Source organism: Vidua chalybeata, chromosome 3 (assembly GCF_026979565.1).
Source record: "Vidua chalybeata isolate OUT-0048 chromosome 3, bVidCha1 merged haplotype, whole genome shotgun sequence".
NCBI classification, from domain to species: Eukaryota; Metazoa; Chordata; class Aves; order Passeriformes; family Viduidae; genus Vidua; species Vidua chalybeata.
This window is the reverse complement of record NC_071532.1, coordinates 8748608-8996272: the sequence shown is the minus strand read 5'-3', so window position 1 is coordinate 8996272 and position 247665 is coordinate 8748608. Positions and strand designations below refer to the sequence as shown.

The 247665-nt window shown below is 39.8% G+C and overlaps 3 protein-coding genes across 23 annotated transcripts; 2 read left to right on the top strand and 1 right to left on the bottom strand.

Moving 5' to 3' along the window:
- Positions 1-9016: 9016 nt before the first annotated feature.
- AFDN (afadin, adherens junction formation factor) lies at positions 9017-125202 on the top strand. 15 transcript variants are annotated; one of them, XR_008429890.1, is made up of 35 exons: positions 9017-9407; positions 42661-42856; positions 44339-44454; positions 45972-46135; positions 46586-46746; positions 47757-47914; positions 51039-51150; positions 51565-51732; positions 53093-53137; positions 57948-58042; positions 58771-59033; positions 60555-60624; positions 62735-62850; positions 67599-67660; positions 68532-68737; positions 72396-72416; positions 73159-73304; positions 75548-75642; positions 77548-77813; positions 78303-78446; positions 79597-79795; positions 81730-81833; positions 83280-83366; positions 102289-102354; positions 102513-102586; positions 103090-103208; positions 104241-104435; positions 104699-104790; positions 105228-105416; positions 108057-109079; positions 110887-110922; positions 115376-115510; positions 117701-117797; positions 117908-117992; positions 122166-122244. XR_008429890.1 is itself a non-coding variant. In XM_053938102.1 (35 exons), the coding sequence occupies exons 1-35, from the start codon at positions 9294-9296 to the stop codon at positions 123152-123154; spliced, it is 5757 nt and encodes a 1918-aa protein (XP_053794077.1). In that variant the 5' UTR covers positions 9017-9293; the 3' UTR covers positions 123155-125202. The 15 variants fall into 15 exon arrangements, 14 of the variants coding, with proteins under 14 accessions (XP_053794077.1, XP_053794088.1, XP_053794078.1 ...); XM_053938102.1 differs by adding an exon at positions 123010-125202 and having other exon boundaries at positions 104262-104435; positions 117701-118217; XM_053938113.1 differs by lacking the exon at positions 117908-117992 and adding an exon at positions 123010-125202.
- Positions 125203-129871: 4669 nt separating this feature from the next.
- Positions 129872-170669, top strand: KIF25 (kinesin family member 25). Of its 6 annotated transcripts, none has more exons than XM_053939548.1 (15): positions 129872-130002; positions 130697-130762; positions 134714-134830; positions 136679-136817; positions 141742-141845; positions 143037-143119; positions 144656-144698; positions 147811-147878; positions 152853-152927; positions 157219-157368; positions 158439-158615; positions 163682-163833; positions 166345-166542; positions 168908-169063; positions 170271-170669. In XM_053939548.1, the coding sequence occupies exons 1-15, from the start codon at positions 129925-129927 to the stop codon at positions 170426-170428; spliced, it is 1764 nt and encodes a 587-aa protein (XP_053795523.1). In that variant the 5' UTR covers positions 129872-129924; the 3' UTR covers positions 170429-170669. The 6 variants fall into 6 exon arrangements, with proteins under 6 accessions (XP_053795523.1, XP_053795524.1, XP_053795528.1 ...); XM_053939553.1 differs by having other exon boundaries at positions 129887-129944; XM_053939549.1 differs by lacking the exon at positions 130697-130762.
- A 12072-nt stretch (positions 170670-182741) lies between these two features.
- Positions 182742-215286, bottom strand: FRMD1 (FERM domain containing 1). Of its 2 annotated transcripts, XM_053939449.1 has the most exons (13): positions 215191-215286; positions 210294-210384; positions 201428-201507; positions 199331-199407; positions 197514-197700; positions 195202-195357; positions 192828-192893; positions 192551-192619; positions 192187-192361; positions 190953-191288; positions 190684-190812; positions 189883-189962; positions 182742-188151 (listed from the first exon to the last, which is right to left on the bottom strand). In XM_053939449.1, the coding sequence occupies exons 1-13, from the start codon at positions 215284-215286 to the stop codon at positions 187864-187866; spliced, it is 1830 nt and encodes a 609-aa protein (XP_053795424.1). In that variant the 3' UTR covers positions 182742-187863. The 2 variants fall into 2 exon arrangements, with proteins under 2 accessions (XP_053795424.1, XP_053795425.1); XM_053939450.1 differs by lacking the exon at positions 190684-190812.
- Between the last annotated feature and the right edge of the window lie 32379 nt (positions 215287-247665).

The following is a 247665-nucleotide window of genomic DNA, read 5'->3' as shown; positions in this document are numbered from 1 at the left end:
CTCCTTTCTGAAAAGTCAAGATTTGCTTGCAAGGGCAGTGAACAACCTTAGTGCTTACTTCCAAGCTAGAAAAAGTGTGTTATGGTGAGAGAGAAGGTTGTCTGTTTAGCTTGTTAAAAAGAAGATAAACTGATGTCTCTTTAAACCAGCAGGTAAGATATGAGTGTCTTAAAAGAAAGAAAATAGAATGTACCAAAGGGCTATTCAACAAAACGGAGAAGCGTGACAAGTACTAGTGCCTGGAAGCTGGATTTGGGCACATTGGCTACAACACATCTCTCAGCAGCAAGGATGATTAATGGCTGGAACAAACCCCACGAGGTTCTTTATACTCTGTCTCTTACCATCTTGAGTTCAAACTGTTATGAAAGATGGGACTTCACCAAATGTAAGTCACTGAATTGCTCTAAAGACCAGCTGAAATAAATTCTACAGCTTGCATTAAACAAACCAGTACAAATCTGCTGCTCATTCTTCCTCATACAGATGAGTTTTTCCATTGCTCCCTCTTCACAGTGGCACTTGTCCATGCCTGCAGCGGAGCATTTTATATAATGCCTCCTTAGCAGATGAAGCTTACTTAGTTCATTGTAAATCAAAAGTTATAGTGAGAAGGAGCTGTAATCTTTTTATACTGCCTTCTCACAAGACAATGTCAGATTAAGGTAAATAACTGCATGGAAATCCAATATAGGCTTGGGACTTCAAAACACCCTTGCTCACACCGAACTGCCCATGTCTTGGGATGATGACACTGTCCTAGCTGTAAAATGCTGCTAGCAGCATACCCTTGCAGCACAGAGGTCTACAAGACCGGCCCCTTGGCTCAGCATCGTGCTCAGTGAGGTTTGCAGAGCTCCCTGCTGCCACAGCATCCTTGCTGGCAACAGGCAAAGTGGCCAATGCACCCCCTGGGAACACATGGCAGTGAGCACAGCATCACAGCATTGATGGGCCCAGAGCAGCTGGTCCCTGTGCCCCGGGGCAGGGCTGAGCAGGCAGAGCCCCTGGAAAGGAAAACCCACAGTCTGGAAGCATGCTCCAGCTTCAGAGCACTGCCTCCAGATACTGGTGATTTGTCACACTAAGCAGTTTACATCCATCTGCCATAACCATGCCAGGTGAAGCAATTTTGCAGAGCCTTTCTGTTGAATTCCCATATTCAGATAGGTGCTGTTTGGAGGCAAAGGACACATTTTTCAAGCCTCGTGGTCTAAATTTGTAAATGAAAACTCGAAGGTGCCTTTGATGACGGATTTTATGACATTTTGGAAAACAGGTCATTAATCTAGGTGCCTATTTCTGTACATGTGTTTCTAACTTTAGTCAGAAAGCAAGAAAGTACTATTTTCCCATTTTGAAATGTAGAAGTAATGTAATTCAGGAGATCCTTCACTTACAGAGCTGTACTCCTCCATAATTTTTGTCAACAGTCATTTTGAATTTTTGATTTCTCATTTGATTGGCCTGCAGGGTTGCATCTGAATTAACTTCCTTGGGATATATGCCTTGGCAACGGTACTTTCTTTGTGTCTGATCTGCTTCAAACTGCTTATGGTTTTTGGTTTTCTTTTTTGTCTGGTAACTTCTAAATGCACTTTTACAATGTGAAAACAATGTAGGGACAAATTTTGCACTTAGAAAAACTGCATGTGTGAAAGTTTGTCTGGGAGGTGTTGACCCTGAAGGTGCTTACAAGGTAGAGTATGCTGTATTTAGGATTTGCTTAAGCAAATAAATTGGACGGTGTCTTGCTGGATAACATTAAGTAAGGACATTACACATTTCTTAACTGACCTATGAGGGTCACTAACAGCAAGATGTAGCTGCTGTTGTGTCAGCCTCACTGTACTGGCCAGGAGATGGTCTGATTTTTCCATTCCCTGGTACTGTACAAAATTGCACTCATGGGAGAGAGAGCCAAAGATAAAAAATGCTGATGATTATTGTACCAGGTAAGTACCACTTGCTTTCCAGCAAGCTTTAATATTAATCACATGGTGATGCAACCTTCCCCTGCTGTTTTGAGCTCTGCTAACTGCTAACTGCTACATGTGCACAAAAATTGGTCCCTGCCTCAAATCAATATGCAAATCCCAGCACATACTGAAACACAGTAACATATAAAGGAATATAATGACCAATGAGAGAGGGGAAAGATGTGGAACAGAGGGTAAAAATGTGAGGATTGTGGCTACCATAGCAAACACAGGTCACACCACAGCAAGTGCATTATTCATATGCCAGTACTTGACAAGCTTCACAACTGTAGTGAATTTAGAAATGTCTGAAGGAAGTACCTTTGTGATTTTGGCTGGGTGTCTTCTCACAATAAAGGAATAGCATGGGATAAAGGTGAGGGTGTCTGACTGAGAAGAAAAAAGCAATAAAAGAAAGCACAACCTGGTATTAAAGGTTGATCTCACAGAGAAGAGTTAAGGCTCCATTATTTCAAAGTGTAATTATCAAGTATTCCTGTGCTGGCAGATGCAGTATTGGGCACAGATGTCACAGAGAGCTGTCCAGGAGGTGAAACAAAAAAGAATTTCACCTGGATAAGTTTAGCTACCTGAAAAGGACACGCTTTAAAATGTAGCCCAGGTAGCTCTATTTCTGCAATGTAAATCTATTTCCTAATATGCCCCCATGGCTATTTCCTTCTTTATCCAGTTGGGCAGGGCTGAGCAGTGACACCTGTAAATTGAAACCCAGGTCCTTCATTGAGTTTGAGACATTTAGTTTTACACAGATGGAGACAATGATCTGCAAGTAAATGAGATGACCAATACAGTTGTGCCATACCTGATAGAAAAACAGCATAATTGGCTAAAGCAATGCAGGGCTTGGAGGTGCAGCCTATGCCAAAATCAACAGACTAAAGCTCTGAGGAAGATGGGGGATAGCAGAATTACCCTTAGAGGAGGATTCATCTCACTTCTCTGTAGCCTTCTAAAATTATGGTTTATTCCTGTCACCAGATATGTGTCAGTTGCTGCCTGCATTACCTATAGAGGGGTCTATACTTACCCTCTTGTTGTAAGTTCCAGACAATTCAGTTTAGCTAATATAAATCCCACTCCAGGTTTCCCTGGTGCTTTTTGTTACTTTTCATTTGTACATACAAACTCCACTTCTATTCCATACTTGTTCAGAATGAAGGCCTCAAAAATGCAGAAGCGTTACTATGGAAAACTTGTAGAGGGGAAGATTAACCTCTTTCTTTTTTCATTTCACAGGTTTATATTAATGTTTTCACTTAGAAGCTTTCTGAAGTATTTGTTTTAAGGCTGAAGGTCTCCACATACAGAACTCACGCATATTGAGTTAAAAGAACTGCAATTGCTGGACCAAAGAAATGAATATCCATTACATTTTCAGCTCACTGGATATTTCTACATGAAAATCCTTTTGGTGCTTTTGGACTTGCTCTAAAAAAGTGAAATAAAAACAAAAAAGCCAAGAGCATGATGCTGACCCAGTTTGCTTCCAACCCAAACTTTCCTAACAAAAACTGCTCAGATGTGGCCAAATGACTTCTGCTAATAAGTGAAATGTACATAGGAGTTATAGTCATAGTGTGAGTGTGAAGGAAGATTAAAATTAATGCTCATTTAATTTTCTACACAATGTATGCTTTGAAAGGTGTTATTTTTTCAGTGAAGTAATTACAGGGTGGAGCGAATGTGAGGCCAATGGCAGGAGGTTAATTACATGACCAAACACCCACTACATCTTGCTCAAAGAACCCTGAAATGATTACACATTGTTGTAACAAATAGCCTAGTCTGGACTGCTGGTTGGAGGGCTACACTCAGCTTAAAAGAAATGCGTAACTTCTACCTAAGAATCTTTACTATTTTAAAAAATAATGCTGTATAACACAGAGAGACTAGCTAAATTTCTGGAGACAGGAGATGTCAGTTTATTTACACAGTCCACTTGGGAATTTTACATAGACTCTATTTCTTATGGCCAGCCAATTTCTCATCTTTTTTTCACAACACAGCAGTTGGCAAGAAAATACTTTAAACTAGAGATCTGTAATTAAAAATAAAAACTAGAGATCTGTAATTAAAAATAAAAACTATCAGAAAGCTTTTTTCATACCTGCAGCAGCTCTGAACTTTGCTTTAACTGATTTCATTTTAGATTATATTGGAAAAGGCCAGGAGATATAATCTGATAATCTAATGTGTATACCAGTCACTAAATTTCTCCTCTATACTTCTGCTTTGAAAAAAAACACTCCCTGGATGTAAAGAGTTTTCAAGAAAAACATTCAGTATTTATCTGAAAATGAATCTAGCAGGTATTGCAGTATTAGGATAACACTGAGTGGTAACCTCTTACTAGGACCCACCTCTCTTCCCGTGTGCTTCTGATTTCCAGGAGCTGTTCACCTCAGGACAAACACACATCTTGCTGATGCAGTAAACCTGAATGCCTATGTGCTACAGCATACTCAGACTCTCATCCACCTTGCTGAACATGAATCACAGCACAGTTCAGCAAAGACAGGACAACAGCTGTCTCTGCTCTGAACCTACAAACACAGGTATCCCTGAGCACCCCATCCAGCAGAGGACCCTGCCTTGAAGCCAGATGCACAAGAAGAGCTCCCAGGCTCTTTCTCTACTGCTAAATGGTCCCCTGAGCCATTTCAGCATCCAGATAAACTCCTTTATGCCCAACTATCTGTCAGTTAAATGGTTAGCTAAGTCTGGCTGTGAAATGGTTAACTCACAGCCAGACTCCTGGGCATGGACTAGGAAAGAGCATGTGCCATCGACCTCTCCAGCAGGCAATTTGCATGCAGCCACTCTATTTTAGAGCTAAAACAATTTTAAACTATGGAGATGGTCAAGCTAGGTCAGCTGGCTGTAGGGTAGAGAAAGGTCTTTACATTGCCTATTTCATTAGTACAAATATAACTCTAGATGTTTTGATCCAGGAAGTATTTACTAGTAAATTATTTTGAAAGATGTATACATTCTAAAAATGAAGCATCTTCCTTAAGGGAAGTTTCTTTACAGTTTTCATCCATACAGAAACCAAAAAGTAAGATATATTTATTAAGATAGCTGCCATTTTATACAGTTCTGTGTTTCCCCCTGCCCAAAACTAGAGCGAGGATAATTGAACTGAAAAACCTAAAGATTTCCAAAACCCAATTACATAACTTGCCACACTTCCTCTGTTTTCCCTTCTTACTTGTATTTCAAAGAGGTCAAGGTTATTAAATATAGGCTTCTGCCTTAATACACTAAGAAAAGCAGGAACTAAGCTCATAGTAAAGGTTTTTCGTGTAACATGAATTTGCTCACATAGCCTGTGTATACTACATTTACCAATTTGGGTATGAAATTGATACTTTGAGGTATACAGTGTCTGCAATTCTTCTAGGTAAGATAATGGAGCATTAAAAAACTTCTTTTCTCTCCCTGATTTATGTGTGCTTATATTGTCCAAAGCTGCAATCCTTATCCTGGAAAAGTTATTTTCCTCAGTGGGTGTGTCATCTATGTAGAGACTGCAGTTTGATGACCAAGGTTCTAACATAAGGTTTTGCACTGCATTATGCCAAATTACAGCTCTGGTACCTCTGCTTTCAAAACACATGCAGACTTGGGAAGGCATGACAAGGGTTACTTCAATAATTTTGGTCTTACATATGAATTTATAACTTTCAGTAGTGTGCTGACTTACACAGCGTAGCACTATACATCAGATGCATGCAACCTTGGAAAATTAATGCTGCATTCTGGCAACCATATGGGCAGCTGGCGAGCAGCCAGGAGACCAGCAGAGCATGACACTACCTTCATGCAAACCTTCCCTATGTAGGAGAACTGTTTGCATGGACTGCACTAGCCCAGAAGCAGAAGTAAAGGGATCCTGTACATGGTTGTTGCTCAAAACCATCAGATCCCACAGGGACCAGCATATGCCAATGTGATTAATGACAGGAGCTGCACAGACAGCAGACAGACCCTTGTGGCAGGTAATCACATGGGCACTTGTGACTTTGTGATGTCCAGGGAATTAAGAGGATTGCAAAGCCCTCCTTGTATATCTATGTTTCTTCTTTATGGTTCTCTCTTCTAGTTGGTGCTCTCACCTGTGACAAAATTTAGCTTGCAAGCTCTACAGGGAAGGGCATTTATCTTAGTTGTTCTGTAAAATGCATATTATATATTGAGTGCTGAACAAACAATCAGAATAATGGCTTACAGTAGCTTAGTTATCTTTAGCACCTTGAAAAGGAACACTGTTCAGCAAGAAAAGAAATTTTTAAAAAATACCATCACTTGCAAGGAAAGCAGTTTTTGTTTCCCATTCTTTTGCTTTACTTACTCTATTATTTCTTATCAAGTGTGTGATCTTCTAAGGACTTAAATTTAACTCTGCCACCAGCTTCAGTGGGAATACCTGCAGGAATGATAGCCTGAATTGGAAACTCCTCAAATAGGATTGTCTTCTCACTGTGTAAATGATAAAAATCTCACAAAGAATAGAGAGGAAAATTTAATTTAATGGTTTCAAGTAACTTTATGCATTATCTTAAATGGAAGATGCCTTGATGATAGTCAAACACACAATCCTGTTTATAATACATTTTATACATATAATGCTTTCCATTCATAAATATCTCTTTTTTTTTATTATTACAATTGTTCACAGGAATCATGTCACTCTTCAGGCTTTACAGCAGCTGTTTTACTTCTCATTGCAATTGCCCTATGAAAAAAAAATAGGGACTGCAAATAAAACAGCACATATTTTCTACAGAAAACTAGCTGGTACAGTGTAATTTAATGCTTTAGTTCCCTGCACACTTGCTTTTCCAAGGAAATCAGGGCTTATGTTTTATCTTCTGCAGTATAGTCTCTATATGCTGGTCCTGCTGGTTCACTCAGACATCTAAATTTTTGTCTACACTAGTATTTTCCTTAAATCAAACCAGCAACACTAAATCAATTATTTTCAGTAGCCAGTTTTCCCAGAGCAACCATGTCTTTTCCCCAGGAAAACCAATTTTATCTATGTAGCTTGTAACAGCAAAATGTCCATCTATGCACACTCTGTACTTAAGTCTCCTTTCTAATCCTGAAGCAATACAGCCAGTTTCTCACCCTGTGAATTGAACCAATCCACTTCACCAATATGCAGACAGAAACAAGCATACAAACCAGCACAACATTCTGCAAATGTCATCTGTGAGAGAGCACGGAGATATCTGCCTTGGGTGGTGTGCTATCACATCACAGATGCGATACTTGGTTTATGGGAGGCATTACAAAACATCAAATGCTATCTGGTAGCACACTCTGGATTTGGGAAAAAAAATTCAGGCTGTTTTCCCCCTTCCTTTTATGTAAGAAGGGTTATGTCTGATTTTTCCTTTTCTCTACACTTTATGTCTAAAAGGAATACGGTATAGCTTTAGTATGATGGCACTACAAGAACTTGAGGTTTTGTGTGTCTCCCTCAACTCCCGCTAAGTTCTCCAAGGGCTCAGACCAGCTTTCAACATCTTCCAAAGTCTGGGACCCAAGAAATAGAATCCCTTACACCCTCGGATATGGCACAGTTACATATGTAGGGCAGAAGTATAACTGACCTTCACCTGTAAAACCAGAACTTCTGGTAGTTATACAGGTGCTGAACTACTGGATAAAAACAATAATTTAATTGCTTAATGTAGACAAGGCCTCTGAGGAATCTGCCAAATCAAAACTTCATCAGCAAAACTCACTCCTCTGAACTCCCTCAGCAAAGAGGAACTTGAAATACTTTGCAAGGTATGCTAAAAGGAAACAGTATTTCCCCCTTTTTAACCACTCGAAGAAACCAAAAAAGATACACACTTGGACAACCGAGTTCAAACAGGATTGTTCAAGTACTAAGTTTCAGAGGATGCCCAAAGCACAACAAATATGACCGCTGAACTATCACGATGCATTACTTCTGCGGGTTAAGAAACAAAGCCAAACCCCCAGAGCTGGACTGAATTCCAACGTCTACACAATGGGCGATGCCTCTTCGGGCCAACTGACACGTTTTGTGAGAAACCACAGAAAAACGACGTGTCTAAAATCCATTAAAACGTATCTGATGCTTTAACTTCTTATCAGGTTTATCTCAAGCTGTGGAAATTTCTGTCAATACAGCCTTTTTAGACAATTCCTTTCACGCGGCGCTCCCAAGGCACTCCATAACCATTATCAAACGCAGCAGCGACCGGAGCAGCAGTGGGAGCGTCGCTCCCCTGGCCGTGCCGGGAGACGCCGAGGCACCGCGGCGACCCGAGGGCCCCGGGGCGAAGGGGCGGCCTTAACCTGGAGCCACCCCCCGGGCCGTGCGCCCTGACCTCCGCCGGCGGGCAGGGAGGGTTGGGCAGCGGCGACGTTCCGCCCGCCTTAGCGCGGGGAAGCGACGGCGGGGCCGCGCCGGGATCCGCCCGCAGGGTCTTTGTTCCCGCGGCCGCGGCGGCTCTTTGTTGGTGCCGCGGCCCGACCGCGGGCCCCGCCGCTAAGGCGGCGCCCGGGGCTCCCGCCGCTTCTCCCGCGGGGCCTCCTGCCGGCGTCGCGCTCCCCGCCGGGCCGCGCTCACCCCGCCGCTGCGTGTCCCCGGCCGCCGGGCGGGGACTGCCGCTGCACCTGGCCGCGCCTCGCCCCGCCCCGGCCACCGCCGGATCCCGACCGCCTCCCGACGCCGGCGGGAGCAGGGCAGCGAGAGGGGAAGGCGGCACGCGGAGGGCACTCTCCGGAGGCGCGCGCCGCCGGGAGGCGACGGCCGCCGGGAGCGCGCGCAGGCGCGCACACGCCCGGGAAGGGGAGGAGGAGGGCGGGCGGCCGGGCGGGGGCGCGCACGGCCGGTGTGTGAAGGAGAAAGCGAGGGGAGGGCGATCCCGGGGCGGAGAAAGGCGGCGGCGGTGGCTTCGCTCGGCTCAGGGCAGGCGAGCGGCCACAGGCGCTGCCGAGCCGGGAGATACGGCGGGCGCTGCCGACTCGGGGCATCCTTCCTCTTCCTCCCCGCCCCCTGCCCGCCCTTCCCCCTTCTCTTTTTCTCCTTCTCCACTGTCCGCCGAGGCCGATCGCTGTCGGCGGCACAATCCCGGGGCGTTTCCGCGGCGCCCGAGCCGGCAGTGGCCGCAGGGAGAGCCGGTCCCTCCCCTGCTCGGCCGGGACTGAGGGACCCCCCGCTCCGTCCGGGGCTCGGCTGAGAGGGCCTGGCCCCGGCCCCGGCTCCGGCTCGGCTCCTCGGCGGCAGCGGCGGCGGGCTCGGCGAGGATGTCGGGCGGCGGCGGCGGCAGCCGGGAGGAGGAGCGGCGCAAACTCGCCGACATCATCAACCACTGGAACGCGAACCGGCTGGACCTGTTCGAGATCAGCGACCCCACCGAGGTGAGCGACCCCGGCGAGGGCCTCCTGCCCGGCCGGCCCGGTGAGACGCCGCGCCCGGGCCAGGCCGCGCCCCGCGGCAGCCGGGCTTCCGCGCCGCCCCCCGCCCCGGCCGGAGGCTCGGACCCCGGCTCTCCTGCGCTGGCCGCGGCCGGGGCTCCGCTCCTCGGTGGGCAGAGAGGGCCCCTCGCCGTGCCCGGGTGAAGACAGGTTGCAGCGGCCGGGGAGAGGAAGGGAGCGCAGGGCCGGAGCCGTCCCCTCCTCCCTCTGTTCCCTCCCGCAGGCACATGCCGGCCTGACCCTGCGGGACAGGCGGCTCCAAGGCAGGGGAGAAACCCGCTGGGAGATGGAGGTGGCGAAAGGGAGCGGGCAAGGGCGAGAATGCAGGAGCTGCCCCCGTCCCGAGCCCGACACCGGGTATCTCCGTGGGCTTTTTTTTTTTTTTGTCTGTCTGTGACTTTCACAGTACATACAGGCGGCTGGTGGAGGAGGATTGAGAATCTCGGTGCTGAGCGCTTTTTTTGTTGCTAGCTTGTTTGTTTCTTTAAATATTCGTCTTTATCCAGAAGGCGCCTCTTAAAAAGCAACCTGCCGCTTATAGTCCGGCGGTTCTCCGGGTTGCTGGTGCAATCCCCGGACTGGCTTTCCCAGGGCGTGACGGACGGAGCGCCTTGGCTCTGCGAGCCTGCAGGCTGCCAGCCCGCCGCCTAAAGTAAATACCAGGAGCAGGTTCGTAGACCCGAGTTCACATGTTGTACTGGAAAAACACAGCGGGTAATATCTGCCTAATGAAGTGGGTGTTTCTGATGGCCTAGAGAGGCTGGGTTTTGTCCTTTTTTAAAAAAAAATAAAAATGTAATAGTCAAACCACACCCTCCCGCTGCCCCTTGTCATGTTCCCTTTGGCTGGTTCGTGCTGCGCGTCTGGTTTGAAAGCGGCGAGGGGGGGGTAGGGGGAGGGCTGGGGACGCAGGTTACAGCCCTGTTTGTGTGTGACAGCGGGCTCCCTGCTTAGAGGGTGGAGGCTGATCATGTGCGTGTTCCCGGGGAAAAGGAGGAAATTCACACTTGCTCTTGGCCTGGCCCTGGTTGTTTATTAACAGAAGCCTCTGAGAAATCACGTTGGCTTGGTCTTGGAGCTGGCTCCTGTTCTGCACCCAGGTACGGACTGCTAGCAGAGCCACGAAAAAGTGTTGAAAGAAATTCTAAGATTAGGAGCTACGACACCTTCGGGTATTTTCAGTTCTGCTCATCGCAGACAGTTTCTTGAACACAAAGATGACAGTTTTCTCTTATCATTCCCTACATCTTCCAAGATTTATCGTAATTAGAGTTCCTTGATTGCATTGCTTAGGTTTTAACAATGTCATTGTTGGTTGACAGTTACTGTTTCAAAAAAGTGGGCTGAAGCCAGTGTCAAGAAGCTTTCATGATTGTGTTTGAGAACATAGCACTGTCTTTTTCGGAATTGCAGGTTGATTGCTGACTGCCTGTGGCTGAACTTTCTTTTTTATTGATGTGTTTGTCCATTCCAAGTGCATCCTAGCTCCAGTCTCTCTCCTTTGTGTTTACGGCAGACTGTGTTTCTGTGGTTTTGTTAGTAAGTAGTTTAACAAATCATACTTTCTTTAGGTCAGCCATGCATATTTATTGTCATAGTTAACTAGAGTTTGCACAAAAGTCACCAGCTTCATTATAGTTATTATTGAAAGAAAAAATAATTTTACTTGCATTCACTCTACACTTCTGCAGTTAAGGCTCTGAACCTGTATAGGAGCATACTCACCACTGTCAGTGATGATATTTCAGTTGAACTACTGAATGTAAAAAATGAAGTGCATGCATAATATCCTTGAATGTATGAGCTCTTTAGCCTACTAGTTCTAAAAGCATTTGATAAGACTGCAGGTGCATTTACATCAAACTGGCAGCAGGTAACAGTTTTATAGATAAAGTATATTTTCCTTCCAGCTAATTACACTTACGAATGTTCGCATTTATTTTCACTCTTACCCTGACACAAATTTGGCGATATTTTCAACATAGAAGATGGTGTGATTCACATTTGTACTGTTTATCAGCTTAAATGAAAACCCTTTTACTAGATTCCTTGAGAACTGGAAATCCTCTGTTGTTGCCCTGTTTTTCCAGGCTCAGCTTGATCATAAGGCATATCTTGCTTTTTGTAGAGACTGCAGCAAATGTTGCATCTGTGTAGATGCAGTAACTTGGATATGACTTTTGGCTGTGTGTGTCTGAGCTGAGTCAAACTGAATCATTTTAAACTGTCCAGACATAGTTGTTAACCTGCTGGGTTAACTTTGTAGCCCGAACTGTAGACTGTCATCCAGGAGCTGCTGGTTGGATGTATCAGTAGAGTTGGTTGGTGCCTTGTAGTGATTCTTCAGGCATTCCCTCAGTGAAAGTAACCTGGTTTAAGTGACTTGTCTTGTAACTTTCCTATGTAAGAGAGTTTCCTATGTAAGGATTTTCCAGAGGGGGTAATCACAGCCTTAATAGTGGGGTTCAGAGAGATTTATATTTCTGGTAAAGCAAAGGAAAAGTGAAATCTAATGTAAATTGACTAGGGTTCTGAGAGTATAGATTATGCAGTGACAGTGGAAGGAATTCACATGTGACTGACTGATATACCTTGGTATTGGTTTGAATGGTCTAATTCTTTGGTGAGATAGTTGTTCCAACTCCATTAGATCCTCTTCGCTTTACTGAAGTGTGTAAAATGTGACTTTGTTTTGAAGGTTGGGCGGTATTTTGAAAGTAGTTCAAATGTGTGGGACTTTTTTCAGAGAAGTGGTTCATGAAATTAATCTGTTTGAATTCCTGTTAATATTTTATTGAGTAGACTAGTCCTAAAGGATTAGAGATCTTGTTTACTTGCCTCTTGTGAGACTTCAGGAGCAAATTGTTAAGGTATGTAAGACATTGAGGGGCAAAAGCCTTGGATAGGGCGTTTTGAGTTCTGTTACTAACTTTTTCTTAACTTCTCTTTGACTCTAATAGTTAACTAAGTCATTCAGAGCTGCTTTACCCCAGCAAAACAAAAATGAAAACTTTCTGTTGCGTGCTCGAAGTTGAGTATTCCTCTCTCTGTATCACGTGGAAAGCTGAAAGACTTCTTGGGAGTGGGGATTTCATATCTTCACTAGCTTTCACTGCAATATTTTGTGGACTCATGCTTGAGAGCAAAGTGTTAATTTTTAAATTTATTAGATATTTACCTATTTGAACCATTGTTGCTGTTCTGAGAAATCCATTAATTTGCATTATTTTACTCTGAAATTTTAAAGTTCTTTTTATTCAAAAAGTAGCTCAGAGAAGCTCTGTGGCTTGAGAAATTTATAATTGAACAAAACCAAAACTCTGCATCTACTAGCAGAAGTTTAAATGACAGTGTTTCAGGAGTGCTGCTAGGTGCAGACCTTTGCTAAAGATGTCTGTAATACTGGTCATTATTTAAACTTGATTAAGCTTTACTGTCTCTACTTTGTGGGGCAGCTACTCACTTTGGCAAGTCTGAGAAACATACTGGACTGTTTGGGGGAAGGTGGGATGAATCATGGTTGTTTTTTTTTTTTGTAGATAAATTAACAGATTCAAAATGAAGCAGAATGTTAACCCTTTTCTTCAGTTGTTTCCCCTTGCCCGTGTTCCAAGTATTACCAAGTATTGTGGATACTTTTTCCTTTTTTTTTTTTTTTTAATTCTTTTTGGTCAGGCATAGAAACACAGTAAAGACACTTTGAAAAGACTTTTTGCAGTAGAAGATAAAATGATGGTTTGATCTTGATTTAAGTCTTGGGCGCTTACAGCACCCAAAGTTTTCAAAAAGGAGTAAGTTCAGATGAATGATTTTGTAATAAGTACATAGAGTTTTTGTGGGAACTTGTAGATAGGAAATGATTTGCATTTATACAGTTCAGCTTTTTTAACCTTCTCCTTTAATAAAAGTGCTAACTGGTTGTTGTAGAGTTGATTGTTACATAAAATAACTGCACATGGATGTTCTGGGTGAGAGGAAGGAATGGAGGGGTACTGTAGACTATGCATTTATCACTGTTGGAATGCATCTAATAAGATGCCATATCTGAACTAGGTGTTACAATTATTGTTGATGACAAAATAAGGTTTCATCTTTAACGTATGCTTTCATAGCTGTTATATGAGAAGAAGAGAAGTGTTGTGTTTTTTCTAAGCATGGTTTGTGGTCTAGGAATGTGAATTGCGTTTAATTCTTTTGAGGCAGACACTTAGAACAAGTGGGATTTTTTTATAACAATTGCCCAAGGGCTGGGGGATTATTGTCAGAAACATTGATCTGTTGTAGTTTTGTTTTCTGATGGAGAATGTTTTTTTCAGACTAATACACCTCTGTGTTAGCAAAAGTAGAAAGGTCTAATCAAAAAGCTTAGACAAATAACATGTTTTGCATTAAAGAATAACTCCTGAGAGTTTGACTTTTAAATGGCCATCATAAAAAAAAAAGGAATTTCAGAAGTTTTCATGGCTATTTGATTATTTTTTGTATGAAAAAACTAACTTAGTTGTAGCAACAAGGTATTAGAAATAACCTTTCAGAATGTGGGTGGGGCTTTTTTTTTCCGGGTTGCTTAGTTTTGTTTTTTTTTTTTTTTTTGATATTGACTTTCCATGTGTTGAGTTATGTATGTTTGGTCTATTCAGTATGTTTATATTGTTTTCTTTGGCTTTAAATACAAGTAAGCAATCTATTAACAGAAAATATTGCACAGTGCACTGTATGGGAGGATATTTTAGGACTGATGGAATTTTTGTCTTCTGAACTTTTTGGGTTCAGATCTCTTTCTGGTTCATTAAGTGTCACAGGGAAGACTGGTATACGACATAAGCTTACAGCCTTTTAATGGTAGTTATGCCAGTTTGTTATTTAAATGTAGTTAAAGCAATAAGAAAGGGGAAGTTTTAGGTTTTAACCTCCCTGCTATTTATCTGCATGGTTGCTCACCCACAAAAAGATCTCACCCTTTTAAAAATCTGGCTCTGAGGCTTTTTAAAGATCTGTTTTTAAAATGGATACTCTGTTGTGTTATGGGTGATACTAGTAGTGGAAATGCAAGTCTGGAGCTAAGGAAACACCATCTAAAAGGTAGAAATACTTGTGCCATCTCCACTAGTTGGATTCTACCACTTTCAGTAGTTTAAGCAAGTGCAACTCTTCATACTGTATAGACCTCAAGAAGCTGGTAATATAGCTGAAAATACTGTCTTTTTAAGATTGCCAAACCTATGGTATGGAAAGTAAAGTCTCTTTGCAACAAATGTTTAAGCTAATATTTAGTCAGTCTGGAAGGGTGATTGGAATCCTGAGGATTGATGTCTGTGCTTTTTAGTGAACACAATGTTTTTGAAGTAATTGGTACCACTAAGCAGGCACAGTTCAAGAGGAGATAAAAACACTGAGGCATTAGTTAGAGGTTCTGGGTTTCTAATTGCACTTTACTGAGTCTGTTGAGCTCTAGTTCTGCATTAAAATGATTGGAGAAAAGAAGTCAGGGATGCAGGCCTGCTCATGTGCGTCAGAAGGAGTATTCAGAGACCAGTTTTCCTTTAACTGAGTCAAAGTGAATAGTCATTACAAATGAAGTCTTAGTGCTCTTTAGAGAGTCCCAATTATAAGTTTGAATTAAGGTATTGACCGCAGTCTACAGACATCATAAGTAATGAAAATAATTCTAGGAAGAAGTTTTTGGCTGTGCTTTTAATATTCCTTATGTAAGTTATTTCTATGGCTAGTGGCTAATTAGTTCCATACAATTCAGACATACTGGCTTTAAGAATTCCCTCCTGATGTGTGAATCTGTTCCCCGCCTAAAATGCCATTGACAAGCATTACTTTTCAGCTGAAAAACCTCCAGTCCTCTAGATGCATAAGGGATTTGCTTTGTTTGTGCAAGTTTGTTTTTTTCTGTCAAAACCATTTATCTTTCAGAGAGGTAAACCAAGATGAATGGAACATACTTTCATGATTTTTGAGGAAAACCTATCTTTGTAATTAATGAAATTCTGCTCTATGTCTAGATGCTTTTGTCATCTAAAGTGGGTAGGAAAAGCTAAAACTTAACTGCAAGGTGATAAAAGTTGAAATGAACTGGTGTTTGTGGGAAGGCTGTAGATGTAAGAAACTACTCTGAGTTTGTGTCAGTATCTGTTGGAGTAGTTGCTTTGTTATAAATGAAGGGAAATAAATGGTAGCTCTGCAAAATTCAGAACATACATAAAGAAAATAACTCCCTGTTTTGACCAGGGGTTCTGATGAAGGTAGAATTGAGAATCCCAGTGTGAATTAGTAAACTAAATGTTGTGATGAATTTAAGAGAAGTCTAATTTAGCAGATAATACAGATACATAATGGAGTGTCTGCTCTGTCTTTCAAAGTGAACCTCATGCTAATGGAAGCCTCTTCTGAAGTCTATTGAGTAAAGCACTATTTAGGTAATTGTTGATTTTTCAAGATTTTTGGCTAGGAAGAATATTTACATGTAAAATAGATATTGAACGGCGCTCATTTCATCTTGTGAAAAGGGTAAAGCCTGTTAATTTCTGCTGCTAAGACTGTTAGGTGGGTAAACCAGAGAGGTAATTGATAGTTGTTCTGTATGCATGAATGACTTGGCTCATAATTGTTAAATTTACACAGAGATTCCCCTTTCCCCTCAGGTCTTTAATTGCAAGTAAAAATTACTCCTTTTCTGTAATCGTCCCTGACTGGAAGATTGATAATATTAAGATGAAAACTTGAGTCAATAGATATAAAACTCTGTAGTAGTTCAGTAGCAGTCACGTGATCTTCCTCGACTGTATTGTGCCTCATGAGCTTTTGCATAATGAAGATGTATAATGTTGAAACATAACTTTTTTCAGCATAGGGATAAGTTTTCCATGTGGTTGGTTGCCTTCAGTCATTGAATTGCAATTCTGCCTTTTGCTGCTGTCAAGTTTGGTTCTCTAGTAAGACTAAAAAAATCTGCTTTGACATGAAGTCCACAGTTAATTGTTTTTTTCAGCCATCACCTGTTTTTCTCATACCTTCTTATTATGTATGACTTTAAAGTTTTCTTGTGTTAGGTACATGTAACTTGCTAAAACCATTTTGTGTAATGCTTTAGGATAATGGTCATCTTCTGTTACAGGCGTTGCCCTCAAGGTTATCAATTGATTGTTATAATTAATTACATTTTTTAGATCTGCCGCCTTCGTGTGCTCCCCTGTAAGTTAGACAACTCCTCTTCAGATCATCTTCTAGTGCAGATATTCTTACTAGGGACCCATTCCTCTGATTCCTGCTCATTGTTGTCTCCTATGAAGATACCCTCTGTCTAGATATTGCTTGCTTCACTTCTCTATGCATTGTGTGGAACAGGGCTCTTTATTGCCCTGGTCTGTCTTGCAGAATTTTGTTGTAGATTACTCATTACTCTTTAAAGTTTGAATCCTGTAAGAACTGGAAAACGTCCTAGGACTAGGGTTGTCATTTAGAAGATCAGTATAGGGAGTTAGTTTTAAGTGCAAATTTGCACTTAAATGTAAACTTTACTTGGTTACATGAATTTTAATTTGTGTTTGAATTTCATCATATTAATAGAAGAGTCTGTAAGAGTTTGATTGTACTGATGAAATTGTGTACAGTTCTGTAAGTTTGTTCATGTCACCTCTTCCAGTGAAGAGCAGAAACTACACATCATTAGTTTTGAAAGTTTTAAGCTTTTATTAAGTGGTGCTTGGTATATCTTAATAATAATAATAAATTGATTTCTAATTTTACTTATGTATTACAATAGTATAAAATAGATTTAACTTTAGAAAAATAAGAGTTACTATAGTGTTTCTATTCAAGGACATTAGAAAACCAGCTGGTTTGTTACGGAACTGGAAATTGAGTGTGTGTTTGGCTATGACTCCTAATGCCAGGTCAACTCTTGGGTAAATATTTTGGAATGGTTTTATGCACTACAGTACTAGTTGCTATAGAGTGATGGCAGAATGAAACAATAGCTGCAGGGTGGGGTTTTTTATTTGGTCAGTGTTTTTCTTACTACTTTGATAATTTGCACTCTCTTAACTAGAACTCAGAAATATGAAAGTTCTCACAAAAACTCACTACCTAGTGATAGGTGATAGTTTCCTGATGACATGGTTTAAGGCTTCCTCGTGGTGAATCGTGTCCCAGGGCATGGCTCAATATCTCTGTAGTAAGAGCACCTTTTATAGTGTGAAAAAGTGAAAAAGAATGATTTGTCTGGCAACAGTATTTATTTGGTCGACAAAGTATGTTGCTCAGAGCAGTATCTGTGAGCTAAGATTTCAGTGCATAGACTTTTCAAGCATTCCATGATGTGTTTAGTAGAGCTTTCTCTTTGTTAAATTACTTGATTTGTCAGTCCACACTCCTCTAATTTCTTAGATGCAAGATACACAATTTGATGTCAGTATCATGCTTTTACATATATTTACATTTTGCTTTTGCATATGTTGTACTGCTTACAAAACCCAGTGGAAGATCAGAATCTCACTTCTTAATGAAAATTAGGGGCTGTTGGATAGCCTATGGTTGGGCAAGAGTTCAAAGGACAAAGAAACCCTGCCCCAATTCCTAAAACAAGAAAAGGTCTCATTCTGTTTGTCCTCCAGAAGGTGCTCCACTTTGAGCAGCTTGAAATTGAAAAGGTCTCTTTAAACATTTTGTTATTGTTCTCAATTTTAGGAAAAACAATTATGCCATGTTCTTAATGTACAAAACATTGGCACAATGCTGTCTGTGTCCTCCTGGTTGGGAAAATGTCTATGTGGAAACAAAATTGAACCATGTTGTGTTTTAGAAAGCTTTGCATTGCTAAAATGGTTTTCATAATATCATTTCTTTTATGTTGAGAAATCTGGTTTGCATTCACCTTCTGTGTACAGTTTGATAATATTTTCTGCGTTCGGATTATATCCAAGCATTGCATACTTCTTGTAGAATGCTGCGTGTTTTATTGGGAAACATGTAAGTTGTTTCCACTTAAAGTGATAGCCTTACTGAACATGGCTGCTACTTACTTTCAGGGTAGCCAGAATGAAAGTTTTAAGACTTTTTCAATACTCACCGTACGTATTCTGGCTGTTGAAAGATTAGAATAGTGTCTTTTCATATCTGGAAAAGGAAAATAATCTGAAAATGGTGATGGAAAGACAGTGTTTACTAATGAAACCATTGCTCAATCCTGCTAATTGATTTTGATGGATTTGCCTGTTAGGTCTAGAGTTTGCTATATAGTGAAGAAGGTCAAAACTGGAATTACTTAAAATTACTGCGTTTTGTGATCTAGTTCTTTAGCTTTTTGAAGCCTTAAAAAAAAATAAAAGGCCAAACGACTGTTTCCTTCTTTAAAAATCAGTGAAATGCTCTAGCAAGGCCCTTCTTTGTTTTGTGTGAGATGTATTGTAATACTTTTGATAAAGTCTCCAGCAATACTGAAACTGTATCTAGTATTTCATGAGAGTTGTTCTTGTTGCCATAGCACAGCAAAGACTATTTCAATAAATTCACTTGTTATGCCTATAGCAAACTGTTTTCAGATAGATAAGGATTGATATGTAGACTGGGGTGGGGAGGGGGGGAATGGAGAACAATGAAGTAATTTTATGCACTGACTACTGGTACATTCACCAAAGCCATCTACCAGCATGCAAAGACCTAACCAGCCCAAAGTGATGACATTATTGTAGTTCTGGAAAGTTTTCAATATATGAGCAGAGTTTGTAGTCTGTCTCAGGTGTTCTATCCACTTAATAGGAAAAAAAGAAAAGTGAAAGAAGAGAGGATTTGGCTCTCTCCTGGAGCCTTTGTCAGGATTTACAGTAAAACATAGCTTTTGACTAAAGGTGACCTATAAAGTAGGATCTCTGATGAAATTGGAGTGTTCAAATTTTACAGTGTTCAAAATTCTGGTAGAATTTTCCAAAGCAATAATCAACAGTATCTCCTAACATTCTGATACTGGCTCAGTATCTTGAGTAGTAGATGTTCTGAAGGAGTTACTAATTCTTACTGTTGTAAGTAAATTGTTTGTGGTCTGCTACAAGCTCCAGAATACTTTTGTTTCACGATTTGCTTTCTCACCTGCATTAAGTTTAAGCTTGAACTCAAAAAATTGGTACATCAAATTTTTGATAGATAAGACAAATTTGAAAACTTTGCCTTCTCAAAGTAGTCTTCCTTCATTTTGAGTGATAAAGTGTCAAGTGGCAGCACAAAAATTGGTAGCATTGTACCAATGTGAGACAGTCACATACTGAAGCTCAAGTGTTGTATAATGTTCTGATACTGATGGTTTGTAAAAACTTTTGAAATTCAGCACTTACTTAAATGCCTGTCTTACCTTCAGTGTTCCACATTTGTCTCCAGGTCTTTGAACATTCTTGTGTGTATGGACGCTCATAAATATCCATGTATATAATTATAAATGTACTGATATAGCTCTCTCAGTAAACCTACCTGTGTTGAGACCTTTTCTCCCTCATTTCCTCCCACACGCACTCTGCACCAAAACTCTCACATCCACAACATTAAACCAGACACTCCAATCTTCTGCTTTCAGGGAAAAATGCTAATTACAGCAGTCTTCAAATGTGTTCATCCTGCTGCACTGGCTTCAGAGACCAGCCTTATGATTATCTGCCTCTGTCAGAAGTTTCCCGTGAGGTTACAGATCAGCCATTAAGTCCTGTACATCTGCCATGTGGACTTTGTAGTTTGGAGTGGCCTTGCAGTTGGACCTGTTTATAACCAGCTAGTCTGTGTGCTGCTGGTGGCTGTGACACATGGGTTTTCTTCTAAGGGAGTGCTTTTTAGCTTGCTATACTGTGATAACCATAGATAGTTTTCCCTTATTTTGGAGAGGATTCCTTTTAATAGGCTTTTGGCCTGTGTCATCTCTTCTGGGTATCTGCTAGGTAGAGACAAACTGAATTTCCTGGATTAACCTTATACTGAATTCCTTAGCTGCTGAGAAGGAAACCTTGCATCAAGGGGAAAAATTCCTTCCTAACCACCTCAGAGGTAATAAGGATGGTACTCAGGGCATGTAGAGCTTAATTTATCCAGATCCTGAGGATGAGTAGGGTGTTTCTTTATGTTGGAAAAGGGTCAGGACAATTTCTCTGATCCTTGATACACATGCCTTTTTCCTTGTGTCAGCTGTCTCCTTCTATAGCAATATCATTATGTTATCAGTAGTAGGAGAAACCTGCAAGTAACCAACATATTTCTGATACATCATGAAGTGAAATGTTGAATAGCAGTGTTCTTTGTCGTGGCTGATGGATGAGTGAGTAATCTGAAGCTATTTCCACCTCAGCAAGTGTAAAAGAGGATGAACACTTTCACAGGTACACACACACTGTGTTCTGCAGCCACTTCTTCACCCACCTCTCAGCTCTTCTGAGGCACAGAAAGGAAGTGGGCAGTCTTGACCCTCTTCCTGCCATCACTGCCATCATGTGATTGCTGTCATGGGGTTCTGTCTTCTGCCACGCAGAACTGTATATCTTTGATTCACTTCCAGCTCTGTGGTGTTGATGATACTGACTTCAGCAGCAACCACAAGTACGTGGTAGCAGTTAAATTTGTATGCTGCTTTTTACTATGGCTTTCAGAAGCTTCGGCCAGCCCATTCTCTGCCTTATTCTCCACCCCCAATGTCCATCTGACTTAAACATCATTAAATGTTGACAACATTTTAAAATTGGTGTTTAGTTTATTTCAAAATTATTTTTCTATATTTACATACATGAAATCTAGGTAAAATGAAAAAAAAAAACCTTAAACAAGTTTAGGTTTTGCTAAAGCTTACTGCATTTGTTTTTCAGAAAAGCTGCTTACTTGCTGTATGCAAGGGGACTTTTCTCTTTAGTTACTGAGCTTTCCTGTTTGTATATGCCATTACAAAATAATGTGGTAGTCTGACTTTACCTTGCATTGACTATCTGTATAAACCAGTTTTATAAGTAGAACATTTATGACACATTTTGTTCATGCAATGAGCAATTTTAAGTCTAATTCTTGAAAGTGGGCAATGGTTGTTCAGGTATGTTTGGAACTGAGCTATATTACTTGATTTGATTTTTTTTTTTCCCTTAAGAGTGTTTCTCCAAGTTGTTGCTATTAGCAAAATTGAGAGCTGGGACTAGATGATCTTTAAGGTCCCTTGCAACTCAAGCCATTCAGTGATTCTAAGATGATATTTATTTAGATCATGCTTCTCTTGTACTGTACTCTTGTACTTCTCTTGAGTAGCTGTATGATCTTCATAAACTGTCTTGGTGTGTATAAAAGACACCTAACCTTCTTACTTAAAATGTTTCCAGGACAGTAGGATGGGAAAAGTGATGCAGATACATGAAGTAATGGGTTGAAAACTGTTGTAAATGTAGTTACTACAGAGGCAGAAAGAGAAGCCAGATTTTTATAGATGTATGCAATTCTCTAGGTTATCCTAATTTGAGATTTCACCTTATAAAACATAGGGGGAAGGGAGTTAATCACGCTTAGAGTGTCATCTACCAGCACCATCTCTGGTTTAAATCTTACGTGAGTTCTATGGTATAGCAAAGATTGCCCCTTTTCTCTATTGGGGAGCTGCCTGCAGTAGGAAGAGTGTTATGTATCTTTGTAGAAAACTTGAATTATTTTCATATTTGGGATTTTGTTTGTTTCAGAAATACTTCTGTGTCAAATGTACATGAGACTGCCTCACTTCAGTAAATAAGTAACTTTAGTTCCAAATATGAGGAATCAAACTGCCAAGGAGGTGGAATGGACCTTAAGAATCACCTGGTTAGAGCCCTGCCTGCCAGGTGGGGACACCTCCAACTAGACCAGGTTGCTCAAGGGTTTATCCAGTCTGGCCTTGAACACTGCCAGGGTCAGGGCATCAACAACCTCCCTTGGAAACCTGTTCCAGTGTCTCACCACCCCTACAATAAAGAAGTTCTTCCTAATATCTAATCTTTCCCCTCGTTTCAGTTTTTGTACCCATTACTCCTTGTCCTGTCATTGGAGTTCCTGTCAGATTCCTTTTCTAGCTTGCCTGTAGGCCCGCTTCAGATATTGGAAGGCTGCTTGACATTTCCACACAGCCTTCTCTTAAGGCTGAAGAATCCAGGCTGAACAGCTGTAGCTTTTTCCCCAATAATTTCCTTTTTCCACATGTGGAACTTTCTGGTATTCTAACATCTTGGAAGCTGTTAATTAAAGCAAGCATATATATTTTAAGATTTTTGAAGTGCATACTGAATACAAAGAATTTCAAAATCCCCAAATGCTTTGCAATAATAATTTAAAAAATGAAATCTATTGGAATGAGTTACTCTAAGTACCTAATCATAAGGAAAGTTTGTGTCTCACTGTGGAGAGTAATAAAAAATGCCCAGAACAAATAATATGGTGTTAACTAGGACTATATAAAATGTGCTTGGGTTTGGGTTTTTGTTTCATTTTTTTATTTCTATACAAATAAAATATATTTGTAGGAATAAGTCTGGAAAAGTTTACTGTCCTCAGTAGTAGAGAAACATACCTACTGTACTCAGCAGACATACTACACTAGGAGACATTATTGGTTGTTAATTAAAAGGAAAAGAAGCTAGAGGCTCCTTAGATTTGTAAATTCTTTTCCACTTCTACATGCTGCTATCTTTGCTTCCTGACAATTTTTGGTTTGGGTCATCTTCTCATAGTCTTGTGTCATGCTCCCTTCACTAATGAGAGGATAAGACCTCATTGGTATAACTTTTCAGCTGTGTTAATTCTGATCATTTGCTGCAGAGACTTTGGCTAATATCAGGAGCTAGTTAAAGCCTAAATTGCTTCACTGTGAGTCAGAGTATACTTGAAATCTCGTACAGTAGTATCACTTATGTCTTCATTAACTATGTTTTAATATCTGAGTAAGCCAAACCAAGTTACTGAATGCTTTTGTAATCTGAGCCTGTTTAAACTCCAAATAGTCCTGTTCACGGTTAATCATCTGGGTTAATGTTTGCATTGTAACTTGTCCTTGCTCTGTGTGCCACTCAACTGACAGTCCCTTGATAAGGGTAAAATTAAGGGTATTTGATAGAATTGTGTTTTAGAGCAAGAAAATGTCTGAAAGTAAGCAACCATTTAATTAATTTTCTGATAGTTTCTTGCAATGTAGAGATGACAGATGAAAGGTGGGAATTTAAGTGAAGTTAACTAAACACACAAATCATGTCACTGGCTGCAAAACTAACTACTGGGCAGAAGTGCAGAACTTGGTTAAAAGTGAGAGTTCATGCACAGTACACTGGCAAACACATTCTTCTGGCAACTCCTGATTAACAGAGCTGTAGAGACCAGTTTTGTTAACCAGTGTTATATGATAAAACCAGTAATTTGTTCTCTTCTAGAAGAAATCTGTAGAATAGAGCTGGAAGCACTTTTTAAAACATACTTCTTTGGTAACCAAATGCACTATTTGAAGGTGAAATGAGCATTTTTATGAGTAGCCTCCCCTGAGCAGAGTTACTTTCCTGCTTGGGAAATACTTCTCACTTTCTTATTCTATATTTTAAAAGTGTATAATAATAGTATTCTGTGCAAGTAAAAAAGGTATATTTTTTGTATATTTGAGGCATATTACAAAAAACCTCAGCTGCAAGTATAAAATGGCAGTATAAAATTTACTTCAATATATTGAAAGAATTAGATTGTATTTTCAAAATAAAAAGCATTTCAAGCATTTTTTTTCATAAAGCTGAAGTATATTCCAGAGGATTGGAATTTAAATAGTGAACAAATCTTACTTAAGGAAAAAAAAAAAATTCATTGCTTTAATAAAAATGCATCTGATCTGGGCTTGATTATTGTCAAAATCTGCTCCTTGAGATGACTTTTTTCTTGAAACAAGCATGAAAATTTTCAGAGCTTATTTTTATAAACCTTACTGATGATGAAGAGGGGGTAACATGTCTAAGTTCACTAGTTCTTGATCATGGCTTAAAAATGAAGAGATACTGGAACTACCATTTCTGACTTTGATGTTGCAAATGAATCCATCTAAGTTTTAGTATGGATCGGTCCAAAGAGAGCAGCTTACAAAATGGACACCTATATCCTTACAGAGGATATATGTATGCTTTCTCTTAATTCTCTCTTCTTATTTCAGACGTTCAGAAGAACATATGAGGAATTTGGCTTTGGGGAAAAGATGTTGTATTTGCTTGCATTGAACTATTCCAAGGATAGGGAATCCACCACCTTGCTGGGCAACCTTGGAGTAAAGAATTTCTTCATAATAACTAATATATACTCTTTTTCAGTTTAAAACCATTCCCCTTAGTCCTGTCCAATACATGCCCTTGTAAAAAGTCCCTGTTCATGCTTCTTGTAGCCTCCTTTAGGTACTGTAAGGCTGCTATAAAAATGCTTCCCTAAAGTCTTCAGTTCTCCAGGCTGAACAGCCCCAATGTCTCAGCTGTCATAGGAGAGGTGCTCCAGCCCTCTGATAATTCCTCTCTTGATCTCTCTTTTATCTTGGTCTACCCCACTTTCCTTTTGTTCCCGCTTTCTGAGTTTGTTTTCTTCTGATGTTCTGTTGCTTTGTGGTGTTCTCAAAATCAAGCTGTTTGCTGTGGTTGGCTTGTGATTATTATTATTAGTAATATTTCCACCCACTTCTGCCTTCCTGTGCCCCATATATCCTATAGCAACTATAGGTTAGCAACAAATGTGTATTGATAGTAGCAAATTACTTCCCTCGTTCCACTCAGATGCTTGTCTAGAGCTTCAGGACTGAACTGCTTCCAAAAGTAGAACCCATGGAAATATCACTGGTTTGAGGATGTAAGGAGGGTGGGGAATATTGATTTTTTTTTTTTTTTTCCCAAAGCGACTTCTTCTGAGTTTTTGCCTTAAATTTCTGTGTTTCTCTTGAGTTTTTGATCTTTCATTGTTTTTTGGTTATGTAATCTTTCTTAAAGAATGAACTTTTATGTTAAAAGAATTATTATTTCAGGCATACAGTTGATTCTATCTGTATTAAAAGTGAAATCATTATGCAGTTCACTAGCTACAAAAGTGTTCTGCAAAAGAAAATGCCAGCGAATAGTCAAGTAGTGGAACGGGTTGCACAGGGAGGTTGTGCAGTTTCTGTCCATGGAGATTTTGAAGAGTAGGCTGGAGAAGGCTGCAAAAGAGCCTGGTAAGACCTCAGAGATGACCTTTCTTTCACTAGGAGCTTGGATTGGAAACTCTTGAAGTTCCTTTCTCCCTGAATTATCCTTTAATCTTAGATGGTTCTGTGGTGTATATACCCATTCCAGTTTATTTCCAATTGTGATGGATTGCACTGCATTGTTAATGACTCTTCTTATGTGTAATAGAACCACTATCTATAGGTTTTACTGTCTCTAATGTCTACCAGCTGGGCTTGTACCTGAAGAGAAATTTACAAATGTTATGCTGCCACTTAGAGTACTTTATTTAGCTTTTTTCATCCCTTCATTTGTCATGGCCCTTGTTGAGACATACACATCTCAGTATTGGGAGCTCTCCTGTTGGTTGGAGGTCATGTCTAAATCAAGGCTATCTGCCTGCCTGGCTGCTGTAACAGTTAGTGTTTTCTGTAGCTGAACAGTCATGGAAAATGAGCCTGTCCTCCACAGATGTTTAAATATGATCCTTTGATTTGGAATAGACCTCAGGAGATTTCTAGTCCAACCTTCTGCTTGAAGCAAGGTCAGTCCTGATGTCCCTGAGGGCCTTTCTCCTAAGGTGTTGAAAACCCCCTAAGGACCAATAACTGCAGTAACTCTGGGCACCCCCCTTCATTGGCGTGACTGTCCTAATGGTGAAAAAAGTTTCCTGTATAGTCAGTTTAAAGGCTGCTTTTGTTTCAACATAATGTCTAGTGTTTCTTGTGCTCCCACCGTGCCCTGTTGATCACTGCTGCACTGTCTTCTTGGCCTCTTTGCAGATCCTGTGAGTTGCTTTGTAGGTCTCCCTAAAGCCAGCTCTTCTCCAGGAGCAAGAAACCCAGTTCCTTCTGTCTCACCTCCTAAGATTTAGGTTCTTCAGCCTCCTAAAGACTCTGTAGCTCTCTGCTGAATTTCAGCTTATTTCTGTCCTTCCTGTACTGACAGCGCAAAACCAGAGCAGTACAATTGTCTTACTTGACCTAAAGCTTGTATTTCTCCTGTTAATGCAGCTAAGCATGATGTTGACTTTGCTGCCAGGGCATGCATCTGAATCATCTTCAGTTTGCTGTCCACCAAGATCCTCACGTTTTATTTAGCAGAGCTTCTTCCTAACCGGCCATTTCTTGAGCCTGTGTTGTTGCAAGACACTTTACCTTTCATTGTTGAGACTTTTCTTTTGCCCCTGTTGAATTCTGTTGAAGTGAAAAGCCACTCAAAAACTTGAGCAAAAACCAAAAACACCCCACCTAAACCCCTACCTTGAAGAATTTCCTTTGGCAAAACATTTAGGCATGTACTTGATAGCTTTGAATATTGAAATGCTTAGATTCTTCTTGAAGTTGAGCACAGCATTCTTCTACCCATCCTCCACAATCTTCAAGACTGAAAATACCGTAATGTTTCAGAATCACTTTATGTATGCTTTGACTCAAGCAAACTATGTACTGTCAATGTATCCTGTGTGATAGATTGCTCAGGGGAGATAGGGTGAGGTCCCAGTGCTGCAGGACGGGAAGTGTTTGTAAGTTGTGTAAATTGCACACAGTTTTGCTCCCATTTTCACTTCCTGTACTTCTTCCTTCTCCACATGACATGCCTGTATTAGTTACTGGAATGGGTAGTTCAAGTGAATGAGCCGTGCTGGATTATTTTTGTTGATATGTGTTTATATCAACAAAATTCAAGATTTTGGGAATAAAGATTTGCTTTCACTCCTGATTATTGTTAGTGTATAAAACTGTATTGGTACAGTATGGTGTGTTGACTAGTTCTGTTACTCATACTCAGCCTCATGTTCTTTGTTTTGAATTCTGAAAAATGGGCATGCTGGTAGTATACCCTTTTTGATGGAAGAAATGCTGAAGTACTAGTTTGAAAGTAGACTATAATCTTGTCTGGCCACAGATATTTGTAACAACTTTGTTATTTCAATGGAGCATTTTTACTGTTAAAATTGAAGTTGCTATTTTGAAACTTGGGTAGCATTAGTCTGTTAATCCTGCAAATGTTCTTAGGCCAGTATTAATATAATAGGAATTTTAAGCTGAAATAAACCAAATAAGAAACATCTCAGAAACTCAGCATTACATTTTATATGTTGATATTAAGTTTAAAGAAGCTTTAAGTGACCTTTTCTGCATGTTATGTTTGAATCTATTTTGATGCAATCTTGCTAGCCATTCTTAAGTAGCTGAATAATCCCTACATCCAGATGCTTGTCTAGGATTTCCTTCCGAAAAAAAACATAGTTTAAAAGGTTTATTGTGCACCCTGGGAAGTCATTAGATCAGGACTGGTTTGCCCCAGAAGTTCAGAGATCAGAATTGTGAGTTCCTCAAGAAAAATACCCTTCTGATGGTCTCCTTTCATAAGTGGAATCTGCTCAGCTGAAGACAGTCATCGGCAGTGAGTGGGGGAGACTGCCTAAGGTATGACAACATGAAGTCTTAATGCTGGGTGAACAAACTCTGGAAGGGAGCTATTGAGTTGTATTCTCTAATAGCTGTAATCATCTGCTCTCTCAGTTCTAGGAATGAAGCTGCTACCAAGACTAAGCAATGCAGAAATACAGAAATGCACTGTTTATTTTCAAGTTCCTTATTCCAGACTAGGGTGGATAGGAAGGGTGAGGAAGAAGGTAGTAATGTGAAGGATGCCTATGTGATGATTAAGTATTCATCTTTTCAGTTGTCTTTTTATTGTTCCTATCTCCTCCCAACTCCACACACCCAGTCTTGTAACTGATGATCTGACTGACCCGCCCTCTGAAAATTCCTCACTCTTCTGTAAGCAGGCGGTGAAACAAAGAGCAAGGTACTACGAAATGAGGGGGCAGTATTAGTTTGGTTGCTGACCTACCAGAGTACATTTGTTCTGATGCTAAAATGAGAAGCAAGCGATTCTTGACTACTTTAAATTTTGAGCACTTAATCAGCTGAATCAATCCTATACTTGCCTTTCAACCCTTATGTCTAAAAGTGAAGCCAGATTTCTGTGTTACCTTATATTGCAACAAAATGATAATTTAAGATGTCTTATATAATTTTAAAGAAGTAATGATATATTAGTGTTTACAGCTGGAAAAAGGGCTGCCTTGCTACTTTTTGAGAATCATAATTTTTCATAAAACATGAGTAGTCTTGCACAGAACACTTACTCTAATGAGCGACTCAACTCCAAAATATTTGAGAGGTTATGATCAACAATTATAATAAGTCAAGTTATTTGTTTGAACTGGGTATGTATATTTCAACTATTGTTTGAAAAACTAATGGTAGTTTCTGACTGAATTCCTTCTGACAAAAAATCGCTGGAGTTGGTCTTTATGCTACCTCCACAAGACACCTTTCTCTAGATTATTTCTGCTATTATGAAGAGAACTGCAAAGGAAATGAGGAGCTTCCTATGTAATCAACTGGTCAACTGCTGTTTCCTCTATCGGGAATAGTGTTGGCGATTACTCACAGTCGCTGCATTTGCATTGTTGTCCTGAGCATGAAATAAGAGACTGTGAAGCAGTAGAAAAAAAAGGAAATACAATGGCCATGAAGTTATAGAAAGAATGTAGCTTTTTATGCTCATAGTTAAGCTTTTGAGTGCTTCTCTGTTTTAATGACTGGTGGCACAATGAATTGTTACCTTTAGCAGATCTAATTGAGCTTTTTTGTAGCCCACCCTGTCTCTGAACTTACTTTGTTAATTGACTGCTTTTTAAAATCTCATTGTCTTTTAATAATTTTATTTACTCTCCTCCTCTGGCTTGTTTTATTGGAATGGTGCTACTGTGGTCTCTGCAGGACTTTGGAGACTCTGGGCTGTAAAAACTCTGTCAGTGTTTGTGTGTGGACAACATATGATGCAGCGGTGTTTTGCCGAAGATCTCTTGGCACAAAAATTTGGAGGATAGAGTTAGAAGCTGGTGATTGGAGCTCTGATGTACTCTGCACTCGGTGGCTCCTGATGTTTTGGAGGAAACACTATTTAGAGTAGAATATAACATCACCTTGGCATTTAAGACCTTTAGTTACTTTTAATTGAAGCAGTAGAAAACTGTGTATATTTGTGTGTAGTGCTACTCATAGGCATGGGTTGCTATGTCCTCTAGTCCTAAAACAAAGGCATGACTTAAATTCTCCTCAGTTAAATGATTTAGTAATTAAATTATAGTCTGATTTTATTTTAATAGCCTTGTTTAGGTCTATTGTAGTGAGTTTCAAATACTGTATTACTTTCATAATGTTTTGTTTGTTTGTCCTTCTGTACGTGAAATAGATGTTTAGACAGGGATGATGAAATTCCTGCATTCCCACAGATAACCAGTTTATTTCCACCATGGAAGCCAGCCTCTATCATACAGCTGATTGGCTGGATTTCTGGATCTGCAGAAGCATTCCTTATCTCTGTAAACTACTGCTATTGGTTTTATTTTGAGTGTCAATAGCTACCCAAGGGAAAAGTATGTGGATGAGGTTTCATACTTACTGCTGAAGCTGGTAAAACGGCTTTCTAGCTGCAAGAGAGTGCTCCCTTCACCCCTTCTTCAATTGAACAGGTTTGTTTGGGTTTTTTTAATCCCTCCTTTATGCTGGCATTGGGTTTTATGTGACTCCATGGTGACGTTCTTAGGGAAGCTGGGAGACTAGGATTAGTTCTTGTTGGGGTTTTCTCTCTGAACTGGTTTATTAGAGTTCACCTAAATGCTTGTGTTGAAACAATTATAATGACACACAGCTGGAGTGGGGATAGATAGGAATAGGGAAAGCCCCTTCCAATGTAACTGTTAGTTGCCATTGGATTAGCTTAATGTCATATTTTCCCTTGCTGCCACAAGCAGGATTTACAGAGTAATTTTCCTCTTGAGATAGCCATCCAGTAATCAACAATTAGGGACCTTTTGGGGAATTTATTTCTAGGTCTATGTGATTAGTACATTCCATGTACTATAATAATAATATGGAAGATACATAAAATAAAGTATTCAGGAATAGAGCTTTTCTTTTTAGATAAGCCTGTTTAGAGAGCAGAACCTTTCAGCCAATGAACTTGCTTCCAGTCTTGCAAAACAGACACTATTGTAGATTGGGAGCAAGTGTGGAACCCCATTGGGAAAAGGAAGTTGGTAGGTAATTGGAATGTAAAATACTACTTCAGTGAGAAGGGCACCGGCTCAAGTACAAAACATTAAAGTGTATTGTTGTGTTGATAGCTACATGGTATCTTCTCTTTCAAATCTAAAAGTAAACAGAGCATTGAGGGAGTAAAATTAGAAGCAAGGTTTTGGTTGTGCAGGTGCCTTAGGAAGAAACCTTTTTATATGCTTGGGAGTGCTTTGAGCTAGCTTTTGTGTTAGAATGGAGGATTTTGTAGTATGAGAACAGTCAAAAGATCACAAAACAGGGAGTACAAAACCACTGTCAGTATGAAGATACTGTATATGGTGTTACTGCAGAGAAAGCCCTTTTTTAGCTGTCAGCAGTTGTTTTTAAATGCAACTAACTGAGGCTGAATGTCATTCATGAAGCACAGTGCTTGATGAAATTGTTGCCAAAGATTATACAACAGGATTAAGTAGGATTTGTGGAGAGAAGGCTATCAACAGATGAATTTTACCAAACTATTAGAATTACTCTATAGATTTTCCACAAGCTATCTGTGGCCTTGGAAGTCCAGCATTAATGTAACCAACATTAAGATAACTAATGATGTTAATAATCTGCTTTGTAAGTTTTAAGAAATTACCCGATTCCTTAAAATATAAAAATTAGTTACTCAAAATGAGTCTTCCTGGAGGAGTTTGAGTGACTGAATTAAAAAAAAAAGAAAAAACAACAAACCCAAACAAACAAAAACATAACTCTTTTTAGGACATGCTCCCATTTGGAAGTTGTAATGTCAACCCTGTATTTGTTTTTTTAAGTATTCAAGTTAATGCTTTCTAATGTTGAAAACTGTGTGGCAATTTCATGTGTTAATTTGACTACATGTTTGTATCTTAATGAATTAAGACATTTTTTTCTGAATGTGTGGTAGAAATAACTAGAAGGATGTCTTAGCTTGTGTATGTGTATGTTTACTCTAGACAAAGCTGCATATAAAAGCAGCATGGTTGTGTGTCTTTGGCTATGACACAGATCATCTCAGTAATTTCATTCATCAGTGCAGATGTTCAGTTTGGGTTTTTTTTCAGAGCTATTTTTTGTAGATGTTGATTATTCCATAGCCTGAAGTATGGCTGATTTACCCTTAAAAAGGAAAGGGGAAAGTAAGTATTTCAGGTAGGGAACAAAAACAGTAGTAGTTAAAAAAGAGGTCCTTTGCCCCATTTCTACAGAATTCGTTACAATAAAATTGCATTTAGTGGTGCATTTTGACCTTATATTATTACTTCAAACCTGCTTGACTAATATAATTTATTTGAGAAATAACTCTTTGAAATCTAGTCAGAGGTTGTATTTAAATCAGAATGTTGAGTTTTGAGGCTTGGGGTATTTTTTTTTCCATGCAGATTCCAGGCTGCAGTTTGTCTTGTTCAGGAGAATCAGGTGCTTGTTTTTCTATTAGGCTTGTTAGCATTCCTACTTCAAACTCCTGACTAATTAGCCTGGTTGCCAAAGCTCCTCCATGCAGTGTATCAGATAGCACCAGCGTTTTTCTAGTTCAGTCAGTGTAGCTGGATGTCTTAACCCTGTATGGTGCTGATTCCAGCTCATCCCACAGGACTGAGAAACCAGGGTAACTCAATCAAGTTTATCATTTCAGAGTAGAACTTGGCTCAAACTTTACTGGCTGTGTCAGCATAAATACATGGCATGACCCTTGTTGCATGATGTAAAAATGATTCTGTTTTTATAGTTCCCTTTGATACCCTCATCATACTAAAGCCTTATACTAAAATAGTAAAAATGCAGTGCTAATTATGAGAAATGAATCCAGACAGTTGTTCGTGTAAAGGATTGTTGGTGTCGGGTTTTTTTTTTTTTGTCCTGTAGTGAGAGTTTATTTCTTTTATTTCCAATATAGAGGTTATACTGAAAACAAATAAATACGAATGTTTTGTCAAGTGAATGTGAGGTGGTTGAAGTGGGCATGGTGTCTGAGCTGCTCTATGTATTTGCTGGTGACAGCTTATCAATGGGCACCAGCTTGTCAAATTTGGGTTTTACTTGGTCTGTTGGTTCTTTGATTGAATCTTCAGCCTATGTCAGGAGTGTGAAGTTGCCTCTGTAAGAGGTCAGAAACAGACAAGAAATTTGATTTAGTTTTTACTAAGTAGTGTATGTACTTCTGGACACTAGAGAATCCATATGGGAGGGAAATGTTAAGAATAATTTTATTTATGCCATCTATATAAAAGTGTAATCAGCTTTCAGAAGACAGCCACAAGAAACCAGGCTTCGTGAGTTTGATTGCTGGTGGAAATGTTTTTTCCGTAATGCAGCTCTCTGCTGTAAGTAAATGGACATTTTTGTTAGAGATACTGAGTTTTCACTCAAAAAGAAGTATCTTTTCAGCTTTTAGTAGTTTCATAGATGAATTTGCAGACTACTTGTATTGTCATTTTTTATGGCTTTAAGACTGTTTCTAAGACATTCCTGTATCAGAGTTTTATTACAGAGGAAAAACTGTAATATTTTTAAGTTATAGAGAAATTATCATGTAACTCTGGAATCTAATAATCTGTATGCCAGTTATAGAAATAGCCTTAAAATTACAGTATTCTAAATTTTACTTTGTGACTGCAGAAAACTAATTTATCTAAATGCCATGTGATTGTGGACTAAGTCTTTAAAATATTTGAGAGATTTGCCATTCCTGTAACAAACTACAGTTTCCACTTAGCTCATGAGGGCTGCCAGTCTCTGCCAGGCCACTGCATTTCTGCTGCCTTCTTTGGTCTGGTGCTTATCTGACCTGTGTCAAGACTTCACAGTGGAGCCAGCATAGCCCGAGACAAAAAGCAGTAAGTGCCTGCTGGCTTTTTGTGCTGGAGTCAGGTACATGCTGATGCTGGTGCAGAAGTGGGAATGAAGTGTCCAGCCTGGCAGAGGTAGCTGTTTCATGGTTCCTTCAAGTTAACACAAGTTGCCAGCAGGACAGTTTCCCCCAGCTGCTGGCACTGACAATTTCCTCCACACTGAATGAAGGGAAGGGAAATATCTTCCGAGTTAACCTGATTCATGTTGCTGTACAGCTGCAGGATGCTGGTGCCTGCCATAAGAGAAGAGGTGGGAATGAGTGTGTCACTATGAGGAAGTGCTTTCTGCAGCACTGGAGTTTCTGTTGCTGACTCTGTGTCTGCACTTTTAATGTTAAAGTGAGTAAGGGCAGTCTTTTTTGTGGCCTGATTGATGCCTGAGGATGCTTTAAATACAGGGTTTGCAGCTCTGTAAGTAGCAATGACAGTAAAAAATCAGACTTCCAGTGCCTGATCTTACATTCTCACCCTTTGATTTTCCTGTTGTATTTTGCTTTGAGGTGGATGTAATAACCTGTTTCTTTTCCTCTAAATGGGACTGTTCAAAAGAAACAATCTTCAACACAGTAAATAGTATGGAGAACTCTGATTTATTTCAGTGGGTTTTTAAGATGCATCTGAAAAATGTTATATGGGATTGTCTGTGCTTTCAGATCTTTTCCTCTGAGTTTTCTGGCGTTGTTCCTTAGCAATTGTCTTAGCTGCACAACAGTGACAGGTTGTAAATAAATAGTAGGAAGGTAAGCAATATTTTATTGAGACCCATTGCTCTTTGTTATTTTTCATCTTTTAAATATGTCATGATTAATTCAAAGGAGGCTTTGTTTGGTTTTGACTTGCTTTTTACCTGGTTTCAGGTATGATTGAACTCTGCCTCTACCTCTCTGCTGTTGTTGGAGACCTTCAGGGTATTTTGATACACCAGATGTACACCAATCACTTTTCCGTTTCCTCCTAATCATAATAACAACAACAACTTTCTTAACAAGCTTTTGTTTGGTGTATTTTTTTTCAGAGTATGTGTTGACAGTTGCTGCAGAGCAGTATAAGGGTATTGGGAGAGTCTCTATATGATACCAGCATTAATACAGTTTGTAAAGGGTGGTGTGTTTTAACTTGGGGATAGGATTTAATATTTTGTAACTTAATTTTTATTTTGAATTTAATCATTTAATGAATGATTAAATAGTTATCAAACTGTTGGTGGTGCTCATTGTTGAAAACATTTTTTGTTTGATTTCTTTAGTTAACTGCAGGTTTCATTTTGTACAAAGAACAGATCTGCGTGTTCTCTGGTTGATTGTGTAAGTTCTGTCCAGCGCAGCTTAACAAAGCACACCCTGCAGGGGGCAGGCAGCAGCTGTGTTGCAAGTGCTGTGCTGTGCTGATTTTGCTGATCACGTACTGTAGGTTTGAAAATGAAGAATTGGAAGGTAATGTCTGTCATGCTTTTGAGGAGTGCCCTTGGCCAATTTTTTTTTTCATTTTTAATGGTAGTTGCTTTTTGACTCATAAGTCTTCTGTGAAGACAGTTCATGTTGCTTGTGTAATAATATCTTTTGTAAAAGCTTATGAAAACTTGGTGTATTTAGAATGAAGTGTGGTTGATGGCACCACAGAATGTGGCTCTGGTAAAATACTACTCTGAAAACAACTTGTTTCATTTTGAAGTTGGTAGGACCTGCTTCATCTATGTGGTGTAGATGGGCTTCTTTTGAAATATAATTTTTTCATCTGTGAGGTGTAAGTTAGCAGGAAAATACTGAAGATTACTGTAATATTTGTTTCATCCTAAGAGTTTTTGTGTTAATTAGTCTTGCTGTTGGGAGATAGGCAACAAGAAGCTGGGATAATGCATATGAAGTATACAGTACAATATTTACATCTATGATAATTCAGGGTTCACATGGGCAATCAAGCTGCATTTATGAAAATTAATCCTTTTTTTAGTGGATGTGATAGTTATAGACTTGAATTTTGGCCTTAGTTTAAAATTTTGTGTACCATTTGTCATATACTGCAGTGGGTTTTGCATTGGCTTCATTGCATTACATTTATATTGTGAAAATGTTTGTAGTACCTCTTGTCTTTTGGTCTTTAGGTTTTGTTTCATACTATAGTGGGGCTGGTTCCTAAGATGCAATTTTCCTCAGGAAAATAAAGAGGAGGTTTCAGTTAGTTAGGATCTTCATGTTGTGGGTTATTGGTAATTCTCTCTGACAGAAAGGTCAGCTGTTGGTCCTGCTTTTGTGAACATTACAGTGTCTAAAGTGTTGTGGCAGAATGAGTCATTCTGTAGTGGAAAGTCTTTGTTGATCCAGGTGTCAAAGGTTTGGAAGAGGAAGTAAAGCTGATGAAAATTATTTTTCTATAGGAGCTGTTTTTTCATCTGTATTGTTCTTCCTTTCTTCTGCTAGATTAAAGGTAGTCTTTTATCATGAAGCTGCACTTTTTCAAGTTAACTCAAAAACTGTAGGTTAACAAGAACACTGTGTTTCCTTGCTACATGGAAAACAGTTTATAAGAGTTACCAGGATTTAAAAAAAAAAAACAAACTATTTGAAATTCCTTTTTAATAGTATTGTCTGTCCTCAAGTTTCAAGTTGAGCAGTCATTCTGGGAATTGAGTGCTAGAACTGGAAATGAGTGCTAGAAACCCCACCCTCATGTAATTTTACTGATTTAAATGGGTTGTTTAATATTGTAGGAAATATTTTTTTTTAAATATTCTTGTACTCATTAGAATTCCACAAATTTGATGCGTGAGTATGGCTTTTGGAGAGGCAAAGGAAGCAATTCCGTTTTACTCTGTCGACTGACAACAGGTCAGCTACAAAGGCATTATATGAATGTTTCAGAATATCTTGCAGTGATAATACTATTGCTATGCTGACCTGTTATATCAATATTGTGACCCAAATTCATTTGAAAGCAACTTGTTTGTACTTTAATTCTAATTTTTGCACTGTGGATTGGTTTTATTGTTATTTATATTCTACTAGCAAAACTCCTGAGCAACAAGCACATGTACCTGAATAGTAATTGCAGCTTAGTTCTCTGTAGATTTTTGCTTGCAGAATTGGAATGGGGCAGATGAAAGATGTGATGTTCGTAGTGCTGGATTTTGGCATTTTCTAGATGCAGTCATGCAGAATATGCTTGCAAGGCAAACAGTGTTATCAATGGAGCTGGAAGAGATCAGAGCCTCTTGGAGTGGGTGCAGATGAGGATTTCTGAAGGGAAACTTGTATATTCTCTGCTGCTCCAAAGATTGAATAATTTACAGAATGGATAGTGTGTAATACTCTTAAATATTGAATATGTAATGCTTTGTGATGCATACAGGTGGGATAGGAGTTTTAACAGCCTATGGATATTCTTTGCTGGCTTGTGGGAGTAGTAGTTTGATCTCATTTTGTTGTGCCCTACATATTGTGGAAAATACTCTCATTATCTCTGACACTTCAAAGGAGGGGTTTCCTTTCTCATGTGAGCATGGCTGTAGACTATGGCTCCTGGATATTACTGTTTTGTTTGCTGAAGCTTCTCAGATTCTTCAGGAAGTCCAGGTTTCCCTGCTGCAAATCCCATTGTGTCACATTGCAGGCTTTTTCTAAGCTTCATATACAGTGCAGTCTTTTTATCTCTTTCTACTTGTTCTTATATTCCTTCTTGACTATTGTATTGTGTAAAAGGAGTGGGATGATTGGGAGAAAGAGGGGTTTGGAGACAGTGTTTTTTGGTGGGGATTTTCTTTGTTTTGGGTTGCCAAAGTATTAAACACATTTGCTTTCCATAATTATTAACACTTTTCAAATGTGTATATAACCACTCTTCATAATTAGAGAGGGGAACTAGAGATGCTCTTCCCTCCGTCTTTTACTTACTTGGATTTCTCTGTAGTATAACTTCAAATGAGTGATCTTGATTATTACTGCTTTCTGCTTTAAAGCAGAGATCCACCCTTGACAGTAAGTAACTGGGAACTAGATTTACAGATCGAACTGTTTTGAGAATCAGGAGTCACTTTTGTGAAGCCTCATGGAAAACATTGGTGAGAATTGATGTGATAACTGGTACCTCACATCTTCGGTTTTAAGTGTGACTTGGGTGTTCTGTGGGATTGACTTTGTTATATTTGTTTGTTTCCTGCTTTTGTAGTGCACTTTTTCATTTAATGATGGTCTGAGGTTCTTGAGGAGAATGTCAGAGGAGACTGATAGCACTGAGAAGGCAGATATTTTCTAAGAATGTTTAATTGAAGCTTTTCACAAGATTTTGTAGAATTTTGAAGTAGTTTCATTTTGTGAGTGTTTCAGGTGTTTCATTCTGATGCTTTTGTGTGCTTTTGTTGTCTGAAGACAGGCTTTTGGAACAATTGTTCCATTGTTTTTGCAGCAGTTACTGCCTGTCATTGACTTTATGCAAAAAGTCATAACTAGGTATTTGAAATGCTTCTATAAACTCTTTCCTTTGTGCCTAATGAAGAGGTGGTTCAGCTTATTTTTGTTTGTAAAACCAAGACACAATGGTTAACTGGCAATTGTTATGTAAGTTGAAACCTTTTGAGTTAGGATATGCTTTTGGAAACTACCATAACTTAATTTGATTCCGATGAAAAGGAATAATTATGCTTTGTATTTGAGGAAAGTGGTCTTTATTATTTGAAAGGCCTAAAAATCTTACTTTTGCTATATGCTCTTCAAAATATGTTTTGCAGTCTAGATGATCAGAATTAAAATTTTGTGAAAATTGACTGTACTTGTGTGGCTGAAGTCTGGTCTGCATCCTTGCATTCCTACATGAGCCATGAACTTGCGCAGCAGATATATAAATTATGAAACGTGATCAGATAATAGTGCTAAAATTGCTTATCATGCATATAAACTCCTGAAAGGAATGTAGGAGTGTTCATACACTGAAGTAATTAGTCACTCTTGAAATCCAGAAAACATTTTAATTTCTTTTTGTTAAATGATAAATGACAGTTATTATCTTTATTAGAAAGATGGTTTCAAGAGATATGTAAGTGTTTTGAGGAGATTCCTACACTTACAAGAGTAAATCAGGGAATAATAGATACAATAGATACTTCTACATCTACCTAGTTTAGGACGAGCAATTTTTGTTCTTTAGCCTCTTTTCTTGACACCAATTCATATTATAAACTGCAGTGAACGTGCCTAGCAGTCTTGACAAAGTAATTCAGTAGTGAATGAGTTTGAGGATGAAACACAAAACTCTGAAAAATAAACACTTTAATGCAGAGTTAGAGTGGAGAGTGGAAATTTAAGTGCAGTGCCTGCCTTGTTGTCTGAGTGTGAGTGGTGGCATCTGTTTCTGTGTAGTTGGGATTTATCTGCTAAGCACGTGGCCAGAAAGTTAAATATGGCTTGAACTGCAGCTATACACACAGACACACATGTGATATCAAAAAAATAATGAAGACTAGAAGGGTTTTTTGGTTTGTTTTTTTTTTTTTTTTTTTTTTTTTGTTTTGTTTTGTTTTTCTTTTTTTTTTTTTTGTTTTTTTTTTTTTAGTCTCCTATTTCCTGATTTTCTGAAATGTGAAACCAATTACTTCCATGTCGTCAAGTACTTTCATTTAAATCTGTAATAGTCTAAGCAATGCCCCAAGGTACAGTTTGGAACATAATGGAAATGAAACATTAAAAGGACTCTTATACGGGGAAGTGATAGAAGATTGTGATGCTGTTGTGCAGTCTTTTTTTTTTTAACAGAAAACTGTGGAGAAAGTAGAGGGGAAGGGGTCAAGGACATGGTTTGTGGGGACACAGCTTGAGAAGCTGCTGTAGAAGAGGTCACAGTAGTGAGTGGTCACTGCATTCAGTTGTTTTTATATCCAGATTGTCAAATGGCAATATTAGAAAAACACATTACTTATTTTGGAAAATGTAAACAAAACTTGCTTATACAGATATTATATCTTGAGAATTCAGAATGTACTTTTGTCTCATCTGTGTTGTTTGTACCTGGAAGTAAAAATAAGTTCTAACTGCTCTTCAGTGTCTACTGTGTTGTTAAAAAATCTGCAGATCAAAAGCTTGGCTAGTTGGCAATGGAATGTGTCCTCAGTAAAACAATCTCCTCTCCCAAAAAAAACAAAAACAAACAAAAAAACCCCCAACCAAACAAACAAAAAAAAAAAACAAAAAAAAAACCCAAAAAAAAAAAAAAAAAGGAAAAAGTTACTTGAATCTTATCTCTGTATCAGAACTCAGTACATAATGCATGGAAAAGATTAGCAAAGTTCTCATTTTTCTCTCTTAAAATTTTTGCTTCAGCATTACCTTGAGAAGGTGGTGGGGAAAACCTTGTATAAAGGGAAATAAATGTTCTAAATGGGACATGATTGTGCTTCATGATACTTCTGCAGAAGGCTTATGTGTTGTCTTCTGCAACGATCAAACAAGTGGATTGAAACTTAAACTTGACTGAAATTAAGTTAACTGAAACTTATAAAAATACTGTGGCTATTTTGTGAAGCATCACAGTTAAGGAGTTTTAGCAGAAGAGGCAACCATTTAAACCAAATCTGCACAAAAGCATGTGTGGAATGTGGCTCAGAGTATTACCTGTGAGAATGCTTTCTAGAGATCATGAGGCACTTAGATTCATTCTTCTTGCAAAAGTACAGAATTTTCCAACCCAGTTGGAAATGCAGCATAACAGCCCTTGGAAAGCTTGGTAAAGCTAAAAGGGGCAAGTAAGTAGCCAAGTACCTACACCTGCTGAGAATTAAAGATGCTGTGCTGGAGGTACAGACCAAAAGCAAGCCAGCTATCAAGGGAAGTGTGAAAGGAAGCTGGCATGACTGAACATCAGGCAAAGATAGTTACTAGAAAGCTGAAGTAGTATCCAAATGAGGAAAATTATGATGATATAAAATCTGACGAGTAGAATATAAAACATGAGATAAAAAAAAAAAACTGAGGAATGCTTTCAAATCAGCATTTGTTAAGAGAGAAAAAGGCAAGAAAGCAAGTTACTAGAACCAGAGAATCTTTATCCAATAACTGAAGGAAGTGAGAGATGAGGTAATTTTGTGAAGTGGTCTGCAATGGCTCTGTTAGGTGGACACCTTCAGGTCGTTGGATGCAAATACACTGTGAAACCAGTATTGCAAAGGATGTTCACTGGTGATGTTCTGTGTGAGAAAAAACTGCATTAACCTACAGAATTCATGAACATGTGGTGTCTGTTATAATAGACTTTGGAAATGTCAGCAGGACTTAGAAGTTGTGCTTCAGACCTTTTGGAACTCATTGAAGGAGTTAGCGAGAACACATGTAAGGAAGCTCTGATTCGCTATGGTAGGTAGGATTTCCAGAAGTCATTCGGTAGCCTTCTGCATGAGTAAGTCCTTGTATGGATAATTAGTATAATTCAGTATATATAATTAAAGACAAGAAACAAAGTAGTCAGGATACTTTTGAGAGGTGAGTAGTAGCTGTTACAGAAATGTTCGCAGCTGAAGAATTATACCCATGATTGTATGAATTGCAGTTAAGTTCAGAGTGTATGCAGAGGTGGGAGTTAGCTGGAGTGAGGAATGTGGAAACTGTAACTTCTTGCAGGAAGGAACACTGATTTGGAAGTACAGTAGATAGTTCTGTGGGAACAGCAGTGCAGGCTCCGAAAGATTAATTCTTTAAATTGTTCGGATAACAACAGAGTATAAAACACAATTGGCCATTGTTGAGGTCCATGGTGCATTTCATTGGACTGCTGTTTTGGTGTAGGCTTGGGACTATCCTCAGAAGAGCAGTGCTTATTTCTGCATGTATCTAGGTGACATAGATGCTTGTCTAAATGTAGGTTATTTGGCTTTTTAATTATTTTTAAAATATTCTTCTTTTTTCCTTTCTTTTTGCAAAGATCTTCTGAATGATAGAGTAGCTTCAGTAAATATCTCGATTCTTTGCTGTTCAAAGCATTGTGATGTGTGTCCTGTGATCAGATGTAGTACTGGAAAGGGCTGTGCCTAGCATAGAATCTGTCACTGTGCTCAACAACTAAGGATTTGCCTATTTCAAAGCCTCTGGAGAGTGAAGACAGGAGCAGTGATTATTAAACTGTAAACTTGGCAAAGTCAACTGGAGACTTGAACATCCTTGATTGCCATTGAGTGCAGGGCCCCATGATTGCTGGGATTTATGCAAGGAACAAAAGTTGGCCAGGTGTAAACCACTGGGGAATTAAACTTTGAATTTGGAGTTGTAGTTCAGACTGGTAGTGGAGTAGCATTAGCAGACAGTATACTCGTGAAGTTTGGTGTGCTGCAGTAAAGCACAGGCTCCAGTAGCTAAGGAAAACATTTGAGAATGTGAATTTACAATAGTTTGAACAAATTGCCTTTGCAATTGTAGTGTAGCCACCTGGCTGACAGTTGCAGTCCTTTTCTTCACCTCATGTTGGTGCTGAAGCTTTTTTCCCCCTCACAGAGTGTTTAGGGAGCTGTACCAAAGACTAACCTTTCTTAAAATAAAAAATATAAAGTCCTTAAAAGGCTGCTTCTGGGACAAACAGATGCCAGCAGGAGAGAGGAGTGCATGAAGGGGTGAAAAGAGGAGAGAAAAGATGATCCTGTGAGTTCTGTGACAGCAAGCTGTTCTTGTCAAGACACGCTGCTTTTCCTTGAGCATGCACTTTTACAGATTTGGGCTGCAGGGGCCAGTTCTCAGTTAGTCCTCAAGATGTGTCTCTAGGTTTTAGAAAAGAGGTTTTATTAATTCTCCTGAATGTAGTTGTAAATTTGAATACTTAAAGTTTCAAGTTCAATATTTTCAGTAAGAGGTAGTCCTTAATTTCTTTTTGCAGGATAGCCTTTTGTTTCCCAAGTTTATAATGTCCTGGTTTTTAATTCTACTGCTTTGAAAATTTTGAAAACCAGTATAATATTTGGAGGTCTGATATTTTCATAATGAATTTGTAACAAATAATAAGAGAACTCTGAACCTTATAACTGTTAGCCAGCACTCAGATTTGTATTTTTATTTCTTTACAGGATCTCGAGTTTCATGGAGTAATGAGATTCTACTTTCAAGACAAAGCGGCTGGAAATTTTGCAACAAAATGTATCCGTGTCTCTAGTACTGCCACAACACAAGATGTGATAGAAACTCTTGCAGAGAAGTTTCGACCAGACATGCGAATGTTATCATCCCCTAAATATTCACTTTATGAAGTGCATGTCAGTGGAGGTTTGTATTTATTCATTAAGTCCTTCCTGCATCTACACCATCATTCTATCTACTCCCAGTCAAAGTATCTTTAGGCTTGCCCCCAGTTTCTGAACCACATGAGACTTGGGATTTTTATTCTTAAATATATTGCTACTAATTGTTTTCTGGGGAGTGGTTTTCAAAACTTAATTATACATACCAGGCTTGGAGTTAATGTTAAGATTTGATTATGACCTCTAAAATGCTGAGAGTTGCTGTTTTCAGGATTAGTAGGTAAAGGCTAAATTTATAATGGGAGACTAGGATTGTTAAATTAGAGCAGTTGAGAGTACATCTTCCGTTCTTTGAAATTGTGGGCCTATGATGGTAGCCTTGTAACTCATGTTCTTTTACTGCTGAACTGGGGGACGTTCAGCTTAATATTCTTCGAAACCACTATGTTTCTTAAACAGATCCTCTAATGTTACCTGTGAAGAACTTGGATATCTAAATAGCCTTTCATACTGCTAAAATTTGTCTGTTTCAGATCAGAAGTTGATATAGTGTGTGTGGTGGTGGTGATGGAGACAGATAAAGGAGAAACTGCCTTTTGGTTGTGTTTTTTATTTTTGTACTTCAGAAGTATATACAAGTGCTTGAACGACCTTAAATTCTGCATTTGAAAGACTGAAAATAATTTATTTTTTTCTGCCTTAGATTTCTTTAAAAATCTCTTAATGCTGTACCTATAGTCAAAATGAAATTTTCTTTGCAGAGCAAGTTCTTGATTTTTAAAAGATGATTGAGGCATGCAAGGTCAATAGGAGTGTTTCTTACTAAACAAAAATAACCACAAAGACGACATTGTTTTCCTGGGCATATGTACTGTCTCCTTTTTTTCAAAGGGAAAATCAAATAGCAAGACTTGCTTCAGTTTTTTAACCACTCTGTCAGTTGTTTTTCCATATACTTAAAATCGATGTAATACTCTAAATAAAATTTTGTCTCAGATCTACATAATGTTGTGGGGGCTTTTGATTTCTTTTATTGTTTAAATTTTGTAATCTTGTTTATTTTTGTGCAGTCTTTTTAGAATAGTATTTTTTGGGCTGCAACTAGACTTGGTCTACTATAAAGCAAATTTAAAATAAGAAAAATGAGTATTTAAAAGACCCAGGATGTTACAAAGTTCTAAACATTTCAACTCTAGATCTAACTTCTCCAGAGTGTTAATGTTGTGGTCCAAGACTTAGTTCTGACAAAGGAGTTGTGCAATGCTACCTTATGGGGACCTTAGCTTATGTAGATAGATGGAATACACTTGGGCTTACTGCTGGAAAGGGGACATGTAATTAATTCTACATTCCCAACTTTCTTTCTGTCCCTGTACCTAACAGGAAAACAGCAGCTGATGTGTTCTGTTAGGCAAACCTTGTGGTTTTTTTGAAAGCTTAATTTATTTCTAAGTATCTTTGCTCTTGAGATACCAAGTAATTGTTACTGCTTTTCATTTTTTTGAAGAAGAAAGAAGATTAGATGTGGATGAGAAGCCTCTTGTTGTACAGTTAAACTGGAACAAAGATGATCGTGAGGGAAGGTTTGTCCTCAAGAATGAAAATGATGCACTTGCTCCAAAGGTGAGTGAGTCTTTATAGAGCATGCTAGTAGTGCTAGCAGCAGTTTTGAAATCTCTGGGGTTTGCTTATATAGGAAAACACTTTTCTGATTCCTGAAAACAACTGCTGCTCATGACCTTCAGTATCTGGAGCAAGTATTTTTAAATACTTAAAGTGCATCTTTGCCACACAGCATTTTTATCTTTTGATGGCTGGTGATGCTGTGATCCAGGTAGCTGTCTAGTACTGGAGTATGCCTAGAGAACTTAAAGCTTGCTTTGTTCTATTATGATGACTTGAAAAATACCTCAAATAGTATATGGTGCCACATACCAGGAGGTGATCCTGCCTCTTGCAAAGCTTTTAAAAGGGAATGCCAGGGGGAGTTCAAGAGCTAAAAAACATTATCTCCTAAGGTAACGTTCTATTTCTTGAAGAAAAATGATGGAACACTTTTTGTGCAGGGTTTTTTGATTTGGTTTGGTTTTGCTTTTTTGGTTTTTGATTATTTTTTTCTCTTACAAATGCAAAATGAATGACCTGCCAACATCAGCTGTATAAAAACTTGCTTTAATATTAGCAATTTAAACATTAAATTAGATTAGACTTTGGCTCCTGAAGTCATATATATATTATATGTAGCTTGGTTGCCTATAGCTATGGAAAACATGCTTTTCAGTGTGGGCTATCTTAAGGCAAGTTTATAATCTTGTGCTGTGCACTAAATTTCCTTTGCTTTTGGAACTAGAGCTTGTTAATTTTAGAAGTGCTTTGGGTATAGGGAGTGAGCTTGTACTGGGCATTTGACTACAGGATACATCCATGTTACAGGGTGGAAGGGAAAGTTAACGATGCCTTGCACTACATGTACCAACCCTGCTATACCTATTAATTGAAATAAGTGATTTGTAATCTTCCTTCTTTTATGTTCTTCACTTCCTTATAGAAGTGAGAAAATCTGCATCTTCTTTCTCTCATGCTCTGTAATCTTCTCTACAGAAGGCAAATGAGCCTAGGATTACAGGTATCTTGTATATGCAAGGAGCAGGAATTGAAGAAGACAACACTTCTGATGACTTGGAAAAATACACCACTGGGGAAAAGGCTTCTGTAATGTTTTTCCTTCTGCAGTTTATTCTTATCTGGTGCTCCAACACAGTTGCCTTGAAAGCAGAATAAGCACAGGATTGTTACAGAGTATTTTTACTCAGAAACAAAAATTTGTTTTGCAGCTTCAGTTCATCTTTTGAGGTCAAGTAGATAGCAGGCATTATTCAAGTAAAAATCTGCAGTTTCTTGACTTTGTTGAGTACAATTAGTTCATGCCTTCTTTGGAACATGACATTATATTTGCCTTCTCTGTGTTTTCCTTGAGAGCATTAGTCCCTTTGCTGTGTAACGGAATGTTGTTGTCTGGAGTGTTGGTTTTGGGTCAGTGATCCTGTGTCTTAAACAGGTTCATCTGCAAAGTTAAAACCAATACTAACTTTTCTTTGGATTGATATTGATGGAAGCTGTTTTAAACTCATTTATTTCAGAAAGCTCAGAGTAATGGGCCTGAAAAACAAGAAAAAGAGGGAGTAATTCAGAATTTCAAGCGAACTCTCTCAAAAAAAGAAAAAAAAGAAAAAAAGAGACGTGAAAAAGAGGCACTGCGACAAGCATCAGATAAAGATGACAGACTTCTTCATGGGGATGATATGTAAGTGATTTAAACTTATTTTTTAAAACTTAAATGGTAGTTGTTTTTAAGTGCATTTGCAAAAGAAGAAGCGTGACTTGCAAGCACACGCTGACTCAGCTTTCGTATGCTTTGCAGTATTGGAAATCATAATAAAGTTGGGGTATAATGTAAAGTTTCTTTAATGCCTTTTTCCCTGTCCCCATGTTTAAGAGGTAGAAGACTTCTTGTTTTCTTTGAAAACTAGCAGCTAGTAGTCCTTAAATTGTTTTTTTTTATATCAGGTGAGCATGGGTAAACGAACAGCTTAACCTTAGCAAAAGTGACATTCATGTAGAAGCCATCTTACAATGATTTAAATGAGGTCCTGCATCTATGAATCCTACTGCATTTTTGTCGTATGTGAAGTAATAAGGATATATGTATTTTAAGCTTTTAATGACATTCTTTTTATTTAAACTAACTTGGCAGTGAGAATTTTCGCCTTGCAGCTGAGGTTTACAAAGATATGCCTGAGACCAGCTTCACTCGCACAATATCCAATCCTGAGGTGGTTATGAAACGGCGACGGCAGCAAAAACTAGAGAAGAGAATGCAGGAGTTTCGCAGTTCTGATGGCAGACCAGACTCAGGTACTTGAACTTCTAGAACTTCTGGTTAAGTTATAAACAATAAACGTTTTACTGAAAAAATAGTCTTAAGGCCAGTAACTCCTGTAAATTTGACTTAACTTTTGCTTTCTCCAACATTTTTTGCACATAGCTTATCTAGTGTGTAACTGAAAAAAGGGTTTGTGAAGGTAGGATTCCACAGGGGTGAGTGCCCAGGGGTGATTCCACATGGTGAGTGCAAATCAAAGCTTTCAGTGATGGGCAGATTGATGAGAGAGAGTGTGCTCATTGAGCTCGCTAGCAGTGCTAAACTGGGAAAAAAGGAAGGATGGACTTAGACTGGCAAACTGAGGAGGTTGGCTGAGATAACTGACATTCCTTGTGCTAAGAATGAGCTGAATGACCTGATAGAAAATTCAGTCAGTAGCATAAATAAAGGATGTAAAGGACTGATTGTTCTGCATAAAGGATTCTGGTAGATCTTGTGAATAATAGTGATTAAGTATTTCTCATTCATGGGATGGGGATATAACAACAGTGATTGTATACACACCATTAGAAGAGAACAAGTGAAGCTATGTTAGAACTGCTAAAATCTGAAATGGTGTATTCTGTTCATGGAAGAGTAGTGAAGAAAGAGTTAGAGGTGTAGAAAACATTGTCCTGATGGAAATCTTCAATGGGCTTGTTAAAGAAAGGGAAGGTCAGCACAGACTTCCTGACAAGATGGTAAAGGTCTGTTCTTCAACAAGTCATTGACATTATTTAATTTTAACTTCATGTAATGCTAAGCATGGTGAAACAGTGGGAAAACACTTCATTAGATACATTACAGAAATATCACTGGAAATTTTTACCAGTGGAGAGATAAATCTATTTTGGGGGTGTTATGTAATTTTTCTTGTATTAGTAGAGTAATGAAATGATTTCTGAAAGGGTTTGTTCTTATATTCTGTTAGAAATAGAATAAATTACTTCATGTCTGTCTTTTTATTCTGTGATTGCATTGTTAATTCCATTTGATTTCCAAGGTGGGACGCTGAGAATTTATGCAGACAGTTTAAAACCAAATATACCATACAAGACAATCCTGCTGTCCACTACAGATACTGCAGACTTTGCAGTTATCGAAGCACTGGAAAAATATGGTCTGGAAAAAGAAAATCCCAAGGATTATTGTATTGCTCGTGTAAGTTACTAAAACACAATCTTCTCACATTTCATATTTGGTTGGATTTTTTTTCTTGCAGTAGCTTCCAAGCTAAATAGACTGACTCAATTAGTTCTGTGACTAACTTTTCCCCCCCTACCCCTAAATCTAACAGCCTCGGGAATTGTGAAGTGATACATCAGGTTTTTTGTTTTTAAAACCTTAATCTTCCAGTTGTACTAAATTACTGCTTTCTGTATAGGAAAACATTAATACTGAAAATGGCATATTTCTTCATTTATCACTGTGGTATACCACTAAATGTGGTATAATGTATACCACTGAAGTCTCACAGCTGTTCAAAAGCCTGGGCTGGCTTTAGCCCCTGCTCTTCTGGCACTTTACAGTACTCTGTGTAAGGCAGGTCCTGTACATGTTCTTATTCTTTACATTTTGTTAAGTTCAGCTATTACCAGTGGAACGCACAAGTTCAGTTTCTTACTGATTGGGATTTTTAAACATTTTGTTCTCTTTGAGTGCCTGGTGCAGTGTGGTCTTTGAAGATTAAAGCAGTTGACATTTACTTACCTATTAATATGAATTTTAGGTTACAGGACAAGACCATTATAAGGCTATATAAGCACCTGTAATAAAGATATGAACTCCTGAAGTTTCAGTTGAAAGATAAACTTGTAAGACTTTTTCATAACATTTTTGACAACTTTTATTGTAAATGGCATTTTCCTATCGGTTGTTTGCTTTCATACATTGGTTTGCAGTGTATCAGGCTGTACCTTTATTCCTGGTTCTAAAGTGCTTTTCTGTGTAAGCAAGTAGACACCAGTTTGTTCTAATTGTGTGTGTTTTGTTTGTTTCAGTTTGCTTGGTTTGAGTTTCCTTGAGTAATGTGGGGTTCAGTGCACTTTTCTGAAGATGTCAAATTAATTAGACAGTCTTCCAAGCTACCTGTGCATATTCACTCAGGGCATTAGACTGCAGGCATGCAGCAAACCAGTTAACTCTTGAAAGCAGAATCTTGATTAGACTTTTGTTTTTAGCATGCACTTATTTTTTACTTGAGGGTAAGGCATAAATAACTTCTTGCAATGTCAAGCAAAAATATGCATTTAATGGTGAGGAGTTTCATTGGGATTTTTTAAGTAGTCGTTACAGACATAAGACATTAAGTATTTTAGCAAGATCCATTGGGGAGTTTTGTGGGGTTTTTTTGTGATGTTGTTACTGTTTTCTTAGGTGTTTCTTTTGTGTTGTTTTCTTAGGTGTTTCTTTTTTGTTTGTTTTAGTAGGGGCATGTGCAGAGCCTGTGTTGCCAGCTTGTAAGGAAAATTGTAGATTAATTAATCACAATAAGTAGATATACTCAAATATACTGTAGATATGAGAGTTTTCACTTAAAAAAATTAAAATGACAGAAGAGCTTGTTGAAGACCTGTTGCACCATGGGGTGTTCTCATGTGAGACTTTCATTAAGGACGGGGTCTGATAATTTCATCTCTATTTATTACTTATCACAGGGGGCTTAATACTCAAATATGTACCTTCTCTTACTTGTTTATTCCAACAAATGTTTTGAAAGTGAAGTCTGAAGTTGCTGTGGTCTTCATTTAAATTTCTTAGCTTGTATTTTCTACATATTTCATTGCATTTGGTTTTTCTTTGGTTTCCTTCCCAATCCAGTATTGGTCAGGTCCTGGGTATTGTATGTATTTCATGCTTTGTAACTATCTACCTTCTGTCTCAAGGGCTTTGGAATTTTAAGATTGTTGCTTGTTGAACATAGCTTGAATCACAGTGTTACCCTAATTATCCTATATGTGTAATTGTTTTTAAAATCTGAGATGTGAAATAGAGCAGTTTGGCAAGATAAGGTTTGAGTATAGATGTGTTTCTGTTTCCCTCTGGTTTATACATTTTAATGTTTTCCTTCTTTTATAATATCTTCTCTATTTGAAAATCTAATTAAAGATAATTTAATTAGTCCTATGTTTAGCCATGTTTTGCATAGAAAATGGTTTAGGGATTGCATACTTTTAATCTTAAATGTAGTTGTTTCCTGCTTGGAAGAAGATGAAAGGATATTTGAGGTAGATCTGTGAGAACTTGGTTAACACAGAAATGGGTATGGGAAGGAGGGAACAAATGAGAGTGCAAAGTCTCTAGAGGGCTGCAGCATAGTAGGGTGCTGTAGCCAATGGGTACAACACTTCAGAAGGTCTTACCTTGGTCAGAGTTCAGAGATGGGAATAATTTGGAGTAGTTTGTTTAAAATAGAACCGTCTATGTATTTAAATAACATTGTTAGGATTATAAGTGTGGGAGTACAACATACTTTATTTTTTGATTCAGCTTTGAAAGTTTTATCTTTAATAACTGTAATACTGCCTGTCCTTGTTACTTGTTCTTGATCACTGTGGGGAGCAGTAATGCATGAAATTACAGGCTGTGTCTCCTCTAAGATCAGATTTCACGAATCAGTGTTTCCCTGTTCCTCTGCCTTGTAAGGATATAGCTTTAAAAGGTAGGAACAGTCTGTAGTTCTGTTCCAAAAGTATTCTTGATTTTATTTCTTCCTTAGAGCTAGGCAGCATGAAGCAGTTGTGTGAAATGCTCCAGTTGTGCCCTTAGTCCCTTGTGTAGACCAGGTACATTTTGGGTAGGACAAGGATGCAGCAGGTATAACATAATCTTTGCCAGCTTGTTATGGCTTTTCTAAAGATATATATATGTTATGTTAGCAGAATGGCATTAGCAAAATGAAATGTGGATTCCAGTGTGTGATATAATAATGGAAAGTTCAGGGTTTTTTTTTTTACTATCATCTCCACAGATTTATGTTTTTCTTTGTCTTAGCTGGTGAGAAATTGGAATAATTTTTTTTTTACTGAAAGATGATCTCGCCTACTTTAAGTGTAACTTGCTGTTCTTTGCTTTTTAGACTTACTTGGTGTTCTGGGAAGTGCAATTTAACTGTGGCAAGAGGCAAGAGAAGAAAATCTTGGAAACAAAATACATTCCAAGTTACTGAATTCTTTGGCCTTATCTCTTGTTATAAACAACACATGCAAAAAAAGTTATCAGAGAATGTACCCAGAATGTTCTAATTGTCCACTAACAGCTCTGAAAACTGATAATTCTTTTTTAGGTCATGCTGCCTCCTGGTGCTCAGCACTCTGATGATAAAGGTGCTAAAGAAACTATTCTTGATGATGATGAGTGTCCACTGCAGATATTCAGAGAGTGGCCTAGTGATAAAGGTATGTCCAAAAACCTTTAAGATATTTTTGTGCCTTGGGTTGTAAGCCATGTTGTGGAGCCCCTGTAAAGGAAGAAATTGTAACGTATATTTTAGTGTGTTTTGGTTTTGGGCACTTAAAATAATAGGGAGTATTAGAGTTATTTACTGTTTCATTATGCACTGTTTGTAGTATTACACCATTAGGTAGTAGAAAAGTTTTGCATTTTATGCCAAATTTTCTAAGTTATTCACTATATTGAAGAATGCTTTTAATCTGTGTGTAGTTATTTTTAAGTTAAAACTATTCTAAAGAAGTGACAGGAATGTAGTAAGCTGAAAGTAATCCTATCTGACACTTGCAGATTAATAGATGTTGGTTGTGTGCTTATGCAGTGGTAGTGTGACTCAAAGGATGTATAATACTGTGTTTTAGGAATACTGGTCTTTCAGTTGAAAAGGAGGCCTCCTGATTATGTCCCAAAGAAAACCAGGAAGATAACTGATGGAAAGCCATTAAAGGGGAAGGAAAGAGTGGACGGGTCTGGCTATGGCTCTTGCCTTCCTCCTGAGAAACTACCATATCTGGTAGAATTAAGCCCAGGTAAGAATTCTGGTTATCTAATAAGCTAAATTACATTATTGCATAGTCATTTGGATTTTTCAAAAATGAGACATTATTTGTAAGCACAAGGAACTCTATGTGGCAGGAAGTCTGTGCTACATGAGTTGTTCTTCTGATGTCAGATTCTGAATTGGAGGTAACAGTTCTAAAGGTAGAGGTACATATTGCTGAAATATCAAAATGTTAGCAGCAACTGTTTGGAGTGGAAAAAAGGGGAGAAATTATTTACTAAACTTAAATCTGATTTTGTTTACATTCACAAGTACACTGTAGCATACATAGTATTTGACAGTGCCAAGTGGACAAGAACATGAATTTTTAAATCAAACTTAGATGTGAAACATTTTTCAGCCTGTATGGAACTTTCTAATCACTAGCAAGCTGAGTTTTATTTTGGCATAATTGGAACTCGCTGGGCTTTGTGGTAATTTGTGATTAATTTTATGATCTAGGAACATCTGGGGGGATTGATTGTGTATAGCACAACTACTGATAAAACATACATGACTTATGCTCTTAATTTCTGTAATCCTCATGTTTATAGATTTGGATATGGACTTTTATTTTTGGTGATTGAATTATATACAGCTCTTTTTCCTATTAAGTGTAACTTGAGTACACTCAGATATTCAAGTAAATGTTACAGTTTGAAGTCTGGTTGTATACCTTTTGGGAAGCAAGGTTGGAAATTGGTGCTGAAACCTTTGCTGGATCAGAACTGCAAAAAAAAAAAAAAGGTCAAATTTATGGTCAAATAGTGTGTGGTTTTTTTTGGTTTGTTTTAAATCCAGATGAAATTATCAGTACACAGAATATATGAAACGTACTGCCATGTTCTACAGGTTGAGGTTTGCTTTGCATATTAATATTTTGGATTCTTTTAATAATACTCTTGATTTCTTTTCTTGTTCTCTTACTCTTTGTGGGATTTGGTGCTTTTTCATTAAAATGTTGTTCTCGGGCAGAGGCACGAGACACCCATTTAGTAAACCCAGTCTGAAGTGCCACGAGTGTCAGTGCTGTGTGCTGAGCTTCATACATAGCCTGTGGGACTGACCTCTTCGTGTTTTTCTTCTAACAGCTTGTTATTACTTCTCTAAACAATAAGGATTTTTTCATTCAGTAGCCTTGTAGTACTGATGTCTTTATATTCTACACAGTTTCTAAAGTTGAATGAGTTTAATGAACTTCATCCTTATAAATTGAATAGGTGTTGTCTGGCTACAGTTTCACCCTTTCCTGTCTTTTCTTTTCTTGCCCTCCTCCGCATGTTCTGCATGGTATCTGTCCTGCTGGTGCTGCCTTCACCTGGGTCCTCTGCATGTGTTTCTAACCCCAGGGAGAAGGAATCACTTTGCCTACTACAACTATCACACTTACGAAGGTAACGCTGTATTCGGTACTGTTCTCTCATTAGTCACTAAAAACTTCTCCGACTGTAAATCTTGTGTTTCTTGATGACAAATGAAGGGCTATCTTATTTATATTTAGGGTTTTTTCCAAGGGATTGCTTCTGTGAAGTAGTTATCTGTTTTATCAGCTTCCATTTAATTATTTGTTTGGTGAACAAACATCAAATAGAAAATGAATATGCTGTTATCCACAGAGTTCAACCTTCCAGCTAGAATTAACAGCTAAATTTCAGAGGGTGGTTTACAAGCAATGTTGTAGTAGAACTAAAAGTTCTTTAATCCATCTGCTTGCAGAATTCATAGTAAAAAGGGTTTTTGGGTAAATGACATGGAACTTAGCTGTCCTTTTCAGTATTTGACTGTGTTGATGCAGTGCATGAAGTCTGTGATGATTTTTATCGGAAATAGTGTTTGGACCCCTGGGAAAATTACCTTACTTTCTACTCCGTGGTGTTCCATAGCATCATTTCTGCAGCCTGGTTTGTCTAACATTAGTGGTATATGTCAAAGATTTAGCACTTCAGACAGTAAAGACTTGTTCATTTCTTGTAGTGTTCAAAATTGATAGCCTAATGTACAGATCATTATGGATCTTTAATTCTCCTTAGAGTTTAGAGTAATGTGCAGATGTGTTCTGGTTTGACCAAACAGACAAGAATACTAAGCCATTCTTTTCATTGTGAAATGTCTACCAAAATATTTCTTATTTTATTACGTTTTTTCCCTGTTTCCTCACTTTATTTTCTAGACTGCTTTAGAAGAACTACCTGTGGTTGTCAGTGCTGCTCACCCTTTCCTTTACGGTTGTGGAGTGCAATACTGGGGTTCCAAGAACTGTGTTCAAACTTGTGACCAGTGCTCAATTCTGTGAATTGAATTCAGACTTCCATTTTGTTAACACTGTTATTCCAGAGAGCAGAAAGGTTTCATAGGGTGTGCTGAACTAAAAATCATGGATGTGCCTCTACACCAACTCTTGACCATTAACTAGGAAGATGTAAATTTGGTTGCATGTCACTGGAAAAAAAAAAAAAAAAAGCTGGCTTTTTAAATCTTTATCTCAGTGTGTGAAAAAGAAGGTCTTCATACTCTAGAGCCAGACTGTGTCTTTGGAAAAAAAGCACTTTAGGATACTTGTATGTATTATAGAAATAACTCCAGTAGAAATGTCCTCCTGTCAAAACAGAGGCTGTTTATATTTTGGCAGAAGAACCTAGCAGACTCGCTTTCATGCCCTGTGGAATTGCACAAATTCATTAAGTTTGCTAGTGAAGTATGTCCAGTTTTTCCACTTCTCCACAGCTGCTGATGTTGCTCTTTGTATGACTGTTTCATTGACTGAAGATTAGATTCTGTATGGTGGAGGATGCACTTTAGTAGCTTGTGGCTGTACATGTGGCAGCCAGCAATTGTCTCTGTATCCAAGTCATGTGAATGAGCCAGTAAACTGAGATCAATCTGATATTAATAGAAATAGACTGGGTATACTGAAGTGATGTTCAGCAGCACTTTGAATAGCTGATTCTGTCTGCATTATCTGTGAATATGGCTTTTGATGAGTTCAGGAATGTTAATAACTTCAGTTGTACAATCATAATATTTAAAGGCTGAGAAAAATGGCAAACCCCCATATTTACAGATGTGAGCCTCAGATCCTACATGCCTGAAATTAAAATTACAAAGCATAAATATAAAATAAAAAAGGCACAACCCCATAAGGCTTTTTGCCTTGCTTCATCACAAAAAGGAGCAACCTTGAGCTGTAGAACAGATAGCAGTGGGAGATGGTGGAGGACATGGAGGTATAACAACTTGAACAGAAGAATTGCAGAAGGTTGGAGAAGTGGAAAGTCTTGGCCAGGGTGTTTTCCTGGCCAGCCTTCTTTCTGAGAACAGAACTGCAGTATGTGTAACACTTTTGCACATGAGTTTTGTTGTCTGTTACAATAAAAAAAAAGTTTACTATTGGCTCTTTCTGCTGGAAGTGCATATCTTGTCTGAAATTTAATAGAACTATCTCCTGAATTCGACATGGTATTTCAGATCTGCCCAACCATCTCCTAAGCTTATTAGTGTTTAAACCCTTAGTAGTTAGGAACTTGTACAGGAAATATGCATTCGAAGTGTAGACTTAACTAATTTCAACTCAATGTTTAAAGTCCATTGTGTGACCATTTTTGTTCAACTTTGGGCTTACTTGTTTTCTATGAGCTGATCTTCATCATTTGGTTTGGTCTATGCTAAGTCAGTGCTAAATTAGTACTATTTCCCAGCATTGTTTCAAGCATTGACTAGTGAAATCACTTGAAGTTATAATTTCCAAAGCAGTGTAGCATTCACCTTTTAGTGGAGAAGTAATGCATTTAAAATATATATCTATGCAGGGCGGCCTATCTTATTTTTTTTCTATTGTTTAAAAAATAAGTGTTTGTGTTACAAACGACTGACTTGATGTCCTTTCACTACAGGTTTTTTAATAACATTACTATTTAAGGTGTGGATGGTGACTCTTATGTGCATAAACCAAGTAATGAAATCTATTTGTATTGCATCCTTTTCTAAGATCAGCCTTTGTAGACTCTTGTGGCCTGGGGAGTAGGGCCTTCACCATAGATACAGCAGAATATGTATCCTACTGCAGTGAGTTATAAGGGATACATTCCAAATACCATTTAGGTGAGGTTCCAGCTGTTGAAAACCAGGAAATACACTTTACACTGTAGTATAACACAACCATCCTTCCCTCCTGTGTCCCTCCCCTAGAACAAAAAGGCCCTTCATCATTCTTAGGATTTGTTGTAATTATCTTCAAGATTAAGATACCTTTTACTGTAGAAATTGGCTTTTACTACTGATAAAGTATAACAAACAACCCAAATAATTTTGAATAACGCCTTAAAATTTTCTTCTTTTTGTGAAAGAAAAAATTGCATTTGTATCTAGTGCTGTGATTTTAGTACAAGATATTTTCCTTACTACAATTAACACTGCAGAGAAACAAAAGCCTTAATTTGCATCAGCAGAAACATTGTGATACTAAAATACATTTCTTGAGTAATCGTTGCTTGAAAGAACACATATGTGGGTGCCACTTTCACCAAACTAGGTTATGGGTAGGAGGAGGAAATACTTGACTTTTGGATTAATAAATAAATAAATGAAAGAGCTACTCTAGGTTTTGATGTGTAAGATGTGAGGAGACATAATAAAAATTAATGGAATTTGGTGTAAGCAGCCAGATGCATTCAGTAATCTATTACATGTCTGCATTTAGTGATACTGAAGATAGCAGCCATATAATTTCTGATTTAGCATTCTTAAGTACTTTAAATTGCACACAATTCAAATTGCTGAAGACATTGTACTAGCATTATGTTTTCTGGCTTATCGTGACAAAATGTATGCCTCTCTAGAATCAGAGATTTCATAGAAGGTTTAGCCCTCGACCTGCAAGATATTTAGAGGGATGAGTGATCTTATGATTAATGTTTCTTTTGTGATGGATGACATACTAATGTTATAATAGTGTTTCCTTGTTCAATAACTGCATATTACTATAGTATCAGCACTTAACTTTAGTATTTACAGTACCAGTCTATGGACTAACTGTGCCTATTGTCTTTATGTCCCAATAACATCCCAACAGCCCCAGGAGAAGTTTATTACTAACTACCATTTTATGGTTAAGTGGTTTGCATTCTGATTTTAATAAACAGATTCTGGGAGTTTGCAACTAGATTTATGGAGCTTCTGTTTATATTGACTTTCACTTTAAAATTTGAAGATAACTAGTAGTCTACTGCAGACAATATCAATTTATGTGCCATGGCTTTAATGATATTCTGTAATGCTTTTTTGGAGATGACTTAAAATCATTGTTCATTTCCACAGGTAAGACATTCCTTGTCTTGTAGCCTCTCTTTTTTACAGCTTTGCTTTGGAGAAGAGATTGGAGAGAAGTTAGAAATGACAGTATTACTTCAGTTTCCGCTCATATTTAAAGTAGTAGGATTTTCTGGGAAGTGGGGAGGATTTATACGTATGCCAAAACCCATTTGTGTTAGCCTGTGAAGGCACCAGCTAAATTGTGCACACTTTGTATGTCCAGCCTATTTCTGAGGGGGGTAGGAAGTTGGACTTTATTTTTTACCTCATTTTCTGTGACATGAAAGTATAGGTCAATGGAACTATAAGATAAGGGTTAGGTAAGAAGTACTAAAGTCTTGTATATTAAGACTAAATGTCCTAGGTAAACATTTTGTAGGATTGTCTTTTAATATTGCTCTAGTTCAGTATCTGATGAATTAGAAACAGTTTGGTATCTGGATCACTTGATAGCAGATATTGCTGATAATGTGTATTTTAGTAAGATCAGTAGATGCTATTCCTGTGGGGATCTGCAGGTATTTTATTTTCTTTCTCTTCTAAACCCATACTGGCATACCCATATAAAATCTTAGAGATTTACAAAAACTCTTGTATTGCTTAAAGTACTAAGGAAATAGAAAATGTTTTTCATGGTATGTTCAGAATAGTAATTCTTGATTACTTTATTCTTTGCATATGTAGTAAACAGCTGCTCCAAGTAGGCTTTCTCTACTTTCAGGGTTCTTACATTATGAGGAACAACCAAGTTGCCTACAATCTTGAAAGAATGTCACTCAGGTTTCCTTTTTTTGTGAACATCGCTGTTCTGAACTAAGTTGCAGTAAATGTAGAAATACTGTGTGAATATTTGAACTTTATTAACTTACAAATTAATATTTATCACTTGCTGTACAGATGGTTCTGACTCCAGAGATAAGCCAAAGCTCTATCGTCTACAATTAAGTGTCACTGAAGTTGGAAACGAAAAATTTGATGACAATTCCATTCAGGTATGGAAAAAAGCAGACTCATAGTACAGATCTGATCTCCGGTGTGTTATGTGTCATTATGGAATCTTAATAAAATATGCTGTAAATAATCTTCAAAGTTTGAAGAGAGAATATTGCTGAAATTTTGTATTAATGGCCATAATGATCTGTTTTAATTTACTTCCACTCTTGATTCAAGAGGAGGGTTTTATTATTTTAACTCAAGCTTTTATTATTTAAGGGGTTTATTATTTGAAATGGGGTGTTCTTTTTCCTAACTGGATCAAATAGAGAATATCAGTGTTACTGTAACTGCTTAATGGATTTCAAAGCCTAGTCTTAATCCTGTTTAGGTAGGATTTTTTAAGAGTATAAAACAAGCATATTTGCATGAAGTTCATGCCACAGAGTTTCTTAACAGTAGCCTGGGTCCATGTCAGTGCATTTAGTTGATTTATAATTATTTGCCCTGTGAGATTTCATATAAAACAGCAAGTGGAAGAAAACAGTGTATGACCAAGACAGTGAAAATTTTTTCTTTAAGGGATGTCTGCTGCACATATTAGTTAAATGTGTGCATTGAAAAAAAAAGTGAAATTCACAGATTTTAGTACCACTCATCTCTGTAAATTCTTAATCAAAGTTAAATAACCAGTCTGTAAATAGAAGCTATATCTTAGTCTTTGTTTTTTTTTATTTCTGCTACAGTATAACTTAATTTATTCTAAGTTAATTAACTTTTTTCCCAGTTATTTGGTCCAGGAATTCAGCCTCATCACTGTGACCTCACTAATATGGATGGAGTTGTTACTGTGACCCCGAGAAGCATTGATGCTGAAACCTATGTGGAAGGTCAGCGTATTTCAGAAACCACCATGCTGCAAAGTGGGATGAAGGTTCAGTTTGGGTCTTCTCATGTATTTAAGTTTGTGGATCCTACTCAGGACCATATTATTTCCAAAAGATCTACTGATGCAAGTCTTATGGTCAAAGGTCCAAGACACAAAACTGGGTGAGTAAAATTTATTTTCATCCTGCTGAGGTTAGAAGGGAGCCTTGGGAAAAAATACATCATGAAAGCATAATAAATGGCCAGGGACGAGTGTGTGAACTCATTTAAAGTGTTAAGTATATAATTTTAATACTTGAGCTCCACCTTGTGATTTTATGTAGGAAGTGTCTTTCTCATTATGAAGTGTTCAAACAAGTTTTCCTCATGCTCAGTTCTGTGTGAAAAGCATTATAATGCCTTATTTTCATGTATTTCATAGTTCATCCAAGCTCCAGGAAAAGTCAAGAAGTTGCTGAATGTTTTCAGAGAGTCTGGTTTTTGTTTTTTCTCAGATAATAACTTACAAAATTCCACTAAAAGGATTTGGAAATGAAGTAATCACGGAATGAGAGTGTTAAGATAGGGAACTATATGTCTCAATATAACAACCACTTTTTGTAGTGTGATTACTTACCCACTGGTTTCTGTGTTGCAAGGATTGACAGTCCAGAAGTCTTTTGTTTCTCATTCATATTTTTGATAGGTGCATAATAAAAATACTGATCTTAGATATTGTGACTCGTAGGGGTTCAAGTGTTCTGTTCAATGGCTACAGAAATACTCAGAAGAAACAATCTTAAAATTAGTTTTTATAGCAGGGGAAAAAAACAACATCCTATTTTCCATCTTCTGAGTCCAAATGAGGCTATTATTATTAATACACACATTATTGTATAATGTTATTCAGAAAAGTAACAAATTGGCTTGGAGATGAGTGAGAGAAAGATACCTAGGAAAAGCAGCTTATCTGCTGAATTAATATAGATGTATGCTTTAACCATTTTTATTTTTTCTACACTCTATTTTCTTATGGAAGGACACTGTGCTTTTTGTGGGCCCTGTCTGCAGGAAGACCTCCAGCCATGTGGCTGTCATGTATTATGCTTGCTTAAATCTTGAGTTCATGCTGCATTTAGCCTGCAGATCAATAAATAAGTGCTCTTGCAAATTTACAGTCAACTGGAAAGCACGGTATTACTGCAGAGCTTTATCTGGACAATAAAATCTATGGCAAAGGGCTGTTGCAGCTCGAACAAATATTTTTTTAATCTTTAGAATAAGGAGATAGTAATATGCATTATTATGATTTATGAGTTATTTACATTATGTTGTACATTTAATACTAAAGAGGTGAGTAAAAAATTGTAGCTAGTCTGTTGTAGTAAATGCAATGCCATGAACATGTTTTATGTGTATTATATTTGTGTATTGATATTTTCTCACTTGACTGGGAAGAAATTAACTATGAATCTGGTTTTGCAAATGAAATTGTCTGTATAAATATTTTTAGGTTTTATTGATATGAAGAACTAATAGCGTATTAAAAAAAGTTAATATTAACTGGACTCATAACCCTTGAATTTTAATTTACTAATTTTAGTTACTCTGTTCCTTGTTTATTAAGTAGTTGTATTAAGCAGTTTATTAAGTGTTGAACAGTAAAATTTCTAAAATATACTGGAAATGTTACCTTGCTTATAGAGCTGTCCAGGAAACCACATTTGATCTGGAGGGAGATATTCACAGTGGAACAGCATTACCAGCAAGCAAGGTATTGTATTATGACTAAGTTAGCAATAAATAACAGCATGTGTAAGTTAAATCAAAATTACAACAACAGTAGTATCTGGGGAAGTGTGGTCAATTTATCAGTCTCCTCTGCTGTTTTCCCTTGTGGATGGGCTCAGATATTATATGCATTGTTAATTTAGATTTGGTTTTTTTGCCCCCAAACCCTTTTGTTTATATTTGTATTGGCATTGGGGAGACAACTTATGTCAAGGATAGTAACAATTTTTTAGAAAGTGAAACTCTCCAAACCTGAAGTAGTTTCTCCCCAAATTGACTTATGGAAAGCAGATTACATGCAGGTAGAGATTCTTGTTAGAACCGGTACATTGTTACCTTGTGTCTGTAGCATATGGCTGTTGTCATTTGTGATGGGTTAAATAAATGTTTTATATAAAATGTGAAAGGGTGTTCAATTTTAATTTAACTTGGTTTTTAAAATTTAATGGATGTGACTTTAGACTTCAATAGAGCTCCTGTACACACATTGACTAAACAAACTGTCTCTGCAGTCATAATTATAAACATTTTATGAGGTGATAATCTTTTCATGCTTTCTTTCTGCACTTTCAGTTAATAGATTTTGTGTCAGAATTGCATTTTTCAAGAGCAAATAAAGAGTAAATTACCAATGGTTAATGCCTTACTTGCTATGATTACATGCCTCAGATGAAATGAGAGAATGAATTATTTCAGCAGTATGAAATGGAGTAATCTTCCCAGAACTGCATTCCCTTTTATGTTTTATTTCTGCTATTACACAACTGAAATATTTGTAACTATTTAGTGATATGAATGCAGCAGTGTAGGTATTAATAACTCTGATAGCTTTTGAATGTATTTTTAGTCTTGTTTGCTTACCATAGTCTTTTGATTCAGTTTCTCTACTTTCTTTGTACTGTCGGGTAGTGCTTTTATCTTATATGTGTTCTTCACCTACTTCTGATAGGAATTTTAGTGATATTTTAAAAGGAAGAACAGAAACTTTGTAAACTAATAAAATATCTTAAAATTTCTCAGAACAAGAGTTTCTGGCTTGATTATATAGCTTATTTCATATCCTATTCACAGTCATTAGAAAAATACTTCTAGTGGATTTAGGGATTAATGGAAAATTTAGGGGTTTTTTCAGTTGTGCTGTTTGAGACTGTGTACAACATCTTGTTAAAGCACTGAATCACTCATTTTCTGACATTTGCTCTCTTCTAAGTTTGCTTTTCTGTTTGGAAAAGGGGTAACAGTAAGTTTAATGAAAGTTCTCTGAGACGTGGTGGTGAAAAGTGATTTAGTTAAAACTCTTGCTTTGAGATGCACTTGCTGGCAGGTTTTCCTCTGTTGAAGCAAATTATTTAGTTCTAGAAATCTTATGAAATGTTGAAACACTTTCTATTTTATTGATGTCTTATTTTCTACTCTTTATGCTGAAAAAATTTGCTATTTATTTTGCCGCTTAAAGCAGCGTATTTGTCCCATTCCTGATAGGATTTGATTGAATTAGAAATAATAAATTAAAAGCTTCCTATTAAGGAGCATGAGACACCAAAAGAAAACAAATCAAATGTTACATAAAAGAATAACCATTTGAATTGCCCCTTTTTGTCTTGGAAATGTGGTACTGCCTGCCAGATCAGATTTTCCTTAAGATCAGGATAAATTATGTTTCAGATCAGTAGTGCAAACACTTGGAACTACTGCAGAAGCAGAGTAGGGGAGTATGACCAGTTTTAAATTTGTAAATGCATTTAACTTTGTCTCTTACCTAAAGTTTTAATTCCCAACTCATTCTTACTTTGTATTGTAGCTATGCAACTTTTGATTAAAGGTGTTTACAAGCTACATTATAAATTCTAGGAGTGCATTAACAAAGAGCTGCTCCTAGCTGGCCATTGTTGTCTGTTGAATTGGAAGCAGGCTCTTCAGTGCTTCACTGAAAACACCTGCTGAGCTGTAGCTCTCTGTGCCATTCTCCCTTCTTCTGTTTCCCCATCTTTTTTCAAGCCTCAGACCTCAGCTTCATTTTAGTGCTGCTAGGCACAAATACTGGCTCATGCAGTGCTTGCATGCTAAGCACCTGTCCTGCTGTTTTGAATTAGAGCACCAGCAGGCTGGACGGTGACAGGACATCATCCGCATCCAGCACAGCCGAGCGAGGAATGGTGAAGCCGATGATTAGAATAGACCAGCAGGATTACCGCAGACAGGACAGCAGGTAGGAAACGTGGGATCCATTACTTCTCAGAATTGAAAAAATGCATTTGTTTTTTCCAGTAGAACAAGTGCTGCGTTAAAGTATTTTAAATGATCTGGTTTTCCATATGGAGAATGAGATTTCCTTTGAGATCTCTCTCCAAACAAGCCCCAGGATTAACAACCAAAGCAAAAAACTTCACAATAATTAAAAAAACAAAAAACAAAAAACCTAGTCCTTTGCTTCAGTATTCTGTTATTTGTCGTTCTCTTCCTGTAAAGTCAGGCTGATAGTCATGTCACATCATTGTTGATTTGTGGTTAGGCATGTCATATGAAATGAAAAGTACAATTACATAAAATTTTTGTTTGTCAGTGGCAAGATGATGTGATTTACTCTGGAGAGTGAAGTAACCAAGTCATTGCTATGTCTGCTATGCTGTTATCAGCAGGTGTGGAGTTTGTCCTTGAAGATGCTTTAAGATACTTAAAACCTGACTAGGTAGGGTTGTGAGCAACTTGCTCTTGTTGACCCTGTTTTGAGCAGGGAAGTTGGATCAGATGATCTCTAGAGTCTCCTAGACCATCACACCATAGCAAATCAGTGAGAATGTGAATACAACTTTTTTCAAATCCTTCAAAAAATACAAGATTGTATTGCTGTCTACATAAATCAACTTTTAAATTTAGATGAACAGCTGTGATAAATGAATGAAAGGTAAGGTAAATGTGCTGCAGGGTTAAAACATGCAGTGATCCAAGTTGTAAAGCTTGCACTATGAAGCTCTTTATATCTTTAAATTGATATATTATTCACTAGACAGAAAGGAGAATTCAGAGATGTGACTGGCAGGAAAAAAATACTACCAAAAATGGGCAGAAAATTGTGCTTCCACTTGAACGTTCAAATGTTCTATAGCAGGGGCATCTTTTAAATACTTTCAGTGAAGTTAGATAGAATATAACTCAGTTCTACTCTACACTCCCTTGTTAGAGTGCCTGACCATCTTCAGATTATTTTTTAGAATTTTATTAAGGTTGTGAAGATTTAACTCCTTCTTGGGTTACTAGTATTTTAATTGTAATTTTCCTCATAAAAGATGAACAGAACTTCTTTGTGAACCTTTTATAGCCCGTCATAAGTTCTTGAGGCTTCTGTTGTTACTATTTTTTGATCTGTGCTTCTGTATGTGTATGAAGTTTATTAAATTTCTGTGAAGAGATTTATCTTGTGCTGTATATCTGTATTTTAAAAACACAGAGCCATCTGTGAGCTGTGTCTTGGCTTCATTTTGTTGGGGTTTTTTTAACTTCTTAAATTCCTTCTAAAGAGAGTACTCATTGCTAGTTTTTACAAAGGTTTTTTCACCATGATTCCTGTGTGCAGAAAGTATTTTTAGAGGCATCTAGATCACACTTAAATTTGTGATAACTACAACTCCAGAGATCTTCATCACTAGCCCTGACATTGGTATTTTATTTCTATATATATCTTAAATGTCAGTAGTATGTGTTGTATAATGAGTCTTATTCATCTAAATACAGCACTTCTGTCATGTGCTCTTTCTCAGATACATTCACTGTGTTCATGAGAATTAGAAATCAGCAAAGTCAGGATGTTAGATTAGAACTTAACAAATTGGCCAATGAGTTGCCTGAATATGTGGAATTCCCCTTTGTGGATGTATTTTGTGGATCTTTAGTTAGGTTTCCTCTGGGATACTTTGATCTCATTTTGTGAACTCTTAAGGACAGTAATTGTGAACTGCTTTATTAGTTTAAAAAACCAAAAATTCTTCACTGGCAAGTTTCATGTTCTTGGTACTGTACAACTTCCAGCCCACACTAAATGTTCTTGTGGGTACTCTGTGTATCCATCACTGCTCTATAAAGGTGAATAATAAGACAAATAAGACTCTCTTCCAGTAACTCACTGGATAGGTTGAAGATTAGATTAGAACTTGGCTGCCATGTTTTTTTCATTTCTAGAAAGAAAAAAAATTGACATCTGAGAGCATAACTCCAGTTTACTTGGTATGATTGTTCTGATTGTAATGTGATTCTTAGAAATCAAATATAATGACTATTCATTTAAGGATTGTATTCATGCATGCTCATTAGATAACTGACTACAATTAACATGGCCAAACATATAATAAAAATGAGCAAAGAATTTTTGCCTTGGATACCTTTGAAGAGTTCTTGAAGATGTGTTTGGTTGGAAAAGAGTGTGATGATATGTAAGTGGTGTTAACTGAATGCAGATGCGTACCTGATTCCTTGATTTAACATGCCTTAAAAATTTATATATAGTTAGAATGCTGACAAAAACAATCACGCTTTTTATGCAGTTTATCACAGACAATCTAGGAGAATACAGAAATATCAGGAGAATGCGTTATTGCTTTTAATGTGATTTTAAAGTGCAATATTACTCGACACTATACTAAGAAAGGAGGCAACCCCTAATCAATATTTATGGCCCTTCTAAACCTAACTAGACTTTCAGAATGGTTTACCTCAAAGAATTTCATCACCATAGAGAGGCTTTATCTGTAGGAGCAATAGCATAAAGAAATACACACTTAAAATACATCCATTAAAATGTGTTACCAGAAGCACAAAGAATTCAACTTAGATTTTGAATATGCAAAGCTTAATTAGAGAGTATTTCTTCTGTGTGTTTTTAGGGGAAGGAGGAAATCGATACAGGGGTTGGGACTAGATGATCTTCAAGGGCCCCTTCTGTCCTGTGACCAACCCAGACCATCCTATGGCTCCATGATTTGTTGAAGGGAATTCCTATTAGGGTACTTAAATAATTGATCACTGCATCAGTTCCTAGACAACTAATTTACAGACAGAATTAAATTAACAATTTTTAAAGAATACTTTGTATTAATTTGGCTCTTACGGCAAATTTCCAGAAGTCTGTGAGCAATCTTGTGTTAACATCAGGTCTCACCATTCTTGACACATTGTGTCTCATTGGCTGGAAATCCAGTTCCTCTGTTTGTGCTGAAACTGATCAATATCATTTTGTTCTAAGGAAAAGAAAATAAATCATCAGCTGAAATCTGTCACTGATTTACTAGTCAGTTTGTTAAAATATTTCTATCTCTTACTACCATCCCAATAATGAAAGATGAAAAATTTTTCTGAAGTTGTCACTATAGTTCCATTTTATAATACTGTGTATTAGTAATTTTTCTATGGAAGTCATAAAGTTCTCAGTGAAGAAGCACTTTTGACAGTGTTTCAGTTGCAGTGAACAATTAATTAATTTTAAATTTATAGCAATAAAGAGATAGAAAATATATAAATTTACACACCAGCTGGGTGCTCTTCATAAAGACAGCATGCTGTCATGTTTGAAATGTAACTGAAATGGCAGAAATTTGTGTACATGCTGCCATGCTGTGCCTGCTATTCCTTAACTTTCAACTCCCCCAGAAACTGGTTTTATAAGAAACTTATTATAAGGCATTATCTAGGTGGCATAACCTGAGTTCTCTGCTGGTTTAAGGTTTTGCAAGTTTGTAGAAAAGCAAGCAACCAAACAAACCCCCACCAAAACCCAAATTCTTGGATTCAATATGCTAAAATTTAGTTTAGATCTTTTGACATCAGCCAACAAAATTATATTGTGCATGTTTACTACAGGAGATATGACACTGAAAGTCTTTTTTCAGTTATCTCTGCCTTGTGGCATAACTAATAATCTTCAGGAGAACAATGTTAATATATTACATTCCTTTCTTTATCAAAGTTGTTGGGGAAAGTAGAAAGCTGCCTGTTGTGTTACATGTGGTTAAAATGATTATTGCAGGCAGAAGATGTTAAACTTTGACTCATTTCCTAAAAATAGGTGCCCAGCTGCAGAGAACAGCTCAGGTAATCTTTGCTTAAGGCAGTAATGATTTATTAAATTAGGAAAAGGTTTTTCACTCAGAGGGTGGTTGGGGACAGGAACAGCTCCCCAGGGCAGTGGTCACAGCACCAGCCTGACAAAGTTCAAGAAGTATTTGGACAATGCTCTCATGCACATGTTGTGACTCTTGGGGTGTAGTGTGCAGGGCCAGGGGTTGGACTAAATGATTCTAATGGGTCCTTTCCTACTTGGGATATTCTGTGATTCTGTGAAATACAGACTTAACCTTTTGCAGGCACCAGAAAAGTGAAATCTCTGTTCAGTTTTCTACTCAGTGATTTCTCTCTGGTAAGAAATAGCTCTGCAGTCGGTTTCAGTGAGGACAGTTCTGGGGCTGATTGCTGTTTCTTGATGTAATGTGGCAACGGCTAAGTAGGGACTGGGTTTGACCTCCTTTCTCTCTTTACCAGAAGAAAGGTCAAATAGGTTGACTAAGTCTTCATAAATTTTGAAGGCACGAAAGGCAGCAAAGTACATTTGTTGTAACCAAGTTGATGTTTCAGGCAAAGCTTCATTCAATTTCTTTCATGTGTCCATGAATAATTTGTTATTTGAATCCTGTAAATGGCAGATGGCAAACTGATCCTGTCAGTCTGCTGTGCAGCACACAAGAGGGTGCTCATTAATATCACAGACTTCACAGTTCAAGTCTGTATTTTTATCTGTTGTATTGCTGGCAAATACAGCTTGAATGATTCTGGAGGAAAGGTAAAAAAAGTGTCATTCTGTGGAAGATTGTTGTGTCAATATTTGGAACCAGTGTATTTGGAGAAATATGTAATTTTAACTAGTATCACCCATGTGGATTATTTGTTTCAATTTTTCTTATTTTTCTTTAGGTCTCAGGATACCCATGGACCAGAACTGATACTGCCTGCCAGTATTGAATTCAGGGAAAGCTGTGAGTAAATAGTGCAGTTAGAATACTAACCTGTTAATGCATTCTTCTATACTGTAATATTTCAGTTTGAAAACTTAAGGGCGATTTAAGTAAACATTGAACAAAACTATGATTATACAGATGCTAGAGAGTCTATTAGTATAATTTGTTTTGTTGGGAGAGGGTGAGCAGATACTCTAGATACTGAGGCATGTTCATGCGTATCTTAATTCTGATTGCATTTCAACTCCTTTAGATTTTTAGATTAAATGTGAAAAAATTATAATCCGATCTCCTCAACAGTAGCTTGGATTCATTGTCTTCTATGTAGCTTTCTTGTGTCTTGTGTAATAGATTGCATCTTGGTCAAAATCCACTTTCTATAAAATCTGAATAGGTTTACATTGTCATTTAGAGTTTAATTTTTTATTATCTTGGTGCGCAGGTTTTTAAGGCCTCAGATCTGGTAGCAAAATAACATACTAGAGATTGCCCATACTTCAAATATTTGAAACTAAATAGACTGGTGAGCAAGCAAAGATTGATTTTTATTAGTATGAGACCTTTGTTGGAGTAAAATATGCAAGAGAAATCTTCCATTTTCCTGTTCCTTTGAAGATGCAAATTTTCAGTAGATAGGAAATAGTACAGAAATGTTTCCCAGTGATCAGATTTTCTGGCTTTATATGGAAGTCTTTTGTTAGTGTGTCTAACACTATGTACTGTAGTACATAATAAACAACTTAGAGTTCAAATTCCTGTAAGTTGCTCCCCCTTCCTCTTCTTTTCCCAAAGTAAATCCTTTATGCCTCAAGTTATGAAATAGTTTTCTTTCATTTTCTTCCTGTCTTTGGATTTATGACATACTGTTTCTTTTCCTCTTTGTCTGCAGCTGAAGATGCCTTCTTATCTGCCATTATAAATTACACAAATAGCTCGACAGTTCATTTTAAACTGTCACCAACATATGTTTTGTATATGACATGTCGGTATGTATTGTCCAGCCAATACAGACCTGACATCACTCCTGCTGAGCGTACTCACAAAGTCATTGCAATAGTCAACAAGATGGTGAACATGATGGAAGGAGTGATACAGGTGAGTTACTCTGCCAAAATAATGTCAAGGGAATTACCTACATTTTGTGATGATCGAGCAAACTTTGTAGTCTGACCCTTAACCAGTAGTTGATTAAACAGTAATACCTGCACTGACTGCCCTTATGAGGGGCAGACATTGCTTTTATGTCAGTGGTAAGAAACTCTCACTGAGCAAAGTGGGAAGTTAGGGAGTGGCTGTTGCTCTGAAGATTATGTTCCCTGACAAGAGGTGACTCTTTTCTAGAAGGTAAGATCTTTGCAAACATTTCTGGCTGTGAACCCTTGTAAAACAAGTTGGATCAGCTTATTAAAGAATACTGTATAAGTAGCATTTGTTTGCACTGATTGATACTTGAAATGAATGTATTAAAAAATAATGACTTTTAAATTCTGACCCTATCACTTTTACAACTTTGGTAACCACGAAAATGGTTGGACATCTTGAACATAAAACTGGACATAAAACTTGGACATCTTGAACCAAGCTGACACAACTGCTTTGTAAAGAGAAATACAAGTTCTCAAATGTTCCAACGTTTTTATATGTAGTCTAACACTCTTGCTACTATATGTACAAGACTTCTACAGAATCACAGGGGGAATTTTGTTTAGTGAAAAAATGCAGGATAAGATCCACTGGGCTGTCTGTGATATTAGACAATACATTGTGTATCTTGCATTGATAAAACAGACTGGTTATTTTCTCAAACAGGTACTAGTTCATGTATCCTCAATAATTAATTAATTAAACTTCTTTGTCTGCAGGTTTTTCTTAGAAGAAAAATTGAAATCTGTTTCTGTATTTATTAAAACAGGTGTGTTCATTGCAATTAGTGCTGCCAGAGTAGCAGCAAGGACCCTGCTGCACTAAGTGCTGTACAGGCATAACAAATATGTCGGTCCTGCCTTAGAGAATTTACAATGCAAGTGTTACACAACAGCTTGATTAAGGGAGAGTAGGAAAGTAAACAACAGGAGTGGCATGAAACTCATAATAAATAAAGCAAACTAAAATTGTTCAGGTTTTGGAAATATTTTAGTGAAGTTTTCTGCAGGGGAATGTTAGCTCTAGACACCTGTGTAATCTTATAGAACAAGCTCCATTTCACAAGAAAGATTAGGAGGAAATGCTGTTGTTGAGGACACTTTGCAATAAGAAAGTAAGATTTGCCTTCTTACATTTGAAAGTTGATCAGAGACTGAACAGCAGTTTCCTTCTGAAGTGAAGAACTGGTATGTTGCTTTGAATCTTGATGTCACAGTCGTTTGAATCTTGATGTCACAGTCAATGGATATTTGATAAAATTGAAATGGTATCAAAAATTAATATCAGGCTCTTTTATTAAAAAAAAGAAATTTGTCTATTGAAGAGAGGAGACTGTGGCTACAGCGGAGAACATGAACTGGCAAGAGCCTGCACATAAGCAATTCAATGGCTAGAATGGAAAGTAAACAGAGAGAAGTAGTCTTCAAATATAAACTGGAAGTTACAGGTCTGAATCAAAGAAAGTCACTCAGTTTATAGAACTAATGTATACTAGTTATAATGAACCTAAAACGACTTGTAGTGACAGAGGTGGGTACAGTGGGAAAGCAGAGATAAAATTTTCTATTCTTAGTGTTGAATGGCTAATGAGGTGGCTGCTAGAAGATATTACAGGAGTGGACTCAAACATCAGTTTGATTTGAAAGAAATCAAAGCTAGAAAGTAGATTATCCTGTGAAAAATATTCATTTACTGCACTGAGAACAGCTTCCCAAGTCACATGCAGCCTTGTAGTTGTAAGCAAATGTATTTTCTATAATCCAGCTAATGCTATTACAAAGCTGTTAAACCCAGCTGTTTGTCTGGACTGTCCTTTGTGAAAGGCCATTTCTACAGCCTTGTAACTTCAGCTGCATTCTAATCTCCAACCTAAATATTACGGAACACATCAGCAAAGAAGTAGTATTTGTGGTTTGTGAAAGATGTTGCCTAGTTGGAAGAACTCCAGGAGGAGAGGAGTCAGAGGTTGCATAAAAATTGGGAGGTTCATTCAAACGTCATAGTGAAAGGAGCCAGAGGAAAGGGGGGGGAAATACACCTGGGACAAAAGAGAAAAACTTCAGTGAATTTCAAGGTTAATAGGCTGAAGGCAAAGAAATACACTGATTCTAGGGACCAGTAAAATGTCTTTACATGGACCTGTTTTAGTGGAGTAGAAACAGTACAAGTGTAGCTAAGTCAAATCACTTCATCTAAGGTGTAATAATAAGTGGTTATATTTATGGCTGCCACAGTCAAATTACCATGTAATAAGTTGTATCACAACAGCTTTTTTGTGTGTCTCAAGCATAAAGCATTCCTGCACTGAAGGGGATCTGATGGTGTGAGAGACAGAGAAAACAAATGAGTGGCAAGCGGAGAGAGGCGCCCAAAACTGGAGTGAGAAGGGGCACAAACTCCTGTGCTGGATTGTGGGAGTAAATTAATGGCTGAGATCTTAAATTTCCCTGCCTAGATCAGAAAGCTATCGAGTCTCTGTGAAGTTACTCAAGAAGTATTTGCTAACAAATTAAATTTGTGACTTCATATATAGTATTTGTATCCAAATATTATATATGACTTTGTATGAGGTAAATATAAAATAGGAGAGATCTATGAGAAGGCTCAGTGCTTTCAATAAAAAAGCAGGATTAGAAATTTAGTTCATGTTAAAAAGACTTTTTTTTTGTATCCTTTTTTTTTTCCCCCCAAATCATTCTGTGGCATTTTTTTCATCCTTTTTAAATTTTAACATTTGTTTGTTGAAGGAGCATTTCCTTTTGTTGTGTGCCAACACATCTTCAGTCAGTTAAGAGTGCTTTGGTTGCAAAGGGAGAGGAAACAAAAAAGCAGCAATTTGGTGTTTTGAGCTCTAACTAAAATTAAAATAGTAACACCTCAAATATTTACATCTAAGCTCACTGTGTTGCAGGTAGGGGAGAGTGATATGAACAGAAAGCAAAAAATAATTAAGAGCTCAGTTCTAAATAATCAAACATCTGTGTTCTTTTTTTTTATTTTAATTCAGTGTAGTGTTATATTTACCAACATTTAAGAAACTTAGTGTGGTATTTCATTTGACTCTTCTGTTGATTCAAACAATCCTTTTGTTCTTTAATTGAAAAGTCATGTTTTAAATCTGTCCTAGGTGTTCTGTGTATTTTGTTTGCTTTTGAATGTTGTTTGTTTTTTTTTCATTTTGGGTGGGGTTTTTTTTTCCCCTCTTTTTGTGTTTGTATATTGTCTCTATTGCAGCAGTGTGGGCAAATGGCTCCCAGGATCTGTTGTTTGGATTGCTAGTTACCCCATTGCCTGCAAAAATTTCTGCAAGGTTTCTCTGGCACACTGAGCATGGAGTAACCAGTCTGGGATAGCAACTAGTTTAAGGCATTAATTCCTTGAATTAATTATGACATGTAGGCACTTCAGTTCATAGCTGTTGTGCTACTGGTCCTGTTAAAATAATTAATTTTTTAGAAGGAGCTCAGTTGCTACTGATTAATGCATCTGTGTATAACTGTGAACATGTGTTGTACCTTCATATTTAGTGTTTGATTTCTAAAGCTTTCATGATTGTTCACAAGTTTCTTTCTTCTATTCTGTTTGATTTCCTTCGTCCGTTTTTCTCCAGGAGGTAGACCAGGTTGATCAGGTAGGATATATTTGCTGGGAACTGATCCTAGCTATGTTGGCTTAGCTCAGTTTCTCATGCTGCTTCCATATCAAAATACAATACTCAAACAGCTGGACTTGAACAGTTCATAACACTCATTCAGCAACTGGAACATGCAGTACTAAAATCCTTTTTTGACTTTGCAACTTTTACGGCATTCCATAATTTCTGCTTAACGCACTTCAATGTGGATATGAAATGACCAAAGTTCTTTTTCTTCCCTTTATTTTCTTTTTTTGTTGTTTGTGGTTCCTATTCTTTGGATTTCATCTGAGGTTGCCTGGCCTGGCATTTGTGGTCGGGAGATGGTGAGATAGATCAGTACTTGATACTGAATCACGTGGTATCAAAGCCAGTGAGCGCAGTATCAGTGTGGCAGTGGGCAGTAGTGAATATGCGCTTAAAAGTGCACAGATTACCAGATACTGCATCTGCTAAGCTCTTAGCACTGTGTAATTAGATGCTTACACTGTGGCTTTCATTGATATGGCTATTGGCAATTTATTAGCATTTCATGAGTTGGGTGAAAATGTTCAAATTGAGCGTAGTAGTTACAGCAATTGCGGTATTACGTACAAACATTTTGCAAATATCTGGTATCTGAGAGATGTTTGGTGAAATGGGAAGAGGTACTGGTCTATCTTTTGGAGCCTTTTTAAGCTGCCATGCTGTATCAGAAAATTATTTCTCTGTATTATTTCTTGCTTCTTTCCACTTACAGAAACAGAAGAATATTGCTGGGGCCCTTGCCTTTTGGATGGCAAATGCATCTGAACTACTCAATTTCATAAAGCAAGACAGAGATCTTAGCCGAATTACTGTGGATGCACAAGATGTTTTGGCACACTTGGTTCAAATGGCATTCAAGTAAGGCTATCAAAATTCAATTACTGTTTTCTTTGTTTCTGTGATTTATAGAACAACTTCACATTTCTGTCAAATTTTAGATATTGCAATAATATCCTTTGAGTGTTGTTAAATACCTGAGAGAAAAACTTAATAGAGCAGCCTAGACTTACTTCTTTAGACAGATGCCCTGTTTTCTGAATATGGATCACTGAGTTGTGCACGAGTTTCATCTGTTAGATGATCTTGTGATAGTTGAGGCTGCCAATGATAATTTGAAGAAAATTTAGTTTTTGTTGATTGCTTTCTTTTAATTTAATGTGAAATCGTGAAGAAAGGTTAGTTTTGCTGTTAGTATGTAAATACATAGGCTTAAATATTCCTGGATCTTTAAATAATGAATCTTGTGCTCTTTAAGGGCTTCTAAATATAATCTACTTTCATAATTCTCATAAATAGCAATTTTCAGAGTGACTTTTTGCACAGATTTTTCTTAAAAAAGGAAGGACAGGTTTTGGTTTGGAGTAAAAATCAAGCTTACTTGTCAGCTCAGGCAATTACAATACTGATTAAAGGAAAAATTGAACTAAATAACCAAACAGGAAAGGAAACACTCAGAGGAACATGTCCTTGAATAAAGATAACAATATTGGCTGAGCACAGCATTAATCAAAAAGAAAGGCTTAATTTTTGTTCATATACAGATTTTTCCTTCACCCAAGCCACTACTGAAAAAGTGTTTCACAGCAAATTTGCCAATCAGAAACTAATGTTTAGAGGCATCCCAGTGTACCTTGGGTGACTTAGACCCAGCCTACTCCCACTTGTAGGATGACTATTTTAAATACAGTATTTTAATTTTCCTGTAATATGAAATACTGTATTGTGTGCTCTTTTTATACTGTGATGAGACTGGGAGACCTAGCCATGGTTGAACAGTTTAGCTTTGAGGGGCTGTGTTTCTCAGAAGAGTAATATGTGTAGTTTGTGAAACCTTGTCATTGCTTTCAGAACTTTAAAAAGGTTTCAGGGGAGAACCAGACCCTTTTGTACGGATTCCCACAGTTTCCTTTTTTTTTTTCTTGTTGATAAATTTTGGGCAAGTAGGGCATAGCAAGTAGCTGTTTTGACAAAGTCTTTCAATTTTTTTATAACATCTCTAAATCACCAGTTGTTAATGAAGCTGTGTCTTTTGCCACAGCTCAGTGTCTTGAATTGGTGTCTTAAAATAATTTCCTGCTACTTTAATTGGCCGGGTAGTCATCAAAGACAGAATATTGCTGCAGCTAGGAAGGAGTGGTGCTGTATTTCTAATTTTGCATCTAGACTGCTCATAATGTACATAAATCTTGAATTTTAGCTGTGTGGATTTTCCCTAAGTATAGTGTAACATGGCAGATTCCAAATGTGTGTATTAAACTTCTGGAGACCCCTGAAAGATAGACTTAGAAGGCAAATAAAAAAGCACAACTGAAGCATGAACAGAAAGAAGTGCTGTGGAAATGTCACTTGGTGGTAACTGGTATATTTCAGGACTGGTTGAAATTGCCATGGATTTAATTTCTAGCAATTGTATTTCATTAAAAATGCTTCCAGTCAAACAAAGGGGGAGTTTTAGAAATCCGTGAAATATTTTCTTGTATACATATGTTTACAATCTGATTCCTTTTTAGTTTCAGTTCTTAATAGAAAGTATGAATTTGCAAAAATAGAGTTAAAGAGAATGTTTAATTATTTGAAGAGAAAGGATACTAAAACAGGTTTTCATTTTGGGGTAGTTAAAGGTAAGAGAAATAAAAGAATCAAAAATTTCTCACACAAAGCCCTAGGGTCATTTCAGGATTTTGTGTGTTGAGTCACAACATGAATTTACTCTTTTTTAAGTACTACTCTTGCTAGATTTCAAAACAAAGAAAAATCTATTTCTGTTTGGAAGAATTATTTTTTCAAACTTATGGAACCCAAGATTGGCCTGACAGCATCTCTTCGTGTAGTTTATGACTGTCTCTTACCAATGTGGTAGCAATATTGCATGTAAACATATTGTTCCCAGATAACCTAATTGTTTGTCCAGCATTTGTAGGAAACATACAGGAAAATTGGTCTCTCAGGCCTTTTAAAAAGTATTATTTGGTTTCCTATAATCACATTCATAACACAGAAATTTCAGGAATCTTGTAATTTGATAGAACTCTTTTCTTTAGAACCTTTGTAATGAACACATAGAGGATTTAAAATTCACTTTTTTCCCCATTCCCTTCCAGGTACCTGGTTCATTGTCTGCAGTCAGAGCTTAATAACTACATGCCAGCATTCCTTGATGATCCAGAGGAAAATAATCCTCAGAGGCCTAAAATAGGTTAGACTACTTGATCTTTGCTGAATTTGCCCTTAAATCTATATCCTCCTTGTGCCAGGGATTCTGAAATTGGATGCTGTGCTGCAGATGCAGTCTTGCAATGCTGAGTGCATAGGAAGGATTGCTTCCCTCTCTCCCTCCTGCTAGCTGCACTGCTGCTGACTCAACAGCTAAGTGTGCAGCTTGGATACCTTTCAAGCAACGACACACTGTTCAATCACATTCAACTTGATGTTTACTAGGATCTCTCCTTAATTTTCATCAGGGTTGCTTTCTGTTCAAGTGTCACCTGTCCTGTGCTGTTGCACAGACTTACTCTGTCCCACATGCATGACTTGAGAGTTGCCTTTGACCTTCACAAAGTCCCTGTCAGCCCATTTCTCCAGCCTACTGAGGCCCTTCTGAAAAATACTGTTGCTCTTTAGCGTATCAGTATTTTGCCCCTTCTTGATACCATCTGTGAACTTGGTGAGAATGTGCTCCATCCCATTGCTCAGATCATTAATTAAAGGCATTAATTAAACAGTATCAGTCTCCCCTCAAAAAGTGAGGGAAGCCACTAATCTGTGATTGCCTACTGGACATTGTATCAGCAAATCCACCAAGTTCTGTTGTCCAACCATGTGTTGCCATCAGTTTATCCAGTCCTCACCTTGGCAGTTTCACTGTAGAGCTGTTATGGGAGAACTTGATCAAGAATCTCCTAGCTACTAAGGTCAGGCTGACTGGCCATGTAGATTCCTGCCAGTGTTCCTGCTGTGATACTTGAAAGATGATGCTTGCCAGCAGAGCACCCTGCTCAATGTGGACTATCACCCTGTGTCTGTAATCCTGGCTCAGTGACTGTGCTCAGACTTCTAATGCCTCAATAATTGAAGGAAAAGTGATCTGCAGAGCAATTAAACAGAACATTCTGTTGAACTATGAAAATTTCATAGATACTTTCTGGTGCTTTAGGTATTAAGCTTTCTGTTCTTGCATTTTCTCCTGCTTTGAGCCTTCAAGGAAGACTGAAGATGCACTGCCATGTTTGTAGTGCCCTGTACTGTGAGAGTATTTCTGAGGGTACAAACCCAGAAGATGTAGGAAGCTGATACTGGAATAAAAGCAGATGCTGTTCTTATTTCAGTTATTTTTGAGCTGCATTACGGATTTCTTATAACCTACAGATACTTTTTTCAGACAATCCTGAGCTTCAATTCTAAAAAAAAACTAATGGTCTCTTCAAAAGAGATTTCTGATTAAAAGTATTGCTTTTAAGAAGACCTGGAGATAAATGTGTTGCTTCCACTGGGAAGCATATGAGGGTGTTTGCTCTTGGTGATGCTGATAGAAGTCCCTGTTGCTTGTTAGATAATATTCCAATGGAGTAATTGGAAGATGGGATTTTGAAGTGTTATAAAAATCTGGTGTGTAAACAGAAGGTGCATTCTGTAGTTTAAGTGCATCATGCAATGCAAATAACTTCACCTGAAATTTCTGAGTACAATTTGATACTTAGAAGAAGATATGGAATAATTGGAATATGCGTTTGAAACAGTAGAATATAAAGGTTGCATAGAAGAACAGAATATGAGCTTGTTATAAAAACAAATAGAAAGATTTTTTACTGAAGTGAGAATGTGATTTAAACAAGGGGTATAGCCAGTTATTTACTTGTATGATAAATATTTTCCCCAAGAATTTATTTACATTTCAGGGGTTACGTTCCACCTATCATTTTAATGTTGTTCTATGTTTAAAATCATGGAGCAGTAAATGTATTTCTGAAAGACTGTGTAATTAAATACATGTAGGTTCCACCTAGCGTTCACCAGCCTGACCTGAGTGTCATTGTGTTACTGCCTAAACCAGGTGTACTCTGCATTTTGTGAACATGAGTGACTTTTTGTTTTATTTCTGTAGATGATGTGCTGCATACCTTGACTGGAGCCATGTCCCTGTTGCGAAGATGTAGAGTAAATGCTGCTCTGACCATACAGCTCTTCTCCCAGCTGTTTCATTTTATCAACATGTGGCTTTTTAACAGACTAGTTACAGCCCCGGATTCAGGGTTATGTTCACATTACTGGGGAGCTATCATGCGCCAACAGCTTGGCCACATTGAAGCCTGGGCAGAAAAACAGGGTTTAGAATTGGCTGCTGATTGCCACCTGAGCAGAATAGTACAGGTGAGTTTATTTCTGATTGACACCTCTCACATATTCGTGTATTCAAAGACAATATTTGCCGATGCTGTGTTCCTAGAAAATAGCACGTGGACAAGTATAGCTTGTGTGAGTTAGTCCTGGAATGCTGAAGTAGCATTGAGTTAAAGACACAAAGCATGTTCTCAGTATTGTTAATGTTTAAGGTACAAGTGAAATTAATAGTGAACATGGGTGTTAAATTTCCATTTATAAGACTGAGCCGTAACTATACTGAACAGAGACAGGAAGAGTAGCTGAAAAATTGATATGCTTCATTTATGACAGATTTAGTAGCAATTCATCTTTATTTAGTGTTTGTTTGGGGGAGGGGGCTATTGATGTTGTTTCTGTTACAAATCTGTCTTCTTGCTTTCTCTTTTCCCATCTCTTATCTAAAGAATATTTAGACACAAAGATTAAAGTTTTATTCTGGTTTGAATTTGTTATCTGGGAATTTTTTCTCTCCTCTAGGCAACCACATTGCTTACCATGGACAAATACTCACATGCAGATGTTCCAAATATTAACAGTACTTGCTTTAAGCTGAATTCTCTGCAGCTACAAGCCTTGTTGCAGAATTATCACTGTGCTCCAGATGAACCACTCATCCCAACAGTAAGTCTCTTCTATCACTCATTGTCCAGTTTTAACATACCTGAGATAAAAAAACCACCAGCTTTGAATAGCTATCTTACCTTTGGTGGATGTACTTCACTGACTCAAGCAGGGTGTTAACAAGAATCCCTTACGCTGAGTTGGAAAGGAAGGTACCATTCCATGTTGCACATATTCAGAAAGGTGTCGCTGCACTACACCATCTGTAATGAAATATAGAAAGGTGATAGAAGAGAGAACAGAAGCACCCCTAATATCTGGTTCTGTGTAACCAGAAGGAACAAAGTCTGATAATTTGTAGAAATCAAGGGAAAGCATCAGAAACACTACACTTTTTGACATGTGGAATATAAATATTGAGGGATCCTGAATCCCTTCATACAGGCAGCAGACAGGTTGTCCTTTGATTAACATATTGATACCTGGAATTTGTGTGTGTGTGTGTATATATATATATATATGTATAATGATGGTTTTGGGACTGTGTTTTTTTCTTGATATTTAAGATGACTGACTATTCAAAGTTTTATCCAGGGCAAAATTCAAAAGACAGCTGTGTTATTGCACAGTTGTAAAAAACACTCTTTGGGTAAACTCTTGACAGTTCACTGATATCAAATCAAAAAAAAAAAAGGCAGAGGCAGTCTGATATTTATATAGCTGAATGCATTGTGTACAAAGTCCATCTTTTATTAACTTTGGATGCATTTGTTTATTAAGTCAGAAGCACTAATACAACAGCCCGAAAGGTGTTGAGGGAATGGGAAGAAGGACTTGTAGTTTGGAGATGTTTTTATGCATTGGCTACCAAACTAAAAAGTTTTTTCCTGAAGAACATAACCTATATTACTGGTTTACACAGACGTAGAATTCCATAGTTGCTTGTTTTTTTATTAATAATAATAATATATCAAAAACATGCACCACAGATTTGGAAAATACTGAAGTAAAAATAAGAGCTTCTGTCTCATTTGCTAATACACTTATCTATGGGATTTCATAAAATAAAACAATGCAGTGTACTGACTGTACATAGCAGAGCCAAAGAACTTGATTTTTCTTGCAATCTTAGCATCTTTTTAATGTAAGTTTTTTTATCTTAATAAAATGATCCCTTTGTAGTAACAATGTGTTTCTGCCTTCTGTCCAGGAATTGATAGAGAATGTAGTAACTGTTGCAGAAAATACAGCCGATGAACTTGCTCGCAGTGATGGCCGAGAAGTTCAGCTGGAAGAGGATCCTGACTTACAGCTACCTTTTCTCTTACCAGAAGATGGCTATTCCTGTGATGTTGTCAGAAATGTTCCAAGTGGTTTACAAGAATTTTTAGATCCACTATGTCAAAGAGGTTAGTTCATTTGTTGTTTTGCAATGATCTGTGTAGCAAACACAGAATGCAGAATATATTTTAGATAAGTGTAAGCCACTTTTTCTTTGTGTATGCTTCAGTCTTTTTATACTGTGTTCTTCAAGTGTTTGCTTTTGCAAGCCATTAAAATTACTAAGGCTTTTTTGATCCTTACCTTTTCTCACTGTCCCTTTCTTTCAGTTTCAAGATCCTAAGTAAGTAGTGCTGAGTTGTCGCCCTGATTTTTTTCAGGTTTTCTAAAGCCTTCTGAGTTCACATTCTTGTAGAAAACTTTCTCACACAACTCTGTAAACCTATTGTTCTGCATTCCTTCATGGAGGCGGAGAAATTTGATGTACTGGTAGTTTGTCCAGTGTCATTGGCGAGGTGGCACGTTCACCCTCCAATCCACTGGCACCTTTGGAAAACTATAAATGTTGGAGTAAGAGGAAATAAATTAGTCTCTTCATCGTGACCATAGCTGTGGTGCATCATTTTTCCTTGTGTCCTCTGGTGACGCTGAGTTACTAGAGCCTGCTGAAATATTGTTTTGCCTTTGCTCCAAAACTTCTTTGATATCTAAAATTAATGTGAAAATTAATTAACTATTCAATATAGTTAAAATCAAAAAATTTTTTTTACTCATCAGCTGCTTCCATGTAACATTAAAAAACCCCATGAGGTAAAAATAATGCTTTCACTGTTGATCAGTGAAACTTATGGTTTGGGCATTTGTACTCCAACAGAATTTCAGATGACAAGTAAATGACATCTTGTGGTTGCATGAAATTGACTTAAACTTGTGAAAGTAAAGCAGGGGGTCTGTCTGAGCATTTTCAGTAAATGAACAAGTTATAATCTTTATTTGGGGCTACTCAGTTTTATTAGAATTTCTTGATTTTCTGCTTAAAAGCAGTTGTTTAAAAAAAAAACAGGAATGTCAAGGTAAATAAGAGGCTATAGCAGAGGAGGCTATTGAAAAAGCAGACTTGCTGTATACTACAGTGAACCTTTGCAATTGTTGCTTCCAACTTAGTTTATAGAAAACCTATATTCTTGCATTTAAAAGAAAAGTAGGAAAGTGGCTGTTTTGAAAGTCCAGTTAGTAACAGAGGATGTAGTTTTGAGACTAAGGAGCTTAGTTGAATCAATTATTTAATTAGTAAGTATAATTCAGTTGCCATTCAAATGGCTGTATATTCATTATAAGTAAGGCTTTTTTAATGCATACGTTCAAAATTTTACTTTTTGGGTATACCTTAAGTTATGCTGAGAGACTTTTTGGAGTGAAACATTGTGAACTGAATTGCTGAAAAAGTGTCTTTATGAGGAGGAGAATAACATCATGGATGGAGTGATTAATAATTTCTGTGTGATGTGTGTTCTCAATGTTCCTGATTTAGGAGAAAATGTTGCATATTTCTGAACTGCTGTGGCTTCTTTTTCAAAACTGTAGGAATTTTTCAAATAACAAAAAGTAAATCAAGCTAAATACCTGTTAATTGCAGTGCTGCATTTAAAACTATATTGAGTGCACACAGAGCTTCTCCTCTGCTAAATCTGTGCTGAGATTGGTTAGCTAGACCCTCTGCAAAGTAGATTTCTGTAGCAGTGTTTTAATCAGAGTTCTGGTAGTTTGTATTCTAAAGGATGATTTGGTGTTTCATGTCTCTTCTGAATCTGGTTGGTAAAAGCAATATTTTGCAGCCCCGGAGTTTTCTATGAACTTGCAATGTCTTTAAGTAAGTGTTTCTGAGAAGCAACAGCTATAGATCTATAGGATTTTGTAGGTAATAGCATAAAATTGCAGCAAAGCCCATAATGGCATCTGAGATACAAGAATTAACATGTTAATGAATATAAAAATACTATTTTGTTTTAATTAATCCCTTGAGAAAGTACCATGACTGTATTGACATTACTTTTTCTTTTAGGTTTTTGTAGACTAACACCTCATCCACGGTCACCAGGCACGTGGACAATATACTTTGAAGGTGCAGATTATGAAAGTCACCTGTCCCATGAGAATGCTGAGCTGGTAAGTATTGATTCAGTGAATAATTACTGACTGCAGTCTTGGCAAGCAATTGAGTTTTATGTGATCAGTTTTAGTCCTTATTAGGAAGAATAGGCTTCATAATTAAATCTGTAGTTCATCAGTGAATTTGGTACAGTTAAGGAACTGTTTGGAGATTTTTTTTAAGTCACTGTTTTTCTAGGCTGTAGCATGATTATAATTTTCACAGAAGTAAACTTTGTCATATTCCCCCAGTCTGAGAATAAACAGTGAAGAAATTTCTTCTAAACACAGGCAAAAATATATATGGATGTGGATCCATAAATAACTTATGGAACTGCAGGCTGCTTTTATTTATAAATTAGCAGTTACCAACCAAATATTTAATATTAAGTTCTAGTCTGGTGCTTTTTCCTGAAAAAAAAAAAATCTTTAGTTTTCCTTTACATTATACTTACTAAAAAGGGTCTCACTTCAGTGCAAGGTAAGGGTTTTTTCTCTTCTGTTGTAAGGGTTTGTTTGTTTGTTCTGTGATGGGTTTTTTCTGCTTGTCTGTTTGAATGTCAAAGTTACTGAACAGCTTGATTTTGGAAAGATGGTGGCTTTATATGAAATAATTTTTAGAGCAACGAAACAGAAATAGCATCATATTTTAATTAATATTTTCAGCTTAAAAACTACGTGCATTTCTAATACTTGAACTCAGTCAAAAAGTACTAATATTTTTTTAATTACCCTCCTTGGCTCATATTTTTACTTGTCATGGGTCTTGTGGACCTTGTGGTTACATTTCAGTCTGAATACAAGCTAATGTGCTCCAACTGACATTCCTCAGCTAATGAAGATGGTGATGACAACTTTTTGAGTTGAGGAACTAGCAATGTTGAAAGATATAAAAAAAAATTACTGAACATGTCTGGGGACTCCAGCTGTATTCAGGGGTATTCAGAAGTGAAATTTTTTGGAACTTTATTTCAAACGTTTAATTCTGCCTTTGAAATGAATTGGCTTCTTAATAATTCTGCAAAGATAATATCTTATAAAAATTGAAAAATTGAAAATTGAGCTCTCTGGGTAGATCACCATCACCTTTGTAGTAGGGGCCTATGGAGTCTGAACTTCAGTTTTCGTTAGAAGTTACTACAGTTTTATAGACCAGTTACATTTCGATGTGTGATTCATTAATAATCTCATTATGAATTAAAGAAGGAGGAACAATGAGTAGACCTCAAAGTTTCAGCAGTGTAGTATAACACAGGTTTAGTACTTAATATGAACCCATATTAATTAAATGTTAGCTATTCTACCTCTAAAATAGATACCAGATATATTATTTAGGGGGTGAGACCTGCTGCTCTAACAAAGTAGTTTTGTTTGTAATGAACTATTTTGCTTAGTTACTTTCCTAGTCTGGCAGTGAATATGAACTTCTGAATTTTTTCTTCTTTCCCCTTCGCTATTTGATAGGCTCAGCCCTTGAGAAAAGAACCTGAAATTATCACTGTAACACTAAAAAAACAAAATGGAATGGGACTGAGCATCGTTGCTGCCAAGGTATGGAAGTCAGTTTGTTTAAGTCTCATTGAAAAAAGCCTGCTGTGGAAAATGTTAATGGAAAAAGTCTGTTTCCCTTACGTTATTTGTGCACATTGTGTTGACCATGCTTTTATTCTGATTGGGAAATGTTTCTGTAAAACATATGGATGGGGACAGTACAAGGGAAAACATAATATGGATACAGTTATTATGACACTTCAATTCAAACCTCTGCTCTAAGTGTATTCAGTTTTTTCAGAGCCAAAAGTTAGCAGTGTTATTAAACGGAATTAATAAACAGGTGTGTTTAGCACTTCTGCTGAAAGTAAAGAAGTAAACACAAAGAATGTGTGTGTGGGTTAATTGATGAATAAATATAACAATTCAAATGTATACATTAAAGTTGGAATACTTTCTGCCATGAAGACAACACCTTTTCTTTTGCACAGAGTAGAGGTGCAAGAATGGCTTTACTTTTGTTTCTTTACAGTGGAGACCTACAGCATAATAGCCAAAATTGAGGGTGTATGCTGTAGCTAGCAGCACTACATAGTAATGTATAGAATGCACATACAGCTCCAGCCACCAGATGGAAGACTCCACTAGTTGGTTGGTTTTGCTTTATTAACTGAATCAAATAGCAAACATAATCTTTAGAGTTTAAAACTTGTTATAAATTATGCAACAGTGATACTGAAAAGTCTGTGTTGTGATTAGGTGGTATGCAGTAGATGGAAGATGTCTTTCCTAATGTCTCTTCACTGTGTAGTATGTGAAACTTCAGAACACTGTGGTACTCCTTGGCACTCAGTGCATGAGCTGAAAACATGATTGTTTTACTTTTAAGTTACCTCACATAATTAATTGCTTCTAAACAGCACTGTTTGGTTTTTTGGTTTTTTTTTACAACCTTCACTCATTTCATAGTCTGTTCTTGAAATGGTAATCTTGCATGGTATCAGCTTTTAAGAATTATTTCTGACATCTGTAAAGGAATACATGGTGTCAGGTGTATAGTTCTTCTAAACAATCAGCAATTATTGAGGAAACAGTTCAGGATCTGGAAAATGTAACTCAATTTTCTGCTCTGATTTTAGAGGAGTGGGTTAATAATTTGAGAAGCAAATTCTTGTTCTTGACACTGGATTAAATATGTATCAAACTTCTGACTGCCATCTGTATTTCTATTGAATGTTTCAAAATGTGCCATGGAAGTATTTTTTTTTTCACTTTACTCTGTGAAATCTAATTTCTCATCGAGAGTGAAGCAGCATATTACAGGGGGAAAAGTTTCCTTTTTCGTTGGAGCTGGCTGGCTTCTAGATGTTGATTTAACAACTGACATTTAGCTTCCATTAGCAGTATGGAAGAGTGCTACTGGTCAGTGTGTAAGCTTGATCTGAAAGTTTTTTACAAGTTATTTAATACATTTCCTGAGTTCTGACATCTGTAAAGGAATACCTGATCAGTCATGAAAGGAACAGTTTTCACCTGCACACTTGCTGAAACACTGGTTCAGACTGTCATATTTTATCTTAGTGCTGTGTGCTGCCCTAATACTGGAATTCTGATATAAAAACAGTTATGTTTTAAATCTTGCTCTGAAATAAGCAAGAAACAGATTGTTTTAGTTTTGGTCTATGTACAGTAGAAACTTCTGCTTAATATGAAGTCATCAGAATGTTCATTGGATAGAAATGATTATATGCATTGTTTGAATCAAGTTGCTGTAGTAGTTAAGTAGGATTATTTTCAAGATGTTCAAAGTTGCTTGCTGTGAGTAATTATCAGCATGTTTTTCCTGTAATAGGCTTCATAAAAAAAAAAGAGTAAAGAAGAATACAAAGAATATACAAGCATTAATTTTCTCAATCTGGTCAGAGCAGAACTGCTTAGAGAATTGAGTGAGTGTGACTGAGAAGCTAGCAAGGGTTGGTGCATTTTTTCTTTATATTCCTTAGATTGTTGATATTTACTGGCATATTTTTCTACATCTCTCAAGTAGTATATCTTTTAGCAGTATAAAAGTTAAATTCTCATTTTTAACTTTGAAAATGCAGAAACAAGTCCAGTAGAGTATTTGTTAAAATTTTCTAAACATTAACTGGATGGAATGCCTGAAATGAGAGGGAGAAGCAAGTGTGGAATAGATTCAGATTTTTCTAAACTTTCTAATAGTAAAAGGTTGGCTATTAGGTGCTCATAAAGTTGAAGAGATGAAAGCTCATACTTTCAGAAATGCCTAGTTGCTGCTGCCCTGCACAGGAGCCCAGTCTGATGCTGACCCAGTTGTGTTTAATGAACTGTTGGTTTCTACAGTGCTGTGAAAGGGTTGTCGCAGTAGAAAATGCAGCTGGTCAACAGGCCCTGCTCCAACCAGTGAAGGACAACCCTGAATCTGTTTAGCTTTTGTCAGGAAAACAGTTCTTTTCCTGTGATGTGACAAAGTACTTGCTTTCAGTAACGTATTGTGAGAATACGTTTGCATGTCAGTGCTGACTTGCCTTTCTTGTTACGTGTTATGGGGCTTCTCATACTTGTCATGGGCTTTGGATTGAGCTTGTTAACATGCAGCTTGATGATATTTTAGAGGTGGACAAAATGGACAGATTGTCAGGAGATCATAAAGAAAAGTAATACCAATGGACTGCTTTTCTTCCTTCTACCCATTGCAAAAAAAATGTGTGCTTTCCTAGTAAATCTCTGTTAATCTCTGAGGAAACATCTAAAAGTTTGTAATCTAATGATTGAGTTATTATTAGTTTTGTGGTTTTATTAGTTTAAAGTCTGTGCCAATTAAGAGTTTCTAATGACAGAATTAGAAATCATACCTTATATAATACCTTTACACCAAATGTTCATAATTATCAAGTGATTGTTACGCCTTCTCTTCTGCAATCAAAAAACAAGGATTGAACTTGAAGCAAAGGTTGTACAAGCAGAGAAGGAATGCAGCTTGCATTGAAATGCTGTGCACCTGCTTATTCTTATGATAGAAGTATTACCTTGGGATACCAGGTGATTGTAAACATGTGTACATTATTGTAATTGAAACCAAAACAAAACCTGAAGAGGTGAGTCAAGAAGCATATGAAAGTGTCAGGTCCCTGGGGAACCCTGTGTTGGATCCTCTTCCCACCTAGAGACAGGTAAAATGTTTAAGTGCATTACTACTTTCACTTTCTAATCACAATTACTCATAATTTATTTAATTAGATGTTTTAAAGGCCTGCCAGGAGTGCCAGAGAGAGCAAAAATTCAGTGCATCACGTAATTCACCTAACTTTTGTGTTATCTGACGCAGGACAGGACCTCTGAGCAAACATGTAGTTAGTGCATATGCTATAGGCAAACATAGCAGAGAAAACAAGTTTACTTATGAAACAGCTGTTATCTTCCAGAGCACTGTAAACAGTGTTGTGCTTGTTTGGGTTTTGTTTTATTATTTCATAAATTGGAAAAATATCTAACAGCAATTCTTAAACGGAATGCTTTAAACCAATTTATATTTTTATTTAAAATTAAAGTGTATAGCTTCATATGTGATCCAGAAGAATAACTTCCTGTTCTGCCCTTTGGTAGATACTGCCTGTTTGCTTACAGTAATACTCTGTAGCTTTATTAGCAATAGCTTTTGTAATGGAATATGGAAATGTAGTTGGTAGGAGTGGTCGGGCATAGGGAATGGGGAGCAGTGTTGCTTTTTGAGGTTGTGTGCAGACTTTGGTTGCTCTAACCCTGAAAGATGTTTTGATGTTAAAAGCTGCCAGACTCCCAACCACATTGTGGTTAAGTTTTTATGAAATCCAGATGATTTGGAAGCTGCGTGTGCATGCAGTTTACTTTAAAAATATATCACTTTTTTGGGGGCTTTCGCATGTGACTTCTTAGCCATCTGTGGGCCAGCACATTACTTCCTGTTTAATTTGGAGGTTTTTTGTCTTTAGTACAAAAGGGCTCCCTTTTTTTTTTTCTAGCAGTTTTCAGAGTTTAATAAAGCCTCTAAAGTAAATGGAAGTCAGAACAGCATAACTGATTACGTAACAGTCTGAATATTGTATTGGTTATAGCTGGTGTTGATAAATGCTACACTGTGTCATAGCATCGAGCTCCGAGTTATCTTGATGGGTATCTTGGAAAATCCAGCAGACTAGAGCTGGTGGTTGCTGTTGAGGGCTGGAAGAGAAGTGGAGAATTGTTTTTTTTCTTTCAAGGATCTGTAGTGCCGGAGATCAAAATGTGGTTTTCTGTTGTTGGAAGAACAGAATCCATGGTAAGTCCGTTCAGGTTTCTGTTGGGACTGTTTTTCTCTGAAGTTTTACTATCCCTGTACTTCTTCCTGCTCTCTTGCCTGTTTAAACCTGCCAGTAGTTATTTGTTCATGTAGCAACTATGTAATACAGCATGCAGTTAAATATAGTCAGATGTTAGTAGCTAACTTTCTAAAATCTAGAAAGAAAAAACTAATTTTTTAGCTTGTTCTTCATATGTACTTCTGAAATTTGTGGAAGTGACTATTAATATTTAAAGTTTCAGGTGTGATAACTACTGTTTTACTGTGCCAGAGCATGAATAGCATGACCTGTGATCTGTTTACTTGTCATATTAGTTGGCTTTAATCCAGGTTCCTCTAAAAGTCTGTTTTCCTCTTAAAAAATCTTAGTAGAATAATTGAAAGCGATGTCCCAAGCAGTGTAATCTTTTTAATACTCTCTAGACCCTTCTGAAAAGATCAGAACATTCAAATTCATTGCAGTTAGGGTGTCTTATTCAATATGTTCGCAGAGGAGAGGCATTTAAATTCTGTTTAGATTCCTACTGCACGAAAGGAAGGGTTTCCATGTCCTGCAGGAACGATAGAGCAAGTTTTGTTGATTAATCTTTGCATGCTGGTTATATTCATTAGTGCATTGTGATTTAGTTCTTTAAAATATGGCACACTTCTACTTCTTGTCCAGTCATCTTTTAGTAGTATCAACTGAAAAAGTTACCTTAAAATATATACAAGGACCTTAAAATACATATGTATATGGCCCCACTGGCACATAAATCAGAGTGTGTTTTCTAGGATTTTTTAACAGGTAGTCAGACTAAGTAGTGCTTACTGAAATAGTGTGAGAGGTGATAAGGTGTTTCTTTTTTAATAGAAGCATTTTAAACATGAGTATGACAGTTCAGCAGTAAATACTTCAGGGAACGGACTTACTGTTCTAAAAACAAATTTGTAAAATATACATTATTTGGCTATCTTGTTTGTTCTTAAGGATAAGTTAAATGATTCTAAGTTGCTTTAATTTCTAAACCACTGTTTGTCATTTTATATTTAGCAGTCTGTTCAAGGTGTTAAATTTAAGGAGGATTTGAGACCACAGGAATATCAATTTTAAAGTAAAATTTTTATGAAGGTTTTTCCTACAAATATCTTGTAGGAGATCCATGTAGAAGAAACAGGTTTAAACATTCATTTAATTATTTTTTCCCAAAATTGAAAATTATGCTTATAGTTAATTATATTGGTAACAATATACAAATGTGGATCTAACCTGTGTTTGCAAATATAGACAGTTGATAGGATTTTTTTTTTTTACTTTGTTAGCTTTTTACATGTGTTCTAAGTCTTAAGATTTCAAATACCTCAGCATTTAAAGCCTTCCTGTGGCTGTGTTTTCTAAGTATTTAAGGAAATTTTCTGGCCTTTCCTCCCAGCATGAATTAATTGAAATGTTTCAGTAATAAGATTTAAAATTTTGTGTAGGTGGTTTTTTGTTGGTTTTATTTTTTTTTTTTTAGTGTTCAGTACTAAACGACTAAACTAAACTACTGGTGTTGCCTTAACAGGCTTCTTAGGAGAATCTTGGGGAAAATACAGTGTAATTCCCATTTCCAGAACAGATTTCTCAGTCTCACAGAAATAAAATAATAAAATAGTATTTTGCCAGTAAAATAGTAGATTGCCAGTTTAGTCTTCATCATGAACAAATAAGTAGCTGTTTTGTTAGCAATTTGCCTGGTTCTTGTTGATTCCTAACTTCCAGCAGAGTTTTTGCTTAAATTTTGGTGCCCTGTAAATGTTGTACAAAATTTTTTTAATGCTTTTATGTGCTGTGTAAAATCTGAAGGTTACACCATCACAGTGTGATTGTTGTTCTTAGTAGCTGTGAGACCTCAGCTCTGCTCATGTGGAGTGGGTTTGTCTTATTTATTCGCTCGTATTTAGATTGATATTGCAAATATGTGACCCAGACATGTATTTTAGGCCTTCTGAAAGATAGTCAGTTTTTAAATTCATGTGCCATTTCCTCATTGCACTAATACCCTGTGTATGCAGGCACTTCTTAGCATGCCTGCTAAAATTGTAGTGCACATACACCGTAGCTAGAATTCTTGTACCAGGCTTCATTAAATTTTGGCATTCTAATAACTTTGAAAATTGTGTTTAGATGGGTGTTAATACAGCTTGCTTTTTTTTCCCTATTAGTGGAAAAGACTTTTGGAACTTAGTAAGTTTCTGTGTTGACTTTTTACTGTATGAGTCATACTCTCAGTTGGAGTAGGAATTTAGGTGCTTAATAGTACGTGTTAGTGTACACACTAACAGGATTACATTGTATCCATCTGAAACTGCAGAGCCTGTATTTTGTGGAAGTTAATGCTCTGGGTTTTTTGGGCTGTAATTTATCCTTAAACTATAAAAGCAAGTTCCATTTCTTTGAAAAAGTGCAGAGATACAGGGTGGTTTTCTTTTTTTCCAAAATAAATTGCCCACTATGTCTTGCCTGTGAAGGCTAATGCAGACATAATTAAGTTGAACCATAAGATCAGAATTGAGTTACCGAGGGAGAGCATCACAGAACCTGCAGTACAACTTGTAGATTTGTACATAACACTGAGTAGTATTAGTGTGTCAGTGCTCATGGAGTATTTATAGCAAATGTACATTAAAAAGTTAACCCTTGTCTGGTGAAATAGAGCTCAAGCAATGTATTTTCCTTGAGCTCAGTGAAAGGTTTTTCTTTTGAAATAAAAGAGAAGTGGAATCAAACAGGCTCATGTATTTTTTTTTTTAATTAAGTGTGCCTTTAATGCATTTGTAGTATATCAGCAGCATTTATAATAATAAAGAAGACTCCTTTTTTCAGAAAGGTTAAGAAAGACTAATGAACAATATTGCTTAGTCTTTTACAAATAGTGTATATGAAACCTTTTGCATTTACTTACCACTTTTCCCATTTCATGAGAGTAAGAGTAAAGTAAAGTAAGTTAGGAACTGTTGCATACTTGATTCCAATCTTAGAATTAAATGTTAGGCCAGTTGCCTTCCTGGAGTGTGAGAGAAGTCATGCTGTTGTAAATGTATATATTTCTGTTTAGCACAGAAGATGCTAGAGCTCTTTATGTCAGTGTACGTGCTTTCCATGCTGAACACTTAAAACCCCCATACAATTACATATGAACAAGAGTACAGTACAGTATAATTATTAATGCCAATTCAGGATGTCCACTTCAGAACATCCTGTGAGAAGCACATTCAGAAGATGAGAGTATGTTCACTTGCTTGCTTTGTGTGAAAGTCAATCTTGATTGCAAACATTCTTTTATTAAAAATACTCCATTAAACATAACAACTCTTCAGTCTTTTCTCTTTACTCCTTAGAGGTTTCTTGTAAGTAGAGCATCTGGATACACCAGACATAAAGTTTTTAGGTAGTTTGATGTTTCAGATGTTGGATGTACTGCTGCCAATCTACCTTTTTTTAATCTGTGTAGTAAGACACTTCTCATCTGTTTTTCCCACTCAGTTCAGTTTAAAGCTGCTGTGGAATTGGTCTTAGCAGTTAAATGCTTTGTTTCTTTACTTGTTGAATAATGTTGATTATCACCAAAGTTTTGGTAATAATATTGTGCATTTTTTCTTTAATTGGAAATATTTTGTTTTGTTTAATTGGAAATATTTTGCCCACTTGTGACTGTACTTTTTGTAGCTCCAGAAACATTTGGATTTCAGCCCCCAACATGGAGGAGTACGTGAGAGGGGAAAGCAGAAGTGTGTTGTATCTAGAGTATGGGTCAGTTTTAAAAATCTTTTTAAGTCAGGGTACAACATGACTCAATGCAGCTGTAACCACAGCTAACAGATCAGTTTTAGATACAGTAGGCTCATTTATATTTGAAAGTATTTTCTCTAATGATGACAGATTTCCAAAGTGTCTGCATTGGTCTTGAGGCAACACAGGCCTTAGCTTTCTCTGACAAAGTGGGGTTTTTCTGATTTTCAAGTCCAGAAAAATTTGCCCTTGTTAGAGGTGGGACCAGTAGCTACAAAGTTGGCCTTTCTCCTGTCTCTGGGCCCACAGCAAGTAGTTCACTGAGTCTTAGACTTAATATGATTAGTACCTAAAGAAGATAAAATGTGTACTCATCCAAGCTAAAGAAGGCCTGCAGCTTTGTGGGATGTGAGTGTTTGGGTGGTCAAAAACCTTTGCGCTTGCCTCCTAGAGAGTGAATTTGTAAATTTGCTGCATAGTTTAGTAAATTGTTATTTTTTAAAATGCTTACAAGCTTGGGTTATTTAATTGCTTCTGGACTAATTACTTTCCAGGGCAGTCAGAGTGAGACTTGATTCTGTTCCATAAACTTGCTTTTAAGGATGTTTATTAAAACTTGCAGAGAGCTTCTATGGAAGCTTAAGAACCTGGAATCAGGAATTAGCCTTGATAAAAATCAGTGAAATCTACTCTGGGTGTAGGCAGATAAAAGGCTGGTATCAGACTTGATAAGCTACATTTCTATGCTATTTTCTTTAAACACATTTTATTTGCAGTTGATTCATTCTGTATTAAACTGTTTAATTTTTATAAAACATCACAGAAGCTTAAGTGACTTGGAAAAACTGTCAGCTCTAAGCATTATGAGACATCCCAGATACTTTTAGTAAGGTATATTTGTGTATGTGTGCACACATCTATGTGATAGTTATATTGTTAAAATAAAATCTTACTTTGTGTTTCCATAAATATGAAGAATTTAAGAAAATCTTGAAAATTACTTATTTTAAAAGATCTATGGTTATGTGAACTACTGAAATGTTTTGACATATAGTCTTGGTATCTGAAGCCACCTTAAATTGGAGTATTACTTAAAAAGGTTGGTGACTGTATGACACTTCTGTGGATTCAAAGTATGTTTGGAGAGTGAAGATACTTTCAGTTCAGGACTACTTTTTCATTTTATTATTTATGTGAAATTTGAAACCATTTACATACATATGTACTTAAGACAGAAATGTACATTTCTATATTGAAAGATCATTAGGAAGACACTCTGACATTTTATGGAAAAATGTCAGAGTTGGCTTTTATATTAAAACTTTCTTTATATTAAAACATCTAACTTTTTTAAATTGTAATTGAAGGTTATTTTTTTAATCAGGTGTGATTTTGCAAGTCTTCATTGGAAGCTGTTCATTGCTTTAGTTTTATCAGGGTGATAAACAAAGTATATGAAGCTCAACGGGTGTGGGCCAAAGAGGCTTCAGAACAAGTAATGACAGGACCTTCGTGTTAATTGTCTGGAGCAGCACCGGTTTGGTTAGGTGCTGTACTGCAGATCTGCTCTGCAGATGCATAGTTTTTCCTTAATTACTTAATACAATTCTCCTGTTATTTTTAACAACTGTAAAAGTGTTTTTATAATAGTTTTTCTCGTTATAGTTCTCATTATAGGTATTGAAATTACCAGGTCATTCTAGAAGTCTCCTAAAACTGCAAGAATATTGCTAACCTTACAGAAAGTAAGGCTGCTTTGTGATCCACCTACATTGGGTGGGGCATGGGAGTCGTTCAGCTGTTAAGAGGTTAGCACCTAGTCTACAGATGGACCTTCACTCCCTCTCATTCTTTAGACTGGGATCCTGGTGGGGCCATGTTGATGTCTCAGCACCTCCAAGCCATCATTCCGCAGGTGGCAGGTCCCCATGAGCATGTCACAGCATGGGTGGCTCACCTGGGAATGAAGCTGCATGTTGATTCTCACTAGAAGGAGCTGGCTGTTGTTTCACCATGCCTTTATGGCTGCTTGTCCTGGCAAATACCAAATGGGAAGGAGGAGCAAGCAGAATTTCCTCTGCCTGCTTTTAATGCTTCTGTGGTGACTCACCACTCATGGATAGCTGTGGTGCTGCCATTAAGAAGTCTGTTGGATATTCCTGTTATTCAAACTGTGACTTTTCTATACAGTTGCACTACATGGTGTGTTCTGGTTTTATGGCTGATGGAATGTATGTGAGACAAAGGTTCCTGCATCTGTTACTGACAAGGAAGTTTTATAAAACTCATCTTGTGACATAGCAACACTAGCAATAAAATCTTTTCTCCTTAACTACTCCGATTAAATCTGTCAAGTTTATTAATTTGTTACTGTGGTACTTTTGTACATCCTCCTGATGTAGGAGTAGCAATTTCTTTTTTTAGATCACTGTTGTTTATCTTGTTCTTTCCTTCATTGGTCTGAATACTTTATAGAAATAGTGACGTTTATTTTAGTTGGGTATTCCTTAATGCTGCCTCTTTTATTTCTACAGTTTTCATAGTGATATTTTTAAGCAAATGCAGTATTTTGGGCACAATCCTTTTAGACCAAGGAGGGGCTTGCAAAATAATCCTCACTGTGCAAACAATTACTGATATATGTGTGTACTGATATATTATAAATGGATGTGATGGAAAAGGACTTGTTTCTTGTTAGGCTATCCAAAAACTGAGGTTAGATTGCATTATCCAGCTTGGTCCTTTGGCTTCTTTAACATGACAGAGTTTTTGTAATTAAGCAGAAAATTGTACCAGGGTTAAAAGGGGCAAATACCCTTTTGGACAACAGGTATGAAATCTTCTTTGTGTAGCATTGTCTCAGTCTCAGCTGAGCTTTTTTTTTTTTTTTTTTTTTTTTTTTGCATTAAATCTGTTTGGCTCTGTTGTATCAAATTAGTTTTCCTTCCATCTTCTCCCAGTGAATTTGTTGGGTTTTTTTGGTTTTTTGAGATTGATGTCTGTTTGACTTGAAGAATGAAAATCTTATAAACAAATATAATACTGGGGGGAGGTTGTTTATTTTCTTCACCTTTCAGGTTCTGTTTTAGTGAGGTACTGTAGTGGTTAGTTGTTTGCTCCCCTGCCCTGTGTCAGTGCCATCTTAAATATAATGTTATCAGTATTCTAGAGGCTGAAGTTGTGCTGACCAGAGGTGCCAAAATTGGCTCTTTAACTGCTATGGATTGCCACAGTTGCATGAGTTGTCAGAACTCTTCCAATCTTTCAGGCCCTACAGGAAAGCAATTCAGTTAATTTATTTGTTTATTCAATAAATACTTTACTTAATTCCTTTATGATAGGTGATATGTCCTGGGATCTAGCTCAGGTTTTCCAGTTATCCTACTGCTATTTAGAAGACAGTTAGAAGTGAAAGTTTACAAAGTCTTGGTTACATCCTAATTTTCCAAATATGAGTACTTACCGAGTACTTTTCCTAAATTAGTTAAAAAGAACATATGTGTGTACATGTATAAGAGCACATCTGTCAGAATATACCAATGTTATTTATACATGTTTTAAAAAAAAAGTTATCTCTCAGGTGAGATTTTAATGTTGGCTTTAATTGTTGGATTTTAATGGGTTTTTTGTTTGCTCCAGTCTGACTGAATTCATTCATCTCCGAGATAAAGAGTAGTGTTTTCTTTAAAGCACCTAGAAGCACTTGCTGCAGTTCCAGCTGGTTAGCTGTTCTCTGCTCCATTCTTTGGTCATATTTTCAGGTGAAGTTAGATTTGCATGGACTCCGCAACTCATGGCCTGTGAACAGTACTGATAGGAAACTCAACAATCATCATCATCCAAATGCCTAATAAACCCTTTCTGTGTTTCATTTCCTTGCTTTTTCTTTTCCTTTGTTTTTATTTATAGCCTTAGGTTGTAATTTTAGATTCCATCTTGTAAGATTTTTCTAAACATGTTTTTGTTCAGTGATAAGAACTATTTCAAACTAGCCTGCCTTGTAAAAAATTAAGCTACTTCTCTTTTCTAAAAGCTTCCCTATCTTCCTTCAGTCCAACTTTAAATATTGTCATACCCTGTATGGGGCCACACAGATGAGATACAGGTAGGTCTAAGGAAAGTAGAACTCCTGGTAAGTTTTAATCTCTGGATTTATTGATAGTGTTTCATACCTCAGTTTTTCATGTATCCTCTTGAGTTGTAGCCCCTTTTAGTCTTATCAGTAAGGGAGGACTCCTTGTTTATTTCATTTTTGCATGGTAGTTTGGTCGCTTAAACATTTTCCATACATTTTCTTAATTTAGGTTTAGAATAATGACGCAAGTTACCATTCTAGCAGACATCTGTATGCAGAAGTGTCCTGTGTTTATCTTTACTTCCCAAGTAGGATTAGAAAATATTTTGAAATTCCAGTTATTAAAATTCCAGTCAAATGAAAAAGTTGTCCTTTGTCATAGATTTCCAACCTGTAAACCACAGCAAATTTAGGATTAATTATTCTCATATACTGACTAAACTCCAAGTGCAATGTGTTAACATTTTTCACTTGTGCTCTTTTAAAACGTTTAATTACTTCTTAAGATAAGTGTGAGATTATTAGAAACTCTTGATACAAGTATTGCATCTCATGCAAATGTGTGGCTTCATCTTGGATACTGGATTTAATAGCTTGCCTCAGTTTCCCCGGTGTGTTGGCTTTCTGCATCTTAAAGATGCGTAAGCCCAAGCATGGAGAAGATTATTTTCAAGAATCTTTTCATGCTTTGCCTCAGAGACCTAAAAAAGCTCTCTGGAAAAAAGGGGGGCAGGAACATAACACTTTTGTCCCATTATGAAATTACATGAGTGAAAACACACTGTTTAGCCAGATGCATTTTCATCAGTTCTACATGTGACATTATCTCCATCCTTTGCTAGAGTTAGGATTTTTTTTACATTTAGAAGGGGAATGGGTGGGACTTGGCAAAATTGGGAAGTGTCTTTTCAGTGTATTTGCTATGCAGGCATTCAAAAGCTTAATAATGAAGACATTTTCTAGTCTGTAGTTTACTTCTCTATGTGGGAACCTGCATGTATGTGGGTGTTTGTTTTGCAATTGTTTTAGGGCTCAGCTCCCACTAGAATACAATTGTTTTGCAGACACTACATTATTGCTTGAAAAGTCAATAGGTGAGCTATAGTAGGATTTAGGGATTTCAAATGGTTTAAGTTGTTGGGTTGAAAATAATGTTATTCACTAAATACAGGAATTAACCTCCCTTAATGATCCAGGCCCCTCCTAGCAACCTCCTTTCCTGCCCTGTTATGAACAGTCATGCTGTTCTGTAAACAATTTAGGGAAGCTGATTAAGTTGAAAACAAAGCTTGTATTTGGGAGGAGGGGAACTGGAGACAGGGATCAGTTGAGTCTCCAGCCAGGTCTGTCATGGGACCTGCCACAACACAGTAGTGTCTGCACAGCTCCAAGTGTGAGGCAGCATGGGAGCAGACAGGTGGGTTTCTTCCTGACATTCTGTATAAGTGCACTACTACTGTCACTGTAATTAATTTATTATTATAGGACTTAAAAAATCCTGAAATGTGTGGATAGCGCTTCACTGCTGGCCTCAAACTAATTCGCTCTGCTTTATGCACTTTATTTGTGTATAAAGGTTTTTGTGTACTGATTATTTAACTGGATTGTAAAAGCACAGAATGGAGGTGTTTCTCATATTAAAGCTTAGGTCTGATGTACATCAGGTATCAGCATTTTTAAATACCATATTCCCTTCTTCAGTCCCCAGTTCACTATTTGTTGAATTATGTTCAGCTAAGATCTTCCTTATAGAACTTTTTTTCCCCCTAGGGTTCTGTTTTGGCTATGCTTTGTAAAAGTAGATATTATTTAGACATCTTCAGAGTAGTGTTATAGTCAGTTCAGTTCAGAAATATTGTCACCCAGGTAAACTGAAGCAGCAGGAGTAGTTTAGTGAATTTTTTCCTTAAATTACTAGTTACAGGGAGTATTTCCCAGTTTTTTTCTCCGGGTATCTTTTAATTTCTGCAAAGATTGCAGGAAAAAGTTGCATCAAGTGTGAAAGAAAATGGGTAGATTGGTATCACTAGAAAGTGTGGTACAGTGGCTTTTTTGAATATAGAATATCTTATATTATTTTTGAAAAATACTTTGTTTTTGTGATTTTATATTTGGTTATATATATATTTGAGAAATTATGCTGTAGGTTTCAGTATGTTAATCTCAGGGAAAGGGAATAAGCCATCTCTTTATGCTTACTGCATTCTTGCTTTCCACAGTCATCTGACTCCTTTACAGTTGTGTTCTTCTGTTTGGATTAAAAGCCATATGGATACACATGGTTCTGGTATTAATGGTTGGAGAAAATAAAGAAGGTTTATCATATTTTTGTTACTGATACACACATGTTATTGCTCTATTTGTGGGGGAATAATTTTAATTATGTTGACTATCACATTCCTTTGAAAAAAAAGCAGTTTAATAAGTAGTTCACAAAGAAATCTGTTTTATTGTAAAGCCAGTAAATGAAAACAGGAAAACCCAAGTGGAGTGTATGAGAATTTTGTTCACTTTTAGTCACTTAGTATGGGTGACTACATATTAAGAACCTTTTTGTGTTTCTGAAAATTATATATTTCCTTCTAATGCAGCCTTCTGGAAGGTAGAACCAAAGCAGAATCAAGTCGATTTCAACAGAAATTAGGAATTTGGATTCAAGTTACCGTAAAGCTTAGGGTAAAAGTTGAAGGGAAGGTGATGAGTTGATTTTAAGCGTATTTAGTGAGAAGTCTTCCCAAGCTTGTGAAAGCACATGCGTATCGTTAGAAACATGTTAAATGACATGTAAATTAGAGGAGAAGCTCATTAGTCCTAATAAGACCTGAGTAGATGTGGTAACTGACAAAGATTTTTTCCTAATATAATCTGGAGAGAGATTTATTTTCAAATAATTGTCATGCTTTCAAAATGCATTAGTTTTGTGTTTAAGTGAGATGACTTGGACCTAATACATCTGCTCATAACTTCCTTTAAAAGAACAGGAAAGAGATTGACAAACCATATAGATATCATAAAAACATTGGAAAAGAAGCAAGGAGGAGTAAATGCTAGCTCCTTTGAATCATAATGAAGAATTACTGTCAGGGTTAGAGTATAGGCACAGTTAGAGCAAAAATCCAACTGATGCGGTATCTTCCAGCTGTGGTGCCTTTATCCAAAGAACATAACAAAAGTGTAAGATCTTTCTCTCCTGTGAGGAAAGGCTGGGAGAATTGGGATTGTTCAGCAAAAAGTAAAAGCCACAGAGTAGCCTAATTGTGGCCTTCCAATACCTAAATGGGGCCAGCCAGACAGCTGCAGATGGACTTGTTAGAAGGGCAAGACAAGGGGGAATGGCTTTAAACTGAAAAAGAGTTAGTTTAGATTAGATGGTCAAAAGAAATTCTTTACCGTGAAGGTGGTGATGGATTGGAACTGGTTACTCAGCTAAGTGGTGGATGCCCCATCCCTGGAAGTGTTAAAGGCCAAGCTAAATGGGCTCTGAGCAACCTGGTCTAGTGGAAGGTGTCACTGTCTGTGCAAAGAGGGTTGGAGCTAGATGGTCTTTAAGGTTCTTTTCAACCCAAACTGTTCTGTGGTTCATCCTGGTTTCTAGCTTTCTGTAATTTCAGAGTGCATAGTATCTGTTTGGGGAGGGTTATGTTGGTTGGTTGTTTTTTTTTCTAAAGCCTCAAAGAGCCCTACCGAGAATCTTGGATTCTGTTTACACTTTGGCATCTCTCAGCAGTCTTGTTCCTGGCTGTTTCCCAATTTAATTATGAAATCCTATGGAAAATGTTTTGCAGGGTGGAGGTTGGTTGCATTTTGTTTGTGTTTTACTATTTAAAGCATGCTAGATGTGATAGGAGAAGTAAGAAAGCATTTTCTACTGGCTGATTAGAGAGATGATAAATAATTCTATCAGTGCAGCTCCTAATCTCATTGGCCTTCAGTTCCTTGATTGTTGCTGAGCTGAGGAGCCCATATGTCTGCTTAGCTGGTTCTCTCAAGAAAGATACTCCATTTTCCTGATGATTCTTGTTATCACCTGAACCTTATGGTTCTGTTAGTGTCATTTTGTAAGGAAGTAATCAGAATTCTAAGCAGTTTTCTAAATGTGACCCTTCTAGCTTTTTAGTGACTGTAGTGATTTTTGCTTTGTTCTTTTCTGTTCTGCTGGCTTCCAGATTTCTGAGCTGATAAAAGATGGCTCTGAAAACAGTAACTAAGCCTTAGGAGTTAAAGTCAGTTTAGAAACCACTCTTATGGGTATTTGCACAATTGAAAATGTTTCTTTCATCACTATCTGCAAACCAATATAAGCTACATATCATGTGGCTTATACAGAAGGTTTCAACTTTGTTTAGTGTACCTAAGAGTCATAATCAAGCATGAGAAAGGTGATTATATGGATGAATATAGTGTCTGATGCAATAAATGAGTACCAAAGTTGTGTGATTAATGTGTGCACTGTTTTAAGTGGCAGTGCTCTTCCAAAGCTTTGCTTGTTTTTACCTAATCGTGTGAGACAGATCTTTGTCTGAATTCCTGGACCTAAGGGGAAGAGATTCCTGCTAGCATCCTTTGAAGTTAGGACTGAATAAAAATGCTGTCAATTCCAGGTGGAGGAATCTGGTTATCCTTGGTCAGTGTGGCCACCAAGAAAAGCTGCTGTTTGGTTCCTGCAATGACAGATGTGATGCATGAGGTTATAACTGCAAGGGTGGGTGGGTGTGTTGCTGTTGATTCTTTTGCCCTTTGGAATTCAAGGTGCTTGCCTTCAGGTATGCTTAGTGGCTGGAGGCAGAGGAAGGGACATATAAAGGCTGTCATTTAATTTTCAGTTCCCTGCAAGGAAAGGTGGTAGCTGGTTCTGTCATCAGTGCCCTGATGGGAGCCAGCACCTTAGGAAGTTGAAACATTACTTCACATTTCAACCAGTGAAGTACATTTTCACCCCATTAGTGCTCCAGTGTTCAGCATCATGTGATCCATCTGCAACTCTTGGTTTTGACTTATTTGATAAATCTTCTATTTGGTACATTTAGTTACATTATTATTTGCCTTTTTTTGGGAACACATAAGAGCATGGTAAACATCACGTATATTTAGGGCTCCTCTGCAAACTTCTGTTCCTTGTGCAAACTAACAACTTTTGATCCATTATTGAACCTGTTATTAATACACAAGGACAAGCTCTTTCTTATTGCGCATCACCTTGAAGTCTTGAAGAACTCCTGCTAAAAGATCTTGTGATGTCCATCTTGGATATCTAGGTGTTCAGCTAGATCGTCCTTCCTCATATACATCTTGGTTGCTTGGGGGAAAAACAGAGATGTGTGAAGCATGATTTTATTTTCCATTACATTTATCTAGCTGTCTTCTGACTTGTGTTTCTCATAACTTCAGCCCATTTTTCTGGTATAAAGTTAAAATTATTGTGCAGTTACGGTAATGTTTCTTTAGAGCTTTAAAAAAAAAAAAGGAACTAAATTCTCTTAATTTCTTTGTATTCTTTCTAGACAAAGAAAGTATCTGTATTTCAGTTACTTTTTGGCATTTTTCCTTTTTATCTAAAAGTATGACTTAAGCAATTATTATAAAAAATTTGGACATGTAGAATGCTAATCTGGAATCATAAGACTTAAAGGAATTATTTTTCTGCGTCTTTTGTGTAAACATTTGGGATTAACCCAAGACTTAATGAAAATAGGTCTTTCACTTGTGTAGAAAACCATGTCTGTGTAACACTAGCTTTTGAATAATCTTCACCTTGGTTCTTATTTTACTCTATTATAACAATGGGAGCAATGCATGCTTTTGCTGCTAAAACAAGAGTTGAAAAAGAGGAGGGAAAAAAGGAGGAAACTATATATTTAATATCAAAGCAACTTAAGGGGTTATACTAGAAAAATGCTGTTACAATTAAGTCTGTGCTGTGTTGAAAACATGCTTAGCACTCTCCTAAGTGACTAGCAGAGTAAAATGGCAAGTTTTACTTTGTAAAACTTGCTGTAGTAGATAAATGACAAGTAATAGTCTTACATTATAAGAGACAATTTAAAGGTTTGTGATACTAACATTTGGACTGATTTGTGTGGTGTCTTGTACATTGGAGCATGTGGATGACACAACAGCATGGCTTGAATAGATGCTTCCATTCTTGTATCTTGGTATCTGTTGGTATCTGTCTTGCAATAAGTTCACTGTTAACAGCCCTTTGAAAATGTAGCAGAACACTTTTGAGGAAGATGTTTTATGAACAAAATTGCATGGTTTTGCACTAGACTTAAATATTGGCTCTGTCAATTCTAAAATACTTACGTCTGCTTTACTTGTTTATGTAAAGCTAAAGATACTCTCTGCTCCTTTACAGTCCTAATGAATGTAAAAAACCACTTCTATTCCTTTCTCATGTAATCTGCAATTTACCTTGTTTTACTGGGGTACAGTGCTCTCTTTAAAAACATAATACAAAGAGGTATAAATAACAACGTGTAAAAGTGCAAATAACTATTTCTTATTAGAAGGAGACTAGAGCAAACTTTTAAAGTATAAGTTTTAGTTAATGTATTTTTTTTTATTCAAACTTGCATTAAGAGCAAATATTCTTTGCTTCTAACAAAGCTTGCAGTTTTAATAGGCCTACTATTAAACTTTTCATATGACTTTAATTGAATGTAACTCTTCTCTGCATAATTGGTTTTTCTCCAGTTTGAAAATATATAAAAGTAATGAGAAAGTAGAGGTTTGCTTAGCCATGTAAAATTTTGATTTAAGTTTTTGGAGTCCTTAAGAGATCAAATATTAATTAACTAAATGAATGCCTCTTTCTCTGTAGGGTGCTGGTCAAGACAAACTTGGAATATATGTCAAGTCTGTTGTGAAAGGAGGTGCTGCAGATGTGGTTAGTAATATCCTTAATGATCAGTTTCAAAAGTAGTAAGAGCCTTCAGAAATGCTTGAAAATCCTTTGTTTACTAGTTTGTGTGAATGAATAATTGTTTTAATGGAGATCATGTTAGCATTGGTGTATGAATTTTCTTCTGTTGAATACGTATTTAGGATGGTCGTCTGGCAGCAGGGGATCAGTTGCTTAGTGTGGATGGTCGAAGTTTGGTGGGCCTGTCCCAGGAGAGGTATGGAATGCTTTCCTTGGTTGCTTTTATACAAAGAAAATGTTAGCTTAATAATGTACCGAAATGGGCAGAAGCTCATTTTTTTACACTTTAGGCTTTGTCTTGGCGTTTGATAACTGCCTGTGGATAACCTTAGCAACAAGTTCAACTGTTTGTGTACTATTTTTCTCTTCTTTTCATATGATATGGGTTGTTTATATAGAAGTGTTTGTATTATACATTTGGATTTTGGTTTTGAACAGTCTTTATTTAGGTCTAATTTAAAGTACTTTGGCTTTGACCTTTGAAGCAGAAACTGGAACTAAATAGTACTTGCCAGTAGGTACTGACTGTGCACATAAGCCTATCTTCTTGTCATTATCTTGTAATTCTTTTCAAAGTGATTTTAAGTATTAATCTGAAAAAGAGTGCTTCGTCAAGCAACAGATTACTGATAAAAAGGGTGACTAAGTAATACAGTGCCTGATTTAATTTTGTTTTATTTACTCTGCCTTTTTTTACAGGGCAGCGGAACTTATGACTAGGACAGGTTCTGTAGTAACACTAGAAGTAGCAAAACAAGGAGCAATTTACCATGGTCTGGCAACCCTGCTTAATCAGCCATCCCCAATGATGCAAAGAGGTAAAGATACTAATATTGGTGTTCATAACAGCTTTGTAAGTCTGCCTTCTACATTCATAAGAATGCAGAAAATAGAATATTTTATAGTATCTTAGCAAGTATTACTATAATACTAAATCAGAAAAGAAATACAATTGGACAGAAAAAAGGAAATTTCCTTTCTTATCAGAAATTCATCTGTTTTTAAATACTGTTTGAAATTTTCCTAGTCTAGTAATTAATAAATCCTTTGCATATGTACTCTCAAAAGTTAATTATGCATTTAAACAAAATTCTCATTTAATTTTTTTTAACAAATGGAGTATAATTAATATAAGGGGCATTAAACTTAATGGCATTTTTGTCCCTTTCATAAGAGCTTCTCTCATCTCAGAATATGTCTTCCTTGTAACCACAGAATGTAATGTAACTAGTAGGAGAGAAATAAATGTGAACAGGAGCCTTGGAATGTATTTTGCCATTGAATTTCAATGGTTTCTTTAAACTAGAAATGTTGAAACATATCTCCTTAAGTTTAAGTGTCTGATCATAAGAAGTTCTTGGATGCTTCTCCAATGTTTTATTTTATCATCCTACTTCAGGGTACTAACAAAAGATATATTGAAGTCCAATATAAAATAGTATTGTAAAGGAAATAATTTGTCAATGAAGACATTTTCTACATACAGGGTAGTACCAGTATAGGAAAGAATGGGTTAAAAGAGCAAATCCTTATTATCACAGTTGACAGCACCATCCCAGATGCCATATGTCTCAGTCATCCAGAGACCATTCAATATAACATATTTAGTTTTTCCAATTGTTGTGGTACCTTGTCAGAAGTTCTTTTGAAGAATACAGATTGAAGGAATTCTGTATATTTGATACAAGATTGGGATTGTGTATTTGAAGAAATAAAGATTTTTAAATCCAGCATTTGCTTTACTGGGAACTTAATTTTTAAATATAAGCTTAAGGTAGCTCTGGTTTGAAAAAAAATTTGCTAGGCAGTAGTTAAGTGAGAAGGAGAAACTACATATCCAACTGTTACAGTTTCTGACCGCCGTGGCTCAGGTAAACCCCGACCAAAGAGTGAAGGCTTTGAGCTGTATAACAATTCCACGCAAAATGGATCACCTGAGAGTCCTCAGCTGCCGTGGACGGAGTACAGTGAACCAAAGAAGCTGCCAGGGGATGACAGGTTGATGAAGAACAGGGCCGATCATCGTTCCAGTCCCAATGTAGCAAGTAAGAAAAGTTACCCTTCTTTTGGGGATAGGTTCCTCCTCCAGTAGTTTTAGAGGCTGTTGTATTCAGAAGGGGGTGACTGTTTTTAAAAATGGATTAAGTTTAAAATACCAGTATAGTGGTAACATTTGGAGCAAGCTTCTTGCTACAACTATGACAAAATCATAGTTATTTTGTGAATACTCTTACTTTATTAAGTCTTTATTAAGGTCTGTAAATTATTATTAACAGTCATGTAAATGCTTCCTTTAACTTTCCAACAGATCAGCCTCCAAGCCCTGGGGGGAAGAATGCTTATGCATCTGGAACTACCACCAAAATAACCTCAGTCTCTACTGGAAATCTTTGTACAGAGGTCAGAAATGGCAAGCAAAATGCTGGCTATTAATCTTTCTTTATCTATTAGTATTGTCAGTGTGCTTGAGTCAAACCAGCGTCTTACTGAGTTATTTGACCACAGTGCTGGTGCTTGTAACTGGGTGGGGTTTTGCTTATTACAGCTAATGAAAGGTTGAGAAAGTTTTCAATGATTTCATTAAATTTTGTTCATGAAGTTGTCCTTGTGATTTCTTAGGTTTGTACAATGTTGCATACTCGCTTTGAGACTATAAAAACATGAGTCATAGCCACAGTTATATTTGATACTAGGCAATGTCTTCATCTCCTCTCCCAGATGAGTAATGTTCTTAGGAGCCAAAAGAAAATATTTGGAAAATGCATGTTTGGAACAATCTTCCATACAGATCCATGTGATTAGAGAATCCTACCTTACTTTTTTTCTCCCTTTTTCAGGAACAGATTCTGCCACCACGACCTGAAGCTTATCCCATCCCAACACAGACCTATACTAGAGAATATTTCACATTCCCAGCCTCAAAGTCGCAGGATCGAATGGGTCCAGCTCAGAGTCAGTGGCCAAATTATGAAGAAAAGCCACAGCTTCAGGCAGAAAGTAATCATTCTATCAATTCTACCATGCAGGTGAGAAGTAATTTTTTTCAGTATGAGGAAACAAATCAGAAGGAAACTGCTTGCTTTCCATTCCTGGACTGGTAGAGACTTTTTTCAGAATAGTCAGTTCTCTACAACTATATCATAAGATGGGAACAGCTATACTTCTGCCAAGATGGGCTCAGGTTCAGGAACCCTATGTTTTGGGTTTCTTTCCTTCTAATTTTGCCTCTTTTCCCCCGTTCCTTTCACAGAATTTCTTACCATGTTCTGCAGACCTGTTACCTGGGATATTTTAATCCCCCTGTTAGAGATAATGGGGTGTAAGTTGTAGTAGGGTTCATCTTGTAAAATGTTTTGTGGCTTTCTGAAAAGCAAACTAAATCTCCATTCTTCCAAGAAGGTTTATGTGGAAAAATGTTTGCCTGAAGTGTGTGTGACAAAGTACTAAATTTAAGTGATAAAGTACTAAAATTTAAATAAAACAGTTCTTTGAGATCTATCCAAGGTGTTCACTGAAACAATTTCAAATCATATCTGTTATCGAAGTGTAAATGCATCTTGACATGGAATGAATTTACACCCATTGTACTTTCAGAAATTCACAGTGTTGTTCTGCTCCTGTTAGTGAGAACTTCACTCAAATCCATACAGGAAATTAAACCTAGAGCTACTAAATCTAGTTACTGGATGATCTTCTTTCTCTAATCCACCAGACTTAAAAATATAGAGAGGTTTTGTTTTTGGTTTTTTTCTTTTTTTGTTGTTGTTTGTTTTGGTTTGCTTTTTTTGGGTTTTTTTTTTTGTTTCTTTCTTAATTAGTGATAAGAGAAGAGCCTTACACCAGGCTTATCTTTTACTTTTGGAAAAGTGTCGTGTAAATTATCTTGAGATTCTGTTTAAGTAAGCAAAGAGAATTGTTTATAGGTTGCTCACACATGTATGGGCAAGGGAATTCGGTAAAAGTCACTTTTATTTTAGTGTTTTTTTAGTATTATAGAGATTAAATTCTTGGGTTTTGGGCTGTTAAAAAAACAGATGTATTGCTCAAAGTAGGATGAGGGAATTTGAAAGGGAGTGCTGCAAGTTGAACGACTTTGGCAAATAGATACAGAAATATTTTACTGAATTTCCATGCTTAACTCTTCCACATTTCATGATTTCATCTCATTTAATCTTAGCTGCATAGTTAACATCTACATGCTCTCTGTCAGAGTTGGGAGAAGGGGAGGTGAGTGTCTCCAGAGAACGGTTCCTACCCATTTGTCTTAACTGAATTCTATGATAATTGCTGCCTGGACATGCATTTCTCCCCTCCTTAAAGCAAGCTTAAGTGAGTATCTTAGATGAGGTTGTTAAAACTGGTAAAGATGAAGCCCATCTATTAAAGTTGTTGACAGACACTGAATTTGAGCTATAGCCTTAAGGCTGAAGGCAGGGCAGAAAAGGATTTTGCTGAAGCAAAATAGAAGCTTTAACTCCTTACTAGCACTGAAAGTGTTAATAGTTTTTTCCTGCCAGACAATAGTTCTTTTTAAGTTGAAAATCAGAAGAAAACAGAAGTAAAATTTTTACAAAAATAAAAAAAATACACTTTAATCTTTGCAGAGATAACTTGGCTTGTAAAAAAAGCCTTTTTCTGTTTTGCCTTTTTTCTGTTCTGAAGGCATTAGCAAGCTTTGGCTAGGTGCATCTTCACAGCAGATCTACCACAAATAACTGTGTGTTCAGCTCTGTTGGACTAATAGAGCATAAAAAATACACTTGTTCCTCTCAAAGAAGGCATTCTTTAGAGGTCATGGTTAAGGTCATTGATGGAGGAAAATAAAAGGAGTTTGCTTTGTTAGTCTTCTCTGAATTGTTGATAATTGGTGCATTATGTTCAGTGCTTAGCAGTTCCTAACATTCGAAGTATGAATATTTGCTTCAAGAAAATCATTAACAGAATTAATAATCCTGGTTTATGGTCCAGTGTTCCTTTTCAAGTGGTTGTTCAGTGCAATGGGACCTGGAGGTTCTATAGAAAAAGACTTGGTGTTTGACGCGCTAAAGTGACAAAAAATCTCAGACCATTACACTCATGTTCCAGGAGCAGGTAGAATTAGACTGCCTGCCTGGATTCTGTACCCTGAATTGTGTTGGTAATGGGAGCTTCCTGCAGGACATCTCTCCTGTTAATGGAGCAGGATAGGCAGAGGCGCTCTTCTCTTTCTCTCTCTCTGCAGCCTTTGTGTTTGCTTTCCCAATAGGAAAGATGTTCAGTCAAGCCAGTTGAAGTCTGAATGGCAGAGCTGGTATGAGTGAGCCACTGCTCAGAGCTACCAGGACTCTCGTACTCACACGTGGGGGAGGGGGTGTCAGGGATAGTCCTGAGAAACTGTGCAAGCTGGGGAGGTTTTCAGCTTGAACTGCATTTTGCATTCATCATTCCTCCTAATCCAGTTACCAGGCAGTTCCAGGAGCTTGCTAAGTCTTCCATCGCTTGAATGAGTTAAGAAGACTGAGAAGAATATTTTATTGTTGGTTTTGGGAAACCTACTGGGTATGGAAATGCTGAAATTCGTTAAAAGTAATTACCTTCAGTAATAAAACTGTTTTGTAAGCCATTTTCAAATGTATGTTTTAATGTGGATGGACTATGATACACATGCCTTGTTTAATATTTTTCAGCGTGTAGCTCGTTCCCAGGAAGAGCTCAGAGACAAAGTTTTCCAGCCAGAGAGGAATCGTTTGGAAGTTGTTATACGGAAGGATGTGGAGTACATTGATCGGAAGTCAGATGGCGATCAGTGGATGAATTCATCTGTGGATTCTAGCACATCTAGCCAGGAACACCTGAACCATTCCTCCAAACCAGTGTCGCCTGGTTCTTGTTTAACTAAAAGTGGACCTGGCCGTTGGAAAACTCCAGCCTCTAGCCAGCCAACTCCAGTGGCCATTTCCCAGCCCATCAGAACAGATCTTCCCCCTCCACCACCACCTCCTCCAGTGCATTATGCTGCTGAATTTGATGAACTACAAATGGATTTGCCTCTGCCTCCCCCTCCTCCTCCAAATCAGATAGGAGCACAGGCATCCTCCCAGGTAGCTGCTGCTGAGCGTAAAAAAAGAGAAGAGCATCAGAGGTGGTATGAAAAGGAAAAGGCACGTTTGGAAGAAGAACGAGAAAGGAAACGTCGTGAGCAGGAGAGAAAACTGGGCCAAATGCGTTCTCAGCCACTAATTCCTGCTCAGCCTGTGGTTCCTCCTGTCTCCCTTCAACAAGTGAAATCAGAAAAGCCCTCAACTTTGCAGAGGTCTCAAGAAACAGTTATTCGAGAGCTGCAGCCCCAACAGCAGCCACGGACTATTGAGCGGAGAGATTTGCAGTACATTACTATCAGCAAGGAAGAGCTGTCCTCTGGTGATAGCCTCTCTCCAGATCCGTGGAAACGGGATGCGAAGGAGAAACTGGAGAAGCAGCAACAGATGCACATTGTGGACATGCTGAGTAAAGAGATTCAGGAGCTTCAGAACAAGCCTGATCGTACAGCGGAAGAAAACGACCGCCTCCGCAAACTCATGCTTGAGTGGCAGTTCCAAAAGCGACTGCAAGAATCAAAGCAAAAGGATGAAGATGATGATGAAGAGGAGGATGATGAGGTGGATACTATGCTCATCATGCAGCGACTGGAGGCAGAAAGAAGAGCAAGGGTAAAATCTTTTCTAGAAAAAATCCTGTAAATTTCTAGCTTGGTGGGTTTTCATGCTTTGAGTATTTTGATGTTCTTAGAGAGTAAAGGAGGATGATACTTTCTTAAATGGCTTGAATTTTAAAATCAATAACTTAGAGTGGTTTTATCAGTTAAGTAATGTATTGTGAAAGTATCAAAGTTACCTTTTATAGAATTCAATTTAGCAATTGAATTTACTTTTCTGGTTTTGGGGAGAGAAAAGTTCCCTTTGGATAAAGGTTTTTTGCCATGTACCTAGAGTATGGTTAGAAGGTAAAATATGGCAGAAATTTGCTTGCAGAAAGGTAAGCAAAAACACTTGAAATTACAAAAGTTTGTAGGAGAATCAGGAATAAAAATAGTGTGTTCCCCCCCTCCCTCCCTAGTGTATTTACCTCTAAAAGTTTTTATTTATGGTCTTGGGTCATGAACACAGACACTGAATGCATACTGTTTCCATGGGGTAGTGAACTGAACAGACGTTCCAACTTGGTGGTCTGATACAGCTGCTACCCCTACCTTTACTGCCCCTCAGAGCTGACTTAAGCAGTGGAAGGAGCATTGCTCGAGCTGTGTGGGTTTGGGTGGTGTGATAGCTAATACACCCTGTCTAGAGCTCCAGCTCCTACAGGCCTGGATTTTTCATGGTCTCCAGTCTAATCAGCATCTGAGGTTTGCTTACCTTAGCTTCACTTCTGTGAAAGCTCATAATATATGTAATAAGATAATACAACTGAATAGTACGGTGAAATCTTTAACCACTCTTGCGGGTGGCTGTTGTCTCCCAAGACTCTGATAAATCTACTGTTATTGAGAAGAAGTGTTTGTAGGAAAATCTGTTCTTTTCTGAATAACAGCATGGATTCCAAAATTACATACCAATAGCTATGCTTTTCCAGGCTTAAAAGCTAGCTATGTAATATGTTCAGTGTCTTCTGTTTGTTTGTCTTGAAAAGTTGACTTAATTCTGTGATAAGCAATGTTTAATTCCTGAGAAACGTTTGGACATGCTTGTTTTGACATTCAGAAATAGCTAATGGCTTGAGTAGGATTTGAGTTCACGATTGTTTTGGCAGCTTCATTTCCTAAACTTACTCTTCTCATATTCGCTGCAGTCTGCATTGCTTTCCTTTTTTTTCCTTGTACCTAACTTTGTTACTGTGTAAAACAATAGATGCCTCAAACTTGGAACCTGAAGAAGGAAAAAGCTAAATACGTATTCAGCAAACATGTTTCCCTAAAGTCCAGCATTGCTAACAGGCAATTTGTGGCACATAGACAGTTACCTATGGGCATAAAAAATGCACGTAGAACTGCCATTTTAACAAACAGTGTCTTAAAATTTTTACTGTGGCAAGGCTAAGAAAGCCATGTGTTAATACAAAAAAAGCCAGTTGTATTGCATAATGATATTAGTCTTCTCTGCAAGTGCTGGCTTTATAACACTATTTGTGCATGAAGTTCTTCCAGCTTTTTGGAATATTTTGAAATGAAAAAATAACAGTTGTCTTGAACTGAATTCATGTTTGTTGATTACATTTTACTTTTAGAGATGCAGTTAAGTAGCATCTTTGCGGAACTACTGAGGTGTTGCATGAGTCAATACTGATAAAAATTTTGGATTATTTGTTTTCATTTCTGTATTTCACATTTATGTCTATTCAGTTCCTCATTCTAAAGCAGCCAACTAAACAAATAAAAGATATGCTTTTGAAATAGCACATATCTAACCTATCTTTATTTACACTGTGCATCTTTCTTTTTTTCCCCTTTCTTACTACCTGCAGCAGACTGCTGTGCCAGCAATCTCTGTTCTAGATTTGGTATGTTTGTTTCTTTCTCTTCAATATATCTTTCCCATTTCAGTTCCTTATTATTATTAACAACAGCCCTATGTTCTTTGGATGATGATTTGGCATCTTTGGGTGTTCAGAGATCATTATGATACTGTAAGCAGTAAGTTAACTGCAAGCATGCATTTGAATGTTTTCAGATATCGTGATTCCTTTCCCTGTGTTTCCTTCCTCTTAGATGTTGTGTTCTGCTTGCAGACTTGATTTGTTTGTTGCAGCAGTGGTCTAACATAAAACTGTATCTGCTGTTTTGTGCAATTTTGTTTACAAAATCTTACTAATAACTTTGAATGAACAGGCTGTGAGGTAAGATTGCTTCCTTTCCCTTTTGCACCCATGCAGGTTTTAGAAGAGCTCTAAGAACATTTCCTTTACAGTTTGAAGGGAAATTGTGCTGAGAGCCTGATAATACAGTATACTTCTTCAGCACATGCTGACACCCTGTTGTTTGCAGGTGTTACAGGTGTTTAGTTTTGGCATTAACATAAAAATGGATTGTAAACTCAGAAATTATTTCCAAACTGATATTTCCAAGTTGGTTACATAAGCATGCAATCATTAAGTTACAATATAATTTCAGTTTCAATTGATTAGTACTATTCTCTTGCATCTAAAACATGACAGGCTTTCAAACTGAAGCAGTAATTGCTATGATTCCAACTAATTTCGTATTTTATTGCACTCATTGGACATGGAAAATGAGTTTTGTAGGCTTCCAGAGCAGAAATACATCCTCTTCAAAGTCAATTTCTGTATAATTAGTGTCCCAGTTTTAAAAGAAAGGTCGTGTTAGTAAAATTTAATTTGTGCTGCTTGAAAAAACTATCAATGTTTTGGTTCAAAATATGGATTTGGATATTCAGCACTGCCTTATGAAAAAGAAAATCACCTTTTAAAATGCATACTTCTGGTAACTCATAAAATCTAAGGTGCTCAGTTTTGTATCTGTGTATTATGTGAGTGTTAAGCAGTTTACAGCAGTGGAACCAGGTATAGCATTTCACCTTTCTGAAGTAATGGACAAGCCAGGAGTCATGGATTTTTCAGACTCAGTATCTTACCAATATTTTCTTATTACTCCCTACATTTTTTTGCTCAAACCTTGATTCCTGAGCTGCATCTAGATAGAGAATATGTTTTTTCAAGCAGACTGCAAACATCTGGATCTTTCAGGGACAGGAGGTTGGTGAAGGCAGACGGTATCATCAGCTTGAAAAATGGATTAGACAAATGCATAGACATGAAGCCTGCAAACAGCTACTCAGAGGATTACACAAGGCTGGACCAGCTGACATCTCTAGTAGTGTGCTAAATGCCAGGGGAATGCTAGGAAAAAAGGCCAGGCTCATGTGCAGCCCTTCTTGCCATGGTCAGAGACAGCAGAATACTGTGCTAGATGGATGCATGGCCTGAATCATTCGATGATTTATGATGTTCATAAATTTATCTTTAAGAAAAGGCAGCAAGCAAATTTTAAAATAGTTGAACACTACACCCAGCAAATAACCACTTTTTCATAATTGCATGATTTTTATCCCATTCACATGACTTTCAAGACATAAATGCATTTAAACAATGCCACTTCATATACCCAAGTAATTGCTACTTTGTTTCTAAAAAAAAACCAAAAACAACAACAAAACTTTCTCGTGTTTGATGCTTTTTTTATGCTAGGGTGAGCATTTTTGATAGCTGTTTGCTAATTGCAAGGCTGAAGGAAGGTGATGAACATACAAGAATTGTCAGCTTAGATAGTGTTTGTTCTTTACACTCCCCAGACTTTATGAGATCTGACACAGCTTTTTAGCTGTCATTAAATAAATAGGTGTAAATTTAAAGTTTTCCTGGAACATCTTTTAGTGTTATAAGCAATGCTTGGAGAAATGAGCATTGACTGAAATTTGAGACTTCCTGAATTTGAGAATGGCCTGGCAGTCCTGTGAATATCTTAACATTCCTGATAGGATCAGCCCACTGACCCCTTTATCAGGAGCAATATCTTGGAGGAAAGGTGGTCTTTTCTGCCCTTCTAGGTGTAGGCGTAGTGCTGTGAGTGTATGTTGGCGATAGGGGCACAAAGTTGTGTGGCTGAGCGAATGGTTGGCACTTTGCAGTAGAGCTGGGTCAAAGCAGGGGAAAGAATTGGTGCTTTGTGCTCAGCTGCTTTGCTCGGTTACAGCTGGGAGAATGCTCTTCTCCATCAGTCTTCTCTGTCACACTTAGCTGCTCTTCCTTTTTAAAATAGAAACACATGGCTTTGGAGGAGATGTGGAAGTACAGTAAATCAGGTGAAAACATGACTTTTAAACAAGAGAAAAACTGATTGGGATAGAGAAGCATCCAATCAAAATATTCAACTGGGAAATCTTATAGCACTCTCACTAGAAGTGGGATGCAAAGCTGATTTTCCTTTGCATCTTGAAAATTTGGGGTGAAGTTAGAAGTGGGTACTGTTTGTACATACAGAATTACAGACACAAATGCCTGCAAGTGCTCTGGCATACCTCATCATCCCACTGCTCTCTGCCTTTGTCTGGGAATGCTCCAAAATTGAAACTAGTGATCATCAAGAAATGAAATGTCATCTCTTAATAGTTCCTGTATTCTCACTTCTTCCTTCTATATAATTTTTAGCCATTTTCCTATAGGTATTGTGTTTAGAATAGCCTCTGACCTGGATACAGTTGTTGTCACAATTCTTATGATTCAGATGTTAACAACAGTTCCCAGGTGGGCAGCTTGGTCACTTTTGCCTTCTTTCTGTAGTTATGATCAGAAGTCAATTAAATAAACCAGTCCTACTTTCTCTTTAACTGGAAATTGTTTCTCATTTAAGTGCTTTTGAATAAGAATATTTGCTGCTAAGCAGTAAGGCATCCATGCCATAACCTGGGAGCAGTAACTGCCATATTTTCTCACCATGCAGTTTTAGTTTGCCTTTTTTTTTTTTTTTTTTTTTTTTTAGTATTAAGAGGAAATTACTTCTCTTGTAGAAAAGCTTCTGAGTTACTAGCTGTCTTTCCTTTTGACAGCAATATTATCTCCTTTGCTAAAATAATGTCTTTCTAATAACTAAGACAAGAGGTCTTAATCCAAGCAGGGAATTCGTTAACTGCTCTGTTCCCTGCTCTGCAGTGCAAACTGAGCTTGATCTTTGTCGTTTTCAGTTAGGAATGACAAAGTTTTAGCCCTAAATGGATTTACATGAAGGTAGCATCCTTTAAAATACATTCATTAAATTAATTTTGTTCTTTAGCTTTCACGCTCAAAAATGAACAATGGAGGAAATAGTTTTAAGAAAATTAGCCAAACTGTTTAGACTTTTTTTATTAATTAATTGGGGAGAAAGATACTTGCATGAAGGTTGTCCTCACAAAGTCTATTAAGATTTAATTTCTCTTTCTCTCTTGTACTGTTTGTGTCCCAAGGATCTTTTTCTGTAAGTGAATTTGGACTGTAAAATAAAATCCAGAAGTAGAAAAGTGTCCCTGTTACATGCAGTTTATAGGAAGATCAAATCATTTGTTGATTTATACTAATAAGGATTTAAAAACCAAAAATTGTGTGGAAGAAAAAAAATTACTTTAAAACATATGCAACAGTAAGAAATAACACAGCATGTAGTCCATTTAATTTCTACGTGTATTACTGTGCCACTGAATTGTCCTGCCCATCAAGGGCTTGTATACTGTTAGCTTTAAAGAATCATGCAAAGTTTGGATTGTGCTCAGTTTTCTCAGTTTCTCTCAGTTTTATGTAGCATCATAAGCATTTATAAATCAGTATTGTCTGTTGGACATGAGTTGTTTTTGTGAGCTGTTTCATCCCAGTAGTCAAAAGTTTTCTTTCCTTCACTCTCTGCTTTTTCCAAAACCCATCTGCTGCAGATACAGTGGGAGATTTTCTTTCCTGAGACTATTTGCAGATTTGCTGAATGAGCCTGTTACTTTAAATGGATTGACCCTTTGGCTAATGAGTCATGATTTTCCGGTGCTTAAATTCTAATCCAGAATGAAAAAAACAATTGACTGCTGGAGCTGTGGGCTGTTGGTTCCAAGTATTTAATTTCATTTTACTGTACCTATGAGACTATGGTTGTTGAAGCTCTTTGGGACATGAGTCACCTTAGTCTTCTACTGGGGATTCATACATGACTGCTAAAAATGTCTCCCTGAGTAATTTGTGGTTTTATGTATGTAGTTCTGTGTGCCTCTATTTTGCTTTTTTTTTTTTTTTTTTTCCCTTAGGGATTTTAGGCAAGCCAGTGTAACAAAGCATACATGAAATGGCTGGAAAGTATATTGATGGATCTGTAGCATAGCATTTTCTACTGAATGAGTTATTTTTAGATGCCAATATTTAGTTATATTTTTTTACCCATTTTGCCCATGTGAGTGACCAATTAAAATTGTGTCTCTGTTAGTTACAGGATGAAGAACGCAGACGGCAGCAACAATTGGAAGAAATGCGGAAACGAGAAGCAGAAGACAGGGCCAGGCAGGAAGAAGAGCGCAGACAGCAAGAGGAGGAGCGGACCAGGAGAGAGGCTGAAGAAAAGGTTGTGGTTTTCTAAATGCCACAGGGGTTCTTGCAGGCCTTTCCTCTTCAGCCTGGCCAGTACCAACTCAGTATTGGGTCAGCAGGGTTTAAACACAGTAGCCCTGGTGATAAAGGTCATGGCCCAAGGCTTCAGTTTGTCCTGTCCAAACAAAAAGGAATTAAACAGTGCATTCCTGCTGGCTGGAGTTGTCTGGTATTGCAGAAATAGTAGTATGGGCTTAGTGCCTGGAGGATTTTAGCAGTGGCAAGGCTCTTACCTTCAGAGCCTTTCTGAAAATTACGGAAGAAAGCAGCTACTTCCTGTTTCCCTTCAGCTCCCATAATAAATTGCATACATTCTTTATTATCATGGCTCAGTTAGTGCTGTTGTGTTTTCCTATGTCCCAGAGATGGCACTTAGGTATTTCTGTAGTATTTTTTTAATATAGATACAGAGACAAGTATGAAATACAGTTGAGTAATGATGAATATTCCATATTGGTTTTTATTTTTGGACTGTGGGAGGGAAGTGGTTTCTGGAAAGCAAATAAATAATTTTAGCAGAAAAGTGTGCAGTCAAATTTTAAAAATTCAGGGTTGTAGGTTCCTTTGAAACATTATACATATATCATATGAATATGAGAAACTTTACTGATAAAACTAGAAGACAGAATAATTTACTTCACTCAGCATGTTTCTTAAGACCTTTTTGTTCCTAGAGAAAGCAGTTACTTCTGTTTAGTTTGCCTGTTAGTAACACTGACTTCAGAAAGAAGACTATCTTTTAAAGTTGTTCATCTTGGAAGATGGAGCAAATGCATGTAAAAAGCCCCCAAAATTTAGATACATTAACTGTGTTCATTTATTTTTCAAGCTTTTTTAAATTGTTTCCCATGAACAGTGTAGTTTGCATGGAAGAGGTGGTAATAAGAGAGAAGTGAGAAGGTGTATCTGGAGTGAAGAAAGTGTTTAAAAGTATACTGTAGGGACCTTAAAAAATGAAACCAAGAGAAAACAACTATGGCTTTCTTAACTTCTGACAGTGATGCAGCCAAATGGCATTTGGATCACACTTTGAAAGAGTTTTCACTAACAGATGTTGACTGAGATACTTCTACCAACTCAGAATTCAGTACCATCAGTAAAATGGTTTTAGAGAGTAGTACAAGGAGATGAGTTTCACATCTTTGCTGCAAATGAACAAGATTAGATCTATTTATTATTTTTTCAGGAGAACTGACTCAGTGTTGGAAAGATAAGCATTCAAGGTGGATTTTTTTAAACATGTGTTTTAAAACCAGAAATGATGGTTATTCCAAATGTCATATATTCCCAGAAGAAATTAAAATATGCTTATACCCAAAGGGTTTTGTAATGCACATACAGTTCCCAAGTACACCTCATTTGTTATCAAACTACTGAATAAACCCTTGTATTAATTTACAATGTGTCTGAGACAAGAGCTGAACAGAATTAAATGCTATTTAGTTTAAAAACAGTCTTTTAAGGAGGAAGAATACATAGAAGATATTTTATGGCCTTTTAAATGGTCAGTAACCTCATATAAATATCATTAGCGTAGTTTCTGTTTTAAATGCCTTTTAACAGCATTTGTTTGATGCCTGTTTTGGAAAAGTTCTTTGTAATCATTTTTTTGTGTGAAAGTAGTTTTCCTGGTGTTTATACTAGAAACTTTGTTAGGAGTCATCTATTCCAAGGCTCTGTTGACTAATTTACATTGTATAAGCATGAAACTAAATTACAAAGTTCCTTTTGTAAGATGGTAGTTAGTTATTTTCCTCTCCCACAGATTCTCTACAGCTTTAGTAAATCTGAACCTTATTAACTGTAGTTACAGTTTGAGTAATAAATGTTGGAATGCCCTTAATTTACACAGACAGTTGCTTTAGTGACCACAGGCAGTGGTAAATCTGTAAATAACAGCTACACTGTGTTATTGGATGGCTGCTGTTTTTTTGCAAATGTGATGGCTTAACCACTGGCCAAATGCCAGTTCACCCACAAAAATCATTCACTCTTAGTAGCAAACATTCACAAAGAATATTTGTGCATATAGATGTCCTGTTTATTGCCAGAAAAGGAGACAACAAAGATTGACGGAAGATGTTTGTAGCTCAGTGATGGAAAGCTTAAATCTCATGGATTGAAATGTCTGACCACTGTGTCTCTGTTTCCTCTGGGCTTTCAGAGGCGCCAGGAAGAGGAGTATTACAGTCGCTTAGAGGCTGAAAGGCGCAGGCAGCACGATGAAGCTGAACGAAGATTGCTGGAACCTGACGAGCCTGGTCTGTACAGACCTCCGCTTCCACGGGAATATGAACTCCCATCCCCAACCCCTTCATCTAACGCTCCTCCTCCCCCACCTCAGCGAAACACCTCTTACCTCAAAACACAGGTCCTCTCCCCTGACACGATTTATACTGCCAAGTTTGTTGCATACAATGATGATGATGATGAGGAGGAGGATTCCAATCTAGCAGGTCAGGATAAGTACTCCAGCACAAGAAAATCTTATGGTGACTTTCCTCCTGCCACCCTTAAGCCACAGCAGCCCTCCCGCCAGCCTCGCCCAGTTTCAGATGGCATCTTTCTTTCCAACTCATTCCAGTCATCTCCTGTCAATGCCAACAGTACTACTGCCAAAAAAAGCCAGCCCCCGCCCCCATCAAACAAACCAAGTTTCATCCATGCCAGCAGCTCTAAAGGTAGAAACAATGAAATAAGTCATCTCTACAAAACTGTCCTTGTATTTTCAACTCCAGGGCTCTAGACTGAATCACTTATTTTATGATTTCCCCCTCCCTTAATCACTATTTTCACTCTGGTGATCTAACTTAAATCCTGATATTAATACGAATCCTTCAATTTTTAATTATTTTGATCTCTCAAATTTTCTTCTCTTTACCCAAACTTTTCAAAAGTAAAATTCCGTCTTTCATGTATGAATCAGAAATTATTTTAACTGCTACTCAATCAGTTTGAAGTACTGTTGGTTTTGGCTTTCACTCTGTATCTCTAAGTGATTTGTTTTATATGACTGACTGCTGTTTACTCAGGGCATCTGGAAGTGCACCTTTCTTGAACACAGGAAACCTCTCCTAATGGGTTCATGGACAGAACTTATCTTCTGCTTTTTGTTGGTACCAGGGTTCTCTCTCTTTTAATAGTGCGTGCAAATGGCTTTAAAAATTACATTTGTAGATGTAGATCTTAAATACACAAGCACCAGGAGAAATACAGGTCTTGCAGTTAGTTTCATGTATTAGGCACCATTCCTGAATTTCTGGTTTGTACAGTGCAGTTTCCTTGCAGAGAGACAAAAACCTAGATTTCTTCTTAGTACTGTTTGCTTTACTCCTTCCCTTTTACACCTCTGTGTTTCTTTGACTCCTCATCTTGTTGTTGTATAACTCCAGGCCAACCATAACGAAGTTTAATTTCAGTTAGAGTTCTAGCTGCCAGTAACTTCAGCACCATATTTTACCTGCAGAATACTAGAAACTATACTCTTGCCTTCAAAGCTAATTCAGTCCAAAGTTTGGGGATTTTTTTAAACTGCTGCTGTATAGGAGAAATCTTGTCTATTTGATTCTTTGAGTATGTCTCAATCTGATAAGATTGCACTTTATTGATATAATACTTTGTCTTTAAACAGCAGCATATGGTGGTACTTCTACATTTGTTTTATTCTATGTTCTTTTGAAGGTGGTTGCCATGACATTCTCCTAGTTTATTCTTTTACTTACACTGGAGGTTAACAAGTACCTCACAACCAACTCTCTGATCAATCATCCTTCTAAAATGAAAAAGATCACCTGAGATCCCAAGGGAAAGTGTTTATGCTGGCTTCTAGCTGAATGGTCAACTTGTTTGCTGGATTCAAGTCTCAGTGGCGCAGGTGGAATCCTATAGTATGTTATATCCCTCATCACTTTTTTGGCCACCTAACAAATTAGGAAAATTGTTCACTTGCTTTATTCAGCAGTGTGCCCTGGGCATAGGGAGGATATGAGCCTCCAAATAGGTTCTGTCTCTTAGAAGCACTTCTAATCCAGCTGCAATAGTATGCAAATCTGATTTAGGATATATACAAGGCCACTGAACTGTTTGTCCACATCCTGTTCAGCTGAGGCTCGAGTCATCATTTTCAAGTAAGGAAAATTAGCATCCTTTCCTTTGCAGTACAAATTAGCTTCTGCTACAGTTGAACTGTTTCCAGTGCTGAAGAGAAGCTCTGCACAGTATTGCATAGTTTTTAATATTGCTGAAAGGGGCAGTTTAGCTCACTTATAATTATTGTCCCACTGGTGCAGTTCATGATAAGTAATTCCACTGTCAGCACAACACCCAAGTTGCATAAAAAAAGTATCCACAGTGATTCTCCTGTAAAGGTGGGGGAAGCCTGGTAACTTACACTGGTGTTGTCTGTGAGATCTCAGGATATAGCAGTCTCTGTAGTACTAGCCTCTCTTCTGCAAGCCCATCTGTCACTCCTGTCCAGCTCTGTAATAGGTTCTGGATCTTAAAGGAAGGTGAGGGAAGGTTTTAGCTTTTCAATGTGTTTTCATTAGACTGGAGTATAATTCTGGATGCTACCTGCTATGTACTACCATAATGCCTACTACTGTGCACGTGAAATCACTGATAAACCCACAGCCAATGTTGTACCAGAAGGACTTCAGCTTTTGAACACTAGATATCATAAACAATTAAGAATATTCTAAAATGGCAGGCTTCTGACACGAAACATTGGTACTGTATGTCTGTACTTAATTTTTTTTCTTTCAAAGGACTTTCTAGGAATTCTTATTTGAAACTGACTGTAATAAAAAGTAAAATGTGCCTTCCATCACAGCATGTAGGCTTGCAAAAGCCCTTGCTTCCCTTCCCTATTTGGCATTTTGAAGGCTGTACATGTAGTGAATTAGGCAACCCTAGAGCCATAAGTCACTAGTTGTCACCACCCCTCTCCCTGCTTCCCATCATCCACAACCATGAATGCCGTTTAGTATATAATTGCATTTCTAATCCTGCTTTCTGTTAATATTAACTGAAAAATTAATCTCAGAAAGTGAAGTGTTCAATGGTATTGTGTGTGCACATTTGTTTTTCCTGGAAAACAATCGAAAGGACAATTTACAAAGATTCAGTTAGGGTTTTGGTAACAATTAAGGAATATTGTAGTATGATGCTTCGCCTTTAATAGCCTAATTCATAAACCATACAACTAATTCTGAATACTCTTATTTCATAATTTTTAAAATAGCCATGAGAACAGGTTAACTTCACTTGATTGCTCAAGCTTCTATGAAGACTGCCTGCGTAATGTACAAAGCCGTTTGCACAAAATGCAGAATTCACTGTGCAGTTTGACCATCTCCCATCTCGCTGACTCTGTTACATTCCTGTCCTTTGCAGCTCTTTCCTGTTCTGAGTGTTAACTCTAGTGAACCATGCTTCTGCAAATTTTGCTCTCGTGCTTTCTTCCACTGGGTCTTCAAAGACCATTGTGTCTGTCAGCTCACCGAGGGAAAAGTCAACACCCAAATGAAAACCACTATCCAAATGCAAATGAAACCATGAACCACAGCCTGTGGATCCAGCCACAAGCTTTTCAAAGTAGGGAAGGCAGTACTTACAGGAATGTAAGACTCACAACTGAAAGGAAAAAATCTTTATATGCCTGGCATACCTGGTATGATTTGGCTTGCTGCAAATTTTTGGTGGAAAAAATTTGGCCTACAACACATTAGCTAAATTGGTTTATGTGTTCTAGCCTCACTCAGAATTACGGAATATTTCTGAGAAGTTAGATGTACCAGTGGAAGAAGCAAACATCTCCTTTTGTACCAAAGAAGGTTCACAAGACATAACATGTATGATATTGAGACCAGAACTGTCTGAAGATGGAGTAGTGGGCTGACACTTTTTACTATTTTCCTGACAGTTACTAAGAGAACATGGTCTTAAATATAAATTAAATTATTAAACTTCTGATTGGAAATAAAAGGTTTTGTCTTGTGGCCTTTACAAGGAATTAATATAATGTGTAAAACCTGTGTGTTATATCAACTTAAAGGTGCAGTGCTTCAAGAGTTACTTAAAATTTAAGTAACTCTTAAAATTTAAATTCAGGGGTGGGAGGAAGGGGCCATCTTCCAAGTGATAGTTTGTGTATCAGACTTAACAGAGAGTAAAATTTTGATTCTGCTGAATTGCAGAGATGGTATATACTGATCTTTGCTTACTTTTAGTCTCAGAAGGAGAGGAGCTACAGCTAATTTACTTCCTGTGGAATTTGTCACAGGATAACAAAGAGTGTTGGTTTTTCTGTTGATCTCTTTGGACAGCTTCTAGTGTCTAGTGTCTGATTTACAATAAGCCATAATAAGATAAAGACCATGATTTGGCATATGCTGGATAATCTAAACAAAATGGGTTCAAAATTAGGAATAAAAAAAATAAGCCATTTTAAGAGGGTTGGAATTTAATAGTACTGGGATTAAATATTCTAGAGGTCAGATGATTTCTGATTATTTATGATTCTCATTTGAGATTGTTTCTTGAAAGAAGCACTGTGCCTTTTTGAAGGAATACAGTATAAAACTTTTGTGTTGTAGCTGCCGTCCTTAAACTTTTTTCTTTTGCATAAGGAATAAATTCATACACTGGATCTACAGGAGCAGCTGGTGGAGAAGTGTACCGGGATCCAAGAGACAAAAGATCTAAAAGGTGATATACAGGAGTCCATTAACTTTTATACAACTGATTTGGCTAACTTCTGCAGTATTTTCTGTTGTCATCATTGTATCTCTGGGGGCTACTCAAGAGTTCTGCTGTAGGCTCTGTTATGGGTTACTATAAAACAAAACTAAGTTCTCTCCACAAGTCCTTAGATGATCTGAAGCACTGCTGTACAGCAACGAGTTTTGGCACTACAACTAAGTAAACAAAATGACCACTGTAAATGAGCGACTTGAGCTGGTTTAGGTGTATTTATACATCTGAACAGTACCTCTCCAGTGGGATTCTTACCAAACTTGTAATAAGCATAAAAGATTTAAGCTGTATATAAATCTCATTCAGGCTTTACCATGTAGCATACTGATGATGGGACAAGAAAAGGTTTGTCTTCCTTTTTTTTAAGTGCTTTTTCTTAGAAATGTGCCACCACAGAAAAGATTGCTAGTTTAGCCAAAGCAGTAATGCTGTGCTAACACAGGCAGAGCCTTAGTTTATAACCTGCTGTTCATGTTGAAAATTGGCAAGCATTTCCATTTATTTTGACATGCAATAAATGGTCAAGTCATGAATTTTCTTAAGTGATAGCACAATGTCAGAGTTAAAGGTATGTATGAGGAACAAAACCTTTCAGAAGACAGAACAGAGACTACTTTGCTTTAGTCAAAGGAGCTGTCATTACATGTCATCAAGAATGATTATGTTTAAGGATCTTGTAGATGAGAATTATAAAAATACTTTTTGTTTTCTTTCCAGTCAAGATGCAGATTTACCTGGAGCACCAGAAAATCTGACATTCAGGGAACGCCAGCGACTTTTTTCACAGGGTCAGGATGTATCCAATAAAGTAAAAGCTTCTAGGAAACTAATGGAACTGGAAAATGAGTTGAACACAAAATAAGATTAAAGCACCTTATCAGATGTAACGGATGATCTCCAAATTGAGGGATTGAGATTGGGGGCACACTACTAAGTATGAACAGAAAATGAATGTTTTCTGAAAGGAGTGACTTTGATTCCTCTGTATCTAAGACTGTTAATTAAGACTTAGAGATGTTGCAATAGCAAGAAAACTGATTACTTTGCCAGGAGCTTGTGGTTTATACAATGAAAGCACTGTAAATTTTTAAAGATATGAATCACGTGAAGGTAACGTTTTTTCTGTTTTGGGGGTAAAGTTCTTTTGCACCAGACCAAGTAGCACTTGTCAAAGATAAGTTCTGTTTCCTGGTGTTTTACAGACACACTTTTGTTTTAGCTGCTGAGCAGAGAGAGTGAGAATAGCTTGAACTGCCTAAACTAAACTGTGCACTAGAAATTAGTATTTTAGGTTGTTTGACAAGAAGCCAATGTGTGGGCCACCTTAAATAAGGTTTCACATGCAAGTATGACATACTGTATGGTGTTCATAGAAGGATCAACATATCAGTACAAATTCTACCACTACTTAGTACTGGCATACGATATGTATGTGGCATAACACACATTCTCTAGATAAAATCTTGGAATAAAAATGTTTCTATTCCTGTGTATTTGTTGGGTCTAAAATGGATACCTAAGATTTTATCTGTAGTTATGGAAAAGTCTACATTGATGTATCCCCGCTGTATGTGTTTCAGACTTTCAAAAAATGTGAAGATAACAACCTTTGGATAACTGTTTCATTAAAAATTACATAAGCAATAGATAGTAGGCTACACTTAGTGGCCCTTCATCAGCTAGGACCAAAACATTAGTAGTGTGTTAAAGGCAAGGATTACAGTTAGAAGGTGAGCAGAACATTGGGGGTATGCTTTCTGAGAAATTCAGATTAGAAGTTACTGGGCAGTTAGGCCTGGAACAGTATTGATAAGTCTGTTATTATCAGTTCAGCAATAGATTTTTTTTTCTATGGCGATATCAATTGGCATATTAGAGAAGAAGACTGAAGTGTAAGGCGTCAAATACAGTACTGCAGTCTAGAAGTGGGAGCGTTCATAAGGTCATTAACAGAGCTGGTGTGCTAGCAAGGAACCATCCCTGCTCATGCTGAGGAGGCAGTGCTAATGAGCTCCTCTTCTGTCTAGCTGGCTTTACTGACATCCTATTACAGTTGTACTGAAAGCCTTTTTGGCAGTTCAAGCTATTTTTTCACACTGTTATAGCCTTATTTAATTTTTAATTGTTAATCTTTTTCCTCCCACTATTTCCTCAGCTATGCTTATGTGGCTGATGGTGTTGGGAATAAGGACCTCATCAGAGTCTTTCTCATTGTGTGATGTTAAGACAATATATATTGTGATTCCAAACAAATTTTCTATTTGACAAAGCCCTTTACTGGCTTTAGATGATTTTTTTTCCTGTATCATATTGTTCTCTTATAAATATATATTTAGGGATTTGTGCACACTTCCAAATACAAAGGGGTAGACTTTCACTGCCTTAGGAAAGAAATCACTTTTAATAAGCGTTGTATGATAAATGCAAGTTAATGAAAATTGGAGTGTAAATATTTTTTACATATTTCAGGTTTCTTATTTGAAAGTGTGCTTTTACCGTTTCACCTGTTAAATATGAAGTAGAAGATTAAACTGGTTCAAAGTGTTAATGAAGGATCTGCATGCTTGCTATGTCTGTTCATCAGCAAAAGCAAGCCTCTCCCAATTTATCTTGAGAACACTAGCAGCCTTACAGTGACAAATTTTTCTTGAGGAAAAAACTTATGCTGTGGCTGAATTACTGTTGCTGCTAGACTCTGAAAAAGGCTTAGCAAAAAAATACCTATAACCTTCAGTTGAGTGGATTTGGCCGCTATTGGGCATTCGGGTCAAGTGTGAATATGTGTAAAAGTGCTTTTCATATTTGTCTGTGCATTATTTGAAAAAAAAAAACATCAAAACTGCTGTAGTTTCCCATTTCTACTGTATTTCACTTGCAACCTATTTTTAATAAAGTTTGTATTGTATTTAACTTTGCATTCAATGTTTTTTGTATTCTTATTTAATTCTGCATTCCTAACAAAATTATCATAAACCAGAGGAGCTCTTAATATGTTTTGCTTTGCCTGTCCTCTTAAAATGTATTTATGAGCAAAGTCAGTGTATCTCATATGAAAACTTCAAATTAATTTTACATGGAGAATCAACAGAGGCTGGCCTTCACTAATCAGAGAGGAGAATTTCTTAGCCTGTTTAATACCTATAGTGCTGACTTGAAGGAAATTATTTTTACAGCTTAACCAGCAGTTTATAAAGTTGTAAATACCACTGGTGTCAATTATTCACACTAGTCACACTGTATTTGTATCTTCCTTAAGTGCAAAGTTGCTTTTGTAACAGCAAAGAACCTAGAATGTGGCATCTTTTGGAAAAGTAAATAGTGTATGCAGAGTCTCCACTGGGATTGCTGTGGTTAATGGGAGTCAGCAGTTCAAGATCTGCTTGGGGAGGGAGCCCAGCCCCAGTGAACTGCTGTAGGTGTACATCTGCTGAAGATGGGATTAAGAGCCTCCTAGAACCTCAAAAGAACTCAGCTTTTAATTTTGAATGTAGAATGTCTAGACTAGAAGGAAATGGAAACAATCCATTGCTCTTCTGTATGTGAGTCTCTCAGTCTAAACGAAAGAGCCAGTACAAACAAAAAGTGATGTATTTGAGTCTGTATTGTTGCAACTGCAAACTTTGTTATAGAAACTTTTATTTCTGTAAAAGTTATGAGGGGTTATGAGAGGAACTGTGTGTGATGTGCAGCAGAGGTAACACATTTTCAGTGGGGGAAAAGTTTTGGGCTATGCCTTCAGGTTGAGTTTGCTCAGTGAGCACTGGTGTGATGCTGTTGGGCAGCGCAGCACCTGCTTTGCTTTAGGGACATGAGCTGTCAGCCTTGGCAACACAATTCTTGGTGCTTAACGAGGGCCCTTATATTGATAAATGTGTGAAGTTATATTTGCATAGGCAGTCAGCTCTCTACAAAACAAATAATTTTAAATCTGTGTTAAATTCTCCCTTCTGCACCTATCATCCATATATACTGGTTTTTAACTCCTTTAGGTAGTCTGTACTACAGTCTTGCTGGGGTTTGAGGAAAAGGCAGGGAAATGAAGATGTTGACCAAGTCCATAGTATGCATCCTGTTCCCTGAAATAATTGCAATATACTTGATGATACAGATTGCTGTTTGTATGTCAAGCAATGAGTACACAAGTAGCAGAATAAACAAGACTGTTCTTTACCTCCTAATTCAATTAGACAACACAAAACATAGTGCTGGTAAAAAATGAGCTTCAGTAATAACAAAACACATGCAGTGACTCATGTATGTGATGATAAGAATTGGCTTTTCCTCCTGTTTTGTCAAATGATACTGCTGTCTCAGGGTCAGTTACTGATTGTGTGTTCCAGAAGGCAAAGCCTCAGAGGTTAAAAATTTGGAGTTGGCTGACTTATCAGCTGTAATGGCAGGTAAACTTAATGAGACCACAGTGCAATACACCTGCCCAGAGAATCTCAGTTTATTGTTGCTGACAGGTGCTCAGAACTCAACTACAGTTACCAAAAATGTGCAGTGAAATATTTACAGCCACACCAAATAATGTTTACGGGCTGTGTGCAGTACAACAGTCTCAAGTTACCATCTGCTGAGTGTGGAGAATGTCACCTCATAGGGGCAGTAGAAAACGTGGGGATGTACAGCAAAATCTCTCCCGTGTTTGGCAGAAGAGGGATAATGGCCTTCTCTCCTGGGCTTTTTCCCTAAATGCTTTTCTACCCGTTCTGCATTTAGGAATGTTGCAATGGACAACTCATCAGAAGTTTATGGAGCTCGGAGGTCTTAGGTCTTGTTGGTTCCACCACTGGGGTTAAAGTGAAATGCATCAGAAGTATTCAAGACACTGCTTACTTAATAGTATCCTAAGATTTGTAATCCACTCACAGATTTTATAATCCACATATGGTATTTCATTGATGTTAAAATTAATTGAGTTAAATGTGGATTTAGAGAGTTCCATGAAATTTTTGGCCCTGAAGTTCCACAGAAGGATCTGTAATATGGCAGGGCCTTGCATTTGCATGGGGAGTATGAAAATTGATGAAAGTTGGGGCGAAAAAAGATTCTTCAAAGCAGAGAATCAGTGTAGAAGGGTATGCTGCCAGTATACCATCTGGCAGCATTTCTAGGAGAGAGCTGGATTTTATAATTCATTCTTTCCCAGGTCTCACCAACAGGCTGTTTTGTTCATCAAGCAACCTCTCCTAAGCTTTGGAAATAGAAGGAAGATCCATAAGGAGATTTGCTGCTGTTATGAAGAGTCACACATCATACTGAGATTTTTTGTTTTTCTACTGATGGGACAATTTTCAGTACTATTTGACCTTCAGAGGTGCATACAGAAACGACAGGAGTAGTGGATGCTCAGTTTTAGGTTGTTACTTCAAAGGGTGCTACTAAATTAAGTCTTGTCTGTTAAAGCCTACAGAAACAAGATCCTTAATCTCATTAATAATGGGTACAATCCACAGTAAAGGGAGAGATTAACTATTACACTTCAGCGGTGATCCTTCTGAGATGAAGCTGAGTTTCGCTGGAAAATAACATTGTTCTGACTTGATTGCTGCTGCAGGATAAGCATTACATATAAAATCACAGCTCATTGTCAAGAATTGTGAGTCACACCCTGCAAGCAACTAAATCATCCTCCCCAAAATAGCTGATGTTGATTAAAATCCTGTCTGCCTTACTTAGTGCCAACATCTTGTAACATCCACACCATTGCAGCACTTCTGAACTGTTTTTTAGCCTGTATCCATTTGTCAGTTCTCATTTTTCCATCAAAGTAGAACTAGTTGCAAGGAGGAACTGCTGAGTTACACTTTTGTGTGCCAAACCTAACTGCAACCAGCCAGATGGGTAGGTTTTTTTTTTTTTTTTTCTTTTTTTTTAAACAGAGGCTATAGATTGTAGCAACTTGTTGAAGATGCAGGATCCCAGAAGACTGTGGATAGAGCTGCACAGAGTGTTTGGTTTGGTCTGTGAAAGATGGACAGTATCTGGGTTCCTTAGTAAAGGAACACTATCTCTTTTGTGCCAAACATGGAGGGATTCACTGCTCTGTGTCTTTGGATTTTCTACTCTCCATATAAGAGCACGTTTACCATGTTCAGTAGAGAGTAACTTGAGACTGCTATTTTGCAGAACTGGATTCCTCTGTAATTATCATGTTGGTTTTGGTTTTTAAAAAAAGAAACCCAAACAACTGTAGTGCAAAAATAGTGCTATTTCCCACTTCCAAGAAGCTGACATGTCTGTATCTGGTATACTTATATATTTTATAGCCAAATAGTATAATGACTGCTTTCAAGACCATGTAAATCTTTCAGTGCAATACAGTAGAGTACCAAGTAATATTGCTAATGCATGTCACATTTCCACCTTGGAAACCTCAGTGAGAGACCCCCAGCCATAGCCTGGGTGAATAGCTTCTGCTCTGGGCAGCTTCTCAGGAGTCCCACACAACCTGAACCCACAGGCTTTGTGCTTGTCCTAAGACCAGCCCTGATGGTGGCCGTGTTTGCAGTTACTGAACAGACTCTGTGGTGCATCATCCAGCTCAGTGTCAAAGCAAGGTCAGCTACAGCTGCTTGCCCAGGGCTGGGTCTAATTGGGGTTTGAGTAGCTCCAAGGATGGCGCTACTCCATCATCTCTCTGGGCAGCCTGTGCCAGTGTTTGACTATCCTCACACTTTCTTTAGATTCCTGCCTCTTGTCCTGGCCCCTGGGCACCACAGTCTGTGGTGTTCATACTCTCCCATCAGGTATTTGCACATCCTGCCTGCATCCCACTCAGCCTTCCTTTCCTCCAGGCTGCACTTCCCCCAGGACACTCCGTGTAACAGATGTTCCTATCCCTTAATCTTCTTTGTGGCCCTTACTGCCTTAGCCTAAAGCACACATCATCAACTGCTTAGGGGGGAAGTCGTGTAGCCAATGTCAGAGCTCTCAGTTCTGTCCTTCTCCTCCTCACCCTTTGTGCTGATGGGAGGTTTGTGCCCCTGAGCCCAGGAACGGGGTATCCTTACACCGGCCTTCCTTCTATTCCTGCACTCCCTGCCCTAATCCTTGGCCATGGTGTGACATCGGGACGCTGCAGGCGGAGGGGCCCCCAGCCCCCATGGATAATGGGTATAGACCTCTGAGGCCACTTGTCGCACGGGACGCTGCAGGCGGGGCGATCCCCACTCCCATGGATAATGGGTATAGACCTCTGAGGCCACTTGCCCCACGGGACGCTGCAGGCGGGGCGATCCCCACTCCCATGGATAATGGGTATGGACCTCTGAGGCCACTTGTCGCACGGGACGCTGCAGGCGGGGCGATCCCCACTCCCATGGGCAGCAGGCCCGTTCCCGGCTCAGCCTCCCTGCTGGGGGCCAGCCGTGGCCCCGCCCCGTTCCCGCTCCCTGCTTGCGGATTGGCTGACTGCCCTGCCACTCAGGGACGGGGCGCGGCTGGCAGGCTGTGGCGCTCGCTCAGCCAATCGCAGGGCGCCGGGCGGGGAAGGGGCGGGCCCGTCGCCATGGCAGCCGCGCTACCGCCCCAGACGCGTCCCGGGTGACATCCCCGCCGGAGCCGGAGCCGGAGCCGGAGCCGGGGCCGGGGGAGTTCTCGCTCCGCCTCGGCGCGGGACCGGGCAGGATGATGCGGCCGGGCCGCGGGTTCGACTCGAGCTCCGTGTGGGCGCAGCGCCTGCGGCAGCTGGAGCAGCGGTTGCGCGTGAGGGGGCGAGGGGCGGGGCCGGGCGGGGCCCGCGGGCGGGCGGTGCTGCGGGGCCGCGCCTCGGCCGCCGAGCGGGAGCGCCGGGAGGGCGCTGCCGAGCCCGGCTCCTTCCCGGGCGGGCGTCCCGCGTCCGGCAGTGTGGGGCGGCTCGTCAGGCCCCCGCGTGTCGGAGGGGCCTGCTCCAGCTGGGGCTGGGGTAGAAGTAGCGTGTCAGAGCAGCGAGCGGCTCTCCTTCCCTGCGGCCCCGCCGCTCTCGGGAGGCGGCCCTGTGCTGAGGGAGCGTCTGGCCACGACGCCGTTGAAGACCTCTGATAGTGCTGCTGCCTTGGAAATGGAAACTGACGTGCTTATGTATAAATAAATAAAATAGTGCTTTTCTAAGGACCACGGTTCTGGAAAATGCCAGGAGGAGGTGGTTTCGCGAAGCAAAAGCGCTTTAAATTGTGTACCTATGCGTTCCCATGCAAGCAAGCAACAGAACAGAAAAGATAGAAATAAAGGAATATTAAGAGTTTATCCTAATTCCTGCATGCTCATATACAAATACTGTTGTGATTCGGAGATGGGGATAGGTAGTCCATTGATCTCAGAAGTTTGAGAAACAGTGGAATATGGTAATGAATCTATATTAATCAGCCTAATATTTTTTTAACTTTCATTTTTGTATATTTGGATGGGTTTTCTTCCGTAGACCAAAGAAGAAAGAATAGTTGTCCTGGAAACTGAAAATGCTGTTCTTCATCTAAAACTTGCAGAGGTGACTGTTGTTTATTTTTTTCAGAAAGAATTCTTGTGGAAATACAAAAAAAGACACTGAAATCTGTCTTCCTCTTTTCAGGTTTTGCCTGCTTTACCAGCTGGGAAAATTTATGAAGGGTTAAGCCTCAGTGTCTCTTTCTTTTCAAAATCATGAATAGTAGCAGTAATGATAGGCTGATTGAGTAGCTAGAAGTTAGCTTGAATTTAAATGTTTGCTATTGTTTTAAATCTAGAAAGCTGAACTAAGGGAATGACTTTGGAAGCATTAAATGTGGAATATTTCTTTCTTCCTATAGGGAACATGTTGGTCTAAAAGACAATGGCAGATTTTTCAGGAATACTTTTTAGACACAGTTGGAATGATGCTTTGAAAATAACTGCTCACAGAGTGCAGGAGAGACATTTCATTAGGAGCAGACTTACCAGGGATGGCCTGCTGTGTGTGTTTTTAGTACTGGTATTGTTGCACATGTGCCTTGTCTCACAGCAGACAGCAATAACTGGATGCCCTCATTGCCTTATATCCTTCTACAGAAGCATAGGTTATTCCTAGATCCTCACTGAAATAAGCAGCAGCCTGTGATAATGTTTGGGGCCTTCAAAGGGGGGATTTTAGAGATTTAAAGAATTTTGAATATAGATCTAGGCTGCTAGAGCAGAGCCAGCTGTGAGTATTAGTGGTGAAACAAACTGTTGGCCAAGAGTTTCTAATCTGGGCTGAAACATTAACTGGTTGGGTGACCTCAGGGAATCTATTTGCCCTCCCTGTGGGTTTGCTAACACCCGTGGATAAAAGTGGGTTTAACATTTTTCAAAGTCTAACTGGAAACAGGTGGTATATCTGAAATGAGTTTTGCTAGATATACAGAAGAACACTAATTTATTCTGAGGAAATATTTTTATTGTCTTTGTTCTTCTTTACAATATTCATTGAAAGCCTTAAGTATTTCAGCTGTTTATTTTTTATCCTCACAAGCACAAGAAATAAATTGTTCAAGTCAGTAAGGTATATCAGATGTAGGAAGGAGTTGTCTGTGTATTAGAGAATGAAGCCTTGTTTTTGAAATAGAGGACTGCTTCCTTTTATTGAAAAATGTGCTGGAAGAAACGGGCATCTACAGACACACGAGGAGTGTGGGCAGTGTTGCCACCATCAGTCAGAAACAATGTCAAATGAAATCCTTTGCAATTAACCTTGCACTAATGGTTCTTGCACTGATTCAGGCAGTTACTTAAATACACTTTAAAATTTTGCCTCTTCTTGGTTAATTTGCCCCAGCAATCTGAAAATACGAGCTGAACTGACATCTATGAAATAGTTTTACCTTAATTGAAGACCCTCTATTCAAAACGATACTAATTGAAATGAGTATTATTAAAGGTTGTACAATATTCCCTATGCAATATGTCCTAATATTCTACCAGCTATGCTGGTAAGAAAAGTTACTGCCCTTGACTGTCTATCCCTGATCCTTCAGATCTGCCAGTGGAGCTGCCTGAGTGATTGAGCTGTAACAAGTTCAGTCACACAGACCAGGGTTAACAGAGGTCTCATCCTTAACTTGTAAAAGCTAATTGGATTCATTTTGTCTGGAGTGAGTTGGGAAGCTTTGGAGACAAACTTATGAGGATTGCCATAAATTAGACTGCATTTACATTTGCAGTGTAAATGTTTGTCTATAGGTTGCATCAGTCTTATTAAAATTTTATCTCCTGCTACAGACCTTCCCTTACAGCCTTGAGACAGTGATGAATTTCAGCACTTCTCCTGTATTCTGCAGCCTGGCATATTGTCATCCCAGCAGTATACTGGAGGGGTTGTTAATGCACACAGGCAGTCAGATTTCTAGGTAGACCTCCTTTTGTCCTGCTTTTTCCTGTTTGGAAGTCTCTTTATCTACCTGCATAGCCCTTGCTTTTATTGGCAGTCTTTGAGGTTCCCAGCCCTGCAGCCCTCTTTATGTAAAGCCAAGTCTGCCAGAATGGATCTGATTGCAAAACTGAGATTTCACTTCAGAGAACACTATTGAATAGTTCTGTTTCACTTCTGCTTATAATAAAGCTGACTGTAAAAAGGTTTTAGTCCATTTTTTGCTTCTATGCTCAAGCAAAGGATTGCAAGTGCTGGCCTATGAACAACTCTGGTGAATGTTAAAATTATTTTAGTGGAGAAAACCCCAAAATCAAGGCAACATTTGTAATAAAGATGAACTTGATAGACTAAGTGATGCAATGAGAGTAGCATTGAACTTTCTGCTTTTATCTTAGTGTTGAGAAATATGGAGGGTCAAGGGGAATCTGTGCAGATGGTGCAGATTAGGTGCTAAAAGGAGGTTTTAACTACCCTAAGCTTACTTAATAACAAGGCTTGAGTACTGCAATTGCTTATATACATATGCTTAACTTTTCACAAGATACTAATTTTGGTGCACTACTAATATGCATTTTTGGGAAGCTGTTTGTAAATATTGCATCTGAGTAATGTGAATCTTGAAAATCCTTATATTTTCAGAGCATCTAAACACTGTATAGACTCAATCTCAATATCTGGGACCTTAAAGCCTGTAACATTTTTTTAAAAAAAACAACCTCTTCCTGCTATTTCTTGTAAGAACTTTTTCTAATAATGCTAAGGTGGTGCATTGTTGTACAGAGCTTTCACTTGCTTGTGTAAATAGAAGATTCATGCTTAGTGAAGGTGAAAAAGCCACATGAAAATATTGGTTTTAATAAGTGAAGTACTTTTTTTTTTTTGAAAATACAATCTGTCTTTATCCTAACAGCTCCAGGATGTTGTACTGTTTTTGTCAATTTCACCTGTAGTTAAGCTGCAATTAAATGTTTGCTTTTTATCTGTTGTTATCAGGTGATTGGAATTGAATCAAATCCATTGTGTGAGTAGGTTTAGTTCTTTCATGTCTTTTGTCTCTTCTATGCTTTGCTAATTTAAATAACAGGGAATTACAGTCACAGAATATAAGGTGTGAAAAAAAGTAGGAAATGAGTCTGTGCAAGAGACAAGTGCATTTCAAAAATAGAGGCAATTGATACTGGTTAATGAATGATAGATGTGGACAGGTGGCAGGGGAAAATAGCTGAAGTTACAGCTCATTTTAAGAACCAGGACTGTCAGAAAATTACAAAAATGCATTTTTTAGTGTTACACAGATTCTTCCATATTGCAGAATTTCACAAGAAGTCTCTACTGAGATCACTCTTCTTGCTTTCATGCCTGTAAATATTTAAAGTTGCATTATTTCTATTTTCCTTTTGATTTCAACATCTCAAAAAATTATCAAGTTGGCCATAAAAATTACTTTTGTATAAGAGGTAATTTTGGACTGTGAGAAAGCATTCTTCTCCAGAAACTTTAAAAATTGCTTTGGTTGCTGTCATCTCTGAAGATACGGAGTAGGGCTTTGTTGGCCCAGCATGGCACAATTTCAACTCTACAGATTGTAGTGGATTTGTTGTTGTCAGGGGCACAAAATTGGGAGCTGTGTATTACCCACTGCTTCAGGACTTCAGCAGTTAACACGTTTGTCTTTGTTCTGTTTCATGTCCTTCCACAGTGCTTTCTGCATTGTCTCGTCTCCAAAGACACTTAATCCAGCTGTGTAGCCAGCCCTTTTCCCTAAGTCAAGGCACAGTTTTTACCTTTTAGATCTACCTCAAGCATAAGTAAGAGGGTTCAGGTACTGCAGAAGCATTTTAGTAATCTGGTGCTCAGGTGTATGACCCAAGAAAGTAGAATTTTGTGATGTTGGCCTGTTACTATGAGGTGATTCTTCACATAACTCAGAAAAAGGTAAAAGCAAAAAAATTAAGTATTGGCAATATCCTATGTTATCATATAGTTGAATTACCAATATTTAAAGAGAAAAGGGGGACAGAATGCCATAGGAAACTGAGTGTTTTAAGTGATTTTTTGTGATTTTTTTTTAAATAGTATCAAGGGTTGGCTGGAAGAAGCACTAATGAAGTATTGCAGCTCTATGCTGCTCATGGCCAACAGATGAAATTTCAGAGGAGTTCTGTTGTAACCCAGCTGCATGGAGCAATAAAGGTAAAAGCATTTAGTAATAATATAGACATAATCAATGCCCTAAACCTTTACATGCTTATCAGATATAGTAAACCCCAGAAAATTGTGTGATATGAATCTGATCCATGGCTTTATTGGATTCACAACAGAGCTTACAGTGAGGTGTAACAATGATTTCATAGTAGTTTTGCTGTAATAGGTTGCAAAGTCACCTGAGAGGCTGGTAAAAGTGGATGGTCCTGAGCTCCAGGATCTTACATATAGGGTGCTATTAATACCTGAGACAGGTATTTTTGTAGTCAAAACTTTAACCTTTAATCTGTCATACAGACATCCCTAGAAACAGTAATTGTGATATATTTTACCCAAGTAGGCAAATCCTTTGAAAAAAGCATTTTAGAGTCCCACTGATTACTATGAGTTCTCTGGCAGATCTCACAAGAAGAGTAGTTTGCTGTATGCTCACTCAGGTTTTAATTTTGCATCAGAGAGACTGAAACTGTTCTCCTAGTGCCAGTATCATAGTATTTGCCTTTGTTGAAGTACTTATTTATGAAGTTGCTCCATAGAGTAGTGAGTTCCTTTTAGGGACACTACCAAATATCAGCTTTTCTCAGGGCAGCACCGAATGCCTGCATAAAATGACCAAAAAGTATCTCAGGAAAAAAACTGATTCTTAACAGACATAAGGATGCAGCTTAACTGGAGCATTGTTGGACTAGATGATTGTTGTAGGTCCCTTCCAATGGAGCTATACTGTTTTATGCTAATGCTTTGTAAATTTTGTATTTTGATTAGCTTGAATGGCAGAACTGCTTGTGATGCAATACCAGTGGACTGAGGTAGTAAACTATCAGATGTCAATGAATACTAGGAGGGAGAAAAGCTCTCTAAATAAAAGTCTAGATGAACAGCCATCCTATACCCATAATAACAAAAAGATACTCCTTCCCATTTACATTGTATGGCTTTTGAAAATGAGAAATGCAATTATTTTGTCCCTGTAGTTTAGATTGCCTTTTTATCATTGAAACTAATTAATTTATTCCAGGTCAGTACCAGAGAAAAATAAAATGTCACAGAATATATAACACCTTGTAACACAGGCTGACAATGAAATATCACAGTGTTTCTGTGATATAAGGTATTGCTAAGTTCACCTCAGAGATGGCTTTACATGTCCATTTCAGGACTTGGATGTCAGGAACTTTACTAATCCTAAAATCAGGTAAATTTGTTTTTATTTAAGTGGACTTGTAAGTGAATATAGGCTGATCTTACAAACAATTTAAAGTCTCATCGTGTATATTACACTGAATTACATACATAGTACAAATACTTATCTGAACAACATCACTTTCTGTTTTTTTTCAAAATACATCTGTTCTCATAGGAAGACATAGAACTAGCCTATACAAGAAATGCCTCGAGTGAATCCTAGCAAATACCTTCTGATCAAAGTGTGGAAAATGAAAGTAAGGGATATATGGATCACAATTTTTCATTGCTAATTCTGGGTATGACTTAAAAGTGGACAGAGCCCACACATGCTCACACACACTTATTTTTGTCTGATGAAATAACAAAAAGACTTGGTTATACCTGAAGCTGTGTTACAGTCAAAATAGGTATGATAAAATTATAAGGATCCATAAAGTCTTGCTGAAATTTTTAGGAAATTACATTGCTAAATGTTTTGCAGGAGCCTTCTCTAAACATACTGAAAGATATTCTCTCAAAGGCTTCCTTCCATCAAGTAGAGGGCTCTTCCTGCCTGTGATGTCTCACCATAATAATTTGGGTTGTTATATTAGTTCTTCTTAACTGCTGGTTCTGTCTTTATAACATATTTTTCTTCTTGCTGAGAAGAGGCTTAAGCAGGACCTGAAGAGCCTTCATTCATTTGCTCTTGAGCTTTCAAAAGACTTTCAACGTCAAAGCAAGACTTGTCTTTACCAAGTTTTGGCAGCAGTCCAGGGGATACAGCTGCAGAATGAAGCAATGCAAAGTAAGGCTCATTGCACTTAGATTTCAAACATGTAACATCAACAATATAATTGTTCGATGTTACCAATGTTAAAAGGTTGAGCTTGATTTTTGAGAAATGTGTCACTGAAATTGTAGCATTTGTTTCTTGTTTGACATTAAAACGTCAAGGAGTTCTGCAGCATTAGAAGAAGTACAAATAAGTCTGCAGAGGTTATGACTGATAATTTGAATTTGTCTTTTGTGTGGATTGCAGCTGCTATTAGACTGCTGCTGAGTTGGCTCAGCTGTAACATTTTTAAACTGAAGCTCTCAGGCTTGTTATCTTGGCTATTTTAGAAGAGCCAAATAAAGAATGCATTACTTTATAAAGCTGAAATTTGTCTGCTTTTGACTGTACCAGAAAAGGACTTGGCTTATTTCAGAGGTTTCTGAAAATACTGCCTGAAATTAGGATAGACTCAATTTTTAATATTTCTGTGTATTTATAAAAAAAATTTACTTCAAAATCAAAAACCAGTTGCATCTGCTGGACTGTAGATACTAACAGCACATGGATTACTGTTCTGGAATTCAGGCACTTCCCTGTTCATGTATACATAGGAAAGAGAGCCAGTGCAGTGGTACACTCTGCCCTCATCCCTGAGGATTAAGTGCATTGGTCCTACACCTGGATCCCATGGCGTGGATCTCTGCACATGCTTTCAATATCCTTGATTCTGGCGAAGCTCCTACCAGGCCTGACAATCACATGACACATGCAATGCTTAAATTGTTTGATGCGTAGCAACCTGTTGAACTACAACAAATACACAAATTTACAATCAGAAGCCCTTTGTGATGCTCTGAAATCCACGTGTCACCATTTAAAAGGTATGTTTTCTTTCCTTGAATTATTTCATTTTGGGAATGATTTGGTTCCGATGGGACTCCTCATGTCAATAGCAACAAACAGCACTCTTGATGATGGGTGTTTACAGAACTTATTCCTGTATGTCAAGTACTAAGTTATAAATAAAATTTATTACTGTATTATTCTTATAGAGAAAATGCTCCTTCAAGGAAAAAGTCCCAAAGTTGAAAATTAACTTTATCTAAAAAGTGAACTTTTCTGTTATGGAAGCAGGGGGCTAAATGACAGATATGAGATTAAGTTTGGCACTTGAGCTATTGTGGTGTAAATTAATAATAAGTATTCCTTTGGAGGCCTGGCAAAATTGCATTGACTGTTCTCAATTTGCACTTCCTGGTGCATTGTTCTTTGAAATCATAAGCAGGAGAAGCTTCCCCAACTGTAACAAAATTAGCATCCACTTTGGTGGATTTGGCTGGTTTTCAGTTGTCTGTCAAGTGTTTTAGATGGAGATTCTATTGTTAAGGTTAAATATGACCATTGCAATTACCATCCTTAAATTACATGTAATCTTTTGTAGACAGAAAGCCCTAAGTATATATTCTGGAGACAGTATATATTACCAGTTTAATCTTAAAATAGAGATTGAAAACAAGGGAGAAAATTACAGAAGAAGCATTTGAGTAGGTAAATTTCAAGGTTGTAGTTAACATGCAACAAACTATAAAACTTTCTTATAATAACTGCGTAGTCCTTTGCTTAGAAATATTTATTCACAATCTGAAAACCAAGCTACTGCCACCTTTCCCACTGAATTTAAGCAGTAGCAATTCATAGGAGAGAATTGTTATAGATCTGTTTCCCTCAGGGATAAAGCTGATATAATTTTTGCTAAAAATATTGGCCACCAAACTGCAAATGATACTACTGAGACAGATGCAGTAATTCAGCAGATTTTTGGAAAGGTAGGAATTCATTAAAATTTAAGATTAGTTTTTAGATTGCTTCACCATGCAGATATTATCAGAAAGAGGAAATTGTGGTGACTTATAAGCCTAGTGACTTAGATATGATTTGCAATTCTGGGACACTTTCTCTCTGGGCTGGAGAAGATTAGAAAAGGAGCTTTCCCATTTTGTCCATGTGCTACCACCTATGTTCTTTGCTTTTGCTGGAGAAAGTTGAGCTCTGCACTGTGCTAATGGCTCGTATTGGTGGAATGTGAACTACCATCATCTTTTATCCTCAACTCCACAGGTGATTTTCACCAGCTCAGCTGCCTTTTGAGAGCTTTTCCCTTAGCATGCAGTAGGGAAGTAGGAGCAGGACCTTGGATTCAGTAACAGAAATATTGTAGCAGCCCAAAAAATAGTCCATAGAATGGTTTGGAAGAGATCTGGAAAGGTCATCTATTTTCATTCTCCTTGCAGTGAGTAGGGACATCTTCAACTAGATCAGGTTCTCAGAGGCCCATTCGACCTGACCTTGGATGTTTCCAGGGATGGGGAATCCACCACCTCTTTGCACAACCTGTTCACTGTTTCACCACCCATGCTGTAAAAGCTGCCTTTCTTATAGCTGATGTAAGTCGACCCTCTTTTAGTTTAAAACCATTACCCTTTGACCTATTGCAACAGGCCATGCAAAAAATAATGTTACAATGTGGAATATAAAATACATCTGAATTCAAAAGAAGTTTTGGTATTAAGTCTATTGCATCACAGCTGCTTGTCCTAGATGGCATTATTAGATTGATCTTCTTTTAAAAAATGGACTCTAGACTGGCAAGAAACATTAAAAACCCCAGGGAACTATGGGGACTGCTACACATCCATATCTCAGATGTGCTGTGGCTGTGCTAGGTTATGCTTCTCCTGTTTTTCACGTCTCTGTTATGGACCTTTCTGTTATGTTTGTGTAACTTTCTGAAACCACACACAGAACAGATCAGGGAGCTGAGCCAGGATAGAATTTGCTCAGAAGGAAGGATTGCTTTTAGACCTTTGTGTGACTGAGGAAGCAGTTGTGTGAGCACAGCAGAACGTCTGGTGCAGCACTGAAGGGAGGGAATAAAAAGCTTTGGGACTGTCAATTGAAGGAAGGGGACTTGTAAGGGTTACAGTCCTGTATATGCCTGCAAGACATCACAGCTGTTAGACTGATGCTACTGTGATCGGTAACATTTAAACAGAAAAATTGTTGGCATTCCTAGCTCTCAGAAAATTTCCATATCAATCAATGACATGGGCAAAGGATGGGGAGAAGGGATGTCTGTAATGGCTGCATTCATGTGGTGACTACTTCTTTTGCCTAATGAAGAGTGTGTTATTAAAAGAGATGTATCCAATGTATACCCCTAGTTTAAGGATAAAAATGTAAACTCCTGTATAGCTTGCATCTGATGCCAAGCAGAAAACTAGGAAAATGTTAAATGAGTGTTTATACTTCTAAATGTGCATAACTTCTAAACTATACTAACTAACTTCTAAACTATACTTCTAAACTGCATAACTTCTAACTATACTTCTAAACTGCATAACTCTACTTTCAGAAAAAAAAATAGAAGTTCAGAAATAATTTATGCATTAGGAAACTTTTTTTCTTTCAGGACTGGAATAATGGAAGGTAAAGCATCTATTGCTTTACCTTCCATTATTCCAGTCCTGAAAGAAAAAAAGTTTCCTAATAAGCAGTAAGGTAAAGCATCTATTGCTTTACCTTACTGCTTATTTCAGAGACTTAGGGAACTCAAAGTGTGTGTACACAAATGTGTAAATGAAGATACTTATTGTGGAAGTTACTTAAATAATAAATGGAATATTACTTATGTAATCAATGGAGTCTAACATTGTGTTTTAAAATTTACAGTATAATTAGGTGTCAGTGACTGTAAGCAGCCCTTCTGAAAATTTATGGTAACATATTTGCATGGGATTCTCCAAACCAAAGCATGCTCGTGTTACTCCACTGGATACTCTTTTGCTGGATGTAAAAGAAGGATTTTTCATAGTGAACCTCCTAGACATTGATTTCCCAGCTATTAACTCCATGCTTCTCCTGCATGTATGCACTTGTGGAGGAACACTGTGAGCTGGAGGTGAATGGAATGGGTATTAGAAAAAAGAGATTTGAGAAATCTCTAGAGTACACAAATGTCTCTTGAACTTATCTGATTTTTAGTCTAAACCAGAGAGATTAAATTTTATGTGTGACCATGCTGAGGTACTAAGTCTGTTCCTTGCTCTGCAAGGTAGCACATACTGAGGCTGGTGGCCATCCAGCTAATTCAGCTCTGAGACCCTGGTTTTGACTTCTTGATACTCTACATTTCCAAACTGCTCACTAATTGCTGGGGATATTGATTTCCCATTGGGGTTCCTAAAAGCTTGCTTTTTACACAAGCTTACAGTCGCATAATGTGTCTTCTGGGCTGCATGTTTGTTATAGGCCTGCTCAGTGTTAATGTAATTGGGCTGAAATAAAACCATTTGTAAAGTTAGAAGGCTTTTATAATGACCCATACAAGTCTTCTCAGATTGGTGAAAGAGACCACCTAGGGTTCAAATGATCCATCTTTCCTATGAATTCCTCATGGAGTGATGGACCTATCTTAAAGGGGAGCATTACAACTGTTGTAAAGGATAGTAGCACTGTAAGTGAGGCTGAGGGTAAATGACAGGTTAACTTCTTGTAAAGTTAGCCCATGTGAGCCTAATAAGTGCAGATGTGGTATGAGCCTTGCAAGTGACAGCCCCATCTAGCAGCAGGGTGCTTCAAATGTTGGTTTCAAGCTTTGCTGGCAGGTAACATCACTCTGACTAAACTGACACATTTGAGTTGCCTTTAAATATCTTACATTATTGATTGCTTTTCAAAACTTCACATGTATAGTTGTGGTAATAATTTGTAGCTTCACATAGCAAGAACTATGATGGGATTTTTCACAGCTGTCTAGTAAATCAGAAACTAAGCCTTCTAATGGAAATTTGGTAGAAGTTGAGAGGATTTGTGCTTATATTTCATGAGGTGCTACTGGACAATTCCTTTTGTAACATCATGGAGTTTTTATATCTCTGAAACTGCTTTCTTTTAGTGTTTCAGATAAAAGCTTTTGATCTTGAGCAGTCTCTACAAGAGGTGACAGAGAGATATGAGAAAGAAAAGCAGAAGAGGAAGGCTCTACATAACAGCTTAATTGTAAGTATGTTTAATAACAGAACATTGGCTTATTTTGTTGAAATTATTTCCATAATTTCCTCACCAATATAAGTAAAGAATATACTTCACATGGATATATCACTTGCCCCAGCTGTCTATATATGATGTATTTATTTGCTGAGGCACATTTTTCTTATAATAAACCCCACTCCTTTCTTTCTACACACAATCTTCCAAATGCTCTCATGTGACCTATTGCTCCAAGGAGTATCATCCATTTTGAGTAGTGGACAAAAGTTGAGTTACTTTATCCTTTTCTCTAAATTTGCAGCTTCTGAAATAGTTTTGAAATTCTTAAAATTATTAACTTGATATTGAAAAGTAGTCATCTTTTATTTTTCAAAATATCTCAAGCTGTATCCTGTTCAGCTATTAGTGATGGTTCATTTGGGATTAATTTTTTCCTATTTGTACTTTAAATTTACTCTTCCCCCCCTCCCCACAAATGACTAGTTTTGTGTTTCCTGAATCAGGATCTGATTTTTAGAAACACAAGCCTTCTTCAGACAAATTTTTAAAAAGTTTTTCTACCTGAGACAATTAATCTCTTTGTTAAAAAGTACTTACCTTCTAAATTTTGCCTTGTGTTGCAGTTTACTGAAAGGATATTCCCCAGAGCAATGGGGCGTTAATATCAGTGGTCAATAATCCTCACAGGGAAGCTGTGTTCAGTCATACAAAATGAGAAGAACTGATCACCAGCAAAATGGAAGAGATAAACAGGTCTAAAATGGTCTACAGTGAAAAATCAGCTACTGGCTTTTTAATCATGTAGGAACACAGCAGAGAGGAAAATATACAACATATTTTATATTCCACATCTTCCTCAGGACTGGTGGAAGAGAAATGGAGTGTGTAATGTTGTCTGTTGAATTAATACAGGTGTCTGAAAAAGCTCATATAAGGAAGAAGGGGAAAATGGTTTAGAGGGAGGTTTTTTTTGTCCGTATGACCTAGAGAGGACTATACAATTCCAGTGCTCTGAAGAGCTCATACTTCCTCAAATACTTTGTCCTACCTTACTGAGACAAATTATACTGATTCTATTTTTTCCCCACAGAGTCTAGGGCTATGATGTGTTAAACACTGGCTTCCTTAAACATGTTCATATCTGTTTGACAAACTTGTCCAGTAACTCGTGTTAAATACAGCTTAATATTCTTATCTCAGGAACTGAGAGGAAATATCAGAGTCCACTGCAGGATTCGACCGTTGCTACCTTTTGATGATGCTGCTGGACATTCACAAGACAGGTATTTTGTTTTGATTGTGTTAGAGCCTATCTGACTCATAATTCAAATACAGAGAAAACAATAGTTATGTTTATATGAGAACAACTGTGTCCTTCATTTTTCTGGTTTTATGTGTGTGGGGAGACAATGATGGTATCATAAAAACGAATTGCTATTTTCTTTCTCCTGCTAAATTGGCTCTAGCCAATCTCATCCCCCTGCCTAAAAGTATGTCCATCTCAATAGAAAGCCATAGTTGTTCTGCCAAGCCAGGATTATCCTTGGCTTGGCAGAAGTAACACAGCTGCAATCAGTTTAGCATGTATTCACTACCCTATACAAATTCTGGGATGCAGTAATGTGAGAGCTGCCAAAAGTCGTGGGTAGGGACACACACTCAGCATTACAATTGTTTTGTAATGCTATAGAACACAGTGGCTGTCACCACAAACACTGGTAATTCTATTTCAGTCTAATTTGGCTCTGCATCCCTAATTTATAAAATGTTTACTGTAACTGATGTGTCAAAACATTCCAAGATCCAAAAGGAAAAGAGGGATTAGATGCAAGTATCTGCTCAACAGGCTGAATTCTCCATAGATGACTAACATGAAAGAAAGTAGGGATTGAAGTGTATACAAAGAAGGAAAGAAAGAAGGGGAAAACTAGGTGGGTGGCTAGAAACCAGTAACATTATCGTTTGCTTTATCAGTAAATAGCTGATTTTGGGCTTTCTTATACTTTTACTGCTTGGTAATTCTAAAAGAGTACATTCAGTGTTTTAAAGTTTATTAATTTTTGGCAAATCTTAAAAAGAAAAAGATTGTTATTTTTGACATTGTTTTAATTAAAACAGACAAGATATTTCAATAAGCCTGAAGTTGAAACTTGCATTAACCTGTGCTTTGTACACCTGGGAACGAACCCACTCACTTTTTTTGTTGCAGTATGAAATAGTTCAATCAGGTGCTGACTTGCAGTGTAAAACAGGATGGACTGGGCCAAACAAACTGTCAAGGCAAACAAAGACAAACAAAATTGTCAAGGGTAACTTTTCTTAATGTATCAAAAAGTAATTTAAATAAAACTTATCTGTATTTGGACTGATTCTCCAAAAACTTGCACACATAAATAGATTTATACACCTCAATAATCCCAGTCAGTGTTTGGATTCAAGATCAGAGACAAATACCTGAAAAGAGGGTGTTTTTCACTTTAATTTTCTAAAGTGAAAGCCTCTTCTTACAAGCTCATGCAATAATCACAAAATAATAGAATGGCCTGCATGTGCATTCATCTTAATTTGGTTTGTTCTAAATGTCTTTTCTAAAGCAAATTATTTTGCTTGATTGCACTTTAATTTGTTCTTTACTCAAAATTAACTGTGGTGTTAGTATGTATATAGGGTATAATAATACTGGCAATTCTGAAAGGTACTCTTCAGACAGTGTGTAGTTCACAGACACTTTAAACATTGTTTTTTCTCAGCCAAGTGGAATATTTATGGTTTGAAAGGTACCTCTTCTTCCCCTATTGATGCTTTTTCTTCCCTTACAGGCAAAGAAACTTTTCAGAAAAAGTGGCATATGCAGCTGATGATGTGAGTATTTGATGGTGGAATTCAACAGCACATTCATAGATACTAGAAGAAGAAACAAAAGGGGCGTGAGAATCATGAGTTTAAAAAAAAAAAAAAAAACAACAAGACCAGGTGGTGCTCAGATTTGATTACCTGTGGCTGCAATAGCAGGTGGTTTGTGCTATTTTTGTCCTGACTCTGTAGTGGTAATAGCTTGGAGCTTCTGCTGGAGCAACCATCCTTTTACCGGAGGTTGAATGTTTGCAACAGTCAAACTGCTGCCGACTTCCTGCTGTCAGTCCCTTTGAGCCACCTGTATGTGCTGTAGCTATTTCTAAAATTATGTCAGGTTTTTTTCAGATTTTACTATTGCAACACAGCTAATGCATTAGGACAGAAATCTGATACCTCGTGAATCACAGCAGCCTATGTGGTGCTGCAGTCAAGCATGTTAAAGTATCCTGGCTTAGATCCATCGGAGGAGGAACGGTCATTGAGGTTGCAAATCCAAATGACATTCCAGCATTAACTGAGGCCATTACCAAGATATAAAATTTAAAAAGGCACAAGAGTGTGAGCTAAGGTCAAAGTATTAACTTGGGTTTTAATTTTCATAGCTGCTGTAGTTCTTAGTTGGCTGCTCACTGTTACTTACATGGTGATGAGCCAAATTCTCTTTTAGAGTGTAGTGCTTAAAATATTGCTGAAGTGACCTACAGTATGTTATGCATTTAAATCTCCCAAATTATAGTTTCATTAGGCAGATCTTACTTGCATAATATGGATAATTATATATATATATCTGTATCTATATGTGTGCAATTAGGTAACTAATGGAGCTCATAAAGAGATGAAGAAAGTAAATATATCAGGAGATAAAAAACAGGGATCTGTAATGGTAGACATAGTATTCTGGATATCCTGACACATTTATTGTACTATAAAATACTGCAGCCATTTCTGACCTGTTAAATTTTATTGCATAAGGATGAAATCAGGCATATTTGGGTTTTGGATTATTTCATATAGATATCTGATGTATTACAGTATTGACATGTTTGCAGGCAAGGCAGTGTTGGCTTACTTATGCCAATTGATGAGTTTTAGTTTGTATGAAAGAGTGACCTTCCATATGATAATCTTATTAAATATTTCAGGAATATAAATATAAGCACAGGACTGAGAAATGAAATTTGCAAAATACTAACTTCCTGGTTTTGGAAAACACAAAATAGACTTCAAATGTTTTATTGGTATGCCTGGACATTTATTTAGTTAAAATACTTTCCAGTTTTGATCAAACACCTGAAGTCTTTGTTAGTTTCTTAATATGAATTTATTTTTCTTTAAGGAAAACAAAAATTGTTGCAAGAATCCTCCTTACAAAAAACAGTCAATTTAGACTAATCTTATAAAAGTAAAGGAAAATAATGTTTATTGCCTGTTTACTTTGTTGTTAACAACTGAAGATGTTATGCTAGTGGCTAGGATAAATGTGCAATTTTCAGATTAAAATATGGGGCTTGACTTGTATTGAGATTTTAGTTGCAACACAGTCAAAGATTGTATTTCTGGAAACAAGTTAACCATTTCCCAGATAATGATTTAAAGGAAATTTTAGATCAAGGTGAAGCAAGACTGAGTTTATTAGTTTTGCTTTCTAAATCATGACTGTCTCTCCCGATTTTTTTTCCTGAAAATACTTTTTGTGTAGCATAACCAGGCAGTTATTTGCAATGATTGTGCTAGAAAGCAGATCCATGGAACTACATGACTTCCATTTAGTCTCTGAATGGTTTTTCTTTTGTTTGTTTGTTTGGAAATTCCTATCATTCTTAAGGCGTATGTTTTTTTCTAACATATTGTTCATCTTCTCTAGAGAAACTTGATTCTGATTTTAAGTCTAAAAAAGACTTAAGATTTTATTAGGTGTACCAGAATAGTATTGCATTTCAGGTTTTGAGTTACTTAAAGATTTTTTAAGTTTTCTTTTTGCTGTCCTGTGTATGCTCAGCTCCTCAACATAACATTAACAACTGTCTGAGCCTTTCTTCTGAAGCTTGGAAGTTGTGCAATAACTGTGGAGAGTGAGTGCACACCACATATCAGGTTGAACCACTCCACACAGATTAGGACACTGAACAGTGCTGGTGTTGTCAATACCTGAGGAAATGAGCAGATGAGGAGGTACTGAATGCACAGACTCTTTTTAGTGGTGACAGCCCAAGGGGGAATGAGTGCAATCTAAAATACAGGAAATTCAGCCAAAACATGAGAAGAAGCTGTGAAGGCAGTCAAACACTGGCACAGGTTGCCCAGAGAGGATATGGATCTCCATCTTTAGAGATATTCAAAGCATGACTGGATGTGGTTGTTACAAATGCTCATATGAAACTACTGCCTGTTAACAGTCAACTCTTTGTTTCTATGTTAGGCAAATAGAGGTTTTCTCTTATTTCTCACCTTAGAGAAGGCTTGTCTGCAAGTAAATTAGATACCTGAATCAGACATTTATTCCGTCATTCTATATATTTTTCAGTTTTTTTCCTTTTTCCTTCCTCCAGAGCCAGGTTACTGATCCTATTAGAATTTTTGTGTCAGGCCATTTAGTAGCAATGTTGTACTGACATCTGTACTCAGCTAAATTTACCAGTACTGGTGTGGGTAACAGCTCATTCTGTGGAGTAATTGCTTTGTCATCATTAGTTTGATAATTATACATTTCTCCTCTCCAAAGAGGTAGAAATACTCATAAATTCAAAGGAAGAAATTTGATGTTTATTAGCCTTTTGCACGCTGGACATACTGTTATGTGATTGTTATTTGCTCAGCTCTTTATAACTTCAGTCTGTGGCAATACTTATTTGAAGGCCACCAGTTCAGCACTGCAACCCACTTGTCTGAAGCACATTAGGAATTTCAGCACTCCCATCAAATGCAGTAATGTAACCACAGGTTAGTAAGCTAGAAAATCTCTTTGAATTGGATGAAGTATTTTGTGTGCTGGAGAGCTTCCACCCAATTTGTTCCTGGTCCTTAAAGCTGTGACCTCATACATTAAGACTGATGGATATTTGGTTCTGTGTGTGTGCCTGTGATATTAACTATAGATAAATTTACTTTTTTCTCTTAGGAAACTGTCCTTGTCAAGTGTAGCCGTCCTGGTCATGCCTCAGTAAACAAGACTTTTCAGTTTGAGAGGTGGGTAATCCTGTGTAGCAATCTGGAAATCTGAATTGCTGGAAGATTTGTGTAGTGAAGACTAATATTTTTAGTACACATTAGATAGAGGGTAATGCTCTTTTTGGTTGGGATTTTTGAGTAGGGCAGGCAGGATGAAAATTCTTGGGGTTTTTTGGTGTAATAATTATGTTTTTCCCAGGACAGAATAATGCATTTCAGGGAATAGATAACAGTCTTCTCTCTCATTAAAGACTACTGATACGGCTAAGTTTGAAACCTGTATGAGACTTACTTGACTCTTTTCACAACATGAGTAGCTGTCCTGACCCTTGCAACATGTTGCAATGTAGCAGAATGTTTCAAAGGTAAGGAAGCCTTATTTGCCTTCTAGTACTTAAAGGGAGCTTATTAGAAAATGGGGCCAAACTTTTTAGTAGGGCCTGTTACAATAGGAGCAACAGTAATGGTTTTAAACTAAAAGAGGGTCAATTGAGACTAGATATAAGGAAGAATATTTTCACAATGAATGCAGTGAAACACTGGAATAGGTTTCCCAGAGAGGGACTAGATATCATATTCCTGGAAACATCTGAGGTCAGGTGATATGGGACTCTGAGCAACCTGATCTAGTTGATTTCCCTGCTCATTGCAGGGGGTTGGATTAGGTGACCTTTAAAGGTTCCTTAAAACCCAGACAATTCAATGGTTCCATGAATTGAGGTGGATTGTAAGATTTCAGCATTAGACATAGAGCATGACTTTGGCAGAAACTGGACTGAGCACTTGTACGAGCTGATGTTCAAACAGCCTGACCAGAGGCAGCAAGGCGGAGCAGTGGCAAGGGAATCAGTGCTCCCCAAAGGAAAGGCTACAGTGGGACTGCTTGCCATATTAGATGCTCAAAAATCCACACAGTTGAATTGGATAAGGGGATTTGTGATAAGGGTTTTAATGGGACACCGGAGTCACTGCCAGTCTCTGTCAATGAGACAGAAAACTGCTGGGAGTCAGGCTGAAGGGTGCCTTCTGTTCTCTCAAAATACTGCTGACTTGGACCTCTGAAAACAGGAGTGAAGAGTTAAATAATACAATGAGAACTCTGTAAATGAAGAAATACAAAATTTTACCCCAATGCCTCTTTCTAATGCAAACTTTGAATCTGTATATTGCAATTACTCAGGAGGCTGTCCACCCTGAACCATGATGCAAAACCCTCTGGAAACAGAATACAGGAGGACAATTTCATGCTTCCTTGCTTGAAGGCAAAACTTGATTTAAAGTCAGACGTACCCAGCATGAATTATCTGTCCTGGTTTAAACTTAATGTCTGAGCCTGTTCAGCTGAAATTCCTGTAGGTTTGCTAAACATTCTTAGTCGCTGACCTTTTACCCAAGGTGTTCTTGTAAAGTGCTGCAGTTTTCTATGCACAGTAGAATGGGGATTGCTGTCATACAGGCCAACAAGCACCTGAAAAATCCTGAGATAATGCAGATCTTGGGGAAGTTTTACTGATCTCACAGGTTACAGGACATCTTTGATTCAAGGCATGTGGGATCTCTTAGGGTACATGACCTCTTCACATGTTGCTAAGCTACTCAAAGTAATTCCTTTCACTCTTCAGCTGTACCAAACCCAGCCATACCAGTTGAAGTAAACACAGAAAAATGCTGGAATTCAACTCTGTAAAGCAGCACAGTTAATGGTATTGACACACTACTCCAGAGGTGCTGTGATTCTGGAAATGTGGTGTAGATCCTGGTAATCAGGAAAAGGGTTAAAAAAAATGTAAATCCCCCAAAGAATGCAGTTCTCCAGTAATGTTTTTTTAGTGTCCCAGTACAGCTATTTTTTATAAACAGAAAAGCATATGTTTCTTATGAACTCTAAAATGTTTATTTTTTTAGCAATGTTTTATGGAACTAATAAATGTCAAAATATTTGATTTCAGCTCAGGATGAAAATTCCAGCTTTCAACATGTTATGCTTTTATAACTTTATTGGCAAATCAGTTAGCAAAATAAAAAGGCAGCTCAGAATTTTCAATGTGAAATTCACATTAATCAGTGCACAGGGACAAATCTATCATTTGGATAAAAATATGTGGGGTTTTAGAAAGAGATTCTTTGGATTTGCAGCATCTTTCATGGTTTCAGATAGCTAATGAAGTGGGTGTCCATGCTTCAGCCAAAGCTGTGGTTACAGTGTAGCATAAACTAGTTCAAGACTACTTTAAACCACTTTATTTCAGTATGGATAGCATTTGAACCACAGCAGCTAAGTAGTGGCAGAAAAACCCCTTTAGGAAGTTGAGTAAATATTTGATTAGTTACTGTAATGTGGAATCATGTGCCTTTCCTCGGATCAGCTACCGGAGCCTGACCCTGACATAGCTGTACTGACCCCAGCTGTGGCTGTACTTGGAAGAAATGGCCTCAAGCTGTACTAGGGCTTAGGTGTGTGTCCAGCCTGTGCTCAGGTAGGATGTCAAGAAGATTTTCTTCACAGAAAGGGTGCTTCAGCTCTGGAACTGGCTGCCCAGGGAGGTGGTGGAGTCACCATCCCTGGAAGTGTTCAAGAAACAGCTGGATGTGACACCTACTGATATGGGTTAGTTGGCAAGGTGATGTTCAGTCAAAGGTTGGACTTCATGGCCTTGGAGGTCTTTTCCATGCTAACTGATTCTGTGATTCTACTTTGCTGTGCAAATGACTGATTGATTCTAGCCTGGGTTGTGGTCAGTAGCAATGTGTTTGCTTTCTTAGGCAACAAAAGTCATCAACTGTGAATGTTTTAATCTTGTCTGTCTTAGTATTTTCTCTTTTTTTCTTTTTTTTTTTAAATTTACAACGTAGCTCTGAGATGTTTTGATGTGAAAAAAAAAAAAAATTCAATACATACTGAGTTAGAGACTAGTTGGTTAAGATGGAGAACTGCATGCTAATGAATATTTCATCAACTGCAGATGATAGATGAAGCAGAGAAAAGTGTTTGGAAGTGCTTTTGCTCTTTTATATTGACCTTGCAGATTGGATGTGCAAAGTTTACTGAAGCCTGTGCTCATGTGCATGCAAAGCAGGGACAGAGTATTCAGTCTCTGACTCCCAGTCCAAACTGTGCCACATATTTGTGCATATTTGTTGGTTTCTCAGTGCACTATGATGGCACATCAGTGGAATGGCAATACAAGCAGTATTTGTCTATCAAGCCAGACAAGTGCTCCTTTCCTGATTAAAGAGAGTACATTTTCATGCAGCTTACAATTAGTCTGTGGAACACATTGCCACAGGATGTTTCTCTGGGCCAAGAATTTTGCAAGATGCAGAAAGAAACTGAATGCTAATTCTAATATTTTTTTTTTTGAGACAGAGATTCAACTCATATTTCAGTTTTGAGGCCAGTATACAGCTTTTAAGGATTAGGATGAAGCACAGAGATGAATTATTGTGTTTCTGGCCACCATATTGTCTCTTGCTCCTTCCTCTGGCTGTTGTCAGGAAAAATGCTGAGTTCAGTGCATTGGCTCCAATCCTGTATCTGTTTATCAGTGATCCCTGTGTATAATCTTATTTATGGAGAGCATGAATACAAGAACTCTATTTGTGCAGTCTATAGACTGTACCAGACAGATCACGGTCAGATATACAAAGAGGCTTGAGTAAATGCTGAAGAGCACACTTTGTCTTTATTCAGTTAACCTTGTAGTATCCTGTACAGTCTGTGGGATACTGTTAAGTGAAGTGTACTGGTGTACTGTATACACAGAGAAGTGACTACACTTTGTAACCAAAATTCCTGTTTCTAATTAGCCATTTTGCTGTGAGCTATAAAGAGCATATATCACCTACTGGAAAACAGAGCTAGACAAAAAAAAATCACCACAGAAAGATACCAGAAAAGGAAACTTTTTCAAAAGATAAACATTCATACCTCAAATATTTAACTGTGGGTAATGACACTCATGTTTTAGATTCTGTTCATCTTGTGTAAACAATGGGTGCTGCAGACTGTAATCTTGGGGAGGATACATTTTTGGTGTGCTACAGAAGAAATTAATGAGTTAGGATATCCATGTTTTATGATCAGAATTTCCTCTCTCTGATGATTTCCTATTTTCAGGTCTTGATTTTATGTTGTGCAAACCTGAAAGGGTTGGAGGAAAGATTTCTTTGAAGATAAATGTTGTTTTTTTTTTTTCTCCTTGCATTAAAAAAACATATGGAGTTCTTTCAGACATCATTGTATTGGCCCAAGTATTGAAAAGTCATTGCTCTTTTCTAAGAGGTAGAATAACTCATGCAATTTAATTGTCTTCCATTCTATTTAAAAAGGTCTGCATTCCACATCATTATGTAAAAGAAAGTCTTCCCTTGAGTGAGAAGTGTTGATTTCAGAGTAGGTAATTCATCAGGGCTGGGGGATGGAAATACCTTAGGCTGATATTGCCCACAAAGATAGTGCATCCTTAAACATTACCTTCAGGAGCATTCTGATTTCTGCTGTGCCACTGAGTCTTCTGAGACAAGTCCTCAGCAAGTTTGCAGTCTCTGTAGCTCTTCCACCCCCTTCCCCCCCACCAAACTTTACCCACATCTAAAGGGCAATACAACCTGACCACTGTCTTCCATAAAGCAATACATAGGAATCCCAGGCAGCAGGGCCATTTCACATTCTAGTAGGTGTGAAAAAGTTACAGGGATCCAGTACAGCCTAAAAAAAAGATTTCTGTGTGCCAGAGGGGCAGGCAGAAGGTTTAGGATGAGCTCAATCCACAAGCGTACACCCATACATCCATGTGTTGTTCTCCCCAAAACACACAACAGCTGCTCCCAAAATGCGAGTGAGAACTTAGGAGTTCATATTTTCAGTTCTGTGACACAGAAATGTCAGCAGGTCCCAAATTGTATGTCACTGGCCTACAGTTTCTATGGTCTGTGTTCTCACTACAACATTTATATTTTTTCTTTGGTTAATCATTGCACTTTGTTCCTCAGAGTTTACAATGATTTGGAGTCTCAAGATGCAGTATTTGCAGATGTGGCCCCTTTGCTAACATCTCTCCTGGATGGGTAAGTTAAAAGGTTGTCATAAGAAAGCTAAAGCACAATAATCTACTGAAATCTATCAATTAAAAAAAATACTTAATAATGGTGATCTAGTCAAATTGTATGGCTTTGCAGTTCCATTTTCCTGTTTTCTTCCTAGTCAGCACCAAGTGAATGCTGTTTCTCTGTATAAACAGTGAAAATATGGTTTACAAAATTTAACAGAGCAGACAAATTTGTAAAAATAAAAAAATCCCATTTTTTTCTTCTGATCTGCTTCTGTCCAATTGATGCTTCTAATGGAAGATGTTGTCTTTTTTCTTTGTACTCTTTAGGTTATGTTTTATAACTTTTCCAGTTGCAGACATTGTATGATACATATTTTCCAACAGTGTGTTCACTGTGAATGTTGTGTTCAATGAAAATGGCCTGCCAGGACCATAGGAGGTGGTACAATCGATTCCTGGTTGAACCAGAACTGAGCATTCTCAGTCATTCTACTGCTCCTTCAGGCACTGGGGTAAAACAGAATTCTGGTTTGAATACAAAACTGATCAGTAACAAGCACTAACAAATACACGAAATTACTTCTAGCTACTGAAGCTCATAAAGTGTGATTTTTCAGAAGTACTGAGCCAACTTAAGCTACTCTTGCAAAGAGGCTTTGATGTGCATATTGTTATAATCCTTGAGGCTTGAACTGAGTTTTATACATAACTTTCTTTCTGCTCCTTTTTCATCCCTGTTCCAATACCACTTAATTATATGGTAGGGCTGTCATGGACCTTTCACTCCCTGTAGAGGAAAAGACAATCCCTTTCCATTTGCAGTGGCATAGTTGAACAGTGGCAGTCCTAGTTTCCAGCAGCCTGAACACTGAAGTTTCCAAGGTTCCTTTTGTGAAAGCATCCTAGAAGAGGTATCTAAAGATACTGTGAATATTGGGAATTCCATATGCCACAGAGAGGCCCCCAGGGGCTCCCTGGCTGGGGGAAGTCATAGATTTCATTATTCTTGTTTACCAGTGATGAGTAACCACAGTTTCTTTAGCTGACCAACCTAGGGACCACTACCTTGCAGGAGTTTAAAGAAGTCTTAACACTACAGCTTTCTCTCCCTACTTTTCCTTTTGCAATGATTGTAATTTTGCCTTGGTTCAACAGGTCCCTTAAGTATCTTCAGACGTATCTGATTTGTACCTTGATCTGCTGTACTTCCCACTTACTAATTTTTACATGGGGAGAATCCTTTCCTAAAAGCTAAGATTTTTGTATTCAGTTAGGAAATGTTCTGTTATTGAAAACAAAAGACCTGTCTTGTTCTTCCAGAAGTGCTGTTTAAACATAAGCAGATTCTCAGGAAAGTCGAGTCTGTGCATATGAGCACAGCAGCCTTCCCACTGTAAATGGGAAACAGACATACTTAGTCTGAACCTTGAACCTCTTTGCTGCTCCTGATTGTTTTAGTCTGGGTTCCAAAGTGGTCTGTAACAACTTCTAGCTCGAGTAGAAGGGAGTGTTCTCTCCTTTTCCTTATTTTTTCTATGTTTTTCTTTCTTAATGGATTGTTTCATTTTTCAGTACAAATATACAGGAAGAAAAGATTGTTCCATATGTAAACCAGACAAAGTATAGCAGGCTTCAAAGTTTACTGTGAGCCATACAGGGCCAACAGGGGAATAAGATAACTTTTCTTTTCTTAACAGCATTGAAGAATCCAACTTGTTAGTTTATTTTAAAGAATTAATTTCTCCTCCTTTCATTTCCTTTAACCGTGTTCTCTCCTAGGGGTAACTTTGCTACAGTGAATACCCACACTCTTTGCAGGAGAGAAGTGCTACAAAACTATTGGTATTTTAGCTTGACAATAAGAACTTTTCTAAATAATAATATAACTGTTATATATAATAATAAGGTAGAGAAGGAAAAATATCAGGGCACATAGCTGAATCATAGTCAAAAATCTTCACACTTCTCTATTTGAAAACTTTATGCTGGAGGTAGATCTCCAATGATGTAAATTATAATAAAAAACTATTACTATACAGATAAATATAAAGTAATCTGCTTCTTGTCCTATTGTTGAATCCCACAACAATTCACTGTTTCCTGTACCTGATTAGATATGATACTGCTTTTGCCAGTTTTACCTCATTAGGGCTGACTGAAACACTGTTTTGGCTTTGGCAGAGAAGTTACCACTGATTGATACCTGACTTGCACCTCTATCTTCAATGTTACAATCCTCTGCCCACTTAACTTCTAATCACATCATCTGTATCTTGTCAGAACTATTTTGTCCATGATGCTTACTGTCTTATAACTAGCTGCAATTAAAGAAAATTTAAATAGCTGGACTGTAGGAAAGTCCTTTAGGAGAGACTTCTAATAAGACTAATTCTGTTTTTCCTAAGGAAAAACATCTGGCTCCCTTTTTGGTTCCAAAGATCTGTTTAATTTTGAAATAGGGCTAGAAGTCTCAATAAGGTACAGGCTGGCCAGGCAGTGTGTATGAGGGGTGGAACTGTGAAAATTACTTCTGGTTAGTCTAGCTAAAAACTACCAAAATTAGTGTGAGCTTTTCTACTGAGTTATGTCAGCAGGGAATACTTCAGAAAATCTCTCATTTCAGATTTACAGCCCTAATTGCTATCACATTTAATTTTACTGTAGTGCTCTTTGTTTTCAATTACTGTTATATCATCTCCTTTACTTCATGAAATCTATGACTAGACTACCTATTTTATACTCTGCAGTGCATGCTAAAAACTGGAGGGACCTTACTATAGATTCATTGACTGCAACTTTGACTTCACATTCCCAGAAAGGGTACCCACGTATTTTCCATGTGACTTAGCAGCCCACATTTCTTTCTAACAAGTGAAAGCTTTCAAAATAATCCTTCTGAAATAATTGCTTCTAGGCATGTTTAATATGCATGTAAGTATTTCATTACTTGAAACCATACATTTAAAACAATTAGATGAGGGGTGTTCATTGAAATATGCTGGCATGTGCTTGAAACTACATTTTTGATATGAGGAAAAGCATCAGATAATCAGAAGCAGCTGTTTCAGGTCTGCTCACAGAGGAGGTAACTTAGGCAGTGAAATTTTATTCCCTGGCAGAAAAGGAGCAAGCCCATTCTTGCAACTCTAGTAGAGCAGAAGTTTCTGCAAAGTGTGAAGCACTTCCTGTGTATGAAGGTTCTGCTAATGTCGTATCTCTGAACAAACAAGATAGTCCAGGGAGAGAGCAGTCCTGTCACCATAAATGCATGTCTTCCAAGGCTTTGGCTGGCACAGTACTGTGGACAACAACGAGTTGCTGGCAGGGGCAGCAGAGCAGGCACAGCCAAGGAGGGGCAAAACTTCAGCTGCACAGCACAGTGTTGGTCCTCCATACAAAGCAGTACTGTGGCTGGATGCATCTGTGTCCACCCAGTTATTTTGCTTAGGATGTTGACTTTGATCCGATTATGTTAGTAACACACTTTCTAGATAGGATTCATATATTTCATCACAGTTCATCCCTGTGGCACAGACATCCACAACAGTGCTCACAGCTGTGAACAATTCTTTTTCTATAATTATTTTCAGTGCAGCCAAGAGGCATTTTCAGAGTTCTGTTCATTAGACATATTTACTTGTCTACTTCAAAAGATGATGTTTCATAGGTGCCTGTTCCTCTGCACTGATATTGTACATTTTCATTTTCTCCTTGTCCTTATCAGAGCAGTTCCTGCCACCTTGTTTCAGAGTAGTAGTCATTGTGTGGTGCTCTTGGTTTAAAATTTTTGCCTCCTATTCTTAGGGCTGTTTTCTCTGAGGCCTATGACTGATGAGCCTGCCTGAAAAAGGCTATGAGAGATGAAGAGTTCCCAGCTGCTAGGATACAAGTACAGTGGTTTGCAGCACAGCACTGTAACACAAATCAAGCCTAGAAATGGTTTACTTTACAATGCTGTATTGTAAACTGCAGTGGTTCAGGAGCTGATTAAAAAGCAGCTCAGTAGTGCAAAAGCTGAAAGTTGGGCAGGCAAGGAGGTCTAACAGGATCTATCATTCCAAGCTAAGGATCCTTTAAACTTCTACTTTAAAGCATCCCTTCAACTCTGCTTAAAAAAATAAGATCTGTTTAGGTGATGTTATGGGCAGTAATTACTGTCAGACTTTGAGATCTGTAGAAAGAAATAGAGGGCAGTGTTTTTATTTTCTTGTTTAAGTTTGTGTTCCCCAGTTGTTTGGAGTTTGACTTGCCACCTAACAGACACATTTGGTAATGATAAAATAAATTACAGCACTTCTATTTTTCAGGTACAATGTGTGTATCATGGCTTATGGACAAACTGGAAGTGGGAAGACATACACAATGTTGGGACCACAGTTAGAGGGGAACTTAGCATTTGCCATAGAAGAGGAATCAGAACTTGGAATTATTCCTCGAGCTACCCAAGAAGTGTTTAGGTAAAAACAAAGTAAAGGCTTGCTGTTAGTGGCAGTCAATTTAAACTGTATATAAAGGATGAAATAATGTTTGCAATGTATTTATCATTACAGATTTCAGTTTCAAAATGGTTAATATTTATAGCTTCTCTGACCACCATTTGATATTTGAGGCTTCATATAGATTTCTAGTCTCTCTCCTGCTTAATCTGATTTTCTGAGACAATAAGATTATGCAGTTTTACTGTGTGTTATCTGTCCATCTGGCATTCAGACTCTAATTAAACTTTTGAAAATGCTTCAACCATAGCTGTGGGAGTCCAAAAGATAAAATTAATTTCCAAAAAGTTCTGTGAAAATTGACAACTGGACTACATGAAGAAGATTCAGATTAGAACGCAGTCCCAAGGAAGAAGGATAGTAGAATTTTTAACTACAATCTGTTTTTGTTTTAAGGGTTCTTAGATTTTTTCAGTTGAACCTAATACAGGATTGAACTGAGATGCTGCTATGTTATAGTAGAAGAGCCATTAGAAGTTTTTCCAGCTAAGTGTGTTTCTTTTGGAAAAGAGTATAAGCTAAATCAAAGAACCAACCAATTTTGTATGAGAATAACTGTCTAACTGTAAATACTCTCATGAATAGAGAAGTCATTAATTTATGGATTTTCTGAGGCTGTGAACAGATAACTTCTTCCAGATATAATTTCCCATCTCTGTTCATTGCTTGTACTCTGCCAGATTTTATACTCTGAGCTCTGAGTGCAATAACTGCCAGCAGAGAAATGGTATAAAAAAAATCCTGAGGTGGAAGGCTAGTGGAAAAAATAAGCTGGCACAGCTGTTTGGAAAATGAAATTCTATTTACTTCCTCAAGTATAAATAAACTGTATATTCTGATTCTTCAAGTTAACATTAGCATATGGATGAAGCAATTTCATGGCTGCAGATACTTAGTAAATGCTTTTATCAGATTGTAATTATATTACAATTAAAGAATAGATCTCTATTTATAGATTGTTCATTTGGGGTTTGATTTCAACATTTTTGGACTTTTTTCTTCAAACTTTTTTCTCTTTTTTTATTTGCCAGGCTTATTTCAGAAAAGCCACCAGGAAGTTACTGGGTTGAGGTTTCTGTTGTAGAAGTATATAATAATGAAATTTTTGATCTTCTGGCCAAAGACAGTTGTGGAAAAGTGCTTAGTGTCAAGCGTGATGTTGTCACAACCAGAGAAGGGAAGAGTGATGTGCCATTGCTGACGCACGAGTGAGTACACGGCTTGTTCCTCCCATCCAAACACTATCTGCTGTTAACGCTGTGTAGAGCTGTCACAAAATTGCATTATAGGCACCAGATTGCTTCTAAACAATGAGTCTTTACCATATGCAAAAGAACAGTTCTGTTTCTGTTAGCTCAGTCTATTAGACTGCAGTTGGCTGCAAATGTCAAAATACTTCCAGAAAAAACTGTACAATTACTTTGAGTTATACTCCTGTGCTAAGTGCTTTCCACTCAGAATGCCTGAAGATTGCCGCACATGTTGTTGTTGCTGGATCTATGGCATCTTGTCAGCTGTAGAAAAAGAAGTGATAATCTAGTCACAAAGCACTTTCCATTCAGTCTTACTGAATTATAAAATTTACAGATTATAATAGAAATTTAAGTACAAGTTGCAAATAGTTAAGCAGCTGTAGGGTGTTAGCTTTCCCTTTATGCATTGGAGTTACAAAAAATTAGAATAAGATTTTAAGTGATCTTTTCATACAAATATCCATCTTAATATTACTTAATGTTCTGTTTTCTTAACTGGAGGTGTTAAAGCTGGAATTGTTATGTTGGCATTTGAACTGGTAGGTCTTGAAAATCAAGGTTCTTCAAACTAAAAGCTAAGCAGCAAAGCTTCTCACCATTCACTTTTAAGATGTTCCTCCCCAGCATTGGTGTATGCCAGGTTTGATCCTTATTTACACAACTTCACAGTGTAGGGAGTGCTAGGGTATTTAAGGCTACAGCTATACTTACTTTAATGCCTTCTTTTACTTACTAAGCATTACAAAGATTTGTTCTAGTACTCATGGGAATGATTCTTGGTATTATGTAAGCGTGGCATACAAAGCAAATGTACAGTGCTTTCTTTTTCATCCACTAACAAGAGGGAATCTGTTTCAGATGCTTCATTTTTGTAATGGCTGTGTCATTTATCATAGAATGTCTTGAGTGACATAGAATGACACTCATAGAGTGTCACAGAATGTTGTTTATCATAGAATGTCTTGTGGGAAGGGGCCCACAAGACCATTAAGTCCAACTCCTGGCCCTGTACAGGACAGCCCCAAGAATCCCATTCTAATACCTGGCCACTCTCTGGGTGAAGAACCTTTTCCTAATATCCAATGTAAACCTCCCCTGACACAATTTCTGGCTGTTCCATCAGGTCACCAGGGAAAAGAGGTTGGTTCCTGCCCCTCTGCTTCCCCTCACAAGGAAGTTGTAACTGCAATGAGGTCTCACCTCAGTCTCCTCTTCTCCAGGCTGAACAGACCAAGTCACCTCAGCTTCTGCTTATGTGGCTTCCTCTCTAGGCCTTTCATCATTTTTGTGGCCTTTCTTTGGGCCTTACGCTAGTAGTATCAACATTAGCTAGAAAAAAAAAAAAATAGGGTAAGTAGTACTAGTGGCACCAGAGAGGTGATGGTACCCAGTGGAATTAAACTGGACATCTCTCTGTGAGCACCCAGCATGAGAACAGATTCCAGAAGGGAGCATGTGCATTATCAAGATGTCACATAAAGAAGTGTCCTGCTCCTTGAGTAAATAATTGTAAAAAGAAACATCTTGCTCTATTGAAATGCTTAGAACAGCATTAGTGTTTTCTATGTTTCTGAGGAAAGGTGGTGTTTTTCTTTGCTTCTCTATAATAATTCTTGTCATGCTCTAATCTCTACTTTTCCAACGGGAATTAGCAGTCAGATATGAAAAGCATCCCATGCCAATTAAATAAAATGCACCATCAGTGGAGATAATTTTGTCCTGTGGGACTTAGTCACATAAGCAGACCAGTAGTTTGTTTATGTAGATTTAATGCTATTCCCAGCAAGGCTTAATAAAAATACAAGAATGTACTGGAGGATTGTGCAAACGTACTTTTATTCTACCTAGCAATACTCATTCATTGATTTGTACTTTCTAGCAATTTAATTGCTCATAGAAAAGTAGAAGCCCAGAGAAATTGTCAAGTAGTTTTCTTCACTGTAGGAACTATAGGATTCTCCTTTCTTTCTATGAAATAATAAGCAGTACAATATTCTCAGAAGGATTAACATTTGTATCTGGGGTTTGCCTGCTCTTTGGTCTTGAGGTTAAGTAAAATTTCCATAGAAATTCTGCAAGCTTGATTGCACTCTGCATGCTCCATAAGAGCATGGAATGAATGAAAAGTGACTGGAGCTTAAAGTGATGAATCCTTTTGCCCTTTCTGTCTGTATTATGCTGACTAGTAGTTTTCTCTATGTCTATTCTTGTATTTCCCCAACTGTGACTCTACTCCAACTTTTAGTATCTAGTAAAGGCTCTGCTGTCAAGGGAATGAAAAACTCCAGAAGAGGCTGGAGCAGAACTTAACCTGTGTGTGCTGAATCCTTCTTGGAGAAGCTAATCTTTTTCCTTTGACTAGACATGAAAGGAGCCGTATGACTGAGAAAGTGAAGACAGATACATGTAGTTTAGGCATGCTGGGAGTTGAACTTTGCCTGTTTCATCAAAGCCTCCAAGTAGTTTTTAATTATGGTATTTCAGTAACTAAGATGCTGGCCTGGCATAATTTTATTCCTGAAAAATGCCTGTTCCACTTCCCAAGGGAGCTTTGCATAGTTAGTGGGTGACCCATCTCTTTTCATAAGTTTTGGGAAAGAGAGAGGTGAGAAGCAGTGGGACTTGTGCCATAGAGACAAAAAAAAAAAGAAGCTGCAATAAGGTTTCATTTGTCCCTGTAGTTAATAAAATGACTGCTCTGTTTATTTCTGTAAATTTTAATTTATGGCAAAGGAACCTGGCGCCTTGAACTAAAACTCTTAAAAGCCATTTATCTCAATCAGTTAATACTAAATTCTAATGCAAAAATAAATAAAAATATGGACTTGTATCTCAATTACAATGCAAGCAGTGAAAAAAGTCCAATTCATAAACGGGTTATATTAATAATTACATAGAAAGGTTAATAAGAAAAAACAAAGTAAAGGAACCATTGAATGAGGCCACCCAGCTGCCCAAAATCTAAAGTAAACAGCTGGTGCTTTGAATAAAAACACATCCTCATTTATGATAATATTTCATCCAGAATATATTGGCCTGCTGGGTCTCATTGGCTTCTCCATATATCCACTAAAGTACAGTAGTCTCTTTCCTGCTAACATGTTCATCTTACTGAATCACGAAAGCCTCAGTCTCTTTCTTCTTTTATAGCTTGGTTGACTTTGGAGAACTTTCAGCATCAAATTTTTAACATAACCACAACAGGGCTTCTCTTTGTAGAATCTGGTCCTGGAACGTGCGGCACATAGAGCACGATGAAGTCGTAGGGATTATACTAAAATATTATTTCTGTCAGTCCTGTGGAGGAGCTACTGTGCCAAGCTCGCCACACTGGGCTGGGGATGTTGCTTGTCTTCAAAGCCAGCTGCAGCTTCCCAGCTGTAGGTGACCAGCACTGACAGCACACCCTGAGCCCTGTCTTCCTTGGCAAATGCAGGGACGGGGCAGCAGCTTGGAGCGCTGACCCTTTGCCAGCTCACAGCAGCAGCTTGCAGAAGCCAACAGCCTGGTGCTGCATCCTAGCCAAGGCTGCTTCCCCCTCAGGCCTTCCAGTCCTGGCCGACTAGCCATTGGAAGATGCAGTTCAAGGCTTGGGAAGGCAGGATGTGTGCCTCCTTGGACGTGAGGCAATAGTCAGGTCACCCCCGTGTAAGGCTCTGTCTGTAGGAACTGCAGCCACTGGTTCACTGCTTGTACCAGGTCAAACGAGCAGGAGACATCCCCGGTGAGTGCCTGGAGGCAGAGGTGTCACAGTGGAGGCCAGCACGTGTGGCTCAGGATTGATAGGGGAAGTCTATAGTGATTGTTTACCTCATGCAGCCCTGGATACAGAGGGAACTGCACTTACATGGCTGTTTCTCCCAAGTGCCTATAGATATGGTGTGGTCAAATGCTTTTCTGTGCTTCAGATGCCCTTGCTTTGTTTCTTGAGGAAATTGTTTCCGTTGAGTATTGTTTGTTTTCCTTTGTTCTTCTGTCTCTAAACTCTTCAAGTATGGCTCTTAGCATAAAATAAGTTTGTGCCTGGTGTGACTTTTACTGAAATCAGCCAAATCTAAGTCATAAACACCTTGCCTTTTATCACATGCTAGCTGCTGCTGACTGCAGCGTTGTGGAACCAAGCCTGTGGCCTGTCATAAGAGTTATTAATGGTTGTGCTGTTACAGAGCATTCCATGACCAGGCTATGATATGCAGTCATAATTTATACTCCCACCTAAAAACAACTGTTTAGGTGTTCTACCTTCAATGATTATTGAAGAAGGCAACACAGTGAAACAAAAGGGTAGGCAGTCTTATCTAATTTCTTTTAAACATTGCAAACATAGGGAAAATGATAATGGGTTTTTTCTTTACCTAGCCAGTTTATTTAATTTTCTTTGTGTATTTCACTGTGTGTCCTAGGTCTTTGCCCTTGGATTGATCATATTTGCAGTACTTCCTTTAACAGGAAAGGAAAACAGATAGTATGAGATAAATGGTCTACAGAAATTCACATCTATTTATTCTGATGTTGTGCTCATTGAGCAATGGAACTGGACTTTTTTCCAGGGATTCTGGATTTAATTCCAAATGTGAAATATGACTTCCAGAGGCCCAGAGAAATTTTGGAGGGTTTTGCCTAATTCTGTACCTAAGAAAATGAGCTACCTTAGCACAAACTGCACAAATCTACTTTTGTAAGACCAGAGATTCCAGCAATGTCTAAACCTGCGTCTTGTGTTCCAAAGCGTGGAGTACAGAAATGTCTGTTGCTTCAAGAGCTGAGCTATAGTACCTCTGGACCTGCAAGGCTGGCAGACCACTTCTGCAGCACTTTCAGGACTGCATCACAGCTTTTGGCTTGAATTTTCATCTTTATTCCACCTGAAAAAGTCTGTTTGTGCAGCTCAAAACTGAGAGTAGTATAAGGAAAATTGCAGAGAAATGGAAATGCTGAGGTTCTCATTCAAGTTGTCAGCTTTCTTGTGTGATTTTTCCTGCGAGTCAATTAAATATCCTTTCTGCTTCTTTACTTCTTAGGACTGTTGAAAATGCATCTGAATTTTTGCATCTTGTCAACAAAGGCCTACAGCTGAGAGTCACACACCCAACACTGGTGCATGCTCATTCCTCTCGTTCTCATCTGGTAGTGACATTGACCATAACCACAGTTGTCTTTGGAGATAACTTTGGTAAGTAGGATGTTACTAAAATACATCTGGAGCCAGTTGTGTTTAGAAAAAGAGTCTGTGGACTGGTAGGTTTTCATATTGCTTTTTCTTCCTTTTTCCAATGTTTGTTGCATTCCCTCAGTTCTTTTCCATTTTTCTAACTTCTACGTTCCTTCTTAAATAACAGACCATTTTCATGTTTGAATGCCACTCAAACTTTCAGTTTCATAAAATCTTAGTAGCACTTACCACTTTTCTTTATATGCCTTGACTTCCAGAGTTGTTGAAGTCTTATTGCATGAGGCAACTAATGAATAAGTGTTATCAGAAAGTCATAAGATAAGGTATAAGATAGGAAAGGTCTTGATAAGGTAGATACTCAAAGTAGTTACATCACTTAGAATGAATAATTACATGTCATACAAAGTTTGTGGTTAAGCTACCCATAAATTTTAGGGATCATCATATGCTTTTGGTTGAGAAAATTAAATTTACTCTCTGCCTTGCAAAAATGTCCAAAAATTCAGAATCTTTTGAACTGTTAATAATAGGCCACTGTATGAAAAGACAAAATACTTGTGCTATTTACTATGGCAACATTGATATTTCTACTTTCCCATACCACACCAAGAATTACCAGTTTAATGGTTGAGGAACAACTTTCTACTGGGGCTCTTGGGGGTAACTTTGTTTTCTTTTGCTCATGTTATAATTAGGCTCTCTGCTTTCAGTGCTGAGGTCCATCTCCTTCATACTCTGCAACAACAATATGATTTTAGAAAGTGGAAATATTTAATATTTTTTTCCCTTAGACTGCTATCAGAAATTAAACCAACAGTATCAGAAAAGCAGAACAAACTGTGCCCTCTTTTACCTATGGGCCTTGCCAAAAGACACAGTTACTTCATAAGTTGCAGCTCCAGCATTCCCGATGTTAACTCCAGTCAGCTCCAGGTTCTTGTCAGTTAGACTGATGGTACTTACCTAAACTCAGTGCTTGTACCATTAGCACAGCAGCCATCTTGTCTAGTCCACAATTCCCTTTGCCACTTCTAATTGCAGCCACCCCTCCGTGCCATGTTGCCTGGCAGCAAAGCTCCACAGAAATGTCTAATTGTTGTTGAATGCAGACTCTGGCTTTTGACTCACAGCACATGAGTGAAGATGTGCACATCTAAGGGAACAGAGAGAGCAGCACTGCAGCTGGGACCTCACTGCAGCAGTGTGTGACAGCACAGTCTGGCTTCTTTAGAAGTAAAGGATCCTGATTTAAAAGCCAGGTGCCATTGTCAAATATCTCAATGTCAGATACCTGAGTCACTAAATAAAAAGTTGTAAAGTCTGTGATGAGTTCTGCACCTAAAGCCAGGGTTGACAAGCCAGCACTTTTTCAGGTTTGATTAAGGCATTTTAGCATTTTGATCAATATTATCTGCTGTTTCAGGAGAGCTGTTTCTTAATTTCATTGTCTAAAACTGAAGAGGAGTGGGAACACTTAGTATGACACTGTATGGCCTGAAGCCATTTATTCTGTGTAAACCAACACAGCTGCTCTGCCTACACTGTGAAGAGCTGGCTCAGGGTTTAGCAGCAGCCTGCTTGGAAAAGTACAGAACTCTGTAATGCAAGTCAGTCTGCTCCTTAGTCAAGTTTTGCAGTTGGAAACTTTCTACTATTCCAACTAGAACTAAGCACCCAAGGAGGTCTGTTGTCTCTATAACCTGTAGCAGTATATGTGCCTTTTATTCTTTTGTTCTTTCAGAGAGAGAAAGAAAGAGATAGATGAAAACCAAAACACTAAGAAAATTCTTTGGGAAATCCATTTTGCATATATTCCTGCTAAGCTAATGTGAAAGCAGCTTTCCCAGAGAGTCTTTGTCATCCTTCCCAGCAAAGAGAGAAAGACAGATGCTTCTGCTGAGGAATGGTACTAGTAGGTAACCAACCTGAACAAGTGAGAATAACACTATTGAGGGTAATAGCTCATCATGTGGAGATCTTGCAGTGGGATATCAGGGCTGAAGGAAGTCTAGGGGGAACAGCAGCAAAGGACAAAATAGAAGAGGCAGAATAAGGATTTGGTTTTTTTTTTTGTTTGCCAGAGCACCAGCAGATGATGTTTCAAATACATAGAATCAGTTTGCAGAGCCTACTGCTCCCAAGCATCTGAAATTGCACTTTGATTGCAAACAGTCTAAAACTTTAAAAAAAAAAAAAGCCTCTTTAAAGTCCTTACTGGACTTCCATTTCCTGTTTTCCACACAGATGTGTTAATAATGGGGATATTGGATACAACACAATCTACACCAAAGCTTGTTACCAACTGTTATGATCAGTTTGATGAGTAAAACTTTAAATAAGATAGAAAAAGTCATTTAGCCTGCCTGTGCCATGGATTCTGGCTTGTACATTGCTTCTGTTAGAATAGCCTGAAGCAGCAGATGCTGTACATCCCTATTGATGCCCCATTTTTTCCCCATCTCAATTTTCAGTGTCAGTGAGAAGCTTTCTTTTGTTTTTTCCATTAACCAGGTACTTTATGGGAAGATGAACAAACCAGTCAGAGACTAAATAAAGAGGCTTCCTTCACCTTTACACAAAAAATGAGAGACAATAAATCCACCTCTTCTTCCAGAGCCTCTTCACCAGTGCAGCTTGAAGCAACTGAGAAAATGAAGCAAGTCAAAACGAAACTGCAGCTGGTGGACCTGGCTGGGAGCGAGTGTGTCGGTAAGTGAATGTGTCTGTTCCTGGGCATGGATCCTCATGGATCTAGATTACAATAAATGCCTTTGTTCTTTAGGGAGGGATACATGCTACCATGCTCTCACACAGGGGTGGTTTGAACCCACAGATCCTGGCATAAACAAAATTTTGAGGGCTGATTGATCCGGTTTTACACTGGTATAGTTTAACTCAAAGTATGGCTGTATAAGCCTGAAATAAGCCCAGAACAGTTACCCCTATCACAGATACACTATTTGTTCAGACTGCTTTTATTAGGCCTGTTTTTCTACTCTGAAAATTAGCATGTCTTTGGTACAGGAATGTTTAAAGGGCAAAAATTATTTAAATATTACAAATATCTGTAATAATTGATATCACCATGTGTGGATTTTTCTGCTTTATTGTGGAAAAAGTCTTGGAGGAAATTAGTGTTGAAAAGATAATATTGTTTTCATTGTTTCTTCAAAGCATTTTCCTCCTGCCTCCTCTATGCACACAATAATTTCAAAAACTTGATTATTTCCTAAAGGAGAAGCTTTCTTACCAAGAAAAACCATGAAGCCAAATGTATCATTCCAGAAATAATGTTTTGAAAAGTGAACCAGTATTATGAAAGAGTCTTTTACTTTACTGCCAAGAATTCTTGCTGTTGCTCACTGTTAAACTTTTGTTCTACAGAGAAACCTAATATAATACATTATTTTTTCATTTGCTCTAAATGCTGAAAACATGTAATTGAGCAACAGGGTGTGTGTTTGTTCTCTCAGTTAAACCAGGACAAACATTTCCTTGCTTTGGGGCTCGGCAGGCCAGCTCCTCCAGTGAAGCCAGAAGAGCTGTGCTCACATCAGTGTTAGATGAGTTAGTTAGTGGCAGACTGTCCTCTGCCATCAGATGTGCTAGTGGACATACTCTGCTGAAAATGAGGGCAGTGTTAACTCGTAATCGTTTTAAAATGTGGGCAAATCTAAGTGAGCAGCAGTACCTCAAGCTTCTCACACACATCAGCACCCAGCCCTGTTGGCTCTACAGCTGGCCTGGGTCATTTGCAGCATTTACAATCCAATTGATCTGTTTTTAGTAAGCTGTGTTTCACTTTGAAAACTCAGCTAAATGCTTTGTCAAAGTTCATCTAACTAAATGCAGATAATCAGCAGTTTAAACATGTACCCCCTCCTCTATTTGCAGTTTTCTCCTTTAGGGGGATAACTGTTATCCCAGGAGTCCACTTTTCCTTGATATACAAGCAGACTGAGGATGGCTGTATATGTAATTACCCCAGTAAAGCTACCCTGAGATTCATCCTATCTTGGATTGTTATCCACCCTTTGGCAGGGTCTTCCAAACTGTTTTACTCTGTCTCTGACACCTGGAGACTCTACCATTCCAACCTCATCTTCTCCCACAGTCACAGTTCTACAGCCCTCCCTGTCCAGTCTCCTGGGGTTTTTGTTATTACTGTACTTCTTCACATTCCCTCTTGAACTCCTCCTTTGCTAGAAAATGCTGGCCTAAGGGGAAAACAAGATTTCTAGCCACTCCCTGTACCTGTCTAGAGGTAGGAGAGTAGGCAGTAGAGGAAGCTGTTGGCCCCATCTGATCATCCCACTGTCATCAGCTCTGCCTGACATGGATCGTGTGCTCTGGGTAAAAGTGATCTGTACCTCATCCACTATCCTCAAGAAAGCTTGAATTTGAATAATATTATGCTAAATGCTAATAGCAAATTTCTCTTCCCCAAATGCAAAGCTAAGGACAGCAGGAATTAATTACTCTTAACTGCATCCTCATCCAGACTGATCAAAGAGTTGAGCTTGCAGCACTTCTTTGAATTGGTGCAATGTGTTTCATACACCAAACCTTTAGAGTGTTGCTCAGGGGCAGCATAGCCACATACAACCATGCTGGGTGGGTGGTAGAAGGGCACCATTCCCTTACAGCATATCATGCCATAAAACATCACTCCACAGGCTTTGGTGAACAAAAATACTTCACACTTGTGGCTGTTGTACAGTTTTCTCTTTGCAGCTTGTGCCGTCGGTGTCTCTTCTCTTTTTCCAAAGGGATACAAATGGGGCAGCTAACTAGTATAAAAAATGGTGGAACAAACCAGGCTTCTCTCTGGGGCCAATGTGGACTCGTGTTTTCAAAACCAGTGTTGTCTTGTCTGATCTAAAGGTGTTCCTGTTTTCTTGGTTCCTTGTTCTTAATACATATGGAGCCAAAAATGCATTGTACATCTGCAGAGATCAACTTTAACGTGAGATGCTTTGTACCATCTGTAGACACTGAATCTTCTTTAACCTTTCTTCCACATTGCGGTTTTGAAGGTAACTAGTGTTACCAGTACCTTTTTCTACACTACCAGGTATGTCTGGAGTGACAGGGGCAGCACTGAGAGAGACCTCCTTCATCAACCGCAGCCTGTCCGCCCTGGCTGATGTCCTGGGAGCAATAGCAGAGCAGCGAGCTCACGTCCCATATCGGAACAGCAAACTTACACATCTGCTTCAGGACTCCGTAGGTGAGGGATTATTCTGACTCTTGTTCAGCAATATAGATTTCTTCTCCTGATTTTTCCTCTCCTTTGCTGTATAAAACTAGAAGATGATCTTATCCTCCTTGCTTGAATGTGCCCTCTATTTCAAAGGCTCTGGCTCACTGTGTGAGTACAAAGTGACAATTCTGAATCAGGCTAAACCTTGTTATTTCCAAAGCTCAGTTGAAGAACAACATCTCAATGGGATCATGTAAAGGGTAAAAATTGCATTTCACCAGTGTTTCATGTCAGGTACAGTTTAAAAGTTAAACGTCAATCTTTATTACTACAGGAATGCTTACACATTCTTTAACATTGTGCTCTGTAGCAGCAAGACAAAGGAGGAAGACAGGACATGGCACTGTGCTACAGTTTTGTGTTGGGGTCAATTCCTCTTCTTTAGCTCCTCATTAATGTGGAAGCAGTTTTAAAGCAAGTGTTGTGCCTGCAGTAATGTCAGATTTGTGTCTATATGTGTAGTACATTAGTCCATTTTTCTTCAGCCAGAAAATATTAGCCCTTATGCTTTTAATTTCCAGTTCAAGGCATTGACAGTGAATGAGGTAACAGTTCTTCAGAGTTTCTGAAATACTATGAATTTTTTGCTTAAGCTTTGATTTTCACTTAGTACTGGAGTCCCTACTGTGAAAAGGGACAGACAAAAAGAGAAGTGAGAGCTATGTTTTATGGGCGCTGAGCCTGATTTAAACTAAGTCTGTTGTATGACTCGGGTGAAGTGTTGAAAATGGCTGTTTCCTCCTTTGTTTAATCATTGTTTGCAAACTTCAAGTTTGTTTTATTTTATTGTTACACAAGCTATTTTGCTATTACCCCAAATTTACAAATATTTGACAGAACTTAAATAAGTGTCCAGAGCCATAACATATATGTTGATTAATTGATGAAGCTAATAGGGGAAAAAAAACTACATTACAAATTGTGAAACGCTTGGGGGCAAATATCATATTGATAGATAGATAGATAGATAGATAGATAGATAGATAGATAGATATATATAGCTCATGAAGGAGCTGTCTGTTTCAACAGCCCTGTCCAGGAGCAAGCAGTCTTCTGCTTCATGAAAGCAATGGTAACCTGTGCTCACTCTTGCATAGATCAGTATGGTAACAATGTATAACTTACTGAAAATAATGAGGTAAATAAGTATGTTTTGTCTTTCCCCTGCTTTTAGGAGGTGATGCTAAACTGTTGGTGATGCTGTGCATCTCTCCTGGCCAAAAGTACTTAACAGAATCAATGCAGTCTCTGGGATTTGGAACTCGTGCTCGGCAAGTTCAGAGAGGACAAGTCAAGAAGAAAAATTTCCCAGTGCCGAGTAAAGGAAAATAAAACCTAAGACTCCTATGGATTAAAGTATTATTAATGAGTTCCTCAGACTGAAATGTATATTGTTGTCCTTAAGCCATTCTTTTAGATATCAACTGCCAGCTAAAATAAACAATCCTCAGCATGGCAATAGTAAGCAATAAACCTGCTAATGATGTTCTTGCTCCAGAGATAATAGCAAGTATTGACAACAGCTACCCACCATGGTGGAATGGTAGAGAAATAAACTGGCCTATAAGACGTGGCTTTGGTGATGTGTTTCTTTAATTCTGCTTGCCCTAAGTCAACAGGGCCCTGATTTAGGGTGGTTTGCTTCTGAAAGGCCAAGGATGCATTCTGTCTTCTCAGTAAAAGCCAGGAGTCTAAATATCATTCCAGTGCTTCATAGCAGCAAGTGAAATACTTCCTCCCAGCTTGGATTAAAATGAGACACATCATTTTTTAATTGCTTTTCTATCTGGCATGGATGGGGTCGTTCCTAATGCACTAGCAACAGGTAGGAGTGTAAAGGAATCCATCAGCTGTACTGAATGGAGTTTTGTTCTCCAGCTTTAGGTAGGAAATAACGGCATTACTGAGATGGAGAAAAATAAGTAAGGCTATATCTGTTAGCCCTCTGGAATGTAGCTTAGAAAGCAAATGAGGGATTATACAACTTTTTGAAAACACACTTAAGTTAAATAGTTGGAATGAGTCCCAGCTCTGCTGAGTTCATTAAACCCACAGCTTTGCCTGTTTGGGGGTATTTTTGCTCCATGAATGCTGAGAGGCCCTGAACTACAGATCCTAATGGGGCCCAACTTGTACAACTGTTGTAGTAATCTGGCCTATTGTTTCACTTGCATTTCTGAAGCAAATTAAACACATCACAACCTTCAGATTGTGATGTGCCTTCAGATTAAAAAAGACACTGTGTTTTCAGATTAAAAAAGGATAACCACATAAATAAAACACAAAACACCAGCTTGTGATATGCTGTTTGTCACCTGCAAGAGGCTTTTCACCCTTTTACACCAATGGTGAGACAACATCATGCAGGGTTTGTGAATGAAGTGACACTGGAAGAACTTTCAAGGAAGTTTAAGCAATAATGTTAGAGGTGAGAAGTAAGTCCAAGATGAACAGTTGGGTTCAAGCAACATCTGATGTGTTCGGTGCACTAAATTATTGCTCGGCAGAGGCCTCAAGAGCCTCTCTTAATTTTTTTTCCACCAGCAATTACTCTGCCCCTAGACTGGGAGAGAGGTCATTGTTAGGTCACTGCAAGAAGGCTTAAATTGCAGTGGCCTGCCCCAAAAGCTGGAGTTTATAGTACTCCAAGTCACTTAACCTTCACAAGCACAAATATTTACCCAGAGATTATGTAGCATACTATTATTGGAATTTCACCCTTGAATATATAACAGCTGCTGTGTTGCTTGCACTGCTCAGAACATAAGTATTGAACCAGAGAGCTGTAATAACACTTGCTATCCTAAATAATGTCATGAGGGTAAAAAAAACCTTAACTTTACCTGATTGCAGCAGTATCAGAGAGGTAGAAAACAAATCGGGCCACGGGAATTTAGGAAGCTGAGTGGTCAGTAAAGCAATCTCAGGTGAGAAAGTATCAGACCGAGGAAGATCAGCCTGGTAAACAAAATGCAGGAGCAGCTTCAAGCTCACCTTAGACTCTGGACAGCTGGGTTACTAAAGCAGCCTGGATTACAGCTCAAAGAGAGGTTAAATAACAAGGGCTGATTCTACCAGTAGTTAAAAGTAAATTCAAGTATTTTAAGGATTTGACATTTTTAAGTGTTACACAGAAGTGCAACTTGCCATGAGTTGTTCTTTCTTTTCTTTTTCTGAAAAACTGCCCTTTAAAACTTTGGATTTATTTATAATCTTTGTTGTAGGAGAAAAGCAGCAGTACTTATTATTGAAGCAGAGAAATAAACCCCTCAAATATGAGCAAAAAGGTTAAGTTTCTACATTAACATTAACTCTGCCAACTGAGAGTATGCAGCATTCCCTAATCCTGTTTTCCTTGTCAGCATAGCATATCGCTCACTGTTTGACTTGCACACAGAGTGTACAGGATATGCAGGGCAGCAGGGTTAACATTTTGTTCTAACAACTTTCAGGTTTGGAATTTCCTGGGTTATAGAGATGTGATTGCTCAATCACAGTGTCAGAAGGGAAGAAGGGTAAAAGTTGTACGGGTGAAATGGCTTTACTCATGTGTCTAAGCTGAATTGCCTTCTGTCCCAAGAGTCACTCAGGCCTGCCAAAGGAGGATATTCAGACATGTAACTTATGTCTTGGGGAGCAAGCAAAACAGCACGTGCAAGGCCCTGTACTTCTTTTTGTCATTTTTCAGTGTTTAGGTCTTTTGTGCTTTGAAATTACATCTATTTTAGAAAAGCAGATGTGATAGATATTCACAGAGCTGACCTCAAGGTTTCCCTTTTTGACTAAAGCCTATCCTGATAAACCAGTCCTCACTATCTTGGCACTGTAAAGCTGAAACACTAAAATACCAACACTAGGAGAAAGAAAGGTGATGTTTGAAAGAATTCTGAAATATTGAGATAGAAGGGCATAAGCACCAGGGAAAGGGTGGTTGTTCTTAAGAGTGCCCATGTAGTCTATATGCTAAAACAGCTTTGCTCTCTGCAAGGGCAGGGGCACAACCAAATGAGAGTAAAAACAACTTAAAACAAAATAAAGGAGAAGATCCGTTCAGTGAAGTCCATGAGTGCGTGTAGCATTCAGCAGGTGTCTTGGGGCACTGAAGCTGGAGCACTCTCAACCCTGCTTCAGACAAGTCACAAGGTCACTGTCTCAGAGCAGCTCAGTATAGAGGGGTGCTGTTTCCTATGCATGATCCACATGCCTTGGTGTCAGTCAGCATGTTAACCTTCCACTGCTGGGCTCTCATTCTCCTCCCCTGGGCCCCGACAAGTTCTCTTGTGACATTTCAGTTGGTGCTCACCTATGTCACACCTCGCACTGTCCCCTGGCTGGCCCCAGGAAATAGGCACACACCTACATGATGCTGCAAGGCACCACAAACCCCAGCTACCCAAGGGATTTGCCTTCAGGAGCTCCTCTTGAATTTATGCAGCTCCCTGTAGAGGAGCTGAGCAAATAATTTCAGCAACAGTATCCAGAAACCTCCAACTCTTCCTCCAAGAGCCTGCCCACTGCAGAAACCACAGCAAACACAAGAGAATTTGCTCTCATGAATACTTTTGGTACTCCGCATCCTGGTTTAGTGTCCAGGCAGCCAAGGAGCCAATGGTGTGAAGCCTGACCAGCACAGCACCTGCCTGGAAGGCCCAGGGTCCCACAGTCATGCAGATGTACCCCAGAGCACCTTATTTAAAAGTGGAAGCAGCTTCCAAACTCCTAACCCATAGGTCAAGCATCCTCCCAGGAAGGAGAAACTTTGGATCCAGTTCAAAGACAAATCTTTGAGCTCTTGTCTCTCCCAGTACATGCAAATGCTCTGGCTTGAAGGTCGTTTAGAGGATCTGGAGATGGGGCAAGGAAAATGGGACTCTGCCAGATCAATCCCCAAGGCCTAATAGCAGCAAGTGCTTGTCTAAGGTAAATTACACAGATATGTGTACACGTAAACATACTCAAAGTTAGAAGAAATCTAGACTTATCTTGAATCACACAATGACGTTTAAAGTACAAGTCCAAAATTAGGCCCAAAATTACAGTTTGGTGCCCACATTTCTCTGTGGATTTATCATTACAGACTGAATTTATCAGCTGAGGTTGGTGGTTGACTTGAAGCCAAAGAAAAGGGATTAACAGGATAGATCTAGTTACTGTAGAACTATAGTAATAGATCTATAAAAACTCTGCAAGAACTCTGCCTCCGTAGTCTATCAAGGGAGTCCATGCAAAGGGTTTAGAGCACCAGCTCTCAGTTTGCCACAGCCAGGGAAACTGATTGCTCAAGGACTTGATATTGAAGGACATACAACTTCTGTGGAGGATTTTCACTTATGTTTTTCAGCCTTGAACCGTGCCTGCCCAGCTCTGCAGTGCTGGTTCACGTGCCTTTCAGCCTTTGCAAATATGTCCCCAGTTCCCTTGCAGCTTTCAGAGCCGGGCAAGATCACATGAAATGAGGCAGAGCAGATCACATGGCAAAGGAGCAGGTCTCCAGAGTTCTCTCTGAAGATGTTTTATTTGGCACCTGCAAGATACATCTTTGTACAGGGCAATTCACAATTTTTTTAGCTTTGAGTGCTAAACCCACAGTGCAGTTCACAGCACTCTGCACCCTCTCCAGACAAGCCCTTAATCTTCCTCATCACCTAGGAACACTCTTATCAGCAGAGCCCAAGAAAGCACTGTGATCCACCATTGCTTAAGAGAGCTGCATATCATTGCAGGGTTAAAACAAACCAGTAATTAAACCAGACAGTGCCTTTTGCCCACTCTTAAACAAAACCTTGACCTATGCTGACGTATGAAAATTATATATTTAATTTCCACGTGTGGCTTCATGATTTGGCAGCAGCCACACCACAAAGAGAGCCTGCTTTTAGCCAGGCTAGAAAAACCATAATCAGCATTGGAAGGTTCACAAAAATTTGTTATTAAATTGCTGATTCCATTTTATGAAGCACTTTTCCAAACCCTTGCAAAATGTGAGGAACAGGCAGAATGAAGTGGTTACTGGAAAAGGCTTTTGGCTTTTGCTAAAAAGAAACAGTCGCAAGCTGATGGGCTTGCAAGTCCCTTCCAGCCAGAAGAAGCAGCAGCATCTGATCATGGAGGAGCAAACAGGCCCAGACTACAGGGATGCCAAAGATTCGGCAGCCTTTCACAAAACCAACTTGGCATTTAAACAAGGACATTAACCATAGCTCCAGCCAGATCAAAAGGCCACATATCATATAATGGAGGGCACAGGGGGATCTAATTGAAGGACACAAGAGAGAGGAAACATTGCCTACAACTATTTTTGCCCTCTTGTACACCCACTTTTATCAAACCAGGTTTTATCTTGCAATGCATCTTACTCTTTTTATTTTGTTTAGTTCTTTAAAATCTAAGATTAAATTTGAGCCTTCTTGAATTCGTGCATGTATTTTATGAGATTAGCATATCGTATCCACAGATTTTCAAGCCTAAAGTTGCACCTCTGCTCATTTCCCTGGGGAACCTCGGTTAAGTCAAATTATCACCCCCTTCTTCTCCCAGCTCCCCTGGGTTCATTTTTGCAAGTATCTCCTCCAACTTGTATCCCCTCTTACTCTGTTACATGAAATTGCTATCCTGCCTGGGATGAGTCAGTGCCCAGCTATTCACTTAAAAGCAGCACCAGGAGTGCTTTTCCTTTTCATTTTCCTCTGGACTTTACTAATTACTTGTGTCCCTCTTCTACATAAAACAAGACAAAACAAATAAATCAAAGGAACCATCAACAAAAATGCCCCACCCCACTACTATGAAAAGTTTTGGAAGCCACACCAGAAGCTTTGAAGATCCAAGAGACAGAAGATGATAGCTCCTCCCTCACTTCAGATGTCTGGATTTTTTGTAGCATGAGCCTCCTCCACCTCCTTCTGAGTATGCACACATACACAGAGACTTTGCCCACTACAGTCTCTTATCTGTTCTTTTAAATTATACAAGCTTCAGGAAAAACACACAACTCAATTCAGAAATGGGAGCATTTTGCAGGGCAACCAATACACTAGTGAGCACTGCTTCTTTAGGCTTTAGTCCTGGGCCTCAAATAATTCCAGCCTTTTGGCAAGCAGCACCAATGTTCCTGTCATAATGTGCATTACACATGCTCTAATAAGTTTTGTTTGCATTTGAGATCCAAGTGTCTGCAGTTCTTTCCTCCTGACCCATGTCCCACACCCTCCCCAAGGCAGGTGGCTCAGTGTGGGTGGGTGCATGCACTCATCCACATGCTACCTAGAAAGGAGGTAGATGAGGAACCCATGCTGCTCTGATGGGCTCTGCTGCCAAGGCTGAATCCATGGAAAATGGTTAGCAGGTATTTACCATGCCAATGTTCAGTGTCTCCTAATGCAACCAAACCTAAGTAGTCAGATCTGACAAGTTATTTCACAGTGTGTTTCTCGTGGGAAGCACTTCCAAACAGAGACAGAACAAAGTTTACAAGAGGCATTTCAATATTGCAGTATCTAAACAGAGACACCTCATGGAGATGGCACAGGGCTCAGCCCAGAGGGACAATAACCCAGCTGTTGGGAAGGTGCCAGGCAATGCAATAGCCTCTGCCTGGGCTGTCTCCAGTGAAGACAAGGGGCCATAAAGGGCATTGTACCTCTGGAGAACCCCCACTGATGCTGTGTTATGGAGAGACGTGCCCAGTCTCCATCCAGAAGAAAGGCTGACTTCTGCTTCCTTACCAGAATCTCTTTTACCTGCTAGATTTGGCATAACACTTGCAACAGCGAGGGGCAGGATGTGACTGTGATACCTGAACACAAGAAGCTGTACCTACACATTCAGCAGCATCAGCCCTTTTGTTTGCCCACGTGAACAAGGAGAGAGGACTTCTGATGGACACATTGATTTGGGCACCACCTGGCTGTAAGAAATTCACAACAGCCACTTTAAGGATGTGGGATGCAAGCAATAGGCCTACAGTTTTCCAGCACAAGTAGGCCTATGTTAAACCCTTCTTAGGAGCTTTGTCCCATAAACCCAGACACACCAAAATGTCACAACCTTTGCAGTCCCAGCTGCATGTCATGAACTCAGCTCCTGTGCCATACAGACATAGGGCAGAAGAACTGGTGAATAATAAAAATGTTAAAATGTGCAGTTGCTTGGGGACATGGAGCAGAGGACAATAAGCAAACTACCTGCACAGTCCCAGGAAGAGTCCTGGTAAAGAAATCTTCCCTGGTCAAGTTACACAGCAGGGAAATGGAACACCTGGGGGAGCGGAGCACACAGGTATTGCTCCTGATCCTCACATCACCAGGACTGCACCCAGTGTGGTTGTGGGCCTTGTATGAGCTTAGAAGTAGCTACAAGTATTACCTCAGGCCATATTCAGACCAACAGAACAGCTGCTCTCTCCACTCATATTTCTCCATCCACCTCGTCTTACTGGAGGTGAGTACTCATGCTGTGTCTCTCCTGAAGTGAGCCCTGCACTCCCATGGCATGGTGAAGTGGTCTCTCTGTACAACATCCCTGCCAAGCCAGGGAAGGGGTGGTGCCACTGAGGACACCTCTGCCTGTTTGCAGGCAAGTCTGGTGTGGCACAAAGCAGGAACAACTGCCTTTGCCCACGACATCGTTTTGGAGAGACCAGCCAAGCACAGAGGATCCCAACATCCCCAAATGCTCTGGGAGAGCCAGGGAAGGTTACACACTACAAGGCCAGGCACAGACAGCAGACAGGAGTCCTGCAGCCAGGTGTGCTCTGGGCCATCTCTGGGTCAGAGTTACGGGGGGTGGGGTGATGGGGAGCTTGAAGGCAAGACAACCTCACCACAGACACAAGAAAGCAAAAGTATCCAACTTCAAAAAAAGGCCAGGGACTTTTGGACACCATCTACTTCCCAAAAGGAGTGAAAGGGAAAAATGGAAAAGGCCACAGAGTCCTGAGGGAGCTCTGATAAAGTAATGCCAGGCACGAGATAGTGGAGATGCTGTGACACTGACTCATACAAATGTTGACTCACTGAAGTCCTGAAAACAACCCTGGCAGATCAGATTTCATTGGCACTTAGCACCACGCAGCTGAGGTCCCATCCTCATTGCTGAGATTTTGCCAGATCCTGGCCAGAGCCTCAGCTTAGGCACCTGCTTTTGACAGAGCAGATCTGAGAGGCCCCTAAAGAAGGGCCCCAGTGCTCCCATCAACACTCACAAAGTGGCACTGCCACCATATCAGTCCCTGCAGGTGTCCCACTGGTACATCCTGCTGTCCCCTTCACCCAGCTGCTCACGCTGCCAGGCATTTGTGGCCCAAATCCAGACAGGGCTGCACCCAGTTTGAACTCAGCAATCACAGCACATGTGCCCTGAGAGAGGACACTGTTGGAAAATTGACATGTTTGAGGCCAAAGTCCCCTGCAGCTCAAAAGACCAGGACTGCAGAGCTGTTTTCCCATGAGAATCCCAAGCTCCAGGCAACACAAGAGCCACAGACGTGATAAAATAAGGGCAATCAGGAGTAAAATAAGCCCTGGCCGAACGATGCAGAGAGCACAGAAGACCTGTCAAGGTCTGCCAGGTTACTGCTGCCCTCACCCATGTCATTGCTGCCTGTAGTCCTGTAGTCCTTACACCAGCACATCCCAGGGAAGAGTCAGCAGTTTCACCATTAGGAAACACCAGATAGGAGGAAGGTAGAAACAGTTTGCAGGACACATTCCAGAAATTAATATGGCTCTTAGAGCGAACAACATTTGGAAAAGACTAGGAAGCAAACAAGCCCTGCCCCATTACCCCAGCAAGGCTCTCCTTACTTCTCTCCTGGGCAGCTCATCCACAGGACCACAACACTGGAGCTTTCTGGTCACTTCTCACAGAGCTTCTGCTGAGCCCTTCTCTCTTACTTGGCTCTTTGCATCAGAAAGACAGCTGATTTCCTGTGCCTCGATTGCCTTCCTCTGGAGCTCCCTCCTCCTGGACCTGCTACCAGCTGCAGCAAGTTAAACACTTGAGCCACTAGGAGCACTTTGTGGTCTCTGCTGTCAGGTGTAGGAGAGTGGCTTAGACACCAGAAACCACTTCATGCTCCTCCATACCTGGGATGTCACCACCTCACTGTCCCTGCTGTCACCATGCCTTGTGGGGATCTCTGTTTTAACCATTCATCCTGAAATGGGAAGAAATTGTACTTGGAGCTTTGTGGGTACCTGCTTGGAGTTAGAGAGGCAGCTCTGAGCTAAGGACTACCTCCATGAAGCAAGGCCACAATGGTGGCAGTAGCAGTCTGAGGCAGCAGCTTTGAGGAGTCTTTAAAGTTTGTTAACCTTAAAGATACTGGGTTGTCCAAAAGCTCAGCTGTGTCCTTGGGAAAAAGAAGTCTGTAAGAGCTCCTATCTGCCTGTGTTTATCCTGAAAACAGGTTAAAGTTGACATTATGGCTGTGGAGCTCTCCCTAAGTTTGCCTAAGCTGCCCTATGTTTTTCAGTAGTAATGCTGAAAATTTTGGAGCTCAAATGGGTTTGTGCTGAAGCAGATTGGAAAGCAATGGTTTGTACCCTCTCTATTATTTGCAGAGCACATGTTAAGCAAAGTCATACCCAGCTGCTCCCACACCAAACCCTGCTGCAGGATATGGCTACAGCTGAATGCCAGTGCTGCCAGCCAGGCTGGGCTGGGACAGGCTGGGGGCACAGCCGCTCCAGGGGAGCTGTCCACACTCCCAGTCTCAAGGCATTGTGTAAGTGTGGGCTTGGATCTAGATGTTCCAAAACATACCTGTACTCAAGGCTCTCTATTGCCCTTCTGGCACGGGCCCTTAAGCTCTCCTATTGCCAAATTTTCCCTTCAGCCAGGTATGCTGAGAAGCATTCCTTGTTTTCCTTCTTACAAGCTGTAAGCCTTATGCAGAAGCATGATTCAGGGATCTGGGTTTCCAAAGAAAACCTAGAGCACTGCAACACCTGCACACATGTGGGGACAAAGTTGGCAATACTAACACTGTCCCCTGCCCCCGGGTGCCTCGCTGGCCTGAATGCACCCACTCTGGTGACTGGCACGTCCTTCCTGACCATCCCAAGAACAGGAGCTCCCAAAAATGAATCACATAATCCAACAGCACTTCAACATAGGAATTACGGGAGCCCTCTCTTCATGTCTGACTAGAAAGACCATAGGTGGAAAGTTTGCATTAGCCACAGAAAGACCACATGGGCAGAAAACCCTCCCTGACAGCAGTAGTGGTGCACTATGTGCACCTGAGGAGAGGAGTGGGACACTGCTCGTGTCACTGGTCCTACAAACACAGAGGGTTTAAGGATCCACTTCAGGGGACAATACAGGTAAAATCCAGGCTGGCTTCCCAAGCCTCTCCCATACACCCAGAGAGCCATTTAACCCTAGAGATAAGGAATGCCAAACAGGGAAGATTTCAATACCACTGTCAGGAACAACAATAAACTGCATCTCAGTCCTTATTTCCAGCACTTGGTATCTCAGAACAGGACAAAAACTTCCTCCCTCTCATCCCCAGAAGTTTCACATGGAGAAGAGAAAAGTACCTGGCTTCCTGCAGTATAAGATTTTGCTCAGGAATTTCCATTCCAACAGCCAGAGCTCTTTTGAATGCACCTGAGTTTGAGAGGGTGCAGAGGGGAGGGTTACCCCAAAGCCTGCACTGAGCAGAAAAGCAGGGAGGGGCTGCGTTGATGCAACTCTTCCAGTCTGAAAGTCCTTGATTTGACAGAGACCCATAGTCAAGGCTTTCTCTATTACAAGGGTGGAGAACATGGATGTGGGAATTGGTCTCCATTGCAATGATTGTCAAACAGCTCAGCTCAGCTGTTTGTCATCTGGTTGTAGCAAAGGGGCTGAACGCTTTCCATGGCTAACACAAAATGATTTTTCCTACACTGAATGCTCTGCTGTTACTAAAGTGGTATTTTCCACGTGGTGGCTTGAGACATAAGGCTGCAGATTGGAAAGCAGCATATACCATATCCAATTATCTCATTGCATATGAGAATGGCATTGATTGAAGAAAGAAAAACAAAGATTGGTATAAATGTATTTATGAGATTTAAAATAAAAATGTGATGTTTATATTTCCAGGAGTAAAAACAAAGCAGAATTTTAAAATACCACAGCTATGTTCTTCAATAACCCATACTCAGCTGCCCCTGCAGTCTGCCAGAAAAGATAAATATGATTTTTCATCATTACATCTCTGCAGTAGAACAACAGACTTCCCATGCAAGGCTTGCTATCTGTATCTTATTCTAGCAACTACAATCTCCCGCTTGCAGAGACAAACTCAGGGTTCAGAAGGACAGATACAGCCAGTACCTGGCTGACTGGCAGCATGAAAATACAGCATGACTATAGTCTCCAGTGTGCCTCCAGAAAATGAGCTTCAGTGCCAGCAAAGGAAAGACAGGAACTACTTTGAGCTGGGTTTACTTTATAAAATGTTTGGATGAGAGAAGTGAAACGAGACCCTTTCTGTACATTTCTCCATCATCTCCTTGCTTCCTCCAGCCCATCCCTGCTGACCAAAGGCATTCTTGCTGACACCAGACTCATCCTCTCCTGAGCTCCACTCCTGCTGAAGCCCTGCACCAGTCGGGGCTACCCAGTGTGCCATGCCAGGAGGGTGTTGTGTAAGAGGCACCTGTGCACTGTGTCACCGAGCTCTGGGCTCAGCCACTGTGCCAGCTGCCCCTGCTCCAAATGGGCTGAAGGCAAGGGCAGAAGGGCCCAGCTGTGAACAAACAGCAGCCCAAGGCGAATATTCAGCTACCCAAATGGTCCATGGAGCTAGAGTTGGATGGTGGGCAAGTGACTGCAATGGCACTCAGATGTCATTAAAAATTCAGTACATCTGATTTCCTGGGTGCACCTAAGGGAAATACCCAGTGGTGCTGCTCTGACACTGCAGAGGTTCTGCAGAAAGGAAGCTCGCTCCAAGTCGGAGAGAAAAGCCGCTTCCCCGCGTGGTATTTGGGGCTCCCTCACACCCGTCCTGTCCCAGCATGGCCCGTGCGTGACACAGAAGGCGCAGAGCTGGCTCAGCACGCACACACCTCCATGCTGTCCCAGCTACAGCATCTCAGGCTGCAGCTGCCCGGGCCCCTGGGACTTCTTATCCCATTAAACCCGTTTCCTTTCTTAAACCAACTTGTCAAAGGGAGGGAAGGGTCTGAACTTGTATCAGCGTTTCACGGTTAAATTATCCCGTGCCAAGGGTGACCAGAAGCTAAAGGGTATCAGCTTTCTCCGCAGTGCAGGAGCTGGGCCCCCGAGGCCGGGAACCACTCCATTACGCTTTTGTGCGGCATTCAGTGCGGACCCGACGGCCACCGCTGGCTTTGGGCTCTGCTCACTCAAGTACCGATCACCCCGGGCTGCCCCGAACCAGGGGAGACGGTCAGCCTGGACCCGGCAGAGCGCTGACAGAAGCTGCCCGAGGTGACTCGGGAGCTGCCGGCCCCGGCCCGCCCGGAGCCCCGGCCCTGCCCGGCCCTGAGGCCGCCGCGCTCCTCGGGCGCCCCCGCGCGGCCCGGCCCGGCCCTGCCGCACAGCCCGGCCCGGCGGCAGCCGCGCTGGCCCTGGTGCCCCGCGGCGGGCCGGGCAGAACCGCCGGGGGACACGATGGGTCCCTTCCTCCTCCCCGCGCCACAACTGGTGGGCGTCCAGGAGAGACATGAAGGCAGGAGCCAGGCCACGAGCCCGGGAGGACACTCCAAGAAGGGGGAGGCGTCATAGCAGGGGCTCCGAGGTAGAGGTAGAGGTAGAGCAGATGAGTGTAGGGATGAGGGAACAGAGCTGCCACGAGAAGCTGGGCAAAGTAACTTGGAGCTACCCGACCCAAACAGAAGAACCTTGCTGGGGGACAAGGAGCTACAGCTTTCCAGTGAGAGGCTTTAGGACCAGTTCTTGCTCAAAAATGTTCAGACTCTTAAAATACGGTAACAGCCTCCAGCGTCTCAGAATTTGCTGCCAAGAAATCCATTGAAGAACTGCTCTCACCTCACCCAAAACACCTGGGTTGTTTTACCCATCAGCTTTAGCACACACCTTCAGGCCTTACCTCCATGCAGCTCCCACATGCCTCAAAACAGATCTAGTGTAGCAACCACATTGTCCCCATCCCACACTGCAGCACTTGATGAACCCACACAGGATTTGCTGGCACCATGAGAAGCCCCATCTTCTGAGACAGACTCGTTCTATACGTGTTGGTCAGCGGCAGTCCACCCTAGAGGGCAAGAAAGTGCTATTACTTGCCAAGCAAAGAAACAATGAGAAGTGACCAAGTCCTTCAAATTTGGGTGACTTAATGTTGATCTGTTATTTAGTTTTATCTCCACACAAAGCTCCATGTGTAATCAAATCACCCTCTCCCAGCATCCCCAAGCCAAAGTTGGATGAGTTTCTAAGTCCTTGAAAATTTGTATACTGGAAACATAGCAGGTACTGGACAAAAATGTAGCTCCTGGAAAGGGCTGCTTAAGCTGTTTGTGAAACTGCAGCCTAAGAGTCTAGTGTTCTTAGAAGCCCAAGAGATCTCTGGATGATGTCTGGAAAATATTAAGAAGAGTCTTAATCTTTCTGGACAATTTTTTATGAGAGGCCATAGGGCCACTGTGGTAAGGTTTCATCAGGAAGATGCTTGGTGCTCATTCACTATCAGCTCTAGCAAAAGCAGACGTTTTACTGTAATAAACCTTAAAAAGCATCTTTCCAGGTGTTTGTGAGAGAAGCACAGAATCACCTATGCTTTTTTTCTTGATAGATAAAACTTTGTTCTGCTTTGCTACTCTGAGTTGGTAAGTTATGGCATCTATTCCATTTATCCCCTTGAGATGTGGTTGTATCTGGACCTAGAGACTGAAATGAGAATTAGGACCCAATTTGCTGTGTGATACAAACTGGTGTGTAAAATACAGTGGCATTTGTTACGAGAGCCCTCATGCTGTCTGGATGAGACCTTCTCCCCAAATTCAGTGGTGGCAGGACATCCTTGTGTCACTGGGTGAATGGTGGGGTGTGAGGTGTTTCAGTGAGCCATCCTGCCGATCCCTGAAGCAAATGGCTCCCTGCCAAAGGCAGCTTTAATCAAGGCAGTCCTGCAGCAAGACAGACAGACAACTGCCTGGAAACAAATCTGTCTTTGGACAAAAATATGAAGTACAACACTACATAAAATTTTTTCCAGAGAAAAGAAAAAAAAAAATTTAAGAGGCTCCCAGTGAGCAAGCTTCTTCAAGAAGATATCCAGATAGTCCTGCAGCACTCCTTCATAGATTTATGACCCAAGAAAAGAAAACTTTCCTTTATCCATGCCAGACTCCAGGCCAGCAGGTTAGGTGACTTTGGTGGAGTGCTCTTCAGCAGCACTTTGCATCCTGTGGGCTGGCAGCTGTCCTTGGATGCAGCCCCCGGAGGATGCTGACAGGATCTCTCTACCTCCTTGGGAGTTCACACGCTTGGTTTACTTGACTAACCACCAGGAGCAGCCTGACTTGTCTCTTCAGTCAGATGCAGCCCCCTCGAGTGTCCTGCTGACTCCAGCCTGCTCAGCTGTGTTCTTAATACCTGACATACCCTTTGGCATTGTGCTACTGAGAATAGCAAGGAGGAACAAGAGTTCCAGTGACTGCAGTGCCTCTGGGTTTGTCATCACAAGCTGAGCTCATAAGGATTAGTCTGGCAGCAAATTCATTTCTACAACCCATCTCAAATGGAAGATACAATCCTCCTTGGACACAAAAATGACTACACAATTACCTTTTTTCTATCCATACTTTATTGCAGGTGTATATATAATTATTTATATTTTATTTTAAACAAGAAAATCCTTTCATGGAAAGGAAAAACTTTTACCATTAAAATAGAGTGATTATAACAGGAGTATTTTACAAATATGTACAAATATTGGCAGCTAGTTTCTAATATCAGCTGATAAATTCTTACACACTAATGTCTACCAAACTATCAAACCCAAAAATAAGAGACCTTCTAAATCCAAACAAAAATAAATGTATTACTAGCAGAAACAGGTGGTTTTGTGTTTTTTTTTTTTTTTTTTTTTAATACGAATACAAAAGTTGCATAATAGATATTCACAGTGCTCGTAAGATATTGATTCATTCTCAGTCTATACACAAAGTGTCTGGTCTCCCCTTCATATGCATATGTCACTTACAGTACTGGAGGGAGCTGCACAGACCACAGAGAGAAGACGGTCAGACCTGTAGAGCTTGCCTTCCCTACCAGCCATGAATAAATACAAGAACTCCTCAGGAATGTACAAGGCAGTGGAAGTTCATGCAAGAGTCAGTTACACTGTTTTTGGGCATTGGTACATTTTGTAACCAGTGGCAGCAGGATTACAGCACTTCACCAAATCCTTTGGAGGCCTGCAACTGCAAAACCAGAACAGTGAGGTGCCTGCTGGCAATAAACACTTCTGTGATGTGGTTAGGCTGAAGCAGATATGGATGTGATTGTCTTTGAGAGAAGTGTGCACATGGTGCACATGCATTTTATGACCCTTTTCCAAACAACTATACCCACTGAATTTTGACCTTTTATTCCTGTTAACAACCATTCCCAGAACCACAAGTAACTGTACATCTGTGTGGGTGGGAGAGCAACAGGTTAGTGGGGTCCCCGCTCCAGACCTCCCCCTCATGTTTTTCACGGACAGGCGCTGCTGCAGTAAGAGCCATCCCTCCAGCTCCGTGGTGGCTGCAAGAGCAAGGCTCCTGCATTGCTGCAAGGCTGCTCCCTGTTGTACAGCCACTGGCCTCCTGCCCATCTCCCGTGGCTTATGGCCAAACAGGACCCAGGTAACAGGGAGTGACTGACAGTGGGAGGATTGGACTGTTCAAGAGCAGCCAACCAGATTTCCTTTACCCATTTAGCGCCATTTAGAAGAATTTATTTTGGATGCAGTAAACATACCTCAAGTACTCTTTGCAAAGGCATTTCTGCTTTGTTTGGAACAAAGGAAAAGAGGCTACAGTGAACACACAGCTCCTAATTGTTCATTACAACAAGAAAGAACAGTGTGATCAAAGAGGGCACAGTCAATTAAGTTGTGGCTACAGTGCATGCAGCTTGGGTTTGGTGCTGGATTCATCTTGGAGGATGTAGAGCAGTAGAGCCCACTTCAGTAAATGCAGATGCACCTGCCTGGCCTGTCTCTACATCCCACTCACACAGAAGTAGCAAGATGATGGACTTCAAGGATTTGCTACTTTAATGACTTATGGGAATGCAATTTACCAGACAACTACTGAGCTTGCAAGCCCACCATCAAAGCAGCAGCTCAAACTTTCCTTGTCATAGTCTGGCTTCCTTCCTTTCCTGAATTAGGCCATCTTCAGCTTTTGATGACCAACACTGCACAACACTTCCCCAGGCAGCAGAATATTATTCCTCTGCTTCTAGAGTTTGAACACACCTAGATGGCTGTCAAAAGCTGGGCACAAAGCTGGGCCTTCAAGTACAAGCTTCCCAATGCTGGGAATTGATGAGGGGAGGAAACCAAACACATTTATTTGCATGTAACAAGGTAGCAGAATGTTTTCCACACCAAATGCTTGAATCAAACAGCATAATTGTGATTATTTCCCTAGTGAGAGCCAGCACAGCCAGATCCACCACTCTCAAGATCACCAAAACAAGTACCCTTGGTCTGGCACACAAACTCCTTACACTTGCACTGTCATCAGCCCTGCAGCACCACACACACATACCTGTATGACCTATCCATGACTAAGTAGGACACAGTCACTCTGTCTGTCCTTGCAAAGTGACTTTTTCCAGTCCTTACCTGCCTCCTAAGGAGAGGGGAAAAAAATCTAAGGAACAGATTTATTAAAAACAAAGAAAAGAACAGCATTAAAATATGAATCAAAGTAAGGGGTGATCATGCCTGGACAAATTCTCCAGTCACACTCCTCTCTTCAAAAGCCTGTCAATTAATGCTATTGCCCTCTGTACTCTCAGAAGCAGCCAAGTCATTTGATTTATCTCCTCCCTATCTCCCCAATGATATAATGCAAATCTGCATCACAACAGTAGTAGACAGCTGACAGTCCGTTCCATTTGTTGCAATAAAGAAAAAAAAAAAATAAAGACCACACATTGTATTTGGCTGGATGTTTACAACAAAATAACAACAGCAAAAGAAGAAACAACTCCTGGCAGAGCAGGTCTTGTGCCCAGTGCAGCCAATAAGCAAATTGTGTTCATTACAACTGAAGCAGGCCAGACACTTCCATACACAGCCCTCCAAATGTGCTAAGAGTATATACTGGCCTGACAGCTGTTGGCAACGTTGCAGCAGCACAAACTGAAGACAAACTATCTGTACACTAAAATTAAGAGACATGGACCACAAGAGAAAGGCAGGAAAATGACATAGACTTTAAATTTCTGATTAATCCATTTAGACAAAGTTTGCTTTACTAGCTCAGTGTCAGTTTTGGTCCTCTCTTTTTTGGTTTTTATGTTGGTTGTGTCCCTGCTAAGAGTGCAGGCCACTTCCATTTTCTGCTCAGACAGACACTACCAATGCCAGTGTTAAGTGCTACACTCCAGTTGATTTGCCCTGTAGCCAGGTCTGCAGAAGTGATGCCACTTACTGATACGGAGCTGAATAACAAAGCCGCTCACCGTCTCCTGCAAGAACCAGAGTGACATCACATGTGTTAATGAGGTATATATTGCCATGATGAGCTATTTCCTGGTATGGAAGAGCTCCAATCTCATTACACCACAAACTCCTCTGGGAGCTGGTCCTCTCCCAGAAGATCCAAGGAGAGGCAGTTCATGGATCGCTTCCCGTAAAGGGCAGACTTGGTTTTGCAGTCCGCTGTGGAATACACACAGCCGTAGACAGACAGCTTATCCTCGAGGCTGCAGCCGAAGGTGTAGCTGTGGGACGTGTCTGAAGACAATGTGGCACTTAGCGACGGCTGCCGGCGCTTGTACAAGCGGATGTCATCCAAACTCTGGCTGTGCTGGTCCATGCAGCTCCGGCTTTTGGGCGATCTGACCTGCCAGTTCAGCAAGACACACACGAATAAAAACAATGAGCTCAGACATAGCCTAAGGATGCTGGCTGTGCATGCTAAAAGTTTCTCAAAATTGTTCTTCCCCTCTTTCAAAAGAGCCTCACCAGCCTTCTGAAAGATGTTGGCTTAAAGAAGGAGCTGTGAACAATTCAGAAATTACAAGCGCATTAAGCTGCCATGCCACGTTGAGCTGGATCCTGATCTGTCTGCCCTGTGTCCTCAAGTGTCCAGTACAATGGATGAAACACTTGACATATACTGACACCTGAATGACCTCACACTTCTTGGCAGATCCAAGCAGTTGTCCTCAAATGGACAAAGTGCACTTAACAAAAAACTACGCCAAGTGCCTGAACACATTAAGTCTAATGAGCTGAAAGGAAGGTTCAGAAGGCAACCATGCAAACTAATGCATTACAGTGTCCAGTAATTGCCACAGTTTCATCTACATTACACTCTTCCATAAAGAGCAGCAACAAATCAGCAGTAAGTCCCAGAGGCATCATCTTGCTACACAAGCCTCTATGAAGGAATTATTGACCAATTGAGAGTATTTCCAGCTTTAACAATTGTATTTTTTACTTGCTCTGCCTCTTTAATAATCACCTGTTAAATGCTAATATTAAGGCTAATTTCAAGAATTTTGAAACCAAGACACTTTCATTAGCATTACAGGAGACTTTCTCCCAGTATCACTTCTCTCACTGCCAAGGGAAGGGAATTTAAAAACTACCCTGAGGAAATGTGATGCTGATTCAGCTGTACTCCCAGGAACAGGAATACATTGCACTGTCTAATCAACTCTAAGGCAGCATTTAGTTACATGGCCTTGTAAGGAAGATTTTGACAGTTTTTTAAGGAGGCACCAAGTATGTGATGCACTAAAGTGGTAGCCAGGTCTTTGCAATCATATAGACAGTCCTGTGTTGAGCAGAACCATTTTCATGATCATTTAACAGCATAAGCATGATAACAGCAGTAACTTTAAAAACATCACAGCTTTAAGCAAGATGCCTACTTCCAGCCATGAGCTGTTAAGTCTTCCACTCAAATAGAGGAATAAATTCATTATGATTTGTACTGTATGGTCTTTAGCTTTGGAAAAAATAACCAAGATTTTGTTCAAATCTCCTACAGCACTTAATGGACTATTTTGCAGATAAATGAAAATTTCTTTAATTTTTGACTGGGTCCAGAAAGAAACATGCAAAATTAAAAACAAAGTCCTAAGAAGTGATTGAAATCCTTGTTATGAGTTTTAGAATTCTCTCAGCACGTAAGGCAAATTTCGATTAAGAGAGGGAAGAAAGAGTAGAGGTGCTTTTTTTGTGGTTTTTGTTTTGTTCGACTGGGTTTTTTTCAAAAAACCACAACATTTCTACTGCAGTGGGTACAGCTATACTTTGAAAAGAAGTCTTAAAAAGACATTTTAATAAGCTTCTTCCAAATATAATTCCTTCTGTGACGTACTTTGCCAAATATAGTTTGCCTTTCTCAAATGTTTGATGAAAAGAAAACCTTGACAAAGACTTCAGTACACACAGACTATAATCACACAAATGATATAACAACTAGAGCTTGAGCATCTGGTTTTACTCTGATGTAAGCTTCTTCTGGCTTCAAGATGATCAAGTTTGCAACTAGACCTCATTACACTAGACCTCAGTTCAATGCTCACACACAGACCCTCCTGCTGAGCAACCTCTTCCTTACCTGGTGAAGGGATTCCACACTTTGGCCTCTCATTTTGATTAGTGTGACTTGCACCACAGACAGAGATTCCTGATTTATAGCTGCAAAGGAGAAGCAAGAAGTGAAAAGCATTGCAAGTTTGAGGTTTGGTGGGCTGTAGAAAAGGGAAGTTGTTCTCACAGGCCACATTCAAACAGTGGTATCCTCTTAAGACAAATATACATCACTAAGCACCCTCAGTGCTCCAGGAGTTTTGCTCACAAATACTCATTTTTGGCCGTAAAGATCAATGTTTGAAAACTTTCAAGAAAACAGTTTCTTGCCAATTTATCCCATTTTCACCCTTCTTGCTTTGCTATAAAGGCTGTATATATTAAGGCCAGACAACTCCTCCATAAACCCTGTTGCCTAGCATTCCCTGTATCACAAGCCACAAAACTTTACCTAAGAATTCCTGTGACCATCCCATTATTCTGCAGTTGAGCCCCTTGGCTGTTTTGTGGCATACAAGATACTAAAGCATATTACTTCCCTAGAAAAAGTTTACCTCAATTACCTTTTTGTCATTAACTGAAAATAAGCTTGGCACATTTAGAGAAGGGAGACTTTGAGGAGCACAGAGGAGAGCAGCACTGTACATACAATACAGAATGCTGGCCTGTAAACTCTAGATGAGCTGCCTGCAAATCCTGTTGCAATAGGGCAGTAAATAGCACTGGCAGCTGTTTAGAAGGAGATAAGAGTTTTTGTAGATCCCTCAGATTATGCTTATTGCCAGAGCCTTAAAGAACGGCATTGAGCAGCAGCAGAAAGCCATCTCACCTTGGCAGCTAGCAGCATCTAGAGGCAGGGATTCAACAGATTCTCCCACAGTGGCCTCCTCTAACTGGTCTCCCTCTAAAGGCTCATCTACAGGCATCTCCTCTGGCTCATCTACTGCCAGCTCAAGCTCTAGGAGGAAGAGAGCAGCAGGAGAATGGTTAGCATTACACTTGTGCTCCAAGCTGCTGTACAGTCTCTTACTCCCTGCCCTCCTGCAGGAGGAGACAAAAGTTGGCTTAGAAGTTGCTCCACATATCCAAATTCTTTACCATCATCCTGAGCGTCATCTTCAGCCCGCCCTTTGCTGCCACTGTCAATGCCAGAGCTACCGTAGCTGATGGTTGAGCTGCAGGATTTCTCTTTCCTGTGCACCCGGTCAATGCTGAAGGGCTCATCCACCGACATTTCCACAGACACGCGGTGCCTGGAGTCAGCCTCGATGCCCGAGGTGTGGGAGCTGCCGTGACTCCCGGTGGACTGGCGCGAGAGGCGGTTATCCCTGCGGCTGCCCCCGCTGCTCCCGCTGCCACGGGAGTTCTTGTCACACGGGTCCAGGTCCATGTCTAGAGTGTCACTGATGTAGGACTCCCTGTAGCGCTTCTTCTCTGAGGAAGAAAGGAGGGAAAAACCAGTAAGAACTTTAAGGAAGGGTAACGAAATATATTTGGGAAGTTCTGTTGGCATCAGCCAACAACTAAGCAACAACCGCTGCAGCTACTGAACAAATACAGGGACAGCTTTGTATGTTGTTTGCTCAACAGATGGATGCTCAGGTGGTTGTAAAAGAATTAGTCATACTCGCAGTAACCCAGCATCTCCTAAATTAGAACAGGCAGGTAGAGGCTGTTATGATACAGAAAACAGTAGGTTTCAGAGTGAAGGTCAATAACAACAAAGCAAAACAAAAGCAAACGAAAAAAGTGAAACAGTGAAATTCGATGCTTAGTCTTTAAAATCAGATGCACTGATTGGTTCTTGAAATACCCACCACTACATGAAGTCAGCTCAGAACAAGATTCCTGTGGCTGGTATTTAGTAATGATTTATTATTTCTCCCATGGCATGTATCTGCTGAGGGTCGCTTGGATTAAGACATCCAAGCGACACTAACAGACACAAAACAACCGAGGGCTTTTTGCCCAAGGCACTTGATCAGTGAGCCTTTCTACAGGTGACTGGCACGTGCCACTGGTTGCACCCACACAGCTCAAGGCCACTGCTGTAACCCCACTGACGGGAAAGACAGGAGCCACTCGAAAGGAGATATCCCTCTACTGCTCTCACACAAACACAATTTCTGATCACAGTCTACAATGTGGGAGCCATAAATACTTCTTAGGAATGGCCTTGAAACGTACCTAACACCTCTGCTTCTATTACTGGCTCCCTGATAAAGCAGAAACACCATTAATTAGATGAGAGTAGGCACCATGAAACAACAGGAGAGATTAACACACTGTACTCTTCCTCTTACTAAACTCACTTGGGTGTTCCCTAACATACCTTCAGCCTCCTCCAGTTTTTGGATCTGCTTCAAAACTGGCTGAATATTCAGAAAGAGCCGGTGGCTGTTGCTGAGTAGCTGCAGCAAATGGCGTGACCTGAAGGGGCAACCCGTGTAGTAAACCAGTTTCCGTGCAGAGGGCAAACCATCTGGCTGGATTTCAAATTTTTTCCCCTGCACAAAGAGGAAAGATGCCAAAGAAATGAGCAAGAGCACATTTTCGGCCACACAGCTACCAGAGATAGCTGTGGTCTCATGCATGCAAGTGACAGGCCCTAACGCAGCAGCACAGGCAGGCCGACATCTCTGCCACGTCCCAGGCTGGCAGCCACTGGCAGATGGCCTCCATTCCATCACACTCACCAGAAAGGCCAGCTTCCCGATGTGTGACCAGGGAAAGTCGTAGAGGAGCTGGCGAACGTGATTCACCTCCTGCAACACATCAAACTCAGAGTGACACAGGGACTGGCAGGTACAGGGTGGAATCAGCGATGTGCAAAGAATTTGCAAACAACCAAGAATTTGAGATATGTGGAGCCTGGGGTTTGCAGGGGAGGCAGAGGAGCCACGGTGAGGGGGGAGGACAGGGAACTGGGCAGAGTTAATGCTACACCAGAAGGCTTTCACAGCAGTCTGTTACCTGATAGATGTGCATTCCTCTCAGGGTCAGGCCCAGGATAACTGTCGGTCGATCCTCCTTCTTATCCTAAAAGAACAGAAGAGTCAAAGGTTAATCTACAAAGACCACGCTCTTGTTCTGGCACCTACTGCAGGAGAGGTAGCAGGACTCCTCATCACACAGATGCCATCAGCTCATTTGGTTTTTATTATGTTTGTTAAGTGCACCTTGCCTTGTTGACCCCTGAAATACCTACACCTAAAATCCCCTCATGCTGGGAGGCTCAGGCATTTCACAGCATATGTCCTAGTTGCCCTGGAACAGGGAATCCTGTAGCTTTAGTGATTTGAGAATGTGGACAATTATTGTTCTCAGAGGTACCTTGTAAACTCTCTCGTAACCACGTGCTGTCTCTGCTGTCCCCATGAACATGCACCACTCTTGCTCTCCAGCTGACAGAGAGCCCAAAACAGAAGAGGAGCCCATTCCCCTCTCCTTGCCACAGCACGGCTGCTCCCATCCAGGGATTTGCTAGATCTTAGATGTCCCTTGGCTGGGGGAGAGCTAATCAATGCCCAGTTACTGGGACTTTCATTCTAACATTCGACCTTGGTGTTGGGAGTAGGTGGTTTTACATGAGTTTTATTACCTGGGTTGAAATACTATCTGACTTTTAACTCCTGCTGCATCTTGGTACTACATACTTGGCCTCTATTCAGATTCTTTTGCTTGAAAACCAAAAAATATCATAAACTAATTCTTTCAGCTTCTCCTAACACAGCAGAGTTAGGGAGGAGAACACATGCATTTTTTTTGTTAGGAGGAAAAGTAGAGAGAAAATGTGGGGGTAAAGATGTATGGGCTCACAGAGCTCAAACTTAATGTCACAACATTCTCTCCTTATCTGGCTTGCAAGGCACAAGTCTTATGCCATCACATTACCTCCCCCTTTGTCCCTGGTACCATCCATGTCTTCAGCTCAAAGTAAGAAAAATTAAAAAATAATAAGAAATATTTTCTGCCTCCTAAGGACAAAGAGCTTTGTAAATCAGTATTGGTCTGAATGACAGATACGGGGTGTGTTGTGTTTTCTTTTGCAGCTCCGAACCTCAGTAGAAGCCATGAAGAGGGTGTTAAGACAAAAGTGACTGCTTCTGAAATCTCAGAGCAATCAGAACACTAACACCTTCACCTGGCACTCCTCTGCACTTGCTCAGGCAATCTGTGATGCAAGCATCACCTAGGAGGAGCATCTCTCACCACAAAATGAGGTAACTGTGTCACACAGCAGGAATAAGACTATTAAGGATCAAACAACACATGGAAGAGTACATGATGCCTAAATCCTAAATTCAAGTCAGACAGGAATTTAAATATTAAGAGCAACCAATTTCACAGCCTTGGTGTTTTCAGATATAAAATGTATCATGTCCTGCCAGCTGGATTTCTTATGGCATTCAAGTGTAACTAACTCTCTCATGACTGCATCACTAACAGCATTAAGAATCAAAACAGAGAACAGAAGAAAGGTAGGTGAGCATCTTTGGTTTGCAAGCAAATAAGCCTGGACTACTGATCAACATTTATTTTCTCTAGAAAATGCATGTTTCTTCAGTAACTAGAGCTGTTAGAGATGTTGAAAGTACAGGTATACTTCCCAGACATAATTGCCACTGAGCACAAAAACCCAAGAAGCTTAATTATGAGTCTGACAGAGGAGAGTATCTCCATTTGGAAAAAAAGCCTAAGCCATTCCTAATTGCATAGGCAGGTTTCACTCACATAAGTGGAACAGAAAACTTCTCATTAGTCCCATTTCTAGATCTAAACACTCAGCACGTGAAAATGAAGCACCTTCTGTATAAGCAGGTTTGGGTAAGGAGTCTAACAAGGAACAATGTAGGAATTCAAAACTGCCAAGAAAAGCACACAGCTGAAAAAATGCCAGCCACTCTGGCAGGGTTGGAGAAGGAATGGGATACAAAAGTTGGAATGACTCAGTGTCACCTTCAGTTATTACACGACATTTGTGTGAAAGCTGGCCGACCTCTTGTCATTATTTCAATGAACTACAACAAGGAAAAAATAAAGGCTTAATTGATTCTCTGGTGCAATTCGACTGACAGGCAGGGACAAATATGAAGTTTTGCCATTCCTGTGGCCAGTTCCTTGGCTGAGGAACAAAACTAGATTCCAGCTACATCTGTATATTGGTGAGGTCTGTATATTGGATTTGTTTGTGGGGACAGCCCTCATTTGGTTGAGCATTTTAGATTTGTTTTGCCTCTCTAAATCAGAGGCAACTGTCTCTCAAACAAACAGAAAGAGAAAAATGCCATGGTGCATTCAATTAATGATGGGAGAGAAGTTCAAAATAAGAAGCTCTTTGTTTAACCTTCTGCAGCCTGTAGAAGTGGACGGGCACATCTTCCAGCAGGCAGGACTCTTTAATGAACTTCAGCACTGCTTCCTTAGCGCTCAGGCCTTGCTGTTCTCGGTGCATCTCTGGGGCATGTTTCAAGATGTAGTCGCTCCCCCTCTTTGCAATTATCTAAACCGCAAAGAAAACAAACAGGTCAGCAACTCTTCAGCAATCCCCATGAGAGGCAGCTGTGATCAACAACACAGCAGTGGCTGGAGGTGGAGGACGTTCATATATTCCCTCAAGATGTTGGTCTGTGTTTGCCTCTACCTCCCTGGAGGATAAGCATTTAAAACAGCCCAGATGACACTGATGTCTCCAAACAGATCCTAGTGGCAAAACTGTAACAGACCTAGACTACAGAGATCGTGTCAGCCTTTTTCACTTTTAAGTATTGGAATTAGTTTTCCTAACTCTTGGTATCCATAAATGTCTACGGGCAGATAACAAATACTTCTCTGCATGCCAACACAATCAGCAGCAACATCTCTGTTGAGGCAGAAATACTAGGTTTTCCTTTTAAGACCAGAAACTACATGTTAGGCTTATTTAGCATTTCCATTCTCAAAAGGGGTGGATAACACTATCTCAAGGTATTTTTTTATCTATTAGGAGTGGTTGGCAGGCACGTGGCTTCACTAAGCAGTAGGAAAAACCTGCCCTGGGCCTTTTGCTCCTGACCTGCAAGTGCCCAGTTCCCATGTTTGCCCACATGCCCTCTGTACAAAGGTACTGGACAGCTCAGCCCTCTCCCATACTCAACTGCTTCTTTTCAGGCTGTGAGTGGCAGTGACAGCTAAGAGGGATGACTGGCTGAATTCACTTCCCAACATTCCCCACCACCAGGGGCATTTGAAACTGGATTGCACCAAGTACCTGAGAACATCCTGCCAGCAATAACCTGTCCTGGCACAAACCAGGACTCCATCACCACCCAGTTCCCACTTACATTTAATATTAAAGCCCTTGCTTACTCTGTTTGCTAACACCTCTGCATGCCCTGCCAGATTGGTTGCCCTCCTACGAGGAAGGCTGGCCTTGGTGGAGGACACTATTGATGCCATCAGCTGTGCAGTGTCAGCAGAAAGAGATGTGCCAGATCCACGGTTCAAAGCTGGGTGGGTCAGCCCAGGGCAGCAGTGCCTCTCCTCACTGGCACGAGACTTGCGGCAGCCCTTGGCCAAATGATATGAAGCACGTGTTGAGGGAAGTGATTGTGTTGGAGGAGGAGATTGCTCACTATCTCCCCATGGGAGCCCAGGGGCAGGGAGAGAAGCGTCCCCATGCCTGCCAGATTTTGCTGTTTGTAATAATGTAATAAATCATCCACATACTTGCTTGGGGTTTGGCTCAGCACAGGTGAGCAACAGTCTGTGATAAGCCCTTTAACTGCCTCAGAAACAGCACACAAGACCCACCATTTCCAGCCCTTTGTTGGCTACCTCTTGACAGGCACTCTGTAACAAGGAATGGCATGGGATGATGGTGTGTTGTCTGGGAGAAAGGCACACTGCTGCACAGCAAGGCAGGCAGGCTAGGATTTTGTGCATAAAAGAGACTACTGGTCTTCAAGACAAGTCTGGTCACTGATCTGAACCTCTTCCCCAAAGCAGAAGACAGCGCCATCTTACAGGGGAGATGCAACTTGCCTGGGACAAGCAGCTAATTAACAGAGTCTTAAGTAATTTGCTTTCATTTGACCACTAAATCAGTTCTTGGTTGTAAGTCCTGAAGGGCACAAGTCACATGCACATGCTTATAAACAAACATGCAAATGCTTTCTCTTTCCTCTTGCTGCACTTGAGGCAGAGATTAATGACAAAGCAAGCACCAGAGGCACTGCACGGCAGTATTACCCCATAGGGTTTGGATCTATCCATCCCTGAGGCAAGCATTACAGAGAGGGGAACAAAGGGAAATAGACTTGGCTTTGCAGCCCTGAGGTTTTCTGGAGAGCTTGGGTTGTGCAGATCTTGCTGGAAACACACAATCCTTTAAGCCATAGAAGAATTAAACAAAGACATCTTCACTGTCAGAATTATTCATGTGACACCAATACATTTCATCACCAAGGAAGGATGTACCACCCACCTCATTGAGCCCAGGAATGTGCACTTACATCCAGTGGAAAGACAAGAGATCTCCTGAGGGACCTTCAGGGTGATACTCTGCCTGATCACTGCAGTGGGAGATGGGGAAGTTGCATGGCTGCAGTTTGGTACCACCTTGGCATAGCTCCTGCTGTATGCATGATCTGTTGACAGAAAGGTTCCCCCCAAACTTACCCATTGTGGGAAATAAGCCTGAGGTTCAAAATATTTGCCAGCATGGACCTTCTCTCTGTAGTTGCCCAAGTCTGCCTGTAAGCTGTAGGCAGCCAGCAAGAAGTAGATTTCTTCTTTGTGGTTGCAATGAGACATAAGTACTTGCTCTTTGAGATGGCAGTAGTAGAGCTGCCGTGCCACCTTATCACTGCAAGACAAAGGCAAATCTACTTCAAGAACAAAGTTCAGATAAGGCCCCTCAAAAATACCATCCTGCTGAGAAGAGGGATTAAACTTTGACACGTCTCATGTGTGCCAATGCCACCCTGATACAGTTGTGTGTATAAGGAGCACCAAACCAAGATCAAGGTCTTCTCCCACTAAGTGTTGTACAAACATGAGAAATAGTAGCTTCTACCTTGAGAAGCATGAGATCTAAGAAGTTAGGGCAGAAGGCAGATGAAAGAAAAATCACATCACACCTGTTTTGGAGACTGACTACAATCAAGCACTTCTATTTCCCTGGAAAGCCTTTAGCAGCCAGGAGAGTCAACTCCCTTGGACTCTCAGTCCTATTTCTTGCACACCTGTCCTCCTTTTCCCTCTAAACTTGGCACTGCTTTTTGTTTCACCTTGCCTTAGGCTCATGATAGTTCTTAACAGCTAACTCCCTGCAAGGTAGATCAAAAGACACAGGAGCCCTGGGCTTGTTTTTGTCTTCTTCCTCAAGTTGCTAAACAGGGATTGTCTGATAAGCACTAACTATGGCATAGCCTTGATAACCCACACACCCCCTGTCCTCAGAGATCACGGGAAGCCGGCTGCTGACACGTGCATGTAGATGAGGTGCTGGACACTACAGTCTGCTTGTAAAACTGTGTAAGTGTAGTTTGAAGGGGGCAGATAACTATCTCTGCGTGGCTCTACAAACCTCTCCAATTAAATTACTAGTGCAAGAGAAATATGCCTGTGATAGTGGAGGATACATAACTCGGGAGTGGCAGAATGATACGTCATCTCTCTTTGTACAAAAAAAGCAAAATGAAATGAAAAACACTTATCAGCCAGACAGACTCCATAAGAAAGAGTCCCCTGTATCCAAAAGTGAAAGACTATGGGAAGAGAAAACATAGAAAACCACAAGCTTTGCTCAAGACAAGAATGAATGCCAAAAATTTGGTAAAGATTTTAATCCACCTAAATGATCTCAGCTCTTGGCTTCCCCCAGGGACAGAGCCACACCAGAAGTGCTGATGTAAATTAACTCTGTCAGTTGTTCATTTTTAACTACCTCATCCTTTGTTCTGTACCATGGGTGAGAGTGGTGCTGTTTTGAGTGCAGCCCATATTCCATGTGAATGGACTACAAATGAAAAACTCTAAGTTATGAAGTAATTTCTTTGTCCATGTATGAAAGTCCATTTCCAGGAGTAGACCGCACAGAGCACTGCTCAAATACAAAAACCAGATCCAAAACATATGCCTTGGAGTATAATAACTATTTTTGGTATATTCATCTGGTGCCTTTCATACAACCAAAAGACACAAGCAAAAGAGTGCTAATCATGTTTTGATAATGTCATCATTCAACCTGCACTTTCAACACAGATGGAAAAGCAGTCACAATTTTCCTAGGGATATGGAGTATGATTCAGGCAGAAAACATTCAGAGCTGAGTAAGGACATCTGTGAAGGTCTTAAAAAAAAATTCAAGCAGATTTTTAAAGCTTATTTCAATGAGTTCACAGAGATGAGTTTAACAAAGAAACATTTTTCTTTCATTTTAAGAACACACTGAATAATTCAAAACACAGTAATTACCACAGAAGAGATCTTACCCTATTACTCTTCCATTTTCTACGTAGTATTGTACTCTAAAGAACGCAACAAATGGAGGGCTGAATTTCTCTGTCCCCTAGAGCAAAGACAGAAGACGAATTAAATTATGATCAGCATCCAAAATTCCTGTTACCCTCTCTGGTAATGTTCTCTCCTCTGAAATTCACTCCTCATACTGCTTTTCATTTTCTACTCTTAGCAAATTTTAGGAGAGAGTGGCTGTCTTGGAGGCTCATGACAATAAGGCATCACAAAACATTCCAACAGGTTGAACGAAAAAATCTCCTAGGAAGAGCAGAAAATTTTTGGATAGGAGGGATGAGCTGGTGTAAGAGTCCCAGTGTAGCCTGGGGACACCCAAGCTGGCCCAGAATTACCTAGCTCAGCACCTGGCAGCACATTTGTGCTGAATGCAGCAAGTCTAACCCAGCCTCCCTCAAAGCACCAGGCAAGGCAGCAGTGCAGCGTGCCACGCTGGCACAGCCGTGGCGTTTCCAGGGCACTCCTAGGAGCACCCATCCATCCCTGCACCACACCACATCACCCAGAACAGGCACACGTGCTCAGCAGTCACTGCCTGTGGCTGACTGCACCAGCCTGGTACCAGCTCCGTGCCTTTTGTTTGGCAGGGCTGCTGGTTAGTTATTCACACATTCCTGCAGCCACAGAGCAAAAGGCAGTGGTGGTGTCTGCTTCACATGAGGAGTGCTGTTAGAAGAAAGCCAGCATGAGGCCTGTTGTTTTAACTACAGCCTATCTTTCCGACTTACAGGCTTGTTTGAGCAGGAGAAAAAAAAAGGAAAAAGGGAAAAAGAAGAAAGGAACATCTTAGTAGCTCATTCTCTCATCTTTCCTACTTTGCCACTTTCATGTTCACACAGGTAACTTTGCTCCCACAGGCAGTTCCAAGGCTTTGCTGGTCAGATCCATGTCACTGGATGCATCCACATCTGATGCAGACAGCTTCTTGACCATCATCTCCACTTTATTTCTGGAAGCTGTTCATAGTCACCCTATTTTATCAGCTGGACTGGGCTTTCCACCTGAAACCTCTTCAGAGGAATTAAATCCTTCTCAACTAACCCAGTCCAATAGGCTAACTCATCTGAGACTGTAGTACTGCCAGTAGCAACTCATTCAGTCTTTTGTGATTCACATCACACCAGAGGTTCAACACTTATCCTGACCAGAAAAGTGTAGCAAGAATCCAATCACAGAGCGACCTCAAAGCACACCCCATCCTGAGGTGACTAGAAACACCTGCTTTGGGAATCTCTCACTGGCTGGGCAGGCAGCCCCTCTGCATGACTCTGGCTGTTTCTGGAGTAACTCTCACTTGTTTGGGAAAAGCAGAGCACATGCTTGGGGATAAGAGAGATCCCCAAACCTCACTAGTTACCTACAAACTTCTGTAAGCAGCAGAAATGGCAAGTGTGCCTACCCTCTGAAAGAGTAGGCTTAGGCAAGGTGGAAAAAAATAATTTACAACTTTTACAACGACCTGGTTAAGATATCTGAAAGCAATTGCATGCCATACTTTGTTCTAGACTATGGCTCCTCTATTAATGACACACACAAATGGACATTATCATGTCTGAATGAAGAGTATTAAACAGTTACATAAGCTTGTCTTTATTTCATGTAGTTTTTCCCTCCCTTGTCAAGGCTAGCTAGCTTTAAAGAACTAGGACTCATCTCAAAATATCCTTCCTCTCCCTCCACTGTCCTTTTGCACATACTCTGGGAAGAGTCACAGCTCCAGTCATTTCCCATGTATCAGATTCAAGTCACAAAAGGTTATTTTAGGCTGTTTTGCTTAAGGATAAAATGAGGTCTCCAGACTAAATTAAAATGGAAAACTGACCAACTGACCTTCTCCACTTCTGCAGCAGCCAAGCAGCAACCATGTGATTACTATTGCTCAGCTAAAGTTGCATATGGGGCTGGTTTAGCTCTTTTAATTAATTGTACAACTATGCAAAAGTCACTGCATCTTGCTACTGAAAAGTATTGTGCAGACCATCTTCAAGAAATGCTTTATGGAACTTAGTTTAAGAGTTTTCATTTCACTGTGCAGTCCAAAACACCTCTCTTACTTTGGTGGTCTCTTTCTTCCATTCCTTTGAAAAGTATTTGCTAAGCTTCTGCTCCAGGTCTATAAACACATATTCATTATCTGAAAGATAAGAAAAAAGGAATTCAACATAAAATAATTGGAAATGTTTAGTCATTAAACATTTAGGTTACTCTGCAAGTTATTTCCAATCAATACATTTGCTGACCAGGAAATAGACAGAGCAGGAAATTTTTAAAAAAGGAGTACTTACTCTTAAGTACATGTGCTACTCCAGACTGCATGGAAGGAAGGTCATTCACACCTTCAGGAGAACCTGAGCTAAAGGTTCCCAAACACCTTAGCCAGAAATGCAGAATTCCTGCTTTATAACCAAGAAGCTATTTACAAAAGAAAGAAACATCATCTTACCCAGCTAATTGTACTATCTGCTTACCAGATTCAGGGTTTTTTTTTTAATTATTAAACAAGCAAGCCCTACCCAAGCTTGTATTCTACCATCTTGTAGCACCGTGGTCCAATATGGCAAAAGTAAGTAAACAGAGCTGGGTATTTGACAGGTTTCATCCTGTCATGTGAAGAGGATCCTCTGAAAGGGTGAGAAACAAGAGGACCAAACACAAACATCTTTCTCAGAAGGTCTGGTGCATCCTGCTCACACCCAACTTCTTTCATATAGAGAAAAGATGAATGAAAGTAAGGGAAACCTGGCCTGTCTCAAAACACTAAAGGACCAGGACTTGCTCTCCACCCTAGTTAGAGTGAACAAGACACAGCCTGAATAGCACATCTTGAAAGAGGTCTGTGCTGCTTTCAAAGCTGATGTTTCATAACACTGCTTACCAATTATCAAATACAAACAACTCAGCTAGTGAAAGATTTTTTTCCTGAGTCTTCAAGTCTCTTAAGGAAAAAAAAAAAAAAACAAAAAAACAGACAAGACCTGACAGGTGTTTCAGGCTGCAGTAACAATGCCAGCTGAGCACATTCACCTGACCAGTCCCTCTACTCTTTGATCTTGCTTAGGACAGTGTTTTGACAGGTGACACAAGTGCCAAGATGAAGAGTTTGCTCCTTAAACATGAAAGAAGCAAGAATAAAAAGGGGAGGGAAATAAAAGAAAAAAAGAGCCCTTCACAAAACAAACTTCTGCCCCTTAAGACCAGCCCAGACTTCTAAATGAGAGCCTGCACTCATGTCTGTATTATGGCAGATGCAGGCCTGGCATGGCCAGTGTTACAGTGTTGAAGGGGGCTCTGAGCTACCTCACAGCCACCCTTCCACAGCATTCCAGATCCTTACAGGGGCAAATACAACAAATACTTTCTTTGCTAGCTTTCAAAAAACAAGCAAGCAAAACAACCTCCTATTGCCACCTCCTTCAGCTCCTACCTCAAGTTAAAGAAACCACATCTGGTCTATCCAGAGCTGCCCCACACATCACCCTACTAGGAAACCTTCTGTAAAATAGCAGTAACACTGGATACAAAAAGGACAACAGCCAAAAAAGTCCTGTTTCTGTCTCCACGCTCTTTCCTGCATTGTACTGCTTGCAGCTGTACTTTTAATATACCTACACTTCTGTTTATAGCATTACTTGACACATCACATACAGACACAAAATAGTACTTAACTGCACCATCAAAGTGGCTGTATGGAATTTCTGAAAGTATCTGTGGTGGGAATTTAAGTGCTGTAGCACACAGGATGATATGGAAGTTATTTTTTCTGTTTTGATAAGGAGAGGAAGAGTTTTTATCATCACAGAGATTGCATCTCGTACCTGCCTCTTCACTTCTGTCTAAGACAGGGTGGCTGGGGGCTACACTGGCCCCAGCTCTTCCTTCTCTAGGTCCATTAAGATCAGATAACACTGCCTGGAAGAGGCTGATAGAAGTCCTAGTCAGTGAGAGAGAGAAGGGTTTGTTCATGTTAGGCTTGTCTGTGTCAGCTGCCAAGCTGGTAAGCATCTTTCCAGAAAGCTTTTATTAAAAAGTCAGTAAAAGCTCATTTAAGGAATCAATTGCACAGCAAGTGACAGGAGTGGGATAACATAAGCATGCCACCCAGCCCCCCCCCGGGCTTTGGCAGTCCTGGAGCAGGGCAAACCCTCCACTATGGTCCCCTCACACAGCATGGGGTTGGTCCTGTTGGCACAGCAGTGCTGGGTAAAGCCTGTATCAGCTCTGCCAGCACTGTGGTCTTCAGCTGACACCTTGTTAAGAGGCTATAACAAGTTGAAGGGTCACTTTTCCTTTCTACAATGATCCCATGCCCAAAGGCATTTAGAGAAACACATTCATTATTCTTCAATCAGGAGGGAAAAATTGCAATAGTAAGCACAGTGACATACCCCAAACCATCCCATCACCCTCGAATATTACCTCAGAAAGGGAAAAGTGTAACAGAACTATTACACTACAGTAAAGCCATTTTGTTACCCACACCCCAGAGCCCCTCTTTATCTGTCATGTTAATTAGGTTAGAGATGATTTTGTGAGGGCACAGATGTCACACCTGAGGATTCCAGGTTATTATCAGGGAGATAATAACTGGGAGTTGTTACACATAAACCACAAGAATAAGCCAGGCTACAGGAGGACACCCCAATGTATCATCTCTTCTTGGGGGTCCCACTCCTCCCCAGCCCAGTTCAGCATCCTCCCTCCTGTGCAAGAATGCAGCACTGCATTCCTGCCTTAATGAAGTTAATATTGCTGGAATGTCAACCTGCAACATAAGCCTCCATCTACAAAAACAAAGAGGTATTTCCCTCCACAGCCCCACTGCTTTGTAGATGGCTTTGTTTTTTTGTTTTGTTTTTTTTTCCTTACACTGAATTAGTGTTGAAACCCTAAGAGATCTTTTGCCAGATGCTAAAAAACTGTCTGCTTTGAAAATAAGCATCTCTAACAGATATGAGGGCACCAAACTGCAGCACCTCTGAGCAGTGCTGTAAAGGACAATATAGAAATGCACAGATGGCCCCCTTTCCAGGGAGGAATAAATTTGATCTGTGGAACCAAACAGGGCTGGATACTCGGCAGGTACAAACTGTCATTGCTTCAGTGGCCTCATCTGAAGGACAAGTGAAAGGTACTAAGAAGCTGACTGAGAAGCATGCACGCATAAAAATACACTCTCATCCACCTGCAGCTACTGACACTGAGTTCATGAATCTCATCTCAGCACTGTAGGTGATCTTACAAATACATCAGCTTCTCTTGAAAGGCTCCCCCATGTACGTATGTACAGATACCAGACCTGGCACAACTCACACTGCACTGTAATCCCAAGAAATGCATCTGGACAGCCAGCTCCTTTGCAGTAAAGAAATTTACACACTTCTCCCAATTTCACCTTTAAGAATTTTCAAATTAGATTGAAAGCTTATGCTGTAAAAATCACATTTCAAAATAAGCAGTTACCAGAAATGTAAAACACTTCTACTCTGCAAAATTAGCTTAGCACATTTTATGTATTTAAAAAAATATAGGACATGCATTGTTGCAAAAAAATAATGTGCCAGGTCCCCAGTTAGAAAAAAGTGACACAGTTCCAGTGAGTGATGCAGACTTACAATAGGCATTATTTACACTGCAGGAAAAATAGAATAGAATAGAAAATTATGGCTGTAATACAGGGTCAAATCAATTCCAAGTCATTGTTAACCCAAAGGCCATTATTTTGCATTAACCAGTTCTTCCTCATCTCATTTTTTATGAAAAGTAAGTTCTCTGCATAAAAGCTAAGTAATGGTGAATGCAAAAAACCTGTTCTCCTCCTGTGCCCATTGTGGGCTAGGTGCACCAAGAAATTCCACAAAGGTGTCCTACCAAGAGTCAGAGCTTAGGCCCCACAGGCAGCCAGGAAGATCCCATTAACAAATTTGGCTGAGTCATGTATATTTTAGCAATGCAACTAGACAGCCCAGAAGAATAGGATTCAAATAAAATATGAATTAGTGTGAAGCCAAATTTCCACATAGCAAGCATTTTCTGCCTAAAACAGAAGGGAAAAATTATCCACGGCTATTGCACTTAACTTTTCCCAGACATGTCAAGAAGCTTCGTGGCAACATCACTATGTCCCCTGAGGTGCAACAGGAAAGAGAGCAGGAGCAGGACAGAGGGATGCTAGGGTTAGGGGAGAGCTGAAGCTTAAAAAAAAAAAAAAAATAAACAACAAAACCCCACACTACAAAATACCTCACAACACATGCTGTAGACCTCACATAACCTGAACACCAGCACGGATTTTTTTTGTTTGTTTATTGAAGAAGAGCTAGCTACACACCCCCTTTTGCATGTAGATCTACCCAAGCTTTCAAGCATTAGTGATTTGGGAAAATCACTACCCACATGGCACCTGCTCCCACCACCTCTGCATAGCTTCTCAATCCTCCTGGTGTTACCTTTCAAGCCAATAGAAAGAAATGTTGTCCACTTTCTGATATGTGATTGATTAGTTTACTAAAGGGCCTAAAAAGAACTTGGTTCAGGATAATCTTGTGTTTTTAGCTTTAGCTGGAAAGTACATGCATCCCAAGTGAAGGGAAGAATCACAACAGAGGCTGGAAGTAAAGCAAGAGAGGTCCTGGCTGAGGTCACTTTACCTGGGATGGACACAAGGCACATGGAGGGTAGTATGAAAGGAGACAATATCAAGAAGCCTGAGATCTTGTGGTGTTAGGAACTGCTGAAGTCTGAACCCTGAGCTAATGGTTCAGTCATTCCTGGATAGGTACTGCCAGAATTTTACACTGGCATCTTACACTTAGCAACAAGGCATGCCCAGGCAAAGATCTTCAGACTTCAGCAATGTCACAGGGGATTCTTCTGCACAAGAAGAGCTGCAGAACCATTTCCAGCACTGCTCATTCAGAGGCAAAGAAACCCTTTGCAATTCTCAGGCAGGAGAGCACTTGGCTGGATGTTGTACTGATACCAAAGGAGAAACAACTGACAGCAAGTATAGGCCAAAAATTGCCTTCATAGGAAGAGACCATGTAAGTCCTTTCAAGGAGTACTTTATACTCTCTGGACATCTGAACCCCTGCAACTCCCTCTAGGTGGTACACTTCTGCATGTGTTTTTCTTATATTGCATTTAACTCGTCTGAGGTACCAAAGCAACTGTAATAGAGTTGTACCTTAGGTTAGAATACACGAGAAATTAATAAAGGACATTCAACTATGCAAGTAGATTTAAGAGAGGGCAGGCAAGAAGCATGGAGAGTGAGAAAGGACTGGTGTGTAGAAATCATAAGGTATTTCAGAGAACTTTTGTTATTTGTCTCCTAAGAAACCCTTTGCTATAAGAGACACTCGTGTGATCTAAAGATAACCTGTTAGAATAGTCTGTCCATGAACTTCAGTACTGGAGGATATACAGATGCAGAAGAGTTAATCACTGAGCTCCTTGGTAAGCATGTGCTGGGAAGCATGTGCTGGGCCTGGCAAGGTGAACAGCCATTAGCTTTAAAAAACAGAGTATTATCCTTGAGGCAAGGGAGCTGAAGCAAAGGGATTTGGTTTTGTAAGAAAGCCAGCCTGACAAATTCATAAGAGGACACAGACAGTGGCAGGGTATAGGAGCTGCAGTCTTGCTCCTTCCCAATTGAAGGCTTCCATCTGCTTAGGTCAAGCAAGGTTTGCTCCTAGAAAGGCATCGCTCAAAACTCGGGATCGAAGGGATCTGGGCTGTAACAACAAAGGAAGTTTGGCTGTTCTTTGTCTGCTGACATTCCGTTTTGTTTTAGAAGACTGAATGTGTCGCTGCACACACTTTCCGATAACAAGAGGGAAACATCCCTCAGGGCACTAGATAAGGTTGAACCCACAGGAGGATTTGTCATATAAGACTCTGCTGCTGAAGCCTATGAAACCTGGCAGGGTCACAGGATCTTTCACTGAGCAAACTGCAAGTAAAAAAAAAAAAAAAAAAAAAAAAATTAAAAACCAAGCACTTCAGCAGCAGGAGCACACAAGGTATAGCCTGCCTGCTGATCCATGACAAAACTAGAAGAGCAACATGTCCCAAAGTTTGTAGGACCTCCCATTAATGCACATTCCTGAACCCGATTTTCAAAGTGATCAACTTCTTACAGATACAAGTTTTTTTCTCCTCAGATATATTAGATAGAAGCGGTTTTCCTCTTGAGAATAAAAAACAGTTCAAGAGCAGAAGGGATGAAAAATTCCATCCTGGCACTATTACTGTTACCCTTAATCCTGAAGCTTGCCCTCAGCATCTGCAACATCCAGAAGAGAAGGCAATATATTTAGGCATCAAATGCTGGGAAACTCACTCCAAGACCTGCAGCTTAGATTTTACAGCATTCATGGTTTGCAGCTTGCATGGTGCTTTACGGTCCCGTTTCCCTTTTTGCCACACTTAGGGGTTAAACTTCTGTTTATGATTAAGGACCCCAACCTCTCCCCCTCACACACATACTTTCTATGAGACCAACTGAGCATTAGTGTATCTGTACAATGTCTGCAGGTCAAATGGGCTCCTAATCCAGATAATCCATGCAGTGTGATTGGCTCCAGTTCTGTAGAAATCCTTTAATTTTCATTCTCTTGCTAATGCCGACAGTCAGGGTTTTGTTGACAAATTAGCAGCAAAGTAATGGATGCAGGTGGATTAGAATACCTTGTTTTGCATGTGGCAGTATCAGACTGCCAAAAATAAATACAGATTAAGAAACCAGGAAAGATATCATTACTAAAACAGGGTGGCTGTTTTTTTTAAAAAATGTCTTCTTGAAGTTGCAGCACAGAAAGCATGATGAAGGAGAGGATTGCCTTGTTCAAAAATGTAGATGCTTCCTCTCCATTTTTAGGATACCTAGCTCAGCTTTTCCTGAGAGACCACGCCTATGCCTCCCCCCTTCACAGCCTCTGTGGGATGTACACTGACTTGCTACTCAGCCAAGGCAGTCAACTTAAGCCCCCACAGGTGCTGGCAACCCTAGGAATGAAAAAGGCAACCCTGGGAATGCAACATTTACCCAGGCCTCCCCACTACCTGACCGCTTCCCTTTTTTGAGATGATAGCTTGTTGTTGAAGTCAAAAATCCCTGAGAAGCAGGCAATACCTTAAAGGCAACTTCCAAATGCCAGACTCAGTGCTACACTCGCTACAGAGGCAAGACCTTAGCTGCCACAGGCAGAAAGGGAGATGATCAGCAGTCTGTTGACCAAAACAAGGCAGAGAGAAACCAAGTTGTGGAACAGAAAAAATATTTCCTTTCAGGAAAGCAAATAACTAGCACCTGAAACAAACAAACAAGATGTTAATTCAGGCTACTGGACTCTTGTAACTCTTTTCCTTGACTTTTTAAGAGCTTTCTTGAAGAATTAGCTGCGATAAGAAGGAAGAATAGTTTCATGAAGTGAGAAGGCTGTTTCCACTTAAAGCTGTGGGCAATATACTCTAAAGTCTGGTCAGAACAGCTTTGTTATGCTCTTTGGGATGCAGTGGTTACAATGCATTTCCAACAGGTTGAAAGGTATCTGCCACTACAGGGTATTTTGGGACCAGAAACCCTGTGCTTGACAGGGTGAAGAAAATTGCTACACAGAAAAGGTGTGAGGGAAGGAAAAAGCAGGGTATGGAAAATATGAAACAAAGAACATGTGAAGGGGGGGGAAAAGTGAAAGAAACAGGAGAAGAATTCAAAGCAAATAGGAATGAAATTGCCCTGTCTTACAGGAGAGGACAAGAGTTCCAATTTCAGCCAAGATGTCCTGCAAGTGGAATAAGCAAAACCTGGTGTTAAAAAATGTCACAAAGGAGAGGATTCAGAAACACAGATGATTTGTGAAAAAAGGTAAGAGCATTTAAGTCTGCTCACATTAAAAAACTCTGCTGTTTTAAAGCACAGCTATATTAGGTTTAAGGAATCTCTCAAACACTCTACAAACCTTATGGAGATAAAAAGCTTATGTTCCTTTCAGTTTGAACACTGCACTCAAAAAAAGTAGTTCTTACAGAATGAGAGCATAAAGAAAATGAGACAAACTTAGAAAAAACACCTTATTTTATCCTACATATTTATAAAGAGGCAAAAGAAACCTTATTTGGAAGGACTTATAAAAGACTACTGTCATTTCAATGAAATATCTAGAATTGCAGTAGTAAATAACATAATTGAGAAAAGTTTTTGGAGGAGAGACAAGTCTTTCAGGGCTTTTGGAAATGTGGGGAGGCAAGATAAACAAGATGACAGATCCATTTCTAATTACTAAGAGCTGAGGTGTGGGAGGGAATGTCAATGCTTATACCATACCAGAAATGCGATCTCTCATATCAATTTGCTTCTTTAAGGCATCATCTTAACATCATTTTCTGGCCATAGGACCAAGCAAACTGGACTTTAACTCAGGGACTAGAAGTTTTGAATAAAGTGATATTTCAAAACCCAGTGTGTTCCACGCATGCATTCAGTCCCTTACAATCATTTGAGTTTCCTCCCCAGTGTCACATTCTTCACATATGACTTCAGATGATAAGTAACAATTTCAGCCCCAAAATCCTTTTAAAATCCAACTCCTGTTCGATACCTATAGTTTTGAATATAGTAACAAATATGTTGACTAGCAACTCCCACTACAGGAGAGAAAAAAAAGCCTCACAAAGAGGTGGAATCCAAGAACAAAGGTGGAGAACAAAAGCCCCCCCTTTACTCAGTTTGTCTGCCCACATACCAAAGATCAAAAGAGCTCTGGGAAGGCTCTGCATAATCTACATACTTTGTGACCTTATTACAATCAAATTCCCCCCGCAGGCACAGCCACTGTGTATATATGCACACACTGTAAATACACAAGTGGGTCTGTGGATGTTTGCCAAGTCACTTGCTCGTGCATTGAGTTTGCTTACTTTTAACAATGCTGAGGCCAAAGAAGTGAGGCTCTTTAATCTTCACTAAATCACAAACTTGCTGAAAGAGCTCCTGTCCAGTGGCTTTGACCTGAAAGACACAACCAATCCAACATTACAGATGGCTCACGCACCTGGATGGAGCAACTCTTCTAAAGAAGAGTTCTAAAGAAGAGTTGCAGGCCAATACATTTTTGGGTACAAAATACCCAACCACAACCACACCAGAGAACAAGCTTTGTTTTCAGTATTATTGCTATTATTGTAGAACAGTAATCATTAATATTTACAGGAATGAAAATACTGCTCTCTTGCAGATTTTTTTTTTTTTTTTTTTTTTTTTTTTTTTTTTTTTTTTTTTTTTTGAGAAAAGAAAAAAAAAAACCACAAAACCAAAAGTTTTCATTCAGGAGAACCAGGAACTAAAGTACCCAAACAAACACAAGACTAAGTAGCTCATAGGTTAGAGATATGGTTTTTCTGTACCCCACACAGAAGAACTTGTTCTGTCTCCTGCTGACTTCTAGTCACACAGCTACTGACATCTTCATCTTTGGCAGCTGCAGCCAAAAGCCTGTAAGACCTTGCCTGTTTCCCTGCACACTGAGACCTTCCGATATCCCTGCCTCCTGTAATGCACAGACTGCCCCAGAAGGAGCATGGTTCTGGTTAACTGCATGTGCAGACCTGGATGTGTACTATGATAGGAAGATTCCCCCACCAAACATCCCCCCATCCATAGCCTCATTTCCCCCTGTCCCACTGCACCATCTCAGGAGTACTGACAGACAACCCAAGGCAAATACAGAAATCCCCCAGCCCACAGAGGCATGGGGAAAGGAGTTCAGAGAAAGAGCAGATGGGGAGAACAGAACAGCACTGGCACAAACAACCTCAGCTCAGGCTGTAGTGCAGCCAGCTGCAGCTGCAAAATGGGCCAGGACCTTGGAATTTCGTTACCCCACTGGTGGACAATGCAGATTAGCAGTGCCAGGAGCAGCTGCCTGCAGGGGTATAGTGCAGTGCTCTCTACTGAGCAACAAAGATCACAGGGCAGAAGTCGACTGTTCAACTCTCCTACAAACCAATCACCCTCCTAATTTTTAAAGCTCCTTTAGTGTAGGTATGCCACACACCCCAGAAACTGGCTTGCACTCGCCTCCCTGCCCCAGGCTGTACCATGTCACTAGACATGGACAATGGGGAACAGGAGGTCATTTAAGTACTCATTTTATTCTACTTGACAAGGCATCAGTAGCCAGACAGTCACTACTGTTTTATCAGGAGCTCTGAAGCCTGCACTACACCAATGCAAACACGTGTAAGCTTTGAGCAGGGAGGAGGTAGTGCACAGTTCTGATAAGACCCAAAACCACATCTGGGTCTTATAATTATGAGTCTCTGTGTGAGACTGCACCCTTTCAGTCTCACACCTAGATGCAGTGTTTGGTCAGACACCCAGAACACACATTTGGAAGGTAAAGTTGGGCACAGAGCAATCTCCTTTGCCAAAGAAGCAAGCTCTGAGCATGTTCTCCTAGCTGGGAAGGATTTGCTAAGAAAGATGTGACCTACCTCTAGCCAGAATGGTTATGGGCATTTACAAGAGTCACTGGCAGCACAGGACTACCTGTAAATGCTACACAATGAGATAAATTTTCTAAGTGGCAAGCTTTCATACCTAAGGAAAGAAAAACCTGCTTTAAGATACTTAATTCTAGGGAAATGAGCACTTCAAGTGACAGTTTTGTGGCACATAGCTCTAAACAGTGATTTAGGCAGAGTTCTTGCACAACAGGTATGTTACTACTACCTTGTCCATTCTCCTCTTGGCACTTCCCTTCTGTATCAAGTTCTACTCCTAGCCCTAAAGGCTATGCAATACCTGACAACTTACAACAATTACACTTGCAACTGCTGTTCTCTCCTCCTACTTTCCCCTCTGCTCGAAGCAACCAATACTTCCCTTTGCATTTTTCATCTTTGGACTTTCCTCCCTATGCATATGGTTCCTGTGCCAAGACTGATCTCAGAAATGTTATGACTCATTCCTTCCACTGATACTCAGCTTTGCCCCATGTCGGGCTCAGGGCTTCTTTACACGTGAAATTTAGTCCAAAATGAAATCAAGTGCAAGTTTTCAGAGGGTAACTGCTACTCCAAGGTCATTCTGTGTACAGATATTCACGTGCATTAGTTACCTGTATCTATTTTTCTTAGTACATATGCTTTGAAACATCAGCTCTCCTGTTCACAGAACAATTGAAAGACTTCAGACCTATGCTTGCCATTCACCAACCCACAGGACCTCACCAGACTACCTCCACTCCAAAAATTTCTCCCACTTTGCCTTGCCCTCCCTCAGAGCAGCTGGTGAGCTGCAGCACACCCTAGTTCCCCTCATAGCTCTGCTTCTCCTCATGTTCACAGTCGGTCCCAAGAAGGCAGTTTTATTCCTCACCATCCCCCCAGACTCACTGTACATTCAGAAAGGTAGACATCAAAGCTAATTAAGAGATACTTGATTGTGGGGGAAGAGAATTTAAAATGGCTCCTGCTCTTCCCTCTTCAACAGCACTATCTGTGAATGGTGTAAGAGAAATATATTTTAAAGAGCAAGCTTCAATCTATATGTGACCACATAAAACACATATAGGTAAACTCTTATCTGGAAGGGTGGAATTTATATGGGAGGGGAGAGGGAGGACTTACCTGCATAAACACTGTGCTTATCATGGGAAGGATCTATAATTTATTCTGCTGGAAAGATAACCATTCCTACCTACCTCACTGAGCTGCAAGCTTGTTTAGTATTTGCATTCCACACTGAAGAGGTTAAAAGGCTTTGGAAATCTTTAGTAGTGGCATTATTATTCTAATAAATGCACGAAGTATCATCTGTGGTTGTGCTAATTACATTTGGGTTCTACCAACATCACTAGAAAATTGCCTTGATGTTTCTTTAAAAAAGAAAGATCTCTCCAGCTGTGAAATCTTAATTTTTGTTGCTGTTTTGAATGAGTGTTGTGGTAAAGTCAGAAGCCAAATGAAAAGCTGTTTCTGGTGACTTGCCCAGCTGTAACAGGTCATGTTTCACTCTCTATGCAATTAGGACACAACTGAATGTTGAGGTCTCATGTTTTGGCCCAGGCAGCTATTCCCTTTCATGAAGGCATCTCCAAGTACATACTTTCCCAATTTCCCAGACACAGAAAGAAAATGGTATCAGAAATGACATGGGCTAATGTCTTTAAAAGGAATACAAAGAGATGCTGTGGAGGATTCCTCTGCAGGACAATGTAGTGATGCACAAGGCACCCCAGCTTTTTGGAGGGGCAGCAGGCTGGGACAGAGGAACAGGAAGAGACACAGCACTTTGTCCCTGTCAGTGATCAGTGCAAAAGGCCACTTCTTATGCTGACTAAATATTTTAGAAGTATTAAAAAAGACATGCAGATGTACCATTTAGGAACCTGGTTTAGTGGTGGACTTGGCAGTGTCATGTTTATGGCTGGACTCAAGAGTTTTTCTCACCCCAAATTTATTTTACGATAAACTGCAGGTTTTCATGCTTTACCGGAGCATGACCCAGTGGTGAAGGAACAGCTGTGTGCTCCATTCAAACACAGGCACAGCGAGGAGCAGTGACAGTGTCAGCCCTGCTGATGCACTGCCCTCCTGCACCTTCCCCATGGCCAGCTGGCTCTGCTATCTCCCATCTTTAGCCTTCCTGATAAGAGCTATAAGAAAGTGAGATTTAGGGTCAGCTGCAACAGACCATTACCCAGGCCTGTACACCTGCTGCCAAGAACTTAATTAAATCATCGTTTTCTGCCTTGCACAAAAGCCAGCAGATTGCAGAAGGCTTCTGGGGCAGTGGATGGGCTGGGTTTGAACCAGTAACCTAGAAGCAGAGCGTCCCAGATTTTTCTGCTAAAGCTTTATTCCATCCAGCCCTTGAGGCTGTTTCAGTTAAGGACGCCACACTTACACACAGCAGGTAGGAAAATTCCGACACGGATTTTGAAGATTAGCACGCATAGTTTCAAAAGCCACAGTTGCAATCAAGTACTTAAAATAACAGTTCACCTCAACTGTCTTCTCCCCCTCCTCATCCCAAAGCAGGGGAAAAAGACCTACCCAAAACAAAGCCAAATCTCCCCAGCCCACACGAGTGCATGCACACACTCACAAGTGAGCACTTATCTTTGAAACTCGCTGGTCCTCTGAACGCCAAGTGCCTCTTGTCAAGCTCAGTTTCTCACAAGTTCAAGGAGCAGCCAGCATTGCACCAAGAGGCACCGTGCTGTGCCGACACCATGCCACCCTGGGCTGCCAGCTGAGCTGGCCCTGCTGCCATTCATGCTCACTTTGAGACATTCGAGGTAGCAATCAAAGAAATGAGGCAACTTGCCTCGATTTTTTGTGTGTACGAGTACTCAAGAGGAGGGAAAAAACCCCACCCTCAATGGCTGTTTGCCTTAGACTCTTTGAAGGGATCTGCAGGCTGTCAAAACCAGGGATAGCTGGACTCTTTACAAGAGTAAACAGTCATATGTTGGGTACACTTGCTAAGTAATCAAGGTATTTCAGGTTCAGTTTTTAAAAAATTGTTGGATTATTACAACAATGGAGCAGCAAAACCATTCAGAGATAATAAAAATGTAAATAACAACAGAAAAAGAGCAGAGGAGACCCCCACCCTACAAACACAGACTTGACTTCTAAGGCACTCTGCGAATGAGTTGAAGCTGCCCAATTAGAAAATGGAGCACCAATTACCCTAAGCTGGCTAATAGCCTTTCGGTCAGCAGACCAGCACCAGGCTTTTGGGAGAACAAAGGGAGCTAACAAAACTGAACCGTGGCTGCAATGCAGCGACCTCCTGGCCACTCACCCCAACGGCCAGGCTGAGCTGCTCACGGGTGGGCAGGAAGACGCAGACGCTCCGGATCTCTGGCTGCATCCTGCCTGCCAGCAGTGTCCTGCTCATGGTGGGCAGCTCCACAGGGGCTGGGGTCTCCTCTCCAGACAGGTGTCAGGCTCCCTTCATCCCATGTACCTGTTGAAAAGGCGAGAGCATCAGTGCTGTGCTTCTCTTGGCACTGGGAGCAGCTCACAGCATGCATGTGATGAGATGTTTAAAAACAAAACCACTCCCAACAGTCATCCATTTTCCAGGGCCAGTCAATGTTTCCACCAGCATCACAGCACGAATCAGGCAGCATCAACCTTTTAAACAGCTTAAAGTCCCATGAGAGGGCCATAAAGCAATGAGGTCTCCCTGGAATAACATACCAGGGAGGTTTCAATAACTCAAGGTTTCCAGACTCGTATAAGCGATAAGGCAGGTGGCACCTTGGGCCATTGCCTGAAAACACGTGACATGGGGGAGCGCCCCATCCTTCAGCCAGGCACCTCGCTCACTCCCAAAGCAGAGATTTCAATGGGCTGTCAACAGGCACATGTCAGTGCAGAAGACTTCATCTGCGCTGTCCTCCCCCTCACTCCATCCCTACGCCCTGGGTAACCACTGCCTGAAATCCTCTACACCTCAACTCAAAGGAGGAGGTGGAACACAAACTCAAAAGGCTGAGCCACTGTATAACACCTTTTGTGAGGTAAGCACTGCCCTCCTCTCAAGTACTGAGCACAGACTGCACAAGCATCTCACAGCTGAAGTTCAGATATTAACAGAAATAAAAGATGGAAGTTTTCTTTGCAGCCAAATGCGGAGTAGCCAACATCATCTTGACTTTACAGCTAGGTTAGACAGTTTCCTCAGCAACTTGTACCATTTTATGGATAGTCCTCTCCTCTACAATGCTCTCAGCATTCCTCTCAGGAAGTATCCTGTGGCACTTGATGAATCCATCAGGAAGGGGAAAGGCTCCTCGAGGTTGGTTAGGTATCAATGCCAGCAGAGACCTCAACCAGCAAGACACCAACCGTGGGGTCCACTCCATCCCCATGCAAGTTTTGATGTAAGTCAACCCCCAGCTGCCCTGAACAAAGGGGTTGACTCCCTTCTACCAGCAACACCTGAGCACTCACCTGCAGCACAGCAACAGAGGTGCTGCTGGCTGATGCCTGTCCCCAAAGTCCCCACACACCCAGGGAGAGGTGCAGACCCCAGCAAGGGCAGCCCAATGCACTGGTTCTGGCAGTGCCACCCTCTCCCACCACCCACAGCCCAGCCCACCTTCAGGGCACAGTCTGTGAAGGGAGCCATGGGCTTTTCCTTACCCTCCACAACGCATAAAAGATGAGGGATCACAAGCAGCAGGGAAGCAGGCCATGTTGTGCTAATACACATACGTGCATGTACATGCCTGCATGTGCACTACAAGTAAGTTTTAAAAGCATTTTGTGTTAAATTATGTTTGTCCTGGTTCAGGAGAAAATTTTGGCAGAATCAAATTCTTGTGTGGGAGATGGGAAAAGCAAACAATAATGTAGAGTACAGCAAATAAAACTTAGATTTATCCCTCTCCTTTCAACTCCATACTCAAGCATCAATTTTTTAAAAATTATTTTTTAAAGCAAATACAAGATAGATCCAGGAGTGTCCTCTTGCAAATACAGAAGCTGTTCCATGCACCACCTTCCCCAAGCCACCATATGCAATGCCTCTTAATAAAGCAATTTTTGATTCAAGTTATGTAGAGCATTCCTTATACGACAGAAGAACGTTTTAAAAATGCAGACAAGGGGGTTATTAAAGTATTATTTCAGAACAATTATATAATAGTTGAAAATATATTATTGAATTATATATATTATTATATTATTGAAATAATTATACTGACATGCTCTCTTAGGGTCCAGACTACACACTATTAACAGCTGAATATAAATAACAGATGTCTACAGAATGACTTGAGGGCAACAGGTCACCACTATTATTGCCAGCTGATGTAATTCATGCCATAAACTTTATCAACAGCATAAAGACCTCCAGTATGAACTTATCTTAATTGTCAAATGGCTGCAATGGCTACTACACGTTCCCTCTCACAAGGGGATATTACAACCAGTGAAGAGATTCATGGGGCTACAAATGGAACTGAAAGTAGGGCAAAAAAAGTTACCATAAAACACAAACACATGCACACAGATTCCTTTGGACAGCTGAAGAAACTGACTCCCACTTCCCCATAGCCTATACAATAAAAAGTTTCTGGAGAGTTTTTCCCCACACCTGCTTTTTCCATTTGAATTTTTAAAAGAACAGCTGTGGACCCTCAGAACAGGGAAGTTGAGAAAGGCAGAAGAGAAGGTGTTTTTCTTCTTAGGATTCAAAACAAATAAGCTTCTGGACCCTCTCACGACAGGTAAGGGGTTAAAGAAAAAACGTTCTTAATCTGAAGGGGGAGGTCAAACACAAACCCAGCTCAACCTTCTCTTCTTTAGAGGTATGTTAGGATGTGATAAAACATAATGAATCATTAACTTGCTAGCAATGCATGTTTACACCTTTACTTTTTTTTTTTTTTTAAAGTTGTGAGTCAGGAGTAACTGCTCAATGAAAACAACTGACCAGAAGGAATGCTCTTACTTGAACATACACAATTTCAGACTCCCCATATGCCATTCCTTTGTTTACCACAGATTCCAACCTCTTAACCTCAATTAAACCATAAAAGCTCCAGCAAATGCACTGCAGATGAATTAATAAAAGCTGAAGTCAATCATCACCCCCTGGGACACCCTACAGGTTGTTTGTTTTTGTTGTGTTGCTTTTTTTTTAACTAACATCACTTCATGTTTTAGCTCCTGAAGAAGTGCATTTTGAGATGCAATTGCTTGGTCAAAGGCCCAGCAAGTCTATCAACTAAAACAGTCAAAGGCATTATTTATTTGTATTCTTCTGGTATCAGACAGGAGGCCTATTAAAGCCCAGAGTTGTGGCACAGCTTATTTAGCAGTGTTTATTTTACCTAAACACACATGCAGAGGATCTTTGGAAAACATGCCTGTCATTAACTTCAAGCCTTCTCTCACTAAGCAGCTCTGGTCATAAAAACTCAATTAAATCTCCCCCTCCTCTCTCCACAGACCCTCAAGTTGCCTCCCAGCACAGGGCCAGAACCTCAGCACTTGCTGGGTTAAAGCAGGAATGGATGAGGTTTGCCCCAGCAAGGTGGAAAAGAGCAGCAGAGCCCCCCATGGGGGGAAGAGGAGTTGAATGAGAAGGAAGGAGCCATTTGCTTCAGGGATCAGCAGGATGGCTCACTGAAACACCTCACACCCCACCATTCACCCAGTGACACAAGGATGTCCTGCCACCACTGAATTTGGGGAGAAGGTCTCATCCAGACAGCATGAGGGCTCTCGTAACAAATGCCACTGTATTTTACACACCAGTTTGTATCACACAGCAAATTGGGTCCTAATTCTCATTTCAGCCTCTAGGTCCAGATACAACCACATCTCAAGGGGATAAAGGGAATAGATGCCATAACTTACCAACTCAGAGTAGCAAAGCAGAACAAAGTTCTTATCTATCAAGAAAAAAAGCATAGGTGATTCTGTGCTTCTCTCACAAACACCTGGAAAGATGCTTTTAAAGGTTTATTACAGTAAAACGTCTGCTTTTGCTAGAGCTGATAGAGAATGAGCACCAAGCATCTTCTTGATGAAACCTTATCACAGTGGCCCTATGGCCTCTCATCAAAAATTGTCCAGAAACATTAAGACTCTTCTTAATATTTTCCAGACATCATCCAGAGATCTCTTGGGCTTCTAAGAACACTAGACTCTTAGGCTGCAGTTTCACAAACAGCTTAAGCAGCTTTAATCAAGGCAGTCCTCCAGCAAGACAGACAGACAACTGCCTGGAAACAAATCTGCCTTTGGCAGCAACCCACACTTGGGCTGCCTTGTCCTCATGATGAAACACAGTCACAGAACTGAAAACCCCCCTCACCTTCCAGGTATTTTGTCCCCTCAGATGCACACTATAGGGCACCAGTACTATCTGCAAAAGAGAGTAATCAAGAGCCTAAGCAAGTAAAAGATGTCATGATGGCATGTATAAGCCTTTCTCAGCAATTTTAAAAAACTCCACCCACCTCCTTTGACTAACCCCTGCAATGATGAAAATTCCTCTGAGAAGATGCATCAACCAGGAAGAAGCGGAAACAAAGTTGCTTGTCAGGGCAGAAAACAAGATTGAAGCTAAATAGCTTTATGTCATGGCTGTAAGATGATGTGAAAAGTGCCACCTGTGATCAGCAGTCAGGACAACTAGGTCATATCCTGCAGCAAACTCCAGAAGCACATTGACTTTTCAAATGTGTCTACCTCAGCATGATTCCAGGACTAGCACAACACATCCAAGGGCAAAGATGCCACAGGGGGGTAAGGTACCAAATTTGGTATCCACACACTGCTTTTTAGGTAAAATACACACCTGTCTACAAACACTGCACACTACTTTGTAGGAAACCCCTATTCAAAGCCATTGAACAAGGAATACCAAGACACCTCCCAGTCACTGGGGTGCTCTGAAGAATTGGATTCCAGAACTGGCGCAGCTTGGCTGCAGACACGTGCAACACTGACAGCAGAGACAACTGGCTTCAGCCCACGGAAGTGGGAGATGCAGCTACAGCAGGCTTTCTGCACCTGGTCAGGTGTGACCATGGTCCTCTCACAGGACAAAGACGTGGGCCTGGCCCCCACCTTTCCTTTAGGATTCTTCAAGAGGCGCAATGCAAGATGCCTTCAAAAACTTCAGGGCTGTGAACCCAAGCAGATGTGATGGTGAAATCGCTGAGCATTGGTTTTAGATACCAGCCAACATCCATTTTTCCTTTCTTTCTGTACAAGCAGCACTCCTTGGTGACACTGAGCTTTAACAATAGCAAGAAAATGCTTTCTCACTAGTCTTCATTGCTGGATTAGATGCAGCTCTTAGTTAGGCATGACTCTCAGACTCCCCACCTTTGTGCTATAAAGTCTTCCTGCTCCACATCAAGCAGTAAGCTGAATCCTAGAACAGGAAACATGCTCTCTAGTGCTTGTAACTCTTCTGCTCTGCACCCCCACACAACGTGCTTAGGAAGAAGGAATGTCCCAAAATTCTGTGAACACCCATTCCTAACCTGGGACCATGCTGCTGTGATACTCTGTAGGCTGCCCTAGTCCTTAAGCTCAAAGATAGGGACAACTCTCCTAACCCAGGGATGCTAGCATTCTCTTGCAGCCAAATAAAAGTGACTCATGTTTTTGGGTACACTACCTAGTCCTGAAGGAGAGGAAAAATGCCTAACAAAGGACAGAGCACCAAAGGAGGTGCTCCTGCAGCGCATGGAAGCACAAAGGCAGGGCAGCAATGGCAGGACCACGCAGGGTAGCTGCCACGCTTCCATCCACCTCTCCCATGGGAAGAAAAAAGCTCCTCAGCAGTTTGCTCCCTTTGAGGACAGCACAACATGAATCACTTTATGAGCTCAATATTTAGCTGAAACAAAACTGAGTTCAGGAGCTCTTTGAAAGATATAGACAATGAGTATTAAAGGCTTCAGGCAAAAAGGGACAAATTAGGATCTCACAGGGATTATGTTTTTCCATTGCTTTTAAGTGATGGAAAGTGGCTTTGAATTTTTGTTCACAAAAACAGGCAACCTTTTAAAATATATTATTTGAACAGTACTACATGCAAAACTTAGCAACGTACACATTTTAAAGAATACCCAAACAGTAAAGTCTGCTTCTAGAGCATGCAATTCCTTTCCAGCATGCTTTTTTACCTGGGAAGACAAACAATCTTCTTGTGGGAAGATAAATGTATCCACTGATCCTTCCTTCTCACTGACTGATAAAAGTAGTGGTATGTACCCTATTGCATCTGACTACTAACACACAGTTTCTAGTGCAATGAATTGAATGACTGCTGCATAATCTACTAATAGACTTGTTTATTGAATACCAATCACTTATAAGTCTTTCTCATACTTCATAAATCAAGCACATTAATTAAAGTTTAAGAGTAAGTGGTAATTTAAGGTATCAATTGGTCTAGACAACTGCAGAAGTTCAAGAAAAAACCAGCAAAATATGGCATTGGGCATGAGCCAGCCTCAGTATCCATTACACCTCACACAGAGCAGCTGCAAAGGAAGCCTGGTCAGACATGCCAAGCTCCATTTTCTCAGCTGGATCCCCAACACACATCACATGAGAGCTTGCAAAAGTTAAGAGAAGTGAATTGCTGGACTAGCCATTCAGTAACAGCAACCTTGTCACCCCTCAAACACGCCGACATGTCCCTTTTGAGATGGACCCATAGGGAAATCTCATTTATGGGCGTACAAATGCACAGCCGGGAGTGCAGTGAAGACAATGCTGGTCCAGAATCTCAGAGTAAGAACAAGAACAGAGATACTTCAATTTAGCACTCCAGTGCTTGGCAATTCTGCCTTGTAAATCGCAGCTCTTCAGTAAAGACCATTCATCTTTTCTATCTATGGGAAACAGGAGAGGCAAAGTACAGGCAGCAAGTTCTTTACAATAAGGGAAAGCCAGGCTTCCCTCACAGGCACTGCAGTGTCAGGAAACTTAGGAAGAGCAGGAGAGCAGCAGCAAGACCTGGCCTCTCTACTGGCAACTCAGAAGAGAAGCACCTTCCTATACTGTGCAAATTGCAAATGCATGACATGTCCTGACCCAAAAGCCTAACAGTTAATTCTCCAACTGGAAACATATTCCATTTTCAGACTACCAAGGCTATAAACAGGATTTCTCCCAAGGGGATCCATTATACTCTTGCCTCAAGCACATCAGATGGGAGATATTCTTCTACAAGCCTGTCTTTGCACAAGCAGGGATTTTATTTTATATTTTTTTATATTTTAGAGGGATAGTATATTTTCACTTGAGCTACAAGTGGACTGATTTGGAATGTATCCCTAAGACTCCAGAAGTCTATTGTAGAACTGTCCAAAAATTTCTTCATTTCTGTTCTCACCACGATCTTGTAACAGTTATAGAAGCAGCAGACTACAAAGTCTTTATTAAATAAATAAAGAAAGAGCAAAGCATAATTATAATTTCACAAGCAATACCTTGAGCTGCAGGACAAATAAGGAGAGACGTGGGTTTTTATTTTTTAAAAAATGTAACAAATTCTTCTGAGTAGGAATAGCTTCGCTACCAGTAATAACCATGTAAAAAAATTAAATTGGCTTGCTTACCCTGAGGAAGGGGAAAGTCCACTGCTGATCTCATTTCATTTGAATCACTATCTAAATATCCAGACTAACCAGGCAGTTTCTGCATCAGTTTGCTTCTAACTTTTTCCCCCTCGAGTGTACAGCCAGTCTTGAAAATACTCAGAGTAGAAAGGAATACTGATGTATGTGAGGTGGACAAAAAGAATAGATAAAACTCCACCTGGAACACAGCTTGCCTCTGTTACAAGTGTGAAAATGCCAATCTGCCAATACCTTGATAAAATTAACACCAACAGCAGGGTCTTTATGATTAGATGCAGTTTCAGCGACTGCACACAGCACTGTCAGACATCAGCTTTAGCAAAGCAATGGGGAAGACACAGACCAAAAAAGAAATAGAACAAAAAAAAACCCAGCCTTAAAGAGTGCTGCATTTTTTAGGTGATACTAAATTGTGCAAAAAGAGGAAATGGAGGGGAAAAAAAAGAAAAGACAAACACAGAAATGGTTAAACAAGAAGCAAATTATCTTCTCCTGCAATTCTCCAGGGAGCAGCTCCTCCTTGTCAGAGGATCTTGTTTGGGCCAAGCCCACCGTTTGTCTGTGCAGAGTTACTAACCACACACTACGAATTAAGGTACCACTGCTTAACACCACCAAGATAATCAAGCAGCGGCACAGTAACAGGGGACTTTCTGCAAAGTGTAACCCTGGAGCACAGTAAGCATGCAAGTAATTTACATTGTCTCACTTTGGAGGAACAGTAGGGCAACAACTTTACTACAAAAGCCAACTGATAGAGAGCTAATCATTGGATTCATATGTTTTTTACCTGCAGTGTTGGGAAGAGAAAAGTGCTGTAGCGTTAAAGTACTATCAGCTTTGAATTAAAAAAAAAAAAAAAAAAAACTAAAAAAAAAACAAAAAAAAAAAAAAAAAAAAAAAAAAAAACCAACCCAAAATCCCACAAAAATTCACCCATAAAAAACACTAAAAACCAGGCTGTCTCCTGGGTCTAAAAATTTCTATCAGAAGAAGACTTAAGATGAGAAAACCACATGTAAATCCAAATGGTTTTGGTGTTACTGGTGTTCATCCTATTTTATCAAGTTTGTATAAAAAACTCCAGTTAACAACAACAAAAATTCTAAGGGGAAAAAAAAAAAAAAAACTGTCCAAAAAGCACAGACAGATTTTTGGTAGACCAATGCAAAGAATCACTACAACTCATGTTCTTCAACAGCATTCTGTAGATTTATTTTTGTCTTACTCTTTTGTGTTTCCTCCCCTCTTTTCTTCCTTAAGGTGATCTCTACAAGAAACACGACCCCCACTCACCTCTTAGATTCCATTTTTTTCTGATTTGACACTTCTTATCTGAAGCCAAAACACAGGCTACTACACAGACTCCCACCACCACCAGTGGTGAAACCAGAACACTTTGATTAAGAGTGTTTAATTGTACAATTAAATGGGAGGAATAAACAACAGTAAGGCCAAGGCATTCTGTTGTCATTCCAAATTTTCCAGGAACAAAATAAAAATTAAAAATGCTAAACAAATTAATGGGTCAGCAATGTTCAAACAGTTGTGGTTTGTTGGTTTGGGTTTTTTAAAACATTTTTGAAGTATTTATTGTCAGGGCCTGAGCATCGCAGCAGTACTCTGAAGAAGGGACAAGGTTCAGACAGTGTGCTAGTTTTCTGGTGTGGTGGAAAAACACAGATGTGCATTTTAAATGCCACAGGGGAGTTAACCTGAGAGCCTGTCACTGCCGAACAGCAGGAGAAACATCTCTCAAAGCAGACGATGACGACTTCTCAGCACAGGAAACCCAAAGCCTTTCCCTGTAAATCGTTACCAAAAAAGAATTCCAAGAGGTGGAGAAACAACGAAATATGGAGACTTTTGCCTTGCTGACGCTTACCCCTTTTCCCGCAAGCACACACCTGCGGGGAGACTCTCCTCCTGTCCTATCCCGTCCCGTCCGGGTGCATCAAAGTCCTTCACGGCTGTCGGACCACCCAGACCAGCCCCACGAGATGCCTCCAGCCCCTCGCCCCCGAGGCTGCGCCACCGAAGGAGGCGGCCCAGGTGCTGCCCCACAGGGTGGGACCTGCGGGGCCGTGTCCCTGTCAGTCTCCCTCGGCACCTGCGAGGCAGGTGGCAGCCAACCGAGCACCAGCTGGGACGCGTCCCACACTCGTGCCATCGTGCGGCCCCGCGGGAGCTCTCTGGGACACGGCCAGCCGCCTCGGGTGTCTCCCGTCGCGCAGCCGGTGCATTGCTGATCCCGCCCCAGCATCACCGCACCATCCAGCGCCAGCGAGACCCACCGGCGGGACCCGGTCCACGACACCGAGGGACGGATAAGTTACCACGACCCCAGGCTCCTCCACAGCCCCACTCGCTCCTGTTCCCACCTTGTGCCTGCCCGCTCTCGCTGCCTCCTCCCAGGAGCGCGCAGGGACACCCACGGTGGCGGCTCCGACGGGAAAAGCCCCTGATAACGCGACAAAGCCGGAGATCGCTCCGGCCGAGACTCGCACCGCCCATCCAGCCACAAAGTTGTAAATAGACTTTCGCAGCCGCTGCCGCCCGGTGGGACCGACCGCCGCAGCACGGAGCCTCCCCCGGCCCCGCGGGCAGCGCACCCCCGTCCCAGCGCCCTCGCCGCACCATTCCCTGTCCCCGGGCGGCGGGCGCAGCCGGGCGCCCCGCGGGTCTCTCCGCTCGCAGCGCTGCCCGCAGCCGCACCGCGCCCGGCGGCTCCGCCGGCACCGCTCCCCGCGGGCGCCGCTCCCACCCGGGACCCGTCCCCCTCGCCTTTGTCCCCCGGCAGCTCACCGGGACCGCGCCCGCCTCCTCCCCCGCTGCCGCAGGAGCCCCGGGACACTCCCTCGCCGCTGTCCCGACAGCGGAGCCCGCGGACTCACCGCGGGGTAGCCCCCACCGCGGAGCTCCTCCGGCCGCTCCGGTGCAGCATCCAGCGCCCACCGAGGCAGCGGGGCAGCGGCGGGCGCACGCCGGAGCCCGGGAGGAGCACCGGCGGTGGGGCGGGGCCAGGCGGGGCGGCACACGGGGAGGGGAAGCTGCGGGGGCGGGACGGGACGGGCGGTGTGTGCCGGGGAAGCTGCGGCGGAGGACGCCCTGCGTGCGGTGATGAGGGGCTGCTGGCGGGGCTACGAGGCGATTTTGGTTTTGGTGGCTACTTAGTTCACCGCAGTAGCAGCAATGAAGTTGGCGTAGGGGAAATTGCAATTAAGAGTAACCACAGCAAGTCACTGGAACTCGGTCCGGGTGGCTGTGCTGCAGCCAGGTTAAGTGGGAGATGCTGGCAGGGGGAGACGGCTCGAAGCGTAAAGAGGCGCAGTGTAAAATTCGGGATGGGATCGCCTGGAGTTTCGGGCGCTGGGAGCCACAGTGCTCATAAGGGAGATGCTGTGCTGCACGCCTGGCATAAACCCTCTTGTTTCCCTCCCTCTTCTGTGTTATATTCTGCGTTTTAATGCAGTAATTTTCTGAAAGAAGGCGGACATCATCTCAGTTTCTGTTGAGTTGCTCCCTCACGAGTAGGTTGTTGCTCAATTTCCCCACATATCCAGTTCCATGTGAGGATGCAGCCGGCACGGGAGCTGGGCTGGCAGCAGGCTGTAAGGGGAGCAGGTGGGAAGGCTTTTGCACAGTGTTGCACAACTCCATAGCAAAAAAAAAAAAAAAAAAAAAAAAAGAGATTTGCCCAGGAGGAACCACAAGAGTGAGCCTGACTTGCTGGTCTGACATGGCCCCCTGACAGGGTGATATGAGCAGGGCATCAGGTCACCTGTACTAACCCCCAGGCTTTAATCTCGCATTTGAGGTTGAGACTGGCTAAAATCGGAGCCCTGCTGGCATGGATAATAAAGAGGACAGTTTACTTTTGCCTCTTCCCAGCTGGACTGTAACAGTGAGGCTGCTCTGTGAGCAGAGGGAACATCTTATCCCACAACAGTCTTCTGAGAGAAAATATTGGTGTCATACTCATTATCTGAGCAAATGGATAGGCATCTCATTTCAGGAATTGTTCCAGGACTGTGGGTCCTAACTGAATAGAGACAACTCCCAATGGCCGAGGTGAAGTCTTTCATGGCTTGTCCTTTTGTTAAGCCAAAACTGAACCATGTAGTTGCCCTCTCAGCATGCCAGCTGTTTCTAATGCTATTCTGAGGTGCCTAATGCGTGTTTTCACGGGCAGCTGACTTGGCATGACATCTTCCTTCTGTCCATAGAAACATGTCACACTGTCCATTTTTATTCTGTACTGTCTTCTGTCTCCTTCACTCCCTTTGCTCATGGTTGTAGCACGTTCCTTAAGCCAGCACTGGAGCACTTCAGATGGCTAAATTGGTCAATCTCACTACATGGACAGAAAATCCAAGCTTTTTTTTTTTTCTTTTTCCTGGAACAGTGGTCTGTTGGGTTGGTGGATTTGATTCTCTCATGGAGTGGTCCAGTATGAATTTGCAGGATTGAATGCAAGGGCACAGAATCTAGTGCCCAAGTGTAGGCTCTGTTGTTGAATCCGTTCTTATTTAACCTGCCCTGTACCATGCATAAAGCCTCCAGTGCAGCCAGCACAGTTGTCTGATCACAGTAGGACTTTCTGTCATACTCTGACAGCTAGTGGAGAAGTTGAAATGTTAGCAAACAGCTCTGAACAGTTGCTGCATTCTTCTGGGTTTTGATCATTTGAAAAAGAAAATGTTACAGTAGCTTACAAACTCATGGCTCCAGTTTCTGTGAAGCGGTGCTTTAGCTATCACAGGAGGCAAGCACGGTGTCTAGGCTGTTGGGACAGGGGGGTGCTCTGGCACACCACCTTAACCTGCTCTCCTCATCATTTGCACCAGAATCCTTAGGGCTATTTCCTTCACACAGAACATGAGTAGGAGAGTAAAAGTGTAGGTCATGTGCTGGTGATGTTCCCAATGTAGCTGTGATCGAAATGGAATTTAGTTCAGAATGTCAGGTACCATTACCTTAATTGGAAGTATAGTAATTATCGCACATAGCTGGTCTTCTAGGATTGTGTGGCACCCTGGAGAAAACAAGCTGCATTTTGAGAAACATCAGGACTGCAGAAAAATTGAGATAGTGTCAGCCTGTTTGTTTTTGAAGGAGACTTCAAAGTGTTGGAGTCTGAAGATATCTGTGTTCCAAGGAAATACCACTGCAAGTTTTCAAAGCATCAACTCCAGCTCTCCTTCTTGCAGTGCTGATAAGCAGCTTCATCCAGCTTGCTCTGTAAAGTGGAAGCTGGAGAGGGGGATTTGTGGATTGGTTCTTAACAGCTGGTGTCTTCAGAAAAAAAGAGCAGCTTTTGTAAGCCAATGTCTCATGCAGAGTCATGCTGGAGTCAGAGGGACCCCATGCAAAAATAAAAGTTTGCATAAGCATATGTCTTTATTCGTGGTCTTGTCTGCATTGCATGTAGGCAAAGAGATCTTCTAGTGCAAAAGGGAACGCTGTGGCTTGCCTTCTCTGTTTCGGAAAAAGTATCCCTTTCCTTTTCTTACGATAATTATCGTGGTGCATGTAGGAGATAATTTTGTTGCTACTATTTATTGTCTAGTTCACAAGCAGCACCTCAGCTTGGAGAGAAATGGGTTGCTTGTAGAGTTTAAAAACAAAAGGAGTTTTCACTAATGATGTCTCGGGAGCTGAAGCTGGCTTCAAGCTGTTCAAGTCATGAGAGGATGACTCAGAAGTCAGAAATTTGAGGCATTCCTATGTCTAGCGTTTAATCAACAGGCAAAGCTTGGGAGGTAAGCGGAGGAAATCAATGGCAAATCAAAGAAGAATAGGTCAGCTATTCATTAGAGAAAGGACTGATCTCAGGGATATTAGCAGAAAGGAGGTCATGAAATGAATCCTAAAGAAAAGTTTGAACTAACTGTGTCTGCAGTGAGCTGGCAGTCAGGGAGCCTTAAAAAAATTACTTGAATGTCTTGCATGAAAGGGTATTTGCAGAACTGCATTCTCAGAGTCAGATTTAATCAGCTGCATACAGACACTTTCCAGCCATAATGCAGCTCTTGCAGGAATAATTATTATTTGTATATTTTTCATTGTGTATACAGTCATCATAGGAATTACACATGAAATTATAACAATCTGCTTTCTGTTAGCATACATGCTGAAGCAAAATCCTATTTGGTGATATTCTCAGTACATTTTGCAGCTTGATTTTGCTGGCTCTAGCCTTATTCCTAGAAAATGATCAATAGCTTCAGTGAGACTATTCATCATGCTATGGCTTTCATGATTAACATGTTGCAAAATCAGGTTTAATTCTGAGCTTGGGGGTTGGGATTTTTTTTTTACATATGTAATATCAAATTTATCTAGAATAGCATGTAAACAGTAAAAGTGAAGTTGCAGTGTGGTTTATCTGCTAGTACAGTATTGGTTACATTATTGGTAATAATTAGTCACTATACCAAACACCATATACAAGGTATAGGTATAATTGGTGAGGTGTAAGAACACCAGTTTATATTCAATAAAAGTCAGATGCTGTTGTGCTGATCATTGACCACATTACTCTGCAAGTGAAGCCAAGGTACAGGTCTGGAGCCATAAACTGCTTGTGGGCACTTGAAGGATGCCTCCTGTGCCAGAGATGTGCCATGTGACTGGGGAGGACATGGGAGATTTTACTTTATACCCTGTTGTCTCTGGTGCCTTAGATGTCACTGTGTATTGCATCTTTCATCCCAGAGGAGCCTGATGTTCTTCTTCAATAAGTTTTTCATTTGACATTTCAACAGAGACACCTTCAGGTAGTAAGGGAACAGCTGCATAATGTTGCTCCGTCAGCAACCTTTGAAAACCAGGTGGGTAATCTGGGTAGGGAGAAGGGGTTCTTAAATCAAATTTGGCCCTAGAGCACAGAGGTTGTAACTCTTACCCTTGGCAGAGTCTCTCTGGGACTGTATTTACTAAAATGGTCACAAGCCACGTTTCATTATAAAGAGAAACAGAATCTTTCAGTAACACAAAATCATTTAACATCATTAAAGGCTTATGGTTTTATTCTAACTCTGACCAAATTCCCAGGGCCCTTGGTTTCAAGATTTCCTAACCCAAGCTCTAATCAAGCCCAAACCTGCATTCATTACACAGCCTCCTGAGATCCCAGCTGGTGGTGGCACAGCCACCTTGTGAGTTTGTCACGTTCTCTCTGACAGAACCCATTTGATGTATCTTTGCCTATACAGGTGCTCTGGCAAGTTGGTATCTGCAGCTAAATACACACAAAGTGCAGAAGCTGCTGGTACAAATTCCTTATTGGGGACAGGACTTGTCTGCTGATTTCACCACGCTGAAACTCAAACTGTGAAGTTTTGGTTACTTTCTGACAACTTTGAAACCATGCCAGAGCTGTTAAATCCCTGCCCAGGATTTCACAGTGCTTATCATGTCTCTGCTAGGCTTCCATCACAACACTAAAATAATTTAATGTCCTCAGCATGGCAAACATATACAAATATTGTCATTGACTGCTTAATAAAGAATGCTTTCTGGCTGTCTGTTCCCTGCAAGTTTTTCCCTCTTGACCCCTAAAGAAACAATCCTGCCAAAGCATACCTTGCAAAGGAGTAAATGGCTTCTGCTGTCTCTGAATGTGGGTTTCACAAAGGCTTTTCACTTCATTTTACTTCCTTTCAGCTATGTGTTTTGATTTTTGTTTTGATTAGAATTATTGTCTGTAATATTATTTTCCCATTTTTAACTTATTCTCTCTAGCTGACCTATATATTTGTGGTCCAAAAGGAAGAATAATACCACTAGATGATGGGGAAGGGTGGATTTTTTTTACATAAACTAATCAACTTTGGGAATATTTGGAAGAATATTCCATGGTTAAGCTTTTTTCTAATATTGGAGGAGATTTTAGTTTTCTTTTTTTTTTTTTTTAATCTGTTTTTATCTGTTCTTCCCTAGATCTAATAATAGAAATGTCTGCAATTATAAAGTGTTAGAGTATGAATAAAAAAGAAGTAGAGTCAGGAAAGATCCATCTACAAAGGCAGTAAGGCCAGGAAAGAGTTTTCTACAAAACCACAGATTTTTTTCAAGCCCAAAGCACTGGCCTTTCCTCTTTTTTGAAAATCCTGTATGTTCCCTCTGCTCCCCACCCCCCAGCAAACTGGGATGTGGAAGAAAAGTAATCTTGGCTGCTTGGGTCCTGCCTGCAGCTCCCTGCCTGGGGAGCACCTTGCACTGCCACACAAAGGAGAGCTGGTGTTTCTGGAGGGGGAATGGGGAGGGGGCTGGAGTGCATGGCAGGGGAAACGTGCCTGGGAGCAGCTCCACCAGCTCTGAAATCCTACGTGCAGGAAACAATTGGCTGAACAGAGGCCACCGCTTGCAAATGCCTCAGCAGCCCTTTCTCTACCTTCTGCTACCATGCCGTGCTGCAGATTTCCCTGCCTTGGGAAATCTTGTGCCTAGATAAGAAAATACTGGGGGGAAAAATGGAGAGAAAGCCAAAAATAAGCATACAATCCTGCAAGTTTAAGGGAAGCAAAGGGATACCCTTATGTGCTGTGTCATCCTGCTTCTTAAATGAGAAATGGGGGATGAAAGGAAAAAAGAAAAGGGGCACATTTAGACTGAAAATTTCCATGAAGTAATGGCACTAAAATGATTTTAATTACCAACAGGATGAATTTAGCCTGACGTGTAAAATCTATTTCTGCCATTATCACTGCTAACCTAAGCCTATTCACAGATAATTACAGTCAAGTGCTTACCGTGCTCTTGCTCATCTGTTTTTCCCTCCTGCCCATTTAGTAAATGCATCAGTTATGTATTAACACTGGTATGCTGTGTCAAAGCAGCAAGAGCTTTGAAATTAGGCAGCAGAAGCTGGACAGGAAAGAACCAGTGAAATCTGTAAACAAAGGGTTGTAAAAATGGTCATTAGAAGTCAGTTATGTTCTAGCAAATTAAGATCTTAGAATGAAATAATTTGCATTTACAACAATGCCAAATGTGGTAAGTTTAGCTAAAATGCCAAAAAATCCAGTTTTTGCATTACTTGGGGCAAAACAGATTCCAACATGAAGAAAAGTCATTGCTGGCACCTGACTTAAAATGCTGTTGAAATTCACGAAATGTTATCTTCTGCAGTACAGTGTAAATCTCCTGCACAGACCCATTCCATAAATACTCTCCTCTCCACCATGTCCATTCCACCATTAGATAAAATTACTAATGTGTAGATCCTGTCAGCTTTCTTCCTCATCACATTACCTGGCACTGAGTTAGGGGTTTGAATGAATTCCCATCTCCTGTGCAGAGCCAAGAGATGACCGGGAAGAGTGCTATGATATCTGTCCATACAGGAGGTGAGATTAGGAAAAGTGCCTGAAATATGGGATTTATTCCACCCAGAGAGTATACTTTTAAGTATATTAGAAAAAGAGGCATCTAGATCTCCCCTCATTCCTGATAAATTCCTTCTGAGTGGTTTGGTGGGTGCCCAAGGGTGGATTTGCTCTCGCCTCTGAAAATGGGGCTCGGGTTCAAAGGTGCTCCACAACCTCCTTTTTCTTACAGATAGGGCTCTGCCCATACCCTTCACAGCAGCACCACTCTGGTCAGAGTCTTGCTTACCTGTCATAAGAGCTCTTGCCTATTTTAGTATTTTTCTTGTCTCTGCAGGGGGTGGTAGTTCTTCTAGTGCCAGAACAAAACAATTTACCTGGAACTGAGTGTTTTAACCTGTCATTCTTCAGGAAGAAAAAAAAATCTTCTTTCTGAAAATAAACAGAGCTGATATGAAAGCTTATATCAAGAAATAATAATCACATTTCACCAAACTTCCGTAGTTCTAGAGGATGCCTGGAAGTGTTAAAATGTCTGCTGCAACTCATCTCATTAAATTATTTCTGTATTGAAAGCTATTTCATCACATTATAAACATTCCATCAAGTTATAAAAACAACTTAGGTATCTTATAAGTCTAGAGCACTGAAACCCCCTTGTAAATAAAGAATGTGGCTCTGAAATATAATCCCTGGTGGGATTGGTTTCTGTCCTTAGAAAGGACATTACTTTGAGACAGGCAAAGACAAAGTAAAAGCTGGAGATGATGGCTGGTAAGTGGAGAAAAGGCAAAAGTAATAAAAAATGTACACGCAGGGGTTGCTAATCTGCAATGACAGTAAGCATGTCTCACTGACTTCAGTTCTGAATAAATCATGCTATCTATACCAAGGTTATCTCCTTTTGTCATCATACATCAAGTAAAGATGAGAAACACAAGTCAGCCTGGTTCACTTAATGCTACTTCCAAAATGTAAAATGATTCAAAATCTGTAAAAGGTAGGAAGTGTTCTCTAATTCTTTGTATGTCTCATAAAAACTATTACCGTTACTGATTTTTGAAATCTTTGAATTCAAGGTTGAGGATTGAGTTTTGGGGGTTTGTATGACTCTTTGTTTCTTCCATGGGGTTGAAGTCTGCAGCCTCTTGGAAATGATCCCACAGAGGAGTCCTACTTTTTAAAAATAGCTGTTTCTCTTCCTTCCATTAAAATGACAGAAGAAATACTCATCTCAGTAACATTAAAAGCAACTTTTAGAGTTACCCCTTGCATCTCCAGTGGTAATGCTGAGCTCTAACAGAGGGAAGTCCTGCTGGCACGGAAGTTCCTTGGGGGTGGGTCTCATTCTCAGGGGGTGCAGGGGGCTCTGGACACTGCCCCAAACATAGCACTTCAGCATGTAGACATGAGCAAGCTGCTGCAAGAGCCCTTTTCTGAAAAGGCCAAAGCACTTCAACCAGGCATCCTATGCTGTAGTATCTTCCTTTTCAGGCCACTGAGAAATTTCATGTTAAGGTACTTTATAATACCCATCCCATATTTCTTTCAGTTTTTTAACTTCCTTTCAGGTAACAGATACATTTTTTTCTTCAGTTTTTGTGTTGAAAATAATTATAAGGAAATTAGAAAAAGGTAGTAATTTCCAATCACCATGCACGTGCCAGTTACATGGCCATCTATGCTCATCAGATCTTTTTGGTTTTTACTTTACTGTGACTCTGCAGGGGTAAAAATAAGTAGGGTAAGAAGTTTTAAGTAAATAGAGATACCTTTGTCATGTTTTCAGTCACATGTCAGTTGTAGAAAGCCAGTCCAGTGTCCCTGGACTGACAGGCATACGGTCATTTCAGATATCTACAGCATTTTTGCTCTCTAGCTGCCCTCTCCCCTGCAAGCTCACCTCTCTGAAACAGAAAATAGTATTCCTGGAAGTATTTGAACTTGATCACTTCATTTCACTTCATCCATAATTATCCACATGTGTGCATCCAGGCCTGTCCTCTATTTCAAAGGAGGGGAGCATCATTGGCACTGATGCACGGAGGATGCCCATGGTAAAGATTGCTCTTCTGTGTGCCCACACAGACCCTGAGAGCAGGGATGTCATGACCTGCTGAGGAGGCAAACAGAGCATGGCTCATGGCTGACTGTGTCCCTGCCTTGTGGTCTAAGCTCCTGGGTGGCAAGGGGCAAATTCCTCTGTTTTTAAGGCACCTAATTTATGATACAGTTTCAGGTTACAGCTAAACTGATCCAGCCAAAAACAATGTTCTGCTCCTCTTCCTCACTCTGTCTTCTTCTGCTGCTTCTTTGGAGTGCACTCTAGTGATGATACAGCTGCAGGGTGAAGGCCATTTGGCCCACCCTAGAAAAATTGGCAGAATATTTTTCTAACTCTGTATTGAATTGGAGAACCTTGCTCCAACAAGACACAAGGAAGAATGGCAGGAGCTGCAGTTGAAGTTGCTGCAGTGGCAAACAACCTTTTCAGCAGAAACCCACTGCTTAATAGGGTTTATTGAAATGTCAAGTAGCACCGAACTCACAGAAAGAAAAAGACTAAATATTAAAATTTCCTGCTTTCTAGATCTGATGTGAAACGGAAGAATGGGAGTGGATATCTGGGTTAGCTGCAACTGGGAAATAGTCTATCCATGTTTCTAACAGCGAAGATACTTAGCAGAGGGACTTCTCCAACTTTTCATACCATGCCTCTTCTCTTCTGGAAGAGTTGTGGAGCTTCAAATGTACCTGCCGTTCCCAGTGTACATTCTCCTTCCCTCTTCCCTGGATGGGGCACATCAGCCAGTCTAATAAAGAAACAAAAACCCCTATCTCTGACTGCCTGTGGGGGGCCCCTTTCTCTTCTATTACTGTACAGATCATCTCACCTAAAACTGGGCAGCATAAATAGCTCTCAATAGTCCAGGTCTGCGTAGGCACCTGATGTCAATCACCTACTGGCATGTAAATAAGACTGCAGTTGTCTGGACTAAGTACTTGATTGCACTGCTAGCAAAGAAATTTTGGAATTTCTTGGTTAATTGTAGGTGGCATGAGAGAGGTTGGGATATGAAACACTGTCTGTGACACCTTCAATTTTGGGGACTAGAAGCTTGCACACGTGCAAGAAGATATGATGAGTCATGTGTACATTTGGGCAAGACTTGGGTCTCTAAAAATAACACTTGCAGATGTTTGCAAGGACTTGATCTACAGAATTCCCCCTGACTGGGACACAAGTCTTTATGAGGACAGGTATATTCCCTTACTGAAATTGTCAGTAACTGGTTGTTTACATGCTATTTACTAAAGGCAAATATTTTACTGTCACTGCAGAGGCTCCAGCAAAGTGCAACCTCTTCTTTGTTAGGACGTAAACTAAGTAACATCATCCATCCTGTATTAACTTACCCTTAGCCTTACATGGGATAAACTGGTGAATGAAGCCAAATACAAGGAGATAGTGGACAAAAAACAATGTCAAAATTTATTTGCGTTTAGTCAGTAGCCCAGGAATGAGAGCTGTGGTGGTTGTGGTGATGAGCCGGAGGAATGCTGCTGGTATTAAGAGCTCTTTGCTGTGTCACACATTCCTGTATTTTGCAGGATCTGAAGGAATTAGCCTCAGGAAAGCTCGGAGTTTATTTCAGGTGGGTAAGCCCTGTTTTCTGGCCTTTTTGTCGGTGGTGGGAAACAATTCATAGTGATTGAAGGAAAGATCAACCGGCTAGATAAGAATTTGTTATCTTCCAGATGGCAGGTTATGAAAGCAGAGAAGAGGGCTGCGTCTGTCAGGTGTAGGCTAGGAATGACAAAGAAATTTAACTCCATTCCAAAAATGTTAACCATATTGTTCATGCTCAACAGTGAGGAGGCCTGTGGCTGCTGTGAGATTAACCTTGTGACCCTGACAAGAGTTTAGACCAGCCTGTCAAAAGCATTACGCTTGAAGGCAGTAATCGTTCTTTATTAGAAGAACAGTTACTTTGCCTGGTTTCTACTGCCCACCTATGAATTGCATTTTGGCTGCAGCACCACCTTTAGGAAATGGTGTGTAGTTTAATTATTAACAAAAGCAGATTCCTAAAGGATGTGGGCAGCCTCTTCAGTGTGGTTTAATTTGCCCTCAAAATGTAGCTCGATGTAGAAATGTACTTACCTGGTATAACAGTGATTTTCCACAGGGCTGTTATGGGGTTGTTAATAGACTGTAAATTATTTCAGAGCATGTAAATATTTTTATTAAAGGAAATTGGGAAAATTTAGTTTTATTATTTTCAGGCTGACTTAAGAGCTAAGTTTTTAGAATGGCTGTGCCTATTTATGGCCATCAATTTCGGATCATCCTGTGAAAGGCACCTGTTTGAAGAGCTGCAGCATTGAGACTATTGCAGCCTCAGTGGCCCAAGGAAAGGCTATTATGTGGCATTAAGAGCTCATGCAGCTGTAAAAATTGAGTGAGCTTTTGGGTCCAGATGCTCTTCAGCAGGTTTGCAGAGAGTAAGCTGCTCCTGAGTTCTCAGCTTCCATGACTTTGGTGGAGCTATGGCTGCTCTGCCAAGTCCACAACAAAAATTACAATTGTAATAGTTCCCCACAGTTGTGGGATTTTTTCACATTCTCTGTTGACAAGTTCTTTCAAAGATAAAGTGTGAAGTGATTTAGTATTTTGTTCAGTAGGCTGATTCACTCAGTTTTACTCTAGTGGTTGAGGCATTTTGTCACAACTATATTACAGCACATGCTTGTAATAAATACGCACTGAACAAGAAATTAACTAATTTAAGCCACAGAAAACATTCACTGTGGTCATAAAAACTAGTTTCAAAGTACATGAAAAGCATTTTTAAAGGAAGAAATACTCCTTTAATAATATCATTTTATATGGAAACTGCTGAACAACCTTATAGCCACATCAGACCACTTAAAGTTTTCTGCAAACATCTGGATCCTTATTGCACCCCCTTGCCTAACTTTTCATCTTTCTGACCCCTCAGGCTCTGTGGATGCTGGAGTTACATTTGGGAACATCTTAACTGAACACAACTGCGCTTCTTACCTTTATAACATAAAGGAGATGTCATTTCTACTTTTCAGGAGCACTGTGGCTGCTCATACTACTAAAGCTGTCTGCAAGTACAAACTCCTACTGCTGCAGACTACTTATACCCTAGAAGATACTAAAACAGTGATATTCCTCTAAATTCTTCTTTCCCAGTTTCCATGCTGTCCACTTTGAGGTGTTTGATTCATCCTTGTGTTTATTTTGATGAGGATGCTGCCACCTGGTTTTTGCAATCAACAGATGCTGCCAGTGTGATCGTAATGGGGCACGTTCAGCTGCAGTCTCCCTTGGGACTGGGAGGATCTCTCTCCTAGCCTTTCAGGACAAAAAGCTGCAGCAAAGCCATTCATCTCAGGGCACAGGCATTACATCACAGGGGGAGATGCAGAGTTTTTAATGCATGAAGTCACTGCCATTCACAGTGAACTGTCTTTAGCTATGTTTAAAATCCCTTGGATGCCTGTGTGTGTGCGTGTGCACTGAGAAACAGATAATTGACACTCTGAGGTCTTTGATACTTTTTTTCAATGAGGTTAATTGTCCCTGCATAGTTTTTGGACAAGCCTGAAATAGTGATGTTTAGTTGCTGCCCAGGATTAGCATGTTTAGCAATAGGAGAAGGAGAAATAGAGAGAGATGGCATCCAGTACCTAGGTGATGGGCCCAGCTCAGTGACATGCATCTGAATAAGACATGCCTATTTAACCCTGGAATCATTTTTCTAGCTAATCATGGAATGTGCATGACATTTGTTATTACTGACATTATAATGCATCCATTCACTCTACTAGAACTGCTAAGCTGTTCCCACTGAAAGTAATGGAAGCTTTGTATAAGCTGAAGAGAAGCAGAATTGAGTCCCACTAGAGCAGGTCAGGAAGTTTCTCTACTCAGCTTTATTTTTAGGGAGCCGGATAACTGATGCGGAAGCCCTCCTGCTGCAGTTTTGGTAAAAATACATTGGGAAGTGATGTACTTTATAGTAATCTTTATTTCCACGTTATAAATTTGCTCTAAGAGTATCTTGGAATTTCTTGGCTTTCAATAATGTAGTTTTATTTGATTTTGCTTTATCTTTATTACAGAGAACACTGTAATTCAGTTTTCATTCCCACCAGAAGCACTGTGTGATCTTGAAATCACCTCAATGCATGGCAGGTGAGCTAGAAAGCTGAGGGAGCAATGTTGGCCCTCACCCTCCTGGAATAAAGAGGATTTCTTGTCCCTGTTTTGTCACTGACAGTGACCAAAGTGCTAGCCATTTTACTTACTGATTTTGCACTGGGTAAAAAACATCATTGGTGCACGTGACTTGCCTGCCTCTCAGAGGTGCTACAGAAATGTCTGAGACTTTGACAAAGTCACAGTAGTGAAAGACACAAATAGGAAGACACATGGTCCAAAACATTAGACACTTAATTCACTGATGCATATGTGCATGTTCTGACACCCTATGCATATTTGAAAAACTGGGCCAAAATGTACTAGAACACAATGTCAGTGTTAAAGCACTCTGCAGTCTGCAAATAGGTGTGGAACTGGGATGCCTTTGGTTCCCAGGCAGTAGTTTTCTCAGTCCTAGTTGTAGTTGCATATTGGTTTGCTGTTGCACAACCAAAGAATGCCATAAAGATTGTTCTGATCACTGCATATTTTCCACTTGCAGTTTTTTTGAATATCCTTTGAAATATCTCCTCCACTTTCTTGTTGAGAACAGAAACTAGGCTCACGGAACAGGCAGATTTCTGTTGTTTCTCAATCAATCTGGCAAGTGCATGGTCTGATGCCAACATTTTCGTTAAGCTCAAGGTGCTGTTAAGGAATTGATTTGTCCCTTTAATGGCCTGATGTGTTCTGTTTCTGCATGTAATTTAGACAGCTATCTAATAAAAGAGTTTTAAATGTAACGATAACATTGCTCTCTCTTTTTGTATCTGGTGGCAAACCCTCAATTCCTCTCTCAATATTCATTACCTGTAGAATACAGCAAAGCTCTGGGGACGAGAATAATGTTTCTTAACATTTATGCAGCATTAGCTATACATCAAGTCACTGCTCACTGGAGCCTAAGCCTCTAATCAATATGAAGCTGTATCTCTTGAGGATACAGTGTAGTAGAATTAGTTGAATTATTGGAGGCAGTGGGTAAAAATTCAGCTGTGTCCATGGCTGGAATATGGATCTGAGAGGACAGGTCATCTTTCTTACTGTGCAGCACTCTTTTCAGTCCCGTACGGAAGGGGACTCCAGCATCAAGAAATAAAAATATTCTGAAATAAGCCTTCTGACTGTGTGCTAGAGGTCCATGTGGGGAGACATGGGTGAGCAAGTTGGGGCTGGAGCAAGTTGACAAACTGATAGCAACACCTGAGTCCTGTCCACTGCAGAGCTCCTGCCACACTTCTGATAGGGCTGTGATAGAATAGAATATTTTGGGTTGGAAAGGTTTATAGCACATCTAGTCCAACAACCCTGCAATGAGCAAGGACATCTTCAACTACACCAGGTTGCACAGGACTGCAGCCAGTCTGACTTTGGATGTTTCCAGGGATGGGGCATCTGCCATCTCTCTGGACAACCTGTTCCAGTGTTTTACCACCTGCTTTGTAAAGAAAAGGTCTTTCTTAGATCTTATCTAATATATCTTCTTTCAGTTTAAAGTGGCCCATCACTACATGCCCTTGAAAAAGTCCCTCTCCAGAATTCATGTACCCTTTTGGTATTGCAAGGCTGCTATAAGGTGTCTCCAGAGCCTTCTCTTCTCCAGGCTGAACAGCTCCAGCATAGGAGAGCTGCTCCAGCCCTGTGATCAACTTAGTGGTCCAATGTGCTGGTTTCAGCTGGGGTAGAGTTAATTTTCTTCAGAGTGGTTAGTACAGCTTGGTTGCTGAGAGGGGTTAAACCATGACAGTCCTTCTCTTGGCTTGCTCCAACAGGTCCATGTCCTTCTTATGTTTGGGGGCCCCAGAGGTGGATGCAGTACTCCAGGTAGGCTCTCATCAGAGAGGAGTAGACACCACTCCCTCAACCTGTTGGTTACTCTTCTTTTCATAGACTCATGGAATCATTAAGGGTGGAAAAGACATCCAAGATCATCAAGCCCATGTGAGAAATGGCCATCCAGCCAGCCTTAGACCAAATATAACACCCAGCCTTAGAGCAAATTCCACTGTGCCCCCTAAACCATACCACAAAGGTTTGTGCAAATGATGCAGCTCAGGATACTGTCACTGTGACAGCAGCAGCAGGGCGGGAGAGGAGCTGAAATTCAGTAGCGGAGGTGCGGGCTGGAGTGAGAGAGCCTTCCTGGGGGCCAGGCAGCCCGCCCTCTGAAGTCCTGGAACAGTTTCCAAGTGCCATTTGTGCCCCTGGCTTGGTTTGCATACACACGGCATTACCTCACCCAACAAAGCCGCGTCAGCCAGGGCTGCACAATGGTGGGGGCTGGCTGTGCCCCATGGGGGGCTCCCAGTTGCCCTGGGAACGCCGCATTCCAGCATCAGCTGCTAATGTGCAAAGCATGCAGCTGGGGGCTGGCCCGGGCAGAGCATGGGAACATTCTTGCATACTTTATGAGACAGAAACAAACCGACTTTCAACAGAACAACAGCCAGGCATAATCCCCCCCCACCCCACCCCTTGCCCCACCGCCTTCACCCACCCCTCTGTAACCAAAGCTCTCTGGACTTTTGTGTGAGAGCTAGAAGGTTCATTTCCAGGGTATTTTGCCAATAAAATGAACCAAGGATATGTTCTGATCCAGGAGTGAATTTTCCACGTCTTGGGAGAAGAATGGCCTTAGTGTTGAATGCTTATAGTGTAATTTCCTGAAGTCTCTTAGACCAGGGCACCCAGGCATCCTTGGCCAGGCCCTCCTGTGGAAGGTTAACACCTGGGACAGCAGGGACACTGACTGACCATGATCAGCCATCTGCCTTTCTCAAGCCTCCTTTTTATTTTTCCTGCACATTACCATCTGCAATAAGAGCACCAAAACATGGCTTGGCTGCCCCCAGAGCCCCTACCCACAGCGAAGCAGTGGATATTTACCACAAGGCAGTAGCTCTGGATATCACCACAAGGCTTTTGTGGGGGAAAAAATGAGTGAGACCAAGGAAGGCAAAGTGGTAAGGGAAATTAAGGGCAATTTCCTACTTCAGGATTCACTAAATGAGTGTGCATCAGGATGGGACTGTGTGGAGCTCTCACCTTAGCCCCCACTTATGGGCAGAGCTGCTTTCAGCAAAGGCAAACCTGACTCATCTTTGTTTAAGAAGCTAAACAGTAACTTTATTGAGTAAGTAATTCAAGGCACAGCCTCTGTGTCTCTGTAGCACATTGATGTAACAGAAGGAACAGTGATGCAGAGATCCTCTTAGCAGGATGCATTAGTGAGGACAGTTTTTGCACTGTTCATGAACCTCTAATTATTCAAGGTGTCCATGTGCAGCAGTTACATGTGGATTTTTTCTTCTACACACCGAAAAACTTGAAACATCCCTGTGTAAGGCAAGCTGCAGTTGCACAAGGCAGCTCTCATCCTTTTGCACTAAAATATTCCAAATCCTCTCTGTGGCTCGTTCAAAAAGCACCTTTAGGAGAAGTGATGGGCAGGGTTTGTGTTGCTGGTTTGCAGTTGATGGCTGTTGGGGATGCAGGTTCAGTCTACCACTGACAATGGTTCTCAGATCCTGCAACTCAGTGCCCATTGATGCAACTACTGGAAATAAATTTGGTGACAGGCCCTTGCTTGGTGGTAATCCAGTAAATAATGTCTGTTCCTAAACCAGGATTTTAAGAGACAGCTAATGCTGTGGCACCACATGGCAAGCTCTTTAAAGGAACATCACTTTCAAATCTCTCTGTCTCATCTGTGCTGTGCTGGTGCTAATAGCTGCATGCTGTACACAAGGCTCTTTTAACTAAAGATTTGAGAGAAGGTTTGCTTTTGTCTTCACATTTTGTTTACTTTGTAAACATGATGTTGTGCACTGTCAGTTCAGCTATTTCCTCCCCCTGCAGTCTTCTTCTGAGATTCTTTATATCATGCTTTCACATAGCATCTGAGGAGAGAAATTGCTGTGCCATATGTCTGTAAAACTGTTACACTTAATAAGTAGGCTGGATAGTAGATACAAGGTTTACTCCTACTTCACCCTTTTTTAAAAAGATCTTTTTGGCATGAGGATGCAGCATTTCTGACCTAATCAGAGCACTAAAGCTGTATTTACAATATCATCAAGTGGCCTGTATTCTTCCTGGGGCCCCAAAGAATCTGGGGACACATCTGTAGCAAATCCCTTAAATCTCTAGTTCAGTGCTTTCAAACCATGTTGGCCATGACTGAATACTGCTATTGTTCCTCTCTTTCTGACACGTCTCTTCATCCAGTTGATCCTCAGCTGAGTGGTTGCAGATCAGTGCAGGCTGCTTTCCCCGTGACGGAAAGATTCATGAGCAGTGAGAGGCCAAGCCTGGCTGTGTGCAGAAGAACACAGATGTTCTCAAACGAGTCTGGAAGCAGCCCAGAGATATTTCCACTGTACTGAATTTGAGTTAACAGTTTCAGAGGTCCTCATATCATGTTCCCCGCTGTGTCTGATTCTGTTCCCATGGGTGAAGGCAGACACAAAGAGTATCTTGCAGTGTTCATGGTGCTCCCCAAAGCAAAAGGAGGAGCATGGAAGGGGAAAGCATGGAAGGGGAGCCAGTCATCCAGATTGTCTACCTCCAATCACCTTTACCCTCAACAATTTATCCTGTTCAAAGTTCAGGCAGAGACCAAAGTGTCCATCTGCTAGTCCCACACAGTGTCTCCACAGGGATGTCTCCACACCACCACCTAAGGCGCAATCAGCAAATATGTGGTGTCTTTCAAAGAACCAGCATGTATTTGCATTAAGAAAAAGGAATGCCTGAAGACATCTACCCAGGTATTATCATCAGGCAAAGTAATCCTAGGCCAGATGAGAGGCAGACATACTGAAGAACACATTTTCTGCACAAAGTACCCGTCTGATGAGCGATCTTCCCCTGTGACTGGGCGAACACACCGCGGTTTACGGCTCGAGGCCCGTCTGCTCACCGTGGCCTTTCTGCCTATGCACCGCTGCACAAACACCTGCTGCTGCTCACAGCTGATCCAACTGTGCAGCCCAGCCTAGACTGGGAGCTGCTGGCTGCTGCAGCTGTTGCATTTCTGATGTCCAGCTTTGACTGCAGTGCTGCAGGGTGTAGGGACAGCCTGGAGAAAGCCCATCAAAATTTAGGAACAAAATTTAATGCAAAATTTAGAAGCTGCTTTGCTTAACTGTGTGTGTAAATGTCACAGCATTTCTCTGCATGGAGAGATTGGGCTGAGCCATAGCTGAGTTGTTTGCTTTGTGGCCAAGTTATTACTAAGGGATTCAGCACAGGGCTGAAGGGCTGAGTAAAGGATGCAATCCCACCAGTTCTGGAACAAGCACTACTCCATTGGTGAGGGTAAATGCACTGTTGCTGAGAACATTGCACAAGCACATCCCCTCTTGCCAAATAAAAGTCCATCTTTATCGCACGCTCTGGAATTTTGTAGTATTTAAATATCCAGTTCATGTAGCAGGGTCTCTGATATTCCTGAGGTGCTGACTAAAGTAAATCCAAAACAGATTTTGTTTGGCTTTCCCATGGCTCAGTAGTCCCCAAAAGGTGTTTTTATTATTTTAAGTATTAGGCATGTGCATGGGAAAGAATTTTGTTAGTTTAGCTGGACCACTCCCTAGGTGTTTTCTTGTCTCTCCCAGCGTCTCCTTACCCTCGGGCTGCTCATATCTTTCAACAGATCTCACTACTGGACTCAGCAGCTCCTTGTTCCCTCCTTTCCATGCAGATCCCATCAGGGCTGGGCACCCACCACCCTCACCAGACAGGGGGAACCCGTGGCCTTTCACAAGGAAGAGGTCACTCTTTTCAAGGGCAGGGGCTGTAAGGGTGAAACTCACAGTCTAAAGTAAAAGCCAGTATGAAGCTGTATGCTACCTAGATCCCAAACAGATTTCAGACTCTTTCTCAACCAGCCTTCTGCATATTAGTGAAATCCATTGCTTGCCTTTATTCCAATCCACTGCTTCTTGCTTGCTCTGTCTGAATCTTGTTTCTTGTCTGAATAACAACAGTGTACTGTAGTGCTTTTCTCTGCCTAAACAGTAAGGACACAATGCTGCATTTTACACCATGTGAAATTTTCCCCCCAATTTCTGAACAGAGTGGTAGGTGAGCCGCAATGGAAGAGGCAGGCACATAAATTCAAATGGGAAATAAAGAGCATGTTTGAACATTCAAGCACCTTCAAGTAAAGCTATCAAATATTTCTGGAGCAGAAGGACCAAAATTGTTCAGGAGTCTCTTAAGGTCAGCAGGAGTCTAATATACTGAAATTGTTTGTGAAAAATGTAAGAAGAGATGCCATAGGCAAACAGAGTATTGCAAACCATTTCCTTCCTATTTGTATTTAATACTGTTTGTATTACTTGAATGTTATGCTTCAGTTCAGAAGAAAGCATCACATAGGTTGTCACTCACTTCACAAGAAGCCACAAACTGCCCTCAGTCCCAAACTGTCCTTTGTTGGAGCTGGCCGGGTTCACAACATGGGCACAGAGATGAAGCCACCCTCTTTTGTTGAGCCTGTCCAGGTGCTCTTTGCTCACCAGACACCTGCTGTGACTTTGTCTTTTGTTAGCTGGAAGCCCAGGCTTTCACAAGGCTGAGCTGATCAGGCCAGGCAGAACAAAGACCAAATATGGATGAAGTGATAAGATGCAAGAGAGGGTAGAAAAGAGGTGGATCTGTGGAAAAACTGGTCCTCTGGTGTCACCAGGGTAGTGTGCACAAGATTATTTGTAAAAGGTGAAAGAGGGAAAGGAAGAAAATGCCTAATGTGGGATGTTACTGGCAAAACAGGCTCAACTCAGGGAATTTTTACTTGCTTCAGTTTATTGCCAGTGAACAGAAGCTTCTAATCACTGATTTGGGTATTGAGAAAAAGAAACTGTGAACAATTAAGCAAACACTTGGGTAAGCAGCTTTCTTGACTCTTCTTCCCCAGGCAGTATTCAGAAAAACACCTTTCCTCCTCCCTAGCCTCACCTCCCCCTGTTTTTGATGAGGGTTACAATGAATAATCCCAGAGGTTGGGACCATTTACACAATAGGTTTATTCTGCTACCTTTCCACACTCCTTACTGGTATCCCTTCGGCCATCTGTAATTTTTATGTTTTTTTCTCTGTCCTTCTTGCCTCTTACAGTTTTGCCTGTTGGCCACAGTCCCTCAGAGCTGCCCTTTCCATAATGTTGATCTCCAATCCCACAAGGTTGTCCCTGCCCACTCTGGGTTGCCTATAAGCCACAGGTTGCCTCTCTTTAACATAGAGCTCTTCCTTCCAAGAGTGTGTCCCTGGCTCCATGTCTCCACAATTATCTGTGTCTTCATTTGTCCAAAAGTGTTACCTGTGTATCTCCTGCTTGCAATGGCTGCTAATCTTCCTGAAATATGTCTGAGCTGGGTTGCTGTGGGATCCTCTGCCTGCCTGGCTGCAGCTGTGGTGTGTGGTGGTTGCACAGCCTGGTTTCAGAAATGGCTGGACCCAGCTGCGACTGGCACGTGGGTCCCCACTACACAGGTCCCTGCCACAGCCCCCGCTGCTGAAATCCAACCATGAGTGAAATCCAATCCAACCAACATATCTTAAGTGAGACTGAAAGATAAAGAAACTAATTTTTTTTCCAGGGAATGGCCAGACAGTGGAAAAGGAATGCAGCATGCAAGGAAGGCATGCAAAGAGTGAAGGTATAACTGAAATTCACCTCTCCTTGTACAGGTAAGCATTTACTCCTCCTTGTATGTTATAAGAATACTCAGTAAAATGTCCAAGCAGCACTTTGAAAAGTTACTCCAGAATTTTGGCTGTAGAGTAAAAAGCTTATGTGTTATTTGGGAACAGTAAAGAGTAGGAAAAAGATCTCCTCCTGCCAGTGGTGAACCCTCTTTCTCTTGCCAATTTTTATTTTCAGTGAATTTGCTATACTCATTCAAACACTAAGGACTGCAAATGATTCTACTGTCATAATTATTCTACTGTCATATCCCATTTATATTTACCTCCTGCAAGGGATGAAAAGGTAAAGAACACCTTGGCCCTGCTGCAGGAATTCCAGGCATCCCTTCCCCAGTAACCAGCTTTTGTGAAGAGATTCTCGTGACCCTGAGGAGAAGGAGAGTGGGGATCCATCACAGGCTTGTTTCAGACTATTAGTTCCTCACCTGAGTGAACAAACTTGACCTGTCCTCTTACCAAATGAGTGGTAGATTTTGTGACTATTGCCAAAGTCCTTATTCTGCAGTCCAGAATTTCTCTCTAGGAGTCAAGACCTGTAGGGTTTCTTGGCACAGGGTGATTGCCCTTCTGGAGGAGGAACATCTGAGAGATTCCTCAACACAGCTCTAGAAAGCAAAATTTGTTCTTATACATCCTCATCCATGCATGAGAGGCCATCATCACCACAGCCAGAATATTGACAATGTAGTGGCTGCAGCAATCCCAGCTGATGTGGTAGCAGGCTCTTACAATTAGACTTGCAGTGATCTCTGTCCTGCTTCTCCCATTTCACTGCTGTCATACCAGTTTGTGATGAATTTTCTGTGCCGGCTTAAAAGCCTTTCCTACATCACAGAATTGCTTTTCCAATTTTTTAAATGATTAATATAAGAAGTTGTCTATGATTGCCATAAAAATGACATAATGAGAAAAAGCTCTTGTTACCTTGGCTGTAAATCATCCCAGCGATCCTGATGTAATCACTTTCCTCTCAGGCTTCCCTTCCAGGGTTTGTGATACAATCATGGGGCCTGGACTTGCTCAATCCCCACCTGGTACAACCTAGCTATGCCTGCTAGTGATTTGATTGGTCCACCACTGGCATCAAACAGATTTATCTTTGCAATTAGGCTTTTTTTATACCTCAGATTTTTAATCTGTCTCTCTTTATAGGGAGTCTTCTCTGCTTCTTCCTTCATGTAAGAAAATATATGATCAGGGGTAAGATCTACTTAGCTTTTGTCCTCTAAAAATTAAGCACTTGGTCTGTGCTACTTGTCTGTCTTTTTAATCAGAGAAGACAAAAACCTCCTCCAGAGGGCAACTGATCCTGTTTAAACAGATGTCTAGCAGATATGGAAAGAACTGTCCTTTTGAGGTGCTTTTAATGTTGTCTCCACTGACTGTAGATGAAACTCAGATAACTAGATTAACACCACTATTTTAGATGGCTAAAGAACTGTTGATGCCTAGAGGATGGATAAAGCTGCTTTCTCTTTTATTGATTGACAAAGCAACAAGACTGTCCCTCAGCTGTTTTGTACACAACGCTTTCCTGGGCTTTTGTGAGGATGGAAGGAAAGTTACAGAGGGAGTAGAAGGCTTTCCAGGAGCCTGACCAGTACCACAGCCCAGTGTTGGGCATTTTCAGGCTCAGTCAGTGGCTGGGTCTCTCATGACACAAGGATGGTACTACAGTATGAGTATTCCATCATATGCCACACTGGAGGGCTGAATGAGTATGAAAAGTGAGGTGCAAGAGGATGACAACCAGCTTGCAGCTGGCCCTGCTCCACACAACCAGTCCAGGGATGCTGCTCTGCTGTAGTCCAGGCAGGAAATGCATGGAGGATAAAATATGTGGAGCAAATTGTTACTGGCCTGGAGCTGAA

Coding starts and splice junctions, on each gene's coding strand:
- AFDN (XM_053938101.1), top strand. CDS start 9,294: ATGTCGGGCGGCGGCGGCGGCAGCCGGGAGGAGGAGCGGCGCAAACTC. Junction 83,367..102,288: donor TGAGCATCGTTGCTGCCAAG/GTATGGAAGTCA, acceptor CTTTCTCTGTAG/GGTGCTGGTCAAGACAAACT. Junction 103,209..104,240: donor ATCCCCAATGATGCAAAGAG/GTAAAGATACTA, acceptor CAACTGTTACAG/TTTCTGACCGCCGTGGCTCA.
- KIF25 (XM_053939548.1), top strand. CDS start 129,925: ATGATGCGGCCGGGCCGCGGGTTCGACTCGAGCTCCGTGTGGGCGCAG. Junction 134,831..136,678: donor AGCTGCATGGAGCAATAAAG/GTAAAAGCATTT, acceptor CTTGCTGAGAAG/AGGCTTAAGCAGGACCTGAA. Junction 169,064..170,270: donor TCTGCTTCAGGACTCCGTAG/GTGAGGGATTAT, acceptor CCCTGCTTTTAG/GAGGTGATGCTAAACTGTTG.
- FRMD1 (XM_053939449.1), bottom strand. CDS start 215,286: ATGAGCAGGACACTGCTGGCAGGCAGGATGCAGCCAGAGATCCGGAGC. Junction 192,362..192,550: donor TCGGGAAGCTGGCCTTTCTG/GTGAGTGTGATG, acceptor CTCTTTGTGCAG/GGGAAAAAATTTGAAATCCA. Junction 188,152..189,882: donor GTGTGGAATCCCTTCACCAG/GTAAGGAAGAGG, acceptor CTGAACTGGCAG/GTCAGATCGCCCAAAAGCCG.